We start from the raw sequence: 283,412 nt of genomic DNA on the forward strand, positions 1-283,412 counted from the left end.
GGTGAGGAGAGGCTGAGAGCCCTGGGGGTGGTTAGTCTGGAGAGGAGAAGACTGAGAGGGATCTGATCAATGTCTATCAATAGCTGAGGGCTGGGGGTCAGGAGGGAGGGGACAGGCTCTGCTCACTGCACCCTGGGACAGGCCAAGGGACAGTGGATAGAAACTCCAGCACAGGAGGCTCCACCTCAACATGAGGAGGAACTTCTGCCCTGTGAGGCTCACAGAGCCCTGGAGCAGGCTGCCCAGGGAGGTTGTGGAGTCTCCTTCTCTGGAGCCTTCCCAGCCCTGTCTGGATGTGTTCCTGTGTGGCCTGTGCTGGATTCTCTGGTCCTACTCTGGCAGGGGGCTGCACTTGAAGATCTCCAGAGACCCCTTCCAAACCCTAACACCCTGTGAGCCTCTGATCCTGTGTCTCTCCAGCAAGGTGTGACCTGTTCCTGCGCCACCAAGGGCTGGAGCTCAGCTGCCTGCAGAGCAGCCTGGGGCTCCTGCAGGCCTCTGCCAGGGACGCACCTGGCAGAGTGATGAGGAACAGTGGGAGTGGGGGAAGAGGCACTGAGCTGCTCCCCATGGGAAGAAAGAAGGAGATGGAGGAGGAGGAGGAGGAGAAGCAGAGGGAAGCAGCATCAGGAGGGGACCAGCCTGGAGAAGCCACTTCTGGCTGTCGAGAGATGTTCAGAGCATCCCAGCACAGACACCACTGCACAGATACCCACTGCAGCATGCTTCTGCTGCCTTCCCATTGCTCACCCCCCCAGCTCAGAAGCCCTCCATGCTGCAGTGGGCATCTGTCCCTGCTGATCAGCACAGCTGGCTGGCTTCCTTTCCTCAGCACTAATTGGGCAGGTTTCCACCTCCATGCATGTCCTTTCCCCACTCCTGCACTGCCCTTGGGTGGCTTTAGTGCAGCAGAGAGGAGAAAGAAAATGACCCTAACCATGCACCCTCCTCATCCTCACACTGCCACCAGCAGCTGGGGACAGGGCTGAGCTCAGTGGAGGCTCTGGGTGCCTGCAGCCAGCCTCACAGCTGCAGCTCTGCAAGGCCTCTTTGATCCCTACCAGCAGCGGCCAGTAGCCAGCCAGGGACCTGCTGGCCTCACCATCTCCTCTTCCTCCATCACCACTCTGCTCTAGGTTGGCATCAGTGGCAAAAGAGATGCCCAGTGTGCCCAGGGCTGATGTGGGTGGTGGGGGCAGCTCATGGGTGGCACAGAATCATAGAACTGTGAGGGTTGGAAGGGACCTCAAGGGGGAGAATCCCCTCCCTCCCCTGCTGGCCACACTTCTCTTGCTGCAGCCCAGGCTCTGCTTGGCTCTCTGGGCTGCAAGTGCTCACTGCTGGCTCCTGCTGAGCTTCTCCTCCCCCAGCACCCCCAAGGCCTTTTCTCCAGGGCTGCTCTCAAGGCAGTCCCTGCCCAGCCTGTATCAGGCCTGGAATTGCCCTGAACCAGCTGCAGGACCTTGCCCTTGGTCTTGTTGAACATCATGAGGTTGGCATCTGGATGTGCTCAACCCTGGTCCCTGTTGGCAGTGGTTCAGGGTGATTGATGCCCATGGAGATGCTCCTAACATGCTCCAGGTGCTGCAGGGTGGGAGGGGTGGTGGCCCTGGGGCTGGGGGCAGAGGGTATGGGGTGACAGAGACCCCTGGGCGGTCACCACTCTGCCTCTCCTTCCTGCCTTAAAAGAGGATGCTCTGGTTGGAATCTCCTCTGTGTGTGTGTGACCAGGGCTGTCCCCAAGTGAACAGGGAGAGGGTTGGGCTCTGGGGGGGATGTAGGGGTATTTGGGGGGGTGGGAGGGGCGTCCCTGTGAGAGCTGCATGGAGATTTCCAGGGCTCTTTGTGGGGCAGGATAGGATTTAGGGGGCACAAAGGGGGAGCAGAGCAGAGAAAGATCTAGGGGAGGAGAATAGGGGGGATGGGGAGCAGGATAGGACTGGGGGGAGTGGGGGTGAGGGGAGTGGAGCAAGATAGGATTGGGGGGGGTAAAGAGAGGTGCAAGGAGATTTGGGGAGTGTTTGTTGGTCTGCAAAGGGCTGGGGGGAGGTGGTCTCTGGGGGGGGTCGGTGCAGGTTGGGGGTCAGGAAGCTGCAGTGCCGATGGAGGCACTGATTTGGGGGGGAGCAGGATGGGATTGGGGGGGGAGGGGAAATGGGGGGGGAGAGTGTAATGTGTGCTGACCTTCCAACCACGTCCCGGGCTGTCTGTTTGTCTGTCGGTCTCCCGGGGCTCCTCTGTCCTCACCCCCTCTCACCCTCCCCCTCACATCTGGGCAGCAGCCGCAGCTCGGTTCTCCCCTCCCGGTTGCGACACCCCCCGGTCATGGGATGTTTCTCGCTGGCCTGGGTCACCCCCACCCCCTTCCCCCGCAGCGAGAGGGCAGCAGGGGCTCGTCCTGGCCGGGGGGGTGTTGGGCACAGAGCCTGAGCCACCCCCACCACCGCCTTCCTCACCCACAGCACCCAGGTGCGGAGCGGGGAGCCCGAGCGCCAGGAAAAGCAAATCGGTCACCCCGGGGCTGGAGAAGGGAGGTGGAGCCCTGATGGGGAAGGGTGACCAGATCCCCACTGGTGCTGGGGATGGATGACCACATCCCTGCTGGGGCTGGGGAAGGCTGACCAGATCCCCACTGGTGCTGGGGATGGATGACCACATCCCTGCTGGGGCTGGGGAAGGCTGACCAGATCCCCACTGGTGCTGGGGATGGATGACCAGATCCCCACTGGTGCTGGGGATGGATGACCACATCCCTGCTGGGGCTGGGGAAGGCTGACCAGATCCCCACTGGTGCTGGGGATGGATGACCACATCCCTGAAGGGTGACCAGATCTCTTCAGCTATTGTAAGGCAGCTCTAAGGTGTGTCCCCCGCAAGTCTTCTCCAGGCTTAACACCCCCCCAGCTCCCCCAGCCTGGCCTCACAGCAGAGGTGCTGCAGCCCTTGGATCATCTTTGTGGCCTTCTCTGGACTCACTCCAGCAGCTCTGTGTCCTTCTTGTGCTGAGGACACCAGAACTGGAGGCAGGATTGGAAGTGAGGTCTCAGCAGAGCAGAGCCAAGGGGCAGAATCCCCTCTCCAGGCCTGCTGCCCATACTCCCCTGGCTACCTGAGGGCACTGCTGGCTCCTGGGGAGCTGCTCAGCAACCAACACCCCCAAACCTTTTTCTTCAGGGCTATCTTCAACACCTCCAGGCAGGAGGCAGCCACAGCCTCCCTGGGCAACCTGTGCCAGAGTCTCCCTACCCTCACTGGGAAGAATTTCTTCCTCATCTCCAGTCTCAGTCTCCCCTTTCCCAACTCAAAGCCATTGTCCCTCATCCAGTCACTCCCTGTCCTTGTCTATGTCCCTGCCCAGCTCTGCTGGAGCCTTCAGCTGCTGGGAGGCTGCTCTAAGCTCTCCCTGGAGCCTTCTCTTCTCCAGGCTGAACTCTCTCAGCCTGTTCCCATGGGAGAGGTTTTCCATCCCCCGATCATCTTCGTGGCCTCCTCTGGACCCACTCCAGCAGCTCCAGGTCCTTTCACCAGGCTCTGCTTCTGCTGGCTTCCCTTTGCCCATCATCCCCACCCCCTCCCCCTCCCCCCCAGCTCTGAAGCCCTCCATGCTGCAGCAGCAGGCATCTGTTCCATCATCACCCCAGAGGGCTGCAGAGGGAGAGAACCAGCCCAAACCAGCGGCGAGTCAGAAGAGAACAGATTTTATTGGGGTGGTTTTTTAACTGATTTCTTCCCTCCCCCCCCCCCCCCCCCAAAAAAAAAAAACCAAAAGAAAGAAAGGAAAGGAAAGAAAAAACCCAAAGCCACCCTCCCCAACCCCCCAACAACAACAACAAAAAAGAAACCAACCAAAAAACCAAAGCCATATAAATATTAGAGTATAAAACTTGCGTGGTAACACATCGACCCTGGGGCTCTAAGGGGTAGAAGAAAGAGGAATATTAAGCATTATATATATAATATATAAGTAGAATTCCATAATTAGACACACACATGGAGAAAGGAGGAGGAGGAGGAAGAGGGCAGGGGGCAAATGTGGTTTGTGTCACTTACACTTTGAGGAGGGGGTGGGGGTGGGGGGGAAGAGAGAGGGGAGCACAGAGCACGGGGTGGGCGTGGGGGGAGGGTGAAACCAGGCATTACCGGTGGGCCACAAGGTTAGTCAGGGTGGTTAAAAACCAAACAAACCCCAAAGCAAACAGAAAGACCACGGCACTAAAATAGCACAACACTCACTAAAGGCTCTACCTCGGCGGCTCTCAAAGGAAATAGAAAGACTACAGCTCGGCTACGGCGTTAAAAGGGGGGGGGGGGGGAGGTGGTCGGAGGGGGGGAGGGGGAGTGAGGGGACAAGGTGGCAGCTGCAGGGGGACATGGGGCTGGGAACTGGAGGTGGCCCTCGTCTGGCTGATGAGCTCCCAGCGCAGTGCTCCTCCTGGGGTGAGTGGGTGATTGATGCCATGCCCCAGCTGGGCTGAGAGGGTTTGGCTGAGTGAGGTGTTAGGGGTTAAAAAAAAAAGGGAGGGGGGGTGGGGGGGAAACCCAACACAACTCTCCCCCCCCCCTAACCCTGCCCTGGGCAATGTGGTGTGGTCCCTTCCTGGCCACCCTGCAGACCCTCTTACTCACTCTGGTTACACAAAGTTTCCCTCCCCCACCACCTCTGCCTCCCCTGTTGGGCTCTGGGAAGCTGGCCTGGTGCAAGGGCATGTGGAGGAACTTTGGTCCTCACCCTTCACTTCCCTCTGTAAAGCAGAAAGCCCAAAGCTTGCAGGAGCATCACCTCCTCCAGGCTGGCCTGCTGTGGTCCCACGGGATGCTCCCACCCCCAACACCCTCTTACCACCCCAGCTCTCTGGCTTTGCAGCATCACCTCCAGCTCTCAAGTCCCTTTCCCTCTCTGGGTCTGGTCCCCCAAATGCCACCAACCTCACTGTCACTTACTCAAGTCACCAACTTGGCACCAAAGCCATGCACCAGCAGCTCCATGGATCCCACCCCTTTGGATGAGATTCCCCCCCCCCCAAACAAACCTTAGTTGAGGTCTATACCCCAAGTAAGAAGAAATGAGTTTCCCCCTCCCTCTGAACTGATCCCACCCCCCAACCCAACCCCACCACCCCCACTACTTCCCAAGGCAGCCCCAGCCTGGAGGGGTTCTGCTGGGGCATGCAAGGACCTCTCCAGGTCGGTGGAGCTGACTGCTCAAGTGCAGGTGTGAGGTGCAGGACATGCATGCAGACACGGTGTGCAGGACAGGTGAAGCATCATCATCATCATCATCATCCCCTGGGGTCCCCTTGGCGGGGGGGGTGGGGACACAGGGGAGTGAGGTTCTCTTAGCTTCCATTGCAGCAGAAGGTGGACTGTACAGCTCAGGATTTACTGCAGACAAGGGATGAGATGTGGCTGCTCTTGGAGACCTCCTAGAACTGCTGGGGCAGCTGCTCCACGGGGTGGGGGGTGGGGGGTCCCTACCTCTCAGAGGTGGAATTCCTTACCCCTCAGAAGTGGAATTCCCTGCTTCTCAGACATGGGTTTCCCTACTTCTCAGAGATGGAATTCTCTGCTTCTCAGACATGGATTTTCCCTACCTCTGAGACGTGGAACTTCCTCCCTCTCAAGAAATGGAACTCCCTACCTCTCAGAGATGGAATTCCCTGCCTCTCAGACTTGGAATTCCCAACCTCTCCTCAGACATGGAATGTCCTACCTCTTAGATATGGATTTCCCTACCTCTCAGAAGAGGAATTCCCTAGCTCTCAGACATGGAACTCCATGCCTCTCAGAGATGGAATTCCCTACCTGTCAGACATGGAACTCCATACCTCTCAGAGATGGAACTCCATACCTCTCAGAGATGGAATTCCCTACCTGTCAGACATGGAACTCCATACCTCTCAGAGATGGAACTCCATACCTCTCAGAGATGGAACTCCCTACCTGTCAGACATGGAACTCCATACCTCTCAGAGATGGAACTCCATAACTCTCAGAGATGGAATTCCCTACCTGTCAGACATAGAACTCCATAACTCTCAGAGATGGAATTCCCTACCTGTCAGACATGGAACTCCATACCTCTCAGAGATGGAACTCCATACCTCTCAGAGATGGAATTCCCTACCTGTCAGAGATGGAACTCCATACCTCTCAGAGATGGAATTCCCTACCTGTCAGACATGGAACTCCATACCTCTCAGAGATGGAACTCCCTACCTCTCAGAGACAGAATTCCCTACCTGTCAGACACACGGAACTCCCTACCTCTGAGAGGTGGAATTCCCTACCTGCCAGAGGTGGAACTCCCTACCTTTCAGAGATTGAATTTCCTGCCTCTCAGAGATGGAATTCCCCATCTTTCAGCCATGGAATTCCCTACCTTTCCAGCCATCAGGATGGGGGGAAATGGAGATTTCTATTTATATAGAGATTTTTTTTTTGTCTCAGGCCATCAGCAGCTGCAATCAAAACCAGAAACTGAAATGCTTGGGATGCAGCTTTGCCATTTTTTCTCTTTGCCTCATGCAACACAAACACTTTTTTTTTTTTGTCCCTGGTTAACAGGGAAGCAGGAACTGGAGCACTCCCTCCCAACTCCTCAGCAACAAGCCTCCTGCTGGCACTAAATGGGGTGGGGGGGAATGACTGTTCCCAATGGAAAGTTTGAAAGCAATGACCTGGAGCGTGAGCTCTAAGCTAGGATCTGCCTTTTCCTTCCCCCCCTCCCTCCCCCCCCCCCCCAAAAAAAAAAACCCAAACCACTGGATGGAAGGTCTAGAAGTTAAAAGATCCACCTTCAAACTATTTACACTGGGCAAAGCCAAGCACAAACTTTGTGCCATTCTCAGGCTGTCTGGGAGCAGACTGGATCCAAGGAGGTGATAGGAGACCTTCCACCCTTGCATAGGTTGGATGAGGCCTTGAGCACTCAAGACTAGTTGAGAGGCATCCCTGTCCAGGGCAGGGAGGTTGGAGTAGGTCATCTCTAAGGTCCCTTCCAACCTAAAGCATTGTAGGGTTCTGGGATACACCCAAGGTAGGGGGGAGGGGGTGGGAAGGGGGTGGGGGTCGTATAAAACATTAGCAAATATTCACAGGGCACTTTGTTTGCCTTCTGGATGGGTTTCTCATCAGGAGCTCCAGGGGCAGCAGCCAAAGCCCTGCTGTCCCTAGCTCTGACGAGGACAAAGATACATTCGCAGCCTTCCCTACTTTGTTGCATCGCAAAGCAAAACAAACCCGACAAAAACCCCCACCCAAGCCCCCAAAGGGAAAACAAAATCCCAAATCCCAGCAACTGAAAAAGCCAAACCCCCCCCCAAGGGATTCACATTCATCCTCCAATCCTGGGCTGTGATTTGGGGAGAGAGAGGGAGGGGGGAGAGAGAGTGCTGGAGCCAACTGCCCTGTAAGCTCTAAGGTCTCCTTGCTTCTTTTTCTATCTTTTTCTTTCTTTCTTCTTTCTTGCTTTCGCTTCTTCTCCTCCTCCTCCTCCTCTACTTCTTCTCCTTCTTGCCGGCTTTCTTCTTGTTGCCGCCCGAGGCGCCGGCGGCCTTGGGGTCGCGCTTGCCGGCGGCGTTGGTGAGGGTGGCGGTGCTGCCCGGGATGTAAACGTTCTGCCGGTAGTCCGGGACGTGCTGCAGGGTGAACTGCGGCCCGTAGCGGGCGCTCAGCCCCATGGTGCCCGTCCCGCCGCCCAGGGTCGAGTTGCCGTCGGCAGCTTCTGCCAAGAGGGGGAAAAAAAGGCGGGGTGGGAGGGGAAGAGAAGGGCAGGTTGTTAGTACCCAGCACAGGGTATCACCGGTCCCAGCAGCACCAAGAATCGACTCCAAATGACCCCAAACCAAACCCCAGTGACTGCAACCCAGCTGGTGGGGCAAAGCCTGGGGAGCCCAGGGCTCCATGGAGGGAGCTGCAGTGAGCAAGGAGCACACATTGGTGTCTCTGGACATGAGGGTTGCTGGGGACACTGAGTCAGGCTGTGTTCCTGGCCCAGCCTCTAGCCACAAGCAAATCATAGAAGCCCAGAAGTGTCAGGGCTGGAAGGGATCTCAAGGCTCAGCCAGCTCCAACCCCCCTGCCATGGGCAGGGACACCTCACACAGCAGCAGGTTGCTCACAGCCACAGCCAGCCTGGCTGCAAACACCTCCAGGCATGAGGCTGCCACCACCTCCCTGGGCAACCTGTGCCAGGCTCTCACCACCCTCATGGGGAACAACTTCTTCCTCACATCCAATCTCAATCTCCCCACTTCTAGTTTTGCTCCATTCCCCCCCAGCCCTATCACTCCCTGACACCCTACAAAGTCCCTCCCCAGCTTTCTTCGAGCCCCCTGCAGATACTGGAAGACCACAAGAAGGTCTCCTGGGAGCCTTCTCTTCTCCAGACTGAATAGCTATGGCTGGGTGGGAAAGGCAGGTTTGGGTGGCACCGATCCTCACTCCCACCCCCCTTGGTACTCTCCAATTGCTGTCACACCACAGGGTGGCTGAGCTGCTCTGGCAGGGGGGGTGGACTAGATGATCTTTCAAGGTCCCTTCCAGCCCCTGAAACTCTGTGATTTTGTGATCTGTACCACGAGGGTGGTGGAACACTGCAACAGGATGCCCAGGGAGCTGGTCAGGGCCCAATCCCTGGAGATCACAGAATCACAGAAGGTTAGAGGTTGGAAGGGACCTCCAGAGACCATCCAGCCCAGCCCCCTGCCAGAGCAGCATCACCCAGGGCAGGGCACACAGGAATGCATCCAGGAGGGGTTGGAAAGGCTCCAGAGAAGGAGACTCCACAACCTCTCTGGGCAGCCTGCCCCAGGCCTCTCTCACCCTCACTCTGGAGAAGTTTCTCCTCCTGCTGAGCTGAAACCTTCTCTGTTCAAGTTTGTCTCCATTGGTCCTTGTCTCACTCCTGTGCACCACCCAACAGAGCCTGGCCCCCTCCCCTTGCCCCCCACCCCTCAGCTATTGATAGACATTGATCAGATCCCTCTCAGCCTTCTCCTCTCCAGACTAAACAGATATTCAAGGTGAGGCTGGACAGGGCTCTGGGCAACCTGACCTAGTGGAGGATGTCCCTGCTGACTGCAGGGGAGTTGGACTGGATGAGCTTTGGAGGTCCCTTCCTACCCAGACCGTTCTATGATTCTGTGATTCTGTGATTCAATGTCCACAGCCCAGCTGATACCACAACCATTGAATCACAGAACCACAGGACTGTTGAGGCTGGAAGAGACCTTTGGGATCACCAAGTCCAAGCCCTCCCCTAGAGCTCCCAATGCCACCACTGCTGCTAAGCCACCACCACTGCGCCACTTCCCCCAGCACCACATCCACACATCTTCTAAATGCCTCCAGGGATGGGGACTCCACCACCTCCCTGGGCAGCCTGGGCCAGTGCCTGAGAAACCTTGCTGGGAAGAAATTTTTCATAACATCCAACCTGACCCTCCCCTGGCACAACTTGAGGCTGTTTCCTCTACTCCTGTTGCTTGTTTCATGTGAGAAGAGCCCAACCCCCACCTCACTGAAATCTCTTCTCAGGGAGCTGTAGAGAGCAATGAGGTCTCCCTCAGCCTCCTCTTCTCCAGGCTCAACACCCCCAGCTCCCTCAGCTGCTCCTCCCCAGCCCTCTTCTCCAGACCCTTCCCCAGCTCTGTTGCCCTTCTCTGGCCCTGCTCCAGCTCCTCAATGTCCTAGGTATGAGGAGCCCAATACTGAACCCAGCACTCAAGCTGTGGCCTCCCCAGTACCAAGTACAGAGGGATGATCACATCCTGCTCCTGCTGCCCACACCATTCCTGCTCTAGCCCAGGCTGCAGGTGACCTTCTTGCCCACCTGGGCACACTGTTGGCTCATGTTCAGCTGCTGTCAACCAACACCCTCAGGTCCTTTCCTGCTGGGCAGTTTCCAACCACTCTGGCCCAAGCCTGGAAGCTTCATGGGGTTGCTGTGACCGAAGTGCAGCACTCAGCACTTGGCCTTGCTCAACCTCACAATGTTGGCCTCAGCCCATCCATGGATCCAGCCTGGACAGACCCCTCTGTAGAGCCTCCCTCCCCTCCAGCAGATCGACATGCCCTCCCAGCTTGGTGCCTGCATCCCCTCATCCAGATCACTGATGCAGATGTTAAACTGGCCCCAGCACTGAGCCCTGGGGAGCTCCACTTGTAACTGGGGCTCCTTTCCATTTCACACCATGGCTAAAGGTTGCAGATTTGGGGCTGCCTGGGGTAGGGCAACTCCTCCTGGAGCACTGCTGTATGAGGAGAGGCTGAGAGCCTTGGGGCTGATCAAGAGAAGGCTGAGAGAGGATCTGATCAATGTCTATCAATATCTGAGGGCTGGGGGTCAGGAGGGAGGGGACAGGCTCTGCTCAGCTGCACCCTGGGATAGTACAAGGGCCAATGGATATAAACTCCAGCACAGGAGGTTCCACCTCAACATGAGGAGGAACTTCTTCACTGTGAGGCTCACAGAGCCCTGGAGCAGGCTGCCCAGAGAGGTTGTGGAGTCTCCTTCTCTGGAGCCTTCCCAGCCCTGTCTGGATGTGTTCCTGTGTGACCTGTGCTGGATGCTCTGGTCCTGCTCTGGCAGGGAGAATGGACTCAGTGATCTTTGGAGGTCCCTTCCAACCCCTAACACCCTGTGAGCCTCTGATCCTGTGTCTCTCCAGCAGGGTGTGACCTGTTCCTGCACCACCAAGGGCTGGAGCTCAGCTGCCCGCAGAGCAGCCTGGGGCTCCTGCAGGCCCCTGCCAGGGACACACCTGGCAGAGTGATGAGGGACAGTGGGAGTGGGGGAAGAGGCACTGAGCTGCTCACAATGGGGAGAAACAAGGAGATGGAGGAGCCCATCCAACCCCTAAGATCCTGGGAGCCCGTAAAGGTTGCAGGTTTGGGGGTTGCCTGGGGCTAGGGCAACTTCTCCTCTGCCTTCAGCAGCACCGGAGCTGCCTGGCCCTGCCTGGCTGGCTGCTGCCTCCACAAAATAACACAACCCCCTCTCCCCCCACCCCTACTCCTTGGAAGCTGGCCCATGACAGCCACGTTGTGCAACCACAACCATTAGTGCTGCATTAAAGGAAATCCAATAGTAGGGGTTTGTTTATCTTCTTTTGTTTTTTTCCACTGCCATTTACAACCCTGCCCCCAGCCCTGCTCCGGCCAGGTTTCATTCAGGGAGCACAGCACCGGAGAGAGGAAACAATCCAAACACCACCCCCCACCCCTGCAGTACCACAAAATGGCTCTAGGAAGCTGAGCACAAAGCAGATCGATGATGAAGCTCCGCTGATGGTTCAGAGCTGGGAGCGGGGGGGGGGGAGGGGAAGGCAAATTCATTCCTGTGTGGCTGTGCAAAAAGCTCCAGCACGCAAGAGAGCAAGCGCCGAGAGGGGGAAGGGCACTGGGGCCCCCCCCCGGGATGCTGGGGAGCTGCTGGAAGGAGCAGATGGAGGCAGGGGGGGATGTGCAGAGGCAGGGGGGCGAATGAGCAGGGAGGAGATGGCAGAGCACAAGGGATGCTGTTGCCATGAGCTCTGCGAGATCTGCTCTGGCATCGCTGCCTCGGCAGGGCTCAGGGTGGGAGCCTTGCACAGCCCTGCTCAGAAATGGTTTGCTGAAGCCCTGCCTCTGCCTTGGTCGTTGAGAAGCCATCCCAGCATTTTAACTGATGCTTGGTGCATCTGACTATGGACACAGAACCCCAGCAGGGTGGGGATTGGAAAAGACCTCTGGAGAGTATCCAGCCCAAGCCCCCTGCTCCAGCAGGGCACCCACAGCAGCTTGCCCAGCAGCACAATGCCCAGGGGGGGTTGGAAGCTCTCCACACCAGGAGACTCCACAACCTCTCTGGGCAGCCTGCTCCAGGCCTCCAGTACCCTCACACCAAACAACTTTCTCCTCCTCTTCACATGGAACCTCCTGGGTGCCAGGCTGTGCCCACTGCCCCTTGTGCTGTCCCTGGGAACCACTGACAGGAGCCTGGCCCCAGCCTCTTGCCCCCCACAGCTCCTTTCTCTCTTGCTGAGCATTGCTCAGCTCCCCTCTGGGGCTGCTCTTCTCCAGGCTCAGCACCCCCAGGGCTCTCAGCCTTTGCTCCTCACTGAGCTGCTCCAGGCTCCTCAGCAGCTTTGTAGCCTCCTCTGGACTCTCTCCAGTAGCTCCTTTGAACTGGGGAGCACAGAACTGGACCCAGTCCTCCAGATGTGACCTGACTAGGGCAGAGACAGGGTCTGTGAGAGTGAGGAGAGCCTCCCAGTGCTCTCCTGGGAAGCTAAAGAAACACAGCCAGGACCCAGGGCAGAGCCTGTGGCTGCTGCTGTTCCCTCTCTTCACTGAGGGAATAAAGAAGGAGAGTGAGCAGGGAGCGTGGGCTGCTCCTCTCACGTTTTCCTTCCCTCCAGACCAGATGTGCCCACGCCTCCATGTTGCCTTAGCTCTCCCCTGAGCAGATGGAGGTGGCTAAGCCAGCCAGAGAGTAAGAAAAAAGCTGGGCCACAGCCCCCCAGCCCCCCTGCAACACTGCTGCCTGCACGGCCCCCTGGCAGAGGTCAGAAGCGTGAAGCAACTGCAGCTTGAAAAGTTCCAGCTGCTCTGCTGGAGCAGGAGGAGGAAAACAGGACACTGAGTCCAAAAACAGGCAGGACATGATGCACCCAGGGTGGAGGATGAGCAGGAGGAGGTCCAAGCACAGCGTGGGGAAATGCTGTTGTGCTTCGCGCTGGGGAAGCAGCCAGCAGCAGCAGCACCTCCACAGGCTCCACGGGATTGGGACACAGCCATGGTGGGGAGCTGAGAGCCTGGGGCTGGAGAAGATGTGCAGGGAGAGTCCACAGAATCACAGAATGTTAGGGGCTGGAAGGGCCTCCAAAGCTCATCCAGTCCACCCCCCCTGCCAGAGCAGGGTCACCTAGAGCAGGTCACACAGGAACACATCCAGGCAGGTCTTGAATGTCTCCAGAGAAGGAGACTCCCCAGCCCCCCTGGGCAGCTCCGTTTTTTCCTCCTGTTCCCATGGCACTTCCTCTGCCTCAGCTTCCACCACTGCCCCTTGAGCTGTCCTTGGGCATCCCCCAGCAGAGCCTGGCTCCAGCCTCTGGGCACTCACCCTGCACATCTTTATCAGCATGATAAGGTCACCCTCAGTCTCCTCTGCTCCAAGCTACAGAGCCCTCAGCTCCCTCAGGCTCCCCTCATAAGGGAGGTGTTCCACTCCCCTAATCATTTCTGTGGCTCTGCATTGGTAGTGGTTATTGCTCAGCACATCAGTGGTGTGCAACAGCAGGGGCAGGGAGGGGATTCTGCCCCTCTGCTGTGCTCTGCTGAGACCTCCCCTGCAGTGCTGGGGCAGCTCTGGAGTCCTCAGCACAGACAGGGACCTGGTGGAGCAGGGCCAGAGGAGGCCACAGCAATGCTGGCAGGGCTGGAAGCCCTCTGCTGTGAGGCCAGGCTGAGAGAGCTGGGGTTGTGCAGCCTGGGGAAGAGAAGGCTCCAGGGAGGACTTCTGGTGGCCTTGCAGGGCTGAAAGGGGACATGAAAAAAGCTGGGGGCAGAATTTTGAGCAGGGCCTGTTGGGACAGGCAAGGGGGGATGGTTTGAACTGAGAGAAAGAGACTGAGAGTGGAGAAGGAGGAGAAATGTTTGACCCTGAGGGTAGGGAGAGCCTGGCCCAGGCTGCCCAGAGAGGTTGGAGCTGCCCCATGGCTGGCACCATCCCAGGTGAGGCTGTTTGGTGCTGTGAGCAACCTGCTCCAGATGCATCTGTCCCTGCTGGCTGCAGGGGGGTTGGACTGAATGAGCTTTACAATGCTAAGAGTAGCAACCAACTGCACCTCCCCTCAGGTGTTGCCAACAGGGCCAGGACAGCTGGAGATGTGCTCTCACCCCAGGATGAAGCCAGGGACTGGCTCATGGGTGGACCATGGCCCCTGGCAGAGGGGAAGATCTATTTTCCATGCTCTCCCAGCTGCATACAGCCCAGTTTGGATCTTGGTGGCTTTGGCACCTCCTCCTGTGCCCCTCCTGCTGGCTGCCACTGCCCTGTTTCTCCCCTGGACCACCCCAGCTGCAGCAAGGAAGGAAGGAGACTGGGGGCACTGGGGCAACTGGTCACCATGAACTAGTTTGCAGTCAGAGCACAGCATGGGGCAGACAAAGCTGCCAGTGGAGCTCCCAGCCTCCCAGTGGGTCCCAGTGGAGAGCAAAGGGCTGTTTCTAGGTAACAGTGACATTAAGGCTGAGAAGAAAAGAGAACAGGGACAATAGAGGTCTGCAGATGGGCACTTGCCAAGCAGAGTCCTTCAGCTCTTGTGACTGGAAAGGTTTAGCTCAGCCTTTACCAGCAGCCAACCATTATCCCAAAGGGTCCTGAGAAGGAAAACAAGGACTTGAGCTCCAGCAAAAATAACCAGCAAGTGGCTCCATCACCCCTGGTAAGCAGAGGGCTGGAGAGAACAGCCCCAGAGCTGCAGCTGCTGCTGGGGCTTTCAGGACAGCCCAATATAGAATGTCTGCCCCAGCCTGTGGGAGGTGGGAGCCGAGGAGAAGGAGCTCCCCAGGCTGCCTTTCTGTCTGCTCTGCCACCATCTCATGGCACCTCCAGAAATTCCCACTGCAAGCCACAGTATTTTAAGGACAGGATGGCTGCCCTTTAGTGTCTGCTGTCCTGGAGCATCTGTGCTCCTTGCTCTGTCTCAGCAGCTGCCTCTGTCCTTTCAGATGGATCACAACATTTGCTTTTTGCTGGTCCCAGCGCCAAGAGAGGAAGGGAGTTCAGAAAGGGAGTCAGAAGCCCTACAGCAGGGTCACAGCCCTGGAGGGAAACCAACTTCCCAGACATTCTGCCTTCAGAGGGTGACTGAACCCTCGGGAAGCAATTTCATCCCCAGAGCAAGTGGATCATGCAGGCTGGACATGGCAGGGCCAGCTCTGCCTCCTGCTGAAGGCAAGGGCAAGACCTGACACAGGGGAGGGATGCAGGCAGGAAGTCAGTCACCAGCCCCTTCTCCGGGGAACATCTCCAGCTCATGGAGCAGAGCAGCATCAAAGAGGTTTCTGCCTCCCAGGTGCTCTCTGCTGCACAGAATCACAGAAGGTTAGGGGTTGGAAGGCACTTCTGGAAATCAGTGACTCCAACCCTCCTGCCAAGGCAGGGTCACCTAGAGCAGGGCACACAGGAACACAGCCAGGGGAGGCTTGGAAAGTCTCCAGAGGTGGAGACTCCACCACCTCCCTGGGCAGCCTGCTCCAGGCCTCCAGCAGCCTTCAATTAAAGAAGTTCCTCCTCATGTTCAGGTGGAATTTCTGATGTTCAGGTTAGTGCCTGCTGCTCCTTGTCCTGTTTGGTGCTGACTCAAGCACAGGGTTGCCCTGGCAGGGTGGAAGTCAGTGCTGACCACTGGTTGCAGGAGCAGTGGGTGAGCAGTGACATCCCTGTGTCACTGTGTCCTGCCTGCCTCCCCAGGACTCAGGCAGAGCTACGTCTCATTTGAATAGCCAGGAAATTTCCATCCATCCATCCATCCACCCATCCATCCATCCATCCATCCACCCATCCATCCATCCCTCTATGCATCCATAATGCAATCCAATCCACCCACTCTATCCATCCCACTATCCATCCATCCATCCCACTATCCATCCATCCATCCATCCCACTATCCATCCATCCATCCCTCCATCCATGCATCCACCACATGTCCATCCATTATCCAATCCATCCATCCCACCCATCCATCTATTCTTCCATCCATCATCCACTCCAATCCATCCATAATCCACCCACCTATCCAGCCATAATTCAATCCAATCCATCCACCCATTGATCCATCCATCCACCCATCCCTCCATCCATCCACCTACCCATCCACCCATCCCTCCATTCATCCATACCTCCACCTACCCATTCACCCACCCATCCATCCCTCCACTCACCCACCCATCCACTCATCCCTCCATTCGTCCATCCCTTCACTTACCCATCCCTCCATCCATCCACCCATCCCTCCATACCTCCACCCACCCCTCCATACCTCCACCCACTCATCCATCCATCCACCCATCCCTCCATACCTCCACCCACCCCTCCATACCTCCACCCACTCATCCATCCATCCACCCATCCCTCCATACCTCCACCCACCCCTCCATACCTCCACCCACCCCTCCATACCTCCACCCACTCATCCATCCATCCATCCATCCATCCCTCCATCCATCCCATGTAGCAAGGGCCCCACATGGGAGAGGAAGGGATGAGGCTCAGGACCATCCCCTCCACAGAGCTGCAGTGGGACAGCCCTTATCTAGCAGATGGATCTGATTTAAAGGAACCCCCCTGAGCAGGCTGAAGCTGTGGGAGAGGTTAGGACAAGCCCCACGGATCAGCACAAGGTGGGGGGAGAGCAGCTCTGAGGAAAAGGAGCTGGGAGTCCTGGCAGACAGCAGGATGCCCACAGCCAGCAGTGTGCCCTCATGGCCAAGCAATGTCAGTGGCATCCCAGGGTGCATTAAGACAACTGTGGCCAGGAGGCCAAGGGAGGTTCTCCTGCCCCTCTAACTCTGCCCTAGTGAGGCCACTTCTGGAGTGCTGGGTCCAGTTCTGGGTTCCCCCATTCAAGAGAGACAGGGAACTGCTGGAGAGGGTCCAGAGGAGGCTCTGAAGATCTGGTCTGGAGTGAGGGAAAACGTGAGAGGAGCAGCCCATGCTCCCTGCTCACTACTCTATTCCCTCAGTGAAGAGAGGGAACAGCAGCAGCCACAGGCTCTGCCCTGGGTCCTGGCTGTGTTTCTTTAGCTTCCCAGGAGAGCACTGAGAGGTTCTCACCCTCACAGACACTGTCTCTGCCCTAGTCAGGGCACATCAGGAGGACTGGTCTAGTTCTGGGCTCCCCAGCTCAAGGGAGACAGGGAACTGCTGGAGAGTCCAGAGGAGGCTCTGAAGTTACTGAGGGGCCTGGAGCAGCTCAGTGAGGAGCAAAGGCTGAGAGCCCTGGGGGAGTGGAGCCTGGAGAAGAGGAGGCTGAGGTGGGATCTCATTAATGCTCACAAATACCTAAGGGGTGGGGGTGAGGAAGATGAAGCCAGACTCTTCTCAGTGGTGCCCAGTGCCAGGACAAGAGGTGATCAGCACAAACTTGAACATAGGAACTTCCACCTAAACATGAGGAGGAACTTCTGTACTTTGAGGGTGGCAGAGCACTGAACCATGCTGCTCAGAGAGGTGAGGGAGTCTGTGTTTCTGGAGGCTTTCAAGACCTGCCTGGACATGTTCCTGTGTGATCTGCTTTAGGGGACCCTGCTCTGGCACAGGGCTTGGAGTTGATGATCATCAGAGCTCCCTTCTAATGGTAGCATTCTGAGGGAGATTTCCTGCAGCAGAGCTCAGGGAAAGTGGTGTTGAGGCTGGAAGGGACCTGCTCAGCTCTCTCTGATCCTGGGGAACTGCTGGAGCAGCCCTCAGAGCAGAACACCAAACAAAGCCCAACAAAATAGCTTTGTTTGTGGAGCAAGGAAGCTGGACCTGGAGGCTCTGGCTGATGATAACCACGTGCAGCCCCCAGAGCTTGTTTTTCCATGGTGGCTTCTCAGAGCAGAAGCATTTTCTCATAGCTTCTTTCCCTCCAGTGTAAACAAGTCCCTTGGCTAAGGCCTCAGTCCCTGTCCCAGCCATGACAGCTGTGGCTCCAGGCTGGTTGGTGTCTGCAGAGCATCAAAGTTCAGCTGCAGCAGCAGCAGCTTTCCAAGAAAGCAACACCAGAGCCACCCCTCCTCCTCCTCCTCTTTCTCCTCCTCCAGATTCCTTCTCGCCCAACAGCTCAAAGGAAACATCCCAAGCATTCTGCTCAGGGGTTTATGGCCCTGGTGTTGATTCTATTTATAAATGGAGGGGAGGGGGAAAGACCTGGAGGGCTTCACAGATAAAGGCTGCATGGAGCCAGCCTCTCTCCAGACTTGTACTCAGAGTCATCTTTGCAACCGAGTCATGGAGACTATGGGGGCATGGGAACAGCCCTGCCTGCCCACTGCTTCCACACAGCACCACCCTAAAGCTGAACAAATCGACTCCAAATGACCCCAAACCAAACCCCAGTGACTGCAACCCAGCAGCAGCTGGTGGGGCAAAGCTTGGGGAACCCAGGGCTCCACAGAGGGAGCTGCAGGGAGCAGGGAGCACACATTGGTGTCTCTGGGCATGAGGGTTGTTGGGGACACTGAGTCAGGCTGTGTTCCTGGCCCAGCCTCTAGCCACAAGCAAATCATGGAATGAGAGAAGTGTCAGGGCTGGAAGGGACCTCAAAGCTCAGCCAGTCCCAAGCCCCCTGCCATGGGCAGGGACACCTCACACTACAGCAGCTTGCTCACAGCCACATCCAGCCTGGCTGCAAACACCTCCAGGCATGAGGCTGCCACCACCTCCCTGGGCAGCCTGTGCCAGGCTCTCACCACCCTCATGGGGAACAACTTCTTCCTCACATCCAATCTCAATCTCCCCACTTCTACTTTTGCTCCATCCCCCCCAGCCCTATCACTCCCTGACACCCTACAAAGTCCCTCCCCAGCTTTCTTGGAGCCCCCTGCAGATCCTGCAAGGCCACAAGAAGGTCTCCCTGGAGCCTTCTCTTCCCCAGCCTGCACAACCCCAACTCTCTCAGGTTGTCTCCAGAGCAGAGCAGCTCCAGCCCTCTGCTCATCCTCGTGGCCCTTCCCTGGACACCTTCCAGCCCCTCCAGATCCTTCCTGGCACAGAGACTCCAGACCTGGCCCCAGAGCTGCAGCTGTGGTCTCAGCAGAGTGGAGCAGAGGGGCAGAATCCCCTCCCTCCCCTGCTGGCCACACTTCTCTTGCTGCAGCCCAGGCTCTGCTTGGCTCTCTGGGCTGCAAGTGCTCATTGCTGGCTTCCAGGCTTCCTACCTCCTCACCTTGCAACAGAGCAGATGTTTCATTGACTGTGACCACCTGGAACCAAGCAGCTTACAACACATCCCAAGAGCATGGGGATGTAACACAAGCCCACTACAAGCCAGGTAACATTGCCTGCTGCATGGATAATGTGGTTTGATGATGTTATCCATGAGGTATGGACAAGTGTCTGGAGAACAGGGCTGGGGAGGAGCAGCTGAGGGACCTGGTGGTGTGGGGTCTGAAGAGAGGATGCTGAGGGGAGACCTCATTGCTCTCTGCAGCTCCCTGAGAGGAAGTTGGAGTCAGGTGGGGGTTGGGCTCTTCTGACTAGTCTGAAGGGATAGAACGAGAGGAACTGTCCTGAAATTATGCCAGGGGAGAGTTAGGTTGGAGATAAGGAACAATTTCTTTCCTGCAGGAGTGGTCAGGGACTGGCACAGGCTGCCCAGGGAGGTGGTGGAGTCCCTGTGCCTGGAGGTGTTCAAGGAGCCTGTGCCCATGGCACCTGAGGCCATGGTTCAGTGGCCATGGTGGGGTTGGGGTGCTGGTTGGACTGGATGAGCTTAGAGAGCTTTCCCAACCTTAATGATTCCATGACTCTATGCTATCTCCTATGATGCTGTCTCTGATACCTCCTATGCTGCCCTGTCCATGCTGCTGCTATCCCCTCTGCCTGAATCCCTCCTAACCTCTCTCCTCTGCAGGCTAACAGAGGCAGCAGAGAAGAGCAGAGGCAGCTCTTCCACCAGCTCCTGAAGCAGAAGGACTGCTGAAGCCACCCCAGGGCACCCAGACACATCCATCCCCCCCAGGGCATGCACCCGAGCTGGCCACGCCGGAGCAAGGGCCATGCTCTTCCCACCAACCGTTTGCTGAAGCCAGGATCATGGCTTGGAGCATCTCAGTGTCAAACTGGTTGTTGGGCCAGGCTCCAGCTTCCTCTCCATTCTGGGATCTGTGGGAAAAGAAAATAAACGACAAGTCAGTGCAGCTGGGGGAGGAGGGGGAGGCGGAGAGGATGTCAGAGAGCAGGGGAAGCCAAGGCTGAGGGCCGGTGGAGAGGAGTCTGCAGGCTTTAAATCCTTCTACTTAACTAACACTCAAGAGTTCAAACACTGTCAGAGGTCTCCATCCCCCTCAGGCTTCTGAAGGATAAACATCAACACCAAAAGCACTTGGGGGCTACGTGGTGCTCCCAGCAACATCGAGGTGACTTGAGGGGCAGCCAGCCAGCACCTCCTCACCTCACCAATGGCACTAACAGCCCCAAAATGCTGCTCCTGCAGCCTCAAGGGTGCTGGCACCCCTGCAGGACCAGGTCCTCTGCTCCTCTGGCAGCCCATGTGTATGGGTGCCCCTTTCAAGCTCTTTCAGGCTCCAGCTCCACTCTGAAGTTTCATTCATTCAACACAGGGTGAGAAGCCCACCTGGGGTGGGGGGATTTGGGGTTCAGCATGGAGTCAGCTGCCCCAAGAATCAAAGAATCACAGAATGGTTTGGGTTGGAAGAGACCTTAAAGATCATCCAGTTCCAACCCCCCTGCCATGGGCAGGGACACCTCCCACCAGCCCAGGTTGCTCAAGGCCTCATCCAGCCTGGCCTTGAACACCTCCAGGCAGGGGCCAGCCACAGCCTCCCTGGGCAACCTGTGCCAGAGCGTCCCCACCCTCACTGCCAAGAATTTCTTCCTCATTTCCAGACTCAGTCTCCCCTCTTCCAGCTCAAAGCTCTTGCCCCTCTCATCCTGTCACACCTAGCCCTTGGCAAATGTCCCTCCCCAGCTGTTTTTAGGTCCTCTTCACAGGGGCAGCCAGGAGCAGCCACCACCTCTGCAGAGCCAGCAGCAAACAGTCCTGAGAGCAACAGGAAGAGGAGAAAAAGGAGGTGAGTGTCCACTTGGTTCCCTGGGGCTGGCTGTTGGGGTGGGGGGGAACACAGTGAGCACCACAGACGAGCCTGGGAAAATTCTGAGGATGCCACCAGGCTTTGACTAAGGAGAGTTTGTCCCCGAGGTTACAATCACAGTCTGTGCCCAGCCTAACAAGCTCTGCATTCACGTCTGCCAGGTGCCAGCTGTGCTGGCTGCTGGTGGCACTTCCCCTCCACAGAGGTCAGAGCTGTGCTCCCAGATCCCACTTTCCTCCTAAGTGTCTCAGCAGCTTCCTGACTCCTCCTCTACTCTGACCTTAAGTGACCACATAGAATCTCAGAAGTGTCAGGGCTGGAAGGGACCTCAAGGCTCAGCCAGCCCCAACCCCCCTGCCATGGGCAGGGACACCTCACACTACAGCAGCTTGCTCACAGCCACAGCCAGCCTGGCTGCAAACACCTCCAGCCATGAGGCTGCCACCACCTCCCTGGGCAACCTGTGCCAGGCTCTCACCACCCTCATGGGCAACAACTTCTTCCTCACATCCAATCTCAATCTCCCCACTTCTACTTTTGCTCCATCCCCCCCAGTCCTATCACTCCCTGACACCCTACAAAGTCCCTCCCCAGCTTTCTTGGAGCCCCCTGCAGATCCTGCAAGGCCACAAGAAGGTCTCCCTGGAGCCTTCTCCTCTCCAGCCTGCACAACCCCAACTCTCTCAGGCTGTCTCCAGAGCAGAGCAGCTCCAGCCCTCTGCTCATCCTCGTGGCCCTTCTCTGGACACCTTCCAGCACTTAGACCTCTCCCAGCTGATGCTCTGCCCACCCACTGCTCTTGCTGCCCTCTGGGATGCCAGGCTCTGCCCCTTGGCTGTGTGCTGGCTCACCTGGGACCAGAGCTGCCCTTCTTCTTGCAGCTAGAAGTTGTCCAGAAGTGAGGTGGGGGTCCCTGAAAGCCCTTCCCCTTGGAGAGAGCTGAGCCCTTTCCCCAGGCAGGTGTTCAAACCACCAGGCTGCAAGGCACCAAATCATCCTCATGGATCTCTCTCTCTATCCCTGAAGAACCTCCATGAACCCTTCCTCTGAGGTGAAGTCATGACAACCACCTGCCTGATCCATCCCCCAGGCAGGCCCAGGGCATCACTCTCCCACCAGTTCCTCTGTGGAGGATGCAACCAGCTCTCCACACAGCAGAGGCTGCCAGCAGCACTGCTTCCGAGCCCCCTGCGGTCTGCTTGGCCCAGGGCAGCCCAGATCCTATTTATATCCCCCCTGCACCACCTGTGTGCTGGCACAGCCTCAAGAAGGCCAGAAGTGAGACTTGCTTCCCTGGCAAACTGATCTCAGCTCTTGAGTGATCACAGAAACAGAGAATGGTTTGGGTTGGGAAAGGCCTCTGAGCTCATCCAGCCCAACCATCAACCCAACCCCACCATGGCCACCAAACCATGGCCCCAGGTGCCATGGCCACAGGCTCCTTGAACACTTCCAGCCATGGGGACTCCACCACCTCCCTGGGCAGCCTGGGACAGTCCCTGACCACTCTGGCAGCAAAGACATTTTGTCCCCATCTCCAACCCAACCCTCCCTGGCACAATTCCAGGACATTTCCTCTCCTTCCATCACCTGAGACTCAGAAGTGAGCCCAACCCCCAGCCTGGCTCCAACTTCCTCTCAGGGAGCTGCAGAGAGCAATGAGGTCTCCCTCAGCCTCCTCTTCCCCACACTGAACACCCCCAGCTCCCTCAGCTGCTCCTCCCCAGCCCTCTTCTCCAGACCCTTCCCCACCTTTGTTGCCCTTCCCTGGCCCTGCTCCAGCTCCTCAATGTCCTTCTTGGAGTGAGAGGCCCAGAACTGAACCCAGCACTCAAGCTGTGGCCTCCCCAGTGCCCAGTCCAGAGGCACAATCCCTGCCCTGCTCCTGCTGCCCACACCATTGCTGCTCCAGGCCAGGCTGCTGCTGCCCTTCTTGCCCACCTGGGCACCCCCTGAGCTCCTCTCCAGCTGCTGTCACCCAGCACCCCCAGAGCCTTCTCTGCTGGGCACTTTCCAGCCCCTCTGCCCCCAGCCTGGAGCCTTCCTGGGGTTGTTGTGACCCAAGAGCAGGACCCAGCCCTTGGCCTGGTTGAACCTCACCCCTCTGACCTCAGCCAAGGATCCAGCCTGGCCAGGTGCCTCTGCAGAGCCTTCCTACCCTCCAGCAGATCACCACTGCCACCCAGTTCGGTGTCATCTGCACAGCAACTGTTGTGCTGAGAATACTCAGACGTGGGCCCTGCTGCTGTGCTGCTGTGACAGCATCCAGGGCAGTGAGGACAAGGTGGGGACAGCCCTGGGGCTGCAGTGACCTGCTAATGTCACAAGCAGGGCTGGGAATAGAGCCCCAGGTTAGATCCAATAAAGGACTTAGTAACCTAAACCCCACTGCAAACCACAACCCCTTCAGCCACCGCTTAACCCCAGCAGCTCCTGCCCCACCTGAGCTTCTCAGGTTTTGCAGGGCTGCAGGAAAGCTGCCCAGAAGCACCTTGATGCTTCCCAGCTGCAGCTCCTGGCTCTGGGGGCTGCTGTGATCCAGGCATCCAGGAATGGAGACAGAGAAAGCAGAGGGAAGTGCCAAATCCCTTCTGTTTTTTCTTTTTAATTGCACTGTTCCTGTGGTTTGAGCTCTGTTTTGAAACCAGAGGCCAAGGTTCAACTCCCCTCTTTGGGGCATCATATTTTCCACCTCCTGAAAGACTCCTTCCTCCCCTCCCACCTCTCCTTCAGGCAACCAGACAGAAGCTCCTCCTCTCCCCTGCCAAATCTGTGCCTCAGAGCCCCAGGACAGGACAAAGGTTCACCCTATGGTCAGGGCATTCAGCTGGGAGGTAGCAGCAGGATCCTCAACCTCACTGAGTTCACTCCAACAGCTTCCCTGCCTGCTGGTCCTCACTCTCCAACCCAATGAGCTTCCCAACCTCATGGTTCTCACCCTCCACCCCAATAACCATCCCTTGGCCTTGCTGAACCTCAGCCCATCGATCCAGCCTGACCAGATCCCTCTGCAGAGCCTTCCTCCACTCCAGCACATCAACACTGCCACCCAGTTTGGTGTCACAGAATCCCAGAGCTGTCAGGGCTGGAAGGGTCCTCAAGGCTTAGCCAGTCCCAACCCCCCTGCCATGGGCAGGGACACCTCACACTACAGCAGCTTGCTCACAGCCACAGCCAGCCTGGCTGCAAACACCTCCAGGCATGAGGCTGCCACCACCTCCCTGGGCAACCTGTGCCAGGCTCTCACCACCCTCATGGGCAACAACTTCCTAATGTCTAATCTAAATCTCCCCTGCTCTAGCTTGGATCCATTCCACCCAGTCCCTGACACCCTGCAAAGTCCCTCCCCAGCTTTCTTGGAGCCCCCTGCAGATCCTGCAAGGCCACAAGAAGGTCTCCCTGGAGCCTTCTCCTCTCCAGCCTGCACAACCCCAACTCTCTCAGGCTGTCTCCAGAGCAGAGCAGCTCCAGCCCTCTGCTCATCCTCGTGGCCATTCTCTGGACACCTTCCAGCACCTCCAGATCCTTCCTGGCACAGAGGCTCCAGACCTGGCCCCAGAGCTGCAGCTGTGGTCTCAGCAGAGTGGAGCAGAGGGGCAGAATCCCCTCCCTCCCCTGCTGGCCACACTTCTCTTGCTGCAGCCCAGGCTCTGCTTGGCTCTCTGGGCTGCAAGTGCTCACTGCTGGCTCCTGTTGAGCTTCTCCTCCCCCAGCACCCCCAAGGCCTTTCCTCCAGGGCTACTCTCAAGCCAGTCCCTGCCCAGCCTGTATCAGTGCCGGGGATTGCCCTGTGCCAGCTGCAGGCCCTTGCCCTTGGTCCTGTTGAACCTCATGAGGGTAGGATCTGCAGAGGGATGGTTGTGCTGAGCCCCAAAGCCCTGTGCCTGCTCCTCATGCCAGCAGGCAGAGAAGCTATTTTAGAAATGCCTTAGACTTGCAAAAATGGGGGCTGGGGGGAGGGGAAGAAGAAAAGGGATTGAGCTGAGTCCTCGAGGCAGGAAATTGAAGTGCCTCAATTGCTTGCAGTGCAATCATCCAGAATTCAAAAACTCAAAGCACAGAAGAAAGAGAGGGAGGGGGAGGGGAGGGGGGGAATAAAAAAGCCAAACCCACAAGTGCTGGAATCTAAAAACAGCCCCAAAATAACTAACTCAATAGAAGCACACAGCTGATGACCAGACCTGGCTGCCTTCCACCACAGCTATAGGATGGAGCTGTGAATCAGAGCTGTGAATCATTGCCCTGCCCTGCCCTGCTCCCCTCTGCCTGGGGCACTCTGAGCCCTCCTTTCCTTCCCCCCCCCCCCCCCCCCCCCCGCCCCAAATCCCATTCACAGCACAGCTTTGGACCAAGCCTGGAATGGGAGAGCTGGTTCCTATGGAAATGCCTCCAAGGACTTGCTGGGTTAAATCCAAACCCTCTTGACTCAACAGGGTTGGGGTTTTATTTTCCTCCTAAATTCCCACCCCCCCTAGCTGGGAGATGTATTTTTCCCCCTCCTCTCTGCTCCATTCTATTCTGTTGGAGGTTCACAAGGCCAGGCTGGATGTGGCTCTGAGCAACCTGAGGTGTCCCTGCCCATGGCAGGGGGTTGGAACTGGCTGCTCCTTGAGGTCTCTTCCAACCCTGACAATTCTCTGAGTTCTATGATTCCACACTTCAAAGCTCAGCAAAGAGCTGCCTTGCATTTGCAGGATGGCTGCCAGCACAGCTAAGGCTGGAGGGAAAAGGAAGCAAAACCACGTTTGGGAGAAACCCAGGGGTGCAGCACCTTCAGAGCACCAGAACAAGAGGACACAGTCTCAAGCTGAGCCAGGGGAGGTTTAGGCTGGAGGTTAGGAAGAAATTCTTCATAGAGAGAGTGATTGCCCATTGGAATGGGCTGCCTGGGGAGGTGGTGGAGTCACCACCATTGGAGGTGTTTAGGAAGAGACTGGATGGGGTGCTTGGTGCCATGGGTTAGTTGATGAGATGGTGTTAGGTGATAGGTTGGAGTCCATGATCTCAAAGGTCTCTTCCAACCTGGTTAATTCTATTCTATTCTATTCTATTCTAGGGTTCACAGGGCATGGTGGGCACAGAGAACAGGTTGGGAGCTGTGCCAGCACAGTTGGGCACCCAGCCAGTGCCACGACCCATAAACACCTTCCTGAAACCTGAGAGCAGGGTGATTGTGCTCAGGAGATCATAGTATCATAGTATAGTATCAGTATCAGTCAGGGTTGGAAGGGACCACAAGGATCATCTAGTTCCAACCCCCCTGCCATGGGCAGGGACACCCCACACTAGATCAGCCTGGCCAGAGCCTCATCCAGCCTGGGCTTAAACACCTCCAGAGGCAGGGCCCCAACCACCTCCCTGGACAACCCATTCCAGGGCTTCACCACTCTCATGGTGAAGAACTTGCCCCTCACATCCAGCCTGAAACTCCCCACCTCCAGCTTCATTCCATTCCCCCTAGTCCTATCACTACCTGAGATCCTGAGAAGTCCCAGGACGTGGTCTAGGGGTCATGGTGGTCTCAGGGCAATGGTTGGACTGGATGGTCACAGAATCACAGAACTAGTTGGCTTAGAAGAGACCTTTAAGGTTATCAAGTCCAACTTTCAACCTAACCCCACCATGGTCATCAAACCACCTCCTGAATTTCCATGTCAGCACATTTCATGAACACCCCCAGGGATGGGGACTCCACCACCCCCCTGGGCAGCCTGTGCTGAGCTCAGAGGTCTTTTCCAGCCAAAAAGTACAATAAATTCCCTGGTCCTATGAAAGCAGGGAATGCTGAAGCCAAAGGCTTGTCCTGCACCCCTGCTGCTGCCCCACCACCCGCTGCCCCTCCAGGCTGCTCCACCACCCAGGGCTCCCAGCAGCCCCCACCCAAGCAGCACAGGGCGGACCTGGGGTGCTTTGCTGCCCTGCTGTTTTGTGGCCGCTCCTGAGCCGCCACATCCCTTTGGAACTACCACTTGGAGCAGGGAATTACTCATTTCCTTGTGGGGTTGCCATGGTGCTGGTCGCTATGGCAGCCAAGGGCCCTGCAAACATTTCTTGGCAGGGTGAATTCCCGCACAATCGCTTCCCTCCCTCCGCAGCTGCAAGCTCCAGCCGTGGCACAGCCCACTGCAAAGCTTTCTTCCTGCCACAGCGGTGCTGTCAGAGCCCCAGGGGCTGGAGAGGACAGCCCAGCACCCCTACAGACAAGACCTCAGCACTCTGAGGGGGCCCTGGCAAGGCTGAGGGCAGCACTTGGCCTTTGTGGTTTCCCAGGTCACAGTTCAGCAGCCTTCCTCCACTCTCATTTGGGGCTTTCTGGCTCCTACTGCAGTGGGCTCCCAGTGACCTCTCCCAGCCCATGGCCCTGTCTCCCAGGCTTCCCTACTCAAAGGAGGAGGACATGGAGTGTATCAAGAAGAGTGTAGGCAGCAGATCAAGGGAGGTTCTCCTCCCCCTCTACTCTGCCCTAGTGAGACCACATCTGGAGTACTGTGTCCAGTTCTGGGCTCTCCAGTTCAAGAGAGACAGGGAAATACTGGAGAATGTCCAACAGAGGCTACAAGGATGCTGAAGGCAGTGAACATCTGCATGCTGAGGACAGGCTGAGAGCCCTGGGGATGTTTAGCCTGGAGAAGAGCAGCCTGAGAAGAGATCTTATTCATGTTTATAAATATCTGAAGGGTGGGGGTCAAGGAGCAGGGGGCAGGCTCCTTTCAGGGGTGTCCTCTGATAGGACAAGGGGCATGGACACAAACTGGAACCCACGAGGTTCCACCTCAACATGAGGAAGAAAATTCTTTGTTGTGAGGGTGCTGGAGCCCTGGAGCAGGCTGCCCAGAGAGGTTGTGGAGTCTCCTTCTCTGGAGTCTTCTTCTCTGGAGTCTTTCAAGACCCACCTGGATGCTCTCCTGTCTGCCCTGCCCTGAGTGACCCTGCCCTGGCAGGGATCTGGACTGTATGGATGATCTCTGGAGGTCCCTTCCAACCCCTACTGTTCTGTGCTTCTATGTTTAGGATTTGTTTCTCCTCCCAGCCTCCTTTCCTTTCCCTCCTATTTGTTCCCCAGCTGCAGCTGTACAATTAGTGTTACCAGGATACAGAGCTGCTGCTCTCATCCTCCCATCACCTCCCCTAGTAGCCTGGCTGGGGGGGGGCACCCTGCCCTCCTCTCCCCACCCAGGTCTCAGGACCAAGGGGTTCTCTTCAAGCCCGTTCCTCCATTCCCCGGCAGCCCCTCCGGCTGCTTCCCTTGCCCACCCCTCGCCGCGCTGCTGTTTCCTCTCTCCTCGCTCCCTCCAAGCCGTCCCCACCCCCACCCCTCCCACGCACTGCTCCAGCCGGAGGCAGCAGCAGCAGCAACATCTCAGCCTGCGCTGTTCCTCGCCTGGCAAAGTGACAGCCGAGAGGGACCAGATCCATCCCTGCCGCTGCTGAGTGCTCCAGGCGTGCTGGGGACACAACCCTGCGCCTGGGAATGCAGCCCCCCCAGGGTCGGCATCCCTCTGGCCCAGCACCTACACCAGCTTGCCCCAGCCCCACCGCCCTCCCCACCCGCCCCCAGCCTCCAAATCAATGGAACCAGCTCCAAAATCGCCACCGTTTCCTGCCCTTCTCCCTCCTCGCAGAGGATGCCGCTGGCCCTTCCCCCGCCCCACACATTCCCTGCCGCTTCTGTCATGCATTACAAGGGCTGGAGGGGAGCTGGAGGAGGCCCAGCTTTACGATCATGACTTTGCAAAGATGGGATTGAAAACATATTAGCAATGGGGGAGGAGGGGGCGCAAGGATCTGCCACCTCCCAAGGCACTTTGCTGCCAGCCAGTCCTCCTCAGACAGCAGAGCTCCTGGGATGCTCAGGGAGGTGGTGGCAGCCTCATGCCTGGAGGTGTTTGCAGCCAGGCTGGATGTGGCTGTGAGCAACCTGCTGTAGTGTGAGGTGTCCCTGCCCATGGCAGGGGGTTTGGGGCTGGCTGAGCCTTGAGGTCCCTTCCAGCCCTGACAATTCTCTGATTCTATGCTGCTCTGCCAGACAGAACAAAAAGGCCAGGAAAGGTCTCAAAATTAGGGATCAGAGCAGTTCCCCTTCTTGGGGACTCTTCCAGCCCCCCGGATGTGTGGGAGCTGAGCCCAGGATTATTTCAGCCAGGCCACCCTGACGCCACCCACGGCCCAGCCACGCTGGGATGGATATTTTGAGGCATTCCTTGGGAAGGCCTTTGGGTCCCTGCGCCTCTGCAGCCGGCCCTGGCATGTGCTCAGCTGTGCAGGAAGCAGATGGAGGCAGAAAAAACTCAATTTAGACACAGAGCACCTGCTGAAATTACCTAAAATAGCCTTTCTATACATAACAACGATGATGAAACTCCTCAGTCTCTGGGGGCTTTCCAGAATGTGCATCATAGAGCGGGTTGGGTTGGAAGGGACCTCAAAGCTCATCCAGTTCCAAACCCCTGCCATGGGCAGGGACACCTCCCACCAGCCCAGGTTGTTCAAGGTCTCATCCAATCTGGCCTTGAACACCTCCAGGGAGGGGGCAGCCACAACCTCCCTGGGCAACCTGTGCCAGTGCCTCCCCAGCGTCACTCTAAAGAATTTCTTCCTCAACTCCAGTCTCAGTCTCCCCTCTTCCAGATCAAAGTCATTGCCCCTTGTCCTGGCACTACAAGCCCCATCACTACAACATTTCCACTTTTCTACAGAAGACTCCAGCTTTTGTCCCATCTGGCAGGATCTGGATGGCTCAGGGTTCAGGGACTGTGACAAATCACAGAATTGCCTAAGTTGGAAGGGACCTTGAGGATCATCCAGTTCCAACCCCCCTGCCATGGGCAGGGACACCTCCCACTAGATCATGCAGATAAAAGCATACTTGGCCCTAGACAGTCAATAAGGGAAGGAAACATCCAACTGGAGGGGGGTATGTGATCTAGAAAGAAGCCAATCATGGAATAATGGAATCCCAAGAATGGCCTGGTTGGAAAACAAAAATGAGATCATTGAGTCCAACCAGAACCTAACATCTCCCCACACACAGCTCTTAAGCCATGTCCCTCAGCTACTCATCCAAATGGCTTTTAAGCATTAGCAGGGATGGTGACTCCACCACCTGCCTGGGCCAGTGCCTGAGAACCCTCTCTGGGAAGCAAGTTTTCCTAATGTCCAACCTGAACCTCCCTTGGCACAACTTGAGGCCATCTCCTCTTGTCCTGTTGCCTGTAACTAAGGAGAAGAGACCAACCCCTACCTGCTTCCAGCCTCCTTTCATCCAGAAGCAGCAATGATTTTAGCCCAAAGGCTGTTGCACCTCTTTGGATTCACCTCCAAAACCTGGGGAGACCTCACCTGACTGCTGGCTTCAAGCCTTGAGCGCATTTGGGTTGGAAACCCAAGGGTTGAGTTTATTGCCTTATACTTCCCAGGGAGGCAGCTCCTCCTGCTGCTCCTCTTGCCCCATCAAGAGAGGAGCTAAGGGTGGGAAGCCTCTGCAGCCCACAGGTGCCAGCAGTTGTTCCCAGGGCTCCTGACATTCTCCAGGCCAGGGTGACACCAGCTGAGGTGCACATCCCACCAGCTGCCTGCTCTTCAGGTGGCTTGTTCCTGACAAGTGTCTCCCTTCCCCTTTTCCTGCTCCCCCCATGTTTCCATCCACTTGTGCCACTACCTCCCAGCTTCTGGAAGCTGCTGAGTGGTTTCAACCAGATCTGGTGCCCAGGCAGGAGTTTCTGATATGCTGCTTCTCTACTACTTCAATATCCTTATTAATGATCTGGACAAGGGCATTGAGTCCATCATCAGTAAATTTGCAGATGACACCAAGCTGGGACCAGCAGCTGATCTGTTAGAGGCTAGGAGAGCTCTGCAGAGGGACCTTGCCAGGCTGGACAGATGGGCAGAGTCCAAGGGCATGAGACTGAACAACTCCAAGTGCTGGGTTCTGCACATTGGCCACAACAACCCCATGCAGTGCTACAGGCTGGGGTCAGAGTGGCTGAGAGCAGCCAGGCAGAGAGGGACCTGGGGGTGCTGGTTGATAGCAGCTGAACAGGAGCCAGCAGTGTGCCCAGGCAGCCAAGAAGGCCAAGGGCATCCTGGCCTGCATCAGGAACAGTGTGGCCAGCAGGAGCAGGGAGGTCATTCTGCCCTGTGCTCAGCACTGCTGAGGCCACACCTTGAGTCCTGTGTCCAGTTCTGGGCCCCTCAGGTTAGGAAAGATGTTGAGCTGCTGGAAGGTGTCCAGAGAAGGGCAACAAAGCTGGGGAGGGGTCTGGAGCACAGCCCTGTGAGGAGAGGCTGAGGGAGCTGGGGTTGCTTAGCCTGGAGAAGAGGAGGCTCAGGGGTGACCTCATTGCTCTCTACAACTACCTGAAGGGAGGTTGTAGCCAGGTGGGGGTTGGTCTCTTCTCCCAGGCAAGCAGCACCAGAACAAGAGGACACAGTCTCAGGCTGTGCCAGGGGAGGTTTAGGCTGGATGTTAGGAAGAAGTTCTTCCCAGAAAGAGAAATTGGCCACTGGAATGTGCTGCCCAGGGAGGTGGTGGAGTCACCATCCCTGGAGGTGTTTAAAAACAGCCTGGATGAGGCACCTGGTGCCATGGTTTAGTTGATTAGATGGTGTTGGGTGATAGGCAGGACTCCATGATCTCGAGGGTCTTTTCCAACCTGGTTAATTCTGTATACTTGTATGAAAATCAAGAGAGAATGAGCCTCATTGGTGCCTCCTGTGAGGCAAGGGCTTGGTTCCCAGCCAGGCTTGCCCCAGGAGCTCTCCTGTCATTGTTCATCATAATATGGGTGGCTGGAAATGGCAAAAGCTGCTTGTCCTGCCACTGCCTGGGACCTGGGCACAGCCTGAGATGGTGAGTAAGGTGATGATGGTTCTGGGAAAGGGCTTGGAGAAAGCAGGAAGGTGGAGATATGGTGGAGAACAGAGGAATCATAGAATCAACCAGGTTGGGAAAGACCTGAGAGATCATCGAGTCCAACCTAGTACCTAACACCTCCTGACAACTAAACCATGGCTCCAAGTGCCACATCCAGGCCTTTTCTGAACATCTCCAGGGCTGAGGACTCCACCACCTCCCTGGGCAGCACATTCTGATACCAAATTACTCTTTCTGGGAAGAACTTTCTCCTCACCTCCAGCCTAAACCTCCCCTGGCACAGCTTGCGGCTGTGTCCTCTTGTTCTGTCACTGTTGCCTGGGAGAAGAGACCAACCCCCTCCTGGCTACAACCTTCAGGTAGTTGTAGAGAGCAATAAGGTCTCCCCTGAGCCTCCTCTTCCCTAGGAGTGTTGATAAAGATGTGCAGCAGGGCGAGTTCCCACATGTGAAAATGACACCAAGAATGAAGAGAAATCCTCCTTTCCTTCATGGCTCTGCTATGGCCACCTCCACTGTCAGCTCCAAACCCCTTCTACTCACTCTCCTTCCTCCCCCTGCCCAGCCTGGGGCATGATGGCCAGCGTCTGGCAGGGTGGTCATGATGCTGTTTAACAGGCAAGAGAAGTAAAGTCTTAGGAGGAGCACCTGAGGGACCTGGGGTGGTTTAGCCTGGAGAAGAGGGGGCTGAGGGGAGACCTCATTGCTCTCTGCAGCTCCCTGAAAGGAGGCTGGAGAAGACCACCAGCAGCCTGGCCTGGATCAGCAATGGTGTGGCCACAGGGAGCAGGGAAGGAATTGCCCCCTGGAGTGGGCACTGGTGAGGCCACTGCTTGAGTGCTGGGTTCAAGTTTGGGTCCCTCACTGCAAGAAGCACACTGAGGAGCTGGAGCAGGTCCAGGAGAGGGCAACAAAGCTGGGGAAGGGTCTGGAGAACAGGGCTGGGAGGAGCAGCTGGGGGAGCTGGGGATGTTGAGCCTGGAGAAGAGGAGGCTGAGGGAGACCTCATTGCTCTCTGCAGCTCCCTGAGAGGAGGCTTCAGTGAGGTGGGGGTTGGGCTCTGCTCCCTAGTCTCAGGTGATAGAAGGAGAGGAAATGGCCTGGAATTGTGCCAGGGGAGGGTTGGGTTGGGTATGAGGAAAAATGTCTTTGCTGCCAGAGTGGTCAGGGACTGTCCCAGGCTGCCCAGGGAGGTGGTGGAGTGCCCATGGCTGGAGGTGTTCAAGGAGCCTGTGGCCATGGCACTTGGGGCCATAGTTTGGGGGCCATGGTGGGGTTGGGCTGCTGGTTGGACTGGATGATCTTAGAGGCTTTTTCCAACCCAAACCATTCCATGATTCTAAGTCAACATCTCTACTGGCTGTGTTCACCATGGGAGAGGGATTCAGGCTCTCAACAGTGCTGGGAACCAGCAGCATGAGGAGATGCAGAGTCAGAGAATACAAATTGAGGGGGACTGTGAAATGAAACCCTGAGTCTTCTTTGCATGCTTTGCTCTTCCCTCCCCCAGAGCAACCAGGGATTCCCACACTGCTTTGTGAGTCCCCTGCCATGGTCTCTGGAAGCCTCCTTCCTAGCATCTCCTTCTAGCCTACCCACACAGCCTGGGGTTGTCTCCACTCCTCCCACCAGCTGCTCAGGACATCCCTGCTCTTCCCAGCTCAGGATGTCTCACCATCCTGTGAGCAACACAAAGCCATCCCTGCTCCTCCAGGAAGGAAATCCTGACTCAGTCCTGGTGTTCTCCTGAACAAACCATCACACAGGGATCACTGTCAGGGTCAGGCAGGTACCACAGGCCTGGTCTCTGTTCCTGTGTCAATGAGTGGAAAAGCAGCAAGCTGGGTCCCTTGAACCAGTCCCCATAGAAGAACAGAACAGTTTGGGTGGGAAGGGACCTTTAAAGCTCATCCAGTCCAGCTCCCTGCACTCAGCAGGGACATCTGCACCTAAAGCAGGTTGCTCACAGCTCCAACCAAACTCACCTGGGATGGTGCCAGGGATGAGGCAGCTCCAACCTGGGCCAGGCTCTCCCCACCCTCAGGGTCAAACATTTCTCCCTTCTCTCCACTCTCCACCTCCCTCTTTCAGTTTCAAACCATTCCCCCTTGTCCTGTCACAACAGGCCCTGCTGAAAAGCCTGTCCACAGCTTTCTGATCAGCCATTTAAGTCACCAGGAGGCCCCAGGAAGGCCTCATCTTGCCAGCAGATGTGGAAGGAGAAGGGAGATGGTTGGTGCCTAGGTTTGGAGGCTGTTGGTCCCTTCCCTGTCTGCACCACCTGTGTGTGTCAGAGCTGCAGTGCACAGGGCAGAAGAGCTGTCCCAGCCCTCTGCTCTACACACCTCATGCTCCTCTTGCTTTGCTGCTGTAGGGGGAGGAGGACAGACCCAGCAGTGATGGCTCCTGCCCACCAGTGAACAGGAATCTGGAGATATTCAAGGTGAGGCTCAACAAGGCCCTGGGCAACCTGATCAAGTTGAGGATGTCCCTGCTGACTGCAAGGAGGTTGGACTGGATCACCTTTGGAGGTCCCTTCCAGCCTGGCCCATTCTAGGGTTCTATGATAATCTGCCTGACACAACAGGCCCTGCTAAGAAGTCTATCCAGCTTCCCCATCATAGAACCACAGAATTGTTTGGGTTGGAAAAGGCCTCTGAGCTCATCCAGTCCAACCAGCAACCCCACTGTGGCCACCAAACCATGGCCCCAAGTGCCATGGCCACAGGTTTCTTGAACACCTCCAGGCATGGGGACTCCACCACCTCCCTGGGCAGCCTGGGACAGTCCCTGTCCACTCTTGCAGCAAAGAAATTGTTCCTCATGCCCAACCTAACCCTCCCCTGGCACAGTTCCAGGCCATTTCCTCTCCTTCTATCACCTAAGACTAGGGAGAAGAGTCCAACCCCTGGACAGCCTTTTCCAGTGCCTGAGAACCCTCTCAGGAAAGAAATTTTTCCTACTCTCCAACCTAAATCTCCCCTGCCACAAAGAGAGCAGTGTGGAGGTTCCCTTGGCTTTGTTCTCTGCTTGTCTTCAGCACCCATCCCTGTGTTCTCCCTCCATCTACTAACCCCCAGTGATGATCCCACCAGGATGTGCTGCAGAGCTGCCAGACTGGGGGTCCCTTGGGACAATTCCTGGCTGTTGATCTCCAGCGCATAGAATCACAGAAATGTCAGGGTTGGAAGGGACCTCAAGGCTCAGCCAGTCCCAACCCCCCTGCCATGGGCAGGGACACCTCACACTACAGCAGCTTGCTCACAGCCACAGCCAGCCTGGCTGCAAAAAACTCCAGGCATGAGGCTTCCACCACCTCCCTGGTCTCCTCAGAGTTCTCTCTTCTCCAGACTGAACAGCCCCAACTCTCTCAGTCTGTCTCCATAGCAGAGCAGTTCCAGCCCTCTGCTCATCCTCGTGGCCCTTCTCTGGACACCTTCCAGCACCTCCAGCTCCTTCCTGTAATAGAGGCTCCAGAACTGGACACAGTGCTCCAGCTTCTACCACCTCCCTGGGCAACCTGTTCCAGTGTCTCACCACCCTCATGGGGAAGAACTTCTTCCTAGCATCACTGCTCGGATCTGTCTGGGAGCAGCAGCTGCTGCTCTGTGTCTCTCTGGATTTGTTTCCAGCACCGCTGCCTTGTTTTCAGTGTTGGGTCTTTAAAGCTATCAAAACACAAAGCTCAAGAAATGGAATTCCTCTCTCCCTCCTTCTTTCTCCCAAACAGGATTTCATTGAGACTTGCTGTGTTCAGCCCTGACTCCCCACCAGGCTTGCAGAGGATGTTGTTGTCTCAGCTCCAGCTTCCTGAGCCGTGTGCACCGTGAACAAAGAGCAAAATTCTCCTTGTTGTCCCCCAGCAGCTGAGCACAGCCAGAAAGAATCACAGAATGGCTCAGGCTGGAAGGGACCTTAGAGATCAACTACTCCAACCTCCCTGCCATAGGAGGGAGGTTTGTCCCTGTCTCACTGAGCTTACCCTGGCTCCAGGAGCTTGGACACCACTGATATGCTGAGCAATAAACACCACCAATGCAGAGCCACAAATATGATTAGGGGAGTGGAACACCTCCCTTACGAGGAGAGGCTGAGGGAGCTGAGGGCTCTGTAGCTTGGAGAGGAGGAGCCTGAGAGGTGACCTTATTCACATTGAAAAAGATGTGCAGGGTGAGTGCCCAGAGGCTGGAGCCAGGCTCTGCTGGGGGATGCCCAAGGACAGCTCAAGGGGCAGTGGTGGAAGCTGAGGCAGAGGAAGTGCCATGGGAACAGGAGGAAAATATTTTTCCCTGTGAGGGTGACAGAGCTGCCCAGGGGGGTTGTGGAGTCTCCCTCTCTGGATACATTTAAAAGCCACTTGGATGCATTCCTGTGTGGACTACCCAGGGTGATCCTGTTTTGGCAGGGGGAGTGGACTGGATGATCTCTGGAGGTCCCTTCCAACTTCTAATGTACTGTGTGATACTGTGATTGGGTTTGGTGGGCTGAGGAAGGACAGGATTGTTCCTTTTCACAGGGGCTGGGAGTGACAGGACAAGGGGGAATGGATTGAGGCTGCAAGAGGGGAGATTGAGACTGGAGATTAGGAAGACATTTAGGGATATTAAGGATAAATTCTTTCCAGTGAGGCTGGGGAGACACTGGCACAGGTTGCCCAGGGAGGCTGTGGCTGCCTCCTGCCTGGAGGTGTTCAAGGCCAGGCTGGTGGGAGGTGTCCCTGCCCACGGCAGGGGAATCAGAACCAGACGATCTTTAAAGTCCCTTCCAAGCCAAACCACGATTCTATGACTCTCCAGTCCCCATGAAAAGCAGCAAAGGAGGGATCACAGCCGAGGATGAAGCCTGATTTCTGGCTTTGGGTCAGTGCCGGACTCCCTCTGGGGTCCATTCAGACCATTAGCCTAAGCTGCTTTCTCTTTATTGCCACTTAATTTGGGTCAGAGAAATGCAGTTATGAGCACAGCCCTTTCTTTTTTTCTGAGCTAAGTGGTGGCCTTTGTTCCCCAGGCAGAGCCCTGCCGTTTGCAGAGCTCACAGTGCTGTCTTGTCAGCAGGAGACACAGTTGAACATGAGCTGAAATCAAGGGAGGACCAGCAGGCATGGCTCCAGCAGCTGCCCTTACACCACCTCTGCCTGTGATACCTGCACTACCAACCAGTACCTGGGGAATTCCCACACCAGACCAAAACCAGATGCCCAAAACGCTGGGAAGAGCACAGTGGGGAGCAGACTGCTCAGCAGAATTTGCCTCTTTGGTCAGCTGAGGGATGTCAGGGCTGGGCACTGACTTTCTATTTCCATCCTTTAGCACTGTAACACAGGGTTAGAACAAAAACATCCCCCTGCATTTAACTTAAAAATAGGATAAAAGAAACAGGGGAGGAAAAAAACCAAACAGCAACAGCTGTTTCATTGTAAATGTGGAATCTGCACTCAGGCAGGTGGGGAAAAACAGCAGGAATTCAACTCCACTGAGTTATTTTCCTCTCCACTGAGTTATTTTCCTCTTCCTCTTCTCTGGAGAGATTCCAAACCCACCTGGGCAGCCTGCTCTGGGTGAACCCTCCTGTATCTGGGGAGGTTGGACTAGATGATCTCCAGAGGTCCCTTCCAAGCCCTACCAGTCTGGGATTCTGTGGTTTTAGTACCAGTGTGTGCTCAGGCAAAGGTCTTCTCCAAACCCTGGGGCAGCCTGGGCAGCCCCTGCCACAACTGGCACCAACATCAGCTGCTGGTGGTTGCTTCAGGGATGACTGTGGGCACTCAGGTCACAGATCATCAGAGCTAACAGTTTGTGCACAACAACCACCCTGTGCCAGTCCAGCTCCCCATGAACAGTGTGAAGCTGCCTTTCCCCCCAGCCCTCTCCCTTCCCACATGCTGCTGCTTCCACTTAGGCACTGGGAAGGGGATGGAGATGGTAAAGAGCTTCAGGCAGATGCTGGGGTGAGGCTCACTGTGCCATGACCTAAGAGAAGGTCCCTGCCACTGAGTTAGGTGGCTCCAGACTGGATCAGCTGTGTGCTTTGAAGAGCTCCAGTGCTCAGGGGAGACCTCACTGCTCTCTACAGCTCTCTGAAAGGAGGCTGAAGTGAGGTGGGACTTGGTCTCTACTGCCTAGTCTCAGCTGATAGAAGGAGATAAAATGGCCTGAAGTTGTGCCAGGGGAGGCTTAGGTTGAGGATGAAGAACAATTTCTTTGCTGCAAGAGTGGTCAGGGATTGGCACAGGCTGCCCAGGGAGGTGGTGGAGTCCCCTCCCTGGAGGTGTTCAAGAAATTTCAGTGCATGGTTCAGTGAGCATGGGGGAGTTAGGTTGACTGTTGGACTCGAGGATCTTCAAGGTCTTTTCCAACCCAAAAATCTATGATTCTGTGATGCTAGGAGAGGGAGCAACAGAGGCTGCTGGGATAAGGCTCATTTACTCACTTCTAATAGAACTACTACAGCAGCTCTGGTGCACTTCTGCATTAACAGGGCTTTCTTAATTGGCATTTCAACTAGAGCAGAAATAGTTAGAAAGCTCTTCCTTGATTAAAATGTTCTCAGGGATGGGCAATCCACCAGACCTCTGAGGCAAGCATGCCAGCAGCAGCCTTGATTTTAAAGGCCAGGGCTGGTGGGGATGTTTCCATCAAACCCTCCCTCCATTTTAGCTCTGTCAGCTAAAAGAGCCTAGTAACAAAGCTGAGTGGCTGCAACACACTGGCTGCAGCAGCCTTTTAATGTTTTGTTAAGTTAAATGATTCAGCCAGACAAGTCTCAGACACAACCAGATGTTTAACTGCAAGTTTCAACACCAAAAGCCCCTCTGCTCAGACTTCACCTGCAGCACTGCACCCAGTTCTGCTGCCCCCAGCACAAGGAGGACCTGGTATTGCTGGAGCAGGTCCAGAGGAGGCCACAAACATGATCAGGGGGCTGGAGAACCTCCCCTGAGGGGACAGACTGAGAGTTGGGGCTGTTCAGCCTGGAGAAGAGAAGGCTCCAGGGAGACTTTAGAGCAACCTTGCAGCCCCAAAAGATTACCCTGGACACAGTCTCCTCACACACAACCACCTCTTGTTGGGGTGTTCCCACAGGAAGGTGGACTCCCAGTTAAAATCCTTTCTTTCCCTGGTGGTACTCAAGGAAGTTCACCCTCTGAAGAGGATCCCTGCCTCTGCTTGTGAACCAGGAGGGAAAGTGGGAGAGGTAAAGACACCTGCTAGACATTCTCTTTTCAGTGCTTTCTTACCTTGGCCCAAGGAAAGCAAACCTGGGCCAGAGGCAAGAGAGCAGTTCCCAGTCAATACTCACTTGGGAGGCTGCTCTCTGCCCTGCTGCTGATCTTTTGGACATCACACCCAAACCTGCAAAACCTCAGCCATGGTCTCACCAGCAAGACCAGCCCTTAGGAAACATCCTTTCTGTGAGCCTCTTGACCACTGAAGTTTAATTTCTTTGTGCTCAGCCTCCCTCTGCCCAGCTGCCCAGCTCCAGTCCAGAGGACTTCTCACCCAGATGAGCCCCTGAGCCACCTCGTGTTGGTGATGGCACCTCCCCAGGACTGCAAGAAAGGTTCCACACTTCCCAACAAATGGAACTGGATCCAAGGGTCCCAACCCTGACTCAGCCAGGCCAGCCCACAGGAGAAGGCACACGCTTCCTGAGGGACCTGCTCCTGCTGAGTTAGGTCTGGCTGGGACATATTTCTCCAGAAGGGCCTTTGGAGACCTGGGGTTCATCCTCTCAACCTCTGGCTGCCACAGAGACTTACACAGCAGCTTGGCACTCAAGCCAGAGCAGGCAACACACCTTAGCAGAACAGAGCTGGAGGCTCCATGGCTGGTAAAGAGACTCACACTGTGATTCCCAGTGGCATACATGCAAGTGGAGGAACCAAGATTTAGGACTCTGAATCTAAAAGCTCAAAAATCTACTTTAGAGCAGCAGCTTTTCCCTGTCAAGTGTTTCCCAGCTCTTTCACCACCTCACAACTTCACCTGGAGCTCCCCCAGATTCCTGACTGTCCTCCTTGAGCTTCAGACACCAAACCTCAGACAGACCACAGCAAACAAAAGTCCTCACACCACCACCAAACAGAGCTGAGGCAGAAGCAGCCTTATTTCTGCCTCTTTGGCTGGACAGTTGTGCCAATGGCAGAGAACCCCTGCCCCTCACAGCTGCCAGTTGAGGACTTTCCAGCACTAACATGCAAAGAAACCTTCCCCAGACACGCAGAGAGAGACAGAGGCACTTACCCACTGGTTCCAGGTCTCTGGGTCTGAGAGAAGCGCCAGTCTGGGTTAGGCTGAGCTTGCTGCAGAGAAAAATGGAAGAGTTTTAATACCTCCATCCTTGCCTTTGGGAAAAAAAAAACATGAAAGAACTGATCCTGGATTATTTCAGCCTGGTGATATCAGCAGCTTCTTTCCATGGAAGGCAAATCAATTAGAACAAAAAAAAGAAGAAGAAGATTCCCACTGCCCCCCCACCCCCCCACACGCCTTTTCTTAAGCATTTCTGAACCAGCTTGAATACTAAGAAAAAAGGCATGACAAAAACCATTCAGTGAATAATCTTCCAAAGCAGCTCAGGAACCCAGGCTGTGAAAGAAATGAAGCATGAAATAAACTGATAAGGGCAGCAATTCAGCAGGAGCAATGGTACCAAAGTAATGAGCTTGGAGGAAAGGAGAGGGGGGGAGGGGGAGGGAGGGTGGTAGGGGAGGGGTGGTGGCAGAGTTAATTGCTACTGAGAAAGATGCTTTTAATGCCAGAAGGTAAAATGATAACAGACCTTCCTAATCTGTCCTCCTTCTGTCCTTACAAAGGCCTGCCTGAGATCTTGGTTTCACAGGCTTCTATCTGAATGACTTTTCCCAGCTGCTCGGAGCATAGCAATCCTTCTTTTTCTGCCCTCAGAGGGGAAGAGTAAACTTCCTCCAGCAAGAGAGCGGAGTGTGATTTGTTTAGGAGGCACAGACAGCTCTGGAGACAGCAGCCTGCTTTGTGAGTTCATTAGCAAGGCCCCCGGATCGCTTTCTGACCGGCCTTGTTGCGCCACCAGACAATGGAGAGCCTGTAAACAAGGAAGGGCAGAGAGCAGGGCTGCTGATTCCTGCTTCAATCATGCCTTTGTCAGGAGCACTGAAGAGCAGAGCTGCTTTCTATCTGGAAGACACTTCCCTAAGATCATCATCTTCATTAACTCCAGAACACACAACCTCGGAGCACCTCTGCTACAAGGATAGGCTGAGGGAGAAAAGGAGGAGAAAAGGAGGCTCCAGGGAGACCTAATAGCAGCCTTCCAGTACCTGCAGGGGAGCTACAGGAAGGATGGAGAGAGACTGTCTGCAAAGGCCTGCAGGGACAGGACAAGAGGCAATGGCTTCAAACTGGAGGAGAGCAGATTTAGATTGAATGTTAGGAACAAGTTCTTTACTTGTGGAACGCTGGAACAGGTTGCCCAGGGAGGTGTTTGGGGCCCCATCCCTGGAGATACTGAAGGTGAGCCTTGACAGGGCCCTGGGCAACCTGCTCTAGTTGTCCCTGCTGACTGCCCAGAGGTCAGACTGGATGACCTTTGGAGGTCTCTTCCAACCCAAACCATTCTACAACTCTATAATTATCTGACAGTCAACACTACCACAGAGCAGTACATAAAGGGTAGCTACCAGAACAATGGAGACTCCCTTTTTCCAAGGAGTCCCATGGAAAAGACAAAGGGTGATCTCCTGAGAGGATTCCAACTGGACTCTAGAAGAAACCATTTCCCCTTGAGAACAGCTGGACATTGGAATCATCTCCCAAGGGAACCCAGTGGATTCCCTTACACTAGGAGAGCCTGAAGACTCAGCTTGACAGGGGTGCTGAGCCAGCTCGTTTACACTACACCATCACCTAGAAAAGTTGGAGGAGATGATCCTTGGGGTCCCTCCCAGGCTGGCATTCTGGCTTTCTGCAAACATTTCTCCCAGCTACCTGAGGACTGAGCAGTTCAAGGCACGTGCAGTGGAACAGCAATTGTGGAACAGGATTATTCTGCTTGCAGATGCAATTACTGAGGAAGAGCAAAGACAGCTTCCAGCTGACCTAGATATTTTTTATTTAGCAGATGAGACTTCACTAATTTCTCCACTGCTTTGATGATTCTCAGGAAGGAATATATTAGAATAAATTACTCCCCTAACACAGAGGCCCCACTGGTACCCGAGCTGCATGCAGATGAAGCTGGTAAGATGCTCGCCCTGTGGATTTCAGGCACACACTGACAAACACACACACACACACACAATGCTGAGCTGGATGAACCCTTCCCAAGCTAGCGTTTGAATTCCTGTGGTAATTACCGCTTCCCAATTTAAGGGCAGGTGTTCAGGACCCGAAATCACTTCACTTTTTATAGCCCACGAGTTACAAAAATGACAGCTAAAATACAGACACCTACAGCCACGTTCAGACAGACAAATACCAGGGGGTGAAGTTTCCAGAGCACGCCCCTGCCTGCGTCTCTGCAAGCCCAAGGGCACCTAAGGTCACCAGGACCTTAAGTGAGGTGTGGGTACGGAGCAGGGAATTCAGCCCCTCACTCAAAACGGCCAAGCTAGAAGATGATGCCTTGTTGGGGAACGAGCCGTAATTGAGAACATCTGGGAGGTAGGAAACGAGCAATTTCTCTGAGAGGGAGACAAAGGAACACCAGCAAAGTGCTTTCTGAGAACCTCCTGGTCCCCGCGGCTGTCCGAACACCACAATAAAGGGGTTAAAAACGAAGCAGGCAGTTAAACACCCAAACCCCATGCTCCTGACCCTGGTGAGAACCACTTTTAACACAAAAGAGCACAAATAGCGCCAAAGGAGGGGGGGGGGGGGGGGGGAAATCCTCCACTTCTACAAACACACAGCCTTTCGTTTTCTGAAGAGCTATGCCCACGCCCTTCCCCCCACATCCACCAAGCCAAAGTTTTCAGCTGCCACCTGCCAGGAGGTGACAGCGACACACCTTGCCCGAAGCCACCTTCGCAGAGGGGAAGGAGAGAGAGAGAACAGCCAGCTGGCCTGGCTACCATGGACCACTGCACTTCGCAGACAGGACAAGGAGAAGCACCCATCTGTTCCCCCATCTCTTACCCCATCACAGGGACTCGCTAGGGTGCTGCTGGTCACCTGCTGCTCATAGGCAGCCACAGTCTCGGCGGTGCTAGAGTGGCTGAAAGGTTTGACAAAGAGGAAATCACTCTGGTCGGACATGGGCGAGAAACAAGAGGTGTAGTTGTGTGCCTGGGAGGTCAGGCCCGCTCCTCCCACGTCCAGGTACTTGATGAAGCCATCTGGCTTCATCTGCCCGTGGAAATGGGAAGCAGGCTTACGGCTACCACCTCGGCAGCAAGCCACAAAGGTCCAGCCGGCAGCACCAGCTCTGAGACACCGGGCAGCCAGCAAAGCGAACATCACACAGGAGACCAGGGAGATGGACACCAAGGAGATGATGAGGTAAAGCGTTAGGTTGGTGTCCTTGGGAGAAGATTTGGGGAGGTCCAAGGACTTGGCAAAGTCCTGCACACTGTTTTCCTCGGGAGAAATTACTATGACCACCGAAGCCGAGAGGGACGGTACCCCATTGTCCCTCACTTCGACCACCAGCCTGTGGGGATCTTCCATCTCCCTGAGAGCCTGGGCCACCCTGATCTCCCCAGAGCGCCGTTCCACTTGGAAAGGCAAAGCCTCGGTGCTCTCCTGCAGCTGGTAGGACAGCCAGGCGTTGTGGCCACTGTCGGCATCAACAGCTACAACTTTGGTGACCAGATAGCCAGGTTCTGCCAAGGCTGGGATGGTCTGGTGGAAGGCAGAGCCCTTAGGGACGGTGGGGTAGACGATGGTGGGGGCATTGTCGTTCTCATCCAGGACAAACACATGGACTACAGTAGTGCTACTGAGTGCAGGAGAGCCATCATCCTTCACCTCCACGGGCACCTGGAACACCTTGTCCTGCTCATAGTCCAGAGCCCGCATGGTGTAGATGGTGCCATTGTCCTGGTCGATCCGGAAGTAGGTTGAGATGGGTACCTCCTGAACCCCGTTGTCCAGGATGGAGTAAGACAGCTTGGCGTTGCTCCCCTCATCAGGATCCGAGGCCGACACCGAGAAAACAGAAGTGCCGGGCAGGGCATTCTCCTGCACGTAAGCGGTGTCGAAGGGGCTGGAGAAATTGGGCGAGTTGTCGTTCACGTCAGCGATCGGCAGGTAGAACGTTTTTTGGGTCACCCTCTGCGGGGACCCCGAATCCACAGCCCTCACCGTGACATTGTAGCCGCTGGCCTTCTCCCGGTCGAGGGGGCCGTCTGTGACCAGCGAGAAGTGCTCTTTAAAAGATGAGACCAGCTTGAAGGGGAGCTCCTTCCCTACCTGCAGCCGCACTTGCCCGTTGGCCCCCGAGTCGCTGTCCTTCACGCCGATGAGGGCGATCACGGTGCCCGGGGCAGCATCCTCCTGCACCGGGCTGGAAAGTGAGGTCAGCACGATCTCGGGGCTGTTATCGTTGATATCGATCAGTTCCACTCGCAGGTGGCAGTGTCCTTCCATGGCAGGGGACCCCTTGTCCCTGGCTCGAACGGCGATCTCGTAAGCACTGGATTCCTCGTAATCCAGAGGGGCTTTTGTCCTGATCTCCCCTGTCCGGGGATCTAAGGCGAAGAGCTTGGTGAATCTCCCAGGTGAGTTATTGCTGATTTTGAAAGAATATTCCACATCCCCGTTGGGACCTTCGTCCAGGTCGGTAACATTCAACTTGGTGACCAGAGTGCCCACCGGCACATTCTCCTCCAGGTGGACCTTGGATACGGGTGGCTCACAGACAGGAGGGTTGTCATTTGCATCCAGGACATGGATGGTAACCCTGGCAGTGCCAGATTTCACCGGGTTGCCCCCGTCCAGGGCTGTCAGCGTCAGGTGGTGGACAGCCACTTTCTCCCTGTCCAGTGCTTTTTCAAGTACAATCTCAGGCATTTTAACTCCATCTCCCCTCACATTGATACTCAGGGCAAAATGCTTGCTGGGGCTGAGCTCGTAGGTGGAGATGGAGTTAGAGCCCATATCTGGGTCTTCTGCTACCTCCAAAGGTAGCCGAGTCCCAGGGTTGGCTACCTCAGTGATCTCCAAGAGCACTTCTGGCTTGGGGAACTGGGGTGCGTTGTCGTTCACATCGAGGACATCCACCTCGACACGGTGGAGCTGGAGGGGATTCTCCATGACAAGCTGGAGGTGCAAAGAGCAGGTGGGGCTCTGCCCGCACAGTGCCTCCCGGTCCAGCCTGCTGTCGAGGAGCAGCACACCTGCTGCCAGGTCCACCTGGAAGTGCCGCTGCCCACTCTCGCTCACCAGGCGTAGGTTGCGGGTGGTCAAACTCCGCACATCCACCCCGAGGTCCTTGGCCAGGTCACCCACCGAAGAGCCCGGCTCTCGGTCCTCGGGCACGGAGTAGCGGAGCTGAGCGCTGCTGAGAGCCAGCAGGCAGGAGAAAGCTGTGAGCAGCAGCGGGAGCTGCCATGGCAAACTCCGTGCCCCGAGCATCCCGTGCCCGCCGCTGTGTGTGCGCGGAGCAGCGCGGAGCGGAGCGGCGGCGGCGGTTCCACACAGCCTCCCCCGCCTCCCCGCCCCCGCTGCCGGCCCCGGCAGCCGCCGCCGTGCCGGAACCCCCCGCGACCCGGGGAGGCGGGGGGGTCCGAACGCGTTGCGCAAGGAGGAAGCCGCCGTGCTGGAGCCACCGGAGCCGGGCAGGGAAAGAATGGAGGGGGCGGGGGGAGGACGGTCGCAGCCCGGGCGGCTGAGATGCTTCTCGGCAGGCAAAGGCACACAAAGTCGGCGAGCCGGGGGGGACGGACCGAGTGACAGTTTTACGTCTTTCCACAGCCCCCTCCTACTCCTCCTCCTCCTTTTTCTCTCTCCCTCCTCCTCCTCCTCTTCCACCTCCACTGCCTTCCCCAAAATACGCACGGCGTAGCTCCCCCCCGACACACCCCGCCCCGCCGCCGCCACTATTTCCGCCCATCCCCCCCTCCCCAAAACCGCACCCTGCTGCACCAGGAGGGTTCCCGGGGAACTCCCGGTAATGGGAACACACCCCCCACACCCACCCCGTTCCGCCATGTCCGGCTGCTAGAAAAGGGAAACCGGCGGGGATCCACCTCCCCAAAGTCGGCTAGGGGGATGCCGCATCCCGAGCTGCTCCGGTGCCGAGCCCCGGCGGCCACCGGTCAGGTGTGGGGGGGAGGACACACACGGTCCCGAGCTCACCTCGCTGCAGTGGCTGCGATCCGGCGGGTGGGCACCGGCGGGGGCCGCGGAGGGTTTGACGAACATGAACTCGCTGATGTCCGAGACGGGCGAGAAGCAGGAGCGATACCGCGGGGCGGGGGGGTGCCGTGGCTGTCACCTGGACGCCCATCACCGTGTCCCCTTGCTTAGGCTCATAGTGCAAGTGCCCGAAAATGTGGCTGGGGGGAGGCTGAAGCGTGTTCACACTCTCCACACAACAGCTCTGGTTGGCAGGTGCTGAGCCCCGCCGCAGGCACCGCACGCCCAGCACCACCAGTCCCACCAGGGAGATGGTGGAGATGAGCACCAGGGACACAATCAGGTACAAGGTAATGGTGGGTAAGCCCCCACCATCCGTGGCCCGAGCCTCGGAGCCCTGCAAGGCCTCCGGGCCCCTCTCCTCCACCAGCACCACAAGCGTGACAGCTGTGGAGAGTGGGGGCTCCCCGGCATCCCGGACAACCACCAGCAGTTCATGAGCAGAGGCATCAGTTTCCTGCAGGGCCCTCATGACCCGGATCTCCCCAGAGCGCAGGGCCACGCTGAAAAGCCCCGGCTCTGTGGCTTCCACGAGGTGGTAGGAGAGCCAGGCGTTGCGCCCCGAGTCCGCATCTATGGCCACCACCTTGGTGATGAGAGCGGGAGGGGTGATGGAGGGGGAGATTCGGAGCTGGGTAGCAGAGTCCTCCCCGGCCCTGGGGAAATGCACCTGCGGAGCATTGTCGTTCTGGTCCACTATGAAAATGTGAACCAGCGTCCTGTTCCTCAGGGCTGGGGAGCCACCATCAGAGACCTCCACGTGGAACTGGAGATAGGTGGTTTGCTCATAGTCAAAGGGAAGCTTGGCAGAGACCTGCCCACTCGTGGGATGTATGGAGAGGTAGCGAGTGGGATCCAGGCCCGGATCTGTCCCGCCGGCTCGCAGGATGGAGTAGGAGAGGCGGGAGTTCTGCTCCGAGTCAGGGTCGGCAGCAGAGACTGTAACCAGCACGCTGCCCACCGGGTTGTTTTCTGCCACCAGCACTTCATAGGATGCCTGCTCAAACTGAGGCGCGTTGTCATTGACGTCCGCCAGGGTGATTGGCAGGATGGTGTGGCGGGAAAGCGGGGGACTGCCCAGGTCTGAGGCAGAGACGGTGACGTTGTAGTAGGCGACACGCTCCCGGTCCAATCGGGTGCTGGTTAGCAGTGAGTACTGGTGCTCGTAGTCCTTACGCAGTTGGAAGGGAAGGTCTGGAGACACGTGGCACTGGACCTTGCCCTGCTCGCCGGAGTCCCTGTCTCTGACATGTATCACAGCCACCACTGTGCCTGGTGGTGCATCCTCACTCAAGGAGCTGGAGAAGGAGGTAAGGATGACCTCAGGTGCATTGTCATTGACGTCAGTGATTTCCACCACCACACTGCAGTGCTCCTCCATCGTGGGCGACCCCATGTCTTTGGCCTCCACTTCGATCTCGTACACCGTCGCCTCCTCAAAGTCCAAGTTGCCCTGGACACGAATCTCCCCCGTTTGCTCATCGATGGCAAAGATCTGGCGCAAGGCAGCGGAGTTGTGGCTGCTGAGGGAATAGCGGATGTCTCCATTGGGCCCTTCATCCACGTCTGTGGCATTTAACTTCACCACGAGGGTGCCCAGGGGTGAGTTCTCCACCAAGCGGGCTCCATACGATGGTTTGTCAAAGACAGGGTGGTTGTCATTGGCATCCAGGACCTGAATAGTGATGCGGATCTTGCTGGACTTGGGGGGAGAGCCTCCATCTTCAGCAGTCAGGACCAGGTAGTGGAAAGCTCTGAATTCTCGGTCCAGGGCCCTCTCCAGCACCAGCTCAGGGAACTTTCCCCCATCGGTGCGTGCCTTCACGTTGAGGTTGAAGTTCTCATTGGCACTCAGGTGATAAGTCTGCAAGGTGTTGGTGCCCACATCGGGGTCCTGGGCAGGCTGGATGGGGAAGCGGGCACCCAAGGAGGCCAGCTCATAGATGCGCAAGGACACCTCTTCACTGGGGAACTCCGGGGGGTTGTCATTGATGTCCAGGATCTCCACCTCGATGCGGTAAAACTCCACAGGGTTCTCGATGGCAAGTTTCAGGTGGAGGAAGCAGCGAGGGTTCTGCCCACAGAGCTGCTCCCGGTCTATTCGCTCGCTGACCATTATAATGCCGGTGTTCACGTTGACCGAGAAGTACTGGGAATCCGAATCAGACAGTACCTGCAGGTTAGCTGCCGCCAGTTTCGCCACATCGGTGCCCAGGTCCTTCGCGATATTGCCCACGAAGGCTCCCCGGGTAAGCTCCTCCGGGATGCTGTACCGGATCTGAGCCGAGGAGCTGTGCAAGAACAAACAGAAGGAGACGACACGGGGCAGCCCCAGGGCCCTGCCCGCCTGCCCTGCCCTGGGCATCCTTGCCGGCTGGGCGGCCGGGGAGCGATGCCCTCCGCGCTCCGGGGGCCGCGCTCAGCGCTCGCCGCTCCCATTCATTGTTTGGGGCGGACGCGGTTCGGTGGGGAGGGGGCGACGGGAGGACGCCGGGGCTCCGCGCAAGACGCTTCGCTATTGGCTCTCAGCCCTTAGCCGCTCCTCCAATCGCCGAGCTCCTTTCCCAGGACAGCAACACCGGCGCCAATCGCAACCCGCGGACTGTTGCCGCGCGGCGCGAACCTGCGCGGAGCTTTCCCGACAGCGGCGGCGGCTCCGCGCCCCCCGCACCCCCCAGGACCCCCGTGGCAGGGTAGCAACAGCGGCCACGGGGGACATTGGCGCGGGGGGGGAGAAGGGGGGGGCGGAGAGAGAGCCGGGACATGAGCGGTCTGGACGCCCGGCGAGCCCTGTACCGGCACCGCCTTCCCCCTGCCCCATGGCTCTCACCTGGCCGGGGTCCCGCAGAGTACCGGTAGCGGAAAAGAAAGCCCCAGTTTCCCTCGGTAGGGTGGCAGAGGGCGGGCAAGGCCGGAGGAAGGTGAAATCGCTCCGGTCGGAGCCTTGGGAGAAGCAGGTGCTGTAGCACTGGGACTGGGAGTCGGTGGGACGTAGGGTGACCTCCATGTACTTGAGGGTGCCGTCGGAGTTGATCTGGAGCTTGGGGCTGGAGTGCTTGAAGAAGTCCCGGGAAGGCGACTCGCTAAGCCAGCAGCAGCAGTAGGGCGAGGGGGCAGCACGGCCTCTGCGACGGAGGCACCGGGCGGCCAGGAGGGTGACAGTGGCCAGAGCCATGGTGCTAACCACCGCCAGTGCAATGATCAGGTAGAGGGTCAGATCTGGTTTCTCCTTGGCAGCAGCCAGAAAATCCCGAGGTTTGTAGCTCTCCTCCGGGGCTGTCTCCTCCAGGGCCACGGTGATGGTGACAGTGGTGGAGAGTGGGGGATCACCATTGTCCGTCACCTGGACAACGAGCTGCTGCACTGCCACGTCTGTGTCCTGGAGGGCACGTGCCGTCCGCACCTCCCCGGTGTACAGCGACATGTGGAACAAGGAGGGGTCGGTGGACTGAGGCAGCAGGTGGTATGAAAGCCAAGCATTGTGCCCAGCATCCGCATCCACTGCTGTCACCTTGGTGACCAGGTAGCCCGCTGGGGCAGAGAGTGGAACCCTTTGGGGTGCTGGGCCATCGCTGTCACTGGCAGGGTACAGGATGGTGGGGGAGTGGTCGTTCTGGTCCAGCACAAAGATGTAGACAGTAACGTTGGCATGGAGCGGGGGCGACCCCGAGTCCCGCACAGACACAGAGACTGGCAGAACCTGCAGCAGCTCAAAGTCAAAGGTACGCTGAGCATAGAGGTTGCCATTGTCAGGGTTGATGTGAACAAAGGAAGAGGTGGGGGCGCCCTGCACTTGCCCGCTCTCTATGGAGTAAACAAGCCGGGAATTAACCCCGTCGTCAGGGTCCGAGGCAGAGACAGTGCACAGCAGGGAGCCCGGCGGGTTGTTCTCTGGGAGGAAGGCATCGTAGGAGGGCTGCGAGAAGCGTGGGGGGTTGTCATTCACATCAGATATATTCAGGAGCAGCGTAAGTGTTGAGGTGAGGGCAGGAGCCCCACCATCCTGAGCAATCAGTGCCACTACGTACTGTGAGGTAGACTCTCGGTCCAGGCTCTCCCTAGTGATCAGGGAGAAGTGGTTCTGAAGAGACCTGATGGCAAAAGGCACGTTGGGGGAGATCTCCAAGCTCACAACCCCATTGGCCCCCGAGTCTCGGTCTCGTATGTTGAAGAGGCCCACGACAGTCTCTGGTGGGGTGTCTTCTGGCACTGGGTTCAGCAAGGAGGTGAGCAGCACCTCTGGTGGGTTGTCATTGGTGTCCACCACTTCCACCCGCAGCACACAGTGGCCCTCCATCTCTGGGACCCCTCCATCATGGGCTCGCACATACATCTCATAGAAAGGTGATTCCTCAAAATCCAGGGCTCCCCTCACCCGGACCTCACCACTGCGGGGATCGAGGGTGAAGAGCCTCCGGACCGAGTCGGAGGTGTGCAGCCCAAAGGAGTACTGCGCTTCCCCGTTGGGGCCCTCGTCAGGGTCAGAGGCGTTGAGCCGGAGGAGCAGGGCCCCCACAGGAGTGTTTTCAGGGACTTGCACCTTGTAGGCGGCACGGTCAAAGGTGGGTGCATTGTCATTGACATCCAGGACCAGGACCGTTATCTGCGCCGTGCCCGAGCGGGCTGGGCTGCCCCCATCCACGGCCGTCAACACCAGCTGCAGTTCTGGCTGCTCTTCCCGGTCCAGGGCACGCTCCAGCACCAGCTCCGGGAAGAGTTTGCCATCCTGCTGCTGCCTGACGTCGAGGGAGAAGTGAGAATTGGGGCTCAGCCGGTAAGAGCCCACGGCATTGGTGCCCACATCGGGGTCCTGCGCGCTCTCCAGGGGGAAACGTGCCCCCACCGTGGCAGACTCGGCGACGCGCAGGCTGCGGTGAGTGGTGGGGAAGCTCGGCGAGTTGTCATTCAAGTCCAAGATCTCCACTTCTAGACGGAATAGCTGCAGGGGGTTTTCTGTCACCACCTGCACTGACAGCACGCAGCTGGCAGCCGCTCCGCACAGCCGCTCCCGGTCCAGCTGCTGGCTGACCACCAGCGCTCCGCTGTCTAGGCGCACGGCAAAGTGACGCCGGCTCTCCTCCGAGCCCAGGCGCAACCTGCGACCCGGCAACTCCTCCACCTTCAAGCCTAGGTCTTGGGCCACGTTCCCCACCACAGTTCCCACCTCCGACTCCTCAAGCACTGAGTAACGGATCTGCCCGGAGACGGAGACCCAGCCCCAGCCGAAGAGCGCAAACAAACTCAGTACTTGCCATTTCCAAGCGGGTCGCTGGAGGCTGATGCTCTCCATGTCCATGTGTGTCCGGCCCGGGACGCAGCAGGCGCTAGGAAGCTGATGAAAAAAATCCCTGGGTCTCTCTTCCACGGCTTGGAAAACAGCTCCGGGGCTCCGGCAGGCAGCAGCTCCGGCTGTCAGCTCCGAGCAGAGGGGGTGGGCTGGGGGAGGGGAACTGAATCACAGCCCCAGCGCGGAGGTGGAAAGGGGGGGTGGGGGGAGAGAAGCAGATTTCTCCCCCCCGCTTCAGATCAGCTCCCAATTGGCCGAGAGCTGCGTCCTCTCCCTGCCAGCAGTCGGTCCCCAGACGTGCGGGAAGTGGGGGGCCTGAACTGGTATCAAGCAGGGCTGCCACCCCCAGCCTCCCCTCCGCCAGCCTGAGGCACTTGCTCCAAAAGCTCGCTTCCCGTTCACAGGGAAACTGCACGTCCTGGCAGCCTGGAAGCTTAGGTACAAGCCCTCCCTGTGCTCTCCCCCTTCCACAATGGTGGCTTCACATTGCACCCACAGACAAAGGGCAGCTGTCATGAACGCCGGCCAAAGGACTTTTCATGCCTGATGAAAAGGTGCTTGTTAGAGCCCTGAGGTGCCAGGGGCTCTTCTCCCACTCTTTTCTCTCCCCCAGCTAATGCTGTAGCTGCTGCCCAGACCCTAGGGTTGCCTCTTTTAAGTGAGGCATCACAACCACCAGTACCACTGTCACACAGAAGAGCTCACATTAGGACCGGGATGCCCATCCCTGCCAGGCCCCATGGGTGTCAGAGGCAGAAGACAGGAAGGCAGACATGAGTGAGCCACTCAGAGCTGGAACACAATTCCACTAGTACCACCATCAGACAGGAGAGCTCACACCAGGACAAGGATCCGCACCCCTGCCAGGCCCCATGGGTTATTGGATTCAGAAGGCGGGGAGACAGAGATGGATGAGCCATTGAAAGCTGGAATTGCTTCCCACACACCTAGCTGGATTCCCCCTCCCCATGCTGAGACAAGGAAGGGGACAACCTTCTTTAAGGCCCTTTCCAACACAAACTGTTCCATAATTCTATGATTCACAATATCCAAGATACACACAGAGATGGATAGCAAGCCCACTACAGCACCACCTAATCACAACATCAGGTCAGGACATCACACTGGGAAGGAGGCCTGAGCCTCCCACCTGGCAGAGACAAGTACAGAAGTTCTGTGGCAGATACAGCTTTGCAGATGAGCAATCTCCCAGAGGGCAACACCAGGGATCTCAGCCTCCCCAGCAGGGAAAGGAGCTGGAATTTCCTCCTCTCCCTGTCCTAGAGGATGGTGGCAAGCTGCAGGGTGTTAGCTTGGTTCACAGCCCTGCAGAAGCTTTGTGCAATCGAGCCCTGGAATCCTTTCCTAAGCACAATCAAAACCACCCTGACCTCCTTTTGGTGCATGCAGATCCTTGTGGGAGGTGGGATCCACAGCAGTGTGACAGGCAAGGGAGCCAGTTCCTACCTGGGACCCTGCCCATCCCCACCACCTGGGCACCCAGGGAACCTGGGGGAACAGGTGAGAGAGGATGGGTGAACCCACGTCCGGCACTGTGGATGGTAACAGGAACACCATCCATGGACAGAGACAATGAAGGTGTGGCCACGAAGGGGCTTCACTCCCCTCTGCAGCCTCTCGCTGTCCATTCCAAGAGCGACGGGGTGGGACCACCCTGCTGCCAGTCAGGCAAAGACGGAGCACGGAAGCTCGCGATTGGTGCAGAACTCTGCCTAGGTCCTACCTACTGCTCCAGGGGAAGGTAGGAAGTATTCTTAAAGGACCAACGTAGCAAATCTCTGGGCAAGTGCATTTCCCAACATTCAGAGACCAGTACTTGCTTGGACCTACTCATTCCCCGATGGTGCCACCAGGAGAAAGCTGTCACAGTAACCTTGGCTCTGGGATGTGCCCTGCCCTCATCCCAGGCAGGGCCTCACATAGCACAGCTATGTCAGACATGACCACGGGCAGCATGGGGTGCTGCACCCCTGGGAACAGGTTTGGTGCTGCTGCAGTGCCTTAGCAGAAGCTTCCTCTGAAGCCCACGTGAGATTCTGCTCAGTGACCCGAGGTGGTTTGGTCACAATAGCACTGGAGCAAGGGACAAGTTTCACACAGTGGATCCTGCTATTATTTATGTCTGCAAAAGTCCAGGGTGGGGAGGCAGGAAAGTTGTCTAGGATGGAAATGTCCCAGTTCCAGAGGGCCAAAGCTCACCCTGTGGAAAGGCCCTGACCCAGACAACCCAATGAGCTGAGGGATCACTGGAAATGCTTGCAGGGGAGGATCCCTCAGGGCAGGACACGACACCTGTCACAGATGGGACCAGCACCATCCCCACTGCATTGTTTTTGGGGGTCTGGCTGTTGCACTGCAGACCTAAGAGATGTAAAACCTTTACAGGATTGACACAGTCCATAGCATTGGGCTGGATCTTCTGTCACCTCAAAGACTGAAAATCCAGGGCCCAGTGCCAGCTGAGCTGCTTTCTCACTGCCAGTGCCTTTCCAGCACTGGGGAGAAGGGAGGAGATACAGCTAGGGCTCAGGATTGCTGCCTGCCCATTATCACCTTCTTCCATCCCCAGTGTCAAACCATTTACTGGCCCCATCCCGGGGTGGCATCTTGCCAAGGACCCTTTGGTAGAGGTGATATCCTTGTCCCTAGCTGTAGCTCAGCCCACACAATGCAGAGGAACATTTGATCCTGCAGCTGTCTCCACCTGCCACAGCTCAGAAGTGCTGAGTCTGAGCAGTCAGAGAGCGAGGGGGGGGGAAATGCATAAAATAATTCTGGGAGATTTCTGCCTCCGCTTGTGATTTGGCCACAGCGAGCAGGCAGTACAGACAGCCCACACCCAGGAACAGCTTCCTCTGCACCTCACTTCCACCTGCTCTGAGGAACCTACCCACGACCTCCTAAGAATTGATATGCTACTGGCACCAACCACCTTGGAAGCCCATCAGATGCCAACACGTTCCCCCCCACCCCCCCATCTTCCACTGGATTGACCACCCAGCCTCACCTCTGGGGATCGAAGCATTCCTATAAATTGCAAGCTCTCAAATTGAGCTGCATCATTCCCAGCCGGGGAAGAAGCACAGGAGCTGCCTGCCATGCGCAGACGCCTTCACGGCTGCAGTTTGCGCTGTCAGGACATCAGACATCATCTAGAGACAGCACAGTTACAAACCAGGCAAGGCTTGGAATAGAGCTCTTAACACCTGGGTGGAGGACTCACCATCCTGCTCAGAGCCACAGTGCAGCTCAACGGAGCCCTGCGAGCAGCTGGGGGAATCTGCAATCCCACCCCTACACACACACACACCCTGGAGAGAACATCATGACAAGAATTCCATGGAAACAAAACCGGAATCATCAGGAAGCAAATATGAAGTGAGACACAGGAAGGACTGCTCTGTGGCCACAGTTTGTCCAGAGGAGGAACCAGCATCATCTTTCAGCTTTGCATGCTGCATATGGAAAGAGACACCTTGGTCCCTCGCTGGCATCTGGTGACTCCCAGCCCCATTTTCACCATTACCTCCCCAGCCCACACCAGGACATCACGCTATGAGGCTACATTCCCCTCCCAGTGCCTGACCCCACAAGTGCTCCTCCTGGCTGCCTTTTTGCAAAGGGAAGGAAATCACCATTAGCAGTAACCTTTCTGCCAAGGATTTACAAGTGGCTGCAAGCTGACATCAGCCTCCACTGCTTACTCATGCAAGGTGGACCCAAAACTGCACCAGAAAGACGCAGGCTCATGAACCTGAGAGAACTGACTCATGTGATCCTGCTCACCAGGATGCAAGTGTCATGGACACGCAGGATGGCTCATTTGACTCTGAAGACAACCTGGTCAGCCACAGTTAACCACTCATTCTTCAGAAGCATTGCACAACAGGATCCACCCAGCCCCCATCTGTTAACATATGCATACGGCACAGATGAACCATGGCTCTGCCCGGCGCTTGGACATGCCGTGGAAGGAGCTACATTACCTCAGCAGGCGCAGGGAGCCGGCTGGCAGTGCCCACGATCTGGTGGTACAGCCCTGGCTCACCATTCCTCATGGTGCTCTGGCGACTGCCCAAGGGGCTGGAAGTGAAGGGCTTTTTACACAGGAGATCGCTCTGGCGAGAGTCCGTGGTGAGATAGACCTGGTGGTAGAAGTTGGGGGGGGTATAGCCACCCCGCACAGCATCAATGTGGTGGAAGGGCCCTGGGGTCCTGTACATGGTGCTCCTGGAGCTGCTGTACAGCTCCTTCGACCGCCTCCACTTGTAGCACTTGAAGATGCCCACTGACAACATGGTGATGAAGAAAGCTGCTGACACCAAAATCACAGCCAGAATGAGATAGAAAGTCACATGCTTCCTGGGATCGTTGGCAGGTGCTACATCAGTGAGGTCAGTGAGCACCTCCTTGACCATCTCAGCCACAGAGATAGAGACAGTGGCACTGGCAGACAGCACAGGCTCCCCATGGTCTTTCAGCAGGATGACTAAGGTGTGCTGGGGAGCATCATCCTCCCGGAGCTGGCGGGCTGTGAAGATCTCACCACTGTGCAGGCCAACGGAGAAGAGGCTGGGGTCAGTGGCCTTCAACAGGGTATAGGAGATCCAGGCATTGTACCCTGCATCTGCATCCACCGCCACCACCTTGGTGACCATGTAGCCAGCAGGAGTGCCTGGTGGCACCACATTGGTGTAGGCGTCGGTGACATTGGGCTGAGGGTGCAGCACGGTTGGGGGATTGTCATTGACATCAGTGACAAACACACTGACTGAGACATTAGTAGCCAGAGGTGGAGAGCCACCATCCTGGACCTGCACCGTCATGCTGAACTCCACTTGGTCCTCGTGGTCCAGGGAGGTGAGCAAGTAGAGGGTGCCATTCTCCCGGTTGATGGAGAAGAGATGGCCTACAGTGGGGTCACTCTGAAAGAGAGTGTAGGAGAGATGGGCGTTGCGCCCAAGGTCCGGGTCTGTGGCGCTGACATTCAGGATGGGGATGCCAGGCACGTTGTTCTCCAGCACGTACACATCGTAGGAGTCCTGGGAAAACTTGGGAGCGTTGTCATTGACATCTGACACCTGCACCAGGATCTCTTTTACTGCAGACAAGGGTGGAGAGCCTGAGTCCTTGGCTGTGATAGTGATGTTGTACTCGGATGCCATTTCCCGGTCCAGAGCTGCTTTCGTTTTCAATGTGTAGTAATTTTTGAGGGAAGAGCTGAGCAGGAATGGGATCCCAAGGGGAATGAAGCAGTTCACCAGGCCGTTGTCGTGGGAGTCCAAGTCTGTTACACTCAGCAGAGCCACGACTGTCCCTGGGGCTGCATCCTCAGGCACAGGACTGTACACGGAAGTCACCGTCACCTCCGGGCTGTTGTCGTTCACATCCACAACTTCCACCAGGACTTTGCAGTGGGCCACACCAGGAACAGTGCCCTTGTCTTTAGCCTGTAAGTAAATCTCGTACATCTTTGTTTCCTCATAGTCCAGCTGTCCCTTGACTCTCAGCTCCCCTGTGGCCGAGTCCAGAGCAAACAGCTCCCGGACCTTGGCAGGTGTGTGGCTGCTGAAGGAATAGACAACTTCTCCGCTGGGACCATCGTCCAGGTCGTATGCACTGATCTTGGCCACCAGAGTCCCACTGGGTGTATTCTCCCTTACATTTGCCTTGTAGGTGGACTGGTTGAAGACCGGGGCATTATCGTTGGCATCCACAACGTCGATGTGGATCTGCACGTGGGCTGACCGTGGCGGGCTGCCTCCATCCAGCGCGGTCAAGACCAGGTGCAGCTCCCGTTGCTCCTCCCTGTCCAGCTCTTTCTCTAGCACCAACTCTGCATACTTGCTGCCATCCACCCTTGTCTGCACGTCCAGCGCAAAGTGTGGGTTGGCGCTGAGCTGGTAGGTCTGCAAAGAGTTAACTCCCACATCGGGATCTTGCGCGCTCTCTAGTGGGAAGCGCGCTCCGGCCGCCACAGACTCGCTGATTTCCAGCTTCGCCTGGCTGCTGGGAAAAACCGGGTCGTTGTCATTGATGTCTTGGATCTCCACGGTGCCACTGTACAGCTCCAGCGGATTTTCCATCAAGATCTCAAAGCTGAGGATGCAGGGAGAGAGCGCACCGCAAAGCTCCTCCCGGTCTATCCGGTCGTTCACCAGCAGCGCCCCGCTTGTCAGATCCACCTCGAAGTGCTTCTTGTTGCCTCCGGACACCACCCGCAACCGGCGCCCCGGCAACTTCCCGAGGTCCAATGCCAGGTCTGCTACCACGTTCCCCACCGCCGAGCCTCTCCGCGCCTCCTCGGGGATCGCATAGCGAATAGCGGCGGAAACCCAGTTGGAAAGGCCGAACAAAAGCAAGAGGCTCAGTACCTGCCCCGTCGTCACCCCGCGTCTCCTCACAGCGACGCCGGTCATCGCACAGGACGGTCGCTCTCTCCGCTTCGTGTCCCCCCCCCCCCCTCCCCTGGACCCAGCGCTGGCTACAAACCCTCAGCTCGCCCCCTCATGCCGCTGTCCAGCTCGCCCCGGGAAGCGGCGTCCGGCGGGGAGACGGGCAGGCATTGCTGTGCAGGCTCCGCCGTGACTCACTCCCTCCCTCCCCCCCCTCCCTCTCTCTCTTCCTCCCTCCCTCTCGGGCTCTCTCTGAGACCTTCTGCGCCTCATCCCGGCTCTGAACGGGGCCGGGCAGCCAGATCCCCCCCGCTCCATCATTGGCCGACAGCGGCACACAGAGTTCCGGCCAATAACTGCACAGAGCCACCGCAGGGTTACCGGAGTCCTTCCGCGGGGCCAGCTGCCCGGAGAGCCCCGCCGGGAGAGAGAGCGGCGTCCCCCAGCCCCACGGCAGCGGGGCTCAAACCTGTTCACCCTGAAGGGAGGGCAAAACCCTGCGAGAAACCCAACTAAATACGGACAACCGAGATGGGAGAGACAGCGAAGATCTGGCACCGAGATCAACTGTAAGGGAGGGCTGGAAGAGCTAAGAGTTGGTGGAGAGGATGACGCCGAAAGGGGCGATATGGGAAAATGGAGGGTGCGGAGGGTATAGCCCGGGGTAAAATTGCTGGAAAGAGGCAGACAGGGCAATAAGGGAAGGAGAGGTAAGCAGTGGCACTCAGGGAGCCGGGGTGAGCCATCTCTGGCAAAACCAGACAACTCTAGGTGTCCCTAGGGACCTTCGGAATACCGGTCCTCCCCCTCAGCCCCTTCTGACCCCCGCAACGTCGCATCGGCGTGACTCTGTGTGCCACCAAAGCAACAATGCCGGGGAAACAACGCAGACTTGGTGCTGCCGAGTTAGTAGCAACTCCTCCGGCCGCAGCTCCTACTACAGGGTTCCTAGAAGCATCGTCCCTCCTGCTCCCCACCGCCACCACTGCCCCAGCAGACAACTTTACACCCCTTCCAAAATGGCAGAAATCTCCGTTTACTACCAGTTTGACTCCCCGGTACCGGGTTCCATCGGGCGCAAGGAAATCACGGTCTGCACCGTGCCGGTTCAACCAGGAGAGGGAGCGATTCCCGTTCGCGTGCAGCCCTGCGGACCCCGGCAGCGCGTAGACTACGGCACTAGCAGCGCCCGGGAGAGAACCAGCCACTTCCCGGACTAACCGCCTGTGTTTGGGCTTGTTGCTAACAACAATTCGTGGTTCTTCGGGATTTCCCGACGGTTCGAGCGCCCACACGGATAAAATACCCCAATTTCGGCGGTGCTTGTCCGTCACCCCCGCAGCTGCCACGGTGTGATGGGAAGGGGCCAAGGGAGCTTGATCAGGCAGTGCTAGGAGCGCTGTCAGAACCCGGCTGTGGCCGAGAAACGCAGTGTCCAGGTGCTGCTAAGTGACATGGTTCAGTGGTGACCTAGCAGTGCTGGGTTAATGGACTCAATGATCTCAAAAGTCTTTTCCAACCTAAACGGTTCTGTAACCCTCTGACTCCCAGAGCCGGAGCCGAGCCTCATAAAGAAGAGGGAAAGGAAACAGACTAGAAATCATTTCTTATGGAGAGGCACAAGCAGGTTCTCCATGCTCTGCAGAGCTCCCTCGGGAGTGTTTCTGGTTATCCATTACCCTGCTGCTTCTCGTGGCTGAGTGTGTTGCAGAAAGGCTGAAAAGGATCTGCGCCAACGTGGGGGACACGGTATCAGCTAGAGCGAGAAAGACCTCGACTGTGGCTATGTGATCTCGTCCCGCAGTCCTGTTACATGCTGTGAGCACAAGGGGGCTACCTAGACACGCAGCGTTCCTGCTCTCATGTGAAGTCAATGATATCAAACACACACAAAGCCTTTCCCTTCTACGCGCTCAGCTATTTCCTTTCCTACTGAAAAATCACTGCTAAGATAAACCTTATCAGCGCTACTTATCGTCCTTATCATCAGCCCACAGAATGTGATAAAAGCACGACGTTTCACACCGATAAAATCCAAGGTTAGTCACCTTGGTGGATTTGAGTTGATTTGAATTCTGGGGCAATGCCAAAGCCGAGAAGGGAAATGAGAGGTTTTGAGCACCGCAGTTGCACTCAAGCACATATTATAAGTCTAGTTTGGAGCTCCTGCAGACCGGGAGTGCTGAAAGTAGATTCCTTTGTTCTCAAGCCCTTGTACACCAAACTCCCAATTACCTATATATATATCTAAAATAAATTTAGAAAAGTCCACAGCTCTCTTTGAGACAACAACCTTCAGCCACTTACGTTCTCTGAAATAAGCTCTGTATTTTTAATTCTTTTCCCTATCCACTGCCCATTTTGTATCTTTCCTAAACTCTCACCATGAGTATCACAGTATCACAGCAAGGTTGGAAGAGACCTCAAAAATCATCAAGTCCAACCTGTCACCACAGACCTCATGACTAAACCATGGCACCAAGTGCCACATCCAATCCCCTCTTGAACACCTCCAGGGATGGGGACTCCACCACCTCCCTCTGCAGCACATTCCAATGGCAAAGTGAAGAACTTTCTCCTCACCTTGAGCCTAAACCTCCCCTGGTGCAGTTTGAACTGTGTCCTCTTGTTCTGGTGCTGGTTGCCTGAGAGAAGAGACCAACTCCCTCCTGGCTACAATCCCCCTTCAGATAGTTTTAGACAGCAATGAGGTCTCCCCTGAGCCTCCTCTTCTCCAGGCTAAACAATCCCAGCTCCCTCAGCCTCTCCTCACAGGGCTTGTGCTCAAAGCCTCTCACCAGTCTCATTGCCCTTCTCTGGACATGTTCAAGTGTCTCGATGACCTTCTTAAACTGAGGGGGAGGAGTTTCTCCTCACACACAGACCCACATTCAGAGCTCCCTTGTCCGCTTAGTCCCAGCAGCAGCAGGACAGAAAAGCAGCAGAGAGTATACTACAGTGAAAACAGCTCGGGAAAGGCATAGATGGAAGACTGAACATACCCATGCCCTGTATTTCCATTGGTCTGGAGAAATCACATATCCCTCACTTCAATGGGAAACTCCAGTACTGAATGATACACTTCAGAGCTCCTGAAAACCTCATTTGGAGGGGAAGGAGTATAAATGTGTGACCACTAAAAGGAAAGATTCCATCCCTCTGGACCAGGAATTCCTTCAGAGAAGGATTCAGAACAAATCCCAGACAAAACCACACAGTCCAGCATTTTCTCAGGCTCTGCCAGGGCTCCAGAGGAGCCAGCAGCAGCAATGGACTCAAATAATTTTGTGCTCGGAGCTACAGTGAGGCATCTGCTTCCCAGATGGAATGGAAATGTTAAGTCATGGCTGTGTGCAACATCTTCCTTTTGGGAGGTTCAGAGTCCAAAAAGAAGCAAGCTAGAAGGGAAAAGAGAATACTAGGGAGTTGTTGCCCTCACTGTATAAACAGGCCGGGACAGATCACCCATCGTTATCACAGGGAAATGCTCACTCTGGCAGAGACAAATAAAACAGATAGCACACCAAGCTTTGGACCTCACCACACTTCTGCCCTCGCTCCATCCCATGTCCACCCCACCACCCCAGCTTAGTGAAAGTCACACCTCAAGCAGAACAGACAGCAGTACTGACTGTGGGATAGCAGCTTACCATGGGACAAGAATGCAGGTTTAGTGGACATGAAGAGAAGGAGTGAGATGCCGACAACCATTCCCCTGGGAATGGAGATCAACAGAGCTGGGCTGCCAGGTGGCTGAAACAAGGAGTCTTGTGAAGATGAAACAGCCCTGTTGCTGCTAAAACTAGTGAAGTAAGGCTAAAACAATAAAAAGAAGCAGCTTCAAGGCAGATTTTGAAGACCGTAGTGCCCGAGCATCTTTGCCTACTTAACTGCAAATTGAAGACGGTATTTGACACCCCTCAGTATGGTAAGGAGACAAAGGGGTACATGCTAAACAGATATGATGCTGTTACTCAACTCTCCACCCAAATCACAGTAAAAGTCACCTGGAAGGCAGAGACTGACAGGGTTAGGATAATAAATAAATAAACAATCAAATAAATAACTGTGACCACTACAATAACACCATAGGAACATGTCTCTGTAGGCAGGAGGAAAATCTGTAGCAGAGCTGAGGGCTGTGCCCCTTTTCCTGCACCCAAAACGGACACCTTCACCTTCTGGGTAAGAAATGTACCTTCAATATATGGCTGGCTGAATAGAATAGAATAGACCAGACCTGGTTGGAAGAGACCTTCAAGATCATCATGTCCAACCTATCATCTACCACCACCTAATCAACTAAACCATGCAACCAAGCACCCCATCAAGTCTCCTCCTGAACACCTCCCAATGATGGTGACTCCACCACCTCCCTGGGCAGCACATCCCAATGGCCAACAACTCTCTCTGGGAAGAACTTTCTCCTCACCTCCAGCCTAAACCTCCCCTGGCACAGCTTGAGACTGTGTCCTCTTGTTCTGGTGCTGCTTGCCTGGGAGAAGAGACCAACCCCCACCTGGCTACAACCTCCCTTAAGGTAGTTGTAGAGAGCAATAAGTTCACCCTTGAGTCTCCTCTTCTTCAGGCTAAGCAACCCCAGCTCCCTCAGTCTCTCCTCATAGGGCTTGTGTTCCAAGCCTCTCACCAACTTTGTTGCCCTTCTCTGAACACATTCCAGCAAGTCAACACCCTTCCTAAACTGAGGGGACCAGAACTGGACACAGTACTCGAGGTGTGGCCTAACCAGTGCAGTGTCCAGGGGCAGAATGACCTCCCTGCTCCTGCTGGCCACACTGTTCCTGATGCAGGCCAGGATGCCATTGGCCCTCTTGACCACCTGGGCACACTGCAGGCTCATGTTCAGCCTACCATCATTCAGCCTACCATCAACCAGTACCCCCAGGTCCCTTTCTGCCTGGCTGCTCTCCAGCCATTCTGACCCCAGCCTGTAGCACTGCATGGGGTTGTTGTGGCCAATGTGCAGAACCCAGCATTTGGATGTGTTCAATCTCATGCCCTTGGACTCTGCCCATCTGTCCAGCCTGTCAAGGTCCCTCTGCAAAGCCCCTCCTACCCTCCAGCAGCTCAACTCCTGCCCCAAGCTTGGTGTCGTCAGTAAATTTCCTGATGATGGACTGCTGCATTTGCTGTATTTCTATTAGATATTAGTCCTATTGAGAAGATTTGCAACTCCAAACATGTTGGATGTTACTCAGGATTAACTCACTCAAGATTGATCACTTACAGTTAGTGCATTTATCACCAGGAGCACCAAAACTGCTGAATCTGTGGTTAAATAAATTGATCTTCTCTATTATTTTAACTTTCTGAACCTGTGTGAGTAAGTCCTTTTTTGGGGGGAGGGGGCACTGGAAATGTTAATTTTGTCAATCAGTTTCATTACAGAGACCTAAGTGCTGGGGCTCTGAGACAAGCGACAGTACAAATTCTGTCCTGAGGATTGCCATGGAAAACTGCAGCAGGAATCTAAGCGTGCACAAAGTGTCACTGCTCCAGGCATGAGTGACACCTCTCAGGTGAGGCTGGGCAGGACAAAAGGAAGAGTTAAGATCACACACACCCCTACCCCCAACACACCCACGCCCCGAGCTATTGAGCAGGACACAGGGAGGCAAAGTTTAGCTCTGTCTGTTGCCCACAGATCACTGAGAGCAGAACAGGGAAAGAAGATTCACATAAATCCGTAGACAGAGGTCTCTCTGGCTCACCTGTCCTGAACTCTCAAGGCTAGGAGGATCCTTCCCGGACTGAGTGCCTGAACCAGGTACCCCAACAAGGAGACAGTCAGTTTGTGCTGCCGTCTCTGGTCTCAGAAATGTGAAGTCCTTCTGGCCCGACTCGGAGGCTAAACACACCTCGTAGGAGTAGGGCAAGGGCAGCGTGCTACTGCAGTAGTTGTAGGCTACTTTTGAGCGTAAACTGGAGTACAGCTCCTTCTCAGAAGTTATGAAAACGGGAGGAGTCCGCGAGCGTCGGCATTTAAAGAACAATGTAAAAACAACTGTGAAAACGAATAACACGGTGACGACAGCGAGAGCCACGACAAGAATGACGTTGAGATCAGACGTCAGCTCGGACACAGCGTCTCTGTCGCTCAGCTCCGGCAGCGCCTCCTGCAAGCTCTCGGCCAGCACCACGTGCAGCGTGGCCGTGGCCGACAGCGCAGGCTGCCCATGGTCCTTCACCAGCGCCACCAGGCGCTGCTTGGCCGCGTCGCGCTCCGACACGGCCCGCGCCGTGCGCACCTCGCCGCTGTGCAGCCCCAGGCGGAAGAGCGCCGGTTCCGGCGCCTGCAGCAGCTCGTACGACAGCCAGGCGTTGCGCCCCGCGTCCGCGTCCACCGCCACCACCTTGGCCACCAGGTAGCCCACCTCGGCCGTGCGCGGCACCACCTCGAAGGGCGGCGCCTCGCCTGCTGCCGACGCTGCCGCCGGCCACAGCACCCGCGGCGCGTTGTCGTTGCGGTCCAGCACGAAGATGCGCACCGTGGCCGTCGAGCTGCGCGCCGGCACCCCGCCGTCCTGCGCCCGCACCGTCACCGTGAACTCGCGGCACTGCTCGTAGTCCAAGGAGCGCTGCGCGTACACCGCGCCGCTCTGCGCCTCCACCGACACCGGCGGCGCTACCGAGCCCGCGCTGCCGCCCTCCAGCCAGTAGCTGACGCGTCCGTTGGCGCCCGCATCCGCGTCCCGTGCCAGCACGCGCAGCACCGACGCTCCCGCCGCGTTGTTCTCGGCCACGTAGGCGCTGTACACCTCCTCCTCGAACACCGGCGCGTTGTCGTTCACGTCCGACACCTCCAGCAACAGCGCCGCTTGGCTCGACAGGGGCGGGCTGCCCCTGTCCCTGGCCACCAGCGTCACTCGGTGCTCGGCTACCTGCTCCCGGTCCAGTGCGATCGCCGTCATTACCTTGTACGACCCTCCCGACGACGCCACCAGCGTCAGGGGCGCGTCTCCCGACAGCTCGCACTGCACCTGACCGTTCTCCCTGGAGTCCGGATCGTTCACGTTCACCAGAGCCACCACTGTACCAACTGGAGCATCCTCGGGCACCGGGCTCGAAATGGACAGCATGGTAATTTCGGGCGCGTTGTCATTCACGTCCAGCACTTCCACCTCCACTTTGCAGTGTGCCACCAGACCGCCCCCGTCCCTCGCCTCCACCAGCAGCGTGTAGCCTCGCGTTTCCTCAAAGTCCAGTGCTTCCTGCAAAGTGATGATCCCACTCTCTGAGTCCACCACGAACTTCTCAAGCACCTTGGCTGGCATTTTCCCGAAGCCGTAGGTGATGCGGGCGTTACTTCCGGCGTCAGCATCGGTGGCAGAGACATTCAGTACGGTGGAGCCCCGTGGCGCGTCCTCGCGCAGGCTCACTCGGTATCGGTCCTGCGCGAACACGGGGGCGTTGTCGTTGGCGTCGGTGACGTTGATAAAGAGCTGGGCAGTGCCGCTGCGGGGCGGGTCGCCGCCGTCCAGCGCCGTCAGTACCAGTCGCAGGCTCTCCACTCTCTCCCGGTCCAGCGCTCGGCGCAGCACCAGCTCCGCGAACTTGCTGCCGTCCTCGCTCTCCTTCACCTCCACCTCAAAGTACTTGTTGGTCTCCAGCTCGTAGCCCTGCAGGGAGTTGCTGCCCACGTCTGCATCTTCGGCGGCTCCCACGGCAAAGCGGGCGCCGGGAAATGTCAACTCATTGATTTCCATCTGGAAATGGTCTTGGAGGAAGCGTGGCGCATTGTCATTGACGTCCTGGATGGCCACCTCCACATGGAAAACGTTGAGCGGGTTGTGCACCAGCGCCTCGAAGCTGACAGAACAGATCGGCTCCTCACCGCACATCTCCTCCCGGTCCAGCCTCTCGCTCACATACAGCTCTCCGCTCTCCTCGCTCACGGTGAAGTATTGCAGCTGCCTTTTAGCGGCAGACGTCAGCCGTAGCTTGCGTGCCGGCAGCTCTGCCGGGCTTAGTCCTAGGTCCCTCGCCAGCGGCCCCACCAGCGAACCTCTGCTCAGCTCCTCCGGGATGGTGTAGCGGATCGGCTCCGGTGCCGCCTGGCAGCACAAGCTCAGCAGCACAGCGGGCAGCAGCAGTACTCGCCCGACTGCTTGCCGCCGCCTCGGGCTCTGCCTGACTGCCATTGTGTGCAGCTTCTCTCGCGCAGGGGCCGCCGAAGGGCACAGATCTCCGCGCCGGCTCGGGCGTAGCTGCTCCCCGCTCCGCGCCGCCTCTCGCCTCTGCGCCCCTGTGCCGCTGCCTCTCCGGCCAGCCCTGAGCGAGCGAGCAGCCTGCGGGGGCCGGACGCTGCGGCGGCTTCAGCTGCGGCTCCAGAGCCGCTCCGCGTTGGGCAACAGCGGCACCCGGAGGCACCGCGACGCCACCGCAGCCGCCTGTCGCGCTCCGCTCTCCGCACCGTGCCGTGAGCAGCGGCCGGGAGTCGGCGCCATTGGCCACCAAAACGCAGGATTCAGCTGTCAGCTCGGCGAGGTTTCTAGTCCCCAAGAAAAGGTGAGTCCTGCAACACTGTTTCGAGCTGGAAATCAGGAGTTTGGCTGCGAAACCTCTTACCGATCGGTGGGGGAGTGCACAGACTTCGTGCAGCGGAGCTCAGGTAAGTACAGGTAAGTACGGCTGGTTCGCTCTACGGTTAACATTTGACACATTGCAACAGCTTCTGATGCTGCGGGCTGTCTTTCCCCCGCTCTTTTGCTTCATTTCTGCGAGCTCTGAGAAGCAAGAGCTACGAAATACTTCAGAGGAGAAACCGTTGTGGAAAAGATTCATCAGACCTCCGGTTTTCTTTGAGGCATTGCTTGTTTGCATCTCTTATAAAATGTTAGCCTCTCCGGGACTGGCAGAAAATGGCAGAGCTCTACACAGGCAGAATCACCACTCGCCGCTTTTGGAGACACTTAACTCATCAAACATCTGAGAGTTTTACAAATCAGAGAGATCTCTGCAGCTTCGTGCTTTGAACAAAAAAGGCTAAAACATTCAATCACAATTCCTTCTTTCCATGAACGAGGTAAGTAAGTAGGTCTAGGAACATGGATGGGAAAGAAGAGGAAAAGGTAACCTTGTGCCCAGAACATTTCATTTATCAGCGTGATCTGCCTAGAATCGTAAAGAGGAGTGCCGTACTCCTCCATGGTGATGTCTAAGCTGTTTGAAACACGTCAACTACCCTTCTCAGGACAGATAAAGACTTGTAGAAAGAAGACATAACGAAAAAAAAGTCATAAGAAGGAAAATCAGAAGGGCAATACTACAGAAGCCACCACACAAACACAGCGATGTGTTCTCTACACAGAACATTCCAGGCATGGGGTAGTCTGAGAACAGAAAAGATAAAACATTCCTGAGTGCAATGCCTGTGAAAAGATACTTGAGCTGTGCCTGTTTGTATGATACCACCACCTCCCCAACAGCCAGCAAAGGAAAACCAGGGAACTGGGAACTGGAACAAGACTCTGCAAAGCAGCAAATACTGATTGGTGAGCGTGGAGTCAGCTGGGCGCACTATGACCAGCTGAATAATTTCAAGTGCTACAGAGACCACGGGTTTGGAAACTACGGGTACAGCAGGTTTTCCTAAAACTCCTGTTGTTCCTAACAAGAAATGACTTCACAGATGGCTACTGTGCTCATTCACAGAATCCTGGTGATAACTCAAGTCCCGGTTATACCACTCTTGCCATTCCCTCAGAAGATCCTTTAGCTCAGATTACAGGATTCACTTTTCCCTTCTCGAGCTTCTCACACTGGAGGGGTCATTTGCTAATGATCGCTTGACCACAAGAGTGGTGTGAGAACAAATTGCTCTTGGCCAACAAAATCATTCTTACAAAGGAGGAGCCACAGCATCATAGAATCATAGAATTGTTAGGGTTGGAAGGGACCTCAAGGATCATCCAGTTCCAACCCCCCTGCCATAGGCCAGGACACCTCACACTACAGCAGGTTGCCAAGAGCCACATCCAGCCTGGTCTTAAAAACCTGCAGGGATGAGGCTTCCACCATCGTCCTGGGCAACAGTGTCTCACCATCCTCATGGTCAAGAACTTCTTCCTAACATCCAATCTGAATCTCCCCTTTTTTTTTTTTTCATTCCCCTAGTCCTATCACTCCCTGACACCCTAAAACGTCCCTCCCCAGCTTTCTTGTAGCCCCTTTCAGATACTGGAAGGCCACAATAAGGTCTCCTCGGAGGCTTCTCCTCCAGACTGAACAGCCCCAACTCTCTCAGTCTGTCCTCATAGGAGAGGAGCTCCAACCCTCTGCTCATCCTCGTGGCCCTTCTCTGGACACGTCCCGATGAAAATATGTGTGAAATTGTGTATGTCTAACGCTATGATCAACGCTGCCGAGCAACAAATGATCATTATATCGACATTAGGACATGGGGTCACTACATCTCTGCTACCTCTAATTCCGCTTCTCTGTGAAGCAGGTAAAGTAAAGCCGGTGAGAAGTGCCCATAGGACAGTTAACGACCCGTTGGAAATTAACCTTCATTTGACAGAATGGGCCACAAGGTTGCTGCGTGAACAGGCTTCTCAAGATCGTTCTCCCAAAATGATTCCAGGTGTAGTAAGACTCTGGATGTGCTTTGGTAAGGAGCACAGAAGGAGAAAACCATTTTTACAGCCATTAACGCTATTAAGATTCATGCCACGTTGTTCCTCACGGGTCGTTTGCATCCATTAAACCACTTCGCATCTCAAGACCAAACACTGTTATGTGAGGGACAATGATGCGAAACAGGCTGCACGGCTACATAAAAAGCACGAACTGGTAATTCATGATTCATAAGACATTAAAAAATAATATCACACTAATTAATTCACAGCAAGAGCATCTAAACACTTCTTGAGGTGCCAGGACGTCTGGAAGGCACCTCAGCAGAAGTCCAGATGAAAGTCTCTCTTTCTAGCACCTTCACTATACTTTGAATGCAAAAGAAAACTCTTATAACATCTGTAAGCCCAAAATTCAGTCTGGGAGCATCAAATCCTTTAACTCCATCTTTGGAAGAGCACAGTGGTGGCTCATCACCAAGGTGACCAAGCAGTGCCCATATACACACAATTATTTCATAATGTAAGGCTTAGAAGAAGTATTTCGCTCATCTTGGAACTTCTTCACAGAATCACAGAAAGGCTGGAAAAGACCCTCAGGATCACCAAGTCCAACCGATAACCCTACTCTACAAGGTTCAGCCCTAAACCATATCCCCAAGCGACCCTTTAAACACATCCAGGGTTGGTGACTCGACCACCTCCCTGGAGAGCAAATTCCAATGTCGGACCACTCTTTGCTCTATCCGGACTAGCTAAGAGTTGAGCCAGCCAAGCAAATTCTCACAAGCGACAAGGAATTTGCAGGAGTGCCTGGGAATATTATCTGCGTTGAGGAAGAAATACCTCCATCATGGAACACACACACTGCGTTCTGGTACACAAAAAGGGGACTCTACTGTCGCTACTGGCTGAGCAAAACGATGTGTGAGGAGATTTCACACATGAGGTAAGTATAAGAGCCGCCCCAAAGCAGGCACGGGCGGGTCCATGATCAATCCCAACAACGGCTGATTTAGATAAGACATAATGACCGTTAAATGAGAAAGATTTGTACCAAGGGAGGAGTGATAATCGAAGAAACAAAATCGCAGAATCACAGAAATATTCCGGTTGGAAAAGACCCTCAGGATCACCAGGTCCAACCCAGAGCCCTACTCTACAAGGTTCACCCCTAAACCATACCCCCAAGCACCACATCCAATCGACCTTTAAACACCTCCAGCGTTGGTGACTCAGCCACCTCCCTGGGCAGCACATTCCAATGCCTAACCACTCTTTCCATTAATTTTTTTTTCCTGACGTCCAGTCTAAACCTACCCAGTTGCAGCTTGAGGCTGTTCCCTCTCGTTCTATCACTAATTACCTGGGAGAAGACACCAGCAGCAGCCTGTCCACAGCGTCCTTTCAGGTAGTTGTAGACAGCAATAAGACCTCACCCCAGCCTCCTCTTTTACAAGCTAACCATCCCCAAATCCTTCAGTCACTCTTCATCAGATTTATTTTCCAGCCCCTTCACCAATTTCGTTGCCCTCCTCTGCACTTGGTCCAGCACCTCCACCTCTCTTCTCTATTGAAGTGTCCAAAACTGGAAGCAATACTCAAGGTATGGCCTCACCAGAACTGAGTACAAGGGGACTTGAGAAAAACATCTCACCTAACATGCCGATCAAGATGGAAACAACTTGTGAAAGTCTCTTGGGATAAGAGAAAACTGATCCATGTCTGGTAGGGAACAGAAGAAAAAAACATATTTCTAATGAGTATTGCTGTTGAGAATACCACAATCTCTGCTTTCAATGAGAAGAAGTAGTACAAAATAGAAGATGAAGAGCTGATGTACTTGCTGTATACAGGGAATGACACGAAGCCAGCAATCTCATCCCACCAGAAAAGAAAGAAACCTCTCCAACGAGTAGTGCTGCTGGGAATACACAGTTCCTGCTTTCAATGACAATTAAACCAAATAAATTTAAGATCAAGCATCAACCCATCATGAAAAGTTATACACGGGGCCACAAAAGCTCCATTTAAAGACAATCCCATCAGATGTCTGATCCTGCTCATAACACAAATAACACTGTCTAATAATGCAAAAAATGCCTTCAGGAGAGCTCATTTCTCTTTACATCTCTAAAAAGTGAAAGGACAATGAGACAGATGTGACAGATGTGATTGTTCACATCTTATCAGAAACTAGGATCCTAAAAGTGAAAGGACGATGAGACAGGCGTGACAGATGTGATTGTTCACATGTTATTAGAAACTAGGATCCAGAGCAGGACAAGCAATGCAGTAAGTTAACACCTGCAGGAGAGAAGGGGTCAGGCTATGCACTTCTAGAACACAGTACTTAAGGTAGGTCCCTCACTAAGGTAGGTAACCAACGGTTTGCTCTAAGGTAGGTAACCAACGATTTGCTCTAAGGTAGGTAACCAACGGTTTGCTCTTACCAAAGCTCACATTATGGCATTTGTTGGAATTAAGCTGTTCATTAAGAAATTATGATAACTTTCAAACACAGAAGAAGAATCTCCAAGAGATTTGGAACAACATGCTGTCCAGCAAAAATACCTGGGAAGATTAAACTCACAGTACCTCATACTCCAGCTGGGCATAGAACAGGGAAAGGAGCAACACATTCTCCTAAGCCTTTCAACAGCTCCTCAGGCCCAGCTCCCAGAACTCACATCTCCAAGCCCTCAAAACTTGCAGGGGGTTCTTCGACCCTCAGAAATTTCAAGCACATGACATCAAAGAGCCTTTTGCCCAGACCATTTTTCTTCAGTGTGCACCACCATCACACCACAGACACCAGATGGCTATCTTTACATCTACAGACTAAAAAGGAAGTTTAACGTGGGTGCTCACAAATCTTCTGGAAAGAAAAGATTCTGAAGGTAAATGAGGAGCTGTCCTCCAGAAAAAGTCTGGGTCAGCGAACACCCACAGATGGTCAAAATCAGTGTCCGTATTTCTCACTTTAAAAGACTGAATCGACCTTCTCCCCAACTTGTATTATTCTTGCCATAATATGTATAATAAAACCAAAGCAAATACTGCTCCATTTTAAGCAAGTCAGCCCTAAATGACAGAGAACCAGCAAAACATATCTTTGGGAAGTCTTATGGGAGGAAAAGATTCTGAAAGTAAATGAGGAGCTGTCCTCCAGGAAAAGTCTGGGTCAGTGAACACCTGCACAGGGTCAAAATCTGTGTCCTTATTTCCCACCCTACAACCTGAATCGAGCTTCTCCCCAACATGCATTATTCTTTCCATAATATGTATAATAAAACCAAGGCAAATCCAGCCTTAACTCAGCAAAACATATCTCGTGTTTCCTCCAGCAGGCCTTGACATGCAGCCACTCACACAATTTGTCAAACAGTCACAATATCTACTATTCACTTTCATCCTCTTAACAGGCTGACAGATATTGTTAAGGGACCAGTTGTTGCCCAACTCCATAAGTGCACAAAGGCCAAGGCATGGACACTCACCGCATTATCATGGAGAAACAAAAGGACTGAGAACAGCAGCAACAAGGAACAGCATACATATATACATATTTCAGGCAATAACATTCTGATTCACAACCTCATCCCACCCTAACACATGGCCTGTCGAGAGGATTGTGTGACCCTGCTCATGATGCAAACTCACACCGGATGATAATGCAACGAACAGTTCACTTCCAAAGAGCTCCAGCTGACAGGGAAACAGGGATTACACGGATCAGGGGATGTAACGAGAACCTGGCAAGGGATAAATGCACAAAGGCCCTCTCTAACCAAATGCCAGCCAGCAGCAGCCTGCCACTTCTGCCACCCACACCAACTCTCACACTAAGCAACCATCCCACGATCAGCTGATGGCAGCCAGAGCCAGCAGCAGCCACTACGGGCAGAGAAAAATGGAAACCATCAGCAGGTAAGTTACATAGGAAGACATCAATCCTCCATTCAAAGACAATATCACCTGTCCAGAAGATGTCTGACCCTGTTCACAACACAAACATCCACTGACTAAAAATGCACCACGCTGCATCTGAAGAGCTCAAACTGACAGGAAAACCGGAATTACACGAGAGAAAAGACCTGGCGCACACAAAGACCAGCTCTAACCAAACTCAAGACAACAGCAGCCTGACACTGCTCCTGCCTCCCACACGAAGTGTCATGCTGACACTTCATCCACAGTCACCTGCCGGAAGCAAGAGCTGGCAGCAACCAGCAGGGTGCTGCAAGAAACTTCTGTGGTCAGGAACCACGCCTCGATTGCAGCCAGAGCAGGGCAGGGATAGGGCAGCGGAGCAGCAGCGGTAGGCAGGTCAGTGGAGAGGCACTCACCGGGGCAATGTCTGCATTCTGTAGGCTGGCCGTGGCAGGATCCTCACCGAGCAGCGGTGCGGGCTCGTCGGGCAACGGGCGGACCGGGAGAGTGTCGCAGCAGCTGCCAGGTGACAAGTGGAGCTGGCTCTTGCGTGAGTCGGCAGTGAGCGACACCTCATGTGAATAGGAGCTCAGGAAGGCGCGGACACCGTCGATGCCCACGAAGTGCGTGGCCGGGACGCCGCGTAAAACACCGCCCGCCGGAGGAGGCAGCTGCGAGCGCCGCCAGCGCCGCAGGCGCAGTGCCAGCAGCAGCAGCAGGAAGGCGAGGAAGAGGCAGGAGACGGCAGCCACGGCCAGCACCAGCCAGCGCGTCAGGCTGCCCGCCGCCTCGCCCGGCACTGCCGACGATGCCTCACTGCCCAGCTCAGCCAGCAGCTCGGCCACGCTCTCGGCCAGCACCACGGTCAGCGTGGCCGTGGCCGACAGCGCCGGCCGACCGTGGTCCTTCACCAGCACCACCAGGCTCTGACGGGCAGCGTCGCGGGCCAGCGGGAAGCGCGCAGTGCGCACCTCGCCGCTGTGCAGCCCGACGCGGAACAGCCCCGGCTCCGTCGCCTTGGCCAGCTCGTACGACAGCCACGCGTTCTGACCCGCGTCCGCGTCCACCGCCACCACCTTGGCCACCAGCGCCCCGGGCTCCGACGACCGCGGCGCCAGCTCCACCCCCGACCAGCCACGGGCACCGGACCCGGACACGACCGCCGCCGGAGGGTACAGCACCTGCGGGGCGTTGTCGTTCTCGTCCACGATCACGATCCGCACCGACACGTTGCTGCTCAGTGCCGGCGAGCCGCCGTCCTCCGCCAGCACCCACAGCCCCACCTCGCGCACCTCCTCGTAGTCGAAGGAGCGCAGCGCGTACAGCGCGCCCGTCTCCGCCTGCACCGACACGTACGACGACAGCGCCACGCCACGCACACGCCCCTCGCCCACACGGTACCGCACGCGCGCGTTCTGACCCCAGTCCGCGTCCCGCGCCCGCACCGTCAGCACCAGCGCGCCCGCCGCGTTGTTCTCGGGCAGCCGGGCGCTGTAGCTCGCCTCGCTGAACACCGGCGCGTTGTCGTTCACGTCCAGCACCCTGAGGTTCAGCACCGTGCTGCTCCACAGCGAAGGCGACCCGCCGTCGGCCGCCCTTACTGTCACGTTGTACTCCGACACCTCCTCCCGGTCCAGCTCCCTCGTTGTCACCACGCTGTAGTAGGTGCCTCGAGAGCTCTTCAGTCGGAACGGGACTCCCGCGTCTAGCGAGCACCGCACCTGGCCGTTGGCCCCGGAGTCCTGGTCCTGCACATGGAGCAGGGCCACCATTGTCCCCGAAGGGGCGTCCTCAGAGATCTCGCTCAGCTGAGATGTCACTGTCAGTTCGGGCCGGTTATCGTTGACATCTGTCACTATGATCGTGACTTTTGCAGTGTCAGACAGGTCTCCTCCATCCCTGGCCAGCAACTGGAGTTCATGTGAAGAGATCTCCTCAAAATCCAGATTTTTTTTAACTGTTATGTTTCCCGTCTCGGCATCCAGGTGAAAAAATTCTGATGCCCGTCGTGAAGTTTTATGGAAACTGTATTTCACTTGCCCGTTCAGCCCCTCGTCGGGGTCGGTGGCCGTGACAGTGACGAGGGCAGAGCCCACGGGCACGTCCTCCGGCACACGCACAGTGTATTCCGCTGGGCTAAACACGGGAGCGTTGTCGTTCGTGTCCAGCACAACCACACGGATCTGCACCGTGCCCGTCCGCGACGGCTCTCCGCCGTCCCTCGCCTTCAGTACCAGATCGTGTAACACTGCCTCCTCCCGGTCCAGCGCCATGGCCAGCACCAGCTCAGGACGCCGATCGCCTCCGGGGCCTGCCTCCACGGCCAGCGAGAAGTGTTCGTCACCGCTCAGCTCGTAGCTCTGCAGGGAATTCGGTCCCGAGTCCGGATCGTGAGCTTCAGTGAGGGGAAATCGAGATCCTGGGGCTGTTGCCTCGCTTATTCTCACTTGGATTTCTTGCTCTTCGAAGCTGGGAGCGTTGTCGTTAATGTCCGTGATCTCTACTTCGATTTCATAAACCTGCATTTCCCCCTCTACTATCAGCTCACACCGCAGCACGCATTGCTGCTCATTCTCACAGAGCTGCTCTCTGTCTATCCTCTCCGCCGTCACCAAATGTCCCGTCTTCCCGTGCAGAGAGAAATACTGCGTCCTACCTCTGTCCAAGATGCGGAAACCACCGTCAGCATTCGCCGTCACCTGCAGTCCCAGGTCTTTGGCCACGTCTCCCACGAAAGAGCCTTTGGGCATCTCCTCGGGCACCGAGTACCGCAGTTGACCCCAGGTCACCTCCCACGCCCACAGCAGGACGCAGAACAGCAGGGCCCGCGCCCGCCGACCCCAGCATATCCCTGCCGCGTACATCGCCGCCGCCGCCCCGCTGCAGCGGATCCCGATCCGCCTCTGGCTCCAGCTCCCCCCTGCCGCCTGCCGCCGCCTGTCCCTCTGGCTCGCTGCAGCTCGGCTCCGCACCGTGGGGACGCTCGCAGATCGCTCCGACTCTCAGACAGCCAGCGAGGGAGCCGGACCGCAGCGGGCGGGGCTGCCTGCAGCGCTCCGGCTTCCTCTGGCTCCTTCTCGGTCAACAGCGGCGCCCGCAGCCTTCTGCCGGAACTGCAGCCACACGGCGCTGCCTGCAGATGACTTGCTTGTTAATTTTATTGGTCTTTTATTGCCTTTTAATGGTGATACAATACTGGATTTTCATAATAAGACATGTAGCATGTTCCTTGTATTATCTCTGTTGTCCAAAAGCACAACCCGCATCAGGAACTCTACAGCTTTTTCTAGCAATCTCACTTGAAATGTATTTTCCTCACAGAGAAAAAAGCTTCACACAGCTGATTAAATTCCCCACAATCCGATCAGTAGAACAAAGAAGCAATGCAGATCTTCCTTCAAGTGGAAAGTGGAGACTTCATTTTTGTCTTTTCTGTGAGCCTCAAATAGAGATCGGCGATTTCCTCCTTTGCTTTTCTTTGAGGCATTTTTCGAACGATTCTTGTAATTGCTACAGCACGCCCCTGAGGGTGATAATTATTAGGTGAAAGATTTGTTTCCTACCTTCCAAAACCAAAAAATCCACCACAACTTTTTGCAGTTCAAGGATGACAAAACAGGTTGTGAACAAAAACTCTGCTTAACAGAGTTAACCGGACCGCCAGGAACTTGGCTTTAAAGGCTGCTGCTCATACCTTTGAAAATAATTACATTACCATCACACACCTGCCACGGGCTCATGCTTCTCTCCCTACAAGAACTTCCTGCAAACAACCTCCAGGTGAAGGCTCCCCTGCTGCCCGAAAACCATTCTCTGCCATCCGACTCAGTTTCAGGCTGTTGGTCACTTAATCGCTTCGCACAGATTCTACCAGAACTAGCCAGCAGGCGGGAAGGACCTGCACGGACCTTGGCCAGAATTATCTGTTCGACTCCACTCACACTGCAGGGAAAACGCCTTTGAGTGAAATCAGAACGCACTTTCCTTCTGCACTTATCTCCCGGCTCTTTGCTTGTTCTCAACATCATTTTTTAACTGGATGAGAGCACTGCAATCCTTTACCGAGGTCACCGAGATAGTGACAACATCATTCAACTGTTAGCTCACCTACGGATGCACGGAATTCTCAGAATGGAACGTCAACGGACTTTAAAGGTCGATTTTCCTTTTCAGTAGCCCAAAGTAAATGTTCAGATTTTGCAAACATACGTAATTAAACAATTAGTGCGAATGACTAGGAAGCGGCTGCAATCTTTTAATAAACTATTCATCTAATCATTACATCTTCACTTTACGAGGACAGCTTTTCACCAAAACACTGGAAGACGACGGCAGACAGCCTGAACTCTGTGCATCATTTGTAAACGTGCATATTGTGGAGCCTCCTCTGCACACATTCAAAACCCCTCTGGATGCATTCCTCTGCGGACTACCCTGGGTAGCGGAGTTGGACCCGATGATCTCCAGGAGTCCCTTCCAACCTCTATTGTGATACGTTCAAGTGCCTAATTGCTGTCATTAGTAAATTGTTTGTCGTTAGCGAATCGTTATCAGAATGGGTAGAGGGCTCTAGATGTTAAAGAGGCAGGCGTAACAACTGTTGCAAAACTGACTGAGGGACGGAATTCCTCCATTTAAGATTCCCCTGTCAACGCGATTTACAGATTCAAGAACCTCTCTATGGTAAAAAGGAATGGATAATAAGAGGCGCTGAAATCCACAAGCCGAATTATATTCTCCTCTTCAGCGAAATTTCATTCAAACGTGTGTGAAAGATCAGGAATGGTCACGGGTGAAAAAAAAAGGGGGGGAGAGGGAGAGAGAGAGAGAACAATAACTGCACATCATGCCTAAATAAAACTTATCTGTCCTATCAAACCTGCTATTTCTCAAGCAGCCCTCTGCAAACGACGGCACAACAAAATGAGGCACATTCCGACATGATGGGAAGAGTCTCACTATGGAGGAACAAAATGTAACTTGTTTTTATGGAGAAAACACGAACCATTCCTTTAGGAAAGCAACAAAATTAGAATTTCTTGCAAAACAAAACTCAGAGTTTCAAAAGCAGGAGAACTACTCAAAAAAGGGGAAATTGAACCATGACTTTCCAAGAAAGAAAAGGGCTGAAGGAAAAGTCTAATTACTACTGGGAAGAATGGCACAGGACATGGCACCAGTCATGAAAACACAGACCGACCTATTTTCCTTGCTCAAAGCCACTCTCCCACCTTCCTTCCTCTGCATTTACAGCCGATATAACCACTACATTGTCCATGTATCACCCACAGGCATAAGAGCCTGACAGTCAGTTCTGTTCTGAAACAAAATCAAAACCATCCACTGATGCACAAATCAAGACATCACTTCAGAAGAGCTCAAACTGACAGGTAAAGGAGCATTACAAGAGCCGGGGGACACAACGATAAACGACCTGGCTCGAAATAAAACCACAAAGACCATCCCTAACCTAATTCCAGCCTACAGCACTCTGCTATCTCACCTGCCTCCCAGACTAAGAGTCACACTGAGCCACTATCCCATAGTTATCTACGGGCAGCAAGAGCTGGCAGCAGCCAAGGCGGTACTGCAAGGAACTTTCCCTTCCCTGTCAGAAACTGCCTCTGCAGCAACAGAGCCAGGCGCGGAGAGGGCAAGAGGAGCAGGAGCGCCACACGCATGGGAGCAGGACCTCTGAAATACACTCACCGAGGCAGCGTCGGTGTCGTGTGGGCAGGAGCCGGCAGGGTCCTCACCGAGCAGCGGTGCGGGCTCGTCGGGCAGAGGGCGGGCTGGAAGGGTGTCGCAGCAGCTGCCAGAAGACAAGCGGAGCTGGCTCTTGCGTGAGTCGGCGGTGAGCGACACCTCCTGTGAGTAGGAGCTCAGGAAAGCGCGCACGCCGTCGATACCCACGAAGTGCGTGGCAGGGACGCCGCGTAAAACACCGCCCGCCGGAGGAGGCAGCTGCGAGCGCCGCCACCGCCGCAGGCGCAGTGCCAGCAGCAGAAGCAGGAAGGAGAGGAAGAGGCAGGAGACGGCCGCCACGGCCAGCACCAGCCAACGCGTCAGGCTGCCCGCCGTCTCGCCCGGCACCGCCACTGATGCCTCGCTGCCCAGCTCGGCCAGCAGCTCGGCCACGCTCTCGGCCAGCACCACGGTCAGCGTGGCCGTGGCCGACAGCGCCGGCCGACCGTGGTCCTTCACCAGCACCACCAGGCTCTGACGGGCAGCGTCGCGGGCCAGCGGGAAGCGCGCAGTGCGCACCTCGCCGCTGTGCAGCCCGACGCGGAACAGCCCCGGCTCCGTCGCCTTGGCCAGCTCGTACGATAGCCACGCGTTCTGACCCGCGTCCGCGTCCACCGCCACCACCTTGGCCACCAGCGCCCCGGGCTCCGACGACCGCGGCGCCAGCTCCACCCCCGACCAGCCACGGACACCGGACCCGGACACGCCCGCCGCCGGCGGGTACAGCACCTGCGGCGCGTTGTCGTTCTCGTCCACGATCACGATCCGCACCGACACGTTGCTGCTCAGTGCCGGCGAGCCGCCGTCCTCCGCCAGCACCCACAGCCCCACCTCGCGCACCTCCTCGTAGTCGAAGGAGCGCAGCGCGTACAGCGCGCCCGTCTCTGCCTGCACCGACACGTACGACGACAGCGCCACGCCACGCACACGCCCCTCGCCCACACGGTACCGCACGCGCGCGTTCTGACCCCAGTCCGCGTCCCGTGCCCGCACCGTCAGCACCAGCGCGCCCTCCGCGTTGTTCTCGGGCAGCCGGGCGCTGTAGCTCGCCTCGCTGAACACCGGCGCGTTGTCGTTCACGTCCAGCACCCTGAGGTTCAGCACCGTGCTGCTCCACAGCGAAGGCGACCCGCCGTCGGCCGCCCTTACTGTCACGTTGTACTCCGACACCTCCTCCCGGTCCAGCTCCTTCGTTGTCACCACGCTGTAGTAGCTGCCGCGAGAACTTTGTAGCCGGAACGGGACTCCCGCATCCAGGGAGCACCGTACCTGGCCGTTGGCCTCCGAGTCCCTGTCCCGCACATGGAGCAGGGCCACCACTGTCCCCGAAGGGGCGTCCTCAGAGATCTCGGTCAGCTGAGATGTCACTGTCAGTTCAGGCCAGTTGTCGTTGACGTCTGACACTGTGATCACGACTTTTGCAGTGTCAGACAGGTCTCCTCCATCCCTGGCCAGCAACTGGAGTTCATGTGAAGAGATCTCCTCAAAGTCCAAACCGTTTTTAACTGTTATGGCTCCTGTGTCGGAATTCAGGTGAAAAAGTTCTGATGCCCGTCGTGAAATTTTATGGAAACTGTATTTCACTTGCCCGTTCAGCCCCTCGTCAGGGTCGGTGGCCGTGACTGTGATGAGGGTGAAGCCCACGGGCACGTCCTCAGGCACACGGACTGTGTACTCCGCTGGGCTAAACACGGGAACGTTATCATTGGCATCAGTCACAGACACGTGGATCCGCTCCGTGCCCGTCCGCGACGGCTCTCCACCGTCACTCGCTCTCAGCACCAGATCGTGAAACGCTGCCTTCTCCCTGTCCAGCCCCTTGGCCAGTACCAGCTCCGGACGCCGGTCACCGCCGGGGCCCTCCTGCACGGCCAGCGAGAAGTGTTCGTCACCGCTCAGCTCGTAGCTTTTCAGCGAATTCGGTCCCGAGTCTGAGTCGTGAGCCTCGGCCAGAGGAAATCGAGATCCTGGGGCTGTTGCCTCGCTTATTCTCAGTTGGATTTCTTGCTCTTCGAAGCTGGGGACATTGTCATTAATGTCCGTGATCTCCACTTCGATTTCATAAACTTTCATGTCCCCCTCCACTATCAGCTCACACCGCAGCAGGCATTGCTGCTCATTCTTACACAGCTGCTCTCTGTCTATCCTCTCCGCCGTCACCAAATGTCCCGTCTTCCCGTGCAGAGAGAAATACTGCGTCCTACCTTCCGACACAACGCGGACACCACCATCGCTGAGCGCAGGCAGTTGCAGTCCCAGCTCTTTGGCCACATCTCCCACGAAGGAGCCCTTGGGCATCTCCTCGGGCACCGAGTACCGCAGCTGACCCCAGGCCACCTCCCACACCGAAAGCAGAACGCAGCACAGCAGGGCCCGCTCCTGCTGGCGACAGCGCCTCCTCGTAACGCACATCGCCGCCGCTGCACCGCCGCACCGAGTCCCGATCCTCTCTGCTTCTCCGCTGCCACTGGCCCTTCCGGCTCGCTGCAGCTCGGCTCTGTACTGCGGGGACACTCGCAGATCACTCTGACTCCGAGCCAGCCAGAGAGCGAGCCGGGTCTCAGCGGGCGGGGCTGCCTGCAGCGCTCCGGCTTCCTCTGGCTCCTGCTCGGTCAACAGCGGCGCCCGCAGCCTTCTGCCGGAACTGCAGCCACACGGCGCTGCCCGCCGATGCCTTGCTCGTTACTTTTAAGGGATTTTAATTGTCTTTTAATGGTGACACAGTGCCGGATTTTTGTAATAAGACTCGGAACATTCTACATATCTTATCTCAGTTGTCCGAAAGCACAACTCGCACCAGGAATTCTGCAGCCTTTTCTAGCAACCATGCTTGAATTATTTTTTCTTCTCAGAGAGAAAAGCTTCACACAGATGAATTAATTCCCTGCAATCCGATCAATGGAACAAAAAAGCAGTGTAAATCTTCCTTCAAAAGGAAACCGTAGGCTTCCTTTTTGTCTTTTCTGTGAGCCTCAAATAGAGATCGGTGATCTCCTATTGTGCTTTTCTTTGAGGCTTTCTTAAAACGACGCTTGTTACTGCTACAGCACGCCCCTGAGGGTGATAAGTATTAGTGAAAGATTTATGTTTCTTAACTTCCAAAAGCAAAAAGCCACCACAACCTTTTGCAGTTCAAGGATGACAAAACAGGTTGTGAAACAAACTCTGCTTAACAGAGTTAACCGGACCGCCAGGAACTTGGCTTTAATGGCTGCTGCTCATACCTTTGAAAATAATTACATTGCCGTCACACACCCGCCACGGGCTCATGCCTCTCTCCCTACAAGAACTTCCTGCAAACAACCTCCAGATGAAGGTTCCCCTGCTGCCCGAAAACCATTCTCTCCCATCCGCCTCAGTTTCAGGCTGTTGGTCACTTAATCACTTCGCACTGATTCTACCAGAACTAGCCAGCAGGCAGGAAGGACCTGCACGGACCTTGGCCAGAATTATCTGTCCGACTCCACTCACACTGCAGGGAAAACGCCTTTGAGTGCAGAGTGCTCCGAACTTTCCTTCTGCACTTATCTCCAGGCTCTTTGCTTGTTCTCAACATCATTTTATAACTGGATGAGAGCATTGCAATCCTTTACTGAGGTCACCGAGATAGTGACAACATCATTAAACTGTTGGCTCACCTACGGATGCAGCGAATACTGAGAAAGGAACTACTTTAAAGGTTGATTTCCCTTTTCAGTAGCCCAAAATAAATGCTCAGGCTTTGCAGACATACACAATTAAACAATTAGCTCGAATGACTAGGAAGGGGCTGCAATCTCTTAATCTCTAATCATTACATCTTCACTTTACGAGGACAACTTTTCACCAAAACACTGGACAACGACGGCAGACAGCCTGAACCCTGTGGATCATTTGTAAACGTGCACATTGTGGGGTCTCCTCTGCACACATTCAAAACCCCTCTGGATGCATTCCTGTGCAGACTGCCCTGGGTAATCCGGGGCAGGGGGGTTGGACCTGATCATCTCCTGGGGTCCCTTCCAACCTCTAATGTACAGTCATTAGTAACTTGCTCGTCGTCAACGAATCATTATCACAATGGGTAGAGGCCTCTACATATTAAAGAGGCAGGCACAAACAACTGTTGAAAAATGTCCGAGGACTGAATTCCCCCATTTAGGATTCCCATGTCAACGCGATCTGCCAGATTCAAGTACCTCTCTTTGGGGGGAGAACAGAAAAGAACACAACAGGAAAAAAAAGAAAGGCGAATGAGAGGCATAGAAATCCACAAGCCAAATTATTTTCTCTTCTTCAAGGAAATTTCATTCACACATGTGTGAAAGACAGATCAGGAATGGTGACGGGGGGGGGGGGCGGGGGGGGGGAAGGGGAAGAGAGAGAAAAATAACTGCACATCATGACTAAATAAAACTTATCTGGCCCATCAATTCTGCTATTTCTTAAGCAGCCCTCTCCAAACAACGCCACAGCAAATTGAGGTGCATTCCCATGCAGGAGTATTCTGACTAAGGAGGAACGAAGAGTAACTTCTTTTATGGAGAAAATACAAATCTTTCATTTAGGAAACCAACAATTTAAGAATTTGCTGGAAAACAATACTCAGAGTTTCAAAAGTCCAGAAATGGGGAAATCGAACCATGACTGTTCAAGAAAGAAAGGGCTTAAGGAAAAGTCTAATTAGAACTGTGAACAATGGCACTGAACACAGCATTAGTCATATAAAACATCGACCGACCTGTTTTCCTTCCTCAAAGCCACCCTCCCACCTTCCTTCCTCTGCATTTACAGCCGATATACCCAATACATTGTCCATGTATCATCCACAAGCATAAAAGCCTGACAGACAGTGACATGGTTCTGAAATAAAAGCAAAACCACCCACTAGCTATTAACGCGACATATCACTTCAAAAGAGCTCAGAGATTACACGAGTCATGAGACTGCCACCACTCCTGCCTCCCAGATAAACAGTCATGCTGAACCATAATCTCAAGGTTATATGCAGGAAGAAAGAACTGCTAGCAGCCAAGGCGGTACTGCAGGAAAGTCGCTTTCTTGTCAGAAACTCTGCCTGGGCAGCAGAGGAGAAGACAGGGAGAGGGCAAGACGAGCAAAAGAGGCAGCAACGGAAAGCGTATGAGACCGGGTCCATGGAGAGGCACTCACCGGGGCAGTGCTGGATTCGTGTGGGCTGGCGGCGGCAGTGTCCTCCCCGAGCAGCGGTGCGGGCTCGTCGGGCAATGGGCGGGCAGGGAGGGTGTCACAGCAGCTGCCGGGTGACAAGCGGAGCTGGCTCTTGCGTGAGTCGGCGGTGAGAGACACTTCGTGTGAGTAGGAGCTCAGGAAGGCGCGCACACCGTCGATGCCCACGAAGTGCGTGGCCGGAACGCCGCGTAAAACACCGCCCGCTGGAGGAGGCAGCTGCGAGCGCCGCCACCGCCGCAGGCGCAATGCAAGCAGCAGCAGCAGGAAGGAGAGGAAGAGGCAAGAGACGGCCGCCACGGCCACCACCAGCCAGCGCGTCAGGCTGCCCGCCGCCTCGCCCGGCACTGCCGACGATGCCTCACTGCCTAGCTCGGCCAGCAGCTCGGCCACGCTCTCGGCCAGCACCACGGTCAGCGTGGCCGTGGCCGACAGCGCCGGCCGACCGTGGTCCTTCACCAGCACCACCAGGCTCTGACGGGCAGCGTCGCGGGCCAGCGGGAAGCGCGCAGTGCGCACCTCGCCGCTGTGCAGCCCGACGCGGAACAGCCCCGGCTCCGTCGCCTTGGCCAGCTCGTACGATAGCCACGCATTCTGACCCGCGTCCGCGTCCACCGCCACCACCTTGGCCACCAGCGACCCGGGCTCCGACGACCGCGGCGCCAGCTCCACCCCCGACCAGCCACGGACACCGGACCCGGACACGACCGACGCCGGCGGGTACAGCACCTGTGGCGCGTTGTCGTTCTCGTCCACGATCACGATCCGCACCGACACGTTGCTGCTCAGTGCCGGCGAGCCACCGTCCTCCGCCAGCACCCACAGCCCCACCTCGCGCACCTCCTCGTAGTCGAAGGAGCGCAGCGCGTACAGCGCGCCCGTCTCCGCCTGCACCGACACGTACGACGACAGCGCCACGCCACGCACACGCCCCTCGCCCACACGGTACCGCACGCGCGCGTTCTGACCCCAGTCCGCGTCCCGCGCCCGCACCGTCAGCACCAGCGCGCCCGCCGCGTTGTTCTCGGGCAGCCGGGCGCTGTAGCTCGCCTCGCTGAACACCGGCGCGTTGTCGTTCACGTCCAGCACCCTGAGGTTCAGCACCGTGCTGCTCCCTAGTGAAGGTGACCCGCCGTCGGCCGCCCTTACTGTCATGTTGTACTCCGACACCTCCTCCCGGTCCAGCTCCCTCGTTGTCACCACGCGGTAATAATCCTTAAACTTCTCCAGCCGGAACGGGACTCCCGCGTCCAGGGAGCACCGCACCTGGCCGTTGGCTCCCGAGTCCCTGTCCTGAACGTGCAGCAAGGCTATCACTGTTCCCTGTGGGGCGTCCTCAGAGATCTCACTTAGCGAAGACGACACTGTTAGTTCAGGTGCGTTGTCATTGACGTCTGTCACAGAGATGGTTACTTTCGCTGTATCAAATAGGCTGCCGCCATCGTGTGCCTGTACCTCCAGTTCGTAAGAGTCTCCTTCCTCGAAGTCCAGGCTCTGCACCAGGGTAATCACTCCCGAATCAGTGTCCAAGTGGAAAATCTCCGATGGCAGATCTTTTCTTTTCTTCAACGAGTATATCACATTCCCGTTCATTCCCTCGTCGGGGTCGGTGGCTGTGACAGTGACGAGGGTGGAGCCCACGGGCACGTTCTCTGGCACACGTACTGTGTACTCCGCTGGGCTAAACACGGGAGCGTTGTCGTTTGCGTCCACCACAACCACGTGGATCCGCGCTGTGCCCGTCCGCGATGGCTCTCCGCCGTCCTTCGCTTTCAGCACCAGCTCGTGAAACGATGCCTCCTCCCGGTCCAGCGCCTTGGCCAGCACCAGCTCCGGACGCCGATCACCGCCGGAGCCTGCCTGCATGGCCAGCGAGAAATGGTCGTCACCGCTCAGCTCATAGCTCTGCAAGGAATTCGTTCCCGAGTCTGGATCGTGAGCCTCGGCCAGGGGAAACCGAAATCCTGGCTCTGTTGCCTCGCTTATTCTCAGTAGTGTTTCTGACTCTGGGAAACTGGGGGTGTTGTCGTTAATGTCCGTGATCTCTACTTCGATTTCATAAACCTGCATTTCCCCCTCCACTATCAGCTCACACAGCAGTACGCATTTCTCCAGCAGCCGGCACAGCTGCTCTCTGTCTATCCTCTCCGCCGTCACCAAATGTCCCGTCTTCCCGTGCAGAGAGAAATACTGCGTCCTACCTCTGTCCAACATGCGGAGACCGCTGTCAGCAATGAGCGCCATCTGCAACCCCAGATCCTTGGCCACGTCTCCCACGAAGGAGCCCTTGGGCATCTCCTCCGGCACCGAGTACTGCAGCTGACCCCACGCCGCCTCCAACACCGACAGCAGGACGCAGCACAGCAGGGCCCGTGCCCGTCGGCCCCAGCATGTCCCTGCCGCAGACATCACCGCCGCAACGGTTCGAGATGAACCTCTGGCTCCAGCTCCCCGCTGCCGCCCGCTGCCACTGGCCCCTCCGGCTCGCTGCAGCTCGGCTCCGCACCGCGCGGTCGTTCGCAGACCGCTCCGACTCCCAGCCAGCGAGCGAGCGAGCCGGGCCGCAGCGGGCGGGGCTGCCTGCAGCGCTCCGGCTTCCTCTGGCTCCTTCGCGGTCAACAGCGGCGCCCGCAGCCTCCTGCCGGAACTGCAGCCACACGGCACTGCCCGCAGATGCTTTGCTTATCTCCTTTAACGGTCTATTAATCGTGATCTCATACACAGTTTTCGTAACGAAACCTGTAAAATGTTTCAGGTTCGAAAGCACAATATGCACCAGAAATCCCACAAGCAGTCATGCTTGAATTAATTTTGCCTCACGGTCTTTCTACAGATGAAAAAGCTTCGTGACCAATAGAACAAAGCAGTAATGAAGCTCCTCCGTTAAATGGAGACTTCCTACTGTGGCATTTTTGTGAGCCATTTTGTTTTCCCAACCATCCAGGGAAAAAAAAGAAAGCAAGGATAGTAGCCAAAAGAATATGCAAGAAATCATGCCTGATATAATTAGTGACATTCATTCTGCTGTTTCTAAAAGATGTATCAGCACTCTGAGACACATTCCGACACGAAGAGATTGTTCATTAAGTAGAAGCAAATTGTAACTTTTCCTTTCAGGAAGAAAAGATCAACCTTTTCTTTCAGTAAGCAACAGGCGTGGATTCAGCTTTCCAGGAGGTTCAAGTGCAACACTTTGTAATCGTAAAAGAGAGAGGTCAACAAGTGTAAACACATTTTCCAGGCTGCGTCATGACTCACCACGTGGCCATTAATTTACTCCATACATTATTACTGCCTCAAACCAAATCATTTTACGCTTTCATCTAGGAGGAGAAAGCCTTACATTCTTATAGAGGGAAAGCATCCGCATTTAAGGAAGGAAAAATCTCCAACATGAAGCCTACACCATGTCACACAGAATCTTTACTTACACCGTTCACTGAGGGCTGTAGCCAAAACATTCAACTGACCCTGGAACAACAGAAGAACCAGGAAGTGGTGCCGCTACCTGTCTGCTCCTACTGGAATGCGAATACCCCGTTTCTGTATTCATTCCTTCCTACACGGAGACACGGACCAGCACCCCACATACACAACATCTCAGAGGCAAAGAAAAGGGAAAATAAGACCGAAGACCAGAAAGGATCAAAAAGAAGGAAAGCCCTCGGGGTTACCTGCCTGCGGCGATAACTTGAATGATTAGGAAAGGTCTTTGCTTTTACCACAACTAACGGTGTAAATTATTATTAGCATTCATGTAACCCTCAGTACTTAATGTTGATAGGACACCTTTGCTACACAATACTGTAGGTGAGCAGAAGTACAACTACAACCCTTCGCTGCTAAATGTGCACATTAAAGGGCCTAACTACTGTCGTTTTTTGTATTCGTTATCGATGTGCTCTCAAGAATGGGTAGAGACCTCTCCCAGAAAGAGACAGACACAACATTTGCTTTCACGTTCCATCATGACCAAGCACCTCTCGTCAGAAAAAGAAACAGGTAATCGAAATAAATAAATAAACAAACCCCATTTTAAAAATATTTGCTTTCCATGAGATCACATTGTACTTGCTCATCTCTGTATGAAAGATAGATCGAGGACGGTTAGAAGAGAAGGAACTACCAGCCAGGTAAATTAAAATCCAAACAAAACCAAATCAAAACCAAACTGCAGCAGACAACAATCACCATTTCTACAGAAGCATGATGCCAAAAGATGCACGAAACTCTGTTAATTTGTCATGCAAGAACTACCAATAGCTTCTCCTTGCATACTGTAAGCACAGATGTTTCGGGATGGAAAATATCTAACATTAAACGTGAGACCTATTTTCTCCCCTGCTCCATGCACAGTCGGCTTTCATTTGTTTCTATATTTCTTCACAGTAAGGAACTGCGTTCATCATAAACATGGGAAAATACCACACACATAAACAGCAAACCCCACGTCTACATAACATTTATCCTTCGATTCAACGCTGCCATTTCTGCAGCACGGTACTAAGAGGTGGGAGGGAATTCTGTCAAAGAGGGAAGAACAATCTGGAACTGATCAGCTCAAAGACGCACACAAACCTTTCCTTTGGGAAAGCAATGAGTTCTCATTAAGTGTTATGTTTACTTTAAAGAAAAAAGGGAAAAAATCCAAAACTATAAGCAAGGAACGCCCAAGATGAAGCTAATTTTACAAAACCCGCAATGAATAAATAATTTACAAGGATCACCGCTAGAAAATCCTACGAGGGTTGTAGCCAAGACTTAAATCTGAATCTGTGACCACAGAAGAATCAAGCCTGCTGCCACTACTAAGTCACACTGAGATGAACAGGGAAACCCCATTCCTTATGTCACTCCGGCCACCACAGAGACACGGAACAGGACTCCGCATCCACACCATCCTGGAATAGTTCAAAGGAAACGACAGAGGAACCTCAAAACGGGTGAAAAGGAAGGAGAGCGCTCGGGCTAACTGTCTGCTGTGACTGAAAGAGGGGTTACCCCATCCTTCCTACATTCCTTCCTTCACGGTGACACGGACCAGCACTCTCCATTCACACGACACCAGGAGTAAAGCTAAGGATAAAGAGGACGGAGGTTCAGAAATGTTTAAAAAGAAAGAGAGCGCTAGGGCTTACCGACCTGCGGAACCTCGGGGTCGGAGGGAAGGTCTCCCACAACGGCGGTGTTATTCGAGCTCGGCTTCTCGCAAGACTCACTGGCGAGCAGCTCCTCTGCAGGCAGAGGCGGCGGCAGCCAAGTGGTCTCGGTCAGGGCGCGTCCAGGAGCCACACACAGGTTGTAGGAGTAGGGCAAGGTGCCTTCGCAGAAGTCCGCCGGGAAGGCGGCGCCCGCCAGAGACAAGCGCTGCGCGCCCAGGCAGCGCAGGACGGCGGGCGGACCCGCCCTCCGCAGCCGCGCCAGCAGAGCCAGCCCCAGGCTGAGCAGGAAGAGCGCCGAGAGCAGAGCCAGCGCCAGCACCAGGTAGAACTGCAGCTCGGCCGGCGAGTCGGCGCCCGCCGGCCGCTCGCTCAGCTCCGGCAGCGCCTCCTGCAAGCTCTCGGCCAGCACCACGTGCAGCGTGGCCGTGGCCGACAGCGCCGGCTGCCCGTGGTCCTTCACCAGCGCCACCAGGCGCTGCTTGGCCGCGTCGCGCTCCGACACGGCCCGAGCCGTGCGCACCTCGCCGCTGTGCAGCTCCAGGCGGAAGAGCGCCGGCTCCGGCGCCTGCAGCAGCTCGTACGACAGCCAGGCGTTGCGCCCCGCGTCCGCGTCCACCGCCACCACCTTGGCCACCAGGTAGCCCACCTCGGCCGTGCGCGGCACCACCTCGAAGGGCGGCGCCTCGCCTGCTGCCGACGCTGCCGCCGGCCACAGCACCCGCGGCGCGTTGTCGTTGCGGTCCAGCACGAAGATGCGCACCGTGGCCGTCGAGCTGCGCGCCGGCACCCCGCCGTCCTGCGCCCGCACCGTCACCGTGAACTCGCGGCACTGCTCGTAGTCCAAGGAGCGCTGCGCGTACACCGCGCCGCTCTGCGCCTCCACCGACACCGGCGGCGCTACCGAGCCCTCGCTGCTGCCCTCCAGCCAGTAGCTGACGCGCCCGTTGGCGCCCGCGTCCGCGTCCCGTGCCTGCACGCGCAGCACCGACGCTCCCGCCGCGTTGTTCTCGGCCACGTAGGCGCTGTACACCTCCTCCTCGAACATCGGCGCGTTGTCGTTCACGTCCGACACCTCCAACACCAGCGCCGCTTGGCTCGACAGGGGCGGGCTGCCCCTGTCCCTGGCCACCAGCGTCACTCGATGCTGGACTGACTGCTCCCGGTCCAGCTCACTCGCCGTCACCACCTTGTACAAGCCTCCCGATGATGCCACGAGCGACAGAGGCGCCTCTCCCGACAGCTCGCACAGTACCTGACCGTTCTCCACAGAGTCCGGGTCGTTCACGTTCACCAGAGCCACCACCGTGCCGACAGGAGCGTCCTCAGAAACTGGGCTCGACACCGACAGCATGGTGATTTCAGGGGCATTGTCGTTTACGTCCAGCACCTCCACCTCCACCTTGCAGTGTGCCACCATACCGCCCCCGTCCCTCGCCTCCACAAGCAGTGTGTAGGCTCTCGTATCCTCGAAGTCCAGCGCTTCCTGCAGTGTTATGGTCCCACTCTCTGAGTTCACTGTAAACTTCTCAAGTATTTCGGCTGGGGTTTCCCAGAAGCCGTAGGTGATGCGGGCGTTACTTCCCGCGTCAGCGTCAGCTGCCGAGACGTTCAGCACCACAGAACCCAGAGGCGCATCTTCGCGCAGGCTCACTCGGTATCGGTCCTGCGCGAACACGGGGGCGTTGTCATTGGCATCGGTGACGTTGATAAAGAGCTGGGCGGTGCCGCTGAGGGGCGGGTCGCCGCCGTCCAGCGCCGTTAGCACCAGCTGCAGGCTCTGCTCTCTCTCCCGGTCCAGCGCTCGGCGCAGCACCAGCTCCGCGAACTTGCTGCCGTCCTCGCTGTCCTTCACCTCCACCTCAAAGTACTTGTTTGCCTCCAGTTTGTATTCCTGCAGGGAGTTGCTGCCTACGTCTGCATCCTTGGCGGCTCCCACTGCAAAGCGGGCGCCGGGAGTTGTGGATTCAATGATGTCGAAGTGGATGTTGTCTTTGGGAAACCGCGGTGCGTTGTCATTGACGTCCTGGATGGCCACCTCCACAAGGAAAACGTTGAGCGGGTTGTGCACCAGCGCCTCGAAGCTGACAGAACAGGTCGGTGCCTTGCCGCACATCTCCTCCCGATCCAGCCTCTCGCTCACATACAGCTCTCCGCTCTCCTGGTTCACGCTGAAGTATTGCAGCTGCTTTTTAGCGGCAGACGTTACTCGCAGCTTGCGTACCGGCAGCTCTGTCGGGCTCAGCCCCAGATCCCTCGCCAGTGGCCCCACCAAAGAGCCTCTGCCCAGCTCCTCGGGAATGGTGTAGCGGATCCTCTCCGGCGCCGCCTGGCAGCACAAGCTCAGCAGCACAGCAGGCAGCAGCAGCACTCGCCCGGCTGTTTGCCGCCCGCCCGGGCTCTGTCTCCCCGCCATTGCGTGCAGCGCTCGCCGCAAGTCTCTCTCTTGCCGCTGCTCTCTCTCCCTTCCAGCCGTTCTCGGTCCCGAGCGCAGAGGCCGGCGGAATGCAGCGCCGCGCCGCCTCTCGCTTCTGCTCCCCGGGCTTCTGCCGCTCTGGCCGGCGCGGAGGGAACGAGCAGCCTGCGGCGCCGGACGCGCGGCGGCTCCGGCTGCTGCTCCACAGCCGCTCCGCGTCGGGCAACAGCGGCACCCAGAGGCGCCGTGACGCCACCGCAGCCACCTGATGACCGCCACAACCTGCGGATATTTAGGGGCAGCATCCGGGATTGGGGTCTCCATTTTGCTAGAATCCAGAAGCACAGAAGCACTTCTTTAGTGCGAGTCCGAAGGCGTTGAAACTGACATTCTTTGTCAGGCGCTTTCAGATCATCTCCTTGAGTGTCAGTGGTTATATGAAGGAAATATTCACACAGCAATAAATAAAGGTATCCAGCTGCTCTTAATAAATTCAAGATTCAAGTGCCAGATCTCCAAAGAGTTTCATTCTTCAGAGACAAGAATTTCTTCCTTTTTCCTCATGCAAGCCTCTGATGTTTAACCTCCTGCTGGTATTTTATGTAGGAATAATGCCTCACCCCAAAGGCAACCAGTATCACTTTAAGCTAAGATGGTGGGGAAAAAACATCTATTTTGTTTAAGTTTGAAAAAGGTTCCTTCCTTTATTTTCATCTCCATACTTGAGAGGCTGACAAAGAACAATTTGAGTTCAAAAGTACATTCAAAGATCACTGAGTGTGCTTCTTGCCCATTAAATGGGGACATTCTTCATAAGAATTGTTTGCTTATAGATCAAGAAATAGAAATGCACAGAAATGAATTGAACTTCTTCAACCAAACTTTCTGTGCAGAAGAAGCAAAATTTGCACAGTACCAGGACTGAGTATTTAAGAGGGAGTGATGAAAAGCAGGCAAATTATCAGCTGTTCCTTTATGGCTTTGCTGCCACCAGAAATCCCCTGAGTCTTCTCTCCAATCCTGCACAGCTTCCAGGTTTGCTTCTTACCCTCAGAACAGATGAAAACATCACAGAAATATAATGTACGATGATCACATCAAGAAGGCAGCTACCTTTGTCTGCTCAGCAGCATTGAGTAATGAAAGTAAAGCACATGAATGACAAATGTCAGAAGTGAAAGAGAAGTGGTCACTCAACAGGGACAGAGGAAAATGAAAGGATTGGTTGGGGGGAATCTCCTTCCCTCTTTCATCTTCCACAGAGATGTCACTTCTGCTAAAGGCTTGCTTTCTGCTCCTCTTCACACCAAAACCAGAATACCAATAACAAAACCAGAATACCAATACCAACTCCCATCACCTACCTTTCACAGCAACTGGAGGATGAGCATGAGGGAATAAATACAAAACCCGTGGCTAAATGAAGATATGTCACTCCTTAAAACTAAACATATATATAGAGGGAACGAGCAAGAAAACCAGATGGGACCAGGAAGACAAGGAAGTATTAAAAGAACAAGTGCTGCCAGAGAAACTCATCAGGAAGTCTTCGCTGTAGGCATTTAAATTCATCCCCCAAAGCACCTGACAGTCACTGAGGTTTCAAGTACAGATGCAATCCAACACTCTTCCTCTGGACTACATAGGAAGGAAGTCATTTTAGCTCTCACTTTAGTTTTAGTCATTTTAGTTTTTTCTACTCAGTGGCCTGGTGATTTTCATACAAATATGAAGCCATAAATATAAATACCTTCATGAGTCTCTTGCTCAACGTAAGGCATCCTAGGTTACATTCACATATCTGAAGAATTCCCAAGTAAATGGAAAGATTTGCTGCAAAACAGCTCTCACAGTTTCAAATGCAAAAGCACTGCCCAGAAATGGAGACTGTGAACCATAACTTTACAAAGAAATAAAGGACTGAAGGAAAGTCTAATCACAACTGTGAAATGTGGCACAGGCCTTGGTACAGACCATCAAATCAAACCATTGCTCAGCCAAAACCACACTGACACAGATATTTTCCTTGTACAACACCAGCCTCTCACCCTCCTTGCTCTGCATTCACAACCTATGCACCCAACACAGTGGCCGTGTCTCAGCCACAGGCAGAAGAGCATGAGTCACTGACATCTCAGGGAAACAAAAGTATGTCAAAGTCTTTCTTTTGGCAGTTTAGATGGAAACTGATCCCCAAGCACAGCAATTGTAAGAAGTCTTTTAGCATTATAAGGGTTATCAGTCACCATGAGGCTCAGCTTTAGATCTATACAGAAAAATGAAGGCAATACAGAAAACTTTCAGAAATGAAGGAATCCTGGGTTCACCTTTCTGGTTCTGTCAGGGCTAGGAAGCACACAAGACAGGTTTCTGGTTGGTAAGAAGTCCACAGGAGGTTCACTCATGAGCTCACACCTAAGACCTTTGACACAGTTCCTCAAAGTCATTTCTTTGGATAATCAAGCAGGGAAAATGCACGGAACCACTGCTTTCAAAGTCAGCTCAAAACCAGGACAAACTGAACTTCTACAACTTCCTTTTAGCCATTTCACACTACACCACAGCAATTACTTTCACCTCCCCCTGTCTCTGTACTGGCAGAGCTCTTCACCCTACCCAAGCATCACACAACAGCAAAGCTGCCTCCACAGCCAGATATCACTGAAAGAAAGGTTGTGCACAGAAATTCTTGGAGCCCAGGGATCCGTCTCAAGTGCATGCAAGGAGATGTTTCTGCTCATCCTATATCACACACTATCACAGTATCACTAAGGTTGGAAGAGACCTTGAAGATCATCGAGTCCAACCTGTCACCACAGAAATAATTTGAAGAACCCTAAAAGGTTCAAAAGGCCATGAGCAATATGGATGTCAATTCAAGTCCAGATCATCCAAGTATCTGCTGAAAGCCAACATCATCTTTCTTGAGCACAAGAGCAACTTGGAATCATATAATCATCCAGGCCAGGAAGGACCTCCGAGATCACTGTGTCCAGCCACTCCACTCCATTCACCAAGTCTGTCATTACACCATGTCCCCAAGCACCAGATCTAGATGGCTTTTAAACATGTCCAGAGATGGCAACTCAATCACCTCCCTGGGTAGCCTGTTTCAGTGTCTGACAACCCTTTCTGTGAAAAAAATCTTTCCTAATGTCCAGCCTAAACCTCCCCTGGTGCAGCTTGAGGCCATTCCCTCTCATTCGGTCATTAGCTACTTCTGAGAAGAGACCAGTGTGCCTCTCTCTACAGTCTCCTTTTAGGGAGATCCAGAAAGCAATAAGGTCTCCCCTCAGCCTCCTCCTTTGGAGACTATACTCCAGTTCCTTCAGCCACTCCTCACAGGCCTTATTCTACAGCCCCTCACCAGCTCAATCACCCTCCTCTGTGCCAGCTCCAGTGCCTCGATGTCCTTCTTGTACTACGGTGCCCAAAACTGAACACAGCACTCAAGGTGCAGCCTAACCAATGCTGAGTACAGAGGGAAAATCACCTCTCTGGTCTTGTTTACTACACTCTTTCTAATACAGGCCAGGATGCTGTTTGCCCTCTTGGCCACACTGCTGGCTTATATTCATCCTCTTGTCAATCAGCACTTCCAGGTCCTTTTCCACCACACAGCTCTTCAACGTTTCTTCCCCAAGCTTGTAGTGTTGCATGGGTTTGTTGTGGCCAAGGTGCAGGACCCAGCATTCAGCCATGTTGAAGCTCATACAGATGTCCTCAGTCCACTGGTCCAACCTATGCAGGTTCCTCTGTAAAGCCTGCCTGCCCTCAAGCAGATCAACATTCCCACCCAATTTCACATTGTCTGCAAATTTGCTGAGGGTGCATTAAATTCCCTCATCCAAGTCATTGATAAAGAAATTAAACAGGGCTGGTCCCAGTGCTGAGCCTTGAGGAGCACTACTTGTGACTGGCCTGCAGGTGGAAGATACATTATACCATGACGTCACAGGGAAGTTCCCATCTATGTCAAATTCCTGCCATTCACAGGAATCATCATGCAACCAGAAAATGAAGTGATGAACTCACAACTTGCCATCTGGAATCTGAGCAAAGTGATGCTGACAACAGACTGCGATTCTCTAGGCCAGCAACAGACCCTGGGAACTGACAAAGCACAAGCCATGGCTCCACCCATACTTCCTCACACACAGCACCTGGAAAAGTCTCCACAAACCAGTCTATATTTTAAGGTGGTCTTCCTCATCTGCTGACTCCAACACTCTGTTTCTACTCACACAGAAGTGTGTGTCTAGGAGTACACATATGGCCATGAAATCCTTCCTCTTTACAGCTGCAAACACCAAAGGTTGTGTACAGGAAAAATCTCTGCACTCAGACAACTGGCACAGATGTGACATTGCCCCATGAGCAGACACCCTGAAGTTGAGCGTAGTTCATGACAGCAAGCGAGGTAAACATGAAGAAATTAACAGGTCAGGTGGAATAAGATTGATCAGCACCTTCAGGTGGAACTCTAGTTCATGACAACAAGTAATGCCAGTACTAGAAACATACAGGTCAGGTGGAATAAGAGTTGTATGGTCAAAGTTACTGAGTGGGCACTCAAATTGCATGGTACTCTGTTAGAAACATGGTTGGAAATGATCCAGAAGACTGGAAATGATCATCTCTTCTGTGTCCTGCATCCCCCTAACAGATTTCCCCAGAGGCTTGTCTGGCAAATTTGTTTCTGACCTTCTTCTAGCTGGCAAAAACACACTGCAAGAGGCTAAATGCATCATGGTCACACCAAGAAGGGAGATATATTTGTCTGCTCAACAGCACTCTGAGAAGAAACAGAAGGATTCTAAAACACATTCATGATAAATAGCCCAAATGAAAGAGGAGCAGCCATCCAACAGACACTGGGTCATCAAACAAATGGCTTAGGAAGAATCTCCTCTCTGCTTTTATCACATGCACTGTTTCACAGACACTTCTGCTAAGGTCATGGTTAAATCTATGACCCCTAAAAATAACAGAAAACAAATAGACCTTCATATGTCCCACCTTCCACACTCACTGGAGCAAGAGGCACCAAGACACAACACATTGCTAAATGAAAGAAAGAATGGCTGAGAGAACTGTGACTATTTAGTCTTGAGAAGCTTGAGAGGGGATCTGAATATCTATCAATATCTGAGGAATGGGTGTCAAGATGATGGTGCCAGGCTCTTTTCAGTGATGCCCAGTGACAGCACAAGAAACAGTTTTAAGCTGGAACACAGAAAGTTCCAACTCAACATAAAGAGAAATTTATTTACAGTGTGGGTGACAGAGCACTGGAGCAGGCTGCCCAGAGAGGTTGTGGAGTCTCCTTCTCTGGAGACTTTCAAAACCTGCCTGTGCAGCCTGCCCTAGGTGATCCTGCTTTGGCAGGGGAATAGATTATGTGACATAAGAGGACCTTTTGCACCTACCTCAGACAAAGGACATCACACAGATACCTTTATGTCTCTGTACTAAGAAGGGAGATACATCTGTCTGCTCACAAATGTTCAGGGAAGAAAAAACAGGGGTCTAAAGGCAAATGAGCTCTCCCCCAGGAAAGTTGGGTCAGGGATCTCAACCAGACAAAACTCCCTTATCTGTTTTCCCACTCTGCAACTCAAGTCTCTCCCCTCCTGCCCTCATATGTCTTTTGTCATCAAGGTCTGCATAAATAAGTTGACCATAGGAGCTGATGAATCAACAAAATACTCCTCCTGTTTCCTCCAGCAGCCTTTCACATGCAACCATGGCATTTCCTCAAAGAGCAACAAACACACATACAAGAGCACACAAAGGCAATGTTGAGGGACCAGTTGTTGCCCAGTCCATTGCTCCACATCATACAAAATGATCAAACCATGAGCAAATATGAGGCATGTTACTGAGTTCAATATCACAAGAGAGAGAGCCTGAGTAGAAATGATGAGCAGGAAAGGACTTATGTGGGCTTGAATGCTCTATTGAGGGACAACCTCAGCTGTTGTGAAGATGTCTGTACATAACGCAAACATCCATGGGCAATTAACACAACACATCACTCAAACTTACAGGGAAACCAGGAATAAGAGAGTCAGAGGACACAATGAATAACGAATTGGCATGGGATAAAAGCACAAAGTTCCACTCAAACCAAATTCCAGCCAAAAGCAGCCTGACACTGCTCCTGCCACCCACACCAACTGTCACTCCGAGACATCTTCCCCAAGTCACCGGCCGGAAACAAGAGCTGGCAGTAGCCAGCACAGTGCTGCAGGAAACTTTTCCTTCCTTGTCAGGAACCCTGCCTCGGTTGCAGCCAGAACACAGAGGGGAGAGGGCAAGATGAGCAGGAGCAGCAGAAGCAGTTCGCGTGTGGGAGCAGGTCCGTGGAGTGGCACTCACCGGGGCAATTTCTGCTTCCTGTGGGTGGCCACCGAAAGGGACCTCCCCCAGCAGCGGTGCAGGCTCGTCGGGCAGAGGGCGGGCTGGAAGGGTGTCACAGCAGCTACCGGGAGACAAGCGGAGCTGGCTCTTGCGCGAATCGGCGGTGAGCGAGACCTCCTGTGAGTAGGAGCTCAGGAAGGCGCGGACGCCGTCGATACCCACGAAATGCGTGGCAGGGACGCCGCGTAAAACACCGCCCGCCGGAGGAGGCAGCTGCGAGCGCCGCCACCGCCGCAGGCGCAGTGCCAGCAGCAGCAGCAGGAAGGCGAGGAAGAGGCAGGAGACGGCCGCCACGGCCAGCACCAGCCAGCGCGTCAGGCTGCCCGCCGCCTCGCCCGGCACTGCCGACGATGCCTCACTGTCCAGCTCGGCCAGCAGCTCGGCCACACTCTCGGCCAGCACCACGGTCAGCGTGGCCGTGGCCGACAGCGCCGGCCGACCGTGGTCCTTCACCAGCACCACCAGGCTCTGACGGGCAGCGTCGCGGGCCAGCGGGAAGCGCGCAGTGCGCACCTCGCCGCTGTGCAGCCCGACGCGGAACAGCCCCGGCTCCGTCGCCTTGGCCAGCTCGTACGACAGCCACGCGTTCTGACCCGCGTCCGCGTCCACCGCCACCACCTTGGCCACCAGCGCCCCGGGCTCCGACGACCGCGGCGCCAGCTCCACCCCCGACCAGCCACGCACACCGGACCCGGACACGCCCGCCGCCGGCGGGTACAGCACCTGCGGCGCGTTGTCGTTCTCGTCCACGATCACGATCCGCACCGACACGTTGCTGCTCAGCGCCGGCGAGCCGCCGTCCTCCGCCAGCACCCACAGCCCCACCTCGCGCACCTCCTCGTAGTCGAAGGAGCGCAGCGCGTACAGCGCGCCCGTCTCCGCCTGCACCGACACGTACGACGACAGCGCCACGCCACGCACATGCCCCTCGCCCACACGGTACCGCACGCGCGCGTTCTGACCCCGGTCCGCGTCCCGCGCCCGCACCGTCAGCACCAGCGCGCCCTCCGCGTTGTTCTCGGGCAGCCGGGCGCTGTAGCTCGCCTCGCTGAACACCGGCGCGTTGTCGTTCACGTCCAGTACCCGCAGGGTCAGCACCGTACTGCTCCACAGCGAAGGCGACCCGCCGTCGGCTGCCCGCACCGTCAGGTTGTACTCTGACACTTCCTCCCGGTCCAGCTGCCTCGTCGTCACCACGCGGTAGTAGTCCTCAAACGACTTCTCCAGCCGGAACGGGACTCCCGCGTCCAGGGAGCAACGCACCTGGCCGTTGGCCCCCGAGTCCCGGTCCTGCACATGCAACAAGGCTACCACCGTCCCCGGCGGGGCATCTTCAGAGACCTCGCTCACCGTCGACGACACTGTTATTTCCGGTTTGTTGTCATTCACATCTGTCACGGTGATTGTGATTCTAGCTGTGTCGAAAAGGCCGTCGCCGTCATGTGCCTGCACTTCCACTTCATAGTCGTCGCCTTCCTCAAAGTCCAGGCTCCGCACCAATGTGATCTCTCCTGTCTCAGAGTCTATCTGAAAAATATCCGAGGCTGTTTCTCTAGCTGTCTTCAACGAGTATTTCACGTGCCCGTTCAGCCCTTCATCGGCGTCTGCCGCTGTGACTGTAACGAGGGCGGAGCCCATGGGCACGTCCTCAGGCACACGCACAGTGTACTCCGCGGGACTAAACACGGGAGCGTTGTCGTTCACGTCCAGCACCACCACGCGGATTCGCGTCGTGCCCGTCCGGGACGGCTCTCCGCCATCCCTCGCCTTCAGCACCAAATCGTGAAACGCTGCCTCCTCCCGGTCCAGCGCTTTGGCCAGTACCAGCTCGGGACGCCGATCCCCACCAGGGCCTGCCTGCACGGCCAGCGAGAAATGGTCGTCACCGCTCAGCTCATAACTCTGCAGGGAATTTTTCCCCGAGTCCGGATCGTGAGCCTCAGGCAGGGGAAACCGAGATCCTGGGGCCCGCGTCTCGATTATTCTCAGTTCTTTTTCTGCCTCTCGGAAGCTGGGAGCGTTGTCGTTAACGTCCATGATTTCAACTTCGATTCCATAAATCTGCATTTCCCCCTCCGCTATCAGCTCACACCGCAGCACGCATTTCTCTAGCAGCCGGCACAGCTGCTCTCTGTCTATCCTCTCCGCCGTCACCAAATGTCCTGTCTTCCCGTGCAGAGAGAAATACTGCGTCCTACCTCTGTCCAAAATGCGGAGACCCCTGTCAGCAATCGCCGTCATCTGCAGTCCCAGATCCTTGGCCACATCTCCCACGAAAGAACCCTTGGGCATCTCCTCGGGCACCGAGTACTGCAGCTGCCCCCACACCGCTTTCAGTGCCGACAGTAGGACGCAACACAGCAGGGCCCGTACCCGGTCCCAGCGCCTTCCCGTAGCGCACATCGCCGCCGCCGATTCCGATCCGTCTCTGGCTCCGGCTCCCCGCTGCCTCCCGTTGCCGCCTGCCCCCCGTTTTGCTGCAGCTCGGCTCCGCACCGCGGGGACGCTCACAGACCGCTTTGACTCCGAGCCAGACAGCTAGCGAGCCGGGCCGCAGCGGGCGGGGCTGTCTGCAGCGCTCCGGCTTCCTCTGGCTCCTGCTCGGTCAACAGCGGCGCCCGCAGCCTCCTGACGGAACTGCAGCCACACGGCGTTGCTCGACCTGACTTGCCCATGTATTTTAATCATATGTATAATTCTTTATATAATGTGTAAAATACCATGAGTCTTAACCCAAGAATGCGACGGCAGAATCGCCATTCCGGATTTAGCATCTATTATAGGCTGCCTGTCTTAATTAATTTCCCCTGTTTCTCCTAACAATGAAGCCTCATCCATTCTCTAGATCAATAGCATAAAGCTGCAAAGAAGATCCTCCCTCAAATGCACACCCACGATTTCCTGCTTTGGCCTCTGTGTGAGCCATTCTGTTTAGCGTGCTGTTACTTCCACCACACGGTAAATTCGAGTTCCTAATCGTGAGGTATAAAAAGTAAAATAATGTCTTTGCAATATGGAGTACTAGATTTTCACGACTCTAAAAGGACAATTCGTCCAAAAGTACAATCCCTCTCATTTTTTAAGCAATCAAGCTTGACTCAGCGAAAGCAAACAATCTCTGAAATAGAAACCGTGAAGTTCAGAGCCTCCCCCGCAGAACCAGAGGAATCAAACCAATTAATCCCAGTGGTAGCGATTTTGCTTCCATGTTTATACAACCTCTTTAGCTTTGAACCAGGTGATAGCAAAGCAATGTTTCACTGAAGTATCTGAGCATGAGTAAACTGTTAGAACACCGACAGATTCAGTAAATCCTCCGTCTTTATCGGGTTATCACCCCTGTGTAACACCCCACATCAAGATACACATTTACATTTCAATAATGAATTCAGTAGCTTCAATGACTAAGAAAGGTCCTTGCTTTTATCACAACTAACGGTGCAAACGATTGTTAGCATTCATGTAACCCTCATGGTGATAGGATACCTTTGCTACACAATACTGTGGGTGAGCAGAAGTGCATCTGCAACCCTTCGCTGTCAAATGTGCACATTAAAGAGCCTAACTGCTGTCATTTTGAGCATCACGGGTCGTTATCGGTGTGCTCTCAAGAACGGGTAGAGACATCTCTAAGAAGGAGACACAATATTCGCACAAAGTGGCTGAGGGCCCAAACTCCTCGCTTTCACGCTCCATCATGACCAAGCACCTATCTTTGCGAAAAGAAATGGGGAATCCAAGTAAAATAAGAGCCGATTTAAGGATTTTTTTTCCCTTGAGATCCCATTCTACATGCTCAACTAGGTATGAAAGACAGATAGGGAACTCTTAAAAGAGAAAGAACTACCAGCCATCTGAATTACAATCTAGACCAAACCACACCGAATCAAACCAAAACAAAACCCCAACAAACAACAATCACCCTTTCTGCAGATGTAAGGTGCCAAAACAATTCTCCTTAGACGCGAAAGAGCAACCCATAATATCTCTTTTCAGGCAGAAAGCACGAATATTTAAATATGAATAATTTCCAACAGCAAACCCCAGTCCTATTTCCCCCGCTGCTCTGTTTGGTTTTCTTTCAATTTAACTGTAAGAACCGTCGTTCACCATCAAAATGAGAAAATACTGCATGCAGAAACAGTAAAAGTCATGCCTAGATTAAATGTATTTGTCGATTTAATACTGCCATTTCTGCAGCATGCTACTAAGAGGTGGGAAGGAAGTACAACCTACAACTCAGTTCCTGGAACTGATAGACAAGAACCTTTCCTTTCGGAAAGCAATGAGTTATCATATAGTATTATGACTATTACGCAGTAAATATTATTTCCTATGATTATGTATATAGGGAAGGAAAAATATCCAAGATCAAGTGTATATTCCAAATTATGCAATTAATTAAATTGCAAGAAGTACTGCCAGAAATTCAAGCGAGGTTTCTATTCACTGGATTCCGAATTGGTGATTTATTTCGTAATGAATGGGGAAACCTGGATCCTTACGTCATTCACGGAGACACAAACAAGCACTCCGCATCCAAACCACCCGGGAATAACTCAAGGCACAACACGACGGAACCTCAGAAAGGGTGCAAAAAGGAGAGCACTGCGCACCAGCTTACCGACCTGCGGTGCGTCGGGGTCGGAGGGAAGGTCTTCCGCGCCTGTGGTGTTATTTGAGCTCTGTTTCCCGCAGGACTCCCCGACCAGCAGCTCCTCTACCGGCAGAGGCGGCGTCAGCCAAGTGGCCTCGGTCAGGGCGCGTCCAGGAGCCACACACAGGTTGTAGGAGTAGGGCAAGGTGCCCTCACAGAAGTCCGCCGGGAAGGCGGCGCCCGCCAGAGACAAGCGCTGCGCGCCCAGACAGCGCAGGACGGCGGGCGGCCCGGCCCTCCGCAGCCGCGCCAGCAGAGCCAGCCCCAGGCTGAGCAGGAAGAGCGCCGACAGCAGAGCCAGCGCCAGCACTAGGTAGAACTGCAGCTCGGCCGGCGAGTCGGCGCCCGCCGGCCGTTCGCTCAGCTCCGGCAGCGCCTCCTGCAAGCTCTCGGCCAGCACCACGTGCAGCGTGGCCGTGGCCGACAGCGCCGGCTGCCCGTGGTCCCTCACCAGCGCCACCAGGCGCTGCTTGGTCGCGTCGCGCTCCGACACGGCCCGCGCCGTGCGCACCTCGCCGCTGTGCAGCCCCAGGCGGAAGAGCGCCGGCTCCGGCGCCTGCAGCAGCTCGTACGACAGCCAGGCGTTGCGCCCCGCGTCCGCGTCCACCGCCACCACCTTGGCCACCAGGTAGCCCACCTCGGCCGTGCGCGGCACCACCTCGAAGGGCGGCGCCTCGCCTGCTGCCGACGCTGCCGCCGGCCACAGCACCCGCGGCGCGTTGTCGTTGCGGTCCAGCACGAAGATGCGCACCGTGGCCGTCGAGCTGCGCGCCGGCACCCCGCCGTCCTGCGCCCGCACCGTCACCGTGAACTCGCGGCACTGCTCGTAGTCCAAGGAGCGCTGCGCGTACACCGCGCCGCTCTGCGCCTCCACCGACACCGGCTGTTGTGCCGAGCCGGCGCTGCCGCCCTCCAGCCAGTAGCTGACGCGTCCGTTGGCGCCCGCATCCGCGTCCCGTGCCTGCACGCGCAGCACCGGCGCTCCCGCCGCATTGTTCTCGGCCACGTAGGCGCTGTACACCTCCTCCTCGAACACCGGCGCGTTGTCGTTCACGTCCGACACCTCCAACACCAGCTTCGCTTGGGTCGACAGCGCCGGGCTGCCCCTGTCCCTGGCCACCAGCGTCACTCGGTGCTCGGCTGCCTGCTCCCGGTCCAGCGCGCTCGCCGTCACCACCCTGTACGACCCTCCCGACGATGCTACCAGTGACAGGGGCGCCTCTCCCGACAGCTCGCACCGCACCTGACCGTTTTCTCCAGAGTCGCGGTCCCGTACTTTCACCAGGGCCACCACGGTGCCTACTGGAGCATCTTCTGCCACTGGACTAGATACCGACGTCAGTATGACTTCGGGAGCATTGTCGTTCACGTCCAGTATCTCCAAGTCAACTTCACAATGCGCCACCAAACCCCCGCCGTCCCTTGCCTCCACCAGTAGCGTGTAGCTTCGAGTCTCTTCGAAATCCAGTGCTTCCTGCAGCGTGATGATCCCGCTCTCTGCGTCCAGCACAAATTTTTGAAGCACCTTGGCTGACATTTCCCCGAAGCCGTAGCTGATGCGGGCGTTGCTGCCGGCGTCAGCGTCGGTGGCCGAAACATTCAGCACCATTGAGCCCGGAGGCAAGTCCTCGCGCAGGCTCACTCGGTACCGGTCCTGCGGGAACACGGGGGGATTGTCGTTGACGTCAGTGACGTTGATAAAGAGCTGGGCGGTGCCGCTGCGGGGCGGGTCGCCGCCATCTAGGGCCGTCAGTACCAGCCGCAGGCTCTGCTCTCTCTCCCGATCCAGTGCTCGGCGCAGCACCAGCTCCGCGAACTTGCTGCCGTCCTGCTTTTCTTTCATCTCTACCTCAAAGTACTTGTTAGTCTCTAGCTCGTAGCCCTGCAAGGAGTTGCTGCCCACGTCTGCATCTTCGGCGGCTCCCACTGCAAAGCGGGCGCCGGGAGAAGTTAATTCGTTGATTTCCAGATGGAAACTGTCTCGCAGGAAGCGCGGCGCATGGTCATTGACATCCTGGATGGCCACCTCGATGTGGAAAACGTTGAGTGGGTTGTGCACCAGCGCCTCGAAGCTGACGGAGCAGGTCAGTACCTCACCACACATCTCCTCCCGGTCCAGTCTCTCGCTCACGTACAGGTTGCCGGTGTCCTCGCTCACGCTGAAGTATTGCTTCTCGGCGCTGAGACGCAGCCTGCGTGCCGGCAGCTCTGCCGGGCTCAGCCCCAGGTCCCGAGCCAGCGGCCCCACCAGCGAACCTCTGCTCAGCTCTTCGGGGATGATGTAGCGGACAGGCTCCGGCGCCGCCTGGCAGCAGAAGCTGAGCAGCACAGCGGGAAGCAGCAGCACTCTCCCGTCTGATCGCTGCTGCCTCCGGCTCGGAATCCACTTCTGCTTGTCAGCCATTGTGAGCAGCTCTCGCCGCAGTCCTCCTTCCGCCTTGTGCCCTCCCTGCCTTACAGCCGCTGTCGGTCTCGATTGCAGGGGCCGTGGGTGAGTAGCGATCTCCGCTGCGGTTCGGACGCGGCTGTTCGTCCTGCTGCGCCTCTCTAGCCGCCGCCGAACGAGCGAGCGAGCAGCCTGCGGTGGCCGAGCTACGGTTCCAGCGCCGCTCTGCGTCGGGCAACAGCGGCACCCGGAGGCGCTGCGGCGCTACCTCAGCCGCCGGATGGCCACCGCCACAGGGGACCGGCATTCTTAGCCGTGGACATCCTGCTTCGCGGTCTCTCCTTGATTAAAGTATGATATCGATGAATGTGACTCCAAAGGCGTTCAAAAGTGAGATTCCCTGTCATCTCCATGAATTACAAGCAAGATCTTAAGCAAATATTCCCGGAAGCGCAATAAAAAAGGTGTCTTGGCTGTTCTTCATAAAGTTAAGGGGAAGCTTTCTAACACTCTGTTGAGTTATTGACATTCACATTTTCTTGATTCGGACGAATATCAAGGAAGAAATATTCGTGTTGGAGTAAACAATAAGTAATTTGAAACAGAATAACCCAAAAGCTTTTATGCTGAGCCACAAGAAGTCTTCTGCCCACCATTTTTCCCTTTGTTTCATCTAAGTCTCTGAGGTTTGAGCCACTGCTGTTTTTTCTTTTAGGGAGCAGAAAATTTGCACTGAGGAGGTAACATTGCCAAGGCAGAATAACCTTTAGTATTGTGTTTTATGACTCTCAAAATACTTTTTTTTAAAATTACTTTTTAAACCACCCTACTTGAGGGTGTGATAATGGAGAAGTTCCAAGCCATGTCGAGTCTTTCATGGAACTTAAGTTCGGGAGAAATCTCAATGATTGCTTCTTCTTCCCCTCTGCCATTGGCAGGCACATCCATCCATGGAGCAGGTTACTCCAAAGGCGAGAAATAGAAACATAGAACAACAAATGGAATTTCTTATTGAGAAGAGGAAAAGGAATGATATTGTATGACAGCTCAATGGTTAAGGGAGAGCAATGACAAGTAGGGAAATGACCAAAGGTTCCCCTAGGGCCTCACAACCAACAAAAACCCTCCAAATCTCCTCTCCAACCGTACTCCTAGCTTTGCTTCTGATCCTCAAAACTGGCAACTGGCAAAACCATATCATAAGAGCATAAAGGACTATGATCACACCAGGGAACAAGAAGCTCTGAAGAAATAGGATTGTAAGGCACATGAATGATTGGTAAATGTCAGAACTAAGAGCAGAGAGGTCATCCAACAGAGACTGAGTTACATCAAAGGAGCAGCTGATGGGGACTCTCCCCCCTCTTATCACACACACTGTGAGCTGTCTCATCTGCTTTCATCTCCTCTCCACATCAAAAGGAAAACACAAATATAACCTCACATCTCCTGCCTTTCACAAAAGCTGTGGGATGACCAAGGAACACCAAAGCCCAACAGATATCCTAACGAACACATTCCACTACTTAAGACTAAACCTACATGCACAGGGAACTACACAGAGAAACAGATTGTACTAGGAAGACAAGGAGCCATTAAAAGACCCAACACTGTCACAGAAACTCAGCAGGATCCTGATCTTCACTGCAGGTGCGTCAATTAATCTCCCAGCATACCTGGCAATCACTGAGGTTTCAAGCACAGATACAACCCTCATGTCTTCCTCTGGACTACATAGTAGTGGAGGGGCATTTTAGGAAAAAATCAGCAGCTCTCAGCAATTTTTTCCACTCTGTAGCTTGATATTCTGCGCACAAATGGGAAGCCATAAAGAGAAACACCTTCTCATGAGTCTCTCAATCCAACCATCTTAGGTTAGCAAAGGATTTGCTGCAAAACAACACTCTCAGTTTCAAACACAAAAGGTTTGTTGAGAAATGGGGAAAATAAGCCATGACCTTGCAAGAAACAAAGGGCTGAAGGAAAGTCTAATTAGAAGTGTGAAGAATGGTACAGTCCTCAGCATCAGGCAGACAATCAAACCATTGCTCACCCAAAGCCACATGGACCCACCTCCTTTCCTGTTTCAATACCAGCCTCTCAACCTCCTTGCTCAGCATTCACAGCCTTTACTTGCATCACATATAATATCCAATACATTTGGCATGGCTCAGTTACAGGTGTAGGAGCTTTTAGTTCAGTGATGTACAAATAGAAGGACATCGAAGTCCTTCTTTTGGCAGCTGAACACCTTCAAGGTTTGGATGGAAACTGCTCATCCAGCACAGCAATGATACAAAGTCTTTTAATATTTGAAGGGTTACTGGCCACAATGAGGCTCAGCTTTAGTCCTACACAGAGAAGTGAAGGCAAGAATAGAAAATGAAATGAAGGAAGAATGGATTAACACTTCTGAATCCATCAGCTCTAGCAGGGACACAGGAAAGGTATCTGGATGGTAAAAAGTCCACAGGAGGCTCACTCATGACCATACACCACAGACTATAGACACAGTTCCTCAAAGTCATCTCTTTGGATTGTTACAATTTCCTTTCAGCCCCTGTCCTCAGTTGTCACAGGTGTGACATTCCTCATGTGGTCAGACAGCTTGAGGCTGAGCTGTAGGTCATGACAAGTAAAGGAAGAGTTAGAAACACGCAGAAATGAATGTGCCATGTGGAACAGCAGTTCTTAGGAGAAATGTTCTAAGCAGAAGGGACTAAAACTGCCTGGTGCTCCATTAGCAACATGGTTAGCTAGGAGAAGAAGTGAAATGACCATCTTCTACATCCTGCTCCCCACCAAGAGAGTTCAATGTTTCTTCTTTCCAGCCAGAGATGACATGCAAATCTGCTTCTGACCTTCACATAGTTGTGTAAAAATATATAATGAGGGATAATACACTGTGATGGCACTGAAGGGGAGACACAATATTCCTCTCACCACCATTCTGCGAAGAAACAGAAGAATTCCAAACCAGACAAACAATAAATGGCCTAAATAAAAGAGAAGCTGTCATCCAACGCAGACCTTGGGCCATCACACCAATGGCATAGTGGGAATGTCCATCCCTCTTATCACAGGCATTCTTCCAGACTGATGGCACTAGTGGTCATGGTCATATCTATTGCCCTTGATAAAGAGACCCTCAAAAAGCCTCCTACTCACACCCAGTGGAGGAGGAGCTGGAGGCACTAATCCATGACACATTGCTAAATGAAGCTGTGCTGCTTATTACAAGTAAGCCTACATACACAGAAAACCAAGAAAAGGAAAACACACCAACAATCTGAGAAGCCAGGCAAGCAAGCATTGGAAAAGAAATTGTCAGAGAAACTCAGTGAAGCATCTAGCTCTTCACTGTATATGTTGAAATTCATACAATCATAGAATGGTCTGGGTTGGAAGGGACCTCCAAAGGACATCCAGTCCAACCTCCTCTGCACTCATCAAGGATATCCTCAACTTATATCAGGTTGCCCAGAGCCCTATCAAGCCTCAAATTGAATGCCTCCAGGGATGGAGCCCCAACCATCTCCCTGGGAAACTTGTTCCAGTGGTCCACTACCCTCATGGTGAAGAACTTGTTCCTTACATCCAACATAAATCTGCTCTTCTCTTGCCTATTTTCCTATCACTCCAGGACTTTGTAAACAGTCTCTCTCCAGCCTTCCTATTGTTTTAATGCATTCCAGGGTGCGATTTCCCTTTTGGGTTGCAAGCTCACAGTGTTTGCTCATGTCCTGCTCCTTGCCCATCAGCATCCCCAAATCCTTTTCTGCAGGGCTGCGTTTTATCACCTCATCCCCAGTCTGTACTGATAGTGAGGATTTTTCTGGCTCAGGAAAGCACCTGAAAATCATTCCTATCTCGAGTTAAAAGTGTGGCCCTAAGGTCTATTCTGGACTATAGAGCAGGGGGTAAATATTTAACAAATAGCCACCAGCTCTCATCATTATTTCTACTCTGTGGCCTGCTAAACTCCTACAAGTACAAAGCCTTAAGTGGAAACTCGTGAGTTTCTTTTTCTGGTTCAGTCTTCAGAGAAAGTAAAACACATCCCTGTTTAGCTTCTGCTTCATTCTCCTCACACCTGGAATTCTGAAGTGGCTGAAGTCAGTATGTGCTGCAAAAGAACACTCACAGTCTCAAGTGCAGAAGCAGCAGTAGAAATGGGGACACTGAACCACAACCTTCCAGGCAACACAAGCTTGAAATAAAGTACAACAACTATGAAGGAAGCCTACACCACAATATTACAGGGAGATACAGAAGAGGCAAGGAAGTTTCACAGAGGAATTACAAGCCCCCCTCTACTCTGGGGCTAGTCAATGTTCTACAGGTAGAGTTAATTGCACAAATACTTTAGTACTAGAGGACTGTCATAGACTTTCAGAACAGTCACCAGCACCAGTGCAGGAATGACACAGGCCTTGACACCAAGCAGGAAATCAAACCAGTGCTCAGTCAACACCACATCGATCCATCTGTTTTCCTGATCTCTCACCCTCTGCTTTCACCACCTCTGTTTGCACCACAGACAATATCCAATATTTTAGCTACCAGCCTCAGGCCCAAACCCATGTCAGTCAGTGGCTTCTTAGGGAAAGAGGAGAAAACCACCATCCAGAAGAAACAGCATTTAACAGGAAAGCAAACTGAAGAGCCACAGCTTGGCCAGGTGAAACATCCAGCAGTGGAACATCCAAATACAAGACATTTCCAGACTCGTTTTATGTAGCCCTGGGAATCAGTGGAACACATCTCATATATGCACCAGGGACTCTTTATACACAGAACCAACAAGACTCTTCTCAAACAGTCCACATCTTACATCACTATCATAGATGTTCACCATTTGCAAATGGAAAAGAAAGTCACATTGACAACTTCTCCTGACCATGTCCATGACAAGCAAGAGCATTCTTCCAGTAACACTCTGAGGAAATCTTACTCTTCACAGCTGTAATCAGGGAAGGCACATACCTGACAGCCAGACAAATGTACCAGATGTGATCTTCCACACAATAGAACTTACCTTCAGAATACCAAAACAAGCTATGCAAAAAGTGCAGCTGTAAACATGAGAGGACAATCAGGCAAATGTGACAGAGGTGATTGTCCACCCATTATCAGAAACTAAGATCCAGATCAATGCAGTAACTTAACGCCTGCAAAGAGAAGGGATCAGAATGTACACTTCTAGAACACAGCACTTAGGGTAGGTTCATCATTCAGGTATTTAGTAGGTAATGAATACACAGTTTGCTCATCCCAAAGCTCCCATTATGGCATTTACCATAAGTAAGTAAGGAATGTAAGTTGTGATGCCATGAAGCAGCAATGACTGCCAGCAAACACAGAGGAAGAAACTCCCAGGGATTACAGGAGACCTGGAATACCACGGTGTCTAAGATGAGGCTCCCAATACCTGGTACTACAGCTGGGCGCTGAACAGGGAAAGGAGCAACACACTCTCTTGGGCCTTTCAACAGCTCCCCAGGCACATCCCCCAGGACTCACAGCCTGAACAAGTCAAAATTTGCATGGTGCAAAAGACCCTCAGAAATTTCAAACACATGAAACCAGAAAGACTTTTACTCAGACAATTTCTCCTCAGAGTGAACAACCATTACTGCACAGGTTTTGAAAAGATATCTTTAAATCTGTGTGCTAAGAAGAAAGTTACATTTGCCTGGTCAGGGGTTTTCTGAGAAGTAAAACCCACAATTGCCTAAAGGCAAAGAAGAAGTTGTCCTTGAGTCAAACTCTTGCTCTTTTATCTCACTATGTCCTCTCCCTTCCTCATGCAGCTCTTGGCATAACATTTATAGTCTAGACAAGACACATCATTTAACATTTTCAATGTCAGCCTTAAGAGATGAAGGCTTAGCAAACACATCTTGCATTTTCTACTGCAGCCCTTCATGGGCACACACAGAGAGACTTTCTCAAATAATCACAACTTTTCCTAAATTCTTTCACCTTCCCAACATGCAAGGAGACTTCACTGAGTGAAGAGTTATTGCTAGGCCCATTCCACCAATCAGTGCACAAACAGCAATGCATGGATGAATATCAAGACATGTTACTGCTTACTATGTCATCAGGAAGAGAGAGACTGAGAGGCATAGATTATCATGAGCAGGTAAGTGACACGTGTCAGCTTTAATACTCTGTTCCAAGACACTCTCATCTGCTGGGAAAATATCTGACACTCCTCATGAGGAAGACATTAATTGGCAGATAATGAACACTTTCAGGAGAGTTCATACTAATTTGAAAAGTGCAATCACACGAGTCATGGGACACAAAGAGAAACTGGCAAATTAAGAAAACACGAACCTGGCAAAGGATGAAAACACAAACTTGACTCTAACCAAACTTCAGGCAACAGAAGCCTATTACTGCTCCTGCCTCCCACACCAGCTGTCACCCTGAGCCACCACCTCATGGTCACCTGCTGGCAGCAAGAGTTGGCAGCAGCCAGCACAGTCCTAGGGGAAGCTTTTCCTTCCCTGTCAGGAACCCTGCCACGGCGAGAGCCAGACTAGACTAAGGAGAGAGCGCAGAGGACCAGCAGTGGCACAAACAGGAGGCATGTTGCAGCGAGACAGTGGAAAGGCACTCACCGGGGCAGCGTCGGTGTCGTGTGGGCGGGCGCCATCAGCGTCCTCCCCGAGCAGCGGCGCGGGCTCGTCGGGCAGAGGGTGGACCGGCAGGGTGTCGCAGCAGCTGCCAGATGACAAGCGGAGCTGGCTTTTGCGTGAGTCAGCGGTGAGGGACACCTCGTGAGAGTAGGAGCTCAGGAAGGCGCGGACACCGTCAATGCCCACGAAATGCGTGGCAGGGACGCCGCGTAAAACACCGCCCGCCGGAGGAGGCAGCTGCGAGCGCCGCCACCGCCGCAGGCGCAGTGCCAGCAGCAGCAGCAAAAAGGCAAGGAAGAGGCAGGAGACGGCCGCCACGGCCAGCACCAGCCAGCGCGTCAGGCTGCCCGCCGCCTCGCCCGGCATCGCCGCCGCTGCTTCACTGCCCAGCTCGGCCAGCAGCTCGGCCACGCTCTCGGCCAGCACCACGGTCAGCGTGGCCGTGGCCGACAGCGCCGGCCGACCGTGGTCCTTCACCAGCACCACCAGGCTCTGACGGGCAGCGTCGCGGGCCAGCGGGAAGCGCGCAGTGCGCACCTCGCCGCTGTGCAGCCCGACGCGGAACAGCCCCGGCTCCGTCGCCTTGGCCAGCTCGTACGATAGCCACGCGTTCTGACCCGCGTCCGCGTCCACCGCCACCACCTTGGCCACCAGCGACCCGGGCTCCGACGACCGCGGCGCCAGCTCCACCCCCGACCAGCCACGGACACCGGACCCGGACACGACCGACGCCGGCGGGTACAGCACCTGCGGCGCGTTGTCGTTCTCGTCCACGATCACGATCCGCACCGACACGTTGCTGCTCAGCGCCGGCGAGCCGCCGTCCTCCGCCAGCACCCACAGCCCCACCTCGCGCACCTCCTCGTAGTCGAAGGAGCGCAGCGCGTACAGCGCGCCCGTCTCCGCCTGCACCGACACGTACGACGACAGCGCCACGCCACGCACCTGCCCCTCGCCCACACGGTACCGCACGCGCGCGTTCTGACCCCAGTCCGCGTCCCGCGCCCGCACCGTCAGCACCAGCGCGCCCGCCGCGTTGTTCTCGGGCAGCCGGGCGCTGTAGCTCGCCTCGCTGAACACCGGCGCGTTGTCGTTCACGTCCAGCACCCTGAGGTTCAGCACCGTGCTGCTCCACAGCGAAGGCGACCCGCTGTCGGCCGCCCTCACCGTGACGTTGTACTCCGGCACCTCCTCTCGGTCCAGCTCCTTCGTTGTCACCACGCTGTAGTAGCTGCCGCGGGAGCTCTGCAGTCGGAACGGGACTCCCGCATCCAGGGAGCAGCGGACCTGGCCGTTGGCCCCCGAGTCCCGGTCCTGCACATGGAGCAAGGCCACCACCGTTCCTGACGGGGCGTCCTCAGAGATCTCGCTCAGCGCCGACCGCACCGAAATCTCGGGCGTGTTGTCATTGACGTCAGTCACTGTGATCTCAATCTTTGCCGTATCAGAAAGGCCGCCTACATCCCGTGCCTGCACCTCCAGTTCGTAGGACTTTCCTGCCTCGAAGTCCAGGTTTCTCACTAATATTATTGCGCCTGTTTCCATGTCTAGTTGGAAAATCTTCGAAGCTTTCTCTGTGATTTTCTTCAACGAGTATTTCACGTCCCCATAGAGCCGTTCGTCGGGGTCGGTGGCCGTGACAGTGACGAGGGTGGAGCCCACGGACACGTCTTCAGGCACACGCACCGAATACTCCGCAGGGTTGAACAGGGGTGCGTTGTCGTTTGCATCTAGAACTGCCACGTGGATTCGTGCCATTCCCGTCCTTGCTGGCTCTCCGCCATCTGTCGCCCTCAGCACTAGCTCGTGAAACGCTGCCTCCTCCCGGTCCAGTGCCTTGGCGAGTACCAGCTCAGGTCGCCGATCACCGCCGGAGCTTGCCTGCACGGCCAGAGAGAAGTGTTCATCGCCACTCAGCTCATAGTTCTGCAACGAATTGGGTCCCGAGTCTGGGTCATGAGCCTCAGGCAGGGGAAATCGTGAACCCAGAGGAGCTGTCTCGCTTATTCTCTCCTCCAGCTCAACATCCTTGAAGCTGGGAGCATTGTCATTAATGTCCCTGATTTCCACTTCGACTCCGTACACTTTCATTTCTCTCTCCACTATCAGCTCACACCGCAGCACGCATTGCTGCTCTCTCTCGCACAGCTGCTCTCTGTCTATCCTCTCTGCCGTCACCAAATGTCCCGTTTTCCCGTGCAGAGAGAAATACTGCGTCCTACCTTCAGAGACAAGGCGGATGCCATCGTCGCTGAGCACCGGCAGTTGCAAATCCAGGTCCTTGGCCACGTCTCCAACGAAGGAGCCCTTGGGCATCTCCTCCGGCACCGAATACCGCAGCTGCCCCCACGCCGCTTGCAATACCGATAGTAGGACGCACCACAGCAGGGCCCGCGCCCGCCGGTCCCAGCTGCTCCCCGCCGCAGACATCACCGCCGCCGCACCGCCGCCACGGAATCCGATCCGACTCTGGCTTCTGCTCTCCGCTCCCGCTCCCTGTCTCCGCTGCCACCCACTGCCTCTAGCTCGTCCGGCTCGCTGCAGCGCGGCTCCGCACCGCGGGGACGCTCGCAGATCGCTCCAACTCCGAGACAGCCAGCCAGCGAGCCGGGCCGCAGCGGGCGGGGCTGCCTGTAGTTCTCCGGCTTCCTCTGGCTCCTGCTCGGTCAACAGCGGCGCCCGCAGCCTTCTGCCGGAACTGCAGCCACACGGCGCTGCCCGCAGATGCCTTGTTCAGAGCTTTCAACGGCGATACGAGATCTTGATGTCGGGATATTCAGAATCCTGCCAGCCTTCTCCCAACAGTCCGAAAAAAACAATCTCCATCACTGTTTCTTTTTTATTATTATTATTATTTTATTTAAATTTATTTTTTAACGATGATTCTTTCTTCTGAAACCGGGAATAACGTCATGCTAAAGGCAATGTACGGAATGGAAAATATTTATTTTAATATTTACTTTTCTGGAACACGAAAAATATAATACGAGTCATAGCCCATTGGTCCAAAAGCCAAATTTTCTTTACGGTTTTTGTTGTGTGGTGGGTGTGGGGTTTTTTGGTACCAATCAGGGACACAGAGCAAAACATACAGGGTCTGAAATACTGAAACTGATGATCTTGCCCTCCCCTGAACAACCGAGAACATCACCCTCATCCACCGAAGCATCAGGAATCTTGCTTTAAATGCTTCAGTTCCTATTGAACACACTTCATATTAACTACAACACCAGCACTGACGGACTTTAGACACTTAAAGCCTGACCACCTTGTGGTTAGCCAAGTGAAAGGAATAATCGAAGTCCGCACATCTCCTGAGGAGATGGCGTTGCTGAAGCACCTCCATAAGCATTGGCAGTCCTCGCATGAAGACCTTCCAGCCAGCACAGTACAGGACGAGGTTCCTCTAATGCACTGATTGTACTACAACTACCCAGCAAGCAGAAAGTATCTGCACTAACTTTGGCTGAAGTAATCTGCTCGATTCCAGGCAAAGTAGAGGGAAAATGTCTCTGTAGCACAAGCAGAATAAAACCAGCTACATCTGGCCGACCTGCTCCCGCTCTGTTAGCCTACTCTAGCACTACAGGGGGGATTCCATTCATACAATACAGTTAGTTTGCTACGAACTTTCTCTCCCCGATATTCGTCTGTTTTGGACACCCTTTTTGAACTGGACGACAGCAATGGAAGGTTCCTCCGAAATCACAGAAATGGTGACATCACTGATCTCTGGGAGCTCCGGTGCAGCTCATAGTGAGAAAGGAAAGTTAATGGACTTCAACGCGTGATTGCCCATGTAAATGCTGAGGGCTTGTAGGCTTTTACAATTAGTAAAATAATTCCCCACCCCGAACGACTAAGAATTGTCATCAATCAAGGTGTACAGGAGAGCAAGGCGATAATAAACTATTTGTTTAATCTTTACTTTAGTAGGACGCTTTTTCACCAAAACACTGTAGAGCTGCTTAGACTGAACTATGGAGGATCATTTGTAAATGGCCACGTTCTAAGTGCCTAATCGTTGTCATTACTGATTTGCTCGTCCTACTCCAGTCATTGTCAAAACCGCTAGAGGCTAGTTAGCTGTTAGAAAGGCAGGCAAAACAGCTGTTGCAAGAGCGGCCGAGGAACCGAATGCTACACCATGATTTACCAGACCCAAGGAGCTCTCTTTGGGGAAAGAGAATGGGAAATAAGAGGCCCTGAACTATTATCTCTTTTTCTAAGAAATATAATTCAGCACACTCACGTGTATGAGACACAGATCCGGAAAGGCTTAAAGAATGGAGAATTACCACCCGCGGAAAACCAAAGCAAAAATAAGTGCAGATAGAACATAGAAACATTATGTCCGGGGCAAATTTATTCGTCCCATAAAATCTGCATTTCCTGAAGCAGCCTTCTGCAAATGATGTGACAGCACTCTGAGACAGTCACATGTGAGATGAATATTCGCAGAGCCGGAATAAAGTCTAATTTTCATGAAGAAAACACGGAGCTTTCCTTTCAAAGGAAGAATCTTGGATCCATCCTTCCAGGAGGTTCAAGTATATACCACAGTAAAACCAAACCAAACCACCCAAAGAAACAAAAACCCGAACCACATAATGAAGGAAAAAAGTCAATAGCAATAACCATCAAACTGCATCACAAAAATTGATCACTTTGCCATTAATTTACTGCGTATATTACTGACTCAAACCAATTCATTTCACTCTTTCATCTAGGAGGAACAAGCCTTAAATTCATTCACAGGGAAAGCTCCACATTCAGGAAGGGAGTATCACCACCATGAAGCCTACAGCCTGTTTTCCGAAGTCAGTCACGCAGAATCATTATTTGCAGTGTTCAATATAAACAACGCATGACCAGAAACTTTTACCTGGAGTCACCTATAACAAGACTTACAGACAAAACATTCAACGGAACCTGTGACCATAGAAGAAACAACAAGCGATGCCTTTGCCTGTCTGCTGCGAGGGGATACCTCTTCCTTCCTGTGTCACTTCCTTCACGGTGACACGCGCCACCAATCCCCATCGACACACAACCCCAAGGAGAAAAGATAAGGGAAAAGAGTACGGGGTCCCACAAACGGTCAAAAAGAAGATCGCCAGGGCTTACTGACCTGCGGTGCATCAGGGTCCGAGGAAGGATCACCCGCGACAGCGGTGTTATTTGAGCTCGGCTTCCCGCAGGACTCCCCGACCAGCAGCTCCTCCGCAGGCAGCGGCGGCGGCAGCCAAGTGGCCTCGGTCAGGGCGCGTCCAGGAGCCACACACAGGTTGTAGGAGTAGGGCAAGGTGCCCTCGCAGAAGTCCGCCGGGAAGGCGGCGCCCGCCAGAGACAAGCGCTGCGCGCCCAGGCAGCGCAGGACGGTGGGCGGCCCCGCCCTCCGCAGCCGCGCCAGCAGAGCCAGCCCCAGGCTGAGCAGGAAGAGCGCCGAGAGCAGAGCCAGCGCCAGCACCAGGTAGAACTGCAGCTCGGCCGGCGAGTCGGCGCCCGCCGGCCGCTCGCTCAGCTCCGGCAGCGCCTCCTGCAAGCTCTCGGCCAGCACCACGTGCAGCGTGGCCGTGGCCGACAGCGCCGGCTGCCCGTGGTCCTTCACCAGCGCCACCAGGCGCTGCTTGGTCGCGTCGCGCTCCGACACGGCCCGCGCCGTGCGCACCTCGCCGCTGTGCAGCCCCAGGCGGAAGAGCGCCGGCTCCGGCGCCTGCAGCAGCTCGTACGACAGCCAGGCGTTGCGCCCCGCGTCCGCGTCCACCGCCACCACCTTGGCCACCAGGTAGCCCACCTCGGCCGTGCGTGGCACCACCTCGAAGGGCGGCGCCTCGCCTGCTGCCGACGCTGCCGCCGGCCACAGCACCCGCGGCGCGTTGTCATTGCGGTCCAGCACGAAGATGCGCACCGTGGCCGTCGAGCTGCGCGCCGGCACCCCGCCGTCCTGAGCCCGCACCGTCACCGTGAACTCGCGGCACTGCTCGTAGTCCAAGGAGCGCTGCGCGTACACCGCGCCGCTCTGCGCCTCCACCGACACCGGCGGCGCTACCGAGCCGGCGCTGCCGCCCTCCAGCCAGTAGCTGACGCGTCCGTTGGCGCCCGCATCCGCGTCCCGTGCCTGCACGCGCAGCACCGACGCTCCCGCCGCGTTGTTCTCGGCCACGTAGGCGCTGTACATCTCCTCCTCGAACACCGGCGCGTTGTCGTTCACGTCCGACACCTCCAGCACCAGCACCTCTTGGCTGGACAGCGCTGGGCTGCCCCTGTCCCTGGCCACCAGCATTACTCGGTGCTCGGCTGCCTGCTCCCGGTCCAGCTCGCTCGCCGTCACCACCTTGTACGTCCCTCCCGAGGATGCCTCAAGCGACAGCGGCGCCTCTCCCGACAGCTCGCACCGCACCTGTCCGTTCTCACCAGAGTCGCGGTCCCGAACTTTCACTAAAGCAACCACAGTGCCGATCGCAGCATCCTCGGGCACCGGGCTTGACACCGATGTCAGTATGACTTCGGGAGCATTATCGTTTACATCTAACACCTCTACCTCTACCTTGCAATGCGCAACCAGACCCCCACCGTCCCTTGCCTCCACCAGCAGTGTATAACTTCGAGTCTCCTCGAAGTCCAGTGCTTCCTGCAGCGCGATGATCCCGCTCTCTTCGTCTACCACAAACTTCTGAAGCACTTTGGCTGGCATTTCCACGAAGCCGTAGCTAATTCGGGCGTTGCTGCCGGCGTCAGCGTCGGTGGCCGAGACGTTCAGCACCATCGAGCCCGGGGGCGAGTCCTCTCGCAGGCTCACTCGGTACCGGTCCTGCGCGAACACGGGGGGATTGTCGTTGGCGTCGGTGACGTTGATAAAAAGCTGGGCGGTGCCGCTGCGGGGCGGGTCGCCGCCGTCCAGCGCCGTCAGCACCAGACGCAGGCTCTGCTCTCCCTCCCGATCCAGTGCTCGGCGCAGCACCAGCTCCGCGAACTTGCTGCCGTCCTCGCTGTCCTTCACCTCCACCTCAAAGTACTTGTTGGTCTCTAGCTCGTAGCCCTGCAGAGAGTTGCTGCCCACGTCCGCGTCTCCGGCGGCTCCCACTGCAAAGCGGGCGCCGAGAGAAGTGAACTCGTTGATTTCCAGATGGAAACTGTCTCGCAGGAAGCGCGGCGCATGGTCGTTGACGTCTTGTATGGCCACCTCGACATGGAAAACGTTGAGTGGGTTGTGCACCAGCGCCTCGAAGCTGACGGAGCAGGTCAGTACCTCACCACACATCTCCTCCCGGTCCAGTCTCTCGCTCACGTACAGGTTGCCGGTGTCCTCGCTCACGCTGAAGTATTGCTTCTCGGCGCTGAGACGCAGCTTGCGTGCCGGCAGCTCTGCCGGGCTCAGCCCCAGGTCCCGAGCCAGCGGCCCCACCAGCGAACCTCTGCTCAGCTCTTCGGGGATGATGTAGCGGACAGGATCGGGCGCCGCCTGGCAGCAGAAGCTGAGCAGCACAGCGGGAAACAGCAGCACTCTCCCGTCTGATCGCTGCTGCCTCCGGCTCGGAATCCACTTCTGCTTGTCAGCCATTGTGAGCAGCTCTCGCCACAGTCCTCCTTCCGCCCTCTGCCTTCCCTCCTTTCCAGACGCTGTCGCGCTCGAGCGTAGGGGCGGCGGGAGGGCAGCGATCTCCGCTCCGGCTCGGATAGCGCTGCTCGTCCTGCTGCGCCGCCTCTCGCCTCCTCTTCCCGTGCCGCTATCTGTCTGAGAGCCGCCGAACGAGCGAGCGAGCAGCCTGCGGGGGCCGAGCTACGGCTCCGGCGCCGCTCCGCGTCGGGCAACAGCGGCACCCTGAGGCGCTGAGGCGCTACCGCAGCCGCCGGATGGCCACCACCCCAGAGGGCCGGGATTCGCAGCCGTGTTCACCCTGCTTTGCGGTCTCTCTTTGATTAAACTATGGACTCCATGAATGTAAGTCCGAAGGCGGTCAAAAGTGAGACTTGTCATCTCCATGAAGTACAAGCAATAGCTGAAGCAAATATTCCCGGAACTGCAATAAAAAAGGTGTCTTGGCTGTTCTTCATAAAATTAACGGGAAGCTTTCTAACACTCGGTGAGGTTCTTAAAATTCTCATGTTCTTGATTGGGATGAATATCAAGGAAGAAATATTCGTGTTGGAGTAAAGAATACCTAGTTTGAAACAGAATAACCCAAAAGTTTTTATGCTGAGCATCCAGAAGTCTTCTGTCTGTCAACTGTTTTTTCCTTTGTTTCATCTAAGTCTCTGATGTTTGACCCACTGCTGTTTTTTCTTTTGGGAAGCAGAAAAATTACACTGAGGAGGTAACATTGCCAAGGCAGAATAAGCTTTAGTATTGTGCTTATGATTCACAAAGTTAATTTTGTTTTCAATCACCATATTTGAGGGTGTGACAATGGGAAAGTTCCAAGCCATGTTGAGTCTTTCATGGAACTTAAGTTTGCGGGAAACCTCAATGATCACTTCTTCCTGCCCTCTGCCATTGGCAGGCACATTCTTCCAGAGCAGGTTACTTCGAAGGCAAGAAGCAGAAACACAGAACAACAAACTGAATTTCTTATTGAGAAGAGGAAAAGGAAGTTATATTATATGACAACTGAATGGTTATGGGAGAGCAATGACAAGCAGGGAAATGACCAAGAGTTCCTCTAAGGCCTCACAACCAACAGAAATACTCCAAATCTTCTCTCCAACCCTACTCCTAGCTTTGCTTCTGATCCTCAAAACTGGCAAAAAACATATCTTAAGAGCATAATGGATTATGATCACACCAGGGAGGGAGGTACATTTTTCTGCTGAACAAGAAGCTCTGAAGAAATAGGATTGTAAGGCACATGAATGATTGGTAAATGTCAGAACTAAGAGCAGAGAGGTCATCCAACAGAGACTGAGTTACATCAAAGGAGCAGCTGATGGGGACTCTCCCCCCTCTTATCACACACACTGTGAGCTGTCTCATCTGCTTTCATCATCTCCTCTCCACATCAAAAGGAAACACAAATATAAGCTCACCTCTCCTGCCTTTCACAAAAGCTGTAGGATGACCAACAAGCACCAAAGCCCAACAGATATCCTAACAAACACATTCCACTATTTAAGACTAAACCCACATGCACAGGGAACAACACAGAGAAACAGATTGTACTAGGAAGACAAGGAGCCATTAAAAGACCCAACGTTGTCCCAGAAACTCAGCAGGAATTCTTCTTGATCTTCACTGCAGGTGCTTCAATTCATCTCCCAGCATACCTGGCAATCACTGAGGTTTCAAGCACAGATACAACCCTCATGTCTTCCTCTGGACTACTTAGTAGTGGAGGGGCATTTTAGGAATTCACTCTGTAACTTGATCATCTGCACACAAATGGGAAGCCATAAAGAGAAACACCTTCTCATGAGTCTCTCAATCCAACCATCTTAGGTTAGCAAAGGATTTGCTGCAAAACAACATTCTCAGTTTCAAACACAAAAGGTTTGTTGAGAAATGGGGAAAATAAGCCATGACCTTGCAAGAAACAAAGGGCTGAAGGAAAGTCTAATTAGAAGAGTGAAGAATGGTACAGTCCTCAGAATCAAGCAGACAATCAAACCAAACCATTGCTCACCCAAAGCCACATGGACCCACCTCCTTTTCTCTTTCAAAACCAGCTCCTCAATCTCCTTGCTCAGCATTCACAGCCTTTACTTTCACCACAGATAACATCCAATATATTTGGCATGGCTCAGTTACAGGTGTAAGAGCCTTTAGTTCAGTGATGTACAAATAGAAGGACATCAAAGTCCTTCTTTTGACAGCTAAACACCTTCAAGGTTTGGATGGAAACTGCTCATCCATCACAGCAATGATAAAAAGTCTCTTAATATTTGAAGGGTTACTGGCCACAATGTGGCTCAGCTTTAGTCCTACACAGAGAAGTGAAGGCAAGAATAGAAAATGAAATGAAGGAAGAATGGATTAACACTTCTGAATCCATCAGCTCTAGCAGGGACACAGGAAATGTATCTGGATGGTAAAAAGTCCGCAGGAGGCTCACTCATGACCATACATCACAGACTATAGACACAGTTCCTCAAAGTCATCTCCTTGGATAATCAAGCAAGGCAACCATGTGGAGCCACAGCTGTGGGCCTCATTTAACAACCAGGACAAAGTCAACTGTTCCAATTTCCTTTCAGCCCCTGCCCTCAGACAGTTGTCACAGGTGTGACATTCCTCATGTGATCAGACAGCTTGAGGCTGAGCTGTAGGTCATGACAAGTAAAGGAAGAGTTAGAAACACGCAGAAATGAATGTGCCATGTGGAACAGCAGTTCTTAGGAGAAATGTTCTAAGCAGAAGGGACTGAAACTGCCTGGTGCTCCCTTAGAAACATAGTTAGCTATGAGAATAACTAAAAATGACCATCTTCTACATCCTGCTCCCCACCAAGAGAGTTCCCATGTGTCTTCTTCCCAGCCAGAGATGACATGCAAATCTGCTTCTGACCTTCACATAGTTGTGTAAAGATGTAAAACGAGGCATAACACACTGTGATGGCACCAAATGGGAGACACAATATTCCTCTCACCACCATTCTGAGAAGAAACAGAAGAATTCCAAACCAGACAAACAATAAATAGCCCAAATAAAAGAGAAGCTGTCATCACAGATACTGGGCCATCACACTCATGGCATAGTGGGAATGTCCATCCCTCTTGTCACAGGCATTCTTCCAGACTGATGGCACTAGTGCTCAGGTCATGGTCACATCTATTGCCCTTGATAAAGAGACCCTCAAAAAGCCTTCTACTCACACCCAGTGGAGGAGGAGCAGGAGGCATTAATCCATGACACATTGCTAAATGAAGCTGTGCTGCTAATTATAAGTAAGCCTACATACACAGAAAACCAAGACAAGGAAAACACACCATCAATCTGACAAGCTATTCAAGAAAGCATTGGAAAAGAAAGTGTCAGAGAAACTCAGTGAAGCATCTAGATCTTCACTGTATGTGTTGAAATTCATAAAATGGTCTGGTTTGGAAGAGACCTCTAAAAGTCATCCAGTCCAACTTCTCTGCAGTCAGCAGGGATATCCTCAACTTACATCAGGTTGCCCAGAGCCCTGTTGAGCCTCAAAATGAATGCCGCCAGGGATGGAGCCCCACCCATCTCCCTGGGAAACTTGTTCCAGTGGTGCACTACTCTCATGGTAAAGAACTTGTTCCTTACATCCAACATAAATCTGCTCTTCTCTTGCCTGTTTTCCTATCACTCCAGGCCTTTGCAGACAGTTCCTCTCCAGCCTTCCTGTAGGCCCCATTCAGGTATTGGATGGTCGCTACTACATCCCCCAGAGCCATCTGCAGGCTAAGTAAGCCCAGCTCCCTCATAGCAGAGGTGCCCCAGCCCCCTGATAGTTTTAGTGGCCCTCCTCTGCACCTGCTCCATCAGGTCCATGTCCTTCCTGTATTGATGGCTCCAGATCTTGATGCAGTCCTCCAGATGAGGTCTCACCACAGCAAAGTGGCAGAATCCTCTCTCTTGATCTGCTAGTCACAGATGTTTTAGTGCATTCCAGGATGCGATTTCCCTTTTGGGTTGCAAGCTCACAGTGTTTGCTCATGTCTTGCTTCTTGTCCATCAACATCCCCAAATCCTTTTCTGCAGGGCTGCTTTTTATCACCTCATCTCCAGTCTGTACTGATAGTGAGGATTTTTCTGGCCCAGGAAAGCACCTGAAAATCATTCCTATCTCGAGCTGCAAGTGTGTCCCTAAGGCCTCATTCTGGACTATAGAGCAGGGGGTAAATATTTAACATATAGCCACCAGCCCTCATCATTATTCCTACTCTGTGGCCTGCTGAACTCTTACAAGCCTTAAGTGGAAACACCTTCTCGTGGGTTTCTTCCTCAGGCACAGTCTTCTGAGAAAGTAAAACACATCCCTGTTTAGCTTCTGCTTCATTCTCCTCACACATGGAATTCTGAAGTGGCTGAAGTCAGTATGTGCTGCAAAAGAACACTCACAGTCTCAAGTGCAGAAGCAGCAGTAGAAATGGGGACAGTGAACCACAACCTTCCAGGCAACACAAGCTTGAAATAAAGTACAACAACTATGAAGGAAGCCTACACCACAATATTACAGGGAGATACAGAAGAGGCAAGGAAGTTTCACAGAGGAATTACAAGCCCCCCTCTACTTTGGGGCTAGTCAATGTTCTACAAGTAGAGTTAATTACACAAATACTTTAGTGCTAGAGAACTGTCATAGACTTTCAGGACAGAGTTACCAGCACCAGTGCAGGAATGACACAGGCCTTGACACCAAGCAGGAAATCAAACCAGTGCTCAGTCAACACCACATCAATCCCCCTATTTTCCTGATCTCTCACCCTCTGCATTCACCACCTATGTTTACTCCACAGACATTATCCAGATTTTAGCAACCAGCCCCTTGCCCAAACCTAGTCAAATGGAAAAGAAAGTCACACTGACAACTTCTCCTGACCATGTCCATGACAAGCAAGAGCATTCTTCCAGTAACACTCTGAGGAAACCTTTCTCTTCACAGCTGTAATCAGGGAGGGCACATACCTGACAGCCAGACAAATGTACCAATAGAAAAGACTTACCTTCAGAATACCAAAACAAGCTATGTAATAAGTGCATCTGTAAACATGAGAGGACAATCAGGCAAATGTGACAGAGGTGATTGTCCACCCATTATCAGAAACTAAGATCCAGATCAATGCAGTAACTTAACACCTGCAGAAGAGAAGGGATCAGGATGTACACTTCTAGAACACAGTACTTAGTGTAGGTACATCATTCAGTTATTTAGTAGGCAATGAATACACAGTTTGCTCATCCCAAAGCTCCCATTATGGCATTTACCATAAGTAAGTAGGGAATGTAAGTTGTGATATCATGTAAGCAGCAATGATTACCAGCAAAAACATAGGAGGAACCTCCAGGGATTACAGGAGACCCGGAATACCATAGTGTCTAAGATGAGGTTCCCAATAGCTGGTATTACAGCTGGGCACTGAACAGAGAAAGGAGAAACTCATTCTCTTGGGCCTTTCAACAGCTCCCCAAGCACATCTCCCAGGACTAACAGCCTAAACAGTTCAAAGTTTGCATGGTGCAAAAGACCCTCAGAAATTTCAAACACATGAAACCAAAAAGACTTTTACTCAGACAGTTTCTCCTCAGAGTGAACAACCATCACACCACAGGCTTTGAAAGGATATCTTTAAATCTGTGTGCTAAGAAGAAAGTTACATTTGCCTGGTCACTGGTTTTCTGAGAAGTAAAATCCACAATTGTCTAAAGGCAAAGAAGAAGCTGTCCTTGAGAAGATTAGGTCAGTGACCATCTGCAAAGAGCCAAATTCTTGCTCCTTTTATCTCACTATGTCCTCTCCCTTCCTCATACAGCTCTTGGTATAACATGTATTGTCTAGAGAAGACATAGCATTTCACATTTTCAATGTCAGCCTTAACAGATGAAGACTCGGCAAAACACATCTTGCATTTTCTACTACAACCTTTCACAGGGAGAAAGGCAGAGACTTTCTCATATAATAAAAGTTTTACTAATCTCTTTCACCTTCCCAACATGCAAGGAGACACCACTGAGGAACGAGTTATTGCCAGGCCCGTTCCACCGATCCATGCATAAACATGAAAGCATGGATGAAAATCAAGACGAGCTACTGCTTACCATGTCATCACAAAGAAAGAGAGAGGCTGAGAAGAGTAGATTATCATGAGTAGACAAATTACATGTCAGCTTTAATGCTCTGTTCGAAGACACTCTCATCTGCTGGGAAGATATCTGACACTGATCCTAAGGAGGACATTTATTGGGTGATAATGCAACAAACACCTCCCTTGAGAACACCTCATGCTAATACAAAAAGTGGGATCACACGGGTCATGGGACGCAGAGAACCTGGCACAGGATGCAAACAAATCTGACTCTAAGCAAACACCAGGCAAGAGCAGCCTGTTACTGCTCCTGCCTCCCACACCAGCTGTCACCCTGAGCCACCACCTCATGGTCACCTGCCGGCAGCAAGTGCGAGCTGCAGCCAGCACGGGAAATTTTCGTTTCCCTGTCAGGAACCCTTCCACGGCGAGAGCCAGAGCAGTGCAAGGAGAGGGCAGCGGAGCATCAGTGGGAAAAAAGGGGAAGCGTGTGGCAGCAGGACACTGGAGAGTCACTTACCGGGACAGCGTCGGCTTCGTGTGGGCTAGCGGCGGCAGGATCCTCCCCCAGCAATGGAGCGGGCTCGTCAGGCAGAGGGCGGGCCGGAAGGGTGTCGCAGCAGCTGCCGGGTGAAAAACGGAGCTGGCTCTTGCGTGAGTCGGCGGTGAGGGACACCTCATGTGAATAGGAGCTCAGGAAGGCGCGAACGCCGTCGATACCCACGAAGTGCGTGGCCGGAACGCCGCGTAAAACACCGCCCGCAGGAGGAGGCAGCTGCGAGCGCCGCCACCGCCGCAGGCGCAGCGCTATCAGCAGCAGCAAAAAGGCAAGGAAGAGGCAGGAGACGGCCGCCACGGCCAGCACCAGCCAGCGCGTCAGGCTGCCCGCCGCCTCGCCCGGCACCGCCGCCGATGTCTCACTGCCCAGCTCGGCCAGCAGCTCGGCCACGCTCTCGGCCAGCACCACGGTCAGCGTGGCCGTGGCCGATAGCGCCGGCCGACCGTGGTCCTTCACCAGCACCACCAGGCTCTGACGGGCAGCGTCGCGGGCCAGCGGGAAGCGCGCAGTGCGCACCTCGCCGCTGTGCAGCCCGACGCGAAACAGCCCGGGCTCCGTCGCCTTGGCCAGCTCGTACGACAGCCACGCGTTCTGACCCGCGTCCGCGTCCACCGCCACCACCTTGGCCACTAGCGCCCCGGGCTCCGACGACCGCGGCGCCAGCTCCACCCCCGACCAGCCACGGGCACCGGATCCGGGCACGCCCGCCGCCGGCGGGTACAGCACCTGCGGGGCGTTGTCGTTCTCGTCCACGATCACGATCCGCACCGACACGTTGCTGCTCAGCGCCGGCGAGCCGCCGTCCTCCGCCAGCACCCACAGCCCCACCTCGCGCACCTCCTCGTAGTCGAAGGAGCGCAGCGCGTACAGCGCGCCCGTCTCCGCCTGCACTGACACGTACGACGACAGCGCCACGCCACGCACCCGCCCCTCGCCCACACGGTACCGCACGCGCGCGTTCTGACCCCAGTCCGCGTCCCGCGCCCGCACCGTCAGCACCAGCGCGCCCGCCGCGTTGTTCTCGGGCAGTCGGGCGCTGTAGCTCGCCTCGCTGAACACCGGCGCGTTGTCGTTCACGTCCAGCACCCTGAGGTTCAGCACCGTGCTGCTCCACAGCGACGGCGACCCGCTGTCGGCCGCCCTCACCGTGACGTTGTACTCCGACACCTCCTCCCGGTCCAGCTGCCTCGTCGTCACCACGCGGTAATAATCCTCAAATGACTTCTCGAGGCGGAACGGGACTCCCGCGTCCAGGGAGCAGCGGACCTGGCCGTTGGCTCCCGAGTCCTGGTCCTGCACGTGCAGCAGGGCTACCACAGTCCCAGGCGGAGCATCCTCAGAGAACTCGCTCAGCTGAGACGTCACTGTCAGCTCAGGCCGGTTGTCATTGACGTCAGTCACTGTGATCTCAATCTTTGCCGTATCAGAAAGGCCGCCGCCGTCTCGTGCCTGAACCTCCAGTTCATAGGACTTTCCTTCCTCGAAGTCCAGGCTCCGCACCAATGTGATCTCTCCTGTTTCAGAGTCCAGCTCGAAAATCTTCGAGGCTTTCTCTGAGATTTTCTTCAACGAGTATTTCACGTGTCCATAGAAACCTTCGTCAGGGTCGGTGGCTCTGATGGTAACGAGGGCGGAGCCCAAGGGGATGTCCTCAGGCACACGCACAGTGTACTCTGCTGGACTAAACACGGGCGCGTTGTCGTTCGCGTCCAGCACAATCACGCGGATCCGCGCCGTGCCTGTCCGCGATGGCTCGCCTCCGTCCCTCGCCTTCAGCACCAGATCGTGAAACGCTGCCTCCTCCCGGTCCAGTGCCTTGGCGAGCACCAGCTCGGGTCGCCGATCACCGCCGGGGCCTGCCTGCACGGCCAGAGAGAAGTGCTCGTCACCGCTTAGCTCATAGCCCTGCAGGGAATTCGTTCCCGAGTCTGGGTCATGAGCTTCTGCCAGAGGATATCGTGAACCTAGAGGAGCTGTCTCGCTTATTCTCTCCTCCAGCTCAACATCCTTGAAGCTGGGTGCGTTGTCATTAATGTCCCTGATTTCCACTTCGACTCCGTAAACCTTCATTTCCCCCTCCACTATCAGCTCACACCGCAGGACGCATTGCTGCTCACTCTCGCACAGCTGCTCTCTGTCTATCCTCTCTGCTGTCACCAAATGTCCTGTCTTCCCGTGCAGAGAGAAATACTGCGTCCTACCTCGGTCTACGATGCTGAAGTCCCGGGGCGCTGCCATCTGCAGTCCCAGGTCCTTGGCCACGTCTCCAACGAAGGAGCCCTTGGGCATCTCCTCCGGCACTGAGTACCGCAGCTGTCCCCATGCTGCCTCCCATACGTACAGCAAAACGCAGCACAGCAGCGCCCGCGCCGGCCGACCCCAGCGCCTCTCCGCCGCGCACATCGCTGCCGCAACTGATTCCGATCCGCCGCTGGCTCCTGCTCTCTGCTCGCCGCTTCCGCCCGCTGCTTCTAGCGCGTCCGGCTCGCTGCAGCTCGGCTCCGCACCGCGGGGACGCTCGCAGATCGCTCCGAGTCCGAGACAGCCAGCCAGCGAGCCGGGCCGCAGCGGGCGGGGCTGCCTGCAGCGCTCCGGCTTCCCCTGGCTCCTGATCGGTCAACAGCGGCGCCCGCAGCCTCCTTCCGGAACTGCAGCCACACGGCGCTGCCCGCAGATGCCTCGCTCAGACCTTTCAGTGACGATACGAGATCTTGATATCGGAACACGGTGTTTAGAACTGTGCCTTCGGACTGTTGATAAAAGGCTGGCACAATCTTCATCACCTTGGTTGGGGTTTTTTAATATTACTTTATTAATTTTTAAATTTTATTTTTCTTTAATGACAATTGATACCTCTCTAGAACGGGAAAAAATGTCATGCTAAGGGCAATATATGGAACAGAAAACACTTATTTTCTGGAACACGAAGCGCAAATATATTACGAGTCATAGCCCACTAGTCCAAAAGTCAAATTCCCTTTAGGACTTTTTTTTTTTTTTTTTTTGGTACCAATCAGGGACATAGAACAAACCAAAACAGGGTCTGAAATACCGAAACTGATGATCTTGCCCTCCCCCGGAAAATCAATAACATCACCCTCATTCACAAAGCATCAGGAACCTTGCATTAAATACTACTCTTCATACGAAATACACTTCATAATAACTACAGCAGCAGAGACACTTAAAGGCTGAAGACCTTGTGGTCAGTCAAGCGAAAGAAAGAATCTAAGCCCGCACACCTCCTGAGGAGATGGTGTTGCTGAAGCACCTCCATAAGCTTTGGCAGTCCTCGCATGAAGACCTTCCAGCCAGCACAGTACAGGACGAGGTTCCTCTAATGCACTGATTGTACCACAACTACCCAGCAAGCAGAAAGCATCTGCACTAACTTTGGCCTAAGTCATCTGTTCGATTCCAGGCAGAGTAGAGGGAAAAAGTCTCTGTTAGTACAACCAGAATAAAACCAGCTACGTCTCGCCGACCTGCTCCTACTCTGTTAGCCTACTCTAGCACTACAGGGGAGATTCCATTCATACAACACAGTTAGTTTGCTACGAACTTTGTCTCCCCGATATTCGTCTGTTTTGGACACCCTTTTTGAACTGGACGACAGCAATCGAAGGTTCCTCCGAAGTCACAGAAATGATGACATCACTGATCTCTGGGAGCTCCGGCGCAGCTCATAGTGAGAAAGGAAAGTTAATGGACTTCAACGCGTGACTGCCCACGTAAATGCTGAGGGCTTGTAGGCTTTTACAATTACTAAAATAATTCTCCATCCTGAACGACTAAGAATGAGCTTCTCTATTATCATAAATCAAGATGTAAAGGATAGCAGATACAGATAATAAACTATCTATTGAATCTTCACTTCAGTAGCATGCCTCTTCACCAAAACACTGTAGAGCTGCTTAGCCTGAACTATGGAGGATCATTTGTAAATGGCCACGTTCAAAGTGCCTAATTTCTATCATTACTGATTTCCTTGTCTACTCGAGTCATTATGAAAGTTGTTAGAAGCTAGTTGTACTTGGCTGTAAAGAGGCAGGCACAACAGCTGTTGCAAAAGCGGCGGAGGGACCGAATGCCTCCATATACGATTCCACTGTCAACATGATTTGCCACATCCAAGGACCACACTTTGGGAAAAGAGAATGGGAAATAAGAGAGCCTGAATTACGGTCTCTTTCTTTCTAAGAAATATCGTTCAGCACCCTCATGTGTATGAGACACAGATCCAGGAGGACTATAAAAAGGGGGAATTACCACCCGAGAAACCAAAGAAAGAATAAGTGCAGATAGAATACAAACATTATGCCCGGGCCAAATTTATTCGTCCTATAAATTCTGCAATTTCTGAAGCAGCCTTCTGCCAATTATGTGACAGCAATCTGAGACATTCACACGTGAGGTGAATATTCACAGAGTCGGAATAGTCTAACTTTCATGAAGAAAACACGGAACTTTCCTGTCAAAGGAAGAATCTTAGACCCATCTTTCCAGGAGGTTCAAGTACATAGCATAGTAAAAACAAAACAAAACAAACAAACAAACAAAACCCCGAACCACATAATGAAGGAAAAAAGGCAACGTCAATAACCATCAAACTCAATTTTCTAGACTGCATCAAAAAATTGATCACTTTGCCATTCATTTACTGCGTACTAACTCAAACCAATTCATTTCACTCTCTCATCTAGGAGGAACAAGCCTTAAATTGTTTCACAGGGAAAGCTCCACATTCAGGAAAGGAGTGTCACCATGAAGCCAACACTATGTTTCACCAGGTCAGTCACGCAGACTCATTGCTTACAGCTTTCACTGTACACAACGCAAATGAGAGTGTTGGACAAAACGTTCAACAGAACCTGTGACCTCAGAAGAAAAAAACAAGCGCTGCCCCTAGCTGTCTGCCGCGACTGCAAGGGGGATACCTCGTTCCTTCCTACATTCTTTCGTTCAAAAAGACACGGACCATCGCTCCCCATTCACACACACCCAGGATTAAAGCTACAGGTAAAACGGGCAGAGGCCAAGGAATACTTAAAAAGAAGAGCGCTAGGTCTTACCGACCTGCGGAACATCGGCGTCAGTGGGCGCGTCTCCCGCGACGGTGCTGCTATTTGGGTTCGGCTTCCCGCAGGACTCCCCGACCAGCACTTCCTCTGAGGGCAGCGGCAGAGGCGGCAGCCAAGTGGCCTCGGTCAGGGCGCGTCCAGGAGCCACACACAGGTTGTAGGAGTAGGGCAAGGTGCCCTCACAGAAGTCCGCCGGGAAGGCGGCGCCCGCCAGAGACAAGCGCTGCGCGCCCAGGCAGCGCAGGACGGTGGGCGGACCGGCCCTCCTCAGCCGCGCCAGCAAAGCCAGCCCCAGGCTGAGCAGGAAGAGCGCCGAGAGCAGAGCCAGCGCCAGCACCAGGTAGAACTGCAGCTCGGCCGGAGAGTCGGCGCCCGCAGGTCGCTCGCTCAGCTCCGGCAGCGCCTCCTGCAAGCTCTCGGCCAGCACCACGTGCAGCGTGGCCGTGGCCGACAGCGCCGGCTGCCCGTGGTCCTTCACCAGCGCCACCAGGCGCTGCTTGGTCGCGTCGCGCTCCGACACGGCCCGCGCCGTGCGCACCTCGCCGCTGTGCAGCCCCAGGCGGAAGAGCGCCGGCTCCGGCGCCTGCAGCAGCTCGTACGACAGCCAGGCGTTGCGCCCCGCGTCCGCGTCCACCGCCACCACCTTGGCCACCAGGTAGCCCACCTCGGCCGTGCGCGGCACCACCTCGAAGGGCGGCGCCTCGCCTGCTGCTGACGTTGCCGCCGGCCACAGCACCTTCGGCGCGTTATCGTTGCGGTCCAGCACGAAGATGCGCACCGTGGCCGTCGAGCTGCGCGCCGGCACCCCGCCGTCCTGCGCCCGCACCGTCACCGTGAACTCGCGGCATTGCTCGTAGTCCAAGGAGCGCTGCGCGTACACCGCGCCGCTCTGCGCCTCCACCGACACCGGCGGCGGTGCCGAGCCCGCGCTGCCGCCCTCTAGCCAGTAGCTGACGCGCCCGTTGGCGCCCACATCCGCGTCCCGTGCCTGCACGCGCAGCACCGATGCTCCCGCCGCGTTGTTCTCGGCCACGTAGGCGCTGTACACCTCCTCCTCGAACACCGGCACGTTGTCGTTCACGTCCGACACTTCCAGCACCAGTGCCGCTTGACTCGACAGCGCCGGGCTGCCCCGGTCCCTGGCCACCAGCGTCACTCGGTGCTCGGCTGCCTGCTCCCGGTCCAGCTCGCTCGCCGTCACCACCTTGTACGACCCTCCCGATGATGCCACGAGCGAGAGCGGCGCCTCTCTCGACAGCTCGCACCGCACCTGACCATTCTCCCCAGAGTCACGGTCCCGAACTTTCACCAGGGCCACCACCGTGCCTACAGGAGCGTCCTCAGGGACCAGGTTCGACACTGATGTCAGAATGACCTCAGGCACGTTGTCATTTACATCCAGCACCTCCACCTCCACCTTGCAGTGTGCTACCAGACCCCCACCGTCTCTCGCCTCCACCAGCAGCGTGTAGCTTCGAGTCTCTTCGAAATCCAGTGCTTCCTGCAGCGTGATGGTTCCGCTCCCTTCGTCCACCACAAACTTCTGAAGCACTTTGGCTGACATTTCCGCAAAGCCGTAGGTGATGAGGGCGTTCGTTCCAGTGTCAGCGTCGGTAGCTGCGACGTTCATCACCATGGATCCCGCCGGCAAGTCCTCAGGCAGGCTCACTCGGTACCGGTCCTGCGCGAATACGGGGGCGTTGTCGTTGGCGTCGGTGACGTTGATGTAGAGCTGGGCGGTGCCGGCGAGGGGCGGGTCGCCGCCGTCCAGCGCCGTCAGCACCAGCCGCAGGCTTTGTTCTCTCTCCCGATCCAGCGCTCGGCGCAGCACCAGCTCCGCGAACTTGCTGCCGTCCTCGTTCTCCTTCACCTCCACTTCAAAGTACTTGTTGGTCTCCAGCTCGTAGCCCTGCAGGGAATTGCTGCCCACGTCCGCGTCTTCAGCGGCTCCTACGGCAAAACGGGCGCCGGGAAGTGTGGATTCAATAATGTCGAAGTGAATGTTATCTTTAGGGAACCGCGGCGGATTGTCGTTGATGTCCTTGATCGCCACCTCGATATGGAAAACGTTGAGCGGGTCGTGAACCAGCGCCTCGAAGCTAACGGAACAGGTCAGTACCTCACCGCACATCTCCTCCCGGTCCAGTCTCTCGCTCACGTACAGGTTGCCGGTGTCCTCGCTCACGCTGAAGTATTGCTTCTCAGCGCTGAGACGCAGCTTGCGTGCCGGCAGATCTCCTGGGCTCAGCCCCAGGTCCTTCGCCAGCGGCCCCACCAGAAAGCCTCTGCCTAACTCCTCGGGGATGGTGTAGCGGATCGGCTCCGGCGCCGCCCGGCAACACAAGCTCAGCAGCACAGCTGGCAGCAGTAGCGCTCTCCCGGCTGCTTGCCGCCGCCTAGGGCTCGGGCTCTGGTCGCCCGCCATTGTGTGCAGTTCTCGCCGCAGTCGTCCTTCCTGCTTCTGAATTCTCTCCCTTCCAGTCGCTCTCGGTGTCGAGCGGCAAGGCCGAGAAAGGGTAGCGATCTGGGCTGTGGCTCGGACGCCGCTGCTCCCCGCGCCGCGCTGCCTCTCGCTTTTGCCCCTCTGTGCCGCTGCAACTCAGGCGGCAGCGCCGAGCGAGAGAGCGGCCTGCGGGGGCCGGACGCTGCGCGGCTCCGGCTCGCTTCTCCAGCGTCTCTCCGCGTTGGGCAACAGCGGCACCCGGAGGCGCAGCGACGCCACCGCAGCCTCCTGATGGCAGTCACCGCAGGGAACCGGCGTTCTGGAGGCTCTTTAGGGGCTACACCTGGCTTTGGGGTATCTCTTTTATTAGAATGCAGAACTACGGAAGCACTTGTTTAATGTGAATCTCAAGAAGTTCACTTGAGATTCGCAGTCAAGTGCTTTTAGGTCATCTCCTTGAGCAGCTACTCAGCTGCTCTTAATAAGATTAAAAAGCAACTACAAATAAATAATTTCAGTATTTTCGTGCCAGGACTACACCTGGCTTCTAATTTCAAAAGCATTTCTTCCTTTTTCTCATGTCTTGCGTATTTGACCCACTGCTGATAATTTGTTATAGGAGAATACACTGAGAATTCCTAACCCCAAAGGCAAGAGGTGCTTCTTTATGAGAAGATAGCAGGAAAAAACCCCACACTTTTCTGTTGTCTTTCTCATTCAAAATTATTCCTTTTTTTTCATCTCCATAATTGAGGGGCTGTGCAAAAGCATACTGAGTCTTTCATAGAACCAAAGAATTGTCTGAGTGCAAAGGAACTTTCAAAGATGTGTGCTGCTTTGCCATGGGCAAGGGATACTGTTCACAAGAACTTCTTGCTTAAAAGGGAAGAAGTAGAACTACACAGACATGTCTGGATCTTTCTTAGACCAAAAATCTTGAGCAAAAGCAGAAAAAATTTGCACGGTACCAGAACTGAATGTTTAAGGGGGAGCAATTACAAGCAGGGGAGTGGTCTTCCACCAACAGATATTCCCTGAGTCTTCTCTCCAACCCTGCACAACTTCCAGGTTTGCTTCTTACCCTCACAACTGGCAAAAACATAATACAAGAGCACAATGCATGATGATCACATCACGGAGGGAGCTACCTGCGTCTGCTCTACAAAATTATGTGAAGAAATACAATTGTGCAGTCCTTAATATATGTCAGAAGTGAAAGAGGATCAGCTTATGGGGACTTTCATCCCCTCTCTTATCACAGGTAGTGTTCCACAAAAATGTCACTTCTGCTAAAGTCATGCCTTCCTCTCCTCCCTATACCAAATCCAGGATACAAACATAACTTCTCCTGCCTTTCACAAACACTGTAGGGTGAGCAGGAGGCACCAACACTCAACACATAGTTCTATGAACACAATGCCACTAACTAGAACTAAGCCTACATACAAAGGGAACAAGGAAGAAAACCAAAGTTTACCAGGAAGACAATGAACCAATGTTATAAGATAAATTCACTAGGTAGTCTTCATGGTCTTCACAGCTCTTGAAGTTCATGCCTGAGTGCACCTGCCAATCCCTGAGGGTTCAGCCACAAATGTAACACTCAACACTTCCTCTGGACTGCATAGTAGAGGGAAACAATCATCAGCTCTCAGCAATTTTTCTACTCTGTAGCCTGATCATCTGCATGCAAGTATGAAGTCATAAACACAAACACCTTCTCATGGGCCACTTCCTCAAGCTAAGGCAACTTAGACTATCTTCAGGTGGCTGAAGAATTCCATGGGGAAGTAAGTCTGCTGCAAAACACTCAGACTTTCTAATGCAAAAGCACTCCCCAGGAATGTGGAAAATGAACAATGACCTCCCAGCAAAGCCTAAAAGGAAATCTAAGTACAACTATGAAGAAACTCCACATCACTATATTACAGGGAGATAACGTGGGGAAATGAGATTTCCCACAGGAATAATAAGATTTTTTCACCCATGCATCAGCATCCCACATATAGTTATTGAACAAACACTTCATTGTTGAAGCATTGTCCATGATCATGACACAGAACCAAAGCTCAAAGCAAGAATGTCACAGGCCTTAGCACTAGGCATGGAATCAAACAAAAAATTACATTGAGTCATCCACCTTCCAAAGTCACAGAAAATAACCAATACATTGAGCAAGTTTCAGTGTAAGAGCATGGCATTCAGTGACACCTTAGGCCCACCTTCAGACCTGAAGAAGAATTAAATAACTCAAGTAATAAAGGTTAACACTCCTGATACTTTCAACTCCAGCAAGTATACAAGATAGGTGTCTGCATGGTGAGAGATCCACAGGAAGCTCACCCATGACCTCACATCACAGACCACACAGTTGTTATCTTTGTATAATCAAGCAAGGGAAAAAAACATGGAAACACAGCTGTGGACCTCATCTAACAGCTAGGTCAAACTCAACTTTTACAGCTTCCTTTTAGTCATTTCAGAGCGCTTCACCCTGCCTAAACATCACACAATAGCAAAGCTGCCGCTGAAGGCAGACTCCACTGAAAGAGAGGTTTTTTGATCCCAGGGATCACAACACAGGTGTATAAAAAGAGATATTTCTGCTTCTCCCAGATAATTTGAAGAACCCTAAAAGGTTCAGAAATCCATAAGCTATTGGAAGTCAATTAAAGTCCAGATCATCCAAGTATCTGCTGAAAGACAACATCATCATTCTCCAGCACATGATGTACCATTGTGCAAAGTTTGCATCTCTGCCCAATACCTACCCAATACCAGGAACCATCTTGCAGCTGGAAAATAAAGTGACGAACTCACAGCTTGGTCAGCTGGAGCCTGAGCAATGTGATATTGAAAAACAGACACTTTGACAGATGCCTTTTCTGTAGGCTAGCAGCAGACCCTGGGAACTGGCAAAGCACAAACTGTGTCTCCACCAGTACCTTTCTCTTCACAGTTGCAAACAGGTCTGTATGAACAATGTCCCTGCACTCAAACAATTGGCACAGATGTGACATACCACATGTGATCAAACACCTTGAAGTTGAGTTGTAGCTAATGACAAGAAGTAAGGTAAGAACCAGAAATATACAGACATGAATGGATTAGATGGAGGAAGAGTTCTTTAGCCAAACTTACTGATTATAATGAGCTGAAATCTCACAGCGCTCAATCAGGCACACAGCTATGTTGTTTATGACAGTAAGAGAAATGACCATCTGCTCTTCTATGTCCCACCGCCCACCAAGACCTCTCCACCATGTCTTCTCTCCATCATTACACAGCTTCCAAGTTTGCTTCTGACCTCGTTGGTAAAAATGTATCCTGAAAGGATAATGTGCCAGGATCACACCAAGAAGGAAGATACATTGTTCCCTTCACCACCATTCTGAGGAGAAACAGAAAGATCCTAGAGCACACAGATGATAAATGAAAGAGGAGCAGTCATCCAACAGAGAACAGGTCATCAAACCAATGGCTTAGGGGGAATCTCTTCCCCGTTTTTTGTCACATGTCCTGTTCCACAGAGATGCCACTTAGGCAAAGGTCATGGTTACATCTATTCCCACCAACAATAACAGAACACAAAGATGATGCTCACATCTCCTGCCTTCCACACCTGCTGGAGCAGGAGGCAGTAGCACACAACTCATTGCTAAACAACACTCCTCTGCTAACTACAAGTAAACCTAGATAGACAGAAAACCAAGGAAAGGAAAACAAACCATGAAGAGACAAGCAAGGCAAAAAAGCATTAGAAGATAAAATACTCTCAGAGAAACTCACCAGGAAGTCTTCTTGGTATTCATTGTGGTTATGGCCTCACTGACCTACACAGTAAGATGATTCCTTTTAAGAAATAGCCGTAAGATCTCAACAATTCTTTTCTACTCTGTGGCCTGCTCATCTCCTGCAGCTATGAAACTCTGAGTGTAAACATCTTCTCATGAGCCTCTTTTACCAGACTTGGTCTTCTGAGGAAGTAGAACACATTCTCTTTTAGCTTCTGTGCATAAGCTAGAGGCAATAAACAGTCATCCAAATAACACCTCAAAGACACCACAGTGCATGTTGGGTAGCTTGGAAGACAGATGATACACAAGGCTTAACGTGGACAAATGGTTTATGTTCAGGAACTGGAAATAGGAAATCATCCTCATGAACCCACAGCTTGGCCATTCAGGTTCTGAGCTAGAGAACACCCAAAAATATGACAGCTCCAGACTCATTTCATGTGGTCCACAGCAATGACCTCTGGGAATTAACAAACCACATGCCATGTCTCCACTACTACTTCCTCAAACACAGCACCCTCAATACTCTTCTCAAACCCTTCACAGCTCCCACTACTGTCATCAATTTTCTCCATTTTCAAAGAGACTATCTAAAGCAAAAATTCTCAGGGAACCTCTCACCATGGATAATATCTTACTTCTCACCATGTAACAAGTAAGAGCATTTCTTCCAGTAGCATTTTGAGGATACACATCTATAAAAGTCCTTCTCAAATGTAAACATGAAAAGTATATGTAGGACAGTGACAAATGTATGAGATGTGGCCATCCACACATTATCAGACATAAACTCTGACTTTCAAGACAACAACAATAGTGAGAAGGTAACACAAGCAGAAAGGAAGTGATTTCTTCTAGAAGCTGGCACTTAGAGAAGGTACAAAATTCAGGTATTTAGCAAATACACATTTTGCTCTTCCTCAAGCTTCCATGAGAAAGGTGCAACACATTCTCTTAGGCTTTTCAACAGGTCCTGAGCCACATCTCCAAGCCCTCACAAGAAGCAAGGTGAAGTCTCAGGCAGAGAACATCAAAGAGGCTTTTGCCTAAAATATTTCTCTTCAAGGTTCATCAAAACCATCACACCACAGACTTCACACAAACATGTATATGATTATCTACTCACAAGTCTTCTGAGGAGGAAATAAAAAAGTGTAAAATCAAGAAAGGAAATCTTCTACAATGAGTGCACAAAATTCAAAGCACAGGCTAAAATAATGACAATGCCTTGCTGTCTGCTTATGGAGAAAGAGAGAAGCTGAAGAGAAGTAGAAACTACAGGCATTTCTGTTATATATACTGGAGCAAAAATATTCTGATTCAAGGCAAGCTCATCCCATCTGAGTAAACGTGCTCATGGGAAGAAGTCTGACCCTGCTCATAATGCAAACTTCTACCAGCTGGTAACACAACAAACACTTCCCTTTACGAGAGCTCAAAGTGACAGGAATACCGTGGATACACCAATTAAAGGACACAATAAAAACCAAAGCAATGCTCTAAACAAACTCCAGACAACAGTAGCCTGTCACTATTCCACCCTCCCACACCAACTGTCACACTGAAACAAAATCCCGCAGTCATCTGCCGGCAGGGAGAGCGGCAGCAGCCAGCAGGGTGCTGCAGGAAATTTTGCCTTCCAGGTCAGGACACCTTCGTCGGCAGCAACCAGAGCAAGGCTGGGAGACATACCAGGGGAAAACCAAGAGACGGCAACGGCAAACGTGTGTATCAGGAACTCACCGGAGCATTGTCGACGTCCTGTGGGCAGGCGCCGCCAGGGTCCTCACCGAGCAGCGGTGCGGGCTCGTCGGGCAGAGGGCGGGCAGGAAGGGTGTCGCAGCAGCTGCCGGGTGACAAGCGGAGCTGGCTCTTGCGCGAGTCGGCAGTGAGCGACACCTCGTGTGAGTAGGAGCTCAGGAAGGCGCGAACGCCGTCGATACCCACGAAGTGCGTGGCCGGAACGCCGCGCAAGGCACCGCCCGCAGGAGGAGGCAGCTGCGAGCGTCGCCACCGCCGCAGGCGCAGTGCAAGCAGCAGCAGCAGGAAGGCGAGAAAGAGGCAGGAGACGGCAGCCACGGCCAGCACCAGCCAGCGCGTCAGGCTGCCCGCCGCCTCGCCCGGCACAGCCGCCGCTGCCTCACTGCCCAGCTCGGCCAGCAGCTCGGCCACGCTCTCGGCCAGCACCACGGTCAGCGTGGCCGTGGCCGACAGCGCCGGCCGCCCGTGGTCCTTCACCAGCACCACCAGGCTCTGACGGGCAACGTCGCGGGCCAGCGGGAAGCGCGCAGTGCGCACCTCGCCGCTGTGCAGCCCGACGCGGAACAGCCCCGGCTCCGTCGCCTTGGCCAGCTCGTACGACAGCCACGCGTTCTGACCCGCGTCCGCGTCCACCGCCACCACCTTGGCCACCAGCGCCCCGGGCTCCGACGACCGCGGCGCCAGCTCCACCCCCGACCAGCCATGGGCACCGGCCCCGGGCACGCCCGCCGCCGGCGGGTACAGCACCTGCGGGGCGTTGTCGTTCTCGTCCACGATCACGATCCGCACCGACACGTTGCTGCTCAGCGCCGGCGAGCCGCCGTCCTCCGCCAGCACCCACAGCCCCACCTCGCGCACCTCCTCGTAGTCGAAGGAGCGCAGCGCGTACAGCGCGCCCGTCTCCGCCTGCACCGACACGTACGACGACAGCGCCACGCCACGCACCTGCCCCTCGCCCACACGGTACCGCACACGGGCGTTCTGACCCCAGTCTGCGTCCCGTGCCCGCACCGTCAGCACCAGCGCCCCCGCCGCGTTGTTCTCGGGCAGCCGGGCGCTGTAGCTCGCCTCGCTGAACACCGGCGCGTTGTCGTTCACGTCCAGCACCCTGAGGTTCAGCATCGTGCTGCTCCATAGCGACGGCGACCCGCCGTCGGCCGCCCTCACCGTGACGTTGTACTCCGGCACCTCCTCCCGGTCCAGCTGCCTTGTCGTCACCACGCGGTAATAATCCTCAAATGACTTCTCCAGCCGGAACGGGACTCCCATGTCCAGGGAGCAGCGGACCTGGCCGTTGGCTCCCGAGTCCTGGTCCTGCACGTGCAGCAGGGCTACCACCGTCCCTGACGGCGCATCCTCAGGAATTTCGGTCAGTGCTGAACGCACCGAAATATGAGGTTTGTGGTCATTCACATCTGTCACTGTGATCACAACTTTGGCAGTGTCGAAAAGCTGTCCTCCATCTCGTGCCTGTACCTCCAGCTCGTACGAGTCTCCCTCCTCGAAGTCCAGAGGCCGCACTAATATGATCACTCCAGTCTCAGAATCCAGATGGAAAACCTTGGAAGCTTTCTCTGTGATTTTTTTCAATGAGTATTTCACGTGCCCGTTCATCCCCTCGTCAGCGTCGGTGGCCACGACGGTGACGAGGGTGGAGCCCACGGGGACGTCCTCGGGCACACGTACCGTGTACTCCGCAGGGCTGAACACGGGAGCGTTGTCGTTCGCATCCAGCACAGACACACGGATGCGCACCGTGCCCGTCAGGGACGGCTCTCCGCCGTCCCTCGCCTTCAGCACGAGATTGTGAAACGCTGCCTCCTCCCGGTCCAGCGCTTTGGCCAGTACCAGCTCGGGTCGCCGATCCCCGCCGGGGCCCTCCTGCACTGCCAGCGAGAAGTGCTCGTCACCGCTCAGCTCATAGCTCTGCAGGGAATTCGGCCCCGAGTCCGGGTCATGAGCCTCAGGCAGGGGAAACCGAGATCCTGGGGCTCTCGTTTCGATTATTATCTCCTCCAGCTCAACATCCTTGAAGCTGGGGGCATTGTCGTTAATGTCCCTGATTTCCACTGCGATTCTGTAAATGTTCATTTCTCCCTCTGCTATCAGCTCACACCGCAGCACGCATTGCTGCTCATTCTCGCACAGCTGCTCTCTGTCTATCCTCTCCGCCGTCACCAAATGTCCCGTCTTCCCGTGCAGAGAGAAATACTGCGTCCTACCTTCAGAGACAAGGTGGACGCCGCCATCGCTCAGCACTGGCAGTTGCAGACCCAGATCCTTGGCCACGTCTCCCACAAAGGAGCCCTTAGGCATCTCCTCTGGCACCGAATAGCGCAGCTGCCCCCACGCTGTCTCCCACGCCGACAGCAGGATATAGCACAGCAGAGCCCGTGCCAGCTGGTCCCAGCGCCTCCCCGCCGCAGACATCTCAGCCGCCACACCGCCGCCACAGATCCCGATCCTTTTGCTACGGCTCTGTCTCTCCTTTGCCTCCTGCTACCATAAGCCCCTCTGGCTCGCTGCAGCTCGGCTCCGCACCGCGGGGACGCTCGCAGACCGCTCCGAGTCCTAGACAGCCAGCTAGCGAGCCGGGCCGCAGCGGGCGGGGCTGCCTGCAGCGCTCCGGCTTCCTCTGGCTCCTGCTCGGTCAACAGCGGCGCCCGCAGCCTTCTGCCGGAACTGCAGCGACACGGCGCTGCCCGCAGATGGCTTGCTCAGATCTCCCCACCTCAATACGAGATCTTGATATCGGAATATGATGTTTAGAGCCCTGCCAGCCTTTTCCCAGCCTTCCGAATGAACGATCAGCAGCAATAAGCAGCAATTAAACTGCTCTCTGTTATTTTTTTGCACTGACTTTGTTTATAATGCATTATTTTCTCACAGTAAGTCTGTTATTTCTTTAACGGGAAAACTGACTTGCTAATGGCGATAGATGTAAAATAAAATACTCGTTTTCGTAACAACATGTACAATGTTACGAGTTTCATTCTATTTCTTCTAGAGCACTTTTCAAATTAGCTACAGCGCCATTACCGACGAAGAGTAGAAATTTAAAGCCTGGAGAAGGTGACATCAGTCAAGCGAACGAGAGAATCTAAGCTCCCTAAACCCATAGAGATTCCAGGCAGCTGTCCGGAACTCTGGTATTTCTAGGAACACACTCCATGAGGAGGTTCCACTGCTGCTTCAGATTCATTCTTTGTTACACCCCCTGGTTTCTGACTGTTGGTCACTTCAAAGAATTGCAACGTGTTACTGAACTATTCATCTAACCACTGCATCTTCACGTTGGTAGATCACATTTTCACTAGAACACTGCAGGAAGGCAGAAGACAAGTACGGCTCTTCAGCTTGAAATATGTGGATCATCTGTAAATGTGCGCATTCGAGTGCGTAATTGGTGTCATTAGTGAATTCCGGCCTCATTATCGATATGATTCCACAATCAATAGAGACCTCTGCTTTTAAAGAAGCAACAATTATTTCACGAAGTGGCTGACAGAACGAATTCCTCAGCTTAAAATTCACCCGTACTGGAAGTCCAAGCACCTCCTTTTCAGAAAATTAAATAAATAAACTGATTAAATAATAATAATAAAAATCTACTATTTAATTTTCTAGAGATCTCATTCATCACCCACATCTGCATATAACCAGAGATGATCGGACAAGAGGAAACTACCACCCACGACGTTGGGGGGGGGTGGGGGGGTGGGAAGAAGGGAATCATACAACACAAAGACTGTAGACAAAAGCTCTCAGCTAAGATTGAACGAGCACTCAAGGAAGAATTAAGAAATGCAGCTGCTACCTCTCTGCTCCGAATGGAAGCCCTTTATTACTTCCTTCACGGAGGCACGGACCAGCATTCCCCATCCACACCACCCCAGGTGTAAAGCAAAAGGAAAAGAGGACCGCACTGCAGCCACATGGCACTGCCCGCAGATTACTTGTTCACGGCTTTTAATGGCGATACGAGATCTTGTTACCGGAATATGGTGTTGAGAACCCTGCCAACCTGACTTCAACAGTTCGAAAGCACAATATCCACCACAAATTTCACAGCTTTTTGTGCCTCTCGTGATTGAATTACTTTTCCCTTCTTTGCAGAGCAAAAGTGCATGATACACCCACATTAACTCCCTTCCTCCCAGCATTGCAACCACCCAGCGCTCTGTCCTTCGCTTCCCATGCGTTTTCGAAGTCCTATAATACTATGTTGTCCTAATATAACATTTAGAATATTTCCAGCCCTCTCCCATATTTCTGTTACCAAAACGTTCCACATGAATATTAGTTGCCCTCATCCCAACTAATAGAACGAAACAGCAATAAAAATCCTCTTTCAGATGGTGACCGCTGATTTCCTGCTTTAACAATGAGTGATTTCTGCTGCACAGGAACTTGCCAATGGCGATATATGTAAAGTAAAATATTTATTTTTCCTAACACGACATGCAAAATTATATGAATCCCATTCCATTCGTCCCAATGCACAACTTCCATCATTCTTTCCCCCAAGGAATTATGTTTCAAGAGCGGGCTCAAGGCATATCAACAGAAACAGAGTCTAAAATACTAAAACTGATGGTCAGACCCTCCCTCAGAGGGCCAGAGCTATCAGGCTCATAAACTGAAGCGGCAGGAGCTCTGCTTTGAATTATGCATTTCACACGTAACTCGTTTCAAATCGACTGTAGCATCATCACTGAGATGAGATACTTAATGCCTCAAGAAGTTAAGGTCAGTCAAGTGAAACGGAAAATCTAAGCTCCCCAGGAGTTTACAGCTCCGTAGGAGCGCAGGCTACTGCTACGAGCTTTAGCATTTCTTCCTACAAGACCTTTCGGCGAACACACTCCAGGACACACCCTACTGCCTGAAAATCATTCTCTGCCACCCCGCCCTGGCTTCAGGCTGTTGGTCACTTGATCACTTCATACTAATTGTACCACAGCTACCCAGGAGGCAGGAAGCACCTTGGCCAGAATTATTTGCTCGACTGTGCGCAAACTGCAGAGAAAATGGCTTTGTAAGTTTTACCAGAATAAAACCAGGCGCATCCGGCCGGACTGCTCCCATTCTGTAGCCTGCAATACGGTGGTGATTGCATTCACGACAGATTTACTTCGCTTCGGAATGGTTTTCAGCCCTGCTGTTCCCCGATATTCACCTGTTCCCGACACCATATTTGAGCTAGATGACAGTAATGCAATCCTTCTGAGTCACTGAATTGTCAGGGTTGGAAGGGACTTCAAAGACCATCCAGTTCCAACCCGCCTGCCACAGGCAGGGACAACGCACACTAGGTCAGGTTTCCTTCACTGAAGGATTGTTTCATTGCTTCACTGGAGTCACTGAAACGATGACAATATCCTTAAACTATTGGAACATGTACGGATGCAGTGAATACCGAGATAGGAAAGTGAACTGACTTAAAGGTGTGACTTCTTTATTTTAACAGACCACGTCGTTTTTCAGTGTTTGCAGACATTCACAATTAAAAATACAATTCAGCAGTCTGAACGTCTAGGCACGGGTTTTCTTTTTGTCAGAAATCAAGGACCATTGAAAGGCATTAATTAACTACTCATCTAATTATGGAATCTTCACTTTAGCAAGTCTCTCTTTCACCAAAACACCGTCGAAAGGCAGAAGACAAGAACAGCTGTTCAATATGCACTCTACGGGTCATTTGTGAATGGGCGCAGTCATGGCGCCTAATTGCTGTCATTAGTAAACTGCTTGCAGTTGCGGAGTCATTGTCAGAATGGGTAGAGACCTCTAGTTGTTAAAGAGGCATGCAAAAAGTGGCTGTGGGACCGAATACCTCCATTTAGGATTCCCCTGTCAACGCGATCTACCAGATGCCAGAACCAATCTTTGGGAAAAGGGAATAGGAAACAAGAGATCCTGAAATGCACAACCCGTCTTATGACTTTTTTCAATTAAACTTCACTGAGCACCCTAACAGGAGTATGAAAGACAGGTAAAAAAATGTTAAAAGAACAGAACTACCACACAGGGGAAAGAAAGTAAAGATAACTGTACAAAGAACCCGTAAAAATCATGCCTGAATAAAATTTATCCATCCTATCAATTCTGCTGTTTCCGAAGCACCCTTCTCCAACTGATTGGATGGTAGTCGGCAGAAGAGGGGAACGTTCCTTTCATGGAGAGAACATGGAAGGAAGAGGTATGGATGCAGCTTTCAAGGATGCTCAAGTACAAATGCATCAGTTTGGGGGCAAGGGAGGAAGAGGGGAGAAAAAACTTCCCAACAGCGTCATACAGTACCACTAATTTACCGCGTTCACTGTTAAGATACTAAAACAACCAACACATTTTGGCCACAACTTCTCTGTCATACAGAAGAAAAGGACTTTTACCAGGTTTTCCCGAGCCTGTCATGCAAACTTACTGCTTACAGAATTAAATGTAAGCTGCAGAAATCAGCGTCGTAGACAAAGCACGCAAAAGAACACAGAAACGCTGCTGCTGCTTGGCTGTTTCGAGTGGAAAGCGGGGTACCCCATTCCTCGCTTCATTCTTTCCTTCACAGAGACACAGCCCCATACCCCATTCACATGCCCTGAGAGGAATTTGTGGAGGCTCGGAAAGGGACCAAACGAGCAAAAGCTTGACCTTACCAACCTGCAGTGGGTCGGGGTTGGTGGGGGGGTCTCCCGCGACGGCGGTGCTGTTCGGGCTCGACTTCCCGCAGGACTCCCCGACCAGTAGATCCTCTGAGGGCAGCGGCGCCGGTAACCAAGTGGCCTCGGTCAGGGCGCGCCCCCGAGCCACGCACAGGTTGTAGGAGTAGGGCAAGGTGCCCTCGCAGAAGTCCGCCGGGAAGGCTGCCAGAGACAAGCGCTGTGCGCCCAGGCAGCGCAGGACGGCGGGCGGCCCGGCCCTCCGCAGCCGCGCCAGCAGAGCCAGCCCCAGGCTGAGCAGGAAGAGCGCCGAGAGCAGAGCTAGCGCCAGCACCAGGTAGAACTGCAGCTCGGCCGGCGAGTCGGCGCCCGCCGGTCGCTCGCTCAGCTCCGGCAGCGCCTCCTGCAAGCTCTCGGCCAGCACCACGTGCAGCGTGGCCGTGGCCGACAGCGCCGGCTGCCCGTGGTCCTTCACCAGCGCCACCAGGCGCTGCTTGGTCGCGTCGCGCTCCGACACGGCCCGCGCCGTGCGCACCTCGCCGCTGTGCAGCCCCAGGCGGAAGAGCGCCGGCTCCGGCGCCTGCAGCAGCTCGTACGACAGCCAGGCGTTGCGCCCCGCGTCCGCGTCCACCGCCACCACCTTGGCCACCAGGTAGCCCACCTCGGCCGTGCGCGGCACCACCTCGAAGGGCGGCGCCTCGCCTGCTGCCGACGCTGCCGCCGGCCACAGCACCCGCGGCGCGTTGTCGTTGCGGTCCAGCACGAAGATGCGCACCGTGGCCGTCGAGCTGCGCGCCGGCACCCCGCCGTCCTGCGCCCGCACCGTCACTGTGAACTCGCGGCACTGCTCGTAGTCCAAGGAGCGCTGCGCGTACACCGCGCCGCTCTGCGCCTCCACCGACACCGGCTGTTGTGCCGAGCCGGCGCTGCCACCCTCCAGCCAGTAGCTGACGCGCCCGTTGGCGCCCGCGTCCGCGTCCCGTGCCCGCACACGAAGCACCGACGCTCCCGCCGCGTTGTTCTCGGCCACGTAGGCGCTGTACACCTCCTCCTCAAACACCGGCGCATTGTCGTTCACGTCCGACACTTCCAGCACCAGCATCGCTTGGCTCGACAGGGGCGGGCTGCCCCGGTCCCTGGCCACCAGCGTCACTCGGTGCTCGGCTGCCTGCTCCCGGTCCAGCTCGCTCGCCGTCACCACCTTATACGACCCTCCCGATGATGTCACGAGCGAGAGCGGCGCCTCTCCCAACAACTCGCACCGCACCTGACCGTTCTCCCCGGAGTCCGGATCGTTCACGTTCACCAGCGCCACCACCGTGCCGATCGGAGCGTCCTCAGGCACCGGGCTCGAAACGGATAGCATGGTAATTTCGGGCGCGTTGTCATTTACGTCCAGAACCTCCACCTCCACCTTGCAATGTGCTACCAGACCGCCCCCGTCCCTCGCCTCCACCAGCAGCATATAGCTTCTCGTGTCCTCGAAGTCCAGAGCTTCCTGCAAAGTGATGATCCCGGTCTCTGTGTTTACCATGAACTTCTGAAGCACTTTAGCTGGCATGTCCCCGAAGCCATAGGTGATGCGGGCGTTAGCTCCAGCGTCAGCGTCTGTTGCCGAGACGTTCAGCACCAGGGAACCCAAAGGCGCATCCTCGCGCAGGCTCACTCGGTACCGGTCCTGGGCGAACACGGGGGCGTTGTCGTTGGCGTCAGTGACGTTGATAAAAAGCTGGGCAGTGCCGCTGCGGGGCGGGTCGCCGCCGTCCAGCGCCGTTAGCACCAGCCGCAAGCTCTGCTCTGTCTCCCGGTCCAGCGCTCGGCGCAGCACCAGCTCCGCGAACTTGCTGCCGTCCTCGCTGTCCTTCATCTCCACCTCAAAGTACTTGTTGGTCTCTAGCTCGTAGCCCTGCAGGGAGTTGCTGCCCACGTCCGCGTCCTCGGCGCCTCGCACGGCAAAGCGGGTACCAGGAGAAGTGAACTCGTTGATTTCCAGCTGGAAACTGTCTCGCAGGAATCGCGGGGCATTGTCGTTGACGTCTTGTATGGCCACCTCGACATGGAAAACGTTGAGCGGGTTGTGCACAACCGCCTCGAAGCTGACAGAACAGGTCAGCTCCTTGCCGCACATCTCCTCCCGGTCCAGCCTCTCGCTCACGTACAGCTCTCCACTCTCCTCGCTCACAGTGAAGTATTGCAGCTGCTTTTTAGCGGCAGACGTAAGCCGCAGCTTGCGTGCCGGCAGCTCTGCCGGGCTTAGTCCCAGGTCCCGCGCCAGCGACCCCACCAGCGAACCTCTGCCCAGCTCCTCGGGGATTGTGTAGCGGATCCGCTCCGGCGCCGCCTGGCAGCACAAGCTCAGCAGCACAGCCGGCAGCAGTAGCACTCTCCCAGCTGCCTGCCGCTGCTCCAGGATCGGGCTCTGCCTCCTTGCCATTGCAGATAGCGCACGCCGCGTTCCTCCCTGTGCCGCTGCCCTCTCTCCCTGCCAGCCGCTCTCGTCTCCGAGCTCAGGGGCCGCCGTACTGCAGAGACCTCGGCCCTGGCTCGGACACCGCTGTTCTCCGCGCCGCCTTTCCCCTCTGCTGCCGCTGCCTCTCTGGCTGCCGCCGAGCGAGCGAGCGAGCGAGCGATCAGCCTGCGGGGGCCGGACGCTGAGGCTGCGACTCCGGCTGCAGATCCAGCGCGTTTTCGAGTCAGGCAACAGCGGCACCCGGAGGCTTCGCGACGATACTGCAGCCGTCTTTTAGCCGCTGCCTCCGGGACCGTGATTCGGGTTATGGGCATCCACCTGCGCGGTCTCTCATCTTTCATAAGCTGCTCACTTCTTTAATACGAGTCCAAAGGCCTTTAAACAGTTTGGCTGTCAGGTGCTTTTAGGTCATCTCCATGAGTTACAATCAATAGTTGAAGCAAACACTCATGGAATTTCCATTAAATAGTATCTCAGTTGCTTGTAATAAAATCAAGAGGGAGGCTTTTAGCACTCTGACAGGTATTTTCAACTCTCCTTTTCTTTCCCGGAATGACTAGCAAGTTACTCTCTGTTGGAGTAAGCAGGAATTGGAACAAAAAGAAAACAAATGTAACTTCATTCTCTTCCTGCTGGTCTTTGAAAAGGTTTCTGTCTTTCCAGCATTTTTTCCTTCCATTCTTGTAAATCCCTGATGTTTGACCCACTGCTGATTTTCCTTTGGTGAAGGAGAACAATTACATTGAGAATGTAACACCTGAGAGGCAAAATTCTTCTTTTATTATTTTTTTTTTCCATCTTCATGCTCGTATCTCTGATAATGGGAAAGTTCAAGGCCATGTCAAGTAATTTGTAGAATTAAGAGACCTTAAACATAATTTTGTTCTCCCATCCTCTATAGGCAGGCCCATGCTTCCCTAGAGCATGTTACTCAGAAAGCAACAAGCAAAAACTTTGAGTAACAAACAGAATTTATGATAATCTTATTTATCAGAAGGAATGGAAATTGCATTGCACCACAGGTGAGTGGTTGAGGGAGAGTGATGACAAACAGGAAAATGACTATCTGTTCTCTATGGACCTGCCACCAACAGGTGTCCCCCATGTCTTCTCTCCAACTTTTTTGTTCATCTCTGACTCTCACAGCTGGCACAAAATCTGTCACAGGAGCATAATGCACTATGGCCACACCAGGAAGGGGGACATGCATCTGCTCAACAACATTCTGTGACTATGATTGTAAAGCACATGAATGGTAAATGTCATAAGAGGAGAGGTCATCCAACAGAGGCAGAGTAAAATCAAAGGATTGGTTAGGGGTAATCTTCTCCCCTGTCCCATCACACACACTTCTGCTAAAGTCATGCTTTCATATCCTCTCTGTACCAAGATCAAAACATAAACATAACCTTTCACAGAAACTGTAAGGTGAGCAAGACCCACCCAAGCACAACACATGGCTAAACAAATACATTCTGCTACTTAAACCCAAGCCTACCAGCAGAGGGAACAAGAGAAACAAATTGGACCAGGGAGAGAAATAACCATTAGAAGTCTCATTACTGTCAGAGAACCTCACCAAGATTTTTTCTTGATCTTTACTGTAGATGTTTAAATTCCTCCCCCCCTGAGCATCTGCCAGTCACTGAGGTTTGATGTAGAGATGTGACCCAAACCTCCTTCTCTGGGCTACTTCAAATGGGGGGTGTGTGTGTGTGTGTGTCATTCTAACAAATAATAGTCAGCTCTCAGAAACATTTTCTACTTTATGGCCTGATTATCTTTAAGCAAATATAAAGTCTTAAGTCTACACAATTCATGGGCCTCTTTCTTGAGTTAAGGAATCTTCACGTGGCTGAAGAATTCCCAAGGAAAATAAGGATTTGCTGCAAGACAACACTCAGGGTTTCAAAGGCAAAAGCACTGTCCACAATTGGGGAAAATGAACCATGACTTTCCAACAAAAGGCTGAAGGAAAGTCTAAAGACAACTGTAAGGAATGGCACAGAACTTGGCACCAGGCAGGAAATCCAATCATTTCCCAGCCTGAACCACAATGACCCACTTGTTTTCCTTGTTTTGACCTAGCTTCTCACCTTCCTTGTTCTGCATTCACAGTCTATATGTGTGCCAATATATTTGCCACTTCTCAGTCACAAGCATAAGAGGAGGATCAGTGACAAATACAAGCATTAACAAAATCTTTCCCTCGACAGCTGGACACCTTCAAGTGCTGGATGGAAACTGCTCCCCAAGCACAGCAAGGTTAAGAAGTTTCTTGATGATTTAAGGGTTACCAGCCACAGTGGAACCCAGTTTAAAATCTGGACAGAAATAAAATCAAGGCAATAATTGGAAACCTCCAATCATGGCTTAATATTTCTGATTCTGTCAACTAGTAGGTGCACATGAAAGGTAAAAAGTCCAGAGGAGACTCACTCATGAGCTCACACTACAGACCATTGAAACAGTTACTCAAAGTTATTTGTTTGCATAGTTAAGCAAGAAAAATACATGGAGCTACAGCTGTGAGCCTCATCTAACAACTAGGACAAAGTGAAATTGTACAACTTCCTTTTAGGCATTTCACACTATACCACAGAGAACTCGTCCACCTGCTCTGTCTCTGCACAGGCAGAGCTCTTCACCCTGCCCAAAAATCACACAACAGCAAAGCTACCTCTGCAGGCAGACACTGTTGAAAGAAATGTTTTGAGCACAACTTCTTGGAGCCCAGGGATCACAACACAGGTGCACGCAAAGAGATTTATTTTCTGTTCATTTCATGTAATTTGAAGAACCCTAAAAAGGTTCAGAAGGCCATAACCAATATGGAGGTCAATTAAAGTCAACATTATCCACCTACCCACTGTCCACTTTCTTCAGCACAAGGGGAACTTTGAAGATACATTATATGATCATATTAATGCAGAGTTTGGTAAAAACTTATTATGAGAGGACAATGCACTACAACCACTCCAAGAAGGGAGATACATTACTCCCCTCACCATCATTCTGAGAAGAAACAGAAGGATTCTAAGGACACAAATCATCAACGACTAAAGTAGAAGAGGAGATGTCATCAACAGACACTGGGTCATGAAACAAATGGCTCTTCCCCACTTTTGTCACACATGCTGTTCTACCAGAGATGCCACTTTTGCTAAAGTCATGGTTCTGTCTGTTTCTCCCAACAGTAACAGAACACAAAAAGACCCTCACTTCTCCTGCCTTCCACATCTGCTGGAGCAAGAAGCACTAACACATGATGCATTGCTAAATGAAGTTGTGCTACTAGTTGTAAGTAAACCAATGTAGACAGGAAACCAACAGGAAAAGAAACCATAAATCAGACAAGAGAGGCAAGTAAGCAGTGGAAGAGAAAGTGTTGTCAGAGAAACTGTCCTGGAGCGTGTCCAGAGAAGGGCCACAAGGATGATTAGAGGGCTGGAACACCTCTCCTATGAAGAGAGACTGAGGGAGTTGGGGCTGTTCAGCCTGGAGAAGAGAAGGCTCCCAGGAGACTTTATTTTGGCCTTCCAGTATCTGAAGGGGGCCTACAAGAAAGCTGGTGAGGGACTTTTTAGGGTGTTAGGTAATAGTAGGACTAGGGGGAATGGGAAAAAAAAAAAAAAAAACCCAACAATTAGAAATGGATAGATTCAGATTGGATGTTAGGAAGAAGTTATTCACCATGAAGGTGATGAGACACTGGAACAGGTTTCCCGGGGAGGTGGTAGAAGTCCCATTCCTGAAGGTTTTTAAGGCCAGGCTGGATGCAGCTCTGAGCAATCTGATCCAACGTGAGGTGTCCCTGCCCATGGCAGGCAGGTTGGAACTAGATGATCCTTGAGGTCCCTTCCAACCCTGACAATTCAATGATTCTATGAAACTTACTGGGAAGTCTTGGTTTTCACTGCAGGCATTGAAATTGATTCCTGACAGCACCTGGAAGTCATTCATATCTGAAGATGCAAGCTGGGCCCTAAAGTCTCGCTTTGAACTCTACAGTAGTTTGGAGGTGTCTGTTTGTTTGTTTAGAAGTGGTCATCAGCTCTTTTAATTTTTCTGTACTCTGTGGACTGTTCATCTCCCACAAGTACCAAGCCATAAGAGTAAAACTTCTCATAGGTTTCTTTCTCAGGCTCAGTCTTCTGAGAAAGTAGAACACATTCTCTTTTAGCTTCTGCTTCATTTTCCTCACACTTGAAATTCTTAGGTGTCTGAAGTCAGTACTTGCTGCAAAACAACATGCACAGCCTCAAATGCAGAAGCAGTAGCAGAAATGAAGAGGACAACCATGACCATAAAACAAAGGCCCAAAATAAAGTGTGAGGAACTAGACCACAACATTACAGGAGGATACAGATGGTTAAAGGAGGTTTTCTACAGCAATTACAAATCTTCCTACCCATGCATCATCATTCTATATGCACATTTATTGCACAAATAATTTCATGTTGGATGACTCTCAGTGTCCTTCAAGTAAAGGAATCCATGTTGGTCACAGACATCTTAGGGAAATGGAAATATACCAAAATCCTTCTCTTAGCAGCTGAACAACTTCAGGGCAAGGATGTAAGCTACTTTCCCAACCTAGCTGTGGTAGGAGATCTTTGAATAGTCTAAGGGCTACCAGCCACAATGAGGTCCAAATTTACACTTGGGCCATTGTTTCTCAATGTGTTTCTTTGGATGGTACAAAGGGCTTTACATGACAACTAGGACAAATTGAACTTTTACAGCAGGTTTACATCTTTCAGACATTTCAAATTACACCACAGAAAACCTTTTCAACTGAGCTGCACCTGAACAGACAGAATTTCACATGCTACCCAAACAATACACAACAGGAAAGCTGCCTTTAGAAGCAGACACCACAGAAGGAAAAGTTGCATAGCCAACATCTCCTTACCTGAGAAGAAGGATCACTACATGGAGTCAGGCAAAAAGATTTATTTGCTTATAACACACAAGCAAAAGGCAGCTCTGATAGAGACTCGGGTGCCAAAGCACCACCTCAAAGATAGCATCAACCTGCTTTAGAATATTGGGCACCTTGGAAAATAAACAACTCTCAAATCTCAAAATGCTCAAGAACCAACAATCATGACAGGGTCAGTGATCATTTCAACAGGGCAAATATCCCTGTCCTAATATCTAACACTACAACTTGAATAAGCACCTTCATATGCTGCTACTATAACATGCATTTTCATCCCAAAGCACATCCTGCTTAAATAAGTCAACTGGAAGAGTCAAGGAATTAGCACTTCACACAATGCTAACCACAGACTTCAATCAAAATTCTCACGAGTCTGCTTCATTTTATCAACACACAAAGACATCACAGAGGAACAGGTTGTTGCCTACACCATTCTTGCACCCCATGGACAAGGATGAAAACATGAAGCACATTATCAAGTCTGAAGAGAGGGTAAATCATGACCAGATAAGGATATATGGGAGCTTCCAAGCTGTGTGTGAAGACAATCTTACACTATTTCAAGCACATCTGCGGTCAGGAAGATGCCTGATGCTGCTCATTATGCAAATATTCATGGGCTGATAATACAACATATTGCTTAAGAACAGCTCAAACTGACAGGAAAACTAGTATTCCATGAGTCAGGGAACACAGAGAAAACCTGATGCAGAATAAAACAACACACACACACACAAACACACACACACTAAGCAAACTCCAGGCAAACGCAGCCGGTCACTGCTTCTGCTTCCCACACTGACAGATACACTGAGCCATCATCGCACAACACCTGCCAGCAGCCAACGCGGTGCTGCAGGAAACAGCCAGGGGCGGGCAAGGACAGGGCAGAGGAGCAGGAGCGGCAGAAAGGGGAGGCGTGTAGGAGCATATCCATGGAGAGGCACTCACCGGGGCATCGTCGGCTTCGGGTGGATGGGCGCGGGCACTGTCCTCTCCGAGCAGTGGCGCGGGCTCGTCCGGTAGAGGGCGGGCAGGGAGGGTGTCGCAGCAGCTGCCGGGAGACAAGCGGAGCTGGCTCTTGCGTGAGTCGGCAGTGAGCGACACCTCGTGTGAGTAGGAGCGCAGGAAGGCGCGCACACCGTCGATGCCTACGAAGTGCGTGGCCGGGACGCCGCGTAAAACACCGCCCGCAGGAGGAGGCAGCTGAGAGCGACGCCACCGCCGCAGGCGCAGTGCCAGCAGCAGCAGCAAAAAGGCGAGGAAGAGGCAGGAGACGGCAGCCACGGCCAGCACCAGCCAGTGCGTCAGGCTGCCCGCCGCCTCGCCCGGCATCGCCGCCGATGCCTCACTGCCCAGCTCGGCCAGCAGCTCGGCCACGCTCTCGGCCAGCACCACGGTCAGCGTGGCCGTGGCCGACAGCGCCGGCCGACCGTGGTCCTTCACCAGCACCACCAGGCTCTGACGGGCAGCGTCGCGGGCCAGCGGGAAGCGCGCAGTGCGCACCTCGCCGCTGTGCAGCCCGACGCGGAACAGCCCCGGCTCCGTCGCCTTGGCCAGCTCGTACGATAGCCACGCGTTCTGACCCGCGTCCGCGTCCACCGCCACCACCTTGGCCACCAGCGCCCCGGGCTCCGACGACCGCGGCGCCAGCTCCACCCCCGACCAGCCACGGGCACCGGACCCGGACACGCCCGCAGCCGGCGGGTACAGCACCTGCGGCGCGTTGTCGTTCTCGTCCACGATCACGATCCGCACCGACACGTTGCTGCTCAGCGCCGGCGAGCCGCCGTCCTCCGCCAGCACCCACAGCCCCACCTCGCGCACCTCCTCGTAGTCGAAGGAGCGCAGCGCGTACAGCGCGCCCGTCTCCGCCTGCACCGACACGTACGACGACAGCGCCACGCCACGCACCCAACCCTCGCCCACACGGTACCGCACGCGCGCGTTCTGACCCCAGTCCGCGTCCCGCGCCCGCACCGTCAGCACCAGCGCGCCCGCCGCGTTGTTCTCGGGCAGTCGGGCGCTGTAGCTCGCCTCGCTGAACACCGGCGCGTTGTCGTTCACGTCCAGCACCCTGAGGTTCAGCACCGTGCTGCTCCACAGCGACGGCGACCCGCTGTCGGTCGCCCTCACCGTCACGTTGTACTCCGACACTTCCTCCCGGTCCAGCTCCCTCGTTGTCACCACACTGTAGTAGCTGCCACGAGAGCTCTGCAGTCGGAACGGGACTCCCGTATCCAGGGAGCACCGCACCTGGCCGTTGGCTCCTGAGTCCCGGTCCTGCACATGCAGCAAGGCCACCACCGTCCCCGAAGGGGCGTCCTCAGAGATCTCGCTCAGCTGTGAAGTCACTGTCAATTCGGGTGTGTTGTCATTGACATCTGTCACTGTAATCACCACTTTCGTAGTGTCAGAAAGCTCTCCTCCATCATGTGCCTGTATCTCGAACTCATGTATGGAGATTTCCTCAAAGTCAATTTCCTTCTTAAGGGATATTTCTCCTGTATCGTCGTCAAGGTGGAAAAGTTCCGATGCTCTGTCTGAAATTTTATGGAAACTGTATTTCACGTTGCTGTTTATCCCCTCGTCGATATCAGTGGCCGTGACGACGACGAGGGTGGAGCCCACGGGGGCGTCCTCGGGTACACGCACCGTGTACTCTGCAGCGCTGAACACGGGCGCGTTGTCGTTTGCATCAAGCACTACCACGCGGATCCGTGCTGTGCCCGTCCTCGATGGCTCTCCGCCATCCCTCGCCTTCAGCACCAGATCGTGAAACGCCGCCTCCTCCCGGTCCAGCGTCTTGGCCAGCACCAGCTCGGGACGCCGATCTACGCCGTGGTCGGCCTGCACGGCCAGCGAGAAGTGCTCGTCACCGCTCAGCTCATAGCTCTGCAGGGAATTTGGCCCCGAGTCCGGATCCTGTGCATCTCGGAGGGGAAACCGCGAACCCAGCGCTGTCATCTCGCTCATTCTCAGTTGTATTTCTGGCTCTCGAAAGCTGGGGGCGTTGTCGTTAATGTCCGTAATCTCTACTTCGATTTCATAAACCTGCATTTCTCCCTCCACAATCAGCTCACACCGCAGCATGCATTTCTCCAGCAGCCGGCACAGCTGCTCTCTGTCTATCCTCTCCGCCGTCACTAAATGCCCCGTCTTCCCGTGCAGAGAGAAATACTGCGTCCTACCTCGCTCTATGAGGCGCGTCACCGTCATCTTCAGCCCCAGATCTTTGGCCACGTCGCCTACGAAGGAGCCCTTGGGCATCTCCTCGGGCACCGAGTACCGAAGCTGTCCCCATGCCGACTCCCACACCGACAGCAGGACGCAGCACAGCAGAGTCCGAGCCCGCCGGCCCCAGCGCCTCCCCGCCGCGCACATCTCAGCCGCCGTCCTGCCTCCACGGATCCTGATCCTGCTTCTGCTCTCCGCTACCGCTCGCTGACTCTAGCCCCTTTGGCTCGCTGCAGCTTTGCTATGCACCACGGGGACGCTCGCAGATCGCTCCGACTCCGAGCAAGCCAGCGAGCGAGCCGGGCCGCAGCGGGCGGGGCTGTCTGCAGCGTTCCGGCTTCCTCTGGCTCCTGCTCGGTCAACAGCGGCGCCCGCAGCCTTCTGCCGGAACTACAGCCACACGGAGCTGTCAGCAAATAGCAGATAAATAACTCAAAGCTTTTAACCGTAATACGAAATCTTCTTAACTCGACATGATGTCGACAATCCTTCCAACCTTACCGCAGCCGTCCGAAACCACAGTCTCAAAGCTTTTCCAGAGCTTTTTGTAGGTGATTACTTTAAACACTTTTGCCTCACCCTTTCTGTAGTCCAACATCCCGACCAGCATAACAAAAGAGCTGTGAAGATCCTCTCTGAAATGGAGGCTGACTATTTCCTGTTGTGGTTTTGTTTGTTTATGAGATATTATTTTCCTTAACGGCTTTGTTACTGGTATACCACGGGAAATCTGATTTCCTGAGGGCAATATATGTACAGTTGTTTATTTATTTTTCCTAATGAGATGCTCAAAATATTATGAGTCTTATCCTGTTCTTCCAATAGCACGATCTCCAGCCCTTTTTTGTAGTACAAGGATAACAAAAGAAACCAATGCAAGGATAAACCAGGAAAACATGCTCTGAAATACAGCCCATTATTATCAGAGCCTTTCCCGGAGAGACTCATTAAGCAAAGCATCAGGAACCTGACTTTAAACGTAGGAGTTCATACAAAACACCTTTCAAATTATCTACATCACCACCACGCATCTGCCATAGGCATCTCTCCCTACAACAACTTCCGGGGGAAACACTCCAGGAGAAGGCTCTCCTACTGCTCGAAAATTATTCTCTGCCACCTGCCCGGTTTCAGGCTGTCAGTGACTTGCTCACTTTGCAATGATTGTTCCACAACTACCCAACAGGCAGGAAGCATCTTGCACCGACTTTGGCCAGAATTATCTGCTTGGCTTCCCACAAACTGGGTGGGAAATGGCTATGTGACTTTCTTCTGAGACAGAAGATAGAAGAGAAAAAGCGCCAAATACACCTGACCGGGCTGCTCCCATTCATCACCCAACTCCTGCAATACGGGGGTGAGCCCATCCCCCGATACTCGTCTGTTCTCAACAGTGTGAACTGGATGACAGCAATGGGATTCTTCTCTGAAGGCACAGACATAAAGACATCAGCGGATGCTGAGATGATTTCCTATTTTAACAAACAATCTGACAGCCTTTTCTCAGAAATTAAGGTGTAAAGAATCGCACCATATTAATAAACCATTTGTGTAAGGAGACTTTCTCATCAAAACACTGTAGGAAACGCAGAAGACAAGCAAAGCTGCTCAGCCTAAACTATGCAGATCATCTGTAAATGGACATGTTCGAGTGCCGAACTGCTATCGCTAATAAAGTCCTTGTTGGGACGTTACCAGAACGGTTAGAAGCCACTAGTTGTTAAAGAGGCAAGCACAACTGTTTAAACTAAATAGTGGAATTCAGTTCCTCATTCACCTTTTAATCAACAGGATTTACGAGATCCAGAGGCCTGTTCGTGAGATAAGAGAATGGGAACATAAGAGGCACTGAAATACACATGCCGAATTGATTGGTTTGTTTCTATATTTTATTTGTATTGGGGTTTGGCAGTTGTAGGACTGGGGTGTTTTTTAGGGGGAGGCTGTTTGTTTCCTTTTGGTTTTATTGACGAAATTTCATTTAACGCCCGCACATACCCATAAAAGACAGATCAGCAACCTAGAATCACTCAAGAACTAAGAAATGCCGCCCCAACCTGCCTGGCCAGAGGGAAAAGGGGATACTCCTTTCCTTCATTCTTCCCATCGTGGAGGCACAGTTAAGTGCTCCCCAACTACACCACACAAAAATACTTCAAGCAAAGCCAGGACAGAACATCAGAAATAGTCCAAAAGAACAAGGAGTGCCCTGGGGCTTACTGACCTGTGGTGCATCGGAGGCAGAAGACGGGTCTCCGGCGCGAGAGATGCTGTTCGGGCTCGACTTCACGCAGGACTCAGTGCCCAGCAGCTCCTCTGCGGGCAGGCTAGGTAGCGGTGGCGGCAGCCAGGTGGCCTCGGTCAGGGCGCGTCCAGGAGCCACACACAGGTTGTAGGAGTAGGGCAAGGTGCCCTCGCAGAAGTCCGCCGGGAAGGCGGCGCCCGCCAGAGACAAGCGCTGCGCGCCCAGGCAGCGCAGGACGGCGGGCGGCCCCGCCCTCCGCAGCCGCGCCAGCAGAGCCAGCCCCAGGCTGAGCAGGAAGAGCGCCGAGAGCAGAGCCAGCGCCAGCACCAGGTAGAACTGCAGCTCGGCCGGCGAGTCGGCGCCCGCCGGTCGCTCGCTCAGCTCCGGCAGCGCCTCCTGCAAGCTCTCGGCCAGCACCACGTGCAGCGTGGCCGTGGCCGACAGCGCCGGCTGCCCGTGGTCCTTCACCAGCGCCACCAGGCGCTGCTTGGCCGCGTCGCGCTCCGACACGGCCCGCGCCGTGCGCACCTCGCCGCTGTGCAGCCCCAGGCGGAAGAGCGCCGGCTCCGGCGCCTGCAGCAGCTCGTACGACAGCCAGGCGTTGCGCCCCGCGTCCGCGTCCACCGCCACCACCTTGGCCACCAGGTAGCCCACCTCGGCCGTGTGTGGCACCACCTCGAAGGGCGGCGCCTCGCCTGCTGCCGACGCTGCCGCCGGCCACAACACCCTCGGTGCGTTGTCGTTGCGGTCCAGCACGAAGATGCGCACCGTGGCCGTCGAGCTGCGCGCCGGCACCCCGCCGTCCTGCGCCCGCACCGTCACCGTCAACTCGCGGCACTGCTCGTAGTCCAAGGAGCGCTGAGCGTACACCGCGCCGCTCTGCGCCTCCACTGACACCGGCGGCGCTACCGAGCCCGCGCTGCTGCCCTCCAGCCAGTAGCTAACACGCCCGTTGGCGCCCGCATCCGCGTCCCGTGCGTGCACGCGCAGCACCAGCGCTCCCGCCGCGTTGTTCTCGGCCACGTAGGCGCTGTAGACCTCCTCCTCGAACACTGGCGCGTTGTCGTTCACGTCCGACACTTCCAGCACCAGCGACGCTTGGCTTGACAGGGGCGGGCTGCCCCTGTCCCTGGCCACCAGCGTCACCCGGTGCTCGGCTGCCTGCTCCCGGTCCAGCGCGCTCGCCGTCACTACCTTGTACAACCCTCCTGATGATGCCTCGAGCGACAGGGGCGACTCTCCCAACAGCTCACACCGTACCTGGCCGTTCTCGCACGAGTCCGGGTCGTTCACGTTCACCAGCGCCACCACAGTGCCGATTGGAGTATCTTCAGAAACTGGACTCGAAACGGACAGCACGGTGATTTCGGGCGCATTGTCGTTCACATCCAGAACCTCCACCTCTACTTCACAGTGTGCCACCAGTCCGCCCCCGTCCTTTGCTTCAATAGCCAAGCTAAACGTGCTCGTCTCCTCGAAGTCCAGTGCTTCCTGCAGCGCGATGATCCCGCTCTCTGCCTCCACTACAAACTTCTCAAGCACCTTGGCTGGCATTTTCCCGAAGCCGTAGGTGATGTGGGCGTTACTTCCTGCGTCAGCGTCGGTGGCCGAGATGTTCAACACCATCGAGCCCGGAGGCAAGTCCTCGCGCAGGCTCACTCGGTACCGGTCCTGCGCGAACACGGGGGGATTGTCGTTGGCGTCGGTGACGTTGATAAAGAGCTGGGCGGTGCCGCTCCGGGGTGGGTCGCCGCCGTCCAGCGCCGTCAGCACCAGCCGCAGGCTCTGCTCTCTCTCCCGGTCCAGCGCTCGGCGCAGCACCAGCTCCGCGAACTTACTGCCGTCCTGTTTCTCCTTCACCTCCACCTCAAAGTGTTTGTTGGTCTCCAGCTCGTAGCTCTGCAGGGAATTGCTGCCCACGTCTGCGTCTTCTGCCATGCCCAAGTAAAAGCGGGCACCGGGAGAAGTGAACTCATTGATTTCCAGCTGGAAATGGTCTTGGAGGAAGCGCGGCGCATTATCATTGACGTCCTGGATGGCCACCTCCACATGGAAAACATTGAGCGGGTTGTGCACCAGCGCCTCGAAGCTGACAGAACAGGTCGGTGCCTTTCCGCACATCTCCTCCCGGTCCAGCCTCTCGCTCACATACAGCTCCCCGCTCTCCTCGCTCACGGTGAAGTATTGCAGCTGCCTTTTAGCGGCAGACGTCAGCCGCAGCTTGCGTGCCGGCAGTTCTGCCGGGCTCAACCCCAGGTCCCGTGCCAGCGGCCCCACCAGCGAACCTCTGCCCAGCTCCTCGGGAATGGTATAGCGGATCGGCTCCGGTGCTACACGGCAGCACAGGCATAACAGCACAGCCGGCAGCAGCAGCACTCGCCCAGCTGCTCGCCGCCGCTCCAGGCTCTGGCTTAGACTCCGGCTCTGTCTTCCCGACATTGTGGATAGCTCATGAGCCGCCGGAGGGCAGCGATCTCGGTGCCGACTCGGACGCCGCTGTTCCCCCCGCCGCCTCTTGCCTCGGTTACTCGCGCCGCTGCCGCTCCGGCTGGCGCTGAGAGAACCAGCAGCCTTCGGGGGAGGGACGCTGCGGCGGCTTCGGCTGCTACTCCGCCTTGGTCAACAGCGGCACCCTGAGGCGCCACGTCGCCATCGCAGCCGCCTGCTGGCGGGGACGGGGAATATGAGTTGCGAGCATCCAGATTTGCGGTCTCATCTTTTATAAGAGTCTTCATTGATTTAGTGCTACGCCAAAGGAGTTCAAACATATTCGCATTCAAGAGCAAAATTTTAGGTCACATTCAGCAAACCTTTAGCAGTAAATATTCGTGACAGAGCAGTAAATACAGGAACTCAGCTGCTCTTGGTAAAATCATGATAGACAAGAGCCATGGTCATCCAGCTTTGCTGTCTCGCTTTTTTATCTATGGAAATGCAGAAATCCTTACTTAACATGACTCAAAAAATGTTTTAGACTGGTCTTTAGGTCACCTCCTTGAAGTCACAGGGAGCAGCTGAAGGAAATACTAAAGGAAGAATCTCAGCTGATCTTAAGAAAACCAAAACCGAGCTTTTTAGCACTCTGTCAGGTATTTCCAATTCTGCTTTTCTTGCTTGGGACGAATATAAAGAAACAAATGTGTGGTGTAAGCAATAAGTAATTGGAAGAAGAAGAAGAAAATGTAATTAATTGCAGTCTTTTCATTCTGGAATTCCAAAAGTTTTCTGACTTTCCAGCATTTCTTCCTTTTCCTTTTGTCTGACCCATTCTTAATTTTTCTTCCAGGGAGAAGAATAATATACTGACAATGTAACAGCCCAAAGGCAACACGTATTTCTTTACGCTAAGAATACAGAATAACAACTATCATGGTATCTGCATTTGCATCTCCTGTTTGCAGGGCTGATGTTGGAAAAGTGCAAAACCACACTGAGTCTTTCATAGAACAAATAGTATTTAAGATTGGAAGAGATCTGATAGATAATTTCCTCCTCCCCTCTGCCATGAGCAGACACATCCTTCCCTAAAACAGGCTATTCAGAAGGCAAGAAGAAGAAACACAGAACACAGAAGATAATTTCTTATGCCACACTTGGAGTAGAAGGAATGGAAATTATATTGTACCACAACTAAGTAACTGAGGAAGTGCAGTGACAAACATGGAAAAGATCATCTGTTCCTCTATGGTCCTGCCTCCAACAGATATCCCTCAAGCTTTCTCTCCAACTCTACAAAACTTCCTGCATTGCTTCTAATCCTCACAACGGGCAAAAACATATCCCAGGAGCATATGGTCACACCAAGAAGGGAGGTACATGTATCTGCTCAACACCATTCAGTGAGGAAATGTGATTGTAAAGTACACGAATGATAAATAGCAGAAGAGAAGTGGTCATTCAACAACAACAGAGTAAGATCAAAGAATCAGCTTGTCACAGAATCACAGAAACATTCAGGGTGGAAACGGACCTCAGGATCATCAAGTCCAACCCATAACCCTGCTCTACAAAGTTTTCCCCTAAACCATGTGCCCAAGCACCATGTGCAAACAACCTTTAAACACATCCAGGGTTGGTGACTCAACCATCTCCCTGGGCACATTCCAATGCTTGACCACTCCTCCTGTGAAAAAATGTTTCCTAGTGTCCAGTCTGAACCTATTCTTTTGCAGTTTGAGGGTGTTCCCTCTTGTTCTATCACTTATTACCTGTGAGAAGAGACCAGAACCAATGTCTACACAACATCTTCTCAGCTTTTTCAAGCTAAACAGCTCCAGCTCCTACAGTCAAAGGTTCCTACTCAGCCAAGCCAGATGCCTTCCCTGCTGACACATTTTTCAGCACATGGGGACAGCCTGCACCTGTGCCTTTAAGACTTCCCTCTCAAAGTATGTCCATCCTTCCTGGACTCCTGTGTCCTTCAGAGTGGCCTCCCAAGGGAGTCTGTCAATCAGTCTATTGAATAGGCCAAAGTTTACCCTCTAGAAGTCCAAACTGTCAGTTTTACTAACCCCTCTCCTTCTTTCCCCAAGGATTGAAAACTCAATCATCTCATGATTGCTGTGTCCTAAATTCCTTTAATTCCTCCACGAGTTGTTCCCTCTTCACAAAAAGCAGGTCCAGAAGGGCACCTTCCCTGGTTGTCTCCCTTACTAGTTCTGTCAGGAACTTACCTTCCACACACTCCAGGAAGCTGTGGGACTGAAGTCTCCATGCTGTATTGTATTTCCAGCAGACATCCTTATGGTCCCCTCCTTCATCATACACTCTTCCACAAAGATGTCTCTTCTACTAAACTCATGCTTTCATCTCCTCTCCATAGGAAAAACAGAACAAAAGTATAACCTTCACAGAAACTGTATGACTGTGTGCAACACCACACAAACCATGGCTAAATGAAGATAATGCCACTAATTAAAACTATTCCTACCTACACAGAGGACAAGAAAAGAAACAATTTGGACCATGAAGACAAGGAAGCATTAAAAGATCAACTGCTAGCAGGGACACTCACAGGGAACTCTTCTTGGTCTTCACCACAGCTCTTTAAATTAATCCCTGAGGTCACCTGCCAATCACTGAGGTTTCAAACACAAGATGCAACCCTAAAGTCTTCCCCTGGACTACATAGTAGGGAGAAATATTTTAGGAAGTAATCATCAGCTCTCAGCAACTTTTTCTGCTCTGTTTCCTGATCATCTGCATATAAGTATGAAACCAAGAATGTAAGCATCTTTTCACGGACCTCTTTCTCAAGCTAAGGGATCTTGGACTATATTCAAGCAGCTGTAGCATTGCCAAGGGAAGTAAGGATTTGCCTCAAAATAACACTCTCATAGGTTGACTTGAATCTGATGCTGATATTCAATACTGTGCTGCCTTCATGCCAGCATCAAAATGAAACTGCTGACTGGAGCAAAGTACCATGGGACTTCCAATTCTAATATGAGAAGCTTCCTATTCTGGTTGCTGATTTTGGTTTCCAGGTAGAATAGAATAGAATAGAATAGAATAGAATAGAATAGAATAGAATAGAATAGAATAGAATAGACCAGGTTGGAAGAGACCTTCACGATCATTGTGTCCAACCCATCAACCAATCCAACCCACCTAAGCAACTAACCCATGGCACCAAGCACCCCATCAAGTCTCCTCCTGAAAACCTCCAATGATGGTGACTCCACCACTTCCCCAAGCAGCCCATTCCAATGGGCAATCACTCTCTCTGTATAGAACTTCTTCCTAACATCCAACCTAAACCTCCCCTGGTGGAGGCTGAGACTGTGTCCTCTTGTTCTAGTACTGTTTGGGGGTGCTTATCTTTTCTGCTGGGCTGGCTGTGGGTCAGGGGTTGGGGGGAGAGGTCGATGGATTTTATTGATGCTTCTGCATTTTACTGTGCTTCGCTGCACATAGGCTAAGGTAATTGTGCGTTGTATTATCTCATTTCCAGTGAAACTCTTTATCTCAACCTGGAGGAGGTTTTTGATGTTACTTTCCCTCACTTCTATGTCAGGGGACAGGGGGTGATGAGAGCAGGCTCTCTTAACCCAGGACAATCAGAGTTTCAAATGCAAAAGCACTCTCCAGAAATGGAGAAAATGAACCATGACCTTCCAGTGAGTCCCCAAAGAAAGTCTGACTATGAAGAAGCTCCACATCATAACACTACAGAGAGATAATGTGGGAAAAGGAGATTTCCCACAGGAATTATAAAACTTTTTACCCATACATCATTGTTCTACATATGAAGTTCTACATAAACACTTCACGGTGGAAAGACTGTCCATGTCTTTCATGACACAGAATCAAAGCTCACAGCAAGAATGTCACAGGCATGGAATGAAACCATTGCTGAGCAAACACCACATGGACCCGCCCATTTTCCTGGCTGAAAGTCACAGAAATTAACCAATACACTGGGCATGTCTCAGTGTAAGAGCATGACTCTCAGTGACATCTTAGGCCCACCCTTAGACCTGGACAGAAGAAAAGCAAGGTAAGAATGGGAAAGCTTGAGTAATGAAAGAATTGATCTCACACCACAGACCATAGACACAATTCCTCAAAGTTATTTCTTTGGGTAATCAAGCAAGGAACACAAGGAACAACAGCTGTGAGCTTCATCCAACAACTAGGACAACATGAAATTTTACAGCTTCCTTTCAGTTGTTTTACACTATACCACAGAGAACTCTTCCATCTGCCCTGTCTTTGTACAGGGAGAACAATTGACTCTGCCCAAAAATCACACAACAGCAAAGCTGCTTCTGGAGGCAGACACCACCAAAAGAAATTATTTTGGAGCCCAGGGATCACAACACAGGTGCATGAAAAGAGATATTTCTGTTCTTCCCTTATAACTTGAAGAACTCTAACAGGTTCAGAAGCACGCACACACACACCTCAGGGTGCAGCACTTGCTTTTATTAAGCCTCATGAAGTTAACCTGGGCCAATCTCTCCAGCTTGTCCAGGTCCCTTTGGATCACATTTTGTCCCTCTGGCATATCAGCAGTACCACTCAGCTTGATGTCATGTGCAAACTTGTTGATGGTGCACTCAATGCCATTGTCTATAGCACTGACAAAAATATTAAACAGTACAGGTCCCAGTATGGGCCCCTGAGGGACCTCACTGTTCTCCATCTGGATGTTGAGCCAATGAGCACTACCCCCTGGATGTGACCACCCAGCCAATTTCTTATCCACTGAACAGTCCACCCATCAAATCCATATCTCTTCAACATGGCAAGAAGGGTGTTGAAGGGGACTGTGTCAAAGGCCTTGCAGAAATCCAGATAGGTCACATCCATAGGTCATCCCTTATCCACTGACATAGTCTGTCATAGAAAGCCACTATGTTGGTTGGGAAGGATTTGTCCCTAGTAAAGCCATGCTGGCTGCTGGCTGCCTTGAATCAACTCCCTGTCCTCCCTGTGCCTCAGCATGGCATCTAGGAAGATCTGTCCACGATCTTCCCAGGCACAGAGGTGAGGCTGACAGGTTGGTAGTTCCCAGGGTCCTCCTTTCTAGCCTTTTTAAAAATGGATGTAATGTTTCCTTTCTTCCAGTCCCCAGGGACTTCACCTGACTAACAGGAAACTTCAAATATCATGCAGGGTGGCTTGGTAACTACCTCAGCTAATTCCTTCGGGACTCTGGGATGCATCCCATCAGATCCCATGGACTTGTATGTCTTCATGTTCCTCAGATGGTCAAGCATCTCATCTTTGCTTACAGTGGGAGGCATTTTATCTCCCTGGTGTCCATCTTGTGGGCCATCAGCACGAGAGCCATGAGGAGAGGGAGATACACTGTTCTCCTCACCACAATTCTGAAGCAGAAGGATTCTAAAGCACAAGAATGATAAATGGCCAGGAGCAGTCATCCAACAGACACTGGGTCATCAAACCAATGACCTAGCAGGGAACCTTCTCCTGGCTTTTATCACATGCACTGTCCCACAGAGATGCCACTTTTGCTAAGGTCATGATTACATCTATTGCCCCCCATAACAACAGAACACAAATAGACCCTCACATCTCCTGCCTTCCACACCAACTGTAGCAAGTGCAGGAGGCCACTAAGATGCAACACATTGCTAAACAAAGCTCTGCTGCTAAATACAACTAACCCTACATACACAGAAACCCAAGAAAATCAAACCAAACCATAAATCAGACAAGGAAGATAAGGAAGAATTGGAAGAGAAAGCATCAGAGAAACTCACCAGGAAGGCTTCTTGGTCTTCATTGCAGTTTTAAAATTCACCCTTGGGAGCACCTGGAAGTCATTCACACCTCAAGCTGCAAGTGTGGCCCTAAAGTCTCACTCTGAGTAGGAGGTTTTTCATGTTAGAAATAGTCATTGGCCCTCATCATTATTTCTGCTCTATGGCCTGTCCATCTACCACAAATATGGAATCTTAACTGTGAACACCGTCTCATGGGCATCTTCAGAGAAACCAGAACACAATGTCTTGTAGTTTCAGTGCATCAGCCATATGCAGTGGCAACAGTCACCAAAGTGTCAACTCAAAGATACCATAATCTAACTATAGCCTGTTGGAAACTGTGGAAGATATGTGGTACTTAAGGCTTAACATGAAATGTAGGTTTATGTTCAATAAGTGAAAATGGACAGGAAACTTCATGAAGAGGAAAATAAACTGATGAACCCACAGAGTCAGAGTCTGAGTTAGGCAACATCCAGAAATATCACATATCCAGACTCAGTTTATGACTTCTCAACCTTCTATATTATGGCCCTTATAGAAAGTATATAATACAGGTATATCACAGGTGGTAAATACACTTTGCTCCTCTCAAAGCACCCATGGAAGATGAGCAACACATTCTCTTGGGCTTTGCAACAGCTCCTCAGGCCGAGCTCCCAGAACTCATGTTTCCAATCTCACACAAATTGCATGGTGTTCTTTGACCCACAGGAGTTTCATAGCCTTTTTCCTGGACAATTTTACTTCAGCATGCATGACCATTACACCAAAGACTTCAAACTGATACCTTTATATCTCTGTACTAAGAAGGAAGACACAGGACCAAACTCTCTCTCTCCTTTTATCTTATCCTACAATTTGAATTTCCCTGCTTGCACCCTCATATGGCTCTTGTCATTACAAGACAAGGTGCATGAAGGTCTGCATAAATAAGTCAACCATAAGAGGTGGTGAATCAATTAAAGACATCTCCTTTTCCCCCAGCAGCCCTTCACATGCAGTCATGCACATGTTTTGTCAAAGAGTTAGAATTCTCATTATTATCTTTCATCTTCAAAACATATAAAAGGGATCATCAAGGGACCAGTAGTTGCTCATGTCCATTTCTCCAGTCGATGCAAAATCATAAAAGCATGAGCAAATATCAAGACATATCACTGCTTACTTCATCAGAAAGAAAGAGGGAGGCTGAGGTGAGTAGAAAGAATGAGCAGGTAAATTATATCCGGTGGCTTTAATGCTCCATTCAAAGACACTTTCATAGGCTGTGAAGATGTCTGACACTGCTCTTAACACAATTTTCCCCTGGCTGATATTGCAACAAATCCTTCAGAAGATCTCATTCTGGCAGGAAAATCGGAATTACAGGAGGGCACAAAAGGAGAATCGTCTTAGCATAAAATAAACCTACAAACACCGCTCTTACCATACTCCAGATAACAGCAGCCTGAAGCTGCTTCTCTCTCCCACACTGTCACGGTGAGACACCATCCCGCAGTCACCTGCCAGCAGCAGCAGCTAGCAGCAGCCAATGAAGTGCTGCAGGAAACTTTCCCTTCCTTCTCAGGATCCCTACCCTGGCACCAGCCAGAGCAGGGTGGGCAGAGAACGCAGAGGAAAAGCAAGAGACGGATACGGTAAGCGTGTGGATCAGGCACTCACCGGAGCATTTTCGACGTCCTGTGGGTAGGCGCCGGCAGGGTCCTCCCCGAGCAGCGGTGCGGGCTCATCGGGCAGCGGGCGGGCCGGAAGGGTATCGCAGCAGCTACCGGGAGACAAGCGGAGCTGGCTCTTGCGCGAATCGGCGGTGAGCGACACTTCATGTGAGTAGGAGCTCAGGAAGGCGCGGACGCCGTCAATGCCTACGAAGTGCGTGGCCGGGACGCCGCGCAAGGCACCGCCCGCAGGAGGAGGCAGCTGAGAGCGACGCCACCGCCGCAGGCGCAGTGCAAACAGCAGCAGTAAGAAGGCGAGGAAGAGGCAGGAGACGGCAGCCACGGCCAGCACCAGCCAGCGCGTCAGGCTGCCCGCCGCCTCGCCCGGCACCGCCGCCGATGCCTCACTGCCCAGCTCAGCCAGCAGCTCGGCCACGCTCTCGGCCAGCACCACGGTCAGCGTGGCCGTGGCCGACAGCGCCGGCCGCCCGTGGTCCTTCACCAGCACCACCAGGCTCTGACGGGCAGCGTCGCGGGCCAGCGGGAAGCGCGCAGTGCGCACCTCGCCGCTGTGCAGCCCGACGCGGAACAGCCCCGGCTCCGTCGCCTTGGCCAGCTCGTACGACAGCCACGCGTTCTGACCCGCGTCCGCGTCCACCGCCACCACCTTGGCCACCAGCGCCCCGGGCTCCGACGACCGCGGCGCCAGCTCCACCCCCGACCAGCCACGGGCACCGGACCCGGACACGCCCTCCGCCGGCGGGTACAGCACCTGCGGGGCGTTGTCATTCTCGTCCACGATCACGATCCGCACCGACACATTGCTGCTCAGCGCCGGCGAGCCGCCGTCCTCCGCCAGCACCCACAGCCCCACCTCGCGCACCTCCTCGTAGTCGAAGGAGCGCAGCGCGTACAGCGCGCCCGTCTCCGCCTGCACCGACACGTACGACGACAGCGCCACGCCACGCACCCGCCCCTCGCCTACACGGTACCGCACGCGCGCGTTTTGACCCCAGTCCGCGTCCCGCGCCCGCACCGTCAGCACCAGCGCGCCCGCCGCGTTGTTCTCGGGCAGCAGGCCGCTGTAGCTCGCCTCGCTGAACACCGGCGCGTTGTCGTTCACGTCCAGCACCCTGAGGGTCAGCACCGTGCTGCTCCACAGCGACGGCGACCCGCTGTCGGCCGCCCGCACTGTCAGGTTGTACTCCGACACCTCCTCCCGGTCCAGCTCCCTGGTTGTCACCACGCGATAGTAGTCTTCAAACGACTTCTCCAGTCGGAATGGGACTCCAGGATCCAGGGAGCACCGCACCTGGCCGTTGGCTCCGGAGTCCCGGTCATGTACAGGTAGCAGGGCTACTACTGTCCCTGATGGGGCATCCTCAGAGATGTTGCTCAGCAACGACGAGACTGAAATTTCAGGTGCGTTGTCATTTACGTCTGTAACGGTAATCGTTACCCTCGCGGTGTCAAAAAGGCCCTCACCATCGTGTGCCTGCACTTCCAGTTCATATGATTCTCCTTCCTCGAAATCCAGGCTTCGCACCAGACTGATAGATCCCGTCTCAGAATCCAGATGGAAAATCGACGAGCCCTTCTTGGTGATTTTCTTCAAAGAGTATTTCACGTGCCCGTTCATCCCCTCGTCGGGGTCGGTGGCCGTGACTGTGATGAGCACAGAGCCCACAGGCACGTCCTCAGGGACACGCACCGTGTACTCTGCTTGGCTAAACACGGGCATGTTGTCATTTGCGTCCAGTACGACCACGCGGATCTGCGCCGTCCCTGTTCGCGACGGCTCTCCTCCGTCACTTGCCCTGAGTACTAGCTCGTGAAACGCCGACACCTCTCGGTCCAGTGCCTTGGCCAGCACCAGCTCGGGTCGCCGATCGCCGCCGGGGCCCTCCTGCACTGCCAGCGAGAAATGCTGGTCACTGCTTAGCTCATAGCTCAGGACAGAATTTGTCCCCAAGTCCGGGTCCTGAGCTTCGACCAAAGGAAACCGAGATCCTGTGGCTCTCGTCTCGCTCATTCTCAGCTGCGTTTCTCGCTCTGGGAAGCTGGGCGCGTTGTCGTTAATATCAGTGATTGCCACTTCCACTCCGTACACCTTCATTTCTCCTTCCACTATGAGCTCACAGCGCAGCACGCATTGCTGCTCACTCTCGCACAGCTGCTCCCTGTCTATCCTCTCCGCTGTCACCAAATGTCCTGTCTTCCCGTGAAGAGAGAAATACTGCGTCCTACCTCTGTCCACGATGCGGATGCCACTCTCCCGGATTCCCGTCATCTGCAGACCCAGATCTTTGGCCACGTCGCCCACAAAAGAGCCTTTGGGCATCTCCTCGGGCACCGAGTAACGCAGCTGCCCCCACGCCGCTTCCAATGTCGACAGCAGGACGCAGCACAGCAGGGCCCACACCCGCCGGCCCCAGCACCTCCCCGCCGAGCACATCTCCACCACCGCACCACCGCAACGGATCCCAATCCTGCCCTGGCTCCTGCTTCGGCTCGCCGCTGCCGCCCGCTGCCTCTAGCCCCTCCGGCTCGCTGCAGCTCGGCTCCGCACCGCGGGGACGCTCGCAGATCGCTCCAACTCCAAGACAGACAGGCAGCGAGCCGGGCCGCAGCGGGCGGGGCTGCTTGCAGCGCTCCGGCTTCCTCTGGCTCCTTGCTCGGTCAACAGCGGCGCCCGCAGCCTTCTCCTGGAACTGCAGCCACACGGCGCTGCCTGCAAATGCCTTGCTCATGGGTTTTTAACGGCGATACGAGATGTCTTTATCGGAATATGGTATTGAGAATCCTGCTAGACTTATCTCAGTAGTCCGAAAACAAAATATCTAGCTCGAATTTTACAGCTTTTTCTACACACCGATCTCGAATTACATTTGTCTCACCCTGGTTTGTATATATAATGGGTGTTTAACAGCCGCATTAATTCCCTACATCCCCACTGATTGAACAAAGTAGTAATTAAGAGCCCCCCTCAAATGAAGACCGGTGATTTTCTGCTTTGGCTTTTCTCCAATTTACCTTCTGCTGCAAGGGAAAGCCATTTTATCATTGAGAATACTTTATAGTAATACGACCTGCAGAGTATTCTGGTTCTTTAATAATACAACTACTACAAATTTTCCTATGTGTCGAACTTGAATGTGTTTTTCCTTAGAATTTCTGCGCATAAGAAAATCATCAAGATTCTGCAGAATGGAGCCGTACCTCACAGTAGTACAGGGATCAACATACACTCTTCTTTTCATTCCTTCTTCCAAGCACATTGGAGTCTGCTCCCAATCAGCCTTAATTTCTCCCCTTTCTACTGCCACTGTTGCACCCTTACACACTTCAGGTCACTGGGTAGTACAGCAGCAGACAGCAACGCACATGGACTCTTTCTCTGGGAACGTCGTTAATGGAAAGGCAATCACCATAATTAAAGCTTTTCAATTCAATTACCGAACAATTCTTCTGGAAAATTAAGATAAGGAAAGAGCCTCTGAAATACACAAGGCAACTTTTCTAAAGATAGCATTCAACACCTTAACCCTTCCAGGAGAAGAGACGGAAGAATGATAGAATAAGAGGGAAGTAAAAATGAGCATGAAGGAGAGGGTGTAAGACAGAGGTTTAGGTACCGAATAGAGTTTCAGAAAACTCCATCCCAAAGGACTAAATCTTCAAATACAAAGTGTCATTCCCATTTTTCTGACCAGGTTGTGTAGAATTATTGGATCTCACTGTACACATTAAGGATTCGCCTTTACCTTTACGAACCTTTCAGACTGCACAAAATTCCTAGACAAAACTTCTCAGCTGAATCTGACCCTGTGGCCGCCAATAAACCAAGAAGGGCCTATTGTTTGCTCTGAGTAGAAGTGGAATTCTCCTTTCATCCCTTCATGGAAACACGGATCAGGACTTCCCATCCACACCACAAAGGAAACACATGAGAAAACAAAACAATACCAATAAAACCCCAGGGACTGAAATAATAAGTCTGATATTCAGGTTCTGGTTCTCTTTCTCCGGAAAACCAGAAGTATCAGGTTCATTAACCAAAGCTTCTTGTTGGTTATTAAGCAAATTGTTTCTTGTTGCCCATTATGAGAATGGGCAGAAGCCTCTAGATGTTAAAGAGGCAGGAACAACTGTTGTAAAAGTGGATGAAGGACGGAATGACCCCATTTAAGACACAGGTTTGGATGCAGCTTTCAAAGAGGTTCAAGTAAATCACTTTCATAACAAGATGATCATGAAGGAAAAAAGTTCAACGACAAGTGTCCAACTCGTTATCTCGACTGCATCACCATTAATTTACTGCTTTCGCAGTTTCTGACTCAACCAGCCAATACATTTTACTCTTTCGTCTAGGAAGAATAAGCCGTAGATTCCATTTTTCATGGAGGACACAAGAGTTTTTCAGAAACGAAAAATCTCCAGCGTGAAATGTACTCCATGTCTACCCAAATCCATCACTTAGGAACATCACATAGAGCGTTTACTGTAAACAACTCAAATGAGAGTCGTACCAGAAACATTCAAGAGAATCCATGACAATGTAGAAACTAACAACTGCTGCCCCTGCCTGTCTGGTCTGAGGGGAAGGGGGATACCCCGCTCTTTCCTTCACTCCTTCCTTCACAGAGACACGGACCAGCAAGCCCCATCCCCACCATCTCAGGAGTCAAGACAAGGAAGTAGAGAACGGAGACTCAGACAGGGTCCAAGACAAGTAGAAGAATGATGCGGCTTACTGACCTGAGGTGCGTCGGGGTGGACGGGCGGATCTCCCGCGCCGGCTCTGCTGTTCGGACTCGGCTTCCCGCAGGACTCACCACCCAGCAGTTCCTCTGAGGGCAGCGGCGGCGGCAGCCAAGCAGCCTCGGTCAGGGCACGTCCCGGAGCCACGCACAGGTTGTAGGAGTAGGGCAAGGTGCCCTCGCAGAAGTCCGCCGGGAAGGCGGCGCCCGCCAGAGACAAGCGCTGCGCGCCCAGGCAGCGCAGGACGGCGGGCGGACCCGCCCTCCGCAGCCGCGCCAGTAGGGCCAGCCCCAGGCTGAGCAGGAAGAGCGCCGAGAGCAGAGCCAGCGCCAGCACCAGGTAGAACTGCAGCTCGGCCGGCGAGTCGGCGCCCGCCGGTCGCTCGCTCAGCTCCGGCAGCGCCTCCTGCAAGCTCTCGGCCAGCACCACGTGCAGCGTGGCCGTGGCCGACAGCGCCGGCTGCCCGTGGTCCTTCACCAGCGCCACCAGGCGCTGCTTGGTCGCGTCGCGCTCCGACACGGCCCGCGCCGTGCGCACCTCGCCGCTGTGCAGCCCCAGGCGGAAGAGCGCCGGCTCCGGCGCCTGCAGCAGCTCGTACGACAGCCAGGCGTTGCGCCCCGCGTCCGCGTCCACCGCCACCACCTTGGCCACCAGGTAGCCCACCTCGGCCGTGCGCGGCACCACCTCGAAGGGCGGCGCCTCGCCTGCTGCCGACGCTGCCGCCGGCCACAGCACCCGCGGCGCGTTGTCGTTGCGGTCCAGCACGAAGATGCGCACCGTGGCCGTCGAGCTGCGCGCCGGCACCCCGCCGTCCTGCGCCCGCACCGTCACCGTCAACTCGCGGCACTGCTCGTAGTCCAAGGACCGCTGCGCGTACACCGCGCCGCTCTGCGCCTCCACCGACACCGGCGTCGGTGCCGAGCCCGCGCTGCCGCCCTCCAGCCAGTAGCTGACGCGCCCATTGGCGCCCGCGTCCGCGTCCCGTGCCAGCACGCGCAGCACCGACGCTCCCGCCGCGTTGTTCTCGGCCACGTAGGCGCTGTACACCTCCTCCTCGAACACCGGCGCGTTGTCGTTCACGTCCGACACTTCCAGCACCAGCGTCGCTTGGCTCGACAGCGGCGGGCTGCCCCTGTCCCTGGCTACCAGCGTCACTTGGTGCTCGGCTGCCTGCTCTCGGTCCAGCTCGGTCGCCGTCACCACCTTGTATGAACCTTCCGAGGACGCCACGAGAGACAGCGGCGCCTCTCCTGACAGCTCGCACCGCACCTGTCCGTTCTCCCCGGAATCGCGGTCCCGTACTTTCACCAGCGCCACCACCGTACCGACAGGAGCGTCCTCGGGCACTGGGCTTGACACCGATGTCAGTATCACTTCAGGAGCGTTATCGTTTACATCCAGCACCTCCACCTCCACTTTGCAGTGTGCCACCAGACCTCCCCCATCCCTCGCCTCCACCAGCAGCGTGTAGCTTCTCGTGTCCTCGAAGTCCAGTGCTTCCTGCAGCGTCATGATCCCACTCTCCGCGTCCAACAAAAATTTCTGAAGCACTTTGGCTGACATTTTCCCGAAGCCGTAGGTGATGCGGGCGTAACTTCCAGCGTCAGCGTCGGTGGCCGAGACATTCAGCACGGTCGAGCCTGGAGACGCGTCCTCCCTCAAAGTTACACGGTATCGGTCCTGAGCGAACACGGGGGCGTTGTCGTTGGCGTCGGTGATGTTGATAAGGAGCTGGGCGGTGCCGCTCCGGGGCGGGTCGCCGCCGTCCAGCGCCGTCAGCACCAGCCGCAGGCTCTGCTCTGTCTCCCGGTCCAGCGCTCGGCGCAGCACCAGCTCCGCGAACTTGCTGCCGTCCTCGCTGTCCTTCACCTCCACCTCAAAGTACTTGTTGGTCTCCAGCTCGTAGCTCTGCAGGGAATTGCTGCCCACGTCCGCATCTTCAGCGGCTCCTACGGCAAAACGAGCACTGGGAGAAGTGAACTCGTTGATTTCCAGCTGGAAATGGTCTTGGAGGAAGTGCGGCGCATTGTCGTTGATGTCTTGGATGGCCACCTCCACATGGAAAACATTGAGTGGGTTGTGCACGATCGCCTCGAAGCTGACGGAACAGGTCGGTGTCTCGCTGCACATCTTCTCCCGGTCCAGTCTCTCGCTCACGTATAGGTTGCCAGTGTCCCCGCTCACGCTGAAATATTGCTTCTCGGCGCTGAGACGCAGCTTGCGTGCCGCCAGCTCTACCGGGCTTAGCCCCAAATCCCGCGCCAGGGGCCCCACCAACGAACCTCTGCTCAGCTCCTCGGGGATGGTGTAACGGATCGGTTCCGGCGCCGCCTGGCAGCAGAGACTGAGCAGCATAACGGCCAGCAGCAGCACTCTCCCGGTTGATCGCCGCCGCCCAGGTTTCGGGTTCTGTCTGCTCGGCATTTTGTGCAGCGCTCGGCGCAGTCGTCCCTCCTGCCGTTGCCTTCCCTCACTTCCAGCTGCTGTCGGCCCCGAGCGCGCGGGCCGCCGGGGCGATCTCTGCTCCGGTTCGGATGACGCTGCTCCCCGCGCCGCCTCTCGTTTCTCCTGCCCGTGCCGCTGCCTCTCAGGTCAGCGCCGAGAGAGAGTGCAGCCTGCGGGGGACGGACGCTGCAGCGTCTTCGGCTCCAGCATCGCTGTGCGTCGGGCAACAGCGGCACCCGGAGGTACCGTGACGCAAATGCAGCCGTCCGATGGATGTTTTCATAGTGGAACGGGGATTCTGAGCACTGGGCATTCAGCTTTGCCATCTCTGTTTGATTAAATTATGGAAACACGTAATGTGATTCCGAAGGCGTTCAAAAGTCAGATTCGCTGTGAGATGTTTCAGAATCTCCATGAATCACAATGAAGGGAATATTCACTGAATTGCAATAGACATAAATGTGAGCTGCTCTTAACAAAAACATGAGAGAGCTTCTTAGCACTCAGGTTTGTACTTTCAGTTCTCATTTTCTTGCCTGGGACGAGCATCAAGAAAGAAGTACCCGTGCTCGAGTAAACAATAAGTAATCAGGCACAGAACAAAACAAAAGTAAATTCAGTCTTTTTGTGTTATGCTTACAAACTTTTTCTGTCTCATGTACATCTCAGGTGTTTGACCCACTGTTCATTTTTCTTTCAGGGAGAAAAGGAAGGACACTGAGAATGTGACACCCGAGAGGCAAGGGTGTAAAATAGCAGAATAACTTTTTCTATCGTGTTTATGACTCACAAATTATTTAATTTTTTTGCGTCTCCGTACTTGAAGATCTGATAAAGGAAAAGTGAAAACCACATCGAATCTTTCACAAAACCAAAGAATTATCAGGGCTGGAAAAAAAACCCTTGAAGATAACATCTTTCTCCCACCTGCCATGGGCAAACACCTCATTCCCTTCATGAGGTTACTCAGATGGCAAGAAAAAGAAAGAGGAATAAGTGAATTTTCTTAGGCCAAGCTTATTGAGCAGAAGTAACAGAAATTACAATGTATGACAACTCAGTGACTAAGGAAGAGCAATGACAAGCAGGAAAATTACTAGCTGTTCCTCTGTGGCCCCACCACCAACAGAAATCCCCCCGTGTCGTCTCTCCAACCCTACTCACCTTCTAGGTTTGCTTCTGATTCTCACAACTGGCAAAACATATCACAAGAGAATAATGCCCTACAATCACACCAAAAAGGGGGGCACGTGCCCTCTGAACAAGATTCTGTGAAGAAATACAATTGTAAAGCACATGAATGATAAATTTCAGAACTAACAGAGAAGTCATCCAACAGAGACTGAGTCACATCAAACGATCAGCACAGGGGGAATGTCCTCCCTCTTATCACACACACTCGTCCACAGAAATTTTACTTCTGCTAACGTTCTGCTTTCATCTCCTCTTCATACCCAAGCCAGAACACATTTCCTCACATCTCCTCAGATCTAACTCTAAAGCCTTCCCCTGCAATACCTATTAGGAGGGTCATTTTAGGAAATAATCATCAGCTATGGCAACTTTTGCTACTCTGTGGCCTGATCATCTGCATGCAAATAGGAAGCTATAAATGTAAACACCTCATCACGGTCCTCTTTCTTTTATTTTACACTTTATTGCTGAAGAACTGTCAATGTCTTTTATAACAAGGAATTGAGGCTCAGATCAAGAATGACACAAGCCCTGGCACTAGGCATAAAATCAAAGCATTGCTCAGCCAAAACTATATTTTCCCACCTATTTTCCTTGTACAAGGCAATAGAAAATAACCAATATATTGGCCATGCATCAGCCACAGGTGTGAGAGCCTGATGGAGCACTGGAACAGGCTTCCCAGAGAGGCTTTGAAAACTCCTTCTCTGGAAAATTTCAAAACCCACATAGATCTGTTCCTGTGTGGGCTATCATAGGTGATCCTGCTTTGAGGGCAGGGTTGGACTTGATGGGCTCCAGAGATCACTTCCAACCCCTAACATTCTCTGATCTTAGGGAAACAAAAGAATATCAAAGTCTTTCTCTTGGCAGTGGTACAGCTTGGATAGAAACTCCTCTCCAAGGACAGCAATTATAAGAGGTCATTCAATGGTTTAAGAGTCACCAGCCACAATAAGGGCCAGCTTCAGACCTGGACAGAAAAAAAAACCCACAAGGCAAGACTGGGAAATTTTCAAAAGTGAAGGAGGTGTGAGTCAACATTTCCAATCCTGTCAGCTTTAGTAAGTACAGAGGAATGATATCTGGTTGGTAAAAAGTCCATAGGAGGTTCACTCATAAACTGACACCAAAGACCTTAGACAGGTCTTCCAAGAAATTTCTTTGCATTATCCAGCAAGGAAAACACATGGAACTAGAGCTGTGGACCTCATCTAACAACTAGGACAAAATGAACATCTAGAACTTCCTTTCAGCCTTTTCACATGATAGCAGAGTGAACTCTTTCACCTGCCTTGTCTCTGCACAGGCAGAGCTCATCACTCTGCCCAGACGTTACATGGCTGCAAAGCTGCCTCTGCAGATAGATGCCCTTGAAAGAAACATTGTGCAGACAACTTCTTGGAACCCATGGGAGACTACAGAGCTGCACACAAAGAGAATTTTTCTACTCATCCCATATAATGTGAAGAACCTTGTAAAGATTTGAAATGCCATGAGCAACATGGTGTTCAGATAAAGTTCAGATCATCCAAGTATCTGCTGAAAGGCAATATCATCTTTCTTCAGTGCAACAGCAACTTAGAAGTCACCTTATACCATCACATTAACACAAAGTTTGCATCTGTGCCCAATTCATACCATTCACAGGAATCATCATGTAGCTGGAAACTAATATGATGTATCCACAACTTGGGCAGCGGGAGTCTGAGCAAAGCGATATTGAAAACTCAGACTCATTTTCTGTGGGTCACCTATAAATCCTAGGAACCCACAAAATACATGCCATGTCTACACTAGTACCTCCTCACACAGCACCTTGAAGTTTCTCCTCAAACCTTTCTAGAATGCAAGGCTGTTGCTCTTCATCATTTGTATACAGACTCCCATGCTTCCTTTCTTAGGCTGCAGACAAGTTTTTCTCTATGAGCAAAGGTATGGCTGTGAAATCCTCCTTACAGCTGTGAACACAAAGGTGTGTACAGGAACTGCCCCTGCACTCAGACAGTTGGCAAAGATTTGACATTTCCCATGTAAGCAGGCACCCTGAGGTTGAGTTTTAGTTCATGACAAGAAATAAGATGAGAACAAGCAACATAGACAAATGAACAGATCTGGTGGAATAAGGGTACTTAAGCCAAAATTACTGAGCAGAATGGACTGAAACCACATGGTACTCCTTGGTCATTACAACAAAAGGATAGTTTATCATCTGTTCTTCTATGTCCCACTGCCTGCCGAGACATCTCTGCCATATCTAGCCTCCAGCACTGCACAACTTCTAAGTTTTCTTCTGATCTTCTGATAGTTGATAAAAATGTATCCTGAAAGGATAGCACATCAATAAGGCAATCACATTGTTCCCTTCATCACTATTTTAAGAAGAAACACTTCTGATAATTGGCTAAGAGTGGAGCAGTCATCAACAGAGACTGGGTCATCAGAACAATGGCGAACACAGAATCTCCTCCCCTCTTTTGTCAGAGGCGCTGTTCCACAGAGATGCCACTTCTGCTGAGGTGATAGTTACATCTATTGCCCCCAAGAGTAACAGAAGACAAAGAGATCCTCACATCTCCTGCCTTACACACCCACTGAAGCAAGAGGAACTAACACACAATGCTTCACAAGTAAACCAATTTATGCAGAAACCAGGGAAAGGAAAACAAACCATGAATCAGACAAGCAAGAGAAAGTGTGGTCTCATTCTGGGCTGTATAGTTGGAGGATTCCTTCTAAGAAATAGTCATCAGCTATCAAAAACTAATTTTTTTTCCACTCTGTGGCCTGCTCATCTCCCACATCTATAAAGTCCTAAGTGTAAACAGCTTCTCAGGGGCCTCTTTGCAAGTCTTCTGATAATGTAGCTTCTATGCATAAGCTACATGCAGTGGCAATAAACAGTCATCCAAACATCAACTCAAAGATACCATAATGCAACTACAGCATGGTGCCCAAGTTGGAAGATACATGACACTCCTAGCTTAACATGAAGAGCAGGTTTATGTTCAGGAACTGAAAACAGGAATCCATACTTATGAATCCACAGCTTGGCCAGTCACATTCCAAGCTGGACACTGTCCAAAACTATGACACCTCCAGATTAATTTCACTCAGTCCACAGCAATGAACCCTGGGAATTAACAAACCACGTGCCATGTCTCCACTAGTTCCTCCTCACACACAGCACATTCAATACTCTTCTCCTACCCTTCACATCTCACATTACTGTCATTCATTTTATTCATTTCCAGACAAACACCTCAGGGAACTTCTTCTGACCATAGATAATGCTTTACGTCCAACCACACCTATGTCAAGAATAATGTTTACCTTCTCACCATGTTTGTGTGACAAGCAAGAGCACTTCTTCCAGTTACACTTTGATCTATAAAAGTCATTCTTTTTAGAGCTGTAAACATGAAAGGCATGTTCAGGACAGTCAGACAAACTCACCAGATGTGGTCATCCACACGCCATCAGAGGTAAAGACTCACCTTCAGATAACGATGAGCACAATAAGGACTTAACACAAAGAGAAAGGAAAATGACACTCAGGGGAGATACACAATTCAGGTATTTAGTAGGTAGTAAATACACATTTTAGTCTTCCCAAAACTCCCATGGGAAAGGAGCAACACATTCTCTTGGGCTTTTCAACAGCTCCTCAGGCCCAGCTGCCTGAACTCACATCTCCAAGTCCTCACAACTTGCAGGGGGGTTCTTTGATCCTTAGAAATTTCAAGCACATGACATCAAAGAGCCTTTTGCCCAGACCATTTCTCGTCAAGGTGCAGCACCATTACACTATGGACTTCTTGTAGGTATTTTTATCTCTCTCTGCTAAGGAGGCAGATACATTTGTCTGCTCACAAGTCTGCTGGGAAGACCTGGGATCCAAAAGTAAACATGGAGCTGTCCTCCAGACAAGTCTGGGTCAGTAACCATCTGCGCAGAATTAAATTCCCTCTCCTTTTATCTCACTGTGCAACTTAAATTTCTCCCTTTCTGTTCTTATATGGCTCGTGTAACCAGACAAATCAAATCAAAGCCTGTATAAATAAGTTAAGCACAAAAGCTGATGAAACAACAAAATACACCTCCAGTTTCCTCCAGCAGGCCGTCAGACACAGCCATGCACATTTCCTCAAAGAGGAACAAACACACAACACATACAAGGGCATTGTCGTGGTACCATTGGTCGACCATCCCATTCCTCCATCCAATGCAAAACAAACAAAGCATGAGCAAGTATCAAGGTACATCACTGCCTATTGTGTCATCAGGGAGAGAGAGAGAGAGAGAGACTGAGAAGAACAGAGACATAAGCCCTAATGCTCCTCTGTCCAGAAGATGACTGACCCTGCTCTTGATGCTAACATCCACTGGCTTCCTTATCACGAAGCACATCCATTCAGGATAGCTCAAATCGACACGAGTCAAGGAACACAATGGAAAAGAGCCGTTGCAGGATGAAAACACAAAGCCCAACTCTAACCAAACTCCAGCCAACAGCAATCTGCCACTGCTTCTGCCTCCCACAACAACTGCCACCCTATGTCACCATCCCACAATCACCTGTGGTAGCAAGAGCCGGACATAGCCAGCGCAATATTGCAGGAAACTTTCCCTTCCCTGTCAGGAGCCCTGCTTCAGGGCAGCCAGAATAGGGTGGGAAGAACACAGAGGAGCAGGAAGGGGAGGCATCTGGGAGCACATTCGTGGAGAGGTACTCACCGGGGCGGTGTCAGGGTCGTGTGGGCGGGTGCCATCAGCGTTCTCCCCCAGCAATGGTGCAGGCTCGTCGGGCAGAGGGCGGGCAGGGAGGGTGTCGCAGCTGCCGGGAGACAAGCGGAGCTGGCTCTTGCGTGAGTTGGTGGTGAGCGACATTTCATGTGAGTAGGAGCTCAGGAAGGCGCGCACGCCGTCGATGCCCACAAAGTGCGTGGCAGGGACGCCGCGGAAAACACCGCCTGCCGGAGGAGGCAGCTGCGAGCGCCGCCAGCGCCGCAGGCGCAGTGCCAAAAGCAGCAGTAAGAAGGCGAGGAAGAGGCAGGAGACGGCAGCCACGGCCAGCACCAGCCAGCGCGTCAGGCTGCCCGCCGCCTCGCCCGGCACAGCCGCCGCTGCCTCGCTGCCCAGCTCGGCCAGCAGCTCGGCCACGCTCTCGGCCAGCACCACGGTCAGCGTGGCCGTGGCCGACAGCGCCGGCCGACCGTGGTCCTTCACCAGCACCACCAGGCTCTGACGGGCAGCGTCGCGGGCCAGCGGGAAGCGCGCAGTGCGCACCTCGCCGCTGTGCAGCCCGACGCGGAACAGCCCCGGCTCCGTCGCCTTGGCCAGCTCGTACGACAGCCACGCGTTCTGACCCGCGTCCGCGTCCACCGCCACCACCTTGGCCACCAGCGACCCGGGCTCCGACGACCGCGGCGCCAGCTCCACCCCCGACCACCCACGGGCACCGGACCCGGACACGCCCGCAGCCGGTGGGTACAGCACCTGCGGGGCGTTGTCGTTCTCGTCCACGATCACGATCCGCACCGACACGTTGCTGCTCAGTGCCGGCGAGCCGCCGTCCTCCGCCAGCACCCACAGCCCCACCTCGCGCACCTCCTCGTAGTCGAAGGAGCGCAGCGCGTACAGCGCGCCCGTCTCCGCCTGCACCGACACGTACGACGACAGCGCCACGCCACGCACCCAACCCTCGCCCACACGGTACCGCACGCGCGCGTTCTGACCCCAGTCCGCGTCCCGCGCCCGCACCGTCAGCACCAGCGCGCCCGCCGCGTTGTTCTCGGGCAGCCGGGCGCTGTAGCTCGCCTCGCTGAACACCGGCGCGTTGTCGTTCACGTCCAGCACCCTGAGATTCAGCACGGTGCTACTCCACAGCGACGGCGACCCGCCGTCGGCCGCCTTCACCGTGACGTTGTACTCCGACACCTCCTCCCGGTCCAGCTCCCTCGTCGTCACCACACGGTAATAATCCTCAAATGACTTCTCCAGTCGGAATGGGACGCCAGGATCCAGGGAGCACCGCACCTGGCCGTTGGTCCCCGAGTCACGGTCCTGCACATGGAGCAGGGCCACCACTGTCCCCGAAAGGGCGTCTTCAGATATCTCAGTCAGGGACGAGGAGACAATCAGTTCAGGGGTGTTGTCATTGACGTCTGTCACAGTGATTGTTATTTTTGCTTTGTTGGAAAGGCCGCCACCGTCCCGTGCCTGCACCTCCAGTTCATAGGTATCGCCTTCCTCGTAGTCCAGGCTCCACGCCAGTGTGATTTCTCCCGTTTCAGAGTCCAGCTCGAAAATCTTTGACGCTTTCTCTGTGATTTTCTTCAAGGAGTATTTCACGTTCCCATAGAGGCCTTCGTCGGCATCAGTTGCTGTGACGGTGACAAGGGCGGAGCCCAAGGGGGCGTCCTCAGGCACATGCACCGTGTACTCTTCTGCGCTGAACACGGGAGCATTGTCGTTTGCGTCCAGCACAATCACGCGGATCTGTGCCGTGCCCGTCCGAGAAGGCTCTCCACCGTCTTTCGCCTTCAGCACTAATTCGTAAAAAGCAGCCTCTTCGCGGTCCAGCGCCTTGGCCAGCACCAGTTCGGGACGCAAATCGCCGCCCGGTCCTGGCTGAACAGCCAGTGAGAAATGTTCATCACCGCTCAGCTCGTAGCTCAGGACAGAATTTGATCCCGAGTCCGGATCGTGAGCCTCGTCCAAGGAAAACCGCGACCCCGTGGCTGTCATCTCACTTATTCTCTCCTCCAGCTCAACATCCTTGAAGCTGGGCGCATTGTCGTTAATGTCCCTGATATCCACTTCGACTCCGTACACTTTCATTTCTCCTTCCACTATCAGCTCACACCGAAGCACACATTGCGGCTTACTCTCGCACAGCTGCTCCCTGTCTATCCTCTGCGCCGTCACCAAATGTCCCGTCTTCCCGTGAAGAGAGAAATACTGCGTTCTACCTTTCTCCAAGATGCGGGCGCCGCTGTCACTGAACATCGTCATCTGCAGCCCCAGGTCCTTGGCCACGTCGCCCACGAAAGAGCCCTTGGGCATCTCCTCCGGCACCGAGTAACGCAGCTGCCCGCACACCGCTTCCAATGCCGACAGCAGGACGCAGCACAACATGCCCCGCGACCGCCGGCCCCAGCGCCTCCTCGCCGCACACATCGCCGCCGCAGCACCACCACCACAGATCCCTATCCGCCTCTGCCTCTGGATCCGGTTCCTCACTGTCGCTCGCTTCCGCCGGTCCCACCGGCTCGCTGCAGCTCGGCTCCGCACCGCGGGGACGCTCGCAGACCGCTCTGACTCCGAGACAGCCAGCGAGCCGGGTCGCAGCGGGCGGGGCTGCTTGCAGCGCTCCGGCTTCCTCTGGTTCCTCCTCGGTCAACAGCGGCGCCCGCAGCCTTTTGCCGGCACTGCAGCCACACGGCGCGCAAGTGGCTTTCAATGCAATTCCCTTCAGCACCCTCACGTGTATTAAAGACAAATCAGGAACAACTTTTAAGAAAGGAACTACTACAACGGAAAAAGAAATAGAGTCTGGATAATATTTATTCGTCCCATAAATTCTGATACTTCTCAAACAGCCAATGATGGGGCAGCACTCGGCAGAAAAGCAGAATATTCACCTAGAAGGAAAAACGTGTAGCTCATCCTTTGATGGGGAAAACAGGGAAGGAATAGGTCTCGATCCATATTTCAAGTACATCGGTTTCGTAAGAGAAAAGATACTAACTTCTCCTTTCATGGAGAACACAAATATTTTCACCATGTTTTCCCAAGTCAGTCATAAAGAATAATTACCTACAGCACTCGCTGTAAACCACGCAAATGAGAGTTGTAGCCAAAATAGTCAACTGAACCTATGACAATGGAAGAACCAAGAAGTGCTGCTGCTACCTGTCTGCTCCAACTGGGAGGAGCATACACAATTCCTTACATCAATCACGGAGGTGCGGATCAGCGCTCCCCATCTACACCACCCCAGGGGCAAAGCCGAGGGAAAACAGGACGGAGGCTCCGAAATGGACAAAAAGAGCAAGAAGAACGCTCATGCAGTACAGGTTTCAAATTACTTTTACCACCACTGCCTATTTTCCCCATATACATCCATTCTCACCTTTATGTTTGAACCGAATCATATCAATGCAATGCTTCCCTGAAGTCCCTGAGAACACCTACATACTCGCTAAGTACCGAAAAAGTTCTCGTGCTTTAAAGAGGTTTTGCCGGGTTTAACACCCCACATACTCTTAAGGCGGTTTATAGTTTACACACGTTTACATTTAAACAATTAACTCCGTAGCTTGAATGACTGGGAAGGGACTTGCTTTTATCACAACTAACGGTGTAAATGATTGTTAGCATTCATGTAACTCTCGATTCTTTAAGTTGGTAGGACACCTTTGCAACAAAATAATGTAGGAGACCAGAAGTCGAGTGCAGCTGCGCTCCAGCGCTCTTAAAGTGCACACTCAACTGCCTAATTACTGTCATTTTGTGTATTCCCGAGTCGTTGTCCATGCGTTCTCAGAATGGACCACTTCTCGTAAAGAGACAGACACGACATTCACACCAAGTGGCTAGGAGCCCGAATTCATGGCTTTCGTGTTCCACTATCAACGTGATCCAGCAAGACCAAACACCTCTCTTTGATTAAAAGGAGAATGAAATATAAAAGTTGGTATTTAAGTACGTTTTTTTGTTCTGAGATCCCATTCAACCTGCTCAGCTATGTATGACAGACAAACCAATGACGGTTAAAAGCAAAGGAACTATCAGCCAGTTTGAGAAAGGGAAAGAGCCAAACAAACAAAAAGCACCAAAACAAACGCAAAACCAAACCAAAACAAACAAAAAACCCCAAACCCACACCTCCATTTTTGCAGAGTCATTGTTCCAAAAGATGGACGACACTCTGCTGCTTCATCAGGGGAGAACAACTATAACGTCTCCTTTCATAGACAAACCACGTACATTTCAGGAAGGAAAACTTTCCAGCAGTAAACATCAACACCATTCCCCCCACTTCACGGTGCAGATAAAGCTTCTACCATTCTATAAGAATTACGAGAAGAGGCTGAGAGAGCTGTGGTTGTTTAGTCTGGAGAAGAGGAGACTCAGGAGAGACCTTAGGACACTCTACAACTACCTGAATGGAAGTTGTAGTCAGGTGGGGGTCAGGCTCTTCTCCCAGGCAACTTGTGACAAGTCGAGACGACATGGCCTGAAGCAGTGCCACGAAAGGTTTAGGCTGGATGTTAGGAAGCACTTCCCCTTGGAAAGGGTTATTAGATACTGGAATTGACTGCCCAGGGAACTGGTGGAGTCGCCATCCCTGGAGGTGTTTAAAGAAATATTGGATGTGGCGCTTAGCGACATGGTTGAGTCAATGTGGTGGTGTTAGGTCATAGGCTGGACTCGATGATCTCAGCGATCCATTCCAGCCTCAGTAACTCTGTGATTCTAAACTCTGAATATCCGCATCCACCATTGAAATAACTGGACAAAAAACTCACGTCTGGATAACATTTTTTAGTCACACCAATCCTGCTATTCCTACAGCAATCTTCTGAAAGGTGGATTCTGTCAACCAGGGAATCATTCACTATGGAAGAACAACCTGGAACTTCAAAATTCGTGGAACCATACCAAACTTTCCCTCGGGAAATCAACGGCTATCCACCACACCATGATACCCAGGTTTGGTGAGAAAATATCAGGAAGGAAAAAATCAACAACATCACACGCCCAGCACATTTTTAAAACACCATCAGGCAAAATCATTGGTGTCAAGACCTCTCACCAAGCTGAACTTGTGAGCAGGGAAGAAACAAGTCTACGGCACTACCTATCTGTTCTGAGGGGAATGGAGAACCCCGTTCTCACTTCACTCCTTCCTTCATGGACACAAGGACCAGCACTCCCCATCCAGACCACCCAGCAATAATTCAAAGCAAAACATTACGTAACCTCAGAAACGGTCAAAAATAACAAGGAGAGCGCTGGAGCTTACTGACCTGCAGTTCGTCAGAGGCAGTGGAAGGGTCTTCGACGCCGGCGGTGGTGTTAAGGCTCGACTTCACGCAGGACACAGTGCCCAGCAGCTCCTCCGCGGGCAGGCTAGGTAGTGGCGCCGGCAGCCAAGTGGCCTCGGTCAGGGCGCGTCCAGGAGCCACACACAGGTTGTAGGAGTAGGGCAAGGTGCCCTCGCAGAAGTCCGCCGGGAAGGCGGCGCCCGCCAGAGACAAGCGCTGCGCACCCAGGCAGCGCAGGACGGCGGGCGGACCGGCCCTCCGCAGCCGAGCCAGCAGGGCCAGCCCCAGGCTGAGCAGGAAGAGCGCCGACAGCAGAGCCAGCGCCAGCACCAGGTAGAACTGCAGCTCGGCCGGTGAGTCGGCGCCCGCCGGCCGCTCGCTCAGCTCCGGCAGCGCCTCCTGCAAGCTCTCGGCCAGCACCACGTGCAGCGTGGCCGTGGCCGACAGCGCCGGCTGCCCGTGGTCCTTCACCAGCGCCACCAGGCGCTGCTTGGTCGCGTCGCGCTCCGACACGGCCCGCGCCGTGCGCACCTCGCCGCTGTGCAGCCCCAGGCGGAAGAGCGCCGGCTCCGGCGCGTGCAGCAGCTCGTACGACAGCCAGGCGTTGCGCCCCGCGTCCGCGTCCACCGCCACCACCTTGGCCACCAGGTAGCCCACCTCAGCCGTGCGCGGCACTACCTCGAAGGGCGGCGCCTCGCCTGCTGCCGCCACTGCCGCCGGCCACAGCACCCGCGGCGCGTTGTCGTTGCGGTCCAGCACGAAGATGCGCACTGTGGCCGTCGAGCTGCGCGCCGGCACCCCGCCGTCCTGCGCCCGCACCGTCACCGTGAACTCGCGGCACTGCTCGTAGTCCAAGGAGCGCTGAGCGTACACCGCGCCGCTCTGCGCCTCCACCGACACCGGCGGCGCTACCGAGCCCGCGCTGCTGCCCTCCAGCCAGTAGCTGACGCGCCCGTTGGCGCCCGCGTCCGCGTCCCGTGCCTGCACGCGCAGCACCGGCGTTCCCGCCGCGTTGTTCTCGGCCACGTAGGCGCTGTACACGTCCTCCTCGAACACCGGCGCATTGTCGTTCACGTCCGACACTTCCAGCACCAGCGCCGCTTGGCTCGACAGCGCCGGGTTGCCCCGGTCCCTGGCTACCAGCGTCACTCGGTGCTCGGCTGCCTGCTCTCGGTCCAGTGCGCTCGCCGTCACCACCTTATACGAGCCTCCCGAGGACGCCACGAGCGACAGCGGCGCCTCTCCCGACAGCTCGCACTGTACCTGGCCGTTCTCCCCGGAGTCCGGGTCGTTCACGTTCACCAGTGCTACCATGGTGCCTACTGGAGCATCCTCGGGCACAGGGCTTGAAACAGACAGCATGGTGATTTCGGGCGCGTTGTCGTTCACGTCCAGCACCTCCACTTCCACTTCACAATGTGTTACAAGACCACCCCCGTCCTTTGCCTCCACCAGCAGCGTGTATCCTCGCGTCTCTTCGAAGTCCAGTGCTTCATGCAGCGTCATGATCCCGCTCTCTGCGTCCAACAAAAAATTTTGAAGCACCTTGGTCGGCATTTTCCCGAAGCCGTAGGTGATGTGGGCGTTGGTGCCGGCGTCAGCGTCGGTGGCCGAGACGTTCAGCACCATGGAGCCTGGAGGCGAGTCCTCTCGTAGCCTCACTCGGTACCGGTCCTGCGCGAACACGGGGGCGTTGTCGTTGGCGTCGGTGACGTTGATAAAGAGCTGGGCGGTGCCGCTGCGGGGCGGGTCGCCACCGTCCAGAGCCGACAGGACTAGCCGCAGGCTCTGCTCTGTCTCCCGGTCCAGCGCTCGGCGCAGCACCAGCTCCGCGAACTTGCTGCCATCCTGCTTCTCCTTTACTTCCACCTCAAAGTACTTGTTTGCCTCCAGTTTGTAGTCCTGCAGGGAGTTGCTGCCCACGTCTGCATCCTTGGCGGCTCCCACGGCAAAGCGTGCGCCGGGTGAAGTCAACTCGTTGATTTCCAGCTGGAAATTATCGCGCAGGAAGGTCGGGGAGTTGTCGTTGATATCCTGGATAGCCACCTCGACATGGAAAACGTTGAGCGGGTTGTGCACCAGTGCATCGAAGCTGATAGAACAGATGGGCTCCTCGCCGCACATCTCCTCCCGGTCCACCCTCTCGCTCACATACAGCTCCCCGCTCTCCTCGCTCACGGTGAAGTATTGCAGCTGCCTTTTAGCGGCAGACGTTAGCCGCAGCTTGCGTGCCGGCAGCTCTGCCAGGCTCAGCCCCAGGTCCCGCGCCAGTGGCCCCACCAGCGAACCTCTGCTCAGTTCCTCGGGGATGGTGTAGCGGATCGGCTCTGGTGTCGCTCGGCAGCACAAGCTCAGCAGCACCGCGGCCGGCAGGAGCACTCTTCCGGCTGCTCGCCGCCCTCCCGGGGTCGGTCTCTGAATCGGGCTGCGCCTGGCCTCCATTGTGGGCAGCGCTCTCCTTCTCTCTCCCTCCTGCCGCTGCCCTCTCTACCTTCCAGTAGCTATTGGCCGTAACGCAGGGGCCACCGAGGTGTAGCGATCTCGGTGCCGGCTTAGACGCCACTGCTCCCTCCTCTGTGCCTCCTCTTGTCTCTGCTGCCCGCGCTGCTGCTGCTCTGGCCGGCGCTGAGTGTTCGAGCCGCCTCCGGTGTACAAACGCCGCAGCGGCTCCAGCACGGCTCCGTGTCGGGCAACAGTGACACCCGGAGGCGCCGCGACGCCACTGCAGCCGCCCGATGGCCGCCACTAGCGGGGACGGGCAATGTGGTAGGTGTTTAGAGGCTTTAGAGTTTCTTCTTCTTTTTAAAATCTAGAACCAGATAAACACTTGCTTAACGCGACCCTGAAGGGTTTGAAATTGAGATTCTCTGTCAGATGCTTTTATGTCACCTTCTTGAGTTATAGTGGATATCTGTAGGAAGTACTCACATAAAGCAATAAATAACGGTTCTCATCACCTTATAATACCATCAAGACAACTATGAGGAATTAATTTCAGTCTTTTCGTTCTAGGCTTGCAAATGGTTTCTTCCTCTTTCTTATATAAGTCTGTGACGTTTAACCTCCTTGCTGATATTTTCTTTTAGGAAGAATTACACTGAGAGTGCCTCATCCCCAATGCAGTAGGGTGCGTTTCTGGTTCAGGAAAGTTTTTGTCACCTGTATACTTGAGCGGCTGACAATGGGAAACTGCAAAATTCATCTGATTCTTTCAGAAAAGCAAAGTATAATTTGAATTGAAAAGGACTTTTAAAGATCACTGGTTGCACCTCGCTGCCATGGGCAGGGACATTCTTCACTGCTTGCTTAAAAGGCAAGAAGTAGAAATACACAGAAATGGAACTTCTTAAGCCAAACTTCCTGTGTGGAAGAAGCAATATCTGTACAGTAGCAGATGTGGATAATCAAGCAAGGAAAATACAGCTGTGGGCCTCATCTAACAGCTAGGACAAAGTCAACTTTTACAGCTTCCTTTTAGCCATGTCACACTGCACCACATCCCACTCTTCTACTTGCCCTGTCTCTGTACAGGCAGAGCTCTTCAGCCTGCCAAAAAATACAGTAGAAAAGCTGCCTCTGTAGATAGACAACACTGAAAGAAATCTTGTGGGCACAACTTCTTGGAACCCAGGGATGACAACACAGGTGCATACAAAGAGATTTTTCTACTCATCCTATATAATTTGAAGAACCCTCAAAGGTTCAAAAGGTCACAAGTAATACAGAGGTCAATTAAATTCCAGATCATCCAAGTATCTGCTCAAAGGTAACATCAACTTTCTTCAGCACAATGGCCAGGTGGAATCTAAGCAAAGTTACACTGAAAAATAAGACACTTTCACAGACCCATTATTTCCTTGGGCCAGCAATAAACCCTGGGAATCAACGAAGCACAAGCCATGTGTCTCCTCAGTACCTCTTCAAACGCAGCACCTCAAATAGTCCCAAACCATTCTGGATTGTAACATTGTTGTAGGTTTTCATCTTCTATGAGCACTCATATGGCTATGAAATCCTTCCTCTTTACAGATGTAAACACCAAAGGTGTGCATGGACATTGCCCCTGCATTCAGAGAACTGGCACAGATGTGACATTCCCATGTGATCAGACAGCCTGACGTCGATTTGTAATTCATGCCAACAAGCAAGAACAGAAACACACAGAAATTAGCAGATCAAGTGGAATAACATTTCTGAGGCCTAATTCACTGAGCAGAATGAACTGAAATAGCACAGTGCTCCATCAAGCAGACAGCTACGTTATTTATGACAATAAGAAAACTCTGATGCTCTATGCCCTGCTACCCACCAAGACATTTCCACCAAGAGATTTCCACCATGTCTTCCTTCCAGGTACACAACTTAAAAGTTTGCTTCTGACCTCCTAGTTGGTAACAACACGTCATGAAAGGATAATGCACTACCATCAAACCAAGAAGGGAGATACACTGTTCTCCTCAACACTATTCTGAGAAGAAACAGAGGGATTCTAAAGCACATGAATTATAGATGGCCAACAGTCATCAACAGACACTGGGTCATCAAACTAATGGCTTAGGGGGAATCTTCTCCCCTCTTGTCACACACTATGTACCATAGAGATGCCATCCCTGAGGCTGTGGTTACATTTATTCTTCCCAACAATAAGAAAACAGAGACCCTCACATCTCCTGCCTTTCACACCTGCTGGAGCAAGAGGCTCTAACACACAACACATTGCAAATGAAGCTGTGCTGCTAATTACAACTAAAACTACACACATACAAAACTAAGAAAATAATAATAAACCACAAATAAGACCAGCAAGGCAAGGAAGCATTGTAAGAAAAAGGGGTTGGGGAGTCTCCTGCTCTGGAGATATTCAAGACCTGCTTTGATACTTTCCTGTGTGATCTGCTCTAGGTGATCCTGCTCTGGCTGGCAGGTTGGACTGGAGGAGCTTTTGAGGTCCCTTCCAACCCCAAACATTCTGTGAAAAATTGTTGCCAGAGAAATTCAAGAGGAAGCCTTCCTGCTCTTTACTGCAGGTGTTAACCTCCAAGGGCACCTGGAAGTCATTCATATCTATGACAGCAACTGTGGCCCTAAAGTCTCACTCTGAACTACAGAGTACGAGATACATGGTGCTCAAGGATTACTATGAAGCATAGGTTTTTGTTTAGTAATTGAAAAGTCACAGGAAACTTCACACAACAGGACAACAAACAGATGAACCTACAGCTTTGCAAGTCAGAGCCTGAGGTAGGCAATGTCCAAAATTATAATGCATTCAGACTAATTTATTGACTTATGAAAGTCTTTCACTTTACAGCTGTAAATGTAAAAGGAACATACAGAACAGTCAGGCAAAGGTACCAGATGTGGTCATCCATATGTTATCAGAGACTAAGACCCACCTTCAAATCATGATAATGAGCATAGTAAGAAGTTAACAGAAGCAGAAAGGAAGGGATCTCAGCATAGTCTTATAAATTATGGCACTTAGAGAAGGAACATAATTCAGGCATTTAGTGGGTAGCAAATGCAAGTGCTGTTCTCAGAGCACCCATGAGAAAGCAGTACCAGATTTTCTTGGCCCCTTCAACAGCTCTTCAGTCCCAGAACTCACATCTCCAAGTCCTCTCGATCCTCGGAAATTTCAAGCACAGAATGTCAAAGAGCCTTTTGCCCAGACCATTTCTCTTCAAGATTCACCACCATCACACCACAGACTTCACTCAGATTTCTTTATATCTCTGTGCTAAGCAGGAGGATACATTTGTCTGCCCACAAATGCTTTTTTTCAGGGGAAAAAAAACCCAAGGGTCTAAAAGCAAACAAGGAATTTTTTTTCCAGACAAGACAAGGTCAGTGACCAGGCTCACAGGACCAAAATCCCTCTCCCTTTATCTCACTCTGCAACTTGAATCTCTCCCCTCTTTGCACTCAGATAGCTCTTATCATAACAAGACAAGGTACATCAAAGCCTGTTTAAATAAATCAGTCATAAAAGTTAACAAACAAACAAAACACATCTCTGGTTTCCTCCAGCAACCCTTCACATGCACCTATGAACATATTTCTTCTAAGAATTAGAACTCTCATAATTTACTTTCATCTTAACAACACATTCAAAGGGGTTGTTGAGGAACCACCTGCTGCAAATCCCCTTTCTCTAACCAATGCGAAGTGATTAAAGCAAGGGCGAATATAAAAGCATATAATTGCTTTCTCCATCATTATAGGAAAAGAGAAGAGTAGAAATCATGGGCAGCTTAATGCTCCATGCAAAGACAATGTCATCTGCCTAGAAGATGACTGACCCAGTTCATAATGCAAACATGCACTGGCTATTAATGCAACCCATTGCTGCAGAAGAGCTCAAATTGCCAGTAAACAGGTATTGGAAGAATCTGGGGACACAATGAGGAAAGACCTGGCAAAGATAAAAGCAAATAGCTGAGATCTAATCAAAAATCAAGCCAACAGCAGCCTGCCGATGTTCCCGCCTCGCACACAAACTGTGACACTGAGCCATCATCTTAGAGTCACCTGACGGCAGCAATAACCACCAGCAGCCAACGAGGTGCTGCAGGAAGCTTTGCCTTCCCTGTTAGGAACCCTACCTCGGCAGCAGCTAGAGCAGTGCGGGGAGGGGGACACCGACGGCATCGAGCCCAGCTCTAACCAAATTCCATCCAATAGCAACTTGGCGCTAATTCTGCCTCCCACAACAACTGCCACCCAATGCTATGATCCCACGATCACCTGCCGGTAGCAAGAACCGGTCATAGCCAGCACAATATTGTAGGAAGCTTTTCCTTCTTTGTCAGGAGCCCTATCTCGGCAGCAGCCAGAATAGGATGGGAAGAAAACACAGGAGCACCAGCGTCAGGAGCAGGAGGCATCTGGGAGCACGTTCATGGAGAGCTACTCACCGGGGCAGCGTTCGGGTCGTGTGGGCGGGTGCCATCAGGGTCCTCCCCCAGAAGCGGTGCGGGCTCGTCAGGAAGAGGTCGGGCAGGGAGGGTGTCGCAGCAGCTGCCGGGAGACAAGCGGAGCTGGCTCTTGCGTGAGTCGGTGGTGAGCGACACTTCATGTGAGTAGGAGCTCAGGAAGGCGCGGACGCCGTCAATGCCTACGAAGTGCGTGGCAGGGACGCCGCGCAAGGCACCGCCCGCAGGAGGAGGCAGCTGCGAGCGCCGCCAGCGCCGCAGGCGCAGTGCCAGCAGCAGCAGCAGGAAGGCGAGGAAGAGGCAGGAGACGGCCGCCACGGCCACCACCAGCCAGCGCGTCAGGCTGCCCGCCGCCTCGCCCGGCACCGCCGCCGATGCCTCGCTGCCCAGCTCAGCCAGCAGCTCGGCCACGCTCTCGGCCAGCACCACGGTCAGCGTGGCCGTGGCCGACAGCGCCGGCCGACCGTGGTCCTTCACCAGCACCACCAGGCTCTGACGGGCAGCGTCGCGGGCCAGCGGGAAGCGCGCAGTGCGCACCTCGCCGCTGTGCAGCCCGACGCGGAACAGCCCCGGCTCCGTCGCCTTGGCCAGCTCGTACGACAGCCACGCGTTCTGACCCGCGTCCGCGTCCACCGCCACCACCTTGGCCACCAGCGACCCGGGCTCCGACGACCGCGGTGCCAGCTCCACCCCCGACCAGCCACGGGCACCGGCCCCAGAAGCGGGCGCCGGTGGTGGGTACAGCACCTGCGGTGCGTTGTCGTTCTCGTCCACGATCACGATCCGCACCGACACGTTGCTGCTCAGCGCCGGCGAGCCGCCGTCCTCCGCCAGCACCCACAGCCCCACCTCGCGCACCTCCTCGTAGTCGAAGGAGCGCAGCGCGTACAGCGCGCCCGTCTCCGCCTGCACCGACACGTACGATGACAGCGCCACGCCACGCACCTGCCCCTCGCCCACACGGTACCGCACGCGCGCGTTCTGACCCCAGTCCGCGTCCCGCGCCCGCACCGTCAGCACCAGCGCGCCCGCCGCGTTGTTCTCGGGCAGCCGGGCGCTGTAGCTCGCCTCGCTGAACACCGGCGCGTTGTCGTTCACGTCCAGCACCCTGAGGTTTAGCACCGTGCTGCTCCATAGCGACGGCGACCCGCCGTCGGCCCCCCTCACCGTGACGTTGTACTCCGACACCTCCTCCCGGTCCAGCTCCTTCGTTGTCATCACGCTGTAGTAGCTGCCCTGGGAACTCTGCAGGCGGAAAGGAACGCCAGGATCCAGGGTGCATCGCACCTGGCCGTTGTCCCCCGAGTCGCGGTCATGCACGTGGAGCAGGGCTACTACCGTCCCTGACGGGGTGTCCTCAGAGATCTCGCTTAGTGACGAACGCACTGAAATCTGGGGTGTGTTGTCATTGACATCTGTCACCGTGACCGCAACTTTCGCAGTGTCAGAAAGTCCACCACCATCGTCTGCCTGCAATTCCAGTTCATAGTAATTTCCCTGCTCAAAGTCTAAGCTCTGATTAAGTGTGATCGCTCCTGTCTCGACGTTCAGCTGAAAAATCTTCGAGGCTTTCTCTGTGATTTTCTTCAAGGAGTATTTCACCTGCCCGTTCAGCCCCTCGTCGGCGTCAGTGGCCATGACAACGACGAGGGTGGAGCTCAGGGGTACGTCCTCAGGCACACGTACCATGTATTCCGCCTGGCTAAACACGGGTGCGTTGTCGTTCGCGTCCAGCACGACCACGCGGATCCGCGCTGTGCCCGTGCGTGGAGGCTTCCCGCCGTCCCTCGCCCTCAGCACCAGGTCGTGAAACACCGCCTCCTCCCGGTCCAGCGCCTTGGCCAGTACCAGCTCCGGACGCTGATCACCGCCGGGGCCTGCCTGCACGGCCAGCGAGAAATGCTCGTCGCCGCTCACCTCGTAGCTCTGCAGGGAATTTGTCCCCACATCCGGGTCGTGAGCCTCAACCAGGGGAAACCGAGATCCCGGGGCTGACACCTCGCTTATTCTCAGTTCTTTTTCTGCCTCGCGGAAGCTGGGGGCATTGTCGTTAATGTCCACAATTTCCACTGCGATTTCATAAACCTTCATTTCTCCCTTCACTATCAGCTCACACCGCAGCACGCATTGTTGCTCGTCTTCGCACAGCTGCTCTCTGTCTATCCTTTCCGCAGTCACCAAATGTCCCGTCTTCCCGTGAAGAGAGAAATACTGCGTCCTACCTTCAGAGAGAAGTCGGACGCCACTGTCAGTGACCGCTGTTAGCTGCAGCCCCAGGTCCTTGGCCACGTCGCCTACGAAGGAGCCTTTGGGCATCTCCTCGGGCACCGAGTAGCGCAGCTGCCCCCACGCCGCCTTCCACGCCGACAGCAGGACGTAACACAGAAGGGCCCGCGCCCGCCGGCCCCAGCGCCTCCCCGCCTCGCACATCTCCGCCGCCTCACCGCCGCAACGGATCCAGATTCGCTTGTGACTCCGGCTCCCGGCTGCGGACCGCTGCTGCCTGCTGTCGCTGCCCCCTCCAGCTCGCTGCAGCTCAGCTCGGCTCCGCGCCGCCGGGACGCTCGCAGACCGCTCCGACTCCCAGCCAGCCACGGAGCGAGCCGGGCCCCAGCGGGCGGGGCTGCCTGCAGCGCTCCGGCTTCCACTGGCTCCTTCGCGGTCAACAGCGGCGCCCGCAGCCTCCTGCCGGAACTGCAGCCACACGGCGCTGCCCGCAGATGCCTTGCTCATAACTGTTAACGGCGATACGAGACGTTGTTATTGCAATTGCAATATGATATTGTGAATCCTGGTAACCTTATCCCAACACTCCTAAAGCACAATATACACCACACATTTCAGAGCTTTTTATACCTCTCGTGATTGAATTGTTTTTCTATCACCATTCAGACCATACAGCCACATTAATTGCCCTCTTTCCTGCATTGCAGCTACCCAGTGCTCTGTCCTTCATTTCCCATGTGTTCTAGTAATCATACAAGTTTGTATTTAGAATACTTCCATTCCTCTCCCATATTTCCATTACCAAAACATTCCACACAGATTTTTATTGTGTGCTGAGTTAGTTTTCCCTCACTCATGCTAGAAAAAAGTGCAGCACAGAGCCATATTATTTCCCTTGATCTCAGCTAATAGATCCTCCTTCAAAAGGTGACCGCGGATTTCCTGTTTTAGCTTCCCTGTAAGCCGTCCTTTTATTTAACAATGAGTGATTTCTGCTGCACGGGAACTCGCCAATGGCAAATTACTTATTGTTCCCAACACGACATGCAACATAATACGAGTCTTATCCCTTTCGTCCGAGTGCACAATCTCCATCATGATTTCTTATAAGGAATTATATTTCAAGGAATAGCAACAGAAAACTGTCTAAAATGCTAAAAGTGATATTCAGACCTTCATCCGCAGAACCGGAGATTTCAATCAAGCACATTAACTCAAGCGGCAGAAGCCTGGCTTCATATACTGCATTTCACACGTAATACATTTCGAATTAACTGTAGTACCATCACTGATTGAGATCAGACATTTAAAGTCTGAAGAAGTTGAGGTCAGTCAAGTGAAACGGAAAATCTAAGCCACCCAGGAGTGCACAGCTCCGCAGGAGGTGGGGTTGCTCAGGCTACTGCGACGAGCTCTGACTTTCCAGCGAGCACTCAAGGAGGAATTTACCCTACTGCCCGAAAATCACTCTCTGCCACCCTTCCCGGTTTTAGGCTGTTCGTCATTTGATCTCTTCGCACTGATTGTACTACAACTACAGAGGTAAGCAGGAAGCACCTGCACTGACTCTGGCCAGAATTATCTGCTCGACTCTGCGCAAACTGCAGGGAAAAATGTCTCTAAGAACAACCAGAAGAAAACCAGGTACATCTAGCCGGACCTGTCCCTCGGACCTATCCCTCGGAATACGGAATGGGAAATAAGACACCCTGAAATATGCAAACAGAATTGACTCTTTTCCAATTTAATTTGATTCAACACCTTCACATGCATGTGAAAGATCAGGAACGGTTTAAAAATATGAACTACCACCTAGGGGGAAATGAAGCAAAAGCAATTGCTCAAAGAGCCCCCGAGATCATTCCTGGGTAAAATGTATCCCTCTCATTAATGCTGCGATTTCTGAAACAGTCTTCTCCAAATAATTGGACGGCAACTCGGCAGAGGGGGGAAACATTGACAAGGGAGGATAACATGTATAAAGGAACCAAACAGGTTTGCATCCAACTATCAAAGAGATTCAAGCAAAAAGCTTAGGTAATTTAACGACCATCAATGAAAATACTTCAACAACAAGCGTCCATGCATTATCCCGACAGCGTCAATACAGCACTATTAATGTATCACACTCACTACTACTGACTCAAGCACCAAATGAATTTTTACACTTTAACTTAGGAGAGAAAAGCCGTAACTTCTTTTTTGTTTCATGGGGAATGAGAGTACTTTCCAGAGAGGAACATGAAGCATGCACCACGTTTTCCCGAGTCCTGCATGTAGAATTACTTACAGTATTCACTGTAAAGAATTCAAATTAGAATGGTAACCAAAACATTAAACCAAACCTATGACAATGGAAGAATCAAGAAGTGTTGCCGCTACCAGTTTGGTCGGAGGGGAAGGAAGACACCCAGGTCTTTCCATCGTTCCTCCCTTCACGGAAACACGAGCTAGTACTCCGCACCCACACTACTCAGCAATAATTCAAGGGAAAAGAGAATGAAGGATGGAAAACGGTGAAAAGTAAGAGGGAAAATACTTGGGCTTACCGACCTCTGCAGCTTCGGAGTGGGCGGGCCGAGCTTCCGCGTGGGCGCTGCTGTGCGGGCTTGCCTTTCCGCAAGTCTCCTCGACAAGCGGTTCCTCTGTGGGCAGGCTGGGCAAAAGCGGAGGAAGCCAAGTGGCCTCGGTCAGGGCGCGTCCCGGAGCCACACACAGGTTGTAGGAGTAGGGCAAGGTGCCCTCGCAGAAGTCCGCCGGGAAGGCGGCGCCCGCCAGAGACAAGCGCTGCGCGCCCAGGCAGCGCAGGACGGCGGGCGGACCGGCCCTCCGCAGCCGCGCCAGCAGAGCCAGCCCCAGGCTGAGCAGGAAGAGCGCCGACAGCAGAGCCAGGGCCAGCACCAGGTAGAACTGCAGCTCGGCCGGTGAGTCGGCGCCCGTCGGCCGCTCGCTGAGCTCCGGCAGCACCTCCTGCAAGCTCTCGGCCAGCACCACGTGCAGCGTGGCCGTGGCCGACAGCGCCGGCTGCCCGTGGTCCTTCACCAGCGCTACCAGGCGCTGCTTGGCCGCGTCGCGCTCCGACACGGCCCGCGCCGTGCGCACCTCGCCGCTGTGCAGCCCCAGGCGGAAGAGCGCCGGCTCCGGCGCCTGCAGCAGCTCGTACGACAGCCAGGCGTTGCGCCCCGCGTCCGCGTCCACCGCCACCACCTTGGCCACCAGGTAGCCCACCTCGGCCGTGCGCGGCACCACCTCGAAGGGCGGCGCCTCGCCTGCTGCCGCCGCTGCCGCCGGCCACAGCACCCGCGGCGCATTGTCGTTGCGGTCCAGCACGAAGATGCGCACTGTGGCCGTCGAGCTGCGCGCCGGCACCCCGCCGTCCTGCGCCCGCACCGTCACCGTGAACTCGCGGCATTGCTCGTAGTCCAAGGAGCGTTGCGCGTACACCGCGCCGCTCTGCGCCTCCACCGACACCGGCGGCGCTACCGAGCCCGCGCTGCCGCCCTCCAGCCAGTAGCTGACGCGTCCGTTGGCGCCCGCGTCCGCGTCCCGTGCCAGCACGCGCAGCACCGACGCTCCCACCGCGTTGTTCTCGGCCACGTAGGCGCTGTACACCTCTTCCTCGAACACCGGCGCGTTGTCGTTCATGTCCGACACTTCCAGCACCAGCGTCGCTTGGCTCGACAGGGGCGGGCTGCCCTGGTCCCTGGCCACCAGCGTCACCTGGTACTGGGCTGCCTGCTCCCGGTCCAGCTCGCTCACCGTTACCACCTTGTATGAACCGCCCGAGGACGCCACGAGCGACAGCGGCGCCTCTCCCGACAACTTGCACCGCACCTGACCGTTTTCCCCGGAATCGCGGTCCCTCACTTTCACTAGGGCTACCACGGTACCGACAGGAGCGTTCTCGGGGACCGGGCTCGACACCGACGTCAATATCACTTCGGGTGCGTTGTCATTCACGTCCAGCACCTCCACCTCCACCTTGCACTGTGCCACAAGACCTCCCCCGTCCCTTGCCTCTACGGCCAGGCTGAGAGAGCGTGTGTCCTCGAAGTCTAGTGCTTCCTGCAGCATCATGATCCCACTCTCTGCGTCCAACAGAAATTTCTGAGATACCTTGGTCGGCGTTTCTCTGAAGCCGTAGGTGATGTGGGCGTTGGTGCCGGCGTCAGCGTCGGTGGCCGAGACGTTCAGTACTATCGAGCCTGGAGGCGCGTCCTCTCGTAGCCTCACTCGGTACCGGCCCTGTGCGAACACGGGGGCGTTGTCGTTGGCGTCGGTGACGTTGATAAAGAGCTGGGCGGTGCCGCTGCGGGGCGGGTCGCCGCCGTCCAGCGCTGTCAGCACCAGCCGCAGGCTCTGCTCTGTCTCCCGGTCCAGCGCTCGGCGCAGCACCAGCTCCGCCAATTTGTTGCCGTCCTCGCTGTCCTTCACCTCCACCTCAAAGTACTTGTTGGTCTCCAGCTCGTAGCCCTGCAGGGAATTCCTGCCCACGTCCGCATCTTCGGCCATGTCCAAGTAAAAGCGTGCGCCGGGAGAAGTCAACTCGTTGATTTCCAGCTGGAAATTATCGCGCAGGAAGGTCGGGGCGTTGTCGTTGATGTCCTGGATGGCCACTTCCACATGGAAAACATTGAGTGGGTTGTCCACCAGTGCATCGAAGCTGACGGAGCAGGTCGGTTCCTCGCCGCACATCTCCTCCCTGTCCAGCCTCTCGCTCACGTACAGGTTGCCGGTGTCCTCGCTCACGCTGAAGTATTGCTTCTCGGCACTGAGACGCAGCTTGCGTGCCGGCAGCTCTACCGGGCTCAGTCCCAGGTCCCGCGCCAGCGGCCCCACAAGCGAACCTCTGCCCAGCTCCTCGGGGATGCTGTAGCGGGTCGGGTTCGGCGCCGCCTGGCAGCAGTAGCTCAGCAGCACAGCGGGCAGCAGCAGCAGCACTCTCCCGGCTGCCGGTTGCCGCCCCGGTCTCGGGTTCCGGCTTTGGCTCGAGTTCTTGCTCTGTCTGCCTGCCATTGTAGGCAGCTCTTTCCGCAGTGGTCCCTTCTGCCTACGCCCTCTCTTCCTTCCAGCCGCTCTCGGCCGGCCAAGGGCTGCGATCTCGGTTGCGGTTCGGATGCCGCTCTTCTCAGCTGCCCGTGCCCCTGCCTCTCTGGCAAGCGCCGAGCGAGCGAGAAGCTTGCTGTGGGCGGACGCTGCGGCAGTGTCTGATGCAGCTCCGGCTTCATGTCCTCTCCGCGTTGGGCAACAGCGGCACCCGGAGGCGGCCTGTCGCCATTGCAGCCGCCTGGCGGCCGCCACCACGACAGACGGAAATTCCGGACTGCCAGCACCGACCTTTGCCGTCTCTTCCTCTATAAGCTTCTGCACTTGTATAATGCAAGTCCAAGGGTGTTTATAAGAGAGATTTGCTGTGAGGTGCTTCACGTCGTCTTTCTGAGTCGCAATGAGCAGTCAGTACCAAATATTCGTTGCAGAGAAATAAATAAAGGAACTCAGGTGGTCTTAGTAATGGAAGTACAAGAGCCAGGGGGATCTACCTCTGCCGTATGGCTTTTACTAACCTAAGGAAGCCCAGAAGCGCTAGCTTAATGTGAGTCCAAAGACATTTAAAATGGAGATTCGCTGCCAAGTGCTTTAGGTCACTCTTTGAATTCACTATGAGGAGATGAAGGAAATATTCATTGAAGTGCGATTAAAAAGGTATCACAACTGCTCTTAATAAAACCAAGAGGGAGGGCTTGTATCATTCTGTCAGGCATTTTCAACTATCTTTATTTCCACCTAGGACAAATACCAAGAAAGAAGTATGTGTGTCTGGATAAACAATAAGTAATTGGGAAAAGATCAAAACAAAATTAATTTTGATCTTTTCATAATGAGCCTTGAAAATGTTACTCTCTTTCCAGCATTTATTTATTTTGTTCATGCAAGCCTCTGGTGTTTGTTCCACTGTTCATTTTCCTTTTAGGGAGAAGAGTAATTACAGCTTGAATGTAATACTCCAAAGGCAAGTGTACATCTCTACAGTAAAGTAGCAGAATTATCTCTACTATTGTGTTTATGACACACAAAATTCATTATTTTCTTGCATGCCTGAGGGTCTGACAATGGGAAAGTCCAAGCTATGTGCAGTCTTTCCAAGAACCAAGACTGATTAAATTTGGAAGAGACTTTAAAGAAAAGTTTGTCTTCCTATGTGCCATGGACAGACACATCTGTCCCTAGATCAGGTCACTCAGAAAGCAAGAAGAAGAAACACAAAGGAATACATTTCTTAAGCTAAAATTAATGAGCAGAAGGAAAGGAAATTACATTGCACCACAACTGAGTGGTTAAAGGAGAGAATGACAAACAGGGATAAAACCATCTCTTCCTCTAGAGACCTGCCATCAACAGATATCTCTTGAGTCATCTTTCCAACCCTACGCAACTTCCAGGTTTCTCTCTGACCCTCACATTTGGCCCAAGATATGTCACGAGATCACAGCAAGAAGGGATGTACATTTGCTCAGCAAGATTCTGTGAAGAAATACAATTATAAAGCACCGGAGTGAGACATGTCAGATGTGAAAGAGGAGGTCATCCAACAAAGACTGACTAACATCAAAGGATCAGCATAAGGAAATATCCCCTCTTTTGTCACATGCACTGTTCCACAGAGATGTCACTTTAGTAAAAGTCACACGTTCATTTCCTCTCCATACCAAAATCTAAATACAAACATAAGCTCACATCTTCTGGCTTTCACAAAAACTGCAGGAGGAGCAAGACACAGAACAACACATGAAGATTAGTGACTACTTAAAACTAAATTTATATCCAAGGGGAACAATGAAGAGGAATAAATTGGACCAGGAAGACAAGGAACCATTAAAAGATTCAGTGTTGTCAGAGAAACTTACCAGAAAGTCTTCATGTTTCTCACTGCAGATGTTGAGATAAAATTCTAGGAGCACCTGCCAGTCACTAAGGTTTCAAGTATACTCTGGACCATATAGAATCATAGATTGGTCTGGGATGGAAGGGACCTCTGAAGGATATCTACTCCAACCCCCTCTGCAATAAACAGGGACATCCTGAATTAGATCAGCTTGCCCAGAGCCCTGTCAAGCCTTGCTTTGAGTATCTCCATGGATGGGACACCAACCACCTTCCCAGGCAACTTGTTCCAGTGTTCTGCTACCCTCGCATCCAATCTAAATTTACTCTTCTCTAGTTTGAAGCCATTGCCCCTTGTCCTATCACTGCAGGCCTCTGTAAACAGTCTCTCTCCATCCTTCTTGTAGGCCCTCTTCAGATATCAGAAGGCCACTATTAGGGCTTCCCAGAGACTTCTCTTCTCCAGGCTGAACAACCCCAGCTCCCTCAGCCTGTCTTTGTAGCTGAGGTGCTCCAACACCCTGGTAATTTTCATGGCCCTCCTCTGGACCCACTCCATCAGGTCCATGTCCTTCCTGTACTGAGGGCTTCAGACCTGGATGTAGTACTCCAGGTGAGGTCTCACCACAGCAAAGCGGCAGAATCACCTCACTAACCTGCTGGCTGTGCATCATTTGATGCAGCCAAGGCTGCCATTTGCCTTCTGTGATGCAAGCTCACACTGTCTGCTCATGTTCATCTTCTTGTCCATCAGCACCCCTAAGTCCTTTTCCACATGGCTGCTTTCTATCACCTCATCCCCCAGTCTTTATGTACAGTGAGGATTGTTCTGGCCCAGGTGCTGAACCCTGCACTTGTTCTTGTTGATACAGCAGGGATCTGTGTCATATTTAGGCGATAATCGTCAGTTCTCAGTAACCTTTTCTACTCTGTGGCCAGATCATCTGTAGGCAAATACAAACCCATAAATTTAAACACCTTATCATGGGCCTCTTTCTCAAGCTAGACCTTTACATAGTTGAATGCTTCCCAAGGAAAATAAGGACTTGCTGCAAAACAACATCCAGAGTTTTGAGTGCAAAAGCACTGTCCAGAAATTGGAAAAATGAGCTATGACTTTCCAAGAAACAAAGGGCTGAAGGAAAGTCTAATTACAACTGTGAAGAATGGCACAGGCCTTGGTACCAGGCATGAAATCAAAACATTGCTCAGCCAAAATCACATTCTCCCCTCATTCAAAGCCAGCCTCTAATCCTCTTTGCTCTGCATTCACAGCCTTTAGTTGCACCACAGACTACACCAAATACATTGGGTATGTATCAGAGAAAGATGCAAGAGCCTGTCAATCAGGGACATCTCAAGGGAAAAAGTATATCAAAGTCTTTGTCTTGGCAGCTGAACACCTTCAAGGTTTGGATGGAAACTTCTCCCCAAGTACAGGAATTATAAGACATCTCTTAGTGTTTTACAGGTTATCAGACACAATGAGGTCCAGTTTGACACCCTCACAGAAGAATGAAGACAAGAATAGGAAAGTTCTAGGAATCATGGATTAACACTTCTGAATCTGTCAACTCTGGTAGGTACACATGAAAGGTATGTGGATGGTAAACAGTTCACAGAAGGGTCACTCCCACAGACTATAGACACAGTTTCTCACAATCATTTATTTTGATAATCAAGCAAGTAAAATGCATGGAACCATGGCTGTAGGCACCAATTAACAACTTGGACAAACTCAGGTTTTACAGCTTCCCTTTACCCATTATATCCTATACCACAGCCAACTCTTTCACCTGACCTGTGTCTGTACAGGCAGAGCTCTTCACCCTGCCCAAACATCAACAACTTCAATGGCCTCTGCAGACAGACACCATTGAAAGAAATGTTGCGCACACAACTTCTTGGAGCCCCAAGGTCACAGCACAGGCACACACAAAGAGAAGTTTCTGCTCATCCCATATAATTTGAAGAACCCTCAAAGGTGCAAAGGGCCATGGTTAATATGGAGGGCAATGAAAGTCCTGATCATCCAAATATATGCTCAAAGGCAACATCATCTTTCTCCAGCACAATGGCACCTTGGAAGACACCATCACATCAATGCAAAGTTTGCATCTGTGCCAAATCCCTACCATTCACAGGAATCATCATGCAACTGGAAAGTGATGAACTCACAACTTGGCCAGCTGGAGTCTGAGCAAAGTGGTATTGCAAAGTAAGACATTCTCACAGACTCATTTTCTGTGGGCCAGCAATGAATCCTGGTAATTGACAAAGCACAAACCATGTCTCCGCCAGTACTTCATCATACAAAATACCTTGAAGAGCCTCCTCAAATCATTGTAGATAGCAAAGCTGTTGATGATGATCATCATCTGCAGATAGACTTCCACATTCTGTTCTTACTCTGCAGAGAAGCGTTGTCTCTAAGAGCACACATATACAGCTAGGAAATCCTTACTCTTTACAGCTACAGACACCAAAGGTGTGTATAGGAACTGCCCCTGCACTCAGATAATTGGCACAGATGTGACATTCTCCATGTGAGCAGACACCCTGAAGTTGAGCTGTAGTTCATGACCTCAAGCAAGGTAAGAGAAACATGTCAAAATTAATGGGTCAGGTGGGAGAAGATTTCTTTAGGCCCAGCTTACTGAAGACACTCAAATTGCAAGCTACTCCATCAGGACACATGGGTGAGCTAACTATGAGCAGAACATAAATGACAATCTCTTATTCTATGTCCTGCTCTGCTCAGATCTCCTGAGTCTTGCCTCCAACACCACACAACCTGCAGATTTGTTTATGACCTTCTCATAACCAACAAAAATATACCATGAGAGGATGAAGCACTATGGTCACACCAGGAAGGGAAATAACATTTATCTACTCACCAACTCCCCAAGAAGAAACAGAAGGATTCTAAAGCACAGGAATGATAAGCATCCAGAATAAAAGAGGAACAGTCATCCAATAGAGACAAGGTCATCAGACTAATGGCTAGGGGGAATCTCCTTCCCTCTTTTGTCACATGGCCTGTGAAATGCCACAGAAATGCAACTCTGCTGAAGTAATAGTTACATCTGTTGCCCCCAATAACAGCAGAGCACAAAGAGACTCTCATATCCTCTGACTGTCACACCTGCTGGACCAAGAGGCTGCTAGTTACAAGTAAACCAATATAGACAGGATACCAAGAAAATTAAAACAAGCCATACATCAGACAAGCAAGGCAAGGAAGCATTAAAAGAGAAAGTGTCAGAGAAACTCACCCAGAAGTCTTCTTGGTCTTCACCGCAAGTGTGGTCTCACTCTGGACTATGTAGTAGGTGGTTTCGTTTTAAGAAATAGTCATCAGCTCTCAACACTTTTTTTCCCCCCACTCTGTGGCCTGCTTATATTCCACAGATATGGCTCCCCAAGTGTAAACACCTTCTCAGGGGCCTCTTTCTCAAGCTTGGTGTTATGATAATGTAGCTTCTGTGCATAAGCTACATGCAGTGGCAATAAACAGTCACTCAAGCATCGACTCAAAGATACCACAATCCAACTACAGGATATTAGGCAGCTCAGAAGATAGATGACACTCAAGGCTTCATATGAATTGTAGGTTTATGTTCAGGAACTAAAAACAGGAATCCATACTTATGAACCCACATCTTGGCCAATCACATTCCAAGCTGGACACTACCCACCTCAAGACTCATTTTATGTAGTCCACAGCAGTGAACTCTGGGAACTGACAAAACACACAACATGTCACTACAGCACCCCCTCACACACAGCACCATCCATATTATTCTCAAACCTTTCACTGCTCACATTACTATAATTAATTTTCATAATTCACAAAGAGACTCCATTATCAGAAAACCTTCTCAGGGAACTTCCTTTGCCCATGGATAATATTTGACTTCTCAACATGTCTGTGCGACAAACAAGTAACCCTTTGAGGAAACAGATCTGTTAGAGTCTTTTTCTTTGCAGCTGCAAACACGGAAGACAAAATATGCTATATATGGTCACCCACACCATCAAAGACCCACCCTCAGATCATGACAATGAGCATAGTATGAAGTTAACATAAGCACAAAGGAAGTGATCTCAAAATAGTCTTAGAAATGGTGGCACTTAGAGACTATACATAATTCAGGTGTTTAGTAGGTAGCAAATACACACTTTTCTCTTCCCAAAGCTCCCCTGGGAAAAAAGAAACACATTTTCTTGGCCCTTTGAACAGCTTTTCAGGCCCTCACCACTTGCAGGGTATTCTTTGACCTTCAGCAATTTCAAGCACATGACATAAAAGGTGCCCAGACCGTACCTCTTCAAGTTTCACCACCAGCACACTACAGACTTCATGCAGATTTCTTTATAACTCTGTCCTAAGAAGGAAGATACATTTGTCTGCTCACAAATACTTTTGTTCAGGGAAGAAAAAACAGGGGTCTAAAACTAAACAAGGAGTTGTCCTCCGGACAAAACTGTGTCAGTGACCAGCTTTACAGGATCAAACTCCTGCTCCTTCTCTCTCACTCTGCAACTTAAATCTCCTTCATCCAGTCCTATTATATCTCGTCATAACAAGACTAGGCACATCTGTCTAAATAAGTTCACAATAAGATCTGATGTGATGAATGAACAACACACATCTCCCATTTCCTCTGGCAGCCCTTACATTCAGCCATGTATGCTTCCTCAAATTGTTAGAACTCTCACAATTCTCTTTCATCTTCACAACACACACAAAGTCATCGTTGAGGGACCAGTTGTTACCCACTCCATTTCTCCACTCAATGCAAAATGATCTAATGTTGAGCAACTATCAAGGCATCATTGCTTTGGATATCATCAGAGAGAAAGAGACTGAGAAGGGTAGAAAACACAAGCAGGTGAGTTCTGTATTATGGGGGTTCTAATGGTCTATTCAAAGGCAATCTTTTCTGTCAGGAAGATGTCTGACCCTCTTCATAACGCAAACATCCACTAGATAACAATGTATCACATCTCATCAGAACAGCTCATTTTGGCAGGAAAAACAGTATTACATGTGTCGAGGGACACACTAACAACCTGGCAAGAGATAAAACAACAAAGCCGCACTCTAGCCAAACTCCAGCCCAAAATAGACCACCACTTCTCCAACCTTCCATTACTGTCATGCTGAGCCAACATCCCCAGCAGGAAAATTTGCCTTCCCTGACAGGAAACCTGCTTTGGCAGCAGCCAAAGCAGGGTGGGGAAAGGGTAGAGGAATATCAACAGGAGAAGATGGAGAAATTTGGGAGAAAGTCTGTGAAGAGTCACTCACCGGAGCAGCATTAGGGTCGTGTGGACAGCCGTTGGCAGGGTCCTCCCCGAACGGAATGGTGGGCTCAACTTGCGGCGGGCAGGCTGGGAGGGTGTCGCAGCAGCTGCCGGGTGATAAGCGGAGCTGGCTCTTGCGCGAATCGGCGGTGAGGGACACCTCATGTGAATAGGAGCTCAGGAAGGCGCGCACGCCGTCAATGCCCACAAAGTGCGTGGCCGGGACGCCGCGCAAGGCACCGCCCGCAGGAGGAGGCAGCTGCGAGCGCCGCCACCGCCGCAGGCGCAGCGCTATCAGCAGCAGCAAAAAGGCAAGGAAGAGGCAGGAGACGGCCGCCACGGCCACCACCAGCCAGCGCGTCAGGCTGCCCGCCGCCTCGCCCGGCACCGCCGCCGCTGCCTCACTGCCCAGCTCGGCCAGCAGCTCGGCCACGCTCTCGGCCAGCACCACGGTCAGCGTGGCCGTGGCCGACAGCGCCGGCCGACCGTGGTCCTTCACCAGCACCACCAGGCTCTGACGGGCAGCGTCGCGGGCCAGCGGGAAGCGCGCAGTGCGCACCTCGCCGCTGTGCAGCCCGACGCGGAACAGCCCCGGCTCCGTCGCCTTGGCCAGCTCGTACGACAGCCACGCGTTCTGACCCGCGTCCGCGTCCACCGCCACCACCTTGGCCACCAGCGACCCGGGCTCCGACGACCGCGGCGCCAGCTCCACTCCCGACGACCCACGGGCACCGGCCCCAGAGGCGGGCGCCGGTGGCGGGTACAGCACCTGCGGTGCGTTGTCGTTCTCGTCCACGATCACGATCCGCACCGACACGTTGCTGCTCAGTGCCGGCGAGCCGCCGTCCTCCGCCAGCACCCACAGCCCCACCTCGCGCACCTCCTCGTAGTCGAAGGAGCGCAGCGCGTACAGCGCGCCCGTCTCCGCCTGCACCGACACGTACGACGACAGCGCCACGCCACGCACCCGCCCCTCGCCTACACGGTACCGCACGCGCGCGTTTTGACCCCAGTCCGCGTCCCGCGCCCGCACCGTCAGCACCAGCGCGCCCGCCGCGTTGTTCTCGGGCAGCCGGGCGCGGTAGCTCGCCTCGCTGAACACCGGCGCGTTGTCGTTCACGTCCAGCACCCTGAGATTCAGCACCGTGCTGCTCCACAGCGAAGGCGACCCGCCGTCGGCCGCCCGCACTGTCACGTTGTACTCCGACACCTCCTCCCGGTCCAGCTGCCTCGTCGTCACCACACAGTAATAATCCTCAAATGACTTCTCCAGTCGGAACGGGATTCCCGCGTCCAGGGAGCATCGCACCTGGCCGTTGGTCCCCGAGTCCCGGTCCTGCACGTGCAGCAGGGCTACCACTGTTCCCGACGGGGCATCCTCAGAAATCTCGTTCAAGGCAGAGGAGATAATCAGTTCGGGTGTGTTGTCGTTCTCATCTTTCACATCGATGATGACTATAGCTTTGTCAGAAAGGCCGCCACCGTCCCGTGCCTGCACTTCCAGTTCATACGAGTAACCTTCCTCGAAGTCCAATTTCTGCACTAGTGTGATCACACCAGTGTCAGAGTTCAGTTTGAAAATCTCTGGTGCCATATGTGTTGCTTTCTGCAGTGAGTATTTCACATGCCCGTTCATTCCCTCGTCAGGGTCCGTTGCTGTGACGGTGACGAGAGTGGAACCCACGGGCACGTCCTCGGACACACGCACCGTGTATTCTGCGGGACTGAACATTGGCGCATTGTCGTTTGCATCCAGCACGGACACGCGGATCCGTGCTGTACTTGTCCGCGACGGCTCTCCACCATCCTGTGCCTTTAGCACCAGCTCATGAAATGCAGCCTTCTCGCGGTCCAGTGCCTTGGCCAGCACCAGCTCAGGTCGTAGATCACCGCCGGGACCCGCCTGCACAGTCAGTGAGAAGTGCTCGTCACCGCTTAGCTCGTAGCTCAGGAGGGAATTCTGTCCTGAGTCTGGGTCATGAGCCTCGGCCAGAGGAAATCGTGACCCAGCAGCTGTCATCTCGCTTATTTTCTCCTCCATAACACCATCCTTGAAGGTGGGCGCATTGTCGTTAATGTCTGTGATCTCCACTTCGACTCCGTACACCTGCATTTCCTCCTCCGCTATGAGCTCACACCGCAGCATGCATTTCTCCAGCAGCCGGCACAGCTGCTCTCTGTCTATCCTCTCCGCCGTCACCAAATGTCCCGTCTTTCCGTGCAGGGAGAAATACTGCGTCCTACCTTTCTCCAAGATGCGGATGCCACTCTCCCGGATTCCCGTCATCTGTAGCCCCAAGTCTTTGGCCACGTCACCCACGAAAGAGCCCTTGGGCATCTCCTCCGGCACCGAATAGCGCAGTTGCCCCCACGCCGCTTCCCTTGCCGACAGCAGGACGCAGCATAGCAGGGCCCGCGCCAGCCGGCCCCAGCTCCTACTCGCCGAGCACATCTCCGCCGCCTCACCGCCGCAACGGATCGATATCCACCTCTAGCTCCGGCTCCCCGCTGCCAGTCGCTGCCGCCGGTCCCTCCGGCTCGCTGCAGCTCGGCTCCGCACCGCGGGGACACTCTCAGCCCGTCCGGACGCCGAGGCAGCCAGCGAGCGAGCCGGGCCGCAGCGGCAGGGGCTGCCTGCAGCGCTCCGGCTTCATCTGCCTCCTCCTCGGTCAACAGCGGCGCCTGCAGCCACCTGCCGAAACTGCAGCCACACGGCGCTGCCAGCAGACGGCTTTTAATGGCGATACGTGATCTTGCTATCGGGGTATGATGTTGAGAATCAATCATCTTTTTCTCAACATCTCCATCACGAATTTCATAGTTTTTGGTACCTCTCGTGATTGAATTACTTTTCCCTCACCCTTTCACTAGAAGTCGTGCTTGCATTAATTTTGCCTCACTCTGTTTTTGCACATCCAAAAGCTTCACACGGCTAAATTAATTTCCCACACCCCAGGGCAACAGAATAAAGCATCAATGAACCCTCCCTTAAACTGAGACTTCCTTCTTTGGCTTTTCTCGGAGCCGTTCTTTTCTTTATAGATGCTAGTTACTTCTGTACACGGGAAAATTGATTTCTTAAGGGTGACGTCTATAAAACAACGTATTTATTTGACCTGCAAAATTATAGGGGTCTTATCTCATTAACCAAATGGTCAGGTACTTAGCTTTAACTAATGCTGTTCATATGGAACTCATTTCAAATCAGCTATATCACCACCACATATCGTGGTCTCTGCGAACATGCTCCAGGAGGCAGTTCCTCTGCTGCTCTAAAATCATTCTCTGCCACCCGTCTCGGTATCAGGCTGTTGGTCACGTCGCACTGATTGTACCACAACTACCCAGCAGGCAAGAAGCACCTGCGACGACCTTGTAAGGAATAAATTTTGAGAGTTTGTACTTATAAAGAAATTTATAATTAAAGGAATAATTCGACAGCCTGGAAGGACCGTTATCGGGCTTCCTTTCATTAGAAATCAAGGTGAAAATGATTGCAAGGCGTTAATGAACGATTCTTTAAGCATTCAATCCTCACTTTACTAGGCAGAAGACAAGTAGAGCTGCTCAGCATGAACTCAGGATGTGCCTAATTAAATGTGCTTTTAAAAGTAATTAAAAGTAAACCGCTTGTCGTGGTCGAGTCATGATCAGAAGTGGCTAACAACTATAGCAAAAAGTGGCTGAAAGACCTAACGCCTCCTTGGGAAAAGAGAATGAGAACTAAAGAGGCTCTGAAATACACTACCTGAATTATTTTCTCCTTAGTGAAATGAACGACAGACAGGAAGCGTTTAAAAACCAGAATTACCACCCGGGGAAAACAGAAAGAACACAGAACGCGCAAAACTCATGCCTGCATAAAACGCATCTGGCCATTAATACTACTATTTCTGAAGCGGCACTCAGCAGACGACAGGAGAGAGGAACACGGTGTAGCTACTCCTTACATAGAGAAAACACGAGAATCTCCTTGGGGAAATCAACAGCTTGGTTTTCTAAAACATAGACCATGAGTGAAAAAACTTCTCCAACAAGGGTCCAACACATTATCACGACAGCGTCACAGAGTCTTAATTTACCTCATTCACCACTACTAACTCAAACAACCAGTAAGTTTTACATATGAGGAACTAGCTGTAACTTCTTTCATGGTAAAAGGAAGCACTTTCCAGGAACGAAAACTCACCAACATGAAGCCTACAGCATGTTTACCCAAGTTTGTCATGCAGAATCATCACTTAGAGCGTTCACTGTAAAAAACAAGGTATGTGGGACAAGTGAAGAAACAAGTGTTGCTGCTGCCTATCTGGTCTGAGTGGAAGGGATAGACTCCGTTCCTTCCTTAGTTCTTTCCTTCACAGAGACACCACCCAGCACTCAAGAGTAAAGAGGACGGAGTTTCAGAAAGGATCAAAAAGAAAAATAAGAAAGCTCCAGCTTACCGACCTGAGGTGCGTCGGGGGCTGTAGGTGGATCTCCCGCGTCAGCACTGCTGTTCGGCCTCGCCTTCCCGCAGGACTCACTGCCGAGCAGCTCCTCCGTGGGCAGGCTGGGCGGCAGCCAAGCGGCCTCGGTCAGGGCGCGTCCCGGAGCCACACACAGGTTGTAGGAGTAGGGCAAGGTGCCCTCACAGAAGTCCGCCGGGAAGGCGGCGCCCGCCAGAGACAAGCGCTGCGCACCCAGGCAGCGCAGGACGGCGGGCGGCCCGGCCCTCCGCAGCCGCGCCAGTAGGGCCAGCCCCAGGCTGAGCAGGAAGAGCGCCGACAGCAGAGCCAGCGCCAGCACTAGGTAGAACTGCAGCTCGGCCGGCGAGTCAACGCCCGCCGGTCGCTCGCTCAGCTCCGGCAGCGCTTCCTGCAAGCTCTCGGCCAGCACCACGTGCAGCGTGGCCGTGGCCGACAGCGCCGGCTGCCCGTGGTCCTTCACCAGCGCCACCAGGCGCTGCTTGGTCGCGTCGCGCTCCGACACGGCCCGCGCCGTGCGCACCTCGCCGCTGTGCAGCCCCAGGCGGAAGAGCGCCGGTTCCGGCGCCTGCAGCAGCTCGTACGACAGCCAGGCGTTGCGCCCCGCGTCCGCGTCCACCGCCACCACCTTGGCCACCAGGTAGCCCACCTCGGCCGTGCGCGGCACCACCTCGAAGGGCGGCGCTTCGCCTGTTGCCGACGCTGCCGCCGGCCACAGCACCCGCGGCGCGTTGTCGTTGCGGTCCAGCACGAAGATGCGCACCGTGGCCGTCGAGCTGCGCGCCGGCACCCCGCCGTCCTGCGCCCGCACTGTCACCGTGAACTCGCGGCATTGCTCGTAGTCCAAGGAGCGCTGCGCGTACACCGCGCCGCTCTGCACCTCCACCGACACCGGCGGCACTACCGAGCCCGTGCTGCCGCCCTCCAGCCAGTAGCTGACACGCCCGTTGGCGCCCGCGTCCGCGTCCCGTGCCAGCACGCGCAGCACCAGCGCTCCCGCCGCGTTGTTCTCGGCCACGTAGGCGCTGTACACCTCCTCCTCAAACACCGGCGCGTTGTCGTTCACGTCCGACACTTCCAGCACCAGTGTCGCTTGGCTCGACAGCGGCGGGCTGCCCTGGTCCCTGGCCACCAGCGTCACCCGGTGCTGGGCTGCCTGCTCCCGGTCCAGCGCGCTCGCTGTCACCACCTTGTATGAACCACCCGAGGACGCCACGAGCGACAGCGGCGCCTCTCCTGACAGCTCGCACTTCACCTGACCGTTTTCCCCAGAGTCACGGTCTCGCACTTTCACTAGGGCCACCACGGTGCCGACAGGAGCTTTCTCGGGGACCGAGCTCGATACTGACGTCAGTGTTACTTCTGGTGCATTATCGTTCACGTCCAGCACCTCCACCTCCACTTCGCAGTGTGCCCTCAACCCCCCGCCGTCCATTGCCTCCACGGCCAAGCTGAACGAGCGTGTATCCTCAAAGTCCAGCACTTCCTGCAGTGTGATTATCCCCCTCTCTGCATCCACGGCGAATTTCTGAAGCACTTTGGCCGGCATTTTCCCGAAGCCGTATGTAATGTGGGCGTTGGTGCCGGCGTCAGCGTCGGTGGCCGAGACATTCAGCACGGTCGAGCCCAGCGGCGAGTCCTCCCTCAAAGTCACTCGGTACCGGTCCTGCGCGAACACGGGAGGATTGTCGTTGGCATCGGTGACGTTGATAAAGAGCTGGGCGGTGCCGCTGCGCTGTGGGTCACCGCCGTCCAGCGCCGTCAGCAACAGTCGCAAGCTCTGTTCCCTCTCCCGGTCCAGCGCTCGGCGCAGCACCAGTTCCGCGAACTTGCTGCCGTCCTGCTTCTCTTTCACCTCCACCTCAAAGTACTTGTTGGTCTCCAGCTCGTAGCCCTGCAGGGAGTTGCTGCCGACGTCCGCGTCTTCTGCCATGCCCAAGTAAAAGTGGGCACCAGGAGAAGTGAACTCGTTGATTTCTAGCTGGAAATGGTCTTGGAGAAAGAGTGGTGCGTGGTCGTTGATGTCCTGGATGGCCACCTCCACATGGAAAACGTTGAGCGGGTCGTGCACCAGTGCCTCGAAGCTGACAGAGCAGGTCGGTGCCTCGCCGCACATCTCCTCCCGGTCCAGTCTCTCATTCACATATAGGTTGCCGGTGTCCCCGCTCACGCCGAAGTATTGCTTCTCGGCGCTGAGACGCAGCTTGCGCGCCGGCAGCTCTGCCGGGGTCAGTCCCAGGTCCCGCGCCAACGGCCCCACAAGCGAACCTCTGCTTAGCTCCTCCGGAATTGAGTAGTGGATAGGCTCCGGCGCCGCCTGGCAGCAGTAGCTCAGCAGCACAGCGGCCAGCAGCAGCACTCTCCCGGCTGCTCGCCGCCTCCCCGGGTTCGGGCTCTGTCTGATCGCCATTGTGGGTAGCACTCGCCTCATTCTTCCCTCCTGCTGCTGCACTTCCTTCCTTCTAGCCGCTCTAGGCACAGAGCGCTGGCACCACTGAAGGGAAGCGATCTCGGCTCCGGCCCGAACGCCTCTGCTCCCCGTCCCGCTTCTCATCTCTGCTGTCCGTACCGATTGCTCTTCTGCTTGCCGCCGAGCGAGTGAGCAGCCTGAGGGGGCCGGACTCTGCGGCATCTGCGGCTACGGCTCCAGCGCGACTTCGCGTCGGGCAATAGCGACACCTGGAGGCCCCGTGACGCCACTGCAGCTTCCTCATATCCGCCACCAGCGTGGATCGGGTTCTGTGAGCTATTTAGGGGCTGCAGCCGGCTTTGGGATCTCATGTTTAGTAGCATCCAAAACCACAGAGGGACTTTATTATCAGGGACTCTATTCATATTAACACCGCCAGCAGTGTCTGAAAGTTTTTTGTAGGTGCAGTAGGGTTTTAATGGAGTAGTAGGAACTTTGAAATATTTTAGGGATTGTGTCCTGATTTGGTATGAGAAGAAAGAAAGAAAAAAGTCTGACAGTGCAATAAAAACCTTCCTCAGGCAGGTTTTTAGACTTTACTGATACTTCATTTTGTGCATGTGTCTCTGAAGCCCATGCAAAGTGCGATATAATTTTACTCTCAAAAGCTCAGGCTTGATTCTGATTGACAGCAAGAATTACCATTGATGTAGAAACATGAAACCTAAAAGTAGCAGGCCTGGCCTCAGACCAATGTCACAGCACCTAAGTAGCAGAGAAAAAAGAAAGCCAAAACTGAACCCTTTGCACATCCTGACACAGACTCTTCTTCCTTCCAAAGAAATCTTCAGTGTTCTTGGATGAAACTTTGACACCTGAAGCCTGCTCTAAGGCTCAGCTTCACTTTTCTATCTCTTTGATTTGGGGATCTTCTAGGTAAAAATCCCATCCTCTACCCAGCTCATTTAAAGACATCATGATCAGATAAAAAGTTTTCAGTATTTTCTGACAATTAATATACAATTTCAAGACCTTCATCTGATCTCATTGGGGTAGGAATTGGTTTTCAAAAGCTTTATCACAATTCAGCCTTAAAAACTCATTCACAGAGCACTTGTAAAATCAGTAAGGCTTTAACATACAAGCTGGGCAACTTGCAGGAGTGTGGAAGGTATGTTAGGTTTCCTTTAACTGAACAGAAGGACTTTAATAGAAACAACACACAGTCTCTGGCACTTCACTAAAGCAAGGGAGCCAAACCAAATACCTCCCACTGACCCATTTGAGGCTGCTGTGCAGGGTAGGAAATCATAGACAGGGCCCTGTAGTCTGGTAGTCCTAGAGCACATAAGAACAACTCACAGGTATCTGGGGCTGGCCAGCAGCACTGCACAGTCTGAATCATGTTCCTGAGCTTTCCAAAGAAGATCAGAGGTCACTGCTACAATTCAATAATGCTCACTGATCTTGTGTGGTGTTTATAACCCACCTGGATTAAGCAATGGGTAGTTAAGCATGAAAGTGTTCTCCACCATGTGGTAAAGCAGAACATCAAATCTCTCAACAATTTCATTATTTAGAATAAACCTTTATTTAGAATAAACCAAACCAGGTTGGAAGAGACCTTCAAGATCATCGTGTCCAACCCATCAACCAATCCAACCCACCCAAACAGCTAACCCATGGCACCAAGTACCCCATCAAGTCTCCTCCTGAAAACCTCCAATGACGGCAACTCCACCACCTCCCTGATGATTAATAAAAAAAATCAGAAGCTCCAACTTGTCCTGCTGAAGTAAATACTGGGCTACTGGTACATACAGCTGCTTTGCCAAAATCCTTCCTTGAAAATTCATGTGCCACAGCACCTGAAAGGCACTAAGGTCTGAAATGTCAAGTGAAGCCTTAAAAATCTTAATTTGGACTATATGATGGGGGGTGTGTGTGTGTTTTTGAAAATTCATCAGTTCTTGTTATCTGTTATATTTTGTTGCTTGTTCATCTCCACATGAAGTGTAAATGTCTTATCAGAGAACTTTATCTGAGTATATGGTGTCATGAGAGACTCAATGTTGTCTTCTGTTTCTGTTTCACTTTCTTTGTACTCAACACTGTCTTCATGTGGCTGCCAAGGCAAGTCTGTACTTGCTGGAAAGCAAACAAGCAAGCAACCAACCAAAACCCCACCAACACAACAAAATCCCAGACCAAACAATTTAAACTGTAAAATAAGAATCCCTGAATGGGAAACACAAATGATGGTCTACCAGGCATCAAAGTCTGAAGAAAGTTCAAGGGTGGGAAAATGTAATAATGGCTTTTATGAAACTCTTCATCAAACTGTTACAAGCAGATATAGATGGATAATGGAGGTATTGCATCAGAACTGTAACATGCTCTACACTACATCCTTGTTGTTCTTTCACTCCAACCCACAAACATTGCAGGTTTTCTTCAGATTCTCGTAACTGGCAAAAAGATATCATGAAAGGATGGTGCTCCACATTCACAGCAAGAAGAGAGGTATGTTTGTCCTCTCACAACCATTCTCAAAAGTAACACAAGTATTCCAAACCACAAGTAAAAGCCAAAATAAAAGAGGAATAACAATCCAACAGAAAATGGTTCATCAATCTACCCACACAGGCAGAATCTTCTCCCTTCTTCCACAAAGAATAACCTCTCCTAAGGTCATGTTTACAGCTATTCCTCCATTAAAAAGACAAGAACACCTGCCTCACATCTCCTGCCTTCCTGCCTTCCACACCAACTGCAACACAAGCAAAGGACACATTGCTAAATGGAGATATATACCATTAGTTATAATTAAACCTTCATACACAGAAGACCAGGAAAAGGGAGAAGATAAAATCATGCAAGTAATGCAAGGAAACATAGCAAGAGAAAGTGATGCCAGAGAAGCTCAAGGCATCTCAGCCTTCACTATGGGCCCTGAAATTCATCCCTCAGAGGAACCAAAACTCTTTGAGGTCTCAAAGTGCAAATGCCATCCTAACATCTTACTCTGGATTTCACAGCAGGAAAGTTCATTAGAAGAAAGAGTCATCAACTCTCATAATTTTCTTTGCTCTGTGGCCTGATCATCTCCCACAGCTCTGAAGTCCTAAGGTAAACACCTTCTCATGGGCTTCTTTTTCAGCCTCCTGAGAAAGCAGAACACATTCTGTTTCAGCTTCGGCATCATTCTCCTCGCACCTAAAATTCTGTCTTCCGCTGGCTTATGGTTTCCAAAAAGAAGTAGGGATTTGCTGCAAAACAACACTCACTGTTTCAAAAGCATAAAGAAGTACCCAGAAATGGGGAAAATGAACCATGTCCTTCCAGGAAACAAAGGCCTGAACGAAAGTCTATTTACAACTGTGAAGAAATTCTATTTCACAACATTCCAGGGAGTTATAATGTTGCCTCTTTACAAGTAAGATCCTGACATCTGTCTGCTTCAGAGTCCAGGACTTTTGCAGAAATTATTATCAAAATTCATGTTTGCCTCTCTTTATTTTGTTTTTTCAATGCTCCTTGTGCTGACACAGGTTCAGAAAGTTAAAATGATGAAAACATTTCATTTATTAAAGCAACAGACACGACAGATTCAGGTTTGCCAATGATTAAGCTCAAGTTAATAAACCCTGGGTAACATTTAAAAAAGTCAGAGATGTAAATCTTTGCAATAGCACAGATGTCCAATAGAAATGCAGCAAAACTTCAGATGTATGTTGAAGACACAGTTGATACCAAGAAGGTGCCCATGTCTTTGGTGGAGGAAAAGGAGCACAGCCTATTGACTGTCCTCATGTCTTCTAAATCTGCAGTATTTCCACCCCAAATTGGAGTGTGTGGTGAGTGCAGACAGGGGGACATCAAATCCCACTAAGAGAGAAAGAAGCAGGAGGCTGTTTGGGTCCTGAGGTATTTTTAACCACTGGACTCAGTGATAATTATAATCTTTAATTAATTGCATGAGCTGTTTATTGGGCTGGCTGTGTGGACCCATAGGAAAGAGGAGATTCTCTTGTTATAAAAGCTATCAGTTTCCTGGCTCTCACAGCATCTGTGCAAGATGCAGCCTGCATACAAGAGATAATTGAGAAGCATGAATTAAGGAGATCTCTGATGTCATCTCCTATCAACCCTGCACAGTTAACTCCTGGATGGTCTTAAGAGGCCAATGCCTAAGACAGCATAAAACCTGCCTGTGCTATGATTGCTGCTGCGGCTCAAGTGCAGCCTCCAGAGCAGCCAATACACATAACCTGGAATGAATTTGTGCAAGAGATAGTGGACTATGGGTGTCCTGTGGGTTGGACTGAACAAACTGCAAGGAAAGTTCTGGAACCTACATGTTAAATTTATCAGGTTCATTTGGCTGTTAAACCAAAGTCAGCATTTAAATCAAAATGTGACAAAGACTGAAAAGATCTTTGGTGTAGAGCCCTAGAACTGAGGTAACAGGCATTAAGGTGGGCTTCAAGACAGATGGTGAGGCACTTTTTAGGATATCAGGTAGTGCTAGGACTGGGGGGAATAGAGCATAACTAAAAATGGGTAGATTCAGATTGGATGTTAGGAAGAAGTTCTTCCCTGTGAGAGTGGTGAGGCACTGGAACAGGTTGCCCAGGGAGGTGGTAGAAGCCTCATGCCTGGAGGTTTTTAAGGCCAGGCTGGATATGGCTCTGAGCAACCTGATCTAGTGTGAGGTGTGACAGGGATGGGGCAGAGCTAGATGATCGTTGAGGTCCCTTCCAACCCTAACAATTCTATGATTTTATGACCACTGCAGTTCTCTAAGTATTACTTACAGCTACTGAGTAAAAATATTAACCCTGCCAGAAAAAGACAGATAGCAAGTAAGGAGTAGGTTAGAGAAGAAATTGTGTCTACTGCTCCAAACAAGAACTTGAGTGATTTAGAGGAATGTTGGACAAAAAACTTGCATCCCTAGTGAAGGCAGTGAGCCACCCTCCTCAGCAGGTAATGGCTCTTTAATGTCCTGAGCCCATTACTGAAATTCCAGTAGGGCCCTGAAGGGTTTGTGTAAGTTTTGTAATAGACACAGGAGCACAAATGCTCTTAATCAGTAGTAAAATTGCTAAGGATGGCCAACATCATTACCTTAGAGTAAACTAAATCCTAAGATAAAGTGTGGAAACTTCCAGATAGGAGAAACACCTGGGAAAAGTTAGTAATATTGTTGGTTTTGAAAGGAGCACAGCCTGTCAACAGTCCTTGTCTCTGCTAAATCTACAGTCTTTCCATCTCAGTTGTTGCTTCTACGTCTGTCCATAACCACCTCTTGGTTGTAAATGACCTTGCTCCTGAAGTGTACTAAATAAAAGTGCATTGCTCTAAGCTAGGCAGTTATCCCACAAATTTTGATAAAGGAGATTTCACATAAGAGGTATAAGCTTGTCTGCCCATGCAACATTGTTCTACATGCAGAGTGATTGTGTAAATGCTTTATTATTGGAGCATTGTCATTGCCTTTCAGGACAGGATCATAGTGGTCCCAGGCATGATATCAAGCCATTGCCCAGTCAAACCTACATTGATCCACTTGCTTTACAGCTTCAAAGACAGCATCTCAACCTTCTCACTCTGTACTCACAGCCTTTAGTTGCACCTGTGACAACATCCAACTTTTGGGCATCTGTCAGCCACGAGATAAAAAGCATTTTATTCAGTGACATTTTATGAAAACATTATATCAACGTCTTCCTCTTGGAAGCTGAACAACCTCAGGTTATGAATGGAAACTGCTTTCCCAGCCTGGTACCTGGTTTGTAAAAAGTACATGGGAGGATGTTACAGGTTTAAGGCATATCTTAATTGTAAAGAAGTATTTGCTTACCTGTAAATAAGGATCATAGGTAAGTTTATACCAATGACCAGGAGCACAATCGTTTGGACAAAAAGAAGAGGAAAATGGACCCAGCACAACTCTGGGACTCATAAAAACTATGAGTCAATGGAACATTTACACCTACCTTTCAGCCATTTCCAACAACAGAACAGTGAAAATTTCCAGGTGTCCTGCATCTGTGCAGAACACTTCAACATGCTCAAACAACAGGAAAGCACCATTGAAAGAAACATTTCCCATAGAATTTATCTTATAGAGAACTTAGATCACAATACAGCTACAGAAGAGAGACTTCTCTGCTCATGGCACATGGAGCTCAGTTAAAGACACAGTTATCAGTGTAAGCATGACACCACCATCAAGAACATGCTCACTTTGGAAGATATCTGTGCATACAACCGTTAAGGCAATGCTTATGTCTACAACCAATAACTATCAGTCACGGGAAAAACTGTATCAGAGCCAGAAATTACTGAGAAGAATACTCTCTCATCCCCTACAATCACACCAATTTTAATACCAACAAAACATCAGCAGGTCTATGAAAGTGTGTGCTATGAAAGGAAGAAAGGCAAGAAATTAAGGTATGTGGAAATTAAGGGATCAGAATATACTCTTCTAGATAATGGCATTTAGAGTGCATATACAATTAAGATACCTAGTAGAAACTGAAGACTATTGCCTTCTTCCACAGATCCCATTATGACACTTGTCATAAGGGAAAAAAAAAGCCACAACAAGCTACAAACATACAATAAAAACCTACCAGAAATCCCAAAACAACTGGAATAAAATATCTCAGGCTGAACTTTCACAGAAAGAAGAAACTCACATTGAATGATAGAAGCAAACATTGGCTATAGTGACCTTCAGCAGCCTTTCCCTCACAAGTCTATGACTCTACTCTCCAGTCTTTCAAAACCAGGAAGGTATTCTTAGACCCTAATAATTTGCAAGAACTTAAAATGCCAGTGGACCACACAAAAGACTAGTAATGTGTGCACAGATCTCCCTCCCCTTCCCTGACTGCACAAGTGAAAGAAAAGAATAACTAGAAACAATGAGAGAGAAAAAAAATAGGAAAGTCCTCGGAGAGGCACTCACCGGAGCATTGTTGACGTCTTGTGGCAGGGCACCGGCAGGATCTTCACCGAGCAGCGGTGCAGGCTCGTCGGGCAGCGGGCGGGCCGGAAGGGTGTCACAGCAGCTGCCGGGAGACAAGCGGAGCTGGCTCTTGCGTGAGTCGGCGGTGAGGGACACCTCGTGAGAGTAGGAGCTCAGGAAGGCGCGCACGCCGTCAATGCCCACGAAGTGCGTGGCCGGGACGCCGCGCAAGGCACCGCCCGCAGGAGGAGGCAGCTGCGAGCGCCGCCACCGCCGCAGGCGCAGTGCCAGCAGCAGCAGCAGGAAGGCGAGGAAGAGGCAGGAGACGGCCGCCACAGCCAGCACCAGCCAGCGCGTCAGGCTGCCCGCCGCCTCGCCCGGCACCGCCGACGATGTCTCGCTGCCCAGCTCGGCCAGCAACTCGGCCACGCTCTCGGCCAGCACCACGGTCAGCGTGGCCGTGGCCGACAGCGCCGGCCGCCCGTGGTCCTTCACCAGCACCACCAGGCTCTGACGGGCAGCGTCGCGGGCCAGCGGGAAGCGCGCAGTGCGCACCTCGCCGCTGTGCAGCCCGACGCGAAACAGCCCCGGCTCCGTCGCCTTGGCCAGCTCGTACGACAGCCACGCGTTCTGACCCGCGTCCGCGTCCACCGCCACCACCTTGGCCACCAGCGACCCGGGCTCCGACGACCGCGGCGCCAGCTCCACCCCCGACCAGCCACGGACACCGGACCCGGGCACGCCCGCAGCCGGCGGGTACAGCACCTGCGGGGCGTTGTCGTTCTCGTCCACGATCACGATCCGCACCGACACGTTGCTGCTCAGCGCCGGCGAGCCGCCGTCCTCCGCCAGCACCCACAGCCCCACCTCGCGCACCTCCTCGTAGTCGAAGGAGCGCAGCGCGTACAGCGCGCCCGTCTCCGCCTGCACCGACACGTACGACGACAGCGCCACGCCACGCACACGCCCCTCGCCCACACGGTACCGCACGCGCGCGTTCTGACCCCAGTCCGCGTCCCGCGCCCGCACCGTCAGCACCAGCGCCCCCGCCGCGTTGTTCTCGGGCAGCCGGGCACTGTAGCTCGCCTCGCTGAACACCGGCGCGTTGTCGTTCACATCCAGCACCCTGAGGTTCAGCACCGTGCTGCTCCACAGCGAAGGCGACCCGCCGTCGGCCGCCCTCACCGTCACGTTGTACTCCGACACCTCTTCTCGGTCCAGCTGCCTCGTCGTCACCACGCTGTAGTAGTTGCCGCGAGAGCTCTGCAGTCGGAACGGGACTCCCGCGTCCAGGGAGCACCGCACCTGGCCGTTGGCCCCCGAGTCCTGGTCTTGCACGTGCAGCAGGGCTACCACCGTCCCCGACTGGGCGTCCTCAGATATCTCGCTGAGCGTCGACCTAACTGAAATGTCGGGCACGTTGTCATTGACATCTGTCACGGTTATTGTGATCTGTGCCTTGTCGAAAAGTTCTCCATCATATGCGTGCACCTCTAATACATGTGAGGAGATCTCCTCAAAGTCCAATTTTTCCTTAAGAATTATTTCTCCTGTCTCAGGGTCAAGCTGGAAAAGCTCTGACGCTCGGTCTGAGATTTTATTAAAAACGTATCTCACATGGCCATTCAGCCCTTCGTCGGGGTCGGTGGCCGTGACGGTGAGGAGGGCGGAGCCCACGGGCACATCCTCAGGCACACGCACAGTGTACTCTGCTGGGCTAAACACGGGTGCATTGTCGTTCGCATCCAGCACAACCACGCGGATCCGCGCCGTGCCCGTCCGCGACGGCTCTCCACCGTCCCTCGCCTTCAGCACCAGCTCGTGAAACGCCACCTCCTCCCGGTCCAGTGCCTTGGCGAGCACCAGCTCGGGACGCCGATCGCTGCCGGCGCCCTCTTGCACTGCCAGCGAGAAGTGTTCGTCACCGCTCAGCTCATAGCTCAGGAGGGAATTTGATCCTGCGTCCGGGTCGTGAGCCTCAGGCAGAGGAAGTCGTGAACCAGGAGCTATCCTCTCGCTCACTCTCAGTTCTTTTTCTGTCTCTCGAAAGCTGGGAGAGTGGTCGTTAATGTCCGTGATCTCCACTTCGATCTCATAAACCTTCATTTCCCCTTCCACTATCAGCTCACACCGCAGCACACATTTCTCCAGCAGCCGGCACAGCTGCTCTCTATCGATCCTCTCCACCGTCACCAAATGTCCCGTATTCCCGTGCAGAGAGAAATACTGCGTCCTACCTTCCGAGACAAGGTGAATGCCGCTGTCACTGAACGTTGTCATCTGCAACCCCAGGTCTTTGGCCACATCTCCCACGAAAGAGCCCTTGGGCATCTCCTCTGGCACCGAGTACCGCAGCTGCCCCCATGCCGCTTCCCATGCCGACATCAGAACGCAGCACAGCAGGGCCCTCGTCCGCCGGCCCCAGAGTCCCCAGGCCGAGCACATCTCTGTCACCGCACCGCCGTCACGGATCGAGATCCGCCCCTGGCTTCTGCTTTCCGCTCCCGCCGGTCCCTCCGGCTCGCTGCAGCTCGGCTCCGCACCCCAGAGACACTCTCAGGCCGCCCGGACGCCGGGCCAGCCAGGAAGCGAGCGGGGCCGTAGCGGGCGGGGCTGTCTGCAGCGCTCCGTTTTCCTCTGGCTCCTGCTCGGTCAACAGCGGCGCCCGCAGCCTCCTGCCGGAACTGCAGCAACACGGCGCTGCCTGCAGATGACTTTTCATTACTTTTATTGGTCTTTTATTGTCATTTAATGGTGATATAATGCTGAGTTTTCGTAATCTCATATATAGAATATCACGTGTCTTATCTCGCGCATTGGAAAGCACAATCTGCACCGGAAATTTTGCAGTTTTTTCTAGCAGTCGTACTGGAATTAATTTTGCCTCACACCCATTCTGTAAATCAAAAAGTGCCATACAGCCACATTCAGACCAGCCCTGGAAATTGATGCTGAGATTAGCAGCAACGAAATTACTCCCTCAAGTAGAGATCTGTTATTTTGTATACTGGCTTATTCTCCAATCCATTCTATTCTCTAACTCAGCCTTTTTTTCCTTAGGATGGGAAAATTGACTTGCTAACGGCAACAGATATAAACCAAAACGCTTCTTTTTCATAACACGACGTATAGAGTATTAAGAGTCTCATCCAATTCCTCTCTATAGCGACTTTTAATATAATTTTTATTTTAATGATGGATAGAAGAGTAAAAAGTCAAAGGAGGTTCTGAAATACTAAAAGTGATATTCAGACCCTTTCCTGTAACGCCAGCGGTATCAGGCTAATTAATGCAAGAGGAAGGAACTTTGTTTTAAATACTGCACTTCACACGGAACATGTTTCAAATTAACTACACAGCCATCATAGTAAAAAATGAAAGGCTGAAGGTGAGGTCAGTCAAATGAAATGGAGACTCTAAGCTCCCTAAGCCCTTAGACCTCCTAGGAAGGTGGCGCCTGCATTTCTGTTTAAGGCTTGGAAACACAGGGCTCGAAAATAATTTTCTGCCACATGCCCTGGTTTCTGACGGTTGGTCACTTCATCCCTTCTCACTGATAGTACCACAACTACCCATGAGGCAGAAAGCATCTGTTGCGACTTGTTTAAGAGCCTACATAAATTTTGCTGTTTATACTCTATAGACAACTTTAAAACGGTCTGACAACTTAAAGGACCAGGAACGGGCTTTTATTTTATCGGAAATGGAGGTCAGAATGATTCCAATGTCATCTAATCACTGAAACTCCTGATTCTGATTTAGTAGGCCACCTTTTCACAAAAGGCACTGTAGGAACGCAGAAGATAAGCACAGCAGCTCATCCTAAAATGTGCGGATCATTTGTGCACATTCAAATGATGAATTGCTGTCATTAGTGTATTCCCGTGTCATTGCCGACATGCTCATCCTTTAAAGAAGCAAGGACAATTACTGCAGAAAGAGTCAGAGAAGGAATTCCTCGGGTTTGAATTCACCTATCAATGCGATATAGCATGTCGAAGCACCTGGCTTTTGGAAAGCACCCCGTTTCGGGAACATGAAACAAACAATTCTGAAATATGAACAGGTTATTATTTCTTTTACTCGAAGTCTCATTCATCATCCACACCCGCACATGGTCGGGAAAGAAGGAACTACCACCAGCATGGAAAAAAAAACAACTAGAAAAGACAGAGACAAAAGATCTCAGCTGAAACTAAACCTACAATGAAGGAAGAACCAAGGAGTACTGCCGCTAGCTGTATACTCTGAGTGGAAGGGAGATACTCCGCTCCTTTCATCATTCCTTCCTTCCATACTTCACAGAGACACGGACCAGCACTTTGCAACCACATCACCCGACAATAATTCAAGTGAAAACAGAACGGAGGCTCAAAAAGAACAGGGAGAGTGCTCGAGCTTACCGACCTGTGTTGTGTCGGGGTCGGCGGGGGGGTCTCCCGCGACGGGGTTGCTGCTACTTGGGCTGTGCTTCCCGCAGGACTCACCGCCCAGCATCTCCTCCGCAGGCAGACTGGGCGGTGGCAGCCAAGCGGCCCCGGTCAGGGCGCGTCCCCGAGCCACGCACAGGTTGTAGGAGTAGGGCAAGGTGCCCTCGCAGAAGTCGGCCGGGAAGGCGGCGCCCGCCAGAGACAAGCGCTGCGCACCCAGGCAGCGCAGGACGGCGGGCGGACCGGCCCTCCGCAGCCGCGCCAGTAGGGCCAGCCCCAGGCTGAGCAGGAAGAGCGCCGACAGCAGAGCCAGCGCCAGCACCAGGTAGAACTGCAGCTCGGCCGGCGAGTCGGCGCCCGCCGGCCGCTCGCTCAGCTCCGGCAGCGCCTCCTGCAAGCTCTCGGCCAGCACCACGTGCAGCGTGGCCGTGGCCGACAGCGCTGGCTGGCCGTGGTCCTTCACCAGCGCCACCAGGCGCTGCTTGGCCGCGTCGCGCTCCGTCACGGCCCGAGCCGTGCGCACCTCGCCGCTGTGCAGCCCCAGGCGGAAGAGCGCCGGCTCCGGCGCCTGCAGCAGCTCGTACGACAGCCAGGCGTTACGCCCCGCGTCCGCGTCCACCGCCACCACCTTGGCCACCAGGTAGCCCACCTCGGCCATGCGCGGCACCACCTCGAAGGGCGGCGCTTCGCCTGTTGCCACCGCTGCCGTCGGCCACAGCACCCTCGGTGCGTTGTCGTTGCGGTCCAGCACGAAGATGCGCACCGTGGCCGTCGAGCTGCGTGCCGGCACCCCGCCGTCCTGCGCCCGCACCGTCACCGTGAACTCGCGGCACTGCTCGTAGTCCAAGGAGCGCTGCGCGTACACCGCGCCGCTCTGCGCCTCCACCGACACCGGCGTCGGTGCCGAGCCGGCTCTGCCGCCCTCCAGCCAGTAGCTGACGCGCCCGTTGGCGCCCGCGTCCGCGTCCCGTGCCTGCACGCGCAGCACCGACGCTCCCGCCGCGTTGTTCTCGGCCACGTAGGCGCTGTACACCTCCTCCTCGAACACCGGCACGTTGTCGTTCACGTCCGACACTTCCAGCACCAGCGTCGCTTGACTCGACAGCGGCGGGCTGCCCCGGTCCGTGGCAGTGATGGTGATGTTGTAGCCAGAGACGGTTTCTCTATCCAGCTCACTGGCTGTTATTAGTTTATACGTGTTCTCTGATGAAGATTCAAGTTTGAAAGGCAAATCCCCGTCGATGCTACAACTTACTGCTCCGTTATCCCCCGAGTCTCTATCACGCACATTGATCACAGCTACAACGGTGCTTGGGATAGAGTCTTCTGGTATCGGGTTCAAGATAGGCAGGAGGGAAATGATTGGTACATTGTCGTTCACATCTAGAATATCAATGTGCACTTTGGCTTGAGCACTGAGCCCACCTCCGTCCTTGCCTTCAACGGTCGCTTCATAATGTTTCCCTTCTTCATAATCTAAGCGGCCTGTAACCTTCACGTCCCCCGTCCTGGGGTCCAGACTGAAGAGCTGTCGAGCACTGTTGGCGATGTCACTGAAGGAGTAGGTAATTTCTGCATTTGTGCCTTCGTCGCTATCAGTAGCTTTCACCTGAAAAGCTAAGGAGCCCTCTGGCAGGTTTTCCAGCAGCCGAACCTTGTAGATCTCTTTGGTGAATACTGGTGTGTTGTCATTTGCGTCGGTCACATTAATCTTAATCTGGACTGTCCCGGTTCGGACTGGATCCCCACCATCCATTGCTGTCAGTATCAGGTGGTGATTTCTCTGCTTTTCTCGGTCTAAGCTTTTCTCCAGCACTAATTCCGGCTGCTTTGTCCCATCAGAACTCTCCTTCACTACAAGGGAGAAGAGCGGGTTGGGGGTAAGTTGGTAGTTTTGTAATGAGTTCGCCCCAATGTCAGGGTCTCTTCCACTGCCCAGTAGGAATCTGGTTCCAGGACGGGTAGACTCAACCATTTCTATAGCAACAAGTTCTCTGTCAAACTGGGGAGCGTTATCATTGATATCTTCAATGGTAATACTCACATGAAATATATTGAAAGGGTTTTCTACGACTGCCTCCAAAGTGAAAACACAGGGCGACACGGCCCCGCAGATGCCTTCTCGGTCTATCCTTTCGTTTACTCGCAGATTTGTGCTGTCTTCGCCAAGAGTGAAGTATCGCATTTCGTCACCAGAGACTATCCGCAGTTTACGTGCCGGTAGCTCCGCCGGGCTCAGCCCCAGGTCCCGTGCCAGCGGCCCCACCAGCGAACCTTTGCCCAGTTCCTCAGGGATGGCGTAGCGGATCGGCTCCGGTACCGCCCTGCAGCACACCGGCAGCAGCAGTACGAACAGCGTGACCCTTCCGGCTGCTGCCCAGCCCTGTCCTGGCGGCCGAACCTCCATTCTCTGCTTTGCTGAAGCGTATTCTGCAGATTATTTATAATTAGGCTTTCCGAGCAGCTGAATCAGTGCCGAGAGGCACAAAATACATTAAATCCGTTTTGCCGGTGGCAAGACGGGCTGTGCTCGGGCAGTTCCTGCTCTCCCCTCCGCTTTGCTCTGCGCGGAACCGCACTGCGCGGGCGCCGGGGATGGGGAGGGCGAAACTGCTTCTCCGCCTTGGCCAACAGTGACACCCTGAGTTCAATCCCGAGAACTGCAGCGCCCGAAAGGAAAACAGCCCGAAAGTCCTGATACGTACGTTCTCAAACTGCTGCCACTGTGGGGTCCGAAATTATAGATGTCATCACCGGCGTGAACCAGAAAGCTTATATATGTGCTGAAATTTGGCACCTCGGATTTCCCGTTCCTTACACCTGCAAGCATTCTACAAGACAAATCGTCCCACATTGCTCGGAGGATGTGGCTCCGGTTCTCTATTTCTTCTTCACAGTGATTTTAGTGGACTTTAGGGTGATGCGCTAGCGTGTTCCCGCTGCCATCTCCTCACCACCGTGAGAGCAACGGCAGGACAGGCCCAACGCTTAAACACTGCTCGTAGACAGTGGGGTTTTCATAACTGGGAAATTTCCCATAGCTGGAAAATCTCGAGCTAGCATTTAGCTTTCTGCTTTGAATGTTGATTGCTGCTGGACAAGCAAAGCCGGGAGTCCAAAATACTGAGAAAACCACAGCGGTCACATTACACTTGCCATATCCCATCTCTTTCATCCTTCAAAATCCAGCATTGTTGTATCAGTGCCATACAAGCAAATCCTGGATTTTTTTTTTCTGTACCTCTGACAAATCTCCTAAGATGGCTGTTACCACAGAAAGTCTCAAACCTTAAGAATATGTTCTATCTAATGTAGACAGCTGGAACAAACTAAGAGAAAATGGACAGATCCTTCGTGGCTTTTGTATCCCACCTGTATATTAAATCTTTGCCTCTCTATTGTGAAGAAAAAAGAAGGACTGAAGGAAGGACTGCAGGTCCCTTATGTGGAAGATGAGGAAAGGTTAGAAAATTCTCCATGCTACTTACCTGGAGAAATAGGTCTAGCATATACACCAACACTGTGTCTCGATAGATACCAACGTGAAGACATCCTCCTCTTCTTAGTTAGTTGTTATTAGAAAAAATGTTTTCCTGCTAACTCTAGGCTAATTCATGCAATGGAGGATAATTTTCCCCAGCTGTACCTAGGCACAACTCAGGGGATCACAGGATGTTAGGGGCTGGAAGGGACCTTCAGAGATCATCGAGTCCAACCTAGCGGGAGAGCAGGAACATAGAATCCAGCACAGGTTGCACAGGAATGCATCCAGATGGGTCTTGAAGGTCTCCAGAGAAAGAGAATTCACAACCTCTCTGGGGAGCCTGTTCCAGTGCTCTGTGACCCTCACAGTGAAGAAGTTCCTCCTCATGTTAATGTGGATCCTGTGTTGTAGTTTATATCCATTACCCCTTATCCTATCGTATGGATAAACCCAGGGATAAATAGAAACACCTAACACACACTGAAGCACACTCCAATTCACTCCCTTAATTTGCAGACTGATGTCTCCTACTTCCAGGATCTCTTTTTCTTACCTTGTACCCAAGCCTGCTGACTTGGAACAATTAAGTCCCAGGAAGATGCAGTTGAGAACCATCCTGCATCATGCAGCATTTGAGTAGAAAAGGGTAAACAGCACAAGGCCAGTTAATTTCCAGCATAAGGTTGTATCTCAGCTTACATTCCTACCACACAAAAAGTGCTTCTGTACAAAGCAACAATATTTTGGCAAACTCTGGAATGAGCACAAAAATGGTTGTCCGTGATGAACAATCATAATAGAGGCAAGCAGGTTCTGGGACAGCCTGTTTTGTAGGCAAGCAGGTTCAGGGATGGCTTGTTTGGTAGATGTACTTTCAGAATAGAGTGGCATCTTTGGCAGGAAAAAAATTGGTCTCCTATTGTATAGAAACCAAAGAGTAAAATATTATATAATCTCAGATTAAGTCCCATTCTGAAATTAGACACACACAAACAGACTGTGAGGAATCATACTTTGTTGGAAAATATTGTTAGTTTATGTGATAATGAATATACTCTATTTTTTGGTGTCTGTACACCTTATAGATGAATCAGTTTGTACTGAATTCAAAGGCTGAGTCACAAAATGCAGCAGTAAGAGAAAACTCGTTGAGATATCAATGGAATTTTCCACCCTGTAATAAGAATAAATTCCTAGAATTTTGAGTGTCCTTAAGTGGGATTATTTCTTTTGTTGAAGGTGGGCTTCCAAGTAATGTGAGCCTACGCAAACGGTGGCTTTTGGGCTATGATGTTGCCCAATTACACCAAGATCTGAGGGCTGATACAGGGATTGGCAATGAAATTCTGGGAACTAAGGAACAGAAACTACAAAGTCATAGAATTGTTTAGGTTGGAAGAGACCCTTAAAGGTTGGAAGAGACCCTTAAAGGTTGGAAGTGACCCTTAAAGGTCAGTCTTGTCCAACGCCCCAAGAGTAAGAAGGGACATCCTCAATGAGATCGGGCTGCTGAGAGCCCTGTCCAACCTGTCCTGGAATGCTTGTGGGTATGGGGCATCCAATACCTCTCTGCAACCTGTACCAGTGCCTCACCAGACTCAGTGTGTAACGTTTCTTTCTTTTGTCTAGTCTGAATCTCCTGTCCTTTAGTTTAAATCCATCATCCCTTGTCCTGTCACGAGACACCACAACAGAACCTTGTAGCTTTGGAGAAAACTAGTTACATTCAACTGCCCAGCTGGTAGAGAAGATGACACATAAAACACACAGAGCAGACTTAGCACATATTTTAGGAGGTGATATTCATGAACTGGTGACCGTTGCAAAACGTGAATTCCAAGGCTGCAACCATTTTGGAAAGTCTGTGGCTACCATAAACATCTTATGCACCATGTTCACAAAAGGACATAAAAAAAAAAAAAAAATCAACGTACCTGAAGGGAAACTTGGTCAGCATTCTCGGCAACGTGATCTCCCGTAGCGACTAGGTCACCCGATGTTTCAGAGGGCAGAGGGCGGGCCGGGAGGGTGTCGCAGCAGCTGCCGGGAGACAAGCGGAGCTGGCTCTTGCTTGAGTCGGCGGTGAGGGACACTTCGTGTGAGTAGGAGCGCAGGAATGCGCGCACGCCGTCAATGCCCACGAAGTGCGTGGCAGGGACGCCGCGCAAGGCACCGCCCGCAGGAGGAGGCAGCTGAGAGCGGCGCCACCGCCGCAGGCGCAGTGCGAGCAGCAGCAGCAGGAAGGTGAGGAAGAGGCAGGAGACGGCCGCCACGGCCAGCACCAGCCAGCGCGTCAGGTTGCCCGCCGCCTCGCCCGGCACCGCCGCCGATGTCTCGCTGCCCAGCTCGGCCAGCAGCTCTGCCACGCTCTCGGCCAGCACCACGGTCAGCGTGGCCGTGGCCGACAGCGCCGGCCGCCCGTGGTCCTTCACCAGCACCACCAGGCTCTGACGGGCAACGTCGCGGGCCAGCGGGAAGCGCGCAGTGCGCACCTCGCCGCTGTGCAGCCCGACGCGGAACAGCCCCGGCTCCGTCGCCTTGGCCAGCTCGTACGACAGCCACGCGTTCTGACCCGCGTCCGCGTCCACCGCCACCACCTTGGCCACCAGCGACCCGGGCTCCGACGACCGCGGCGCCAGCTCCACCCCCGACCAGCCACGGACACCGGACCCAGAGGCGGGAGCCGGTGGTGGGTACAGCACCTGCGGGGCGTTGTCGTTCTCGTCCACGATCACGATCCGCACCGACACGTTGCTGCTCAGCGCCGGCGAGCCGCCGTCCTCCGCCAGCACCCACAGCCCCACCTCGCGCACCTCCTCGTAGTCGAAGGAGCGCAGCGCGTACAGCGCGCCCGTCTCCGCCTGCACCGACACGTACGACGACAGCGCCACGCCACGCACCCAACCCTCGCCCACACGGTACCGCACGCGCGCGTTCTGACCCCAGTCCGCGTCCCGCGCCCGCACCGTCAGCACCAGCGCGCCCGCCGCGTTGTTCTCGGGCAGCCGGGCACTGTAGCTCGCCTCGCTGAACACCGGCGCGTTGTCGTTCACGTCCAGAACTCTGAGGTTCAGCACCGTGCTGCTCCACAGCGACGGCGACCCGCCATCGGCCGCCCTTACTGTCACGTTGTACTCCGACACCTCCTCCCGGTCCAGCTCCCTCGTCGTCACCACGCGGTAATAATCCTCAAATGACTTCTCCAGACGGAACGGGACTCCCGCGTCCAGCGAGCATCGCACCTGGCCGTTGGCCCCCGAGTCCCGATCCTGCACGTGCAGCAAGGCCACCACCGTCCCCGACTGGGCGTCCTCAGAGATCTCGCTCAGAGTGGACTGCACGGAAATCTCGGGTACATTGTCGTTAACATCTGCCACAGTGATGGTGATTTTTGCCGTGTCAGAAAGGCCCTCACCGTCTTCTGCCTGTACCTCCAATTCGTAGAAGTCACGTTTCTCAAAGTCCAGGCTTCGCATCAATTTGATTTCTCCCGTGTCAGGGTTCAACTGGAAAATCTGAGAGGCTTTCACAACAACTGTTTGAAATGAGTATTTCACGTCCCCATAGAGCCCGTCGTCGTTGTCGGTGGCCGTGACGGTGAGAAGGGTGGAACCCACAGGTACGTCCTCAGGCACTAGCACAGTGTACTCTGCTGAGCTAAACACGGGAGCGTTGTCATTTGCATCCAGCACAACCACGAGGATCCGCGCCATGCCCGTCCGCGCCGGCTCCCCGCCGTCCCTCGCCCTCAGCATCAGCTCGTGAAACGCGGTCTCTTCCCGGTCCAGTGCCTTGGCCAGCACCAGCTCAGGACGGCGATAGCCGCCAGGTCCCGCCTGCACGTCCAGCGAGAAGTGCTCGTCGCCGCTCAGCTCATAGCTCAGGAGAGAATTTGGCCCTACGTCTGGGTCGTGAGCCCTGGCCAGAGGAAACCGCGACCCTGGGGCTGTCGTCTCGCTCACTCTCACTTCTTTTTTTGCCTCATGGAACTGGGGAGGGTTGTCGTTAACGTCCGTGATCTCCACTTCGACTCCGTAAACCTTCATTTCTCCGTGCACTATCAGCTCACACCGCAGCACACATTGCTGCTCACTCTCGCACAGCTGCTCCCTGTCTATCCTCTCCGCCGTCACCAAATGTCCCGTCTTTCCGTGCAGAGAGAAATACTGCGTCCTACCTTTGTCCAAAATGCTGACGCCGCTGTCACTGAACGTTGTCATCTGCAGCCCCAGATCCTTGGCCACGTCTCCCACGAAGGATCCCTTGGGCATCTCCTCAGGCACTGAATAGCGCAGCTGTCCCCACGCCACCTCCCACGCCGCCAGCAGGACGCAGCACAGCAGAACCCGTGCCCGCCGGACCCTGCTCCCCCCTCTCTCCGCCATTGCAAAGCCCGGCAGCAGCTGCCTGCTCGTCTCTCTTCTCACCGGCGCTGGTCTGTGGCTCAGCGTGCCGCCACGCTTCTCCTGCCACCCTTCCTCTGCTTCGGGTTCCTCCGAACAGCTCGGATCCTTCCCTACGCGGTGCGGCGGGTTAGAACTGGACCGCAGGCTGGCTGTCTCTCTGCGGTATTCTGAAACTCGCCGCCCGACTGCCGGCCCACCGTGAGCCGACAGCGACACTCGGAGCCACAGACAAAATCTGCAGCCCTCTGGTGCTGGGAAACGGCTCCATCTGCAGCCCCGTCCTTGCGCTCGTCCCTGTTAACTGCACTTCGGAACCGGTGTGCCTACAACAGCGTCTCTCTGACAAGTCCTGACACCGCACTGCTTGAGCCAGAAAAGACCTTCAAAATTCATCTAGTCCAATCCCTCTGCAGTGATCGGGGAGCTTCTTTAACTAGATCAGGTTGCTCAGAGCCCTGTTCAATCTGACCTGGAGTGGCTTTATGGAGCATCCTCCATCTTTATGTGTAACATGGGACAGTGTGTCTCCATACTCAGAGTCAGAAGTTTCCTCCTTGCATTTACTCTATATTGCCCCTCTTTTAGTTTAAAACCATCATCCCTTGTCATGTTACTAGAAACCTTATTAAAAATGCTATCTGCATCTTTCCTCTAAGCCCCATATAAGTATTGAAAAATCACAACAAGGTCTACCTGCATCCTTCTCCACACTGAACAACTTCAACTCTTTCAGCATTTCCTCACAGCAGAGTTATTTCATCCCTCTGATTGCTTTTGTGACCTCCTCTGGACCCACTCCAAAATTTCTATGTCTTTATTGTATTGAGGACTCCAGAGTTGGATAAAGTGCTCCAGGTGGGGTCCCAGTAGTGCTGGATAGAGGGACAGAACTACCTCCCTTGATCACCTGTCTACACTTCCGGTGATGTAGACCAAGACACAGTTGGCTTTCAAGGTTGCCATTACACACTGTGGATTTGTGTCCAAGTCTTTCTCCATATGGCTGCTCTCAGTCCCTTCATTTCCCCATCTGTGTTACCTCAAGATAAATGTAGAACCTTGCATTTGGCATTGTTGAATATCATAACATTTGTGTGGGCCCACTTCCCAAAATGTGCCCAGGTCTCCCTGAGTGATATTCTACTCCTCAGGCATGTCAACTACACCACACAGCTTGATGCCATCTGCAAATGTGCTGAGGGTGCACTCAATCTCACTGTCTTCTTCACGATGACATTAAACAACACTGGTCCCCATACAGATCCCTGACAGGCAGCATTCATCACTGATCTTCGTCTGAACCTCGAGCTATTGATAGCTACTCTTTGGATATGGCCATCCAGCAACTTCCTTATCCACTGAATAGTCCAACCATTAAATCCCTCTCTCTCCAGTTTAGAGGGGAGGTGACCATGGAGCAGTACAAATAGATGCCCTTGTTCAGTGAGGTAGTCACTCCATCAAGGAAGGCCACTAGGCTGGGCAGGAAAGTGAAGTCATGCTGCTTATCTTATGTCATCTATTCATGCCCTATGTGCCTTTCCAGACACAGAGGTGGGGTTGCCAGGTAGGTAGCTCTCTGGTTCCTCCTCTCCACTGTTTTTAGCAATGAGTGTGATGTTTCTGTTTTTCCAGTTTCCAGGGACTTCACCTGACTGCCAGTACTTTTCAAATATCGTGGACAGTATCCTGGCAACTACATCTACCCATTCCTCCAGGCTCTGGTGTGTCTTTTGTCGGGTACCATAGACTTATGTATGTTCACATTCAGCAGGTGGCCTCAGATACGCTGTGAGGGATTTCGTTCCTTCACACCTTGCCTTGAAGTCCATTCATTCAAAAGGTGTGGGAAGAGAGATTGCAAGGGAGGCAGAATGTTGTTGAGTACTTGAGCCTTCTCCTTGTGTGTTGTTATCATCTCACTAGTCATGTTCATCAAGGAGGGTACACTTCCTTTGAACTTCCTTTTCAGACTGACATACCTGTAGAAACCTTTTCTTGTATTCTCTGTGTTCCTTGCTGAGTTCAGCACCAGCCACACCTTGGCCTTCCTGAGCCCATCCCTGTACATTACAATAAGGATTATGTTCTTTTACTTTTCCCAGGATATCTGTCCCTATTTTCACTGTTTGCATTTTTTTTTTTTTTTGCCATTTAGTTTGACCAGTAGGTCTCAATTCAGCCAGGCTGGTCTTTTCCTTTCTTCACCTGATTTCTTACATCTGGGGATCAAGAGCTCTTATGCTTCTTGGAAAGCATGCTTAAAGATTTGCTAGCTCTGTTCTGCTTTCTTCTCCCTGAGGGCAGTTTCCAGGGGGTCCTATCAACCAACTCCTTCAATAGATAAAGGTTTACTTTCCTAAGATTCAGGGTTCAGACTTTACTCTTTGTCTGACTCATATTTAGGTCTGTGAACTCCACCAGTGAATGACCACTGCAGCCTAGGCTGCCTTCAGTCTTGACACCTCTGATTAGCTCTCTTGCATTGGTAACCAACAGGACCAGACAAGTATCTGTTAGCGCTGTCTAATACCTGGCCTGAAAAGTTACCCTTCCTAAATAGCACTTTAGATAAGCCCTTCAGGAAAGCTCAGTGTATATTTGAACTCTCCAACATAGGAAACAATATCCCTCTCCCTTTCACAATATGCCAAAAATTAATACACCATCTAAATCAGACACCTGGACCCTTGAGCTGGAATGACCCAAGAAGGAGCTACTTTACAGCAAGAGGTGCAAGTTTCTTGTCAACTTAGTAAGAGAGACACATCAACTCTCTAAGATGCTCACACTGTAGGAACAGATAAGCACAGATAATCCTACATTCCTTTTGTTAAAGAGAATCTGGAGCAGTGCAGCTTCACCCAGGACTCCAGACACTCACAGCATGCCATGAAGACCCCATTTCAGGTATTCCGATTATTTTTGGACTTTCCTGTAAGAGAGCAATTCTATTCCTTGTTTCTGGTTCCACAGTAAAAGTAGTTTCCATGTCGAGTTCTTACTCTCAGATGCCTTTATCATCAGTACCAAGCTGGTGTTTCCTGCAGACTATTTATTTTATCCTGCAGACCAGGGATTTATGTAGCACAACACAGCACAGAACAGGATAGAACAACATAACACAGGCCTGTGTCTTCCCAGGTTAGCTGGACAGCAGATCACTTAGTCTTTGCTGTACAATGGTCTTCTGGCCAGCATCACTACAGAAGCCTGTCTTCAGGGCTGAAACTTTTCTTAGGGTCTTGCAGAAAGGACATCTGTAATCCTCTGGATTTCCTGAGAGAGAGTCTTCACCTTAGTAGTAGATTTCACCCACCAATTGCCCACCCAATTCACCCACCAATAGGTCTCACCCAAATACTTCCCCAAGGGAACATGCACGGTGTGTTTGAATCATCAACTCCCCCAAACATTTGGAATCAAACCAGTTTGCTCTTTGGAGCACTGGAAAGGTCACTCCATCTACCTTAATGCTTTGCAGAGCCTTTTTGCACACAGGACTCCTGTTACCGCCCTGAATGCACTACAGGCCTCACCACCAACCCGACGGAGTGGTCCCTCTTACCTCACCTGAGAGACAGCAAGAGAGAAAGAATTTCAATCTGTTTCAGGACATTCAGAGAGCTTTTCCAGAAACAACATCTCTACAAAAACCACTGTGTCCACACAAGGCCTTCAGGTGTTCTCTTTATTTCACTTTCACACACAGGGGATCCTGATTTCCAATATTACACTTTGGAACTGCAGTACAACACAGTGTGAGGGTTTCCCAATATTCTGTGCCACGTGCAGATTCAAACACTCTGTTGATACACCTGAGGTATCAATCCTGAAGAGGAACAAGTAAGACAAGGCTCAAACACAGCTGACAGCTCACAAAGAGAAAGGGGGGAAAGGAGAACGCAAATGCTCTACCACAAACTCAGCAAATCATATTGAGTCACCTTTCCAGTCCTGTCAAGAAGCCTCTGAATTCAGGATCAACAAAATGGTCCTTGCCCCAAGTTTGTTTCAATTTTACCTTTGGAAAATACTTTCTGAATTTACTTTTGGAGTTTCTTTGCAATGCACCCAAAGACAATGAACATGTTTTCACAACTCTTTACAGTTGCAACCCATCCCAATATCATTAGTGCTGCTATATTTTGAGGTAATGGTCAGAAATTAGCCTGGAAAAAAAGATCACTTATGAGCCAGATGAGGATCTTGTGCATTTTGCTGCTGTTCCCTGGAGAAAATGAGACTCAGAAAGCCTGCCTGCTGAGCTGGGATTGAAGCATTGCAATGGCTTGGTATGAGCAACTCCCTGCTTAATGAAGAAGCCTTTGCTTGATTGTATGATTGTATGAACAGAGTGAGCAGAAGGCAAAACACACAGAGACCAGACATTTCAGATAGAGACATCCAGAACCCAGAGAATAAAGAGGCCCACACTTGCACCTTGTTTTAATTCAGTGCTCACAACTTCCTTGCTTTCCTGAATTGCAATGAGGGCTCTGTGCCCTTCAGTGAACATGTGATTTGTTTGGCTGAACTTGTCATTGCATCACACAGCACAAGATAAGAGGTCCAGGGTCTTGTCTGAGGGCAAGTGAAACAAGAAATTAGGTGGAGCACCTGGAACTAAACTCACTCTCGAGGCACTTCAAAATTGGGTGTAAGAGAGCTGAAATGTATCATTGCCTGAGTGAGGGAGCCTTTAGTTTAATTTGTTTGGTTTTGTTTTGGTGAAGACAACTTTTCTTCTGACTTAAAATTTAAGTATGATCAGTGATGCCAAATGCAGATTTACTCTGGAGGAATCCTATCCACATGGTGTAGCCTGGATCCCTTCCTCTTCTAAGTCATAAAGCCTCTGCTGTGCTGGCTCCATGCTAGCAAAAGGAAACACTACTGAACTGTTCCAGAGAGAGCATCCCAGGTTTATCTTGTGCCATGTCCTCTGTAGTGACAGGGCCACAGGGGAAACCTTGTTCATCAGTGTCACCACCTATGCCACAGTGGTGGTGTGGCAGGTTGAGCAAGGTAGGCTTCAAGAACTTGGGCTACCTGTTCCCAAGCCCATTGTGATCCTGATCTTGTAGCCATAGACATAGGGCAGGGTCCTTGCCAAGGCTTCAATACCAGGCTGCTCTGCAAGTTGCCAGCACCATAAAGCACATGCCCACACTTATGCTTCTTTTGCATACACACCTTGCAAGCAACAAAGGCTGCTGTGGACATGAGAAAGAGGAATGAGATGAAGGCAAATTAAATGATCAAATATGTTGTCAGGGAGCCTCCCCCTGCTCTTGAGGACTGCCTTGCTCTATATATTCTGACAACTGCACCCTTTCTGGGCTAAGTAGAACTTTATATATTTTATACTGACATTGGTACCAGTTTTTTTATTTCATTAAATCAGTTTTCATTTTAACCTGTGAGTCTCCTTTAACAAATTCTCCTTCTCAGATGGGAAGGAGTCATTAGTTGGTAAAGCAACTGCTACAATTTAACCTCACATATAGGCTAAACACGAAAGCCTGTTAATAAGGAACTCCTTGGCAAGGCAAGCAACACTAGTTCTGGCCTAATATTGACCAGATAGCAGAAAATTAAGTCATTATTAGAGAGACATAACAGAAAAAAAGCACGGGAGTTGTAGGAAAATATTCCCTTGAAGATCGGCTTCCAATGTTCAATATTTCCCTTAAGATTCAGAAGCAGGATCTGTCTCACAAACATACATCAAGTCTCAGTATAATTAGCAAGCAACACAGTCCTCCTCCATCCAAGTCACAATTACAAGTTACCTATATGAATAAAATAGTGCCCAACATAAGAGGGGATTTTGCTCTCTCAGAGAAGGCTTCTACCTCCCTGGTCCTTTCTTAGTAGCTGTTTGGTCTCTTCAGTCTCTTTTCTGTGAGGACATTAGCCAGTGAGGACAAAGAACCTTGTCTTTCTCCTCACTTACTGATGGGTGAGCCAATGGCTTTGATCAGAAGCGACATTTAGGTCCACCCCTATGTTTGCCGGACAGGCTGCTTCGGCTGTGTCTTCAGCAAGGGGAGCCTGCAAAGAAGGAGGAGAGAGAGGTTATCATTTGGGTGTGAAAAGTACGCAGGCCTCAGAAGGCATCAACAGAGAAAATCTGAAGTCAGAAACCATCCTTCACTGTGGACATCACAAAGGCATTCCTGCAAAGTTTTCTTGAGTCAGAAGGAGTAATTTAAGAGCACAGAATAAACCTCCTTTTTAATAAACAGCAAATGCAAAGGGCATGTTGGATATGAGTCACTTCAAGTTCATGGCAGCACAGGGAACAGTTGAGGCTACTGGGTCAGGGGGCTGCTATTACATGCCTGGATCCCCGTTTTCTGGGCCAGATAACGACTGTTATTTATTAAAATTATTTATTAGAATTTAATGGTAAAGGACCCCATCTCCATGGCCTCCAGCAGCTTCTCAGACAGCTTGAGTTCAAACAGCACCTAACCTGCTTAACCTCTTTGGACAGCACTGAGCAGTAGAGCTTTAAAGCAGTGTTGGGGATGCCATCAGTGAAGTAACACCATTGTGCCTGCATTCACTGCTGCTTTCAGGAGTATGTTTCACAAGAAGAGTTGCTGTTCCTGCACTGGAACCCTACGAATTCTCCTCATTACATGAACACAATCCATTGTGGCAGCTCAAAAATCTGTACCTGATCATCATCCCCCCATGTTTAAGCTGAATCCCTTTGTCTAAGAATGATACTCAGGGCATAAAGATGGATGCAGGGGACAAGGTTAAAAAGCACTTGGAAGAGTAGCTGAGTTCTGCCCAACCCTCTTGACAGTTGCTCGCTAGCTGCTCTGAGACCCCTTTACCCTCCCGTCCTCCTGTGCCTCCGGATCCTTCTCACTGGATCTCTCTACACAATTGAGAGTCATTCTGCCAGGGTGGAAAATACCAAACATATGTTGCTCCCTCTCTTCTCCACCTCACCTCGTATCCACTCCCATTCCTCACCTCTGCAGGCTGGTTGTCTCGTTGCCCGAGGCTGGCCGCCTCCTGCGAGCACAGCGAGCTCCGCTGTGGGGTGGCGCCGGGAGGCATCCCGGCAGGGAAGCAGGGCAAGAGTGGACCGAGGAAGTGAAAGTCGCTGCTCAGGGTGCCAGTGGCCAAGCATACGTCATAGACCAGGCTGCGGGGAAGGGAGCCCGCGTCACTCTCGGCGACAGCCGTCGGGAAGGTGGGCAAGGGCTCGGCCTGTCTCTGCCTGACCCGCCGCAGCTTCATGAGCAGGGCGGCCAGGCCGGTGGCCAGGCAGAGCGCGGAGACGCAGGCCAGGCAGGCGATGAGGTAGAGAGTGAGCGTGTCGTCGGGCTCGGCGGGCGGCGCGTCCTGGCTGAGGCGCACATGGGCGTCGGAGAAGTCGTGGAGCAGGGCGATGGCGAGGGTGGCGCTGGCCGAGCGCGGCGGCTGGCCGCGATCTCGCACTAGCACGACAAGCCTGTGTCGGGGCGCGTCGCGCTCGGCCACGGCCCGCGCCGTGCGCAGCTCGCCGCTGTGCAGCCCGAGGCGGAAGAGCCCCGGCTCCGTGGCCTTGGCCAGCTCGTAGGACAGCCAGGCGTTCTGCCCCGCGTCCGCGTCCACCGCCACCACCTTGGCCACCAGGTAGCCTGCCGGCGCCCAGCGCGGCACCAGCTCGCCCGCGCCCGCGCCGCTCTCGGCACCAGGGTGCAGCACCACCGGCGCGTTGTCGTTCTCGTCGCGCACCAGCACGCGCAGCAGCGCCCGCGCGCTCAGCGCCGGCGACCCGCCGTCGGCCGCGCTCACCCACACCTCCAAGGCGCGCACCCGCTCGTAGTCCAGCGAGCGCACCACGTACACCTCGCCGCTCTCCGAGCTCACCGACACCGCCGCCTGCTCCTGGCCCTCCTCACGCACCAGCGCGTACTGCACGCGGGCGTTGCTGCCCGCGTCCGCGTCGCTGGCCTGCACGCTGCCGATGCGCACCATGGGGCTGTTGTTCTCCGTCACCCACATGCTGTACAGCTCTTGGCTGAAGGCGGGGGCGTTGTCGTTCACGTCCGTCACCTGCACCCACAGGCTTTGCCGAGAGCTCAGGCGCTGCGGGCCCCAGTCCGTCGCTCGGATGCTGATGTTATACTCTGCCGTCGTCTCCCTGTCCAGCGCCGCGTTGGTTCTCAGCTCGTAGAAACTGCCGAAGGTGGGGGTGAGAATGAAAGGCATATCCCCATCGATGGTGCACTGTGTCCTGCCATTGTCGCCAGAATCCCGGTCCCGCACACTGAAAAGGGCTACCAGGGTGCGTGGCGGAGCGTCTTCGGGAATGGAGGCAGTGTGGGAGGTCAGCTGTATCTCCGGAGCGTTGTCGTTCACGTCGACGATCTCCACCTGCACTTTGCAATGGCTATACAGACCCCCGCCGTCAGTGGCTGTCAGCGTCATCTTGTGTTTTTTCATATTCTCAAAGTCCAGGTTGCCTGCCACCCGAATCACCCCCGTGTCAGGGCTCAAATCGAAGAGCTGTCGGGATTCTTCTGGTGTCTGGGTGAAGGCGTACTGCACTTTCCCATAGATGCCTTCGTCAGGATCCGTGGCCACCACTCTGACCACCAGTTGTCCCGGCGGGCTGTTCTCAGGTAGACGCACCTCGTAGACTTTCTGAGTGAACACTGGGGTGTTGTCATTGGCATCCAGCACCACGATCCGTATCTGAGCCGTGCCTGACCTAGGTGGCGTGCCTCCGTCGGTGGCGGTAAGTTGCAAAGTGAGCTCTTGCTGCTCTTCGCGGTCCAGAGGACGCTCTAGGACGAGCTCTACTCCAATTTCTTCAGTTGCGAGATCGAGGGAGAAATGTGACTGGGAGTCGAGGCTGTAGTTCTGCAAACCATTGGTTCCCACGTCCTTGTCCTGGGCATTTTCTATATGGAAACGATACCCGGGAACTGTCGTCTCAGGAATCTTTAAAATCATCTCCTTCTGTGGGAACACGGGAGAGTTGTCGTTCACGTCAAGAACCTCCACTTCCCCTCGTATCAGCTGCAACGGATTGTCAAAGAAGAGCGTAAAAAAGAGCGTACAGGTCTCACTCTGAGGACAGATCTCCTCTCGGTCCAGAGACTCCTTGGCCGTCAGCACGCCGGTGCTCGGGTTGAGGAGGAAAAGCTGCTGGTTCCCCTCGGACACAACGCGCGCCTTGCGAGCTGCCAGCTGGCTCGGCGTAAGCCCCAGGTCCTGGGCAATATTGCCCACAAAGGAGTCCCTCTCCATCTCCTCCGCCAGAGAATAGCGGAGGCTTTCGGCCCCGCTCTGCCACACGCAAACGCCCAGAAGGAACAAGATCACTTGCCTGAAGCTGCCTCCGTTCCGTCTCCCGTTCCACGCCATTGCTCTCCCAAAAAGCCAGACAGCGTCCTCCCGGCTTGCCGGCATTTGCAAGCAGCATCCCAGGCGGAGCATTGTTTATCAGAAATGGCTTCTGCAAGCCCCTGAGCAGCCCGATTGCGTTCCCTTCCGCTCCTCCCGAGCAGCTCTGTCGGCTGTTTTTGTGTGCCGGTGCTGCAGCGCCGGGGCGGGCAGAGGAAGCTGCCAGTCTGTGGTCAACACCGCCACCCAGCGTCGGCAGCGGGAATGGTTCCTGTGCTTCTGGTCGGTGCTGCTGCCTTGGGCTTTGCGGCTTCCATCTGTTCTCTCCGTGCCAAAGAGGAGGCAACTCGCTGGTTCCAGGAAAGATCTCAAAAGCAAAGTCTTCCATATCACGGTAGTGTTCCCCTCTGTCGCCTGCTGACTCTGACACACTACTTACGGTATGTCACTCTCTGACACTTTTCCTGAAACTCGTCCCCAGCCTCACGGAAACCCTGCACGTGCTTGCAGGTTTTGAAGGCACACAGACCTTTCTCCTCCGACGTTATTACCTGATCTTAGAAATTATTCTAACTTTCCTGTAGTAAGAGGTCAAACCTGAACTCGTGTACCTGTGGAAAGGCTCAAGGGTAGCAGCTATTTCATAAAGGCAATGAAACAACTGGGAGAACTCATAAATTAACCATTTGGGTACTCAGACACTAACAAGCAGGAGCTAATGGAGGCAATAGCAAAGACTAGGGATCTAATTATATCCATGGACGGGCCACTAAAGGAACCATTCACCTGCAAAGTTCTTGAGGATGAATCAGAAACTTTCTAAATGGTAAATGAAATAAAACAATCAAAATAAATTATCAGGAAGGACCTTATAGGAAGGAAGAAACTGATTTCAAAGTGGTTGAGAAAGGTTCTGTGAATATGCAGAGTTTATGATTAGGTGATTACAGCCACGAGGATGATTAGGGGACTTGAGCATCTCCCCTATGAAGAGAGACTGAGAGCCCTGAGGCTGTTTAATCTTGAGATGACTGAGAGGGAATTTCATCAATGTGTATAAATGTCTGAGGGGTTGGTGTCAAGTGGAGGGGGGCAAACTCTTTTTGGTGGTGCGCAGTAATAAGACAAGGAACAACAGGTTCAAACTTGAACATTGAAGATTTCACCTCAACATGAGAAGAAACTTCTTTACAGTGAGGGTGACATAGCTCTGGAACAGGCTACTCAGGGAGGTTATGGAGTCTCCTCTGGAGACTTTCCAAACCCACTTGGATGCATTTCTGTGTAGACTACCCTAAGTGATCCTGCTTTGGCAGTGGGGTTGGACATGATGATCTCTTGAGGTCCCTTCCAACCTCTAATATACTGTGATACTATGATTAGAGAGAGGATCAAACCTGATCAAAAGGGAGCCTAAGAAGAACAACTGTGGGGACCCAGAGGTAGGATAAGAGAGCAGAGGGACCTGGGTACAGCCTGTCAGTATAAGCCAGGATCTGTGCCAGAAAATGGATAAAATCCCAGGGTAAGACCCTCATCACTGACCCTGAGGAGGGACTGACACCATGGCTGCTCCTGCCCATCAAGCAGAGAGCTCCAGGAAATGCACACACAATGGATAGGAGATTCACCCAGTTCACACAGTTGCCTCCAAGACCAATCTAACTGTTACATAATGAAAAAATATGGAGGAGAAAACTCTATTTATAATATTATCAGGTATGTCGAATAAAACAAAGTAAATGCTGTTTGGGGTGAAAAAAGTTCACTGTCAAATTAATTTTGTGATCACTTTAAATTGGGTTGAACTGAAACTTGTTTTGCTTAGTGGGATTGAATGTGCTGAGCATGAGAGACTGGAGGGATGAGGTCTCAGGCTGCAAATTGTAACGGAACTTCACTTGAACTTTTGGTTAGTATAAATGGGGAAGTACTGGGAGTCTTGGAAAATGAGATCCCGGGTGTCTCCCAGAGAAAACAAGAGGATGATGAAATTAGATGAGAAAGATGTTATTCCATTTGTCATAGCCAAAGAGTGTGTCCTGAGCAAGCTGGTTGGAATAAGAGTCTGGGCATGTTCACATTTATGCTCAAACTGAAAGAAACCAACTCTGTCAGAACCTGTGATGTAAACTCTTCTTTATACTCAGGGTCTAAGGCTGGATCCAGTCACACTCAGATTTCTCTCTGTGAAGGAGTTCAGCAAATAGGGGGGTCCATTCTGACCCTTGTAATGTGGTTGGAGTGTCGTCCCATATTCTCCTTTAACAATTTTAAAGTTGGTATCTACAGCTGAAGCTCTCAGCAGAGTTGGAAAAGTCGGTACCCCCACCTCAGTGCTTTGTGGATGCCTCTGCACACCCATAACCCTTCCTAGGGGAAGGAAAACTTTCACCTGACTTGGATTGTCAAGCACTGTCAGGTCAGTGCTCAGAAGACCCACAAAGGCCGGCCAGCAATTCCCTCCTCCTCATGACTGTCCTGATTGTCTACTATAGGCCTCACCACCAAACTGAAGAAATGGACCTGCTCACCCTTATCTCAGCCAAGGGGCAACAGGAGAAGAAAAGCTTCCACCCTTTTGAGAACATTACAGAGCTTTCCCAGAAACATCATCTCCACAAAGAGCACTGTCTCTGCCCAAGGCCTTCAGCTGTTCTCTTCATTTTATTTTTACACACAAGGGGATCCCAGTTTCAAATGTTACACTTTGGATCTGCAGCACAACACAGTGTGAGAGTTCCAAATATTCAGTGCCACATGCCTGCTCTGGGTCTTCTCTTTTCTTCCCTTCTCTTTTCTTCCCTTCTCTTCTCTTCCCTTCCCTTCTCTTCCCTTCTCTTCCCTTCTCTTCCCTTCTCTTCCCTTCTCTTCCCTTCTCTTCCCTTCTCTTCCCTTCTCTTCCCTTCTCTTCCCTTCTCTTCCCTTCTCTTCCCTTCTCTTCCCTTCTCTTCCCTTCTCTTCCCTTCTCTTCCCTTCTCTTCCCTTCTCTTCCCTTCTCTTCCCTTCTCTTCCCTTCTCTTCCCTTCTCTTCCCTTCTCTTCCCTTCTCTTCCCTTCTCTTCCCTTCTCTTCTCTTCTCTTCTCTTCTCTTCTCTTCTCTTCTCTTCTCTTCTCTTCTCTTCTCTTCTCTTCTCTCTTTCTCATGACTTAAAATTTGAGTGAAATCAATGATGTAATTTTAAAATGCAGATTTACTCTGGAGTCCTGAACGTTTCCTCTCATAAGGCACTAAGCCTGTGCTGCTAGTGAAAGACTACTGAGCTGTTCCACAAAGAGTTTTCCTGGGTTGTCTGGTGCAGTGTCCTCTGCAGTGATAGGGTCATGAGGGAAACACAGCTCATCAGCAGAGCCATCACCCATGGCACAGTTGTGTCATGGCAGGCTGGGCAGGCTGGGCTTTGGGAACTTGAACGAGTGGATTTGTTCTCAAAATCCTGCTCTTGGGGTGGATATTTCCTTGGTGGTGACTGTGACAAGTCGTCCTCCAGACAGCACACTTAGAAGGGGGAATTCCAGGTAGGTTTGTGGGTCTTTTTTTGTTATCAGGCATCTCACACTTAAATGTGTCTGAGCAACAACAAATATCACAGGACTTTGTAGATCATTATCAATTAATGAAAGAAAATCAGAAAGCTTCTCCATGCCCCATAGGGTACAGTGCCTTAAGCTCACTGTAAATGTTTTATTCATTTTTGCAGCAAAACCACAAATAGTGCTTTTAATCCTCTACATCATTATCCTCCAAAACATGGAACGTTTATTTTAACTTCATGTTACCAAAACCAATCAACCAAAAACAACAACAAAAAGTAGCATGCATTACTCAAAGCCCACTCCTTAGCAGCACAACCTGTAAAGTCCTGCTCAGACAGGAGAAGTTTGCCAATGTCAGCCCTTTCTAATATAATCACCTTCTGCCTGTTGTTAAGGAATTACTTGGCATGCACCACTGAACTCTGCTGAATATTTCTCTGCCTGGGATTGACCAGACCACAGCATAATAAGACATTATACAGAATACTAAGACTCCTGCCCTTAGGACAAAATACACAAATAAGTGATGTATGAAAGAATTTACATTAGAAAACAGTAGCACTCTTGCAATCATGCCTCAACTCTTGGTCTAAGCAGCATGCAATACAGTCCTCATCCTCCATCCCTGTCACAATTACAAAATATCTACATTAACAAAGTAATTCTTAAGAGGAGAGGGGTTTGCTCTCTCCCAGAGAAGACTTTTCCCTCTCTTGTAGTATTTTGGGGTGTGTGGTCTCTTCGTTCTTTTTCCCAGCTAGGGCGTTTGCCGGTGAGGACAGACAAGCTTGTTTTGCTTCGCATTTACTGATGGGTGACCCAAGGGTTTTGATCAGAACTGACATTTAGCTCAGCTCCCCTGTTTGAGGAACAAGCTGCTTCCACAGGTCTGGGACCCGTGTCTTCAGAGAGGGGAGCCTACAAGGAAGAAAGAGATCACATTGTCATTTGGGCGTGGAAAGTAAGCAGGCATCAATAGCAGGCATGAACAGGGAAAATCGAAAGGCAGAAACCACCCTTCACGTTTTCAGGTGACAAGAGCCCCAAATAAATCCCGTTTCTCATAAACAGAAAATGTTTCGTGATGGCCGGCTTAAAAACTAGTTGGAGAACAGAGGAGCTGAGCCACAGTCTTGAGGCAGACGCCTGTTTGCCCCTATGAGACCGTGTCAACCCTCCCCTCCCCCTGTGTCTCTGGATCTTTCTGCACCAACGGCACGACCGAGAATCCAGGTACCAGGGAAAAACACTGCACCCAGCCAGGTCCCTATACGTCTTCCCGTTGCCTCGCCCCCCTCCAGTTCCTCACCTGTGCATTCAAGTCGCCTCCTTCTCCGAGGTTGGATGCCTCTTGAGAGCACACCGAGCTCCGCTGAAGGGCTGCGCCAGAGGGAATCCCAGCAGGAAAGCAGGGCAAGAGTGGACCGAGGAAGTGAAAGTCGCTGCTCAGGGTGCCCGTGGCCAAGCACACGTCGTAGACAAGGCTGCGGGGAAGGGAGCCTGCGTCGCTCTCGGCGACAGCCGTCGGGAAGGTGGGCAAGGGCTCGTCGGGTTTGCTCCTGACCCGCCGCAGCTTCATGAGCAGGGCGGCCAGGCCGGTGGCCAGGCAGAGCGCGGAGACGCAGGCCAGGCAGGCGATGAGGTAGAGAGTGAGCGTGTCGTCGGGCTCGGCGGGCGGCGCGTCCTGGCTGAGGCGCACATGGGCGTCGGAGAAGTCGTGGAGCAGGGCGATGGCGAGGGTGGCGCTGGCCGAGCGCGGCGGCTGGCCGCGGTCTCGCACGAGCACGACGAGCCTGTGTCGGGGCGCGTCGCGCTCGGCCACGGCCCGCGCCGTGCGCAGCTCGCCGCTGTGCAGCCCGAGGCGGAAGAGCCCCGGCTCCGTGGCCTTGGCCAGCTCGTAGGACAGCCAGGCGTTCTGCCCCGCGTCCGCGTCCACCGCCACCACCTTGGCCACCAGGTAGCCTGCCGGCGCCCAGCGCGGCACCAGCTCGCCCGCGCCCGCGCCGCTCTCGGCACCAGGGTGCAGCACCACCGGCGCGTTGTCGTTCTCGTCGCGCACCAGCACGCGCAGCAGCGCCCGCGCGCTCAGCGCCGGCGACCCGCCGTCGGCCGCGCTCACCCACACCTCCAAGGCGCGCACCCGCTCGTAGTCCAGCGAGCGCACCACGTACACGTCGCCGCTCTCCGAGCTCACCGACACCGCCGCCTGCTCCTGGCCCTCCTCACGCACCAGCGCGTACTGCACGCGGGCGTTGCTGCCCGCGTCCGCGTCGCTGGCCTGCACGCTGCCGATGCGCACCATGGGGCTGTTGTTCTCCGTCACCCACATGCTGTACAGCTCCTGGCTGAAGGCGGGGGCGTTGTCGTTCACGTCCGACACCTGCACCCACAGGCTCTCCCGAGAGCTCAGGCGCCGTGGGCCCCAGTCCGTCGCTCGGATGCTGATGTTATACTCTGCCGTCGTCTCCCTGTCCAGCGCCGCATTGGTTCTCAGCTCGTAGAAACTGCCGAAGGTGGGGGTGAGAGTGAAGGGCAAGTCCCCTTCGATGGTGCACTCCGTCCTGCCGTTGTCACCAGAGTCCCTGTCGTGTACGTTGAAGAGGGCCACCAGTGTGCGTGGCGGAGCATCCTCGGGAATGGAGGCAGTGTGTGAGGTCAGCTGTATCTCTGGGGCGTTATCGTTTACATCCACGATCTCCACAAGCACTTTGCACTGTGTGAACAACCCTCCACCGTCAGTGGCTTTCACAACCATCTCATATTTTTTTGTTTCTTCGAAATCCAGTCTTCCTTTCACCCGAATCTCCCCTGTGTCAGGGTTCAGCTCAAAGATATGCTGAGAGCCCTCCAATGTCCGGCTGAAGGTGTACTGCACTTTTCCATAGGAGCCGTCGTCGGGATCTGTGGCTGTGACTCTGACCACCAGGTGCCCAGAGGGGCTGTTCTCAGCGAGGCGCACTTCGTAGACCTCCCGGCTGAAGACTGGCATGTTGTCATTGGCATCCAGCACCACGATCGCTATCAAAGTGGTGCCTGATCTGGGTGGCGAGCCCCCCGTCGCTGGCAGTGAGGAGCAAACTGATCTTTGGCTGCTCTTCACGGTCCAGATGCTGATCTAAGACGAGCTCTGGGTATTTTATTCCATCTTTCCCTGCTCCGAGAGCGAGGGAGAAATAGGAATTAGAGCTGAGACTGTAGTTCTGCAAACTATTGGTGCCCACGTCCTTGTCCCAGGCGCTTTCCATAAGGAATCTGAATCCAGGAGGTGTCGTTTCTGGAATGTCTAAAACCATCTCCTTCTCCGGGAACACTGGGGAGTTGTCATTCACGTCAAGAACTTCCACCTCCCCTTGGATGAGCTGCAACGGGTTGTCAAGGAAGACCGTAAAGAAGAGCGTGCAAGTCTCGCTCTGAGGACAGATCGCCTCTCGGTCCAGAGACTCCTTGGACGTCAGCACTCCGGTGCTCGGGTTAAGGCGGAAAAGCTGCTGGTTCCCCTCGGACACAACGCGCGCCTTGCGAGCTGCCAGCTGGCTCGGCGTAAGCCCCAGGTCCTGGGCAATATTGCCCACAAAGGAGTCCCTCTCCATCTCCTCCGGCAGAGAGTAGCGGAGGCTTTCGGCCCCGCTTTGCCACACGCAAACGCACAGAAGGAACAAGCTCACTTGCCTGAGGCTGCCTCCGCTCCGTCTCCCGTTCCATGCCATTCCTCCCCACAAAAGCCAGACAGCGTCCTCCCGGCTTGCCGGCACTTGGATTCAGCGCCCCAGGCGGAGCAGTGTTTGTCAGAAATGGCTTCTGCAATCCCCCGATCAGCCCGGCTGCGTTCCCCTCTGCCGTTGCCGAACAGCTCTGTCGGCTGTTCTTGCGCGCCGGTGCCGGCGAGGCGGGGCGGGCAGAGGAAGCTGCCAGTCTGTGGTCAACACCGCCACCCAGCGTCGGCAGAGGGAATGGTTCCTCTGCTGCATGTTTGCTCTGCTGCCGCGGGCTTTCCTGTTTCCTATCCGAGCAGAAGAGGACCCAACAGTCTGGTGCCAGGGAAAAATCCCAAAAGCAAAGTGTTCATCATCACACGGGAATTGTAGTGGTGTTTCTAGGATACATCACCCTATTTGGATTATTATTTTTTTTTGTTGTTGTTCACAAAAATGTGTTACACATCATTCAAATGAAGCAGACTAAACACTTTACATTAAACCATAAATTTTCTAAAGGGTAAGGGGAAAACGAAGCTAATACTGGGTTGTTGGAAAAGGTCTGTCTGGAAAGAACAAAGTAATTAAGAGATATTTAGCAAGGTTCTAAGAATCAGTTAAGCTTATTATGAGGTTTTAAGAAACAAGATTAAAGTCAGTCAAGAGTAGACCTAAAAAGAGCAACCACAGCTGGAAGAAGAGAGTTAAGGGTCTTAACCAGAACCTCCTGATGTAAGACAATGAATGATAATCATTCTTAACAATGAGTGGAATCAAAGAAACAATCAAAATAGTGATCAGAAAGGACCTGACAGGAAAGAGCAAACTGATTTTGAGATGTTTGATAGAGTTTTCATAACATGCAGTGCTTATGATTATGTGATTAAAAACAGAATAAAACTTGGTCTGCAGTGAGAAACAATAGTGGGGAAATGGAGGTGGAAGGGGAGAGCAAGAATCCATCCTGTCAGTGTGAACCAGGTTCCATTTCAGATACTAGATAAAATACTCCCATGGTCAGACAGTTATCACTGACGCTGGAGACTGACTGACACCACAACTGCACCTGTAAGAGCTGTCAGAGAGCTCCAGGAAATGCATACAGATATGCTTAATAAATCAAATGAGAGACTTAAGGGGGGTAGAAATAGTTTAATTGTAGATTATTAGAGTGAATTTTATGATTGCTTTAAATTAGGTTGAATTGAATCTTGTTTTGCTTAGCTCAGTGGGAGTTATTGTGCTTAGCATGAGAGACTGGAAAGATGAGGCCTTAGGCTGCAAACTGTAACTGAACTTGACTTGAAACCTTGTTAGGTCTAAATGGGGAAGTACTGTGAGTCTTCATCAACAGTACTATAAACAGGACCAAACTCAGGTTCCTTCCAAATAAGATGGGAGGATGATGAAGTAGGTAAAATCTGAAAGATGCTTCTCCAGTCATTGTAGACTAAGAACATCTACTAAACAAGCTGGTTGTATGAGATGTCTGTGCAGGTTGCATGGACAGGTACATGAACTATTAATGTAAAGGACTGTGAGACATTAAAGGCACAGGGAAACAGGTGAGGGTGTGTTCTCACAGAAGAGATGGGCCCAGTACAGGTTGAAGTAAAGTAACTCTGTGGAATGTTTCCAGGGTCTGAACTTCTCATTGAGAGCTAACACAGGATCCAGTCACAACTAGACTCCTCTTTGAGGAGATGTTTAAAGAGCACAAGGATCCAGTCTGAACCTTGCAATTTATCAGAAGTGTCTTCTTGGACTCTCCCACAACATTCTTACATTTGACATCAACCGCTGGAGATGCTGGGAGAGTTGCAAATATCACTCTTCCCATCTCACTGCTTTGTAGAGATCTTTCAACACTCCAGAGGTACAAGAAACCCAGTGGTCAGAAGACTTACAGAAGACTGACAGCAATTCCCTTCTCCCTGTGACTGTCCTGATTGTCCACTATAAACCTCATCTCCAATCTGAAGGAATGGACCTGCTCACCCTCACCTCAGACAAGGGGTATCAGGAAAAAAACCTCCTACTCTTTTGAGAATGTTCACAGAGCATCCCGAGAAACAACATTGCTACAAAGACCTCTGTCTCCATGCAAGGCCTTCAGGTGTTCTCTTTATTTCACTTTTTCACACACAAGGGGATTCCAGTTTCCAATGTTACACTTTGGAACTGCCACAGAACACAGCATGAAGGTTTCCCAATACTTGTGTTACATGCCTGTGTTCAAACAATCCACTATTACACATATGGTGCCAGTTCTTCTGAAGAGGAACAGGCAAGACAAAGCTCAGACAGTTCACAGAGCAGAGAGGGAAAGAACAAATAGGAGAAGGCAAATGCTCTGGCAGACCCACAAATTCATACTGACAAAACTTTCCACTTCCATCAAGAAGCAACTGACTTCAGGAATGACATATAGACCAAAATTAAATGCCCTTTCCCAAATTAACCTCAACGCTATTTTCAGACAAAGTCCTTTCAAGTGACTTCTGGAGATTCCTTACAATTCACCCAAGGACAATGACCATGTTTTCACAGCTCTGTACAGTTCCATCCTACAACCAGGCAATTCCACTGTGTCAAGCAAATGTGGCAGAAGCTCAGTTTGGCTGAACAGGGAAAAAGTCGTGGAGCACAAGAGGAAAAGAAATTGTACAATCTCTGGAAGCAAGGTCAGGTCTTGCAGGAAGGTGGTGGAGCTGGATTTCATGGTCTTTTTAAAGTCATTAGGAAGAAGAAGTCTATAGAAAGTCTGAAGAAAGAGGAAGTCTAAAGACTGCTACTTCTTGAGGATGGTCAAGAAATGGAGGCATTCAGTCTTTTTTTTCATCATTCTTTAAATAATACTAATTGACCTTGGGCTGTCCTCTGCACTGAGTCAGAGCACTACTCTCCACTTGTGGACTGTGAAAATGTACAGGACCATCTGTATTGCCTGAATGTCCATGAGTCTGTGGGGCCTGCTGAGTTTCATCCTGGTGTATGGAATGTGACAGCGTATGTAACAGCAGAACCTTCACCATCATCTACAAAAGATCTGGGAAGTCTGGGGAGGTCCCTCCTGACTGGAAAATAGCCAAAGTTCTCCTCATTTAAAACAAGCACATGAGAGAAGGCCCAGGAAACTACAGTCCTGTTAGCCTTACCTCACATCCTGAAAACATTAAGACGACCACCATGCTGGAAACTACTGAAAGGAAAAGTCCTGTTTAACTTATTTGATATCTGTCCAGTGGGTTAAAGGAAAGTTGTGTATGTTGATTTTTTGGATTTTCATAAGGCTTTTGATACTGTCCCTCACAGCATCCTTCTGAACATGATATCCAACTATGAGATGACCAGATTCATGGCTTGATCATTGAAGTACTGTCTGAAATGGAGGTCTTCAGGGTTGTAGTGAATGGGGCTACACCTGTTTGGCAACTAGTGTCTGGCATTGTTTCACAGGGCTCATTCTATGGCCAGTTAGGTTTCATACATAATAATCTGGATGCAGCAGTTGAGTGCACCATTATCAACTTTGCTGATGATACCAAAGAATCACAGTATCACAGTATTGCTAAGGTTGGAAGAGACCTTGAGGATCATTGAGTCCAACTAGTCACCACAGACCTCATGACTAGACCATGGCACCAAGTGCCACATCCAATCTCCTCTTGAACACCTCGAGGGATGGTGACTCCTCCACCTCCCCAGGCAGCCCATTCCAATGACAAACGACTCTCTCGGTGAAGAACTTTCTCCTCACCTCGAGCCTAAATTTCCCCTGGCACAGCTTGACACTGTCCCCCCTTGTTCTGGTGCTGATTGCCTGGGAGAAGAGACCAACCCCTTCCTGGCTACAACCACCCTTCAGGTAGTTGTAGAGGGCAATGAGCCTCCTCTTCTCCAGGCTAAACAATCCCAGCTCCCTCAGCCTCTCCTCACAGGGTTTGTACTCAAGGCCTCTCCCCAGCCTTGTTGCCCTTCTCTGGACACGTTCAAGTGTTTCGATGTCCTTCCTAAACTGAGGGGCCCAGAACTGGACACAGTACTCAAGGTGCAGCCTAACCAATGCAGAGTACAGGGGCACAATGACTTCCCTGTTCCTGCTGGCCACACTATTCCTAATGCAGGCCAGGATGCCATTGGCCTTCTTGGCCACCTGGGCACACTGTTGGCTCATGTTTAGGCAGCTGTCAATCAGCACCCCCAGGTCCCTTGGCAGCTCTCCAGCCACTCTGACCCCAGTCTGTAGCTCTGCATGGAGTTGCCGTGGCCAAAGTGCAGCACCTGTCACTTAGACTTGTTAAATGCCATTCCATTGGATTCTGCCCATCTGTCCAGTCAGTCAAGGTCGCTCTGCAGAGCCTTTCTACCCTCTAACTGACTAACATCTGCTCCTCACTTGGTGTCATCTGCAAATTTGCTGATGACTGACTCAATCCCCTCATCCAGATCATCAATGAAGATGTTAAAGAGGATGGGCTCCGCCCATCCAGCCAGTTCCTAACCCAGCACAGAGTGCTGCGGTCTAAGTCACGAGCTGACAGCTTAGCCAGCAGTTTGCTGTGGGGGATGGTGTCAAAGGCCTTGCTGAAGTCCAGGTAGACCACAACCACAGGCCTCCCCACATCCACCAGACAGGTCACCTGATCACAGAAGGAGATCAGGTTGGAGAGGCAGGACCTGCCCTTTCTAAATCCATGTTAGCTGGACCCGAGCCCTTGGCCATCCTTCAGGTGTGCAGTTATTGCCGCCAGGATAATCTGCTCCATCATTTTCCCTGGCACTGAGGTCAGGCTGACTGGCCTGGAGTTTCCAGGTTCCTCCATCCAACCCTTCTTGTGGATGGGGACTACATTGGCCAGTTTCCATTCATCTGGGATGTCACTGGTGAGCCAGGACTGGAGTAAAATGATGGAGAGCGGCTTGGCCAGCTCATCTGCCAGCTCTCTCAGCACCCTAGGATGGATCCCAGCCAGTCCCATGGACTTGTGAGTGTCCAAGTGGCTCAGCAGGTCCCGAACCAATTCATCATTGATTTCCGGGGCATTACACTGCTCCCTGACTCTGTCACCCAGCTCAGGAGGCCACTCGTCCTGAACTCCTGTCTTGTTAAAAATTGAGGCAAAGAAGGTGTTCAGGACCTCAGCCTTTTCCTCGTCTTCAGTCACCGTGTTCCCCTCCAGGTCCAATAAGGAGTGGAGGTTCTTCTTGCCCTTCCTTTTAGTGTTAATGTATTTGTAAAAATGCTTTTTATTATCTTTCACAGAGGTGGCCAGCTTCAGTTCCAGCTGGGCTTTTGCCTCTCTAATTTTTTTCCTACATAATCTAACAGCTTCCTTAAACAAATCTCGAGAAGCCTTCCCCTCCTTCCAAAGGTGATACAGCCTCTTTTTTCCCCTTAAATCCTCCAGGAGCTGCTTGCTCATCCAGGCTGGTCGCCTTCCCCGCTGGCTCATCTTTCAGCACATGGGAACTGCCAGTTCCTGTGCCTTCAAGAGCTCCTGTTTGAAGTAGGCCCAACCAGCCTGGACCCCTCGGTTCTTGAGGGTTGCTACCCAGGGAATTTTACAAATAAGTTACTTAAACAAGCTGAAGTTTGCCCTCCAGAAATCCAAGGTGAAGGTTCGGTTGGTGCTCCTCCCTATCTCCCTGCATATTGAAAACTTCACTATCTTGTGGTCACTGCACCCGAGGCAGCCTCCCACAATCACATCTCCGATCACAAGTGGGAAGTACTGTTGATTCCTTAAAGGAAAAGAGGCCTTGCAAAGGCATCTCAGTAGCTCAGAGCACTGAAGAATCATCAATGACATGAAAAGTAAAACGCCCAAATGCTGGCTCTGCACCTGGGATGGAGTAACACTGGGCACTGGTCTCAACATGGAGAGAAGAGGCTTGAAAGCATCCTTGAAGAAATGAATCTGGAGGTGCTGATTGTGAGCAGGCCCAAGACTTGGTGCAGGCCCAAGAGCTCAGTGGTAAGCTCTTGGTAGCAAAGAGGGCAAATGACATGCTGGTGAACATCAAATGGAACCTAACCAGCCCGTCAAAAGTGATGATTATCCTGCTGGATTTGACACTCTTGTGGCTTCACCTTGAGTACTGTGTGCAGTTCTGCACGACAATTTAAAAAGGATGTGAAGGTCCCAGAATGCTTTCAGAGGAGCGCAACAAATCTGGTGAGAGGGCTGGAAGCAAGGTCCCAGGAGGAGCAGCTAAGGATTTAAGTTTGCCCTGTTTGTAGAAAAGGAGGCTGAGAGATGACCTCACTGCTCACTAACATCTTGATCTGTTTATGCATATGAAGAAAATAGTTTTTAGTTTGTTAAGCTAAACAAGCTTTGCATGGTTTCAGGTGTCCAGCATCCAGAGTGAGCTGGGGAATGAACCACAGCAGTGGTTATTGTACCTTGTAGGAATTTCAAGGCAGGTTTATGGAACTGACTGGAATTCTTCCCCTGGTTCACAACGTCTCAGTCCTGGTGCCCTCATAGAGAGGCTGAAGGCAGCATCAGCTTGTCTCAGAAATGCCTTCTGAGCCTCAATCAAGCTTCTGAGAGTGGTCTAGGTCCGGTTTGCACTTGCAAAAAATCCACACAAAGGAATGGAATTGTTCCCAAAATCCTGCTCTTATGGTGGATATTTCCTCATCAGTTTCTGTGAGGAGTGATCTTCAAGACAGAACACACCCAAGGTAGATCCAAGCAGGTTTATTGGTTTCAGTCATCAAGTGCTTGACTTACAAATGTGTGAGCAACAGCAAATATCACAGGATTGATTGATCATTGCTGAGTCATGAAAGGCAAACAGAAAGCCTCTTGATGTCCTATACTCTGTGGTACCTTACATTCCTTGCAAACATTTTAGTCTATTTTAGTGCAAAATCTTAACACAAAAAGATCTTGAAATGTCCATTTCTACCTCACATTACAAAACAAGAAAAGCCCATGTTGCTCAAAGTCCATTCTTGGTCAAAGAGGCCAAATTTCAGCTGTTTCTAATGTAATAATCTTCTGCCTGTTATTAAGGGATTACTTTGCAAACACCACTGGAATTCTGCTGAAAATCTCTTTGCCTGGGATTGACCAGATGGCAGAAGTTGTTAAAGAGCCCTCTGCTAAAGACAAAATACACAGAAAAAGTGATGTAGGAAAAAGCTACCTGGAATATTACAGAAATACAGTCTTGATGTAATCAGCATGCAAGACAGTCCTCATCCTCCATCCATGTCACAGGTACACAACAGCTACACAAATAAAGCACTGCTCAAGAGGAGAGGGGTTTATGTGTCTCTCAGAGAAGACTTTTACCTCACTGGTGTTTTTTATTGTGGGTGTTTGGTCTCTTTGTTGTGTTTTCCCAGTGTGACATTAGCCTGAGAAGACAATCTTGTCTTTCTCTGTACTTATTGATGGGTGAGCCAAGGGTTTTGGTCAGAGCTGACATTCAGCTCTACCCTAGCATTTGCAGGACAAATTTCTTCAGCAAGTGTGGGACCATTGCCTTCAGAGAGGGGAGCTCTGCCCTGCAAAGGAGAGACAGAAGAGTCTATCATTTGGTGTGGTGGATAATCAGGCATCAGAATGAAACTTAGAGGGCATCTCTGACACCCCTGTGTGTGTGACATCAGTCTACTCTACCCATAGCCAACCACAAGGTTAGACCAGGTGCTGGGTTTCTGACCTGATTGGGGGAAATCTAAAACCAGAAACTGTCCTCCACTGCAGACATCCCAAACACACTGCTGCAAAACCTTTATGAGTCGCAGAGGGGAATTTATGATTGTAAGAGCCCTCAAGCAAAACCTCTTTCTGACAGATAGCAAATGCTTCTTCATTATGGATCATGATGGATTGTGGGGTGACCATATGATACTGTTTGTGGGTCTTCATCTCCATATATGTTCATCAACTGGACCCATTTGAACTGCCAAGTAGATCCCTGGATATTACTAAAACCGAGGGAAGAGGAGGCATTAATTTAATGACCATTTCCTCATGCTCTGTGTACAGCTAGAGGGTAATGATGGTCTCAGACATGACTCTGTATGACCTCATCACTGCTGGAAATAGAATTCCTAGTATGGTCCAGGATCACCTGGCTGGGTCAGGAAAGGAAGGGGATGGTGCCAGTGTCACCAATACTGCTTACAGAAGACAAACATCTTAAGGAATTTAATGGGAGACAGACTCATCTCTGTAGCCTGCAGCATTTTATCAGCCTAACTTCAGTGCTGCCACTATTGCCGTGGGTTGTCCTTGGCAGGAGCACACAGTCTTCTAACAGTGGTGCAGGTACACCTTCAGTGATGTGGCACCACTTTGCACCCCTGTACAACCCAGTCCTAGTTGATACAGAATAGGACCACTACATTGCCAGCGCTGCTGCCTCCAGAATGAGGTCTGTCAAGGAGAGGTTTAATTCTTGCTATGGATCCCTATGAGCTATATGCAGTGTGTGCAGAGAGTCCACTAAGGTGGCTCACACATTGATAAAGGCATTTATAATTTCCTCAAGTTTGTGGTGAAAGCAAAATATTGATCTAAGGTGAATACTGAGGACACTGAGCTGTATACAGAGTGTCAGGGTTCCTAAACACGTGGAGAGCAGCTGAGTTGAGTCCCACCTTCCAGGCAATTGCCCTCAAGCTGTTCTGAGAACCTTCTCTAACCTCCCCTCCTGGCACCAGTTTCACAAGAAGCGAGGTTGTTCTAGGTCTGGATACTTAAGAACTCAGTATATGGACAAGATAGTGTCTCCCACATCCATAACCCTCAATAACATCTCAGATTTCAGTGGACTCTTTTTATGGTGAGACAAAAAAATCAGGACATAAAACAGGATGCAGATGGGAGAGCTTCTAGTCCACCTGCTTCACCAAACCGACAGCATCGACAGTACTAGTGCAAGGGGGGAAACACCACCACCGCTCGACCCCTCCCCGCTCCCTGCTCGCCACGGGCCGCTCCTGTCCCTCACCTGTGCAGCCGAGTCCCTTCCTTCACCGAGGTTGGACGCCTCTTGAGAGCACATGGAGCTCCGCTGTAGGGCCGCTCCGGGGGGCATCCCAGCGGGGAAGCAGGGCAAGAGCGGACCGAGGAAGTGAAAGTCGCTGCTCAGGGTGCCAGTGGCCAAGCACACGTCGTAGACAAGGCTGCGGGGAAGGGAGCCTGCGTCGCTCTCGGCGACAGCCGTCGGGAAGGTGGGCAAGGGCTCGGCCTGTCTCTGTCTGTCCCGCCGCAGCTTCATGAGCAGGGCGGCCAGGCCGGTGGCCAGGCAGAGCGCGGAGACGCAGGCCAGGCAGGCGATGAGGTAAAGAGTGAGCATGTCGTCGGGCTCGGCGGGCGGCGCGTCCTGGCTGAGGCGCACATGGGCGTCGGAGAAGTCGTGGAGCAGGGCGATGGCGAGGGTGGCGCTGGCCGAGCGCGGCGGCTGGCCGCGGTCTCGCACGAGCACGACGAGCCTGTGTCGGGGCGCGTCGCGCTCGGCCACGGCCCGCGCCGTGCGCAGCTCGCCGCTGTGCAGCCCGAGGCGGAAGAGCCCCGGCTCCGTGGCCTTGGCCAGCTCGTAGGACAGCCAGGCGTTCTGCCCCGCGTCCGCGTCCACCGCCACCACCTTGGCCACCAGGTAGCCTGCCGGCGCCCAGCGCGGCACCAGCTCGCCCGCGCCCGCGCCGCTCTCGGCACCAGGGTGCAGCACCACCGGCGCGTTGTCGTTCTCGTCGCGCACCAGCACGCGCAGCAGCGCCCGCGCGCTCAGCGCCGGCGACCCGCCGTCGGCCGCGCTCACCCACACCTCCAAGGCGCGCACCCGCTCGTAGTCCAGCGAGCGCACCACGTACACGTCGCCGCTCTCCGAGCTCACCGACACCGCCGCCTGCTCCTGGCCCTCCTCACGCACCAGCGCGTACTGCACGCGGGCGTTGCTGCCCGCGTCCGCGTCGCTGGCCTGCACGCTGCCGATGCGCACCATGGGGCTGTTGTTCTCCGTCACCCACATGCTGTACAGCTCCTGGCTGAAGGCGGGGGCGTTGTCATTCACGTCCGTCACCTGCACCCACAGGCTCTCCCGAGAGCTCAGGCGCCGCGGGCCCCAGTCGGTCGCTCGGATGCTGATGTTATACTCTGCCGCCGTCTCCCTGTCCAGCGCCATGCTGGTTCTCAGCTCGTAGTAATTATCGAAGGTGGAGGTGAGAGTGAAGGGCAAATCCCCTTCGATAGTGCACTCTATTCTGCCATTGTCGCCAGCGTCTCTGTCCCGCACACTGAAAAGTGCCACCAGTGTGCGTGGCGGAGCGTCTTCGGGAATGGAGGCAGTGTGTGAGGTCAGCTGTATCTCCGGGACATTGTCGTTCACGTCCATGACTTCCACCTGCACTTTACAGTGAGAGAACAGTTCTCCACCATCTGTGGCTCTTACCATTATCTCATAGTTTTTCGTTTTCTCAAAGTCCAGGTTGCCCGCCACTCGAATCTCTCCCGTATCAGGGTTCAGATCAAAGAGCTGCTGGGACCCTTCTGATGTCTCACTGAAGGCGTACTGCACTTTCCCGTAGGACCCGTCGTCAGCATCGGTGGCCTCGACTCTCACCACCAGCTGTCCCGGGGGGCTGTTCTCAGATACACGCACCTCGTATACTTCTCGGCTAAACATGGGAATGTTGTCATTGGCATCCAGCACCACGATTCGGACCTGAGCGGTTGCTGACCTCGGTGGAGAGCCCCCGTCAGTGGCTGTCAGGAGTAGATTAGTCTCCGCCTGTTCTTCGTGGTCCAGCTGGCGCTCTAAGATGAGCTCTGGGTATTTTGCTCCATCGTTCCCTGATTTCACAGCAAGGGAGAAATATGAATGGGAGTCGAGGCTGTAATTCTGCAAACTGTTACTGCCTTCATCCTTATCATGTGCTCTTTCCAGAGGGAAACGAAACCCAGGAGGTGTCGTTTCAAGAATCTTTAAAACCATCTCATTCCTTGGGAACACTGGGGAGTTGTCGTTCACGTCAAGAACCTCCACCTCCCCTCGGATCAGCTGCAATGGGTTATCAAAGAGCACCTTAAAGAAGAGCGTGCAGGTCTCGCTCTGAGGACAGATCTCCTCTCGGTCCAGAGACTCCTTAGCCGTCAGCACTCCGGTGCTCGGGTTGAGGCGGAAAAGCTGCTGGTTCCCCTCGGACACAACGCGCGCCTTGCGAGCTGCCAGCTGGCTCGGCGTAAGCCCCAGGTCCTGGGCAATATTGCCCACAAAGGAGTCCCTCTCCATTTCCTCCGCCAGAGAATAGCGGAGGCTTTCGGCCCCGCTCTGCCACACGCAAACGCACAGAAGGAACAAGATCACTTGCCTGAGGCTGCCTCCGCTCCTTCTCCCGTTCCACGCCATTGGTCTCCACAGAAGCTAGACAGCGTCCTCCCGGCTTGCCGGCATTTGCAAGCAGTGTTTCAGGCAAAGCCGTGTTTGTTAGGAATGGAGGAGAAGGACTTCTTCAAGCCCCCGATCAGCCCGGCTGCGTTCCCCTCTGCCGTTCCCGAGCAGCTCTGTCGGCTGTTTTTTGTGTGCCGGTGCTGCCGAGGCGGGGCGGGCAGAGGAAGCTGCCGGTCCGTGGTCAACACCGCCACCCAGCGTCGTCAGCGGGAATGGTTCCTCTGTTTCTGGACGGCGCTGCTGCCTTCGGCTGCGCTGCTTCTGACTGCTTTCTCCTTGCTAAAGCGGAGCCAAAAGACTGGTGCCTAGAAAAAATGCCAAAAGCGTTCCCCGTCACCCGAGATCATCATCACTTCACAATGACAGTGCTGTTTCTTGCATACATCGCCCTAATAAGTCTTCACCATCACCAGAACATTTCCACCACTAGAGAGTGGTAATGCTATTTCTAGGAAAAAACGATGCCCAGTTAAACGGGTTTTATGTCCTGAATTGAGAGGAGTGTCCTCCCCTTCTCAGAGTTCAAACCTTAACCGCTTTACCTCTTCTGGACACACAGCCAACTGCTATATCATACAAAAGGTAACTTAACGAGGTAATTAATTAAAACCTGAGATATTACAAACACTAATGTTCAGGAACAAGCATGGAGAATAGGAAAGAGCCAAGATCTATCGACACCGATTAATGGGCCATTAAAGAAACCATTGAAGTGTAAAATCCTAGAAGTTCAAACCGAAACTTCGTAAAGGACAAGAGTAAATTCAGTCTTGGATGACCAGAAAGGGTCTGATTAGAAAGAGCAAAGTAATTACGAGGTATTTAGCGAGGATCTAGGATTAGGTAAGGCTTATTATGAAATTTTTAGACGCAAGATTAAAGTCAGTCACGAGTGGACCTAAGAGGAAGAACGGCGAGGACAGGAGAGGTGACAGGGGTGAACGAAACAACGAACTTGCTAACACGAACCAGGGGCTGTGAACGGTGATCATAGGAGACACCAGTGTTAGGCACCCATCACCCGTAATGAGAATCAATTTAGATTACAACTGCTTCTGCCGAGCTGCTTCACAATGGACCACAGAAGCATTCAAGACCACTCTACCTCTTAGAAAACAAAAAAGGGAACAATACAGCTCCTTTTAAAATATCATCAAGTCTGCTGGCTACATGAAAGAGGAGACTGTTGGGAATAAAAATAAAGCATGCAATATTAGAATAAGTTTTGTGACAGCTTTACATTAATTTGAATGGAAAGTTGTTTTGCTTAGCTCAGCGTGAGTGACTGCTTTGCATGACAGACTGAAGAGGGGAGACCTCAGGACACAAATTGTAATTGAATTTTAATCTAACATTTTCTTAGTTAAAAATGGACACTTACTGGAAATCTTGCACAACACCTCTACAAACTGGGCCAAAACTCTCATTCAAGGAAAAGACCTCTAAAGAGAGAAAATATTCCATGTGAAGCCCTCAGAAGAGAGATGAGTCCCAGGTATCTGCCAAATAATGCGGAGGGTGAGAAAATTACATGAGTAAATAAAATGCAAAAGATGCTTCTCCAGTCATCCTGGATGAAGAACATCCAATAAACAAGCTGATTGTACAAGAAGTCCATACATGTTGGGCTTCATGTTGGGACAGGCATGTTGGGCTACATGTTGGGACAGGCATGTGAACACCTTGTGCAAGAGATTGTGAGGCCCTAAGGGCACTGGGAAACAAGTAAGGGGGTTTTGTGATGGCAGAGATGGGCCCAGTTCAGGCTGAAAGAACACACCTCTATGGCATTACCTGGAGTCCAAACTCTTCTTTAAAATAAGGGGCTAAGTCTGGATCCAGTCCCACATGGGCTCCTCTCTGAGAAGCTCAAAAAAGCAATAGGGTCCAGTCTAAGCCTTGTGTTTTGTTGGAAGCATCTTCTTGGACACTCCCATAATGTCCTTACATTTGCCATCTGCAGATGGAGGTGTTGGGAGAGTTGCAAAGCTTACTCTTCCAATCTCGCTGCTTTGCAGAGATCTTTGCATACTCAAGGCTCCTCTGTGGGAGGCAGAAGCTCAGTGCTCAGAAGACTCACAGAGGCTTGCCAGTAATTTCTTACTCCCCACAATTTGCCTGAATGCTTTATCATCCATGCTCCCACACTGAAGGAATGTACCTGCTCACCCTAACCTCAGACAAGGGACAACAGGAGGAAAAAACTCCCACCCCTTTCAAAATGTTCACAGAGATGTCCCAGAAGCAACATCTCAACAAAGACCACTGTCTCCAGACAAAGCCTTCAGCTGTTCTCTTTATTTCACTTTCACACACAGTGCGCACAGCTTCCTTGCTTTCCTGACCTGAAACTAGGGTAATGAGCATGAGATTTGTCTGTTCTACTTTGTCATTGCATCACAGCTCAGGATAAGAGGTCCACAGTTTTGGCTGGACAGCAAGTGACAGAAGAACTTATCTGGGGCCTCAGATCTAACCTTATTTTTGAAGCACTGCAGAAACAGTTGTAACAGGGCTGAAGCATAGCATTGGCTGAGGAGGGGAGCTTTTCATTTGCTGAGGTTTTCCTTGGGTGTTGTTTTGTTGTTTGGTTGGTTTTGGGGTTTATGTTTGGAATTCTTTTGGGTTTTTTTTGGAAGGCAAGATAACTTTCCTCTTACAGAATATGTGGGAAACTGGTGACAAGATTTGTAAATGCAGATTTGCTCTGGAAGAACAGTTGCCTCATGTTGTAGCTTGTCTGTCTTGTCATGGGGCACAAAGCCTCTGTGCTGTCTTGTTACTAGTGAAAGGAAATCAGCTGTTCCACAGAGAGTCTCCCAGGATTGTCTGGCGCCACATCTTCCATGGTGATGCAGCCGCAGTGGAAATCCTGTTCATCACTGGTGCCCTCAACCATGGCACAGTGGTGTGGTAGGAGGCTGGACAGATAGGCTTCAGGAACTTGAATTCACTGAAACCTGAACCCAATATGAATCTGATCCTGAGTAAGTGACAGGAGAGGAAATCAGAGAGAAAGTTCTAGCCTTGCAATTGCCATCTAGGGGCTGCAGACAGCATCCATCTGGGGATTCTCCATGGGAAGCAATCCTGGGTAGCAGCAAAATGATCTCCTGCCACTGTGAGCTGGATGGAGCTGCTGGTCCAGGCTCAGACAGAAATACAGATCTCTTTGTACACATGAAGCTTTTAGGCCGTTTAGGTGAACAAGCTGTGCATGGTGACAGGTGTCCAGAGTGATTTGGTACATGAAGCACAGATTTGTCCCTGAAATCCTGTTCTTGTGGAGGCAATTTTCTCTTCAATGACAGTGATGCAAATGATCTCCCAGACAGCACACTCAGCCAAGGGAGGTCTAAGTAGGTTTATTTTATTTCCACACCTCCCACCCCCGTTATCAGGAATTTCACACTTACAAGGAAATATCACATCACTTTATAGACCGTTACTGATTAATGAAAGGAAAACAGAAAGCTTCTTGATGCCCTACAGTGCTTGAAGATCACTGTAAACATTGTAGCCAATTATGCTGCTAGACTACAAGCTGTGCTTTAATTCTCTATGCCATTATACTAAAAATTTGAAATGTTCATTTCAGCTTCATGTTATGAAAAAAAATCCCACCACTGTATGTTGGTCAAAGCCCACTCTTTAGAGTCCAGAGAACCTGTAAACTCCTGCTCAGGCAGGAGAAGGGTGTCCATTTCATCTGTTTCTAATGGAATCAGCTTCTGCCTGTTATTAAGCAATTTCTTTGCAAGCCCCACTGAACTCTGCTGAGGATCTGTTTGTGTGGGGTTGACCAGACTGCAGAAAACTAAGACATTGTAGCAGAGCCATACAAAACCCAAGCCAAAACAGAGGAAATAGGACGTAGGAGAAAGTTACCTTAAAGATCTCTTCCAGTTTTCAATATTTCCCTTAAGATTCAGATGCAGGAGCAGTCCCACAAACATTCTCCAAGTCTCAATGTAATCAGCATGCAACACAGTCCTCCTGTCCATGTCATGATAGTAAAATACTTTCATGAATAAAGTACTACTCAAGAGGAGAGAGGTTTTGCTCTCTGGCAGAAGACTTTTACCTCTCCAGTGATCTTTTTAGTGGATGTTTGCTCTCTTTTTCCTCTTTTCCCTGTGAGGATGTAAACCACTGAGGAAAGACAGAAAGACACTCTTGTCTTCTCAATTACTGATGAGTGAGCCAAGGGTTTTGATCAGAGCTGATATTTAGGTCCATCCCCCTGTTTGCAGGACAAGCTGCTTCAACAGGCCTGGGACCTGTGTCTTCAGAGAGGGGAGCCTACAAAGAACAGAGAGGAAAGGTTGGGATTTGGCTGCAAAAGGTTAGCAGGTGTCAGCAAGAAGCTTAGAGAGCATTTCTGACAGCACTGCATGTGTGACACCACCCTTCTCTACCCATAGCTAAAGAGGACTTTAGACCACATGCTAGGTCTCTTACCAAAATGGATGAAATTCTAAAGCCAGAAACCATCCTCCACTATGGACATCACAAAGACACTGCTGTGAACGCTTTTTGAGTCAGAGAGGATAACTGAATACAGATAGAGCCCCAAATGAAACCAAATGAAAGATTTTGACAGATAGTAAATGGTGTTTCATCACGGGTCAGGATGGGTTGTGAAGTGTCAAATGGATCCCTGGAAACGGGTAAAACCAAGAAAAGAGCAAGAGCTCTTCTCAGTGCACAGACCAGATGCACTAAAGTGGCTCACACAGCCATAACCCTCATGTTTCAACTCACTCCTATTGTGGTGAGACAAAAAAATATCTCAGGACCTAAAACAGAATGGAGAGGGGCAGAGTAAAAAAAGCACGTGGAGAGAAGATGAGCTGAGCCGAGCCTCACCCTCGAGGCGGGTGCCAGCCTGCTGCTATGAGACCCTCTCGAGGCAACATTGGATCACTCTGCACCAATATTGCAGCATCGAGAGTCATTGTGCCAGGGGGAAAACACCAATACCGCGCGCCCCCCTCCCTGCTTCCCCCTCTGCACAGCCCGCTCCGGTCCCTCACCTGTGCAGCCGAGTCCCTTCCTTCACCGAGGTTGGACGCCTCTTGCACACAGAGAGAACTCCGCTGAGGGGCTGCGGCAGAGGAAATCCCAGCGGGGAAGCAGGGCAAGAGTGGACCGAGGAAGTGAAAGTCGCTGCTCAGGGTACCGGTGGCCAAGCACACGTCGTAGACAAGGCTGCGGGGAAGGGAACCTGCGTCGCTCTCGGCAACAGCTGTCGGGAAGGTGGGCAAGGGCTCGGCTTGTTTGCGCCTGACCCGCCGCAGCTTCATGAGCAGGGCGGCCAGGCCGGTGGCCAGGCAGAGCGCGGAGACGCAGGCCAGGCAGGCGATGAGGTAGAGAGTGAGCGCGTCGTCGGGCTCGGCGGGCGGCGCGTCCTGGCTGAGGCGCACATGGGCGTCGGAGAAGTCGTGGAGCAGGACGATGGCGAGGGTGGCGCTGGCCGAGCGCGGCGGCTGGCCGCGGTCTCGCACGAGCACGACGAGCCTGTGTCGGGGCGCGTCGCGCTCGGCCACGGCCCGCGCCGTGCGCAGCTCGCCGCTGTGCAGCCCGAGGCGGAAGAGTCCCGGCTCCGTGGCCTTGGCCAGCTCGTAGGACAGCCAGGCGTTCTGCCCCGCGTCCGCGTCCACCGCCACCACCTTGGCCACCAGGTAGCCTGCCGGCGCCCAGCGCGGCACCAGCTCGCCCGCGCCCGCGCCGCTCTCGGCACCAGGGTGCAGCACCACCGGCGCGTTGTCGTTCTCGTCGCGCACCAGCACGCGCAGCAGCGCCCGCGCGCTCAGCGCCGGCGACCCGCCGTCGGCCGCGCTCACCCACACCTCCAAGGCGCGCACCCGCTCGTAGTCCAGCGAGCGCACCACGTACACGTCGCCGCTCTCCGAGCTCACCGACACCGCCGCCTGCTCCTGGCCCTCCTCACGCACCAGCGCGTACTGCACGCGGGCGTTGCTGCCCGCGTCCGCGTCGCTGGCCTGCACGCTGCCGATGCGCACCATGGGGCTGTTGTTCTCCGTCACCCACATGCTGTACAGCTCCTGGCTGAAGGCGGGGGCGTTGTCGTTCACGTCCGACACCTGCACCCACAGGCTTTGCCGAGAGCTCAGGCGCCGCGGGCCCCAGTCCGTCGCTCGGATGCTGATGTTATACTCTGCCATCGTCTCCCTGTCGAGGGCCGCGTTGGTTCTCAGCTCGTAGAAATTGCCGAAGGTGGGCGTGAGAGTGAAGGGCAAGTCCCCTTCGATGGTGCACTCTGTCCTTCCATTGTCGCCGGAATCCCGATCCCGCACACTGAAAAGTGCCACCACGGTATGTGGCGGAGCATCCTCGGGAATGGAGGCAGTGTGTGAGGTCAGCTGGATCTCCGGGACATTGTCATTCACATCCACGACCTCCACAAGCACTTTGCAATGCGAAAAGAGTCCTCCACCGTCTGTAGCTCTCACCGTCATCTCGTGTTTTTTTGTTTCCTCAAAGTCCAGTTTTCCTGTCACCCTAATCTCCCCCGTGTCAGGGTTCAGATCGAAAATCTGTCGGGACCCCTTTGATTTCTCGGTGAAAGTGTAGTGCACTTTCCCGTTGGACCCTTCGTCGAGATCTGTGGCGGCCACTCTGACTACCAGCTGCCCCCGGGGACTATTCTCGGCCAGGCGCACTTCATAGGCTGCCTGAGTGAACACTGGGGTGTTGTCATTGGTATCCAGAATCACGATCCGGATCTGAGCCGTGCCTGATCTGCGAGGCGAACCTCCGTCGGTGGCGGTGAGGAGTAACTTTAACTCTGGTTGCTCTTCTCTGTCCAGCTGCCTCTCTAGGACGAGCTCAGCATTAAGGGCTCCATCTTTCTCTGTGTAAAGGGCGAGCAACAAATGCGAATTGGACGTGAGACTGTAGTTCTGCAAGCCGTTGCTGCCTACATCGGCATCCTGGGCACTTTCAAGAGGAAAACGGAAACCTGGAGATGTCGTTTCAGGAATCTCGAAAACCATTTCCTTCTCCGGGAACACTGGGGAGTTGTCATTCACATCAAGAACCTCCACCTCACCTCGGATCAGCTGCAACGGGTTGTCAAAAAAGAGAGTAAAGAAGAGTGTGCAGGTCTCACTCTGAGGACAGATCTCCTCTCGGTCCAGAGACTCCTTGGCTATCAGCACTCCGGTGCTCGGGTTGAGGCGGAAAAGCTGCTGGTTCCCCTCGGACACAACGCGCGCCTTGCGAGCTGCCAGCTGGCTCGGCGTAAGCCCCAGGTCCTGGGCAATATTACCCACAAAGGAGTCCCTCTCCATCTCCTCCGGCAGAGAGTAGCGGAGGCTTTCGGCCCCGCTCTGCCACACGCAAACGCACAGAAGGAACAAGATCACTTGGCTGAGGCTTCCTCCGCTCCGTCTCCCGTTCCACGCCATTGCTCTCCACAAAAGCCAGACAGCGTCCTCCCGGCTTGCCGGCATTTGGAATCAGCGTCCCAGGAGGAGCAGTGTTTGTCAGGAATGGAGGAGTAGGGCTCCTGCAAGCTCCCGATCAGCCCGGGTGCGTTTCCCTCTGCCGTTCCCGAGCAGCTCTGTCGGCTGTTTTGTGTGCCGGTGCTGCAGCGCCGGGGCGGGCAGAGGAAGCTGCCGGTTCATGGTCAACACCGCCACCCAGCGTCGGCAGCGGGAATGGTTCCTCTGCTTCTGGTCGGTGCTGCTGCCTTGGGCTTAGGTGCTTCCAGCTGCTCTCCCCTTGCCAAAGGGAAACCAAAAGGGTAGTACCCCCAAAAAGTACCCAGCGCAAAATGTTCACCATCACCCGCAGTTACCATCACAGGAGAATATCAATGGTGTTTCTGGGATACATCACCCTAATTCTGGTTTTAAACATTGCTGATAAGAGGCCAAATGTAAACGTGTTTTATATTCTGAATTGATAAGAGTGTCCGCTGCTCCTCAGAGGTCAAACCTGAACTCCTGTACCTCTGTAGGGACACGCGGCCAACTGCTGTGTCATACAAGAGGCAACTAGTGGAAGTTACAAATTTAAGACCAGATACTACAAAGCTAAAAGTGTGCGATCTAATGTGAACAACAGCAAAGAGGAAGGATCTGGCGACACCAATGTATGGGCCATTAAAGGAACTTTTGAAGTGTATAATCCTAGAGATTCGAACAGAAACTTTGTAAATTATAAGAGTAAATTTAATCTTAGGTGATCAGAAGCGTCTCATTGGAAAGAGTAAAGTGATTATGAGATGTTTAGCGAGGTTCTAGGAATGGGCAAAGCTTATGTGAAGTTTTTAGAGGCACGATTAAAGTCAATCAAGAGGAAAATCGTGGGGAAACTGGGGTGGCAGGAGAGAACGAACTGGAGAACCTGGTAGAACCAGGATCATGTAAATAGCGAGCAGAAGAGAACCCCAGGTCAGGCACTCATCACTGGTAATGGGAACCGATTTAGATTGCAACTGCTTCTGGCGAGTCGGTGTCAACCTCCGGGAAATGCACACGGAAGCCTTCAAAGCCAGTCTAACTTCTAGAAACGAAAATGTGTAGGATACAATTCCACTTAAAATAATATCAGGTCTGCTAGATAGAGCAAAGAGGGGATTGCTGGAAATAAAAAGGAACAATGTTAGAATTAATTTTGTGATCCCTACAAATTAGATCAAATCGTTTTGTTTAACTCGGCATGAGTGACTGCTTAGCATGAGACTGGAGAGAGGAAGCTTCAATCCACAAACTGAAACCCAACTTCACTTGAACCTCTTTTAGCTGAAATAGAGAAGTACTGGGGGTCTTGCACAATGCTACTATAAATTCGACTACACATCTCATTCAAGGGAAATACATAAAATGAAAGAGAGAAACCATTCCTTCTGAAGTCCTCTGAAGAGGGATGAGTCCCAGGTGCCTCCCAGAGAAGGTGAGAGGATAAGGAAATAGATGAGTACATAAAACTCATCAGATGTTTCTCCATTCATCCTAGATGAAGAATAGCTCCTTAAAAAGCTGCTTGTACAAGCAGAATGTGCATGTTGCATGGACAGGCAGATGAACAGCTCCTGTGAGAGACTGTGAAGCCTTAAAGTCACAGGGAAATAAGTGAGGGGGTTTTGTCAGGGGAGGGGTGAGCCCAGTTTAGGTTGAAATGAAACAATACTGTGGCATTGCCTGGGGTCTGAACTCTTCTTTACATTCAGGGGGTTAAGACTGTATCTAGTCACACCCAGTCTCTAAGCTGACAAGGAGTTTAGAAAGCATGATGGTTCAGCCTGAACCTTGCAATTTATTGAGAGTGTTTTCTTGGACTCTCCCATAACATGCTTACATTTGCCATCAACAGCTGGAGCTGTCAGGAGACTTGCAAAGCTCTCTTGTCCCATCTCACTATTTTGCAGAGATCCTTGCATACTCAAGGACCCTCTCAGCACTCAGAAGACTCACACAGGTGTGTCAGCAATTTCCAGCTCCCAATAATTATCCCAAATGCACTTTAGGCCTCATCTCCAACCTGAAGGAATGGACCTGCTCACCCTTACCTAGACCAATGGACAACAGGAGGATAAAACTCCCACCCTTTTCAGAATATTCACAGAGCTCTCCCAGAAACAACATCTCTACAAATACCACTGTCTCCACACAAGGCTTTCAGCTGTTCTCTTTATTTTGCTTTCACACACAAGGGGATCCCAATTTCCAAGGTTACACTTTGGACCTGCAGAACACCACATTGTGAGGGTTTCCCAATTTTCTGTACCACATGCCTGCATTCAAACAATCCATTATAACACATGGGACAACAGTCCATCTGAAGACAAACAGGTAAGACAAGGCTTGAACACAGTTCACAGCTGAGAAGGAAAAAGGAGGAAAAGGAGAATGCAAATGTTCTGACAGAAACCCAGCAAATCATATTGAGACAACTTTTCATAGTCGTCAAGAAGTATCTGAATTCAGGAACCACATACACAGCAAAATTAAATGCCCTTTCCCAAATTAATCTTGAATCTGTGACTTACAGATTTTCCTTGCAGTTCACCCAAAGGCAATGATCATGTTCTCACAGCTCTGTACAGTTCCAGTCTATTCCGCTCTTCAAGTGGATGGATTAGAGGCTCAGATTGACTGAACAGGGAACTACTCATGATGCTCAACAGGAAAAGGGATTTTGTCATCTCTGGAGGCAAGGTCAAGCTTTGCAGGAAGATGGAGATCATAGGCTTTTTGAAGTCATTAGCAAGAGCAAGTCTGAACACACATTAGAGTGGTACTTTTGGAAGATGGTCACTTCACTGACAGGGATGAAGAAGTGGTGGATGTGTTCAACCCTTTTGTTCTCCTCATTCTTTAAATAATACTGATTGACCTTTGGATGTCCACTGCATTGAGTCAGAGCACCATGAGCGTGGGAACAGTGACTTTCCATGTGTTGTACAGGATCAGTTGCATTGGCTGAATGTCCACGGGGCCTGATGGGCTTCATCCCAATGTATGGGATTCATCTCAGTGTATGGAAAGTGCCAGCAGATGTTACAGGAGGAGCCTCTCCATGATCTAACAGTCTGGAGGTGTTCCTGCTGTCTGGAAACTAGTCAATATTCTTCCAATTTACAGGAGGAGAAGACTCAGGAAATTATAGCCTGTTAGCCTCACCTCAGATCCTGAAAATGTTACGGAGAAGATCATGCTGGGCACAACTGAAGGCAAAGTCCTGTGACTAATTTGATATTATTCCTCACAGCATCCTTCTGGACATGATGTCCAGCTGTGAGATGAGAAGGTCCATGATGTGCTTGATGAAGGACTGTGTGAAGCACAAGTCTTAAAGTGTGGTAGTGAATGGGGCTACATCTGGTTTGCAATTAGTGACTGGTGATGTTCTTCAGGGCTCTTCCTATGACCAGTTCCATTCCATACATATATCAATAATTTGGATGAAGCAGTTGAATGCACCATTATCAACTTTGCTGATGATACCAAAGTGGGAGGTACTGTTGACTCCCTTAAAGGAAAAGAGGCCTTGCAAAGGCATCTCAGTAGCTCAGAGCACTGAAGAATCATCAATGACATGAAAAGTAAAACGCCCAAATGCTGGCTCTGCACTTGGGAGGGAGTAACACTGGGCACAAGTCTCAATGTGGAGAGGAGAGGCTGGAGAGAATCCCTGAAGAAATGGATCTCGAGGTGCTGATTGTGAGCAGGCCCAAGACTTGTCAGTGGTGAGCCCTGGTAGCGAAGAGGGCAAAGGACATCCTGGTGAACATCAAACAGAACCTAACCAGCCAGTCAACAGTGATGATTATCCTGCTGCATTTGACACTCTTGTGGCTTCACCTTGAGTACTGTGTGCAGTTCTGCACGACAATTTCAAAAGGATGTGAAGGTACTGGAATGCACCCAGAGGAGTGCAAACAAATCTGGTGAGAGGGCTGGAAGCAAGGTCTCAGGAGGAGCAGCCAAGTTGACATTTGAGTTTGTCTGGTTTGTAGAAAAGGAGGCTGAGAGATGACCTCATTGCTCACTAACATCTTGATCTGTTTATGCATATGAAGAAAATAGTTTTTAGTTTGTTAAGCTAAACAAGCTTTGCATGGTTTCAGGTGTCCAGCATCCAGAGTGAGCTGGTGCATGGACCACAGCAGTGGTTGTCATACCTTGTAGGAATGGATGTAGTTCTGGTAAGAATTTCAAGGCAGGTGTATGGAATTAACTGAGATTCTTCCCCTGATTCACAACATCTCAGTCCTGCAGCCCTCATAAAGAGGCTGAGGGCAGCATCTCCCAGGCTTCAGCTTGTCTCAGAAATGCTTATTCCATCTCATGCAGCCTTCTGAGAGTCTGAGACCTACTTCCAGGTCACTCTAATTTTTCTTGCAAAAAATCCACACAAAGGAATGGAATTGTTCCCAAAATTCTGCTCTCATGGTGGATATTTCCTCATCAGTTTTTTTGAGCAGTGATCTTCAAGACAGCACACACCCAAGGTAGATCCAAGTAGATTTATTAGTTTCTGTTATCAGGCATTTTGACTCTTACAAACATGTGAGCCACAACAAATATCACAGGATTTATAGATCATTTCTAGGTAATGAAAGGCAAAGAGAAAGCCTCTTGATGTCCTATACTCTACACTGCATTACATTGGGTGCAAACTTGTTAGTCTATTTTAATGCAAAACCTCAAATGATACAGCAAGGTCTTATACACAAAGATCTAAAAGTGTCCATTTCAAACTCACATTGCAAAACAAAAAAGCAACATTGCTCAAGGTCCATTCTTGGTCAAAGAGGCAAAATATGTCAATGTCAGCTGTTTCAAATGTAATCAACTTCAGCCTGTTAATAAGCAACACCTTTGCAAGCACCACTGAATTCTGCTGAAGATCTATTTGTGTGTGATCAACCATACCTCAGAATATTAAGATACTGATACAGAGCCATACAAAACCCCAAACAAAACCCAGGAAATACGGTGTAGGAGAAAGTTACCTTAAAGACCTGCTTCCAGTTTTCAGTATTTCCCTTAAGATTCAGAAGGAAGACAAGTCTCATAAACATACATCATCTCAGTGTAATCAGCATGCAACACAGTCCTTATCCTCCATCGATGTCGCAACTACAAAATACATACATGAATAAAGCTCTGCTCAAGAGGAGAGAGGACCTGCTTTTGCACGCAGAACATTTGTACCTCTCTGGTACATTTTGGTGGGTATTTCATCTCTTCATTCTCTTTTCCCTGTCAGGATGTTAATCCGTGAGGACAGACAAGCTGGTCTTTGGGTCCTTGTCCTCACTTACTGATGGGTGAGCCAAGGGTTTTGGTCAGAACTGATATTTAACTCCATCCCACCATCTGCAGCACAAGCTGCTTCAGCAGATCTGGGTCCTGTGTCCTCAGGATGGGGAGCTCTGCCCTACAAAGGAGAGATAAGAGAGGCTGTCATTGGGTGTGGAAGCTAAACAGGCATCAGCAAGAAGCTTAGAGAGAATGCCTGACATCACTGTGTGTTTGACACCAGTATACTCTACCCAGGACCAAAGAGGAGGTTGGATCAGGTGCTGAGTTGCCCACCCTGGATAGGGCAAAATCAAAAGTCAGAAGCCATCCTCCACTGTTGACATTGCAGAGACACTGCTGTGAGCCCTTTTTAAGTCAGAGGGTAATTTAATATAGTAATGTAATATAGTGGAATGACTGTAAGATATTATTTGTGTGCCTTCACCCCCATATACATTCATTGACTGGATCCATGCAAAGTGCCAAATGGATCCCTGGAAACTACAAACAAACAAACAAACAAACAACCCACCAAAAAACCCAAAAAACAAAAGAGAGAGAGAGAGCAGGAGCTAATTCAATACCGTCTCATCTCTCCCTCATGAATTTTGTGGAGCCAGAGTATAATGAAGGTCTCAGATATGACTCCCTTTGAGGTTCCAGAAGTACTGGAAAAAGGAGTGCTAGCACTGTCCAGGACCACCTGGCTGGGTCAGGAAGGGACTAGGATGGTGCCAATATCACCGGTACTGTTTCTAGAAGACACAAAATTCTACAGGAATTTAACGGGAGAGGAAGCCGCCTCTGTGGACTACAGCACTAGGTCAGCCCAGCACATGATGAGCTCAGCACTGCCACCTTCCTCGTAGGATGAACGTTCGCAGTACCATGCACAATCTGCTGACACCAGCGCAGTCATGCAGTCAGCCACATGACATTGCTTTGCAACATTACATTCCCGGTCCTGGCTGACACGAGAGAGGATCAATACATTCCGGGCGCTGCTGCCTCTAGAAGTAATCCAGGGAGTGATGTCATCCCTGCACTCTGTCCCTGCGAGCTCTACGCAGTGCATGGACAGGAGTCAGTATTGTGGCTCAAATATCCACAAAACCATTTATCATCTCTTCAAATCACATCAGGGTCAGCTCATGGTGAGAGCAAACAATATCAGGTGAATACAAAGGATATGGGGCTAGGAGAAGAGGGGGAGGTTAAAAAGCACTTAGAGAGCAACTGACTGGTGCTGGACCCTCCTGGCAGGATGCCTGGCAGCTGCTAAGAGACCCTCTGTACCCTCCCCACCTCGTGCCCAACTGCATCCCTCTGTCAGGGGAAAACACCAACCTCGCGTGGCCCCCTGCCTGCTTCTCCCTCGCCACGACCCGCTCCGGTTCCTCACCTGAGCGACAGAGTCGACTCCTTCCCCGAGGTTGGACGCCCATTGAGAACACATGGAGCTCCGCTGTGGGGCAGTGCCGGAGGAAATCCCAGCAGGAAAGCAGGGCAAGAGAGGACCGAGGAAGTGAAAGTCGCTGCTCAGGGTACCGGTGGCCAAGCACACGTCGTACACGAGGCTGCGGGGAAGGGAGCCTGCATCGCTCTCAGCGACAGCCGTCGGGAAGGTGGGCAAGGGCTCGGCTTGTTTGCGCCTGTCCCGCCGCAGCTTCATGAGCAGGGCGGCCAGGCCGGTGGCCAGGCAGAGCGCGGAGACGCAGGCCAGGCAGGCGATGAGGTAGAGAGTGAGTGTGTCGTCGGGCTCGGCGGGCGGCGCGTCCTGGCTGAGGCGCACATGGGCGTCGGAGAAGTCGTGGAGCAGGGCGATGGCGAGGGTGGCGCTGGCCGAGCGCGGCGGCTGGCCGCGGTCTCGCACGAGCACGACGAGCCTGTGTCGGGGCGCGTCGCGCTCGGCCACGGCCCGCGCCGTGCGCAGCTCGCCGCTGTGCAGCCCGAGGCGGAAGAGTCCCGGCTCCGTGGCCTTGGCCAGCTCGTAGGACAGCCAGGCGTTCTGCCCCGCGTCCGCGTCCACCGCCACCACCTTGGCCACCAGGTAGCCTGCCGGCGCCCAGCGCGGCACCAGCTCGCCCGCGCCCGCGCCGCTCTCGGCACCAGGGTGCAGCACCACCGGCGCGTTGTCGTTCTCGTCGCGCACCAGCACGCGCAGCAGCGCCCGCGCGCTCAGCGCCGGCGACCCGCCGTCGGCCGCGCTCACCCACACCTCCAAGGCGCGCACCCGCTCGTAGTCCAGCGAGCGCACCACGTACACGTCGCCGCTCTCCGAGCTCACCGACACCGCCGCCTGCTCCTGGCCCTCCTCACGCACCAGCGCGTACTGCACGCGGGCGTTGCTGCCCGCGTCCGCGTCCCTGGCCTGCACGCTGCCGATGCGCACCATGGGGCTGTTGTTCTCTGTCACCCACATGCTGTACAGCTCCTGGCTGAAGGCGGGGGCGTTGTCGTTCACGTCCGTCACCTGCACCCACAGGCTCTCCCGAGAGCTCAGGCGCTGCGGGCCCCAGTCCGTCGCTCGGATGCTGATGTTGTACTCTGCCGTCGTCTCCCTGTCCAGCGCCGCGTTGGTTCTCAGCTCGTAGAAATTGCCGAAGGTGGGGCTGAGAGTGAAAGGCAAGTCCCCTTCGATGGTGCACTCGGTCCTGCCGTTTTCTCCAGAATCCCGGTCCCGCACGCTGAAGAGGGCCACCACGGTGCGTGGCGGAGCGTCCTCGGGAATGGATGCAGCGTGTGAGGTCAGCTGTATCTCCGGGGCATTATCGTTCACATCCACGACCTCCACCTGCACTTTGCAATGAGCAAATAGTCCTCCACCGTCTGTAGCTTTCACCATCATCTCGTGTTTTTTCATTTCCTCAAAGTCCAATTTTCCTGCGACTCGAATCTCCCCCGTGTCAGGGTTCAGATCGAAGAGTTGCTGAGACCCTTCTGATGTCTCGCTGAAGGCATAATGCACTTTCCCGTTAGACCCTTCGTCGGTATCTGTGGCTGCGACTCTCTCCACCAGTTGTCCCGGCGGACTGTTCTCAGGTAGACGCACTTCATAGACTTCCCGAGTGAACATCGGGGTGTTGTCATTGGCATCCAGCACCACGATCCGGACTTGGGCTGTGCCTGACCTCGGTGGCGAACCCCCATCGGTGGCGGTCAGACGTACATTCATCTCTGTCTGGTCTTCTCGGTCCAGTTGCCGTTTCAGTACGAGCTCCGGGTATTTCGATCCATCATCCCTTATTTTCACAACAATAGAGAAATGTGAATTGGTCTCGAGGCTGTAATTCTGCAACCCATTGGCACCCATGTCCTTGTCACGGGCTCGCTTTAGAGGGAAACGCGTCCCAGGAAATGTTGTTTCTAGAATCTCTAAAACCATATCCTTCTCCGGGAACACTGGGGAGTTGTCATTCACATCAAGAACCTCCACCTCCCCTTGGATCAGCTGCAACGGGTTGTCAAAAAAGAGAGTAAAGAAGAGCGTGCAGGTCTCACTCTGAGGACAGATCTCCTCTCGGTCCAGAGATTCCTTGGCCGTCAGCACTCCGGTGCTCGGATTGAAGCGGAAAAGCTGCTGGTTCCCCTCGGACACAACGCGCGCCTTGCGAGCTGCTAGCTGGCTCGGAGTAAGCCCCAGGTCCTGGGCAATACTGCCCACAAAGGAGTCCCTCTCCATTTCCTCCGCCAGAGAATAGCGGAGGCTTTCGGCCCCGCTCTGCCACACGCAAACGCACAGAAGGAACAAGGAGATCACTTGCCTGAGGCTGCCTCCGTTCCGTCTCCCGTTCCACGCCATTGGTCTCCCCAAAAGGCAGACAGCGTCCTCCCGGCTTGCCGGCATTTGGATTCAGCGTCCCAGGCGGAGCGGTATTTGTCAGAAATGTAGGGCGAAGGGCTTCTGCAAGCCCCCGATCAGCCCGGGTGCGTTCCCCTCCGCCGTTCCCGAACAGCTCTGTCGGCTGTTCTTGTGTGCCGGTGCTGCCGAGGCGGGGCGGGCAGAGGAAGCTGCCGGTCCGTGGTCAACACCGCCACCCAGCGTCGGCAGCGGGCATGGTTTCTCTCTTTCTGGTTGGCGCTGCTGCCTTGGGCTTTGCTTCTTCCAGCTACTCTCTTCGTCATAAAGAGGAGCCAAAAGGCCGATGTCAGAGCGAAATCCCAAAAGCAAAGAGTTATCACAGTATCACAGTATCACTAAGTTTGGAAGAGATCTCAAAAATCAACGAGTCCAACCTGTCACCACAGACCTCATAACTAGACCATGGCACCAAGTGCCATGTCCAATCCCCTCTTGAACACCTCCAGGGATGGTGACTCCACCACCTCCCTGGGCAGCACATTCCAATGACGCATGACTCTCCGTGAAGAACTTTCTCCTCACCTCCAGTCTAAACTTCCCCTGGCACAGCTTGAGACTGTGTCCCCTTGTTCTGGTGCTGGTTTCTAGAGAGAAGAGACCAACCCCTTCCTGGCTACAACCACCTTTCAGGTAGTTGTAGAGAGCAATGAGGTCACCCCTGAGCCTCCTCTTCTCCAGGCTAAACAATCCCAGCTCCCTCAGCCTCTCCTCATAGGGCTTGTGCCCAAGGCCTCTCACCACCAGAATTCACCATCACCAGAGCTCACCATCACCAGAGCTCACCAGCACATACGAATGGCAGTGTTTCTTCCAGGAAAGATCATCTCATTTTGCATGACACATCGCCCCCCAAAAAGGGCAATGTGAATTGTTTTCAGTTCTGAATTCAGAGCTGTGTCCTGCCCTGTTGTCTGCTGATCTGGCACCAATATCTCCTGTATCAGTGTGTAACACTTTCCTGAGACCTGTCCCCAGCCACACACATGCATCGGTATGCTGCAGCCCGTTTGCACATTCTGGAGGCACATAGACATTTTCCCTCTGATGTTAGCAACCATACTTAGAAATTTCTTTGAAGGTCCCTGTAATCTGACGTCTAACTTCAATGCCTGTACTTGTGGAAAGACTCATGGCAGGTAGCAGTTTCTTACCAAAGCCAAGAAGAGCTCTTAAATTAATCACCCTGGTACACAAACACTAACAAGCTGGAGTTAAGGTGTGCAATAGCAAATAACAGGGATCTAACGGCTTTGATGGATGAGCCATTAAAGGAAACATTCAAATGTAAACTCCAACATGTTAAATCATAAGGGGGGAATAAAGCTAATCTTGGATTATCAGAAAGCGGCTGATTGGAAAGAGCAAAGTAAGTACGAGATATTTAACAAGGTTCTAGGAATTGGTAAAGCCTACTATGAGGATTTTAGCATCAAGATTAAAATCAGTCAAGAGTGGACCTAAAAGAAGCAACCACAAGTGGAAGGAGAGAGTTAAGGGTCCTAACCAAAACCTCCTAATTCAAGAGGTTGAATGAGAAACGTTCTTAACGATAAGTGGAATCAAAGAAACAATCAAAATAAATGATCAGAAAGGATGTGACAGGAAAGAACAAAATGATTTTGAGATGTTGGATGGAGTTCTGGTAAAATGCAACACTTATGGTTAGATAATTAGAGAGAGGATAAAACTTGGTCTGCAGTGAACCTGAGAAAGAACAGATGGACAAATGGAGGTGGAAGGGGAGAGTCAGGGTCTCGGTACAGCCTGATACCCCCAGTCAGACACTCACCCACCCTGAGGATCGACTGACACAGAACTGCTCCCGTGGAGCCAGATAATGCACATGCAATGCACTGGAGAGGCAAACACCTGCCTCCAAGACCAGTCAACTCTTACAGAATGAAAAACCAGAGGAGAAATCTCTGCTTATTGTTCTATAAAGTATGTTGAGTAAAACAGTTGAATAAAAAATAAAAATAAAATAGTTTAATTATTGAATGTTAGAATGAATTTTCCTACTGCTTTAAATTAGGTTGAACTAAATCTTCTTCTGCTTAGTTCAGCAGGAGTGACTGTGCTTAGCAATAGAGACTGGAGAGATGAGTCCTCAGTCTACAAACTGTAACTGAACTTCACTTGAACTTTGGATATTTGAAATGGAGAAGTACTGGACCAAGACCCTCAAAGAGAGAGAGAAACTGTTCCATCTGAAGTCAACAAAAGATAGAAGAGACCCAGCTAAGATGGGAGGATGATGATGCTACTCTGAGCATCTTAGACAAAGAACAGCTACTAAACAAGCTGATTGTACACGTGGTCTGTGCAGGATGTATTCAAAATGTTACACTTTGTATAACAGTTTGTGAAGCCTTAAAAGCACAGGGAAACAAGTGAGAGGGGTCCCCTGTGGGAGAGGCCCATCTCAAGCTGAAAGAAATTTGCTCTATGGCAGAATCTTGATTCTAAACTCTTCATTACAGTCAGGGGTGAAGACTGGATCCAGCGACAACTGGATACCCTTTGCTAGACCAGGTTGCTGAAAGCCCTTTCCAACCTGGCCTTGAACACATCCAGGGATGGGGCATCTACAGCCTCCTTAGGCAACCTGTTCCAGTGTCTCACCACTCTTATTGGAAATTAATTTCTTCCTAATCCACAGCCTAAATCTCCTCTATTCCAGTTCAAAGCCATTTCTCTTTGTCCTATCACTACAAGCCCTTGTCCAAAGTCCCCTCCCAGCTTTCTTGTAGCTTCTGGTACTGGAAGGCTCTACGGTCTCTCTGGTACCTTCTCCCGGCTGAACAGCCCCAAGCCTCTCAGCCTGTCCCCATAAGGAGGTTGCTCCAGCCCTCTGATCATCTTCGTGGCCGTCCTCTGGTCCCGCTCTAATAGTTTGATGTCCTTCTTGTATTGAGGTCTACAAAACTGGATGCAATACTCCAGGTGGGATGTCACGAAAACAGAGTAGAGGAGGAGAATCCTCACCCTTGGGCTGCTGGTCACACTTCTTTTGATGCAGCCCACGACATGGTTGCCTTCTGGCTGTTGCAGTTTGAACCAGCTGACACCCCCAAGTCCTTCTCTTCAAGACTGCTTTCAAGCCACTTCTTGCCCAGCTTCTATTTGTGCTTGGCATTGTCCAGATCCAGGTACAGAAACGTGCACTTGGCTCTGTTGAACTTCACAAGTTTGGCATGGGCCCACCTCCTAAACCTGTCCAAGTCCCTCTGTTCCCTCCAGTGTGTCAGCAGGAAGACACAGCTTGGATCCCTCCATGAGCTTGGTAAGGGTGCATTCAATTTCATTGTCCACATTGCAGACAAAGATATTAAACAACTCTGGTCCCAGTACTGAACCCTAGGGGTTGCCACTCATCACTGATGTCCATTTGGACATTGAGCTGTTGACCCTAACCCTAACAGTATCCATTCATCCAATTCCTTATCTTCCAAGTAGTCCATCTCTGTAGTCCATGCTTTTCCAGTCTGGTGACCAGGATGTCATGTGGGACAGTGTCAAGCTGTCAGGAACTGGGAAAGGTCACCTCACTGCTTTGCAGAAGGGCCTTTGCACACCCAGGATGCTTCTTTGGGTAGAGGCCAGTTTCCTCTGATCTGATCAATTTGATCCTTCTTGCAGCCAGAAGACTCACAGAGGCCTGCAGTGTGCCCAGGAAGCCGAGAGGGCCAATGGCATCCTGGCCTGCATCAGGAATAGTGTGGCCAGGAGGACCAGGGAGGTCATTCTCCCCCAGTATGCTGCACTGGTTAGGCCACGCCTTGAGTACTGTGTCCAGTTCTGGGCCCCTCACTTTAGGAAGGATGTTGACTTGCTGGAATGTGTCCAGAGAAGGGCAACAAAGTTGGTGAGGGGTTTGGAACACAAGCCTTATGAGGAGAGGCTGAGGGAGCTGGGGTTGCTTAGCCTGGAGAAGAGGAGACTCAGGGGTGACCTTATTGCTCTCTACAACTACCTGAAGGGAGGTTGTAGACTGGCAGAGGTTGGTCTCTTCTCCCAGGCAGCCAGCACCAGAACAAGAAGACACAGAGTCACACTGCGCCAGGGGAGGGTTAGGCTGGATGTTAGGAAGAAGTTCTATACAGAGAGAGTGATTGCCTATTGGAATGGGCTGCCTGGGGAGGTGGTGGAGTCACCATCACTGGAGGTGTTTAGGAGGAGACTTGACAGGGTGCTTGGTGCCATGGGTTACTTGTTTAGGTGGGTTGGATTGGTTGATAGGTTGGACGCGATGATCTTGAAGGTCTCTTCCAACCTGGTCTATTCTATTCTATCCTCCCAGGAATTGCCCACTTCCCACAATTGTCCACAGTGCACTATAGGCCTCATCTCCAACCTAAAGCCATGGACCTGCTCACCCTTACCTCAGCCAAGGGATAACAGGAGGAAAAAAACTTCCACCCTTCTGACCACATACCCAGAGCTTTCCCAGAAACAACATCTCTACAAAGACCACTGTCTCCACACAAAGCCTTCAGGTGTTCTTTTTATTTCACACACAAGGAGATCCTGGCTTCCAAGGTTACACTTTGGAACTGCAGCACAACACAGCATGAGGGTTCCCTACATGCTTGCATTCAAATACTCCATTATTACACATGGGGTAACAATCCTCCTGAAGAAAAACAGGAAAGACAAAGCTCAAACAGTTGACAGGTCAGAAGGAGAAAGAGCAAAAAGGAGAATGCAAATGCTCCAACACAAACCCAGCAAAGCATATTGAGACAACTTTTCACAGCCATTAAGAAGACTCTGAATTCAGGAACTACAAACAAACCAAAACCAAATGCCCTCTTCCAAATCTTCAGTGAAACTAGTTTGAAGTGACTTGTGGAGTTTCCATCTTATTCACCCAGAGACAATGACCATGTTTTTTATTCACAACCCTGAACAGTTCCAGTCTATCATTAGGCAATTTTACTCTTTCAAACAAACAGAGCAGAAGCTCATCTTGATTGAACAGAGAACAACTCATGGAGCTCGAGAGGAAAAGAAATTTTATGAGATCTGGAAGCAAGGTCAGGCATTTCAGGAAGATGGCAGAGGTGCAGTTCAATCTTTTTGAAGTCATTAGCAAGAG

General features: G+C 53.0%; 10 protein-coding genes and 2 pseudogenes across 10 annotated transcripts; all 12 read right to left on the minus strand.

Moving 5' to 3' along the window:
- Window positions 1-3,682: 3,682 nt before the first annotated feature.
- On the minus strand, window positions 3,683-183,276 carry LOC137455116 (protocadherin gamma-B5-like). Its single transcript, XM_068165673.1, has 5 exons — window positions 180,810-183,276; window positions 172,431-175,013; window positions 39,924-39,982; window positions 19,767-19,855; window positions 3,683-7,723 (listed from the first exon to the last, which is right to left on the minus strand). Exons 1-5 carry the CDS (start codon window positions 183,252-183,254, stop codon window positions 7,497-7,499), a joined length of 5,403 nt encoding a protein of 1,800 aa, XP_068021774.1. The 5' UTR covers window positions 183,255-183,276; the 3' UTR covers window positions 3,683-7,496.
- On the minus strand, window positions 130,204-132,896 carry LOC137455111 (protocadherin gamma-B4-like). The gene has a single exon (XM_068165667.1). The coding sequence runs from the start codon at window positions 132,646-132,648 to the stop codon at window positions 130,204-130,206; it is 2,445 nt and encodes an 814-aa protein (XP_068021768.1). The 5' UTR covers window positions 132,649-132,896.
- LOC137455112 (protocadherin gamma-A12-like) lies at window positions 132,823-140,834 on the minus strand. Its single transcript, XM_068165668.1, has 4 exons — window positions 138,207-140,834; window positions 137,109-137,259; window positions 136,631-136,686; window positions 132,823-132,954 (listed from the first exon to the last, which is right to left on the minus strand). The coding sequence occupies exons 1-4, from the start codon at window positions 140,652-140,654 to the stop codon at window positions 132,823-132,825; spliced, it is 2,787 nt and encodes a 928-aa protein (XP_068021769.1). The 5' UTR covers window positions 140,655-140,834.
- A 2,797-nt stretch (window positions 183,277-186,073) lies between the features above and the next one.
- Window positions 186,074-188,569, minus strand: LOC137455117 (protocadherin gamma-B5-like). The gene has a single exon (XM_068165674.1). The coding sequence runs from the start codon at window positions 188,567-188,569 to the stop codon at window positions 186,074-186,076; it is 2,496 nt and encodes an 831-aa protein (XP_068021775.1).
- Window positions 188,570-216,319: 27,750 nt separating this feature from the next.
- LOC137455118 (protocadherin gamma-A12-like) lies at window positions 216,320-223,915 on the minus strand. Its single transcript, XM_068165675.1, has 3 exons — window positions 221,339-223,915; window positions 220,609-220,666; window positions 216,320-216,504 (listed from the first exon to the last, which is right to left on the minus strand). Exons 1-3 carry the CDS (start codon window positions 223,781-223,783, stop codon window positions 216,320-216,322), a joined length of 2,688 nt encoding a protein of 895 aa, XP_068021776.1. The 5' UTR covers window positions 223,784-223,915.
- Window positions 223,789-228,262, minus strand: LOC137455119 (protocadherin gamma-B5 pseudogene; annotated as a pseudogene).
- LOC137455120 (protocadherin gamma-A10-like) lies at window positions 228,216-233,782 on the minus strand. Its single transcript, XM_068165676.1, has 2 exons — window positions 231,187-233,782; window positions 228,216-228,491 (listed from the first exon to the last, which is right to left on the minus strand). The coding sequence occupies exons 1-2, from the start codon at window positions 233,635-233,637 to the stop codon at window positions 228,216-228,218; spliced, it is 2,727 nt and encodes a 908-aa protein (XP_068021777.1). The 5' UTR covers window positions 233,638-233,782.
- Window positions 233,783-237,341: 3,559 nt separating this feature from the next.
- LOC137455121 (protocadherin beta-15-like) lies at window positions 237,342-243,042 on the minus strand. The gene is made up of 2 exons (XM_068165677.1): window positions 240,655-243,042; window positions 237,342-239,715 (listed from the first exon to the last, which is right to left on the minus strand). Exons 1-2 carry the CDS (start codon window positions 243,040-243,042, stop codon window positions 239,614-239,616), a joined length of 2,490 nt encoding a protein of 829 aa, XP_068021778.1. The 3' UTR covers window positions 237,342-239,613.
- A 3,030-nt stretch (window positions 243,043-246,072) lies between these two features.
- Window positions 246,073-250,404, minus strand: LOC137455092 (protocadherin beta-16-like; annotated as a pseudogene).
- A 6,381-nt stretch (window positions 250,405-256,785) lies between these two features.
- Window positions 256,786-261,789, minus strand: LOC137455091 (protocadherin beta-15-like). Its single transcript, XM_068165634.1, has 2 exons — window positions 259,232-261,789; window positions 256,786-257,777 (listed from the first exon to the last, which is right to left on the minus strand). Exons 1-2 carry the CDS (start codon window positions 261,626-261,628, stop codon window positions 257,658-257,660), a joined length of 2,517 nt encoding a protein of 838 aa, XP_068021735.1. The 5' UTR covers window positions 261,629-261,789; the 3' UTR covers window positions 256,786-257,657.
- A 3,231-nt stretch (window positions 261,790-265,020) lies between these two features.
- Window positions 265,021-269,188, minus strand: LOC137455077 (protocadherin beta-15-like). Its single transcript, XM_068165616.1, has 2 exons — window positions 266,707-269,188; window positions 265,021-265,972 (listed from the first exon to the last, which is right to left on the minus strand). The coding sequence occupies exons 1-2, from the start codon at window positions 269,146-269,148 to the stop codon at window positions 265,859-265,861; spliced, it is 2,556 nt and encodes an 851-aa protein (XP_068021717.1). The 5' UTR covers window positions 269,149-269,188; the 3' UTR covers window positions 265,021-265,858.
- Window positions 269,189-275,962: 6,774 nt separating this feature from the next.
- LOC137455083 (protocadherin beta-15-like) lies at window positions 275,963-278,259 on the minus strand (the record flags this gene model as incomplete). The annotated part of the gene is made up of 1 exon (XM_068165621.1): window positions 275,963-278,259. A coding segment is annotated over exon 1 (2,292 nt), but the record flags the coding sequence as incomplete, so codon positions are not given.
- Between the last annotated feature and the right edge of the window lie 5,153 nt (window positions 278,260-283,412).

Source organism: Melanerpes formicivorus, unplaced genomic scaffold (assembly GCF_026170545.1).
Source record: "Melanerpes formicivorus ecotype bairdi unplaced genomic scaffold, bMelFor1.0.p_v2 SCAF_91, whole genome shotgun sequence".
Lineage (NCBI taxonomy): Eukaryota > Metazoa > Chordata > Aves > Piciformes > Picidae > Melanerpes > Melanerpes formicivorus.

Coding starts and splice junctions, on each gene's coding strand:
- LOC137455111 (XM_068165667.1), bottom strand. CDS start 132,648: ATGGCGGGCGACCAGAGCCCGAGCCCTAGGCGGCGGCAAGCAGCCGGG.
- LOC137455112 (XM_068165668.1), bottom strand. CDS start 140,654: ATGTCTGCGGCGGGGAGGCGCTGGGACCAGCTGGCACGGGCTCTGCTG. Junction 136,687..137,108: donor ATGCTCTTACTTGTTACATG/GTGAGAAGTAAG, acceptor TATTGCCTCTAG/CTTATGCACAGAAGCTAAAA. Junction 132,955..136,630: donor TCCTCAGAAGACCAAGTCTG/GTAAAAGAGGCT, acceptor GACTGCCATCAG/GAGGCTGCGGTGGCGTCGCT.
- LOC137455116 (XM_068165673.1), bottom strand. CDS start 183,254: ATGTGTGCGGCGAGGAGGCGCTGGGGCCGGCGGTCGCGGGGCATGTTG. Junction 39,983..172,430: donor TCCACCCCGACGCACCTCAG/GTCAGTAAGCCG, acceptor TTTTCTCTGCAG/CAAGCTCAGCCTAACCCAGA. Junction 7,724..19,766: donor GATCCTGGCTTCAGCAAACG/GTTGGTGGGAAG, acceptor CCCTCTTGGCAG/AAGCTGCCGACGGCAACTCG.
- LOC137455117 (XM_068165674.1), bottom strand. CDS start 188,569: ATGGAGGCCAGGCGCAGCCCGATTCAGAGACCGACCCCGGGAGGGCGG.
- LOC137455118 (XM_068165675.1), bottom strand. CDS start 223,783: ATGTGCTCGGCCTGGGGACTCTGGGGCCGGCGGACGAGGGCCCTGCTG. Junction 220,667..221,338: donor AAGACGTCAACAATGCTCCG/GTGAGTGCCTCT, acceptor CGTGACTGATAG/TTATTGGTTGTAGACATAAG. Junction 216,505..220,608: donor ATGCACAGATATCTTCCAAA/GTGAGCATGTTC, acceptor TTTGCTTTCCAG/CAAGTACAGACTTGCCTTGG.
- LOC137455120 (XM_068165676.1), bottom strand. CDS start 233,637: ATGGCGGAGAGAGGGGGGAGCAGGGTCCGGCGGGCACGGGTTCTGCTG. Junction 228,492..231,186: donor CTGACCAAGTTTCCCTTCAG/GTACGTTGATTT, acceptor CGGACCCCACAG/TGGCAGCAGTTTGAGAACGT.
- LOC137455121 (XM_068165677.1), bottom strand. CDS start 243,042: ATGGCGTGGAACGGGAGACGGAACGGAGGCAGCTTCAGGCAAGTGATC. Junction 239,716..240,654: donor GAGACAACCAGCCTGCAGAG/GTGAGGAATGGG, acceptor CCTTCTTTGCAG/GCTCCCCTTGCTGAAGACAC.
- LOC137455091 (XM_068165634.1), bottom strand. CDS start 261,628: ATGGCGTGGAACGGGAGAAGGAGCGGAGGCAGCCTCAGGCAAGTGATC. Junction 257,778..259,231: donor GAAGGGACTCGGCTGCACAG/GTGAGGGACAGG, acceptor TCTCCTTTGCAG/GGCAGAGCTCCCCTCTCTGA.
- LOC137455077 (XM_068165616.1), bottom strand. CDS start 269,148: ATGCCGGCAAGCCGGGAGGACGCTGTCTGGCTTTTGTGGAGAGCAATG. Junction 265,973..266,706: donor GAAGGGACTCGGCTGCACAG/GTGAGGGACCGG, acceptor TGTTCTTTGTAG/GCTCCCCTCTCTGAAGACAC.